We start from the raw sequence: 288358 nt of genomic DNA on the forward strand, positions 1-288358 counted from the left end.
AACAGAAGGGGAAATACGAAATGACTGCAAGGAAGTCTCTCCTTGTGCTATTTCTCACCGTGCTGGAACCAAGAAGGAGCACAACAGACTGTTCTTGCAATATTTTCTGGCCAATTTCTAGTCCCAACAAGTTTGCACAAGCTTTGAATAAGCATGCAGGCTTGGGAGTGCTGATGTGAAGGGAACCCTTGAACCTTTCACGTTCAGCCCCTACTAGCACATAGTCAGTCTTGCAAAAATACACAGAAAATCAACCCATATGAAGAGAGATCTGAGCTCCATCAGATTTCAAGGAGAAGTTTTTCTGGCAATTGAAAATCCCATTTGGTCATGGATGATGCATTGTTTCTGTCATTCCAACAGACTGTAATTAACCTTTGCATCTGAACAAAAAAAATTAATCATTTTAATGAAGCAAGACATAACTATATAGCTTCATTTAATACTGATAATATCGGGGCCTGGACTGAGGGAGAGATTCACCAAACCACAGATATTTTAAATGCCTTTTATGCCCAACAGACTTGTTGGATGACAGTCTATTCATTTTAGAAGTACAATGATGAAAACTTAGAGGTAATTAAAGTAGTTGAGGATCTACATGATACTATTCAATGCTTCTTTGTATTGCACTAAAATACATTTTCTGTGTCCTGATTTCCTGCCTTCTTTCTATGTTACTAACTGATTTGGTTGTCTGTATCCCCTAATGATCTTAAAAAAAAGTCTTAACATTCAGACTGTAAATACATCACCGGGTCCTGAGTCTCAGATGATGTGAAAGGCATGCAATGATGACCATGAAAAGGAAATATACTTCTGCATTTGCTTACTGTAAGAACTCTGCAAGGCTCACCTGCGGACGAACATGTTGTGCAATGTAGCTTTCTGCTAACTGTTCAATACCATCAGGACTGCTGCTTAATCCTGTTGCCATTACCATTGCCATGTTCTGCTAATCCTGACACACCTGCAAAAGGAAAACTTGCTCAAAGAGTCCTCTCAGGCTGTCCAAGATTCAGGGCCATATTTTCAAAAGTGGCCTCTAACTTTGCAGCTGCAATTGTGTGTACAAGTTATTAAAGGAGAATTTTCGTTCTCTCCTTTTTTGCACCCACTTAGAGCCTGATTCTGTTTTCACTTTCTCCTTTGCAAAGCCAGGAATAACTCCACTGAAGTGAATATAAAACCGAACTGGATCAGACCCCAAAACTCTGTGCAGACTGAATTAGCAGATGCAAGTTGGGAGAGGTCTAACTTCAAATGCAGTTTGAGTCCATATGTCCAAGTAAGCTCAGGTGCAAAAACCAACTATATAATTACAAGGCTTCTGTCAGAACAGAACAACGCTGGTGTTTCTCAATCTTTTCAGCTCGGTGACCCTTTATTCAAAGTCAAACATTTCATGACCCCTTTACATATAAAATTAAGAGTAAAAAAAGTATCAATATCAACAAAGCCTACTTCATTTATTTATGTTAGTGTTTCAAGAGGTTGACAGAGACTGCTTGACCTTGAAGGGTAAGGGTGTTTGGGGAGTAGAGGAGCAAGATTTTTCTCTACGTTAGACCGTGATCCCCTGATTGACTTTTACGATTACCCTCCTCCCGCCCCCCCGCAGTTGCAACCCACTGGTTGAGAAACACTGATCTAAATAACATGAGCCTTATGCTATCACTTATCTTACCCTACTGCCCTCCCCTTTCCAAGGACAAACTGATAAACTGCTATTAGGCCAGATTCTACCACCATTGCCAATGGAAGTTTTACAAAAGGCTTCACTGGCAACAGGATCGGGTCCTAATGGGGTGTCTGACAGATTTTTGAATTCTGATGAATAAGCTGATAGGCTTGCTCACGGCAGAGTGGCATCTGCTGCTGGCAGTTGTCACTGGGCATGCTGGTATTAGGTGGCACTAAGTTAGTGTTTTATGTGAGGCATGAGAGCGCACCTTAATTGCACACTAATTAAGGACACTGTGGAAAGCTGTCCACTGGGTTTAGAGTTGGGGTTGTTACTGCTTTGGAACTTCCTACTGGGAAAACACACATGGTGGCTACAGTGTGTTAGAAACACAAGCAGCTACCCCGTATGGATCCTTCATACAAAAGAGCTATTCTGTTGATTTAACAGTTGTGATTGGTACAGAGCATTGGGATAAAGGTACATGTGATTTACTTTACTTTACTTATTTTTTTTTGGATGGCCTAGGTCTGTTCCCCATTGACAGAACTGCCCAGGTTTAGAAGGTTTCTTAGTTAGTTGGGCTCAGAGAAAGAAAGGAAGGTTTCTCTTGGGTAGGTCAGATACGGGAGGTATAGCTTCTTCTTTTTTTTTTAAATGTCTTTTTTGCCATATGAGAAAGGTAGGGACGGTGATGGGAATTTTCAGCAGAGATGTACTGCAGAGGTTAAAAGGAGATCACCATTTGTTTTATTTAAATAAATCAATTTGTTAAACATGAAGCTGGTAAGATTCTGCAGCTAGAAGGGTGAAGAGCAAAGAAAGGTAATTATTTTTGTTTGCACAATTCATTTTCTTATTACTCGGGGATCAAGGAGTGATTCTTGGCCGGGAGAAGGGAGGGCAAAGGAAAATCAGTATATAAATGTGCTGATTAGAGTTGCAGGGGATTCCAGAGTTAGGACTCGGGGCAGGGGAGACAGGAAGATCATTACTATTATTTAAATAAATCAATTTGTTGTTGATCAGGGATCATGTGGGTTGTGCTGATTGCAAGGAGGGCACAAGAAATTTGCTTTTTATCATTACAGTTATTGGTGTAAACACTACAGATACCCCCCAACTTACACAATTATTCCATTCCGGAAAGCCTTGCGTAACTTGAATTTTGCGTAAATCAGAAACGTATACCCGTACGTTACGCAAAAATTTTCGCAACTCGAAAATCCTATTTCTGGCTTATGGAACTTTTTCCATAAGTACAAACTTGCATAAGTCAGGTCTTGCATAACCCAGGGAGCATCTGTACTCAGAATCTCCTCTGCCAAAAAAGAATTGTCTTACTGGTGCTGTGTTTTAGCCCCACTCCTTTGAAATACTCCATCTCTTGCATCTTGTGTTGGTGCAGGAATGAGGGTAAAGCAACAATAGTTGACTCATGTTGAGCTTGGAAAGACATATCGCAGAAAAGGAGAATGTGCACATCAGATTGGAGTTTTCTAATGCCCTATAAGGTATGGTTTACTCTGCAGCTGGGACTGAGTCTCCCAGCCCAAGTAGACAAATTTGCACTAGTGGGGCTCCAGCTAGCATGCTAAAAATAGCAGATACAAACACATAATAAAGACATAACACCACCTCACATTATTACAGAACTTTATACTTGTATAGCAATGATCTCAAACTACTTTAATAGCAGGAATGAAGTAAGCCGCACAGCACCCTAGGAGGCAGATAAGTATTATTATATTATTCATTTCCCCAAAATATCCTTGACTTCTTTTTACAACAGTGATTGATGATAACCAACATGCTAAAAACATTATACCTGACAATTAAGAAACTAGTGTGGTGAGCAGGCAAAAATTTGCAAGGCCGGGTCGCATGTATGTATGGGTCAAAACTACATCCAATGATTTTGCTTTTTATTTAAAAACTGGATTAATCAAGAATAGCATTATTGAGCAACCACCAAGAGTTGGATCATTCAGGCACTCCCTGGGCTTAATCCAAAACCCATTGAAGTCAACCATTTTGGGTCATGCCCCCAGTGCAGCACTCTCACTGAAATCAATGGCAGTTCTATGCCCAATGCACTTACAGGGTCCAATATTTGCTGCTTCTCCTTTTTCAAAGCAATTAATGAAGCGCTTTCTGTAATTTAAAAAACCCTTCATGAATTGAATTGGAAATGTACAGCTCTGAACATCAGTGAACACATATCCAAAACTAATGGCTTTGATATCATTGCCAAAAATTGTCCCAATGGCAGTCTGCAAGCAGTATCCCACTATTTGCCTGCAATGGATAATCTCATTTTACAAATACAACACATTGTTTTATGTACCCATTGGAGTGGCTGAATTAGGCCCCAGAAATTAATCTCACCAGTTTTTGAAATTTTAGAAGCCAAACAGGCTAGGATTTTGGTACAGAGATATAAAAACAGGATTTGACATTATAAAAAACTGATTTAAAAAACCCAAAATTGTAGTTTCATGGAATCAGATGTGTATCATACTAATCCCAGGCAAATAAGCAAAGGTTGATCGTTTTTTCCCCTCCATACATTTATTGATAGATGGTTCAGTCATAAAAAAGGTAAGGGATGTACAATAGCTGATAATTTATGTCAAATGAAGAGATCGTCTAATGTTATATATAAAAACTAGGGGGAAAACAGCTCTTTAATAAATGAAGTCATGTTTAAATAATTAGAAAAAATACTGGGCCAAAATCATCGTTAGAGGAACTGTTGGAGTCAGCAGTGTTCTCCAAGGGATGAATCTGGCCCAGAGTTTCTCCTGGATTTTGAGTTTGTAACAGGGCTGATAAATCTATCCAAACATCTTTATTTTTACAGTACGTTTAAAGGAACATTTTTATTTAGTGCTGTCATCTATCTCCACATTATTGTGAAGTATGATCCTTTATTGCTTTTGTGTCTTCATCATTGCCTCAGGAAAGCATCCTTTTCTCCCTGCCTTTCATTGTTGTTACCCTTGTAGAGTATAACATGCACAAACTTGATTGTGATTAATTGAGGGCTCCAGCAAATGAAGTTTTTATTCTCTTCCATTTCAGACTTCCATCTGCTCAGGAAAAAAAAAAGTTTAGGTAGGTGGGTGGGGGAGGGTTACATTTATAAGGACACTTAGGACTCACTAGGTAAATCATCAGAATGACTTGTTCAGCAATAATGGTTACAAGGGAAGAAAGCCTTCCTTAATAGGGTTTCTTGCTCTTACATCATCAAAATGTTTTTATATCGCTGTACCACCATTCAGGCTGATAGAAGACTGCACCTGTTCAGAACATGGTCTACCTAAGCTTTTATCGCAGAGGTGGAATTTCAAGCTGAATCAAGTCTTGTTAGAATACAGTGGAGTCGCATCTTACGCAGGGGTTAGGTTCTGAAGTCAGCTCATAAGACGAAAATCACGCATAGTCAAAATTACCCTGGAAAATACCTTAAATCACCTACAATGTACAGTATACTGTACATGGTTTTGTGTATACAACCCTGTACAGTAATATGTACAAATTTATAATGTATACAGTAAAGTACAGTATATAATAAAGAGTACATATGCAAAATATAATTTTATAGTACTGTATTTTTAATTACAGGGGGTCACCAGGGCTTGATGTAGATCCAGGAGACGGAGGTGATGGAGAGCTTGGGTGACGGAAGTGAGTCGTAGACAAAGTGGTTGGCTCTGGTTCAGTTCAAGAAGTTGATTGCATAGGCTCATCTGCTGCTGGTTGTTTTTCCTTGAAAAACATGGTGATCGGCAACTGTTGCTGTTGTCTCTTGAGCTGCTCAAACATTTCTTAATACGGTCTCAAATCGTCCGTAATACTATGTGTGATTTTGAGGCTTTGTTCCATAGAGGGATTGTATTCAGAAATTAAATAATTCAAGTGTTTCGCTGCTTGGCACACTTCAGCAAATTTATGAAGATTCCAACTTGCTGGTTCCTCCTGTTCATCGTCATCATCTTAGTCTTCTGTAGAGGATTTTATCAGTTCCTCTAACTCTTCGTTAGTCAATGTTTCTCTATGGCTCTCAATTAATTCTTGACGAATTTCATTCTTTCAAATCTTGATGGCATGGATGCTAGATTAGTTGCAGCCATATTTGAGACCAACATACCATCTCTCAATAAGTCCAACACAGACAGTTTTTCCTCCAGCATTGGAACAGATCGCTGTTTCTTTGGTTGAGCAGCAGATGACGTAGTTGGCTTGCCTTTAGGGGCCATGCTGTATGAAAAATACGTATCTTTAAACACTAGAATCACACTCAGCGCAGTGAGATGCTCACACTATGAGAGGCACATGGGAACTGAGACCGAATGAGGGAACAGCAGATTCATGTCTCCCATCTCACGCTCACTCCGAGGCATACACTCATTGGGTGGAATCACCCACACTATTTACAGGTATCTTCTTGTTTCTCTTTTTCTTTTTTTCCAAGCACGTATAGTTGAATTCGCATATGATGTAACTCACCTGTATTGCTAATTAGAACAACCCACTGAACAACCACTTAATACAGATAAATATTTAGTCTGTAAATATAAACACCTGCATCTTTCTGGTAATTTAGCACAGTGAAAGTAATATCAGATATGTTTCTAAAAGTTCTACTATAGCTTTTACCCAACGGCATGCACTGGCCCCACTGAGCGTGATGTACAACATCAGATAAGGCTTTTCCTTCAGAGTTTACAAGTCAAATATATAGGTTTGTCATCCTCTGGAACTTGGCAAATAAGGTTGCAGCTATGCAGGGTGGGATTTTCTTAATAGAAAGTGTGATACAAACAAGAAGTCATGTTTCAATTAGATTATGCAAGGGGAAAAAAAGTTACTAGAGTGCATAATAGTGACTTTGGCTATTGGGAATGTGAAAACAAAGTCAAGCCAAATATTTTCATTAGGAATTTATTGCTCAGGGACATTTTCTTTTAACCAAGTGAAGAAATTTTTAGTAAGTAGACTCCAGGTATGGGTCTCCTCTTACAAAGCAGTGTAGATAGCTTTTGGGATTGGTACTGGGACACAGAGCCCATCACACCCAGGGCCGGCTCCAGACCCCAGCGCGCCAAGCGTGCGCTTGGGGCGGCGTCCCGCGGGAGGGCGGCAGGCGGCTCCGGTGGACCTCCCGCAGGCATGCCTGCAGAGGGTCCGCTGGTCCCGCGGCTCCGCCGGACCTCCCGCAGGCGTGCCTGCGGATGCTCCACCGGAGCCGCGGGACCAGCGGACCCTCCGCAGGCACGTCTGCGGGAGGTCCACCGGAGCTGTGGGACCCGCGACCGCCAGAGCGCCCCCCGCGGCGAGCCGCCGTGCTTGGGGCGCCCCAAATCCTAGAGCCGCCACTGATCACACCGGGGGCACAGGTATTCTTAATGATACTTGCTCTGTTGGTCTTGGTCTAGTTCCTGTGGACAGGTGTCCATATCACTATCACAGCCACCATAGCTGGCACTCTTGGTAGTCTTAGGAGAGTGGCCAAGGATAGGCTGAGAGGTTGGATTACCTTAAATATGGTCCCACCAGGTCAAGATTGAGGCAAGGAGATGGAAGGTTGCAAATGCCAATGCCTGAGCTACATTACTTCTGTTGATGTTAGAGAAAGAACCTTAGATGAGATGTACTGGTGTAACAATCCAACCACAGTGGATTATATTCTCCTATAAATTCAAGATGAGGAAGGGAAACTGAGTTGATTTGCAGTGGTATGTCCTTGGCAACACATTATGACCTGTGTGGCAAAATTACAGCTAACTTCTTCAGCAGAGTGGAGGGGAAATGTATGGGAGAGTCCTTCACCTCATTGTGGGCTGAATGGTGATGATGGCATGTTATGCTTGTGGATATTACTCAAAATGGCAACTCAGAATAAGAGCTGTAAGAACAGCATTAGACTGTCATATAAATAATGCATCATGTTATACTGTCCTTACACAGAAATATTATTACCACTTCCTTTCAATATACTAACACGTATGGATTTTTATTCACTACACATGCATTATTATTAATCTTAGTTAGTATGCAAAGTATAGGATGATAGATATATACGGTTTGTTTCGTAAAATGGACAGATTTACTGCTTAAAGAATAACCAGCAGTTACTGCATAGGGAGGAAGCATGGTCGTGTGGTTAATGCTGGGAAGATCTAGATTTTATTCCCAAGTGTGCCACAGACTCTCTGTGAGAGCTTGGTCAAGTCACTGAATCACGCTATGCCTCAGTTTCCCACTCTGTCAAATGGGGGAATAGTACTTACCTATCCTGCAGAGGTCTAATTAGGGTCAGTTCATTAGTGAGTGAAATTCATTGGTGACAGATATCACACACAATACCTTCTGCACCTCTTCATCCTCATAGTGGGTTGCTGTGGCAAGGCCGTGGGAGGGTAGGCTGGGCTACCTGCACTCTGTGTATCCCAGAAACAGTCTGTCTCCTCTCTTGCCCCAAATAGGCCAGCCCATACGGAGGCCTTGGGGCAAGGAAATCTGGGGACAGGGCTACTGGATCCAGTGGCTCAAAAACTCTATAGGAAGTGCAGAGCAGCAGAGACCACCATTCCAGCTTTCTCTGGGGTTCAGTAATACCAGGGGGGCTGCAGTCCTCCCCCCTCCATGCCCCCTTGTCCCACCCCACACTCTCCACAAGTCTTCTGTAGAGATATCTGCCTGAAGCCTCTTCATTTGCGCTTTGTATGTGTGTGTGAATATCATCACAGGATCTGCAAGGTGCATTGAGATCAGGGGCGGCTCTAGCCATTTCGCCGCCCCAAGCACGGCGGCACGCCGCGGGGGGCGCTCTGCCGGTTGCCGATCCCGCGGCTCTGGTGGACCTCCCGCAGGCGTGCCTGTGGATGCTCCACCGAAGCTGCGGGACCAGCGGACCCTCCGCATGCACGCCTGCAGGAGGTCCACCGGAGCCGCCTGCCGCCCTCCTGGCGACCGGCAGAGCACCCCCTGCGGCATGCCGCCCCAAGCACGCGCTTGGTGTGCTGGGGCCTGGAGCCGCCCCTGATTGAGATCCTCAGAACGGAGGCACTATATCAATGCAAAATGCATTATTATTAACAGGCAGCAAATAATTTGTTCGACAATATCAGCGGTCTTCCTGTTTGTTAGGTTGATGAATGTACTCATTATTAGAGATTATGCCACTAGGTCTTAATCCGAAGGTCAAGCCGTTTGTTGTGAACATTTGAAGCTCACAGGAAATGGTTAGTATGGTAGGATATGTATGCCATGTGACTTCTGTTTTCTGATTGGATGAATAAGACTCTTTCTTGAAAATAAGAAAAAGGAACATTTTGCAACATACTGTATTTTACAGTGTGATGGGAAGTGATCAGGACAGGTAAAAACTATTCCTATCACAGAGAAAGGGCCAATACTCTATTTTTTCAACACAGGCAGTCCTTCAAATTAGAGTTAACGTGTACAGTTTATAGCTTCACTTATACAAACATATGCAATGACAGTGGAGATTTACTCCTATTGCTCCATTTTATCTTCTCACTTTTGCCCGGGGAGGGAACATGTGTTCCAAGAAATGCTGAGGAGGGATGGTCTTGGGACTTTACTGAAGCTGCGATGTGGGTTCAATTCCTAGCTCTGCCACAGACATCCCATGTGGCTGTGAGCAAGTTGCTTTACCTCTTTGTGCCTCAGTTCCCCCTCTGTAAGACAAAGAGGAATAATAACATTTCCTTTCTCCCATTTTTCATCCGTCTTGTCTCTTTAGAGTGTAAACTCTCTGAGGTAAATTCTACTGTGTGTCTAGCACAATGGGGCCCCACTGTCCATTGGGGCCTCCAGGAATTACTGTTGTACATATAATAAAATAATAATAATGAGGAGGAGGACATGTTAAAAAACAGAGAGAACTTGTTCTACATTCTCTAGAATGAGAATCAAATGGTTGCTGGACTTATATTACCACCAGCAGCTAATTTATTTATGAGACGATTTATCAGAAGCTGTCAGGTTTAATTTTCTCTAATTCTCATGGTATGAAAAATTCCACTTGTCTGATTTTAATCTATAACCCAAAGATAGGTCTTCCCAGAAATAACAAAAATACAACATTCAAGGTATCCAAACAGTTACTGTAGGGCTGCAAAAAAGATTGATTACACCTCAGCCTTACACCTCCCTTCTGCCCCTCCCCCCTTGTCTGCTTCAACAATGTCTGCAAAGTCCAGAAGCACTGATGCAGCAGATACATTTTTAATGGTAAGAAAGAGAATTTCAAGAACTTAAGGACTTTCCTTGGCATGCTGATACATAGGAAGAGTTATGTTTTTGTTGCCATATGGTTTTTAATTTTTTAATCAAGAGAATACATTTGTTAAGCTGTCTTCTTCTTGCGGTGAAGGGAGGGGAACACTTTACAAAAATTACTGTCATGTCTAAAAGGAACAAACAAAAATAAAATATAAATGTACATTGAAGAATCTGCAGATTATTGCGTGTGGGGGGAGAGAAATGGAATTTCTTGACTTCAAACCAATAGGAAATGGATTCAAAAGCAGGGCAATCAATACCACCCTGTGATCAACAGGAAATGCTAAGAATAGCTGTATATCATGTGTGGCTTCAAATTTACAGCCGGGATATATAATCTCATTGTAAGTGAAGAGTCAAGTTCAAGAACTTAGCCTCTACAGTAAAGCTCTCGTTTTAACTAAAGAAGCTGAGGTCGACGGCCTCTCAAATGAAATAGATAAGGCAACATAGGGTTCTTGTCAGAAACAAATGTTATGTCTCTCCCTACTGAAAAGCTTAAAGATATTATCAGCAAAAGTCTAGTTGGGCCTAAAATGGGTCCCAGAGAAGTAATATTAACCAGGCTTCTGGCAGATCATTTATTTATCTCAAGCTAAATTCAATAAAGAGAGCCATATATAAGTGAGGGAAAATAATGCAGCTGCTAGTAATTTATCATTGGATGGAAAGTCATTGTTATCCTTATCTCTCCAATGATGTTCTATTTCCAACTGGTAATGAATTATGGGGCTCACCACATCTTTACTATGTGACAGGTCAACACTACCTCATGGGTACTGTACTGTATTTATGCAATCAATAGCGAGTTTGCTGAGAAAATATTGGCATCCATTTTGTGTAAGTGACCTAGTGCTATATGGCCTCTAGATCGTTGATGGTGGTCGGCTCGTTATAATAGAATCTGCACACTCTTTTAAAACAAAGATTTATCTGCATGCTTTAAAAACATTTTTCGCTTTGCCCTTAATAAAGCAAAGCATGTGATGGGAAGCACTGGATTGTTAATTGTAAAGCATTCTCCTCATTTAAGCTGGCTCAGCCACTAAAAAGCTCCTTTTCTGTTCCTTTGTTGCACTTATTAGATGGATTTATTAAACCAAACTTCTGTACAGAGTTATCCAACATTATTTCTGCCTGCAGTGTGTGGGGCACAGCAAAGACACCAAAAGCAGAACTTTGGTCAAGCCATTGCTGAGAGATAAAGGCAGGATAACAAGTTACTCACCATACCCCTGCAGAGTCCAGGAGTTCTTGTGTGGAGTTTCAGGCAGGAAGTGTTGCAACTCAATGCTGTGTCACCTCCCTCTAGGTAATGGGGGAGGTGGGGGGGGGACCCTGACAGTAGGACTCCTGCAAGGGAGGCACTGGAGAAATAGTATGCTCCAATCTGACCAGAGATTAAAGGTTCCTTCACCATCGTTACTTAAGAAAGGACAAGGTTTCCAAAAATAATGCCTTCCCAAACTCACCCCATCCGTAGAGGGACGGTTTGCATAAAACTTCACAAAGAGACCCTCTCCACATTGTCTTCCTTTCCTGGCCCCCTCCCTTGGGTATTTTCCATAGAAAGGGGATACCTGGCCCAGAAGGAGAAAAGTGCCCAATATAAAATTGGTCAGAAAATGATAATTCTGTAAAAAATTAATCACAAAAAAAAAATCACAAATTTTTTTCACTGAAAACTGAATCTTGAAAAAAAAATCCAGTTCTCAAAATGTGAAAAGTTCTCTCAGCTTTTGGCTGAAAATCCAGAAAATTGCATGCAGATTTTCCAAAAAAATGTTCATTTAGAAAATAAAGAGCATTTTTCATCAAAAATGTTATTGACTAAAACATTTTGACCAGCACTAGTATCCAATTTACGCTACTTGTCTTCAGCCCCACACACTGGTTGTCTCTTATCAGCCCTCTTAGGCCCTAACCTCTGTCCATTCACATTCAAGCCAGTAGAACGATGACCCCTGAAAGTCACATCTTTGGGCCTCAATTTTTCCTTAACTGCATCAAAAGTTTGGATTCTGAAATGAGCTTCACATATTAGAATATTCTTAGTACTTGTGCATATTCCTGTCACAAACAGATAATCTTCAGATTTGTGAAATCCCTTTTCCTCCTATCTAAGGAAACCTCTGTCACATCTGGCACCCTGTGGTCATATTACATAGAATTGATGGGAAATGGGTGAGAGGGAAACTTAGGGAAAGGTCTAAAAAAATTTTTTTTAAATCAATCAGCTCTGTAGTGGGTCAAAAATGGGTGAAATTTTTCGCAAATAGTTGGCCATTTTTTCAGATTTTTTTTTTTAATTTGTCAAAATTGGAAACATTTTGACTCACATGTAGTCATACACGGGTGGAGAAGTGGAGGCAATACAACACCTGTGCAGCCTCCTGCTTCTTGATCTCCAGGGGAAAAATTTGGACTCATACAGAAAAATGAGAGGAAAAAATCTTTCAGATGAGAAGCAGCCTTCACTGATGAAGTGGGATGAAAATGATTATGATCATTATTATATAGGCATTGGATCCATCTTACAAGCAGCCACTATGGATGAGGAGGCTACTCATGCTGAATTGGCAAAAACATCTAAAGAAACATAGGACATTATGATGCGACCAGAGCTGGACCAAATGGGTGCAGGCTGAGGAAATACAAAAGACCACAAAGGAAGATCTTAAACTTGAGAAACACCAGCTAGTTATAGCACATTTATTTAATTAAGTGACCTAAATTACACTAACCAAGGTGTGTGATATTTACTCTGTTGAAAAACAAACCTCATTATAGCCATCGTTTTTTATATAATGAACACACTTCCAGGTTACAGACACATACTGCACTTGCTGGCATGGACACATGTGTTAATTCATCTCTTTGGCCGTGTCTGTTCAGGAGAGTCTTGGTAATGGAAAAACAAAGTTGTTTTAAATAAGGACTGAAGTCCTTTGGCAGAGATGTGCATGCAAGAACTCGAACAGAGCCTTTTGGATTGTTCCTTGGCCTACCCAGTGATATCAGTCTGTCAACTCCAATAACATTAAAAATTATTCAGGATGATTCAGAAAGTAAATTAAAGTATTTGCACTATGCTTGAGTCCTTGCATCTCCCTTCCCACCCCACTCCAAAGTCACATAATGTAGTTTTCCCATCTAAACTCTGAGATGAAATCCATATGGACTGGATATACCAGGAAAGATCTGACCCAGAAAGCCCCGACTCCTTCTCAGTCAGTTAACTCAAAAGGTCATCTTTTTCTGATAGAAACAAGATCCCCCCTCCTTCCTTAATGTCTGCAGAAATATGTTAAACCTTTTCATGCATGTTGCATCACAGCCTACTTCTATTTGCCTAAAGGGACACTGTGGGTCATACGACAGATGAACCATGCAAAAGGAGGAATGTACCTGTTGTTCCTGAAAAAATAAAATAAAAAAATTGGCTATTGGCAGAAATAAAGAGCCACAATAGCCACTGTGCTTTGGGTTTATCCCTTCTAGCAAATGAATGGGAGAAAGGACAAAACTGGGATGTAAAATTAGAACATCCTTTTTTTTCAATCTAAAGGAAAGAAGTAGAAGAACGATTGCTTTGGGACGGCTGGTTTGGTAGTGTGGTGTATTGGCCAGTCACTTCATCCCAGGCCATTTAAAAGGAAAAAGGCAGCAAAGCACCTGTGTCAAACCCTCTCTGTAGATGAACAGCTGAAACTGGATCATATTGAAATGTTGGTCTCAGTTTCTTTGTGTAGTGAGGAGTAGCTGTAGAAGGAAGTTTATGTGTAAGGAGGTTTCCTCTTCCAGTGTGAAAAGCCTAGGCATGAGCCAGTTGGAGATTGGCTATTCGAAGTTGAAAAGGCCAGTATACACTTGTGTCAGGTGTGTCCTTTCCTTAATGTTTATGAAAGCCATTATGCAGGGAGAGTGAAATCAGTGACTTAGGGATTGATATTGGGAGCAAGAATTAAAGTTCGAAATGAGTGAGGTTTGAGAGAATTCTTGATCATTGTCATTTGAATGAGTCACCTCATACAGTCACATTTTCAGAAAAGTTCAATAACTGTGTGCCCCCCTCAACTTGAAACACTTGGGGAGTTTTGCCATAAACTTCAGTGGGGCCAGGTTTTCACCCCAGGTGCATTATTCTCAGCGGTACTGAGGACCCGCTGTTTCCCTTGATTTTAGGTCTGGTTTTCCTGCATATATTTCCAAGCAAGCAGGTTGATATATGAATAAAGGTAGGATTTTTGCTAAAATACATACATTCTCTTGGAGAGATATAGCACCGAAAATTGTATGGAAATGGGAGAGTTGGTCTCCTACTTTGCTATTTGCATGTGCAGCTTTATTTATTTATTTTTCAATTGAGATGGTCAACAATCTACAGTAAACTTTATTTACTTGAACTCTTTGAACGTCTCCAAACAGTTCAAAGGCCCTGTGTTCACCACAGTGTTAGCTCAAGGTATAACACAAGTGTTGCCCTTCTCCTGACTCCCTTCTGCACAAACACAAAAATCTCTACCTCAAGTTAGCTGGTGCTTTAAATTCAAGCTAGCTGGCCCATCAGGATTTATAGCTTGAAGTTCAAGCACTGCTGATGACTGAGCTACTAATACAGTGGGGACACAGCTACTTGGTGCTGCTAATATAATCACTGCACAGATTGAGTGTTATTTTGCAACATAGCTGCTCTCCTCAAACGAGGCTAACTTGAGCGGAGTTAACTTGAGAGTAGATTACTCAAACTACTACTGCAGTGAAGACAGACTAAGTTGTTTGTGTATGTATACAAAGACATTCGTGCATACATACACACATGTGCATACATACCATGTTGACACTTCTTTACCCTTTGATAGTAATTAGCATCATCTGGCATTCCAAGTATGAGCTAAAATAAGCATAAATAACACCTTTAAAACTTTTAATGGCAACCACTGAATCTACTATACATGGGCACACACAAGAGAGGGAGAGAATCTGAATCAAAACTTCTCCAAAGATCAGGGATAATTGGGTGTTGACTAAATCTCCAAAGACTCAGAGTTTTGATTTTTGGTGTGCAAAAATTTGAGATGTTCATTTTTCATCCTGATCTGGGATGATTTTATTTCCCAAAATCTTGAACATTTTCACAGGATAGGAAAAATGTTTATTCCCCAGCTCTAATTTCTAGGAGTCTGTGTGAGGTACAGATATAACATCAGTAGCCTCAGAAGAGGTTATGATGGTCTTTAGTTGGTGAATAGTTAGGTCTATTGAAGTCAATGGAGGAACACAGATTTATACCAGCTCGGGATCTGGCTCATTCACAAATTCAGGGAGGCTTAACAGTTAAATATATTAAAGGCTATTGACTCCCGATGCAATTCTTCTTCTGAACCATAGGCAAAGCCTTAAATAAACTGACAAATATTAACTTTGGTACCAGTTGATAAGATGTTTTTCACCTTGCTCACTTACTATAGGCTTCCTTTATGAACTTTGATAAGACAACTCCAGATAAAAAACTGTTAAGGAGCGTGATCAATGCCAATAGTTACTTAATGTTCTCAATTACCTGTAGTGGCTGAATATCTAATCCATTCGGTACACTTGGGGCATATGGGGGTTTATTTTCAATGGGTCCTTAACCTGGACCTTACATAGGACACTGACACCAGTGTGGTTCCTTTGAAAGGGTCTCAGACCTGTGAGCATATGTGTTATCATACTAAAAATAGCCATGCTCAAGTGGAGCCCAGGCACTCTTTCTTCCCTTTGAATATATATCCATATCCCAAGTCCCAACACAGCTTGGGCAACACCACACTCCACTGAGTAGTCAGGAGTTGATGGTCAAGGAACCAAAATACTATTGGAAGGGGAGGCTCACATACTGTCTACTTGGTTAACCAGGATCATAACGGATGTCACAGATCTTCTAATTACATTGAAGTTGACTAAAGCACAACAAAAAACCCATAGATTCTGCTGCTCTTTGTATGTGTAATGTGCCTCTATTGAGTGCAATCTGTCAAGAGGTGGCTAAATTTTCATTTGCTAAACAGTATCTACAATTATAAAAGATGTTCCTTATACCATTCTAACTGTGCTATTCAACAAAATCAGGCCTCCAGGGATATTAATAAAGAAACCAGGGAGGACGGCCCCTTATCTTCAACTGCCAAAAAAGAAGTGTATACGTCTTGTACAATAGATAACAACTATGAACTTCATTCAGATTATTTAAAAAAATTAATTCCAGATATCATAATGTCATTTTTAATATACTTTGTCTTGAAAATTCTGCAAAAAAATTGTGCACTGCGTTGTAGAAGGTAAATCCACCTGCTAGTTTGGGTCTCAGGTAATGTGATGGTCTTGAAGGAACACACTTTTGCAGTTTGCCACTGCTTCTTAAATTCAGACTAACTTTTGTAAGTCAGGACTTTTGATCTGCAAGGAGGACAACCTAGGAGAGATAGTAAAGTGTTCAGGGCAAATTCTTCATCACTGGGAGTCTTTAAATTAATATTGGACGTATTTCTAAACTGCTTGCTCTAGCTCAACCACAAGCTAGTGAGCTCAACGCAAAACTCACTGGGTGAAATTCTTTGGACGTGTGCTAGGTAGCGGGTCAGACACAAGGATCATAATGGTCTCTTCTGGCCTTAAAATATAATATCGCCCCTGGAAGTAATGTTAAATTCACCTCAGTGCAAAGCCCTGTGATAAAGCTTTGCACACAATTTTACCCAAAGTGCTTAGAAGGACCTAGGCCACCCCTCCATCCCATGAAGATTTATGGGCAGTAGCCTAAATTCCATGGATTAAAGAAGACGTTCCAAGGCAACTCTCCTCCCCTTCTAACCTTCAAAGTTTTTGTTGTGCTTATTACTAGAGGAAATAAAAAGCACAGCCTTCTGCCCCAGGGTTATGTCTGGAAGAAAAAGACCTCTTGTGGAATGCAGGAAGAGCTTAACATTCTTCTTACTTTGCTCTCATCAGTATTTATAGGAGGAGTACAGTCTGCATTTAGAATGCACACTTCTACCAAAGATATTGTGAAGCTTTGCTGGTCTATCAACTAGTCAAGACATGCTGGGGCCAGTGATGACTTCTATGCATGTCCTAAGGGTTAAATATCCCATTTCCAGTGAATAATGCCCAGGATATAGTGAATGTGGGCAGGCATCTTGAAGTGTGGCAAGTGCAATGTCTTCTAAATTATAACAATATATATCCTGGAACAGGATTTATCAAAGGAAATGCTGACTCTACAAGCTGCTAATATAAATCATCACTTGGAAGGCAGGACACATAAAACTGCCTTGACATTTGGAATGGTTTGGTGCGTGCATGGCTTCAAAGCAGTGCATGTAGCCAAGGAATCACTGGCTCCTGATATGGAGCAATGCTTTGGTGCACACCTAATCCACACATACAGAACACTGGGTACAAGGGCAGAGTCTAGCAGCAAACACACAGACTCTAAATGGATATTAGTAAACACCCAGGTTCCACCATAAAAGGATTACATGACTTTTCTCTGGCACCAGGAATGCACATTATGTTACCAAACAAAGAAAATTATGCAAAGATAGGCCCAGAGGCAGAATACCCATGATCCACTCATATTTCTAAATACTGGCCAAATGCTTACTAACCACAATTAATTACCTGCGTCTGCTCATTTTGTTAAATGATCAAAGTAATGTTTCCACTGATTTCAAATCAGAGCTGAAAGTCATTATGTTGCACAAGGTCACATTAATATGCCACTGCTGCTGGGCCCAATCCTGCCACCCTTACTCATGGGAGTAGTCATGACTCACATAAGTAATCATATCAAATAAGTCAAACAAGGGGTATTATTGGAAGGGTCACTAGGTCAGGCCTGGATTTCTGAAGGAATAAGGTGGTTAGGATGTACTGTATAGCAAAGATGGTATAAGTTGTTCATAGATTCTTCCTCCTCCTTGACACCCCCATCCTACATTCAATAAATATTTATGAAATCAATCACAGAGGGACGAGTAGACTATTATGAGGAGTTTCTAGAAGAAACAGTAGCCCATTGGTTCCCCTTTGAACAGCCCAGGAGATAAAATGGACTCCTGCTCGCTTCCCAGACAATAGCCACAGTGAATACGATGACCCTTATAAAAGATATCCGTTACTTGGATATCTTTTATAGTCCCAAGCCCTCTACCAAGTCAATACATGTCCCTTTTCAGCACTAACTATGCAAAGAACCTTTCAGTCCAATACAATCATGTGAATATTTTTTTGTATGGGGCATGATTTTGTATCAGGAATAAAGCATTGTGGGGCTTTGTCACTTAAAACGACGTTTTGTCCCCAGGTAGTTTTCCTACAGTTGGCCTTCACTCCTTTGAAACTTAGGTGGCCAGAGGACTGCAGAAGGTGGAAGAGTGGCAGCATGTTGAAGCTGAGGATCTGGATCTGAACATTCCAAAGCCTGGGGTGTTCAGAACTGCAGTTACAATGTAAGCCCATCTATAGTGGAAAGCAACACTGAGATCCAAAGACCACTGAAGTTAGTGGGAGTCTTTCCATTGATTTCAGTACACTTTGGATCAGGCCATTAGCTTCCAACTCAAACAATTCAGCCCAGGTTTGCTCAGAGATTGGCCACGGTTCACTCCAAAAGCATCACAAATTTTAGCAAACCTGGCTCAAGTTTTGGATATTCTGATGAAAGCTTTGCATATCTCCTCTTAATGAGATGTTGTCCAGGCAAGGAACTAGGTATAAGAAGAATATTTTTTGAAAGTGAGCATAAAAGGGCTGTGCACACTGATGATGCAGATCCATTAAAACATGTGAATGAATATTTACAGCGATTTCCTTTTCTTTCAGCAATTGTCGGGCTCTCTATTTGATCATGCTGCTTCTCTAGTTTCTTATATTTCTGGATAATGTTCTTGCTTTCATTTGTAATCACTCTTTATTCAGTGTGGAAGATGAATTTTTCCAGTGTTGTTCCTTTGTATACCTTAACATGGAGTGGATTAGATGTGCATTGGCCTTTTTCTTTTAGTACTTATTTAACTGCTTGCGAGTTTCAGGGACTTATATCCCAGTAGGTTTAATTCCAGGATTATAGGTATCTAGACATCCAGTAAATCATTTAAGACTTTAACAGCATATAGGTTTGAGTCATTTCTAAATAACCCCACTGATTAGCTAAAACTGTATTTAACTAGGACTGCCAGATGTGGGTAAGAACTATGAAGTAATACAGAATACTAATTTAGGGTCTGATCCTAGTTCCACTGAGGTCAATGACAAAACTCCCATTTATTTCAATGACAATAGGAAGAGACCCTTAAATCTTATTGCTTTGGAAGCTTTTATTCTTTCTAGCCAAACTCTAATGTAATCGTTGTCCTTCTAATTTAAAGTCCAGCTCCTCTTCCCACAACTGTTGCACTCTTTTACTTAGATAAACATTGTCAGGTTGAGTTGACCCAAAACTTAAGTTTCTAAAGAAAAATATATGAGTAACACAAATGTTTCAGTGATTATTTTTGTGTATTCTAGTGAAAGCAGCACTCTTGGTTTGGAGTTAAACTTTCCTTGGCATCATTTGCAATCCAAACATTGCAGCACTGTGCTAGTGCATGAGAACTAATAAGCAATAGAAAAAAGCAAAACTGACTTCTCTGCTTTCATTGTCTGAGCTTAGTGAATAAAAAATAAACAGCATTCAAGATCAGATTTTTAAGATCCCTTTGATCTGAATAATCAAAATTAATTTCACATGTAAGCCACTCTGTGTTTTTCACAATGGCCTTAAATTTGAGGGTGTCCATGTAGAGCTGGAACGCTGAGTGAGGATCTGTTTGCTGGAAGGAGTGCATAGTCAAAGGATGAAGCCCTGACAGCTCTCACCAGGGATGTCTAAAGATTTGTCATTCTGCATTTTAGGTAAGGCGCTGTTTTTCTGGCAACACATCCAAGAGTGTTGGAGACATGTGGGTGTTTCAAGGCCAAGGTTCTGTTCTTGTTTTGAGAACCAAGCCGAAGATAAATCAATAGTTTCACATATTTGCAGAATTCTAAGTCTCATCCTCACCCTTTGGTTTTGGACAGTGGGATAGGGTTCATTACTGCCTGATTTCCTGATGTTAAATAGAGAGTGTTACTGCTCAGTGGTACAAACTACAGCATAGAGGCTGTTTGCCTCATGCAGGGAAATAATCCAGTTGCTCCAACAGAGCCTGAAGGAAAGTAGCCCTGTGTTTGGGGTGTGGTGAGCTGGTAAATCTGGGAATCCCTCCTACCCTTTAGGGCAGGTGCTTGTTTAAACTTTACTTATATGGGGCGGTGTCTCAGGCGTAGGCCTAGAGAAAGGGCTGTGGCCAGAACTACCCTGTTATTCTACTGCTGTAGAACAAACATAAAAGGGCATCTCCAGACAGATTTTTCACTGCTGTGGGTGTCAAAGTAGAGTTTACCTGAGGTAACTGTAAGGGTAAAAGGGTGTGTGGTCTAGAGAAAGGTAAAGTTAGGTGAGCAGCTCTTCCCTTCAAATCAAGCTTGAATGAAGGCCACATCTGCAGGGCTAGATGATGGCTTTAGGCACATCCCTGAGGAAATGGTGATGAGTCAGGTGCATCAACCAAGGAATAACCCAGGGAGGCACTGAGTCTCAGAGGCACACCTTGGAGTCATAATTCCCTCCCTTGTTTTGGGTGGGGGGATGGGGTTAGTAATTTAAAGATGATCTTTAACAGCATATTACAACATCCCATGCACTAGCTCAGTTGTGTAGGCCAATGAGTAGGGGGTATGAAACCAAGGCTCTGCTTTTCTCCACCCACAGAGAGAGAGTAAACAGCCCATTCAAGGATGTATGTAAGGGGGCTTCATATTCTTGCACACATGTGTGGTTCAAGCCACAATCTAGCCCTCCATGTTTTGCTATTTAATATTCTTTGCAAACTACTGCTTACCTAAGGCCATGGCATAAGCTATTTCATCCTTTTAGACAGGTTTGCCTTCAACTATGGTTCTAAGAGAATGAACACAAAATATAGTCTAGATGTGAAGAAATAATGCATTAAATTGGTATTGTACCTTCCTATTCTGATTCATACATTTCACTTGGACCAGAGCAATGTATTTCCTGCCAAACACCAACACCTAAATCCACTGACAATTCGCTAACAGATTTCACCCTGAGTATGATAGATAAGAAGTTCAGAAATGTACGTCAAAGATTAAAAGAAAGTTACCCCGGGCTGCCCTCGTTTAATTTCCCTTCCAATTTCCTAAAAAACCAATTGCATGAATGAATGTCATTAGAAAGATACAGGGCCCAATTTATGGCCATTCCACAGAACTGCAATAAGCAGTTGCAGTCTATAATTTTCGAGTAACACCGCATTTATGCAAACTGCAACAATCCCTTTTGCTGTGATTTGTGGACTCCAGTGCCAGAAGACCTAACCTCACTCTCATGCAACAGTGAGCGAGAGAGAAGGGAAAGGGAGAAAGAAAAAGACAGAGAAACAAACTGGTTGCTGCCTCAGCATATAGACTGCAAGATAAATAAAAAACATTTTTTAAAAAGTGTTAATAAAATACCCACTAGGAATAGAAAGGCACATTAGAACTGACAAGTTGGCCATAGGGCCTTCTGCAGGCTCTGGCAGAGAGAACTGAGCCAGGATGACATGTCAAGAAACTGAACTATGTTGACATGGCTTGTATTTTCTTAAATTCCCTACTCCTTTTTTCAATAAAAAGTATTGTAAAATATAATGGATGGAATAAAATCTTTCGTCTACAGTAAACTACAGATCTCCCAAGCATCTTATGCTAGAGCCTTGTAACAAATGAAAGAGCAACTGAACTATTCTGGTAAATATTCAATGTGTTATATTTGTCATTTAATCTCCTCTAATTTTTCTCAGCAAGGCAGCACTTCAACTCTCACTGAGATCAGTGGAAAGTCTTCATGTAACCTGAATTGAGTCCTACATTATTTTGAGATTTTTAAAAAGACCGGTGTTATTAAAATAGCTAATTGGGAAATGTTGGGGTTAGATTTATCATCTTTTTATCTCTAGGTAATGGGGTTTGATCCAAATCTCATTGAAGACAATGGAATTGGGGGGATTACTCATCATGTGAAAATTAGCCAGGTGCTAATCAGGGCCTCAAAGTGTAGTGTTTTGTACGATTAATGTCGAAAACAGTAGAGCTTTTATAAAAAGTTAGGCCCAATAAACAAGCCTCTAAATCCCTTACAATTAGACCCAGGTGTCCACACTGACAATACTTAGCACACCGTACACTAGTGACTGCTTTAAAACAAAATTCCAAAATGCCCCTTTTTTTCAGAGAAGCAGCTCAGTAGTAACTTAAATGGTATTTGTGCCTTTAAATTCAGTTTGGATTTTCTTCCCCCCCTAACCCTCTTCTGATTTTTGGAAACTGGGAACTTTTCAGGGTAAATCTTTAAATTGTTCAAACGGAAAGGCTGTAATGCAGGAGAGATTTTCCTATTACATCTTTTTATTATTATTTATTAATTATTAATGATTATTAGCATGATCTTTGTTTGGTATTTTAATCATTACCTAACTGAGACCTATACTGCTGCACAGCACATAATTTATTTTCACATTTTAAATGAGCACAGCCATGCAGAGACTGAAGTTCCAAAGAGTTTATCGGAAGTCCATCTAGTATTGTTTCTAATCAGTGAACTGCACAAATACCGGTACAATAGAGTCAAAGGCTGGCAGGTTAAAGGGGTATTCCTCATACAGCGAGCGCTCTAATGAGGGGAAGTTTCAGACAAATGGGCTTTCATTTGCTTTAGTAGTGGATTTATTTTATTGTTATTTTGGTGCTCACTCCACATTCTTTGAGGGGTGATGTAGCCATGGGTAGAGCCAGGTGTAGGAGCAAATTCGGATCCCTTCTGTGGGGACAGGATCCCTTCTGAAAGGCAGCAGGATCAGTCTGGTTTCACTGCACAGGGGGAAGGTGTGGTGTTCCCTGATCACGCCGCACTTAAGGGACTTGCAGAGATCTGCTTTATTGTGTGTCCAGTTCCAGCGGGCTGTGAGTAAGAACAAGAGCTTCACAGTTCCCCTCCCAGCTTCTCTGTCTGCGAAGCTCAGTTCTTAAAAGCACAGCTTCTAATACCACAGAGAAGAAGGAAGACGTGAAGAATGCATGGCTGAGAGTTCGCACCCCTAAACGCAGTGAAGCTGTGCTATGCTAGGCCCTCCCCCTTGCCAGCACAGGAACTGATCTCTAACGATGGCCCCAGGGGTGGTAGCCACCCCCAAAGTGCTAACGGGGAAGAGGTCTCATTGAGGTTCTTTCCACACAGGTTTCTCTCCAACTGTTTTATCAGGGTGCATGGAGAGTTTTGGTGGGGCTGGCCTACAAACCTTGGTATTCAGAGGGATCCAAATGGGTCTGTGGAAGGCCAGAGCCATCCATGCCGTATCTGCCTCTGCACCAGCTCCGGGTCTCCAGCAACCCCACCTCCAGTCTTGGGAGATAAGCCAAGTGGAACTTCACTGACAGGGCTCATGAGGCCAGAAGGGAGCTTTAGTGGTATTTCTTTTCTGCCTGGGGCTTTCTTTTCTCCCCATCTTCTCCCTCCCTTTTAACAACCTGACCACTAGCATAGATTCCAGCCGCCATGGAGAGCTCTTGTATGGCCTAGAAAGTGGGGGATGAGTTTGGGTGCAGGCCAATGCCTCTGTGGAGGCGACCAACCCATTTCCCCATGGGATTGGGTGAGCTAAACACTGAGGGAGTCATATAGACCCACATTCCATTACTGGGCAGCCCAGTAACAAGCTTTGGTACCATGACACAATAGGGAGACATTAGGGCAAATAAAGCACAGAAATAGCTCACTAGTCCTTTCAGCTCAGTCATTTTCTTACCTAAACAACGAAGGCCTTTTCGGGGTCCTTTACTGAAAGAAGTTATGCAAGTGCAAACGGCTTGATTCAGCCAGCCGCCACATTGGCAACAAGTTTACACAATCTCTCCTCCCAAATGCAAGAGGTCGAACTTGTAGAAATAATTGCACCCCTCTGGTCAGGAGGACAGGGGGACAGTTAAAGAGGTAATCAAAGGAGCGACAAAAAGGGAAAGCAACATAATTTTATATAATTAGAGGAAAGTGGTAATATAGATTTCAGGATCACAGGGAAAGGATTGGCCAATACATTATGTATTAATTCTTATCTCAGAACTGTACTTATCAAACTAAACCATACTTATGTAAAAAGCAAGCACATAAATCTTGCCTCATTGTCATCTGGCAACTCACAGCAACTGCTAATTGTATTATATATCTTCCAAAATTACGTACAATCGTTGCCGGCTCTAGGTACATTACCATTTATTACACTCACAAATAGGATTTGCTCTTGGGGACCAGGATTTTTCTGCTCTATAAAGGCAGCACTGCAAAATGAAACAATTAAAATAAACAGCCACTCAAGCAGGCACCGCATAGTGTTATCCAACATCTGGAAGAATCAAAATAGGGTTTTGCAAACCAGTCATAAGCAAACTATGAGGGTCAGATCCCCAGTGGGGGTAAGTCAGTGTTGCTCCACTGAAGTCAACACTGCATTGAGCAGGACTCCCACTGAAGTCAGCGTGAGTTATTAACTTTAATGGAGCCACTCTGATTTGCACTGGCTGAGGATCTGGCTCTTAGGACTCAAACTTGTTTACCTGCTAACTGAGCCATTTTGCTTTGATTTACTCAGCTGGGCTAATGACTACTTCAGACTTCCATATTGGGACAAACTCATCCATCAAAAGCCGCAGAGTGAGACTGGGTCTGAATTTGGCCCAGAATCAGCTGTTAATTCTCCTGTCCATTGGAAAGAATCAGTGTCATCTTTCTCTTTAGCTTAAAAATATCTTACTAAAGAGACACTTGGTCCGTTGAGTGAGAGGTACAAACTTCCAAGTTTAACTCCAGCTCTGATACTGACTTGCCTCCTTTGCCTAATGGAGTGTTTCTCTTTACCTTGGTTGCCCTATTTGTGAAATAAGGATGAGAATAAAAGGAAATTGAATAACCACAGGGTTGTGAGGATTAATAAGTTAATACATGTTCAGCATGTGAAGATGAAAAGTGCTATCAGGCATAAATCCTAAATATTGTTTACACATACCTGGGAACAGCAATTTGGAAACAACTTAATTGGATGTATTAAAATTTATTCCATATCAATCAAGCACTGAGCAAATTCCTACTGAAACTGGTGGGAGCTACATGGGCAAAAGACTGAAGGATTAGCACAATGGGTAAAATCTTAAATTACTTTGGAGCGTCTGAAAATTTCACCCCCTGTAATTAGTCAATTTTAATGTAACCCTTCTTGAGTACAAAAACATCGTTTCCAACAAAAGTGCTTAAGTATTAAATTTAGATAAATAATTTAAATCTGAATTGTCTTAAGTTTTACAAGACCAAGTGATATCTTTATTTGCATGCCTATTTCTTGGGGTTTACATTATTATTAATTTATTATTATTATTTGGGGTAAGCCGCAGAGCTCTAAACCAAATCCCCACTGATTATTTGGCACTGGTGGCTGTAATTTTACTGTAGACAAAGCCTAAGCATGGTCTGTTAGTTAAATCAGGGAGTTGGAATCCCAGCTTCTCTTCCCAACTCTTACACAGATTAATTCTGTGAAGTCACTTTACTTTGTTGGGGATTCAATACTATTTTGCAGCTGTGCCCAGGACGCTCAGTGGGATTTGGCCCAGCGTGAACTATTATTTGTAAAGCATTTTGATACCCTTGACTGAAAGGTGGTGTATCAGTGCAAAGTCATGGACTCATTTAAATGAAGACACTGTCATGTGCTTTGGTGTTTCAGGGTCTGTTCCTGCAAGGTACAGAGGGCCTTCCATTCCTGTTGAAGTCAATAGGTATAGAGGACCTTCGGTATCTTGCACATCCATAGGTATATAGTAATCTGCAGGATCCCCATTAATTTCAATTGGAAATGTGCCTGAGTAAGAACTGCAGGAATGACGACTGGATCAAGAGCAAAAGGAAACAAATTTGCAGGCTCTTCCAGAACTCTGCAGCATTTCTGATCTAACACTGAGCCATGGAAAAGATTAAAGAAGCCAAAGGCCAAAAACCTGTTTCAACTAGTATAGTGGGTCCAAAGTTTCCTTTGAGATCTTGGGCTATAGCTCCCAGATATTGCAGAGGCACAACACTGAGAGAGTCCCATAGATAAGACCGTATGTATTCTAGATGAACTGGAAAACATATAGTGAACTACTTTGAACCTTGCCTGTCATTAATGTCTGATTACTACAGTTATCTCACTGCAAAAGGAGCTAAATATGACCTTTAAAAAACTATTAGGGGAAAAACCAACTGCGAGTACAGTGAATGCTGGGGGAATAATTACCTTCCCTTGCCGAAGTCAAAGTGACAGACTGAACTTTGTTCCTGCTCCCATTGAATTTTGAGAACTTCCATCAAATTTGAGTGAGCATCTAGTGTACAGAAGGGATATGCACAGGGTAGAGAATGTAAGAAGCATTAATACAAGGCTTTTTCTTACCTACAGTTGGCACATGTCATCCCAGGGTTGTTTCCTCCACTCTGCTATGACATGGGTTTTAGTCCTATTAATGAGCGTAATTCTGATGCCCATGCTCAGAGCTGGATCCAGCTTCAGTCAAATAAACAGGAATCTTTCCAATCACCTCTGTGGAGTTTCACCAAGGACAAATGTAGTCCTCTTTGAAGAACTGCAGTGAACAATTTAACTACTACTGCTCCTTGAGATAAAAAGTGCCAGAAGTCTATTTTGCCATTCCAAACCTTTAGATACTAAGCCTTATATACTTTAGCTGCTAGATCAGGGGTAGGCAACCTATGGCATGTGTGCCAAAGGCGGCACATGAGCTGATTTTCAGTAGCACTCACACTGCCCGGATCCTGGCCACTGGTCCAGGGGGCTCTGCATTTTAATTTAATTTTAAATGAAGCTTCTTAAACATTTTAAAAATCTTATTTACTTTACATACAACAATAGTTTAGTTATATATTATAGACTTAGAGAAAGAGACCTTCTAAAAATGTATTACTGGCACCCGAAACCTTAAATTATAGTGAATAAATGAAGACTCGGCACACCACTTCTGAAAGGTTGCCGACCCCTGTGCTAGATCATCGCATGAAGTTGGTGGAAGTATTATTTATTGTTATTCCAGTAGCGTCCAGTGGCCCCAAACAAGATTGGGACCCCATTGGGTTAGGCACTGCACAAACATAGAGTAAGAGACAAGAGCTCAGTCTAAAGAGACAAGATAGACAAAAAGTGGAAGGGGAAACAGAAAATTGCATTAATTAAACTCAGCATTTTTTCTATAATTTGTCATCTGTTATCTCAATACTTTACTCACACTCTCACAACGTTAGTCTTCAAGGAACTGTCTGTGAATTTAAGTTTTTTTGCTTATTTGTTTAACATATAGCACAACAGAGATTGCCTTTTCCCCCCTTTTCTTATTGAACAACAACAAATTCCTTCCTTTCCCACTCCCCACTCTCTCTCTCTCTCTCTCTCTCTCGAGGAGTTATTTGATGTCCTTAGCAAATTAATTGCTGGATTTCTCTTCTTCTCATGTACCTAGCTCTAGGCTATGACATTTCTTGTCATATTACTTTTCTTTTACTTGTTAATCCCTGGCCAACAAAAAATGTACTGCTCTAACTCTGCTGAGAGTCAAGGAAACCCAGAAACTTTTATTAAGGTTGAAATCATCTTAGATCTGATGTCCAACTTCTCTCCTATATAGAAAGATGTGAAGGATCTCTTTGACAGGTGATAAACAGTGGCTACAGCTACCAAGCAGGCTCAAACACTAAGAAATTGATGTTGAGCTTGAATTCAGTAATTCAAATGCTATCAAGAAACAGATTCAAATCAGGAAATAGTTCCAAATCTCCAAATAAATACAGTAGAACCTTACATAAAATGTGAATCTCCACTGGTGGTTAGATTTGTAAGATCACTGGGAGAGGGCGCGTATCATATTTTGTGTGTTGAAATGCCATATATATGTATAGCACAAGGGGCATTTGCTAACTAATAAATAATCAGTGGTGTGAAAGCCGCAGACATCTTCAGTTATTTCAATTAAGTCTTAGTCTTTTTATAGAAATTTCACTCTACTTCAAATAAAGATTCATCCCATTAGATGCATATTCCACTGTGCTAACTGGCTTGGAATGGAACAATTTATGTCTACCAGCTATCTACCAGACAGGTATTTACTTTCTGCATTCCGAAGATGATATCACCTCCCCATTCCTCTCTGCTCTGGCTGACTGAGAAGTGTTGCCTCTATTCAATGGGGGCAGCAGTTCCCAGTCTTGCTGCCGCTACTCTATGGGAGTCCCCTCCATACCTAAAGAAATGGCACATTACATACTTCCATTATCAGCTCTCTGTGACTGGGGCAGGATGTGAACTGGGTGTGGGACAGTGCATGAGCATGCTGTAGATCCTAGCTATACTGGCACACTTTTGCCTGAAAGGGTAATTATGGAGATGATGTAGAAGATAATGGCGGATGTAAGTCTTCCAGTGTTGTCTTTGGTCATGAAGTTATGTATGGGTTTTCTACATATTGTCCAGCACTCTTCAGACCATGAATGGTGCTTTTATAAACTGAATACTATATCAATATCATCCTTAACTAGGATCTCACAGACATTATAGAGAAGTTGGAAAACAACCCAAGTTTTTAACAACCATTGGATGATGCAGAAAAGAAAAGCTGTGTGGGATTTCCTTTGGGATGTTCCAGGAACATGCACAAACCCAGGCATTAGGCCACCATAATCTGGGCATATCACCCAAGTGCAGGGTAGAGAGGAATTAGCAGTTTGTGCAGAAACATGCATTTACTGTTCAGACAAGGAACAGCTGTAGCAACAGTTGTGGATTTGCCAAGTGCCCAAAGAAACATAGAATGGGGGAGAGGAAAAATAAAAAACAGGGCAGAAGAAAACTATCTGGAATAGAATTTACTTTGCCCCTCTAGTTATAGACCAGAGGATTAAAGCCAGCGGTAACCCCACTCATTGCAGTATCCGCCATCTTGTTCAGATTTCATCCATGAATGAACAACTGGATTTGTACCAGACAAATGGAAATCTACCTGAAATACAACCCTTTAACGTGTTTGCAAAACTGGAATTAGATAAAACATTCATGAGAGAGATTTGGTAGATGTGATTTTCATACAAGGAAAGAAATTTTACTGAAAGTATTTGCCCAGAGTTCACAGGGTCTGTCTCTAGAAACTAGTTATACCCTATGTCCTATGTATAGGTGACTGCATTGTAGTTTTTCCTTTCTCTTTAGTATTAATAATTATTAGTTAAGTTTAAAATTCAGATACTCCATGGGGTTTGTGCTAAACTGGTTACATTTACTGTAACCACATTTGGATTTTAAATGATATTAATGAGCTATCCTGGGTATATAAAGTACCATGCATGTTCTGAGAGCATGTTTGGGATGGAAAGAAGATATTTTGATTCAATTTGTGGGAAAAGAGCTGTGAAGCTTATTTAGATTATGCTCCAAACCAGCCTGTCCCACGCGCACGCGCACACGCACCCACACACACCCCTAAATTATGTCTGTGCACGTATTAGGCACACTTTGTGTGGAAAGGAGTTCCCAGCTGCAGCGACTGAGTGGTGGATTGAGGCATTCTGCCTATCCAATACAGACCCTACCGGGGAGAGCTGGGAAGAGAAGGAACCCTAGTTTTCATTGCACTTCTTTTTAATGGTTTAGCATGTGCTCCTCACATCCTTGTGCGCTAGGACTCTTCAGTTTGGAAAAGAGAAGACTAAGGGGGGACATGATAGAGGTATATAAAATCATGAGTGATGTTGAGAAAGTGGATAAGGAAAAGTTATTTACTTATTCCCATAATACAAGAACTAGGGGTCACCAAATGAAATTAATAGGCAGCAGGTTTAAAACAAATAAAAGGAAGTTCTTCTTCACGCAGCGCACAGTCAACTTGTGGAACTCCTTACCTGAGGAGGTTGTGAAGGCTAGGACTATAACAGGGTTTAAAAGGGGACTGGATAAATTCATGGTGGCTAAGTCCATAAATGGCTATTAGCCAGGATGGGTAAGAATGGTGTCCCTAGCCTCTGTTCGTCAGAGGATGGAGATGGATGGCAGGAGAGAGATCACTTGATCATTGCCTGTTAGGTTCACTCCCTCAGGGGCACCTGGCATTGGCCACTGTCGGTAGACAGATACTGGGCTAGATGGACCTTTGGTCTGACCCGGTACGGCCTTTCTTATGTTCTTATGTTCTTATGCCTGTTGCCAGATGTTAGCAGGCTTGCAGGATGCCCAGGGCAGTGGCCCTACTGTCACTGCAACTAGACACACCCTTTTTGGGCTGTAGACTATGGTTATCCATTTCAATTACCCCTCCATTCCCTCCTTGCACTCAAGGGAGGGGCATGGCAGCAGCCTGATCTCAGTCAATCACATTTATTTTCTCTGGTCTCTGTGCAGAGATACAGCTGCCATCTCAACCACCAGCAGAATATATCAGATATTTTCTCTTCTGTTAGTGTTCCCCAGTTAGTGTTACACACAGCACAGGCTGCACCCTGTGAGCAGCTCTATGTATGTCCAGTGTTTGCTGTGCCACTGACACACTTGCTTGCTTAAAGAGCTAGGACAAGAGACCGTTAATAAAGCGATTCCCACTTAACTGAGAACTGGCAGCTATTAGCATCACTAAGGATTTATCTGCACTGCCACTGCTCTTATGACAATCTGTGTCTCTTTGAACATAATGCAGTTTACTTTTCAGGCTATTACTTTCTGACAGTCTCCCTAATCAATTGGCAGACAAATCTGTGGCGGTCCCTAGCTGGCACTTTCCTAAGTGACAGTTTTACCAGTGCTGTCTTTGTGGCAGTTAGGTCAGGGTGACTATTACACTTTTAATTCTTTAAAAATTCTAGTTTGATGGCAATGCCACTAACCCAATAAGAATCCTCAGCAAGAACCCCGGCAGTGAAAAACCACTTATGTTACAGAAGTACTAGTAGTTGATAATGGAGGACTTTATACAAGCCGTACTGTGTAAATGTCAGCTCCTTGTGCTCCCTAAACCTTACCTAACCTAACACACAAAAGCCAGGTCACTGAGATATGCCATGTCAATTCTTGGCCAATGACGCAATCCCAGATAAAATAATACAGACCCAGAGAGTTCACAGAAACTGAGGCTATGTCTACACTGCTAAGCAAAACCCAAAGTTGTGGCAATGAGCGTCAGAGCCCAGGTCAACTGATGCTTTATTCCTACTGGGCCTGATTTCTACAGCTATAAACTGATCTCTTCAAACTGTGATTAACTAATACAATTGCTTTCTAATCTCCAAGCTGCCTAGAGCACATTGGACTCCATGGACAGTGGTTTTACTGCTTGTTTATCTCACTGAATAAAATCAGTTATCAGGAATGCAACCTGTAAAATAGCGGGTGTTGACAAAAGGACCAAAAGTCCAGGATCAGGATATTTAACAAACATTAACCACTTCCTCCCACTTCACTATTATTTCAATTTCACTTTTATTGCAGCCTGGCTCGTAATTTACCATGGGCTGCAAATTACAGGTGAAGCAAGCTTAGCTCACCTCCTATCCACCCAAGGGAGGAGAAACTTTCTTTTGTCGCCACTGTGTGGCTGATGTTTACAGCCCATTAGGCAGATTATCTTTTAAATTGTGTGCTTTTGGGGCCAGGGACCATGCCTCCCCTTATGTTTGTGTGGTATCTGGCACACGGTGGGTGCTCTGGATAACATAAATAATAATTGGTCATTTACAATTATCAGGTTTGTCTCTAACTAGATGTTGGCATGTGTACGAGCGCCCAGCTTATGCCATCAGTCACAGACTTTGCACATGCAGTAGGCCTTCTTTTTCTCTGAGCCTCGGGTTTCCCTTCAGCAAAATGGGGTTTAAATTTACCACTGTAAAGCACTTTCAGATCTTTGGGAGAAAGACCATATATAAATACAATGTATTATTTTATTCATTTTTATTACTTGTTTTTATTTGAAAGTTAAAATATGTCAGGAAATTTGTTTCATAATCAAATGTATGAGTTGAGTGATAAATTAGCACTGCCTTAGTTAGAGGAACATTACACAAATTGTGTTATATTCTGAGTAGCACCATTTCACATTGCAGGAATCTCCATTGGGATGTGCACACATCCAAGAAATGTTGCCATATATTTTCACAAAGCGATTACAGTTCCATAATATCCTTTTAGAATACCAGGAGGTAAAGGACAATGAGATAATTTGCTTTTTTATTTTCTCATCTTCCCTTTGTTCTTATGATTATGGTGAAAATGTTGTGGCACCATCTGCGGTACCTAAACACCAAACTGTGCCTGGTGCACAGGCTAATTGTGTTGATGATCTCTTCCAAGTGTTACATGAAGACTGAGTAACCAGGCTGATGGGACTGGATGCCTCAGTAACATTCAAGAGCACTTCAGCCAAATAAACCTGTCACACCCCCAAAAATATCTTGTTTGCATTTTCCCCAAGTTCCTGGACAGGTTCCCTCCCTTGTCACTGCTCTTGGATCGTGACTGATACCAATAATGGTATAGTGGTGGAGTTTATAAGTGATGGACAGAATTCTCTAAGTGCTGGAGTCCAAAACCAAGCAGAAAATTCTTGAAGTAACTGGTGTACTTTCAGCATATGTCTACACTGCCGCTGGGTGTGGGCGTCCCTGAATGGGTAGACAGACTTGCGCTAGCAGGGCTCAAGATGGAGCGCTAAAAATAGCCGTTTGGATGTTGTGACTTGGGTGGTAGCCCACCACCGCCATGGGTCTGAGCTAGGGTGGCTAGCCCCAGTCTCTGCCAGAGCTGCAATGTCCAAACAGCTATTTTTTGCACACTAGCTTGAGCCCTGCTAGCGCACGTCTGTCTACCTGGACTAGAAAGCTTGTTCCTAGCTGCAATGCAGCCATACCCTCTGGCTACTAATTCCTCATATGACTGTTGGAGTCAATGGCTAAACATAGATTTTTTTGCTAAAAGAGAGAAGGATTTGCTGGCAGAATTCTCCTTCTGTCTCTAGAAAATGGACTGCCTGAAATATCATCACAATATCTGCTTGATTTCATCTCTGCAACACTGAAGAGTTTTCAAGGAAACTAGATTTTATTATATTTCCCCCATTTGGGTGTCCAAGTGTCGTATAAAAAATTACACTATATTCAAATTGGAATTAGGACCCATATACTTGCAGCCGAATCTGGATCCAAAGTCAGAGGATGCAGTTTGGATCTAAGTGTCAAGAACCTGGAATCATAGGTGCTGGAACAAAGAGTGCTGGGGGTGCTGCAGCACTCCCTGGCTTGAAGTGGTTTCCATCATATCCAGGGTTTACAGTTTGGTTCAATTGGTTCAAAAAAATGGCTCTCAGCCTCCCCACTGTACAAATTGTCCCAGCACACTTGCCTGGAATCCCACAGAATTTGAAGGGCCGGGGCTGAATTTGTGTCTTTGTTTTTTGTTCCATTCCTAACATAAAATATTGTTTAAAATAAAGATTGATGAGTTACACAATAATAATCTATAAAAGGCCCTGAATCTAAGGTATTAGATAACAACATTATATATTTTTGTGGAGATGTAAACTGTTTGTAAATAGAAAAGGAAGTTACCACCAGTTGGTTGGACTGAGCACCTGAATCACCTCCCATTGAGGTCAATGGAAAGTCTCCCATTGACTTTGATGGGTGCTGGAGACATCCCGAAATCATCAAGTTATCACTATATCTTACAAGGCTGAATAAATTGCAGGACTTGTATTTCTCAAGACATCTAAGAATAAGTAATTTCTAGATGAATTACTCATTAAATCAAAGGCAAGTAAGTAATGAGGGGAAAGAGTCTCACATCATTTCTAGCAAATGTCTGACTATCTTTGCTATGGGCTGGAATTCATGTGCCTGTAGCACAGAGGAGGTAAGCAAACACCACAAAGTTTCATCTTGCTTTTTCTGGAAAATAATTGTCACAAACTGTCCTATAAAATTAAATCAAGCAAGAGAAGCAGTTGACTTAGGTACTCTCCTTCTAAGAAATGTCACCAGAAGACTGTTACTATTGATACATTTACAGTACAAATTATCCAACAAAATGGGTTTACACTGGCAAACAGAATTCAGGCTTACATACTGCAGCTTTAAATTCCAGGACATCTTTTCCAGTTTTCCCTTTTAGTTGGCAAGAAAGAATACATCCTCAGCACAGTTCAATTCGATAATTGCATGGTTGCTTTATCCATCTGGTAAAGTATATTTTTCATGACATAATCAATCACGCTATTAAGGAACAACTCATCCTTGATGGCCTATTTAGAGCTAACCAGAAACCTCAAAATTCTTTTACCATTCACAAATATGCAGCACTTTCTTTCCCTCGTAACAACCAAAGTATCATAACTAGTATCTCAGGAAGAGCCATTAGAATAATTTTCCAGTAGATTTCCTGATTTAAAAAAAAAAATCCTTTTAAAGTCAACACAAGAAAAACAAACAGTGTGTTTTGCATGAGTTGGGAAGTCTGAGATATCAGTGGAGAAAAATATCATTAATTCTGTGAATTAATGTTGTACTCTTTTGTAGCACTATGAATTTGCTACCATGTTTCCATTATTACAGAGTGGAAAAATCACATATATGTATCTACTTTATTTTCACAGCAATTGAGCTACATTCTTCTGTTTATCATTACACTTAGAAGTATTTTTCTTCAATTCTTTAGTGCTGTGGCAATTCAAAGGTGATCAATGGTATTGCTGAAATCATTTTCTCCATACAGCGGCCAATTATAACCTCAGGTTCACAAACGAGGTAAACTTGCCCATGCTCCACTGGAATCAAGCTAAGCTGATTTACACCAGCTGAGAATCTGTCCTTTTAACTGAGGTTAGCTAGCCAATTGCATGATGTCAACATCCAGGATACATTTTTTTTTAAGTGAACTTGTGTCACTTGATCATGGACCTTGGTGCCCAAGATAAAATTAATTGTTTAGCTTGTAATTATAGCTGGTTGGAGTAACTTCAACTGAACCATCTTCCATTGGAGAATGCAGTTCCATCAAAATAGAGATGCTTCACAAAAATCATCAGAATTCCACCAAATTTTTGTTTTTTAGGAAAACGGTGTGAAAATGTTTCAACAATGTTGAAATGTCCCATTTTGACATTTTCAGAATGAAACATTTTAATTTTCCATTTTGAAATCACTTTTAATTTTGAATATTTAATTTTTTTGTATTTCCATAATATAAAACAAACAAGTCAAAAATCAAAACAAAACATTTGAAAAGATCCAGAATGAAAAAAATATTCAGAATTTTCTTTTGCAGAGAATTTTGAATTTTTCAGGTTTCATTCCAATTCAGAACGAAGCCTATTTTCAAAATCTAAAAATTCACTAAACAAAATTTCCTAGCAAAACACAGTCACATACAAAAACTCTGGCAAGCCATGCAAGAAAGTATAGACATATGCAAAGACGATCAAAACGTTTTTCTTAGTTTACGGCCTGTACATCCAACCCTAGGACTTCTTACAGCAAAATGTACGCAAGCAAGTATGGAAATATCCTCTATGCCACTGACCCCTGAAATAGAAGTTATTCAAGTCTCATACTGTAATGTGACACACTAAAGTATGCAGAGTGATACTGTACCCATATCAATTACCTATCTACAACTTCTAGCCCAATGGCAATGCCAAACAAGAGATCTAAGTTGGGAAGTAACCTGGGTACATACAGCATAAGGGACATCTAGTTTCTCCTAAATTTGATGGAATAGTCAGAACTGGTCTGTGTCCGATATTTGTTATTTTAGAAGGGTCAAGATTAATCTTAGCTTTCATTTAAAAAACAAAATAAATCCCAAACTTCTTTCATCTCAAGGAACTATGGGAATATCAACACATCACTAGAGCTGAACGTTTGTCCCATTGACTTTACCTTTAAGAACCACACCTTTTTCATGGTCCTCCCTACAGCTAAGAGATGGCCTTCTGGAACTAGGAAATACAGAGCTGTAGGTGCCTTGAGTTTTGAAGGAAACCCAGACCTATTAATGTCTAGGGAAGGGGTGCCACCCAGGCTGCCTTTGATACAATTAGGGCTCCTGGAGAGCTGTCTGCATCTAGTCTAGGTTCTTTGCTGAGCAGCCATTGTCATCCAGATCAACACAGAAGTGTGAGGACCTCACTAGCATGCAAAGCAGCATGGTGCTGATGACTAAAATGGAACTGGAGCAAATTCTACTCCTGGCTCTGAGATAGATTCCTGTGACCATGGTCAGATCACTTAAACTTTCAGCCTTAGTTTTCCCATTTGTAAAATGAGAAGAATGAAGAAGGAATGCAAGCACGAAGGTCAGAAAAGAGAGAATGGAGAGAAAGACAAAGGAATAAGAAATAAAAGGTAATCATCAAGAGAAGACACACATCCCACTTTTAGAGAATGTGATTTCATCTATATGTGTTCCTTGACTTTATTGTACTGACCTGGCAGGTGTCATCAACTTCTGTAAGCTTTGTCAAAAGTGAGGGGACATCTGTTTTGAGTATTTACATTTATATTGCTGGCTACTCTGGATTTCATAGTTAAATAAATAAGAAAGAATAGGTTTGTAACTCATGAGAATGCACATGAAGCCCTGGGAGCTCATGCAAGTGGAAAAAAAAAAGAGAGAGAGAGAGTACTTCATTATCTGTTACCCTAATTTAAGGTGAGTAATTAGCAAAGCACCTTCTCTGCTCAAGTTACTGTGGTGGATATACGTCTGACATCTCTAATAAGAAGCTGAGCATCCAGCCACTAAGACGCTCCTATAAGCCGTACAACAATCCTCTTAAGGATTTAGGGAAATCAGAGGCTCAGCGTTGCCATCTGTGGCTTGATAAATATTTTCTTCAGGGGCTTTATACTTTGTTTTAGCTACCGAGAAAATATAGTCATACTGGAATTTTTGAGGAGGTGGCACTGCTATTTATCTCCCTTCCCTCACTTAATCATTTCCCTGCTATTGTGGGAGTCTCGGGGATTGGGGACCTCAGTCCTTCCTATTCTCTGCCTGTGGCACATAATAGTCTTGTCTCCTGAGGGCTGTAATACTTTGGTCTAATGTTGGTTGTTGGGTTTAATGTGTGGGTGCTGTGTGGGGTTGGTGGCTGGAGATATACAGGAGGTCAGAATAGATGATCTGATGGACCCATCTGGCCTTGAACTCTATGACTATCCCCTCAGCCAAAGCCTCCCCTCCCCAACACCATCTTTTGTTAACTAACTAGTGAAAGAAAACATGCTGTACACCCTTCTGGGCCAGCGCTGTTCAGCCAGCTCACATGAAACATGGGACACTTCTAAGCCATTGCAGGGTCATCACCACTTTCAGTTACATGGCCTCATTCAACGTAGCGCCATCTCTAAACAATTGAAGTCGAGCACACCACCCCTGTCCAACTGACCTCCCTTCTCTCTGAAGCTACAGACCTATCTGAATCTAGCTGCGGATAAAGGAAAGCAGAATAAATCTGTCTGCTGTTGAGAGAAGAACATATTAAGGAAACAAAAGATTAACAATCTTTGCCTCCGGAGCTTTAGAAGAAGATAAAGTGGAGTGTATATAGACCAGAGGATGCCAGCATAAAAGGTGCTGATGTATATACAGATGGGAAGAAGGCCACTTATGAAATTCAAGCAAGAACTAACCATTTCCATTGCTTACCAGAGCCTGTATGTAGAGAAAAGGGAATATAGAAATAAAGGAGCATGAATGTGGCCAGGCCTAGAGGGCAGGGCACCACAACTGAGGTCAGAAGACTTAAGGGAGCTATTCCTGGCTCTGCACTGACCTGCTGTGTGTGACCGTGGGCAAGATGCTTCCTCTTTCTGTGCCTCTGTTTCCCCTCACACCTTGTGCCTGTCTTGTTATTTTAGAATGTAAAGCGTTCTGAGGTAGAAGTAGTCTCTCACTATGTTTGCATACAGTGCCTAGACCAGTAGGGCCCCAATCTCTTGGGGCCTGTAGGTATGACTGTAATAAAGATAATAAGTGAAGAGGGCACTGTAAAGGTTTTTTTAACTGCTTAAGATTCAACAGTAAGAAAAGAACAGCCTGGCTTTCAGAATCAGATCCTGGCTTGTGCACATCATATTTTTTGCATATGCTTTCACCCTACTAACACTGTGCATGCAAGCAATAGATTTTAACATTAGTGCACACGGGGGTCAGAACTTCAAAACATGACCCATTTGCCTATTGGGCTTGACACACACAAGTCCTAGTGAGCACATGTGCAAGTAGAATCTATCACCCACATGCAGAGCAGTTCACGCATGAAAAGTGCCCATGCAACTGCCTGGGCAGCAAGTGGAAGTCAGGACGAAGCCCTACATTTAAATGAAACCCTGTGAGTGAGTTTGGTACATTTCAAAATGAATCAAATGTAAATCAAGTCTCCCTTTTCTTACCTGTCCAGTTCCAGGTTCTGCTGCACTACTGTAAGGTAAAATGAATGATGCCCTTTGCTCCACATATGCATAGGTGAATTTCTTGGACTTTTTCAGGGGAAATCTATTCTTGACAAGCAGATCTACCTGCATCTATCATTTAGGATCTAAAAGCCTGATTTTCCTCAGCTGCTCTTCACTTTACTTGGAGTGATAGGTACTTACCTCTGAAAATCAGGCCATACATGGATAGGGCCGGATTTGTAAACTAGTTAAGTGTACAAGTGAATGCTTAGATGTATCTGTAACTGCATCTCTAGTTTGAATATGCAATCACCACAACTATATGCAAATCTGATATTTTTGATAATTTGTATGTGCAATTATGTGATTTGCACATGCAATCGTGGTAATTGCATGCAGAAATTAGGCACAAAATTGAACACCTAACTTGTTTTAAAATCAGGGGCAGTTTGGCGGTACTATATGCAGAGGATTCTAACAATAATTATAACTTGCTTTTCAAACCACTTAGAATAAATACAGTGTCTCCATGTAGTCGTTTCCAGCTGTCAGTTTTGTCTGTACTTTTATATGAATAAACTTTTTTTATATAACCAAGAGAGATGGATGAATTTCATTTTTATTTGACTGAATGTTTGTATTGTATTTTTTAACAACCAGTATCATCAACAGCAGCAGATTATCTCCCTGGTATAAGGCATGCAGCTCTCTAGCAAAGCTCTTATCAGATCCATAAATGCATTAGAGAATGTGGTGAGAAGTCAATGGAATCAGCACTGTTTGCTAGGCAGTCCTAACCGAGACTGGGCATTTTGCCTGGGACGGCAAACTGAGGATTAAGGGCTTTATGGGACATGTGAACTCACACAAATGCAAACATTAGCATGATTAAAATTTAGCAAACTATGATGTACAACCCCTTGGGCAATATCAAGTAGACACAGCTGTATTTATAGCTTGTTACAAAGAAGCTCTGTTAGTACTAACAGCAATTCAGTAACAGAGAGACTGGAGATAATTTGGGATCTCTGTCTCAAACGCTAGGATTCGCTAGATCTCATGCAGTGCATTCATCCTTAGTTAAGCTGAGTCTTTACTGAAATAACCTTTACTACAATTGCTAAACCGAACATTTTTCCTGTGCATCATTCATTGCATTAACACATAGAACCAAAGTTGGAAGACCGAACAGCATCATCGTATTAAAGGCCTGGAACTATAAAAACGGATTAGATCATTTCTGGATAATGCTCAGTGTTGGCATTTTGTCTGTCTGGGGTGGTGATGAGGAGAGGAAAAGTTTGGAAACAGTGAGAATGATGACTGGAGATGCATGCGCTGCCATTTGGAGGGGATGCAGAGAATGACCTATAGTGAAGTGCTTAATTGGGTAATGAAGACATCTAAACAAATGTAAACTAGGCTCCAATGTCTGCAAGAAAATCAGAGCTTTTGCTATTCCATTTTCACACTCAGGAGGAAGGAACATGTGTCTTTGATCTCTGGGAAAGAGGCAGGAAAGAAACAAACATAGGTTATTAAATCCCCGGGTCTCCGGCTTTCACCCGTTGACTCACTGTGTTGCACTGCTGCTCTTGGCATTAGCTTTGGAGAAAAGTAGGAAGCACCTTTAGGAATTATGAAAGCCAATAGCATGGCGATAGGAAATGGTCAGATAGCTTTACCCTAAGGAAGCAGTCTTGAAGAATAATAACCATGTTCTGGACTGATGACAAGAGAAGAGAAATGGTATATTGTTTAAGTGTGGAGCAGAGGGGACTGTTATAATACAGACCAAAACCATTGCAAGCTCTGCTTTGGATGATTCAATTGCCCTAGAAGGAGAAAATACAATACATCCAAACCAAACTGCAGCCTTGTCATCACAGCTTCCCTTTTGAGCTAGGAATAGTTCTTTTGGATTGGGTAATCAATAAAGAACACACGGTCCTTCTTTGGCAGCAAGGGCCGGATGTGAGAGTGTTTAGTCCTTAGCTTATCTCCCGCATACTGTCCTGCCATTAGCCCACTGGCTCATTCCCCCAGCTCCCTTTTAACTCCAGTATTCCTTACTCCCAAGTGTTACATAATTTTGACATATTGGACAATATTTAGACTACTGTATTTTACACTCGCTTTGCACAGGGAGTAAATGTATATGCAAGGCTGGGGAAAAACAGGTCCCCATTCTTCAGGAACATCAGTCTGTACTCCCCCTGTTTATTTTCTCCCTGGAAGGCAAGTCCTCATGCTTGTCTGAATGGAGGAATGTTCCTCTGATTTCAAGACTAATGATCTTTAGCATCTCAGTGTACTAAGGGAGGGGCAAGGGGAGAAATGGAAAGATCCTTACCTCCTGCAGAGTTTCAGACAGGATCAGGAATTCACTATATTGGAGTGGCACTAGAAGGCAGCTTTTCCCCTGATATAGAGGGCTGCAAAACACTGGATTACATGGCTGTCATCACTGCTTATTGGCTTTTGTTCATTGCACACACAATGAACGCTAGCAAGGCAGAAACGAAAATGGTACTACAGTGCTCTGCTTGGATGTCTAGGGGGAAGCTCAGACCACATTCAGGGCAAAAACACTAAAACAGCAAAAAAGTAGAGCAGCTTTCTTCCCAGAGATCCAAGAACCAGGTGTGCAGCTGCCTACAATGGTGAGAATACTGAGAATATATTGCACTTCATCTAATAATAATACTTAGAGGTAGATTCTCATACCCTTACTGATACTGAATAGCACCTTTTGGAATAAATGGGTCTTCTCACACAACAAGGTGTTATTCAACATCAGTAAGAATATCAAAATCTAGCTCTCAGTATTTAGCACCAGTTTCTGTCATTCTTACTCATGTTGAATAGTACCATATTCCAAGAGTAACGTCATTTATTCAAGTGGGAGTCTAAGGGAACCTTTGAGATAAATAGGAGTGGAAGAATCTGTATATCACACTTCTATTTTCAATGTGCTATATAAACATGTTATTCATCACCACACCCTTCACACTTAGGTAAGTTTTGGTTTCCCCATTTGAAAGGAGGGAAGTTAATGGAGAGAGGTTAAGCGACATAGGCTAGAGTGCTGTATATTCTGATAACAATATAAATAAAATACGAAAGGCTAAAACTAGGGTGCAGTAATTGCACCACCACACACAAAATATGTTGCCCAGACTTCCACATGTAAGGCTGTGGAAATATGAGGCCAGATTCCCAGCCCTGCTGTTAATTTATGTGATATACAATGGTTTTCCAAGCCTGTTTAAAACACCATCAACTTGAGTGTTTTGTTCAAAGGGAAAGTGAAAATGAAAGGTGTGGCTCCAACCTGGGCCATCAGGGGAACTGATCATTGTGGCTGCAGTACGTCACACCAGCAGCACCACTCTGGTCAGTGTGAGACGACGAGATGCAGGGATTAGTGAGAGGTTTTCCCCTTTGTTGGACACGCTGTTGGACTGTCAGAGATGCTCAATCCAAAATGGGCCCAGGGAAAATCAACGTTCAGAATAGCTCTGTGCACAATCCATTGTCATGTGGTCATAGAGAAAGGTGTGAGGGGGTAAACTAGCCTTCCGAACCTTGGAAGGACTCTGGACACCTCAAAGTCCTGTCTGCCCTCCTCCTACACTGGATGATACAGCTGCTAAAAAAAATAATGTTTTCAAATTAAAAAAATGGCCTCTCTCTCCCACAAACATGAAAACTTTTAAAAATGTGTGAAAATAATTTAATGTTTCCATTTTTCTGACAAAACTGGGAAATGAAACATATTCAGGTGTCAGCTTTTCCTTTGTTCCTCCCCTCTCTCTTTTCTGTTTGTTTTCCTTTCTCACTGACAAAAATAATAAAAATAAAGGGGGAAAGAAAGTGAGGAAGGGGACATGAAAACCTGAACATTTTCAATAAAAATGTTCATGGAAAAACTATGAATGAACACAGAATCATAGCTTTTCCAAACTGCAGAATGTAAATGGGTTTGAGATTTTAAAAAAATGTAAAAAAAACTTTTCCATTTTTATAACCAACACTACTTGTTGGTATGATTCAGGGGCAGGCTCCCCCAATGGGAATTCAGTGTGCTGAACATGGGCTCAGACCCTGTCTTTCTACCTTGCAGAAACATGTTTCTCTAATACACATAATAACTGTGCCTCATGTGCTTCACTTTATCAAGCAACTTTTTTAGGGTCCTGTTCTATAATTATAATTTGTCTGAATGTTGTTTTAAAAATGTTTTTAACAAGCTTCAGGGATTGACTTATTTGCAAGGGAAACAAAGCCAATGTGAATCTCTCTTTCCAGATGTTAGTATGAATCAGATGGCTACATTTTAACCCTTTCCTTTAAATACAAAAAAATTATAAGTCAAAACATAGTGGACTGGACTATTAGCTGATGCAAATTGATCTAGTTCCACTGACTTCAATGGAGATAGGCCAATTTACACCACATCAGTGTTGCCAATTGTCATGATTTTAATCAGGAGTTTCACAATACTTGGTGTTTTTCTTAAAGCTCCAACTGCTGGAGTTATGAGGTTGCATGAGAATCCTTCCCCTCCCCCTTTTTTTTTTTTAAGTCGGTGTCTTGGCATCAGGGTTGTGAGAAAATCTTGAAAATCTGAAGTGAGTGCACCCTAAAAGCTCAGAAACCAGCAAGCAAAGGAAAAAAAACCCAAAAATGCTCATTAAAAAGATCTCATCATTTTTAAACTAATCCCATTATTTTTGTGTGGCCTGACTCCTGGTTTCTGAACATCAGAGATCAGCAATTCTGTAAATGCAAACAGAGTAAATAAAAACCTGTTTGTTTGTGGGTTTTGGGTTTGTTTTTTTAAATTGCCTTCATAATTATCCCTGAAAGCAAGAGGTAGGAATACTACAGATTACAATGGCTGCCCATATTGATGATAGATGAGATTCTCTTCTCATTTACACTGGTGAAAATCAGGAGAAGCTCCAAAGAAGTCAATGGAGCCAAAGGGTTGAACATGAGAGAAAAATCAGACCCCAACATTATTATAATCTAAATGTTAGGAAAAAGCCAGAATTTCACCTAATATAGCACCAAAGAGTCGGCTTCGATTGGTTGGGTAGGAGTATACAGGTTGGGCAGGGTGCTTAATCTTTAGCTGCTTCTTAGATCCAGCCAAATTAAGGAGGAGAAACGTAGCATTTTTGAAGTAATTAGTTGAAACTTTAAAGAGTGGGAAGGTAATGTGTAAATGTGTCTCCACTGCAGAGACAATGTTGATAGACTAATTTCTTTGGAGAAGAGACCACCATTTTACTCTGTTTACTCAGACCACCATTGACCCTAGCTCACTAGAGTCAATGACTGGGGCTTTCTGGTGGCACTGGAATACAAATAGAATAAATAAATAAAATAATAATAATAAAAGAGCTGATATGCACAAATTATCAGTGCATGTGCAACATGCATCTGGCCGACAAAGGGTAGCTTGAGATGTAAGAAAGTCTCCCCCTTTCCCAGTTTGATTTTAATTTCACTTAGAAAACCATGCTGAACTGGTGAAGAAGAATGCCCCTTCCTCCCCTGAAAAATACACTGTGCATAATAAATATGTTACGCTCAATCAGCTTCTTGATATTTCTGAAGTGACAGCAATTGATATAGCCCAGAACAGCGATGAGCGTCTGAGTCCATCACCCGCTAAGAGAAGCTGAAACAAGGGGTGGATGGAAAATCCATTAGAGAAAAATCTATGTGGAGACAAAATATTTTGGTTTCTAGCAGTTCTCAAGAGGTCTGAGTGGAGTGGGCAAGAGTTTATGATGGAAGTCAATCAGTTCCCAAGCTCATGTTATTTTGTTTTTGTAGAAGAATATGAGATGTTACAACAATCACTTCTATTTTTACTGAGTAGTTCTTCTCAATAGTTTTTTTTGAGGGGGCTGATTTTGAAATGTGGATGGGCATGGTTTATGGTCTATATAACTATGGCAGAATAGATTTGTCTTGCAAAGACCATTACCATTATAATTATTTCTTAGAAAGTTTTTAATCATATGTTTGGATTTTAATTTGCACATTCTGATTTATTTTCTAAAGTCTCTTGATTTGATGACTGGACTGAATTCAAAACATATGTGCATTTAAAAGGAAAGGCCATGTAAATAGCACACAACTTTGCTATTCACTTGTGGTATAGACTTGGGCAGGTCTTGTAACTTTTTCCATGCCTCAGTTTCCCCACCTATAAAATTAGGATACTTGTCCTCTAGTATAACATGGTTTGAGGTCTTTGGAGAAAAAGTACAATACAAGTGCTAGTTTAAATGCAATGTAAATGCTTAGGTAACCCTGCCCCATTAGAAATAAATCCAATTTAGGAGTCAAAAATCTAATCTATCATCGGACTTTTAAAACTGTTATTCTCTGTTCATTTCTCTTTACCTTCCAGAATCGTCTGATTCTACTGCTGTATTGGGACAACTTGAGTAGATAGATTTAGTCTCAACTTAATTTTATCCTGATGCAAAACTGTCAGGGTCTGGTATTTTCAAAAGGAAAAAAAAAGTTTTCAATGCGGTGCCAGCAATAATCTCTTGCTCTTTGACTCACTCTGTAAACCCATGGGTTTATGTATTTATTCACTTATTTATTTTGATCTCTTTAAACCAACATTGCTTATTGCTTTTACCAGGCTGCATGATGTAAAATAATGGAAAATGGAATTGTTAATGTTGATTGGTCAAATTTTATCATATCATTAAAAATCCTGAAGATTAAAGGGTATTGAATAACATAACTGGTATTTTATCATAAGCAACCGAGTTAATGGAGTGAAAAGAAGGGATTTGATCTGGGACCAAATATTCAAAGCTCTGCACAACCAGCAATTGGCACAAAATACAAATTCATCTGCCATGCACCCTCACAATCATGTGTGCATGTCAACTATCATGCTAGTACATGTGTGTCTGTCTGTGTAGATAAGAGGTTTTGTGGAGCTTTGCATTCATGTATCGTTTGCAAAACTCATCCATTACACTGGCCTTTGAAAATCTGGCCACCGAAATCTACATCAGCATATGACAGGACTGATCGCTAGATAGTTTGTTCAGGCCTCATGGTGAAGTGTGAATAGTAATTTTCATATTTCATTCAAAACTGGTAAGGCCCTGTGTGAAATAACTTTAAAGAGTGGAATCCAAAAAAGTACTACATCTTGCAAACTTGATTTGTTCACACAATCGCTGAAGTTAGTTCAAGTAGCCAACATTCCCCTCTTCCAATGCAGAATCATTGCCTGTCAAATACTGCCTAGTGTTTTCTCCAGTCTCGTTTTAAACATCCCAACAGATAAAGTTTCAGCCTAAAGCATCTCACTTATTCAAGACATTTTAATTAATATCCAACCTCAATTTTCCCTTTAATCCCACTTTCATCCCATAACTCCTAGCTATCCCCTTTATAAAATCCAAAATAATGTTTCTACCTCCATAATTGTCACGCCTCTCCAATACCAGTAGACAGTTACCATGTCCCTCCCGCCAAAGGTCTTTTTATCTTTCCTCATCAATGATTTCCTCTGAACTCCCTCCCATTTGTTAACATCATCCTGGCTCTGAGGTGCCCAGAACGGAATGCACTGTCCCAGACACAATCTCATCGGAGACGCAGAGAGAACGATGATCACGTCTATAAACGGATGCCTTTACCACCCCATATCAATTTGGCCTTTCTTGCTGCCACTTCACTGCAATGCAAACTCATATTTCATTTGTTCCCCTACATCACCCTGATCCTCTTTTTTAACAAAACTGCTTTCCAGATTTCTCCCATGCAGTGGGGTTTGGTCTAATTATCTCCAGACATATTTAGCTTGCAGTTCCCCAGATTGCATCTCACACTGTTGTTTTCTGTCCATATTTCCTTCCCCTATAGGTTCATTTTTATTATCTCTCTGTCCTCATTCTTTTTCATCCTACTGCCCAATTTAGTATCATCTGTGGATTTCATTAGTGAAACCCTCTTCCAGATCATTACTAAAGGGGTTAAGAATGGACCTAATACCATCCCAGTGCAGCACTCTGCTAGACACCTCCCCACGCAACACAATGCATTGCTGTTTAGAATTACTTTGCAGGCAGTTTTCAGTCCTGTGTTTATACACAGTGTTTGTATCAAAACCAATTTGAATTAGTTTTGCAAATGAGATCTTGTGAGATGCCGCATCAAGTGTTTTCCTAAAATTCAACTCTATTATTGTATCTTTTATCCATTTGTTTTGTAATTCTGTCCAAAAGAGATCATTTGTCTTGCAAGATGTGTGCTATACAGTAACTCCTCACTTAACGCTGTAGTTTGGTTCCTGAAAAATGCTACTTTAAGCAAAACGATGTTAAGCAAATCCAATTTCCCCATAAGAATTAATGTAAACTGGGGGGGACTAGGTTCCAGGGAATTTTTTTTTTGCCAGACAAAAGACATTATATACATATACAATGTAAGTTTTAAATAATTTTAAACAAACAGTTTAATATTGAACTCCCCAATGATGGTTATGAAGCTTGGTTGAGGCAGGGGTGTAGTGGGGTCAGGACGCAGAGGCTTGCCCTGCTCCACCCACCCGGCATTCCAGTCGGAGAGCAGGGTTGGGGTGTGGGAGCTTGCCCCATTCCACCCACCCAGCGCTCCTGCTGGGGAGCAGGGACGGGAGCTTGCAACTCCCTGGCTGGAATGCCGGGCGGGTGGAGTGGGGTAAGCCCCTGTGCCCTGACCCTTGCTCCCCGGCAGGAGCGCCAGGCGGGTGGAATGGGGCAAGCCAAACAACCTTATAACGGAACATTGCACGACTTTAAAGGAGTATTTTTTTCTAATAGATCAGCAACCTAATAACGAAAATGTTAACCGGCACGACTTTAAGTAAGGAGTTACTGTAACTATTCTATATACATCCTTGCTACTAATGATTATTGTTGACTTATCCTCTAGAACCAGTATTCCTTAATGGGATCCCTTTTCTATATCAGGATCTCCCTCCTATTTAGCTGAGGTATACCCGGGACCTCCCATTAATCAGTCTAGGTAGGTTAGGGTTGTCATAATCCCCAGGTTGAGACTAGCTGCTCAAGAGACCTACCCTGCACCACTGAAGCCATGGAAAGCTTTGCCATTGACTTCAAGCAGTGCAGGACTGGGTCTTAGATTCAGCAAGATTTCTACCCTTAATGTTTTGTTGAGAACTTTATTTTGATTCTGAATCGTAGACAAATACATTTGCCAACAGTTACCAAATTGTGGTATCTGAAACACAGCAGTATTTCACTGTGCTTGAAACTCCAGTTCACTGCGGTATCTCGTGTACTGTGATGTGGGAAGTGTTGGGAAATATTTACTTTTAAATGGCAACCACAATATATTATTATTATGACATAATATGAGACTCCACAGGCTAGCAACCACTACACCTGTCAGTGAGCAGTTTCAGGATTGGACTCGGATTCTGGAGCTGGCGTTGGGACACTCTCCCCTAGCTGTTGGATAAAGATTCTGTCACCCATGGGATGCATTTGGTGCTGCTGGAGAATGCAAGAATGAGCTAGCAATCGCTCTGACTCTGAACACTACATGCATAGTGAGGAATTAGATGATCCCGTTCCCACTTCAAATGACTGTGTGATCTGTGAAGCAGAAAAATCTGAGACTGGCTTAGGGATCAGTGCAGCCAACATATTGCATCCTTCTCGGTGGAGGAGGAAGAATTGTAATCGCAAGAGGAATGGAAGAACAGGTAGGGAAAGCTTGCCAGGTCAGCAAGTGAGTAAAACTGATACACATGACATGAAGAGACTCAAGCCTCCATCCCCACAAAAAGTGAAATGCACTGACCCTTTACAATCTATGGAATTGTGCCTGGAAATCAAAGATGAGCAAATGGAAATAGGATATGCACAGCTGGCTGGATCATATGGCTAACATACAGAATTTAAATGGTTCTTTCAAAAGGAGGGATAGCTACTGTTTTCTAAGTTTCATAAGAGTAATGAATTGGTGAAGAGCAAGGGACACCTTTCTCACCCTATTTACTTCCCCAGGGCACCTTCCCCTCCACAGTGGTTGCTGCACGGGTAGAGTTTGCCCTGTCATTTATATAACTGCCAGTTTTCTTCCTAGGAATCTGCAGCCAGTTCTACAGCTGCTGTAATTAATTTCCCATTAATAAATCAGTAAAGGGGTAGGGGAGCACAGGGAAAGGGAATGACCTGGGGGGGTGCCTTCCTCTGCAGCATGGGTCACAGGTCACTTGCAGTGTAAATGGTGGATTTTCTGTAACTTGAAGTCTTTAAATCATGATTTGAGGACTTCAGTGACTTAGCTAGAGGTTATGGATCTTTCAGGAGTGGGTGGGTGAGGTTCTGTGGCTTTCAATGTGCAGAACGTCGGCCTAGATGATCATGATGGACCCTTCTGGTCTTAAAGTCTATAAGTCTAATACAGTAGAATCACTGACACCCGATTTCCTAAGAACCATGCACAGCAGCAGCAGCAGCATCATAACCACCAACAATCACCTTGAAAGCAAGTGTCTTGAGTGCATCCTTATATCCATGTAGCAAGAGGATAATATGCAGGTGCATGCATGCACATGTAACCCACACACCTCCTGGGTGTGGTGTTCTGTCCTGTCTAGTGACACCAAGACCACTTAAAAAGAGAGAGAGAGAGAGGGATTAATGAGTTTGCTCTATAGCCTTAGCTAACACCCAGTTGGCTTTTAGCTCATTCTGTAGAGACTCATGCACTAAGCTGCAGAAGTCCCCAGTTCGATCCTGCCCGCCAACAACTGGGGTCTGTTGGCGTTACACACACACACATGCTATAAACCAAATATAACTCAGTATTCACACACACTTACATTAAAAAAAGACAGCCTGTAGAATCAGAACATGTTTTAAATATAGGGAAATATGTTAATTAAAAGTAACTTATTTTTCCTCATTAATACACTGGAAAACATACTGAAGCCCATGACACCCACTTGTGGATTTTTTTCTTCTGTACAAACATCTGTCTAATATCCCAGAAGCAGTATCTGATACATGATGCAGGAACAGGAATGTATTTCCAGTTGAAGTCTAGAGCAAACAGATGTGTGAAGCATCTGCCAACAAGTTACAAGGAAGTTACTCCTGCTCCAGGACACAATAACCTATGTACCTCGCTTTAGAAAAAGCTTATATTTTAAGAAAAGAATATTCCATACTATGGGGTTAATTATGTCACATAGGAAATATTGTATAATTCTTATACTCCAGAGCAGTTCTTATATACATGGACAATTTTTTTCAAACCTGGGTGCCTACACCTAGGCATATAAATTCACATTTAGGCACTTAAATAAAAGTAGCCTGATCTTCCAAGGTGCTTAGCAGCTACATCTCCCAATGGAGAAAGCGGAAATGTTGTGATTAAAGCCTTTTTTCATGAATTCAGGCTACCTGCAGCAGAATCTCCATCATCAAATTGTGTCTAAACAAAATCTCCATAAGAAGCTACATTTCAACTTAGCACTAACAAGAGCCACTCAAAGGAAACAGCATCCCAGAACACCTCCTCCTAGTTTATTCCTTTAGTTTCAGCTGCAATTTGTAACAAATATATTCTAAGACAGACACTGTACAGCACCAGCATTTTACGGCTCTGTGATAACTAATCCTAAAACAGCAATATACACAGATTAGATAATGCTGCATTAGACATGGGGATATCAGGTTCTCCATAAGGAAGGACTGGACTGCACTGCAGTTGGTTGGGAGGTTACAAGAATTAGACTTGATGACACAATAAAGGCAAAATATCCATGTTTGGGGTGTTTTTCTAAGACATACTCCCTTCCCTGCATCCAGAAAAGGTAGCCACAGCCTTGCACCTTCTAATGGACCATTCACCTTTTAAGAATCAAGATGCTTTCCAATGCTAGGATCACACTGTAATTCTCCCATTAGCGTGAGAAGTATGAAATGGAAAATCTAAGACCTTATTAAATGAAATTCCTGGCTCCAGCTGTGTCTAGTTGCTCAAGCTGATGGAAAGAAGCTCACAGAGAGGAAATTTGAAGTAACTCATTATAGTCTCGAAGAGGGCTTCTCATACTGACTGAAAAAACAGAGCTGATGATACTATAGTTGGTGTGGTTAGTTACTAAACTTTCTTTTGCTGAAGTAACATGGCGTAGTTTTTCAGGGATTATCCTTGCAGGAAAGATGGATGAGAACTCAAATAATTAACCTGCCACGGTACCCATAGGTGTCCTGGTTACAGGTCTCATCTGATTCCAAAGAAAGGAAAAACAGTCTTGTGATTAAGGCAGTGTACTTGGACTCAGGGGACCTTGCATCCAGATTTTCAAAAGAGCTCAGCTCCCATTTAGGTCTCTAGAAGAAATAGCCAGATTTTCAATTTTTTTCAGCACCCAGAAACCTCATGGGAAAACCATAGTTTTCCCTCATGGGAGCTACACACAAAATTCTCTTTTCTGATCCTCAGGGTACTTCTCTGTTCACACATTCTGTTTCACCTTATGTTCTCAGTGATAGCTACTGGGTGCTGGGCACTTTCAAAAATCTGGATGCTGGTTTTTTCTTCTTAGCTCTGTCATAGACTTCATGTGTGGTTTCAAGAAAGTCACTTAACCCCTGGACCTTGGTTTCCTCATCTGCAAAATGGGGAAATAATATTTTCTTACCTTACAGGGATGCATAAGGATAAAACCCATAAATACAGTGATGAGCATGATAGAAAAGCCTATGAAGATAAGAGAGAAGAGTGTCCCATGCCCATGATGAGTGTAGACTATGCAATACAAGAACTACAAATCTTGCAGGATGGAGAACAGTGGGAGCCTAGCAAGTGCATCCAAAGTCAGAACTACTGTGACACTGCTGCTCACAATGGAAAGAGCCATGTAACCCATATGACATGTTAGGGGTTCTACAGACTGATAGGGACACCAAGTTCCTGCTCCATGGATATTGCAATCAAGGTAGATATTATGGCAGTTGCACTTTCACGTACACAAAGAGCAGCCATATTGTTTTCAGGTTCAATTACCTAGTTTAGATGAAGGAAAGCAACAAGAAACAACTAAACTCAAGTCTTCAAGAGAGTGTGTCCCTCTTCTGTACAAGCTGCAGCACCTATGAAGTGTGAGAAATTTAGTCTGAGATTTTCAAAGATGCTGATGGGATTTATAGGCTCAATTCCCATTAAAATAGTAGCTTTGAAAATCTCAGCATTAAAAGGTGGAGTATACAATACATAAAGCATCACATTGTACAGCTACATACACCACTCTAGACAAAATACAAATTCAGGACAGTGGTCAGGACGCTGGGTTTTTCGACCCTAACTCTAGTGATTGCCAGTTGCGACTGCATTAATAGGAGCCATTATAAAGATGGTTGGCCTAGTCCCTGAATTTCTGTGTTGCACTCACCTAACCTTGCCAATCTTTGAGCTTGGACTATAACAGTGAATAGTTTCTCTCTTATGAAACAGTAACAAATTCTGTGGCTTTCAGACCTTTTATCTCATAGACTCTTCTCTCCAACTTCCAAATGTGCCCGGGGAAAGGATGAGGAGCAGATGAACACCCAGGAACTTAGAACATTATTAATTATATTATTATTATTATTATTAACCTAAAGGCTAGGAACAAAAAAAGTATGTTGCTATAAAGCACAGTGCTTGACTTTATCTTCTGATGCCTGAATCTCTCACATTAAAGCACGGTGTGGCCGTTTGATACCTGCCGCTGCTAAAGAGAATGCATAATGATAAAACCACCAGTTAAGCTCTTACATCATTTTACAATCAGGCATCTCAAAAACTGTTTATCTGATCAGCACCAAATTCTGTCAGAGCGTTGACATGTGCATTTCTAAATAATTTCAGTATGTCAACTTGAATAGACACACAGAATCAGAGAGTTAATTATCTTTGACAACTTTGCCAGCTAATTTCCTATTTATATGTACCAAACTAGGGGCCTCTTTTATCCTCCCTTGTCACAAAGGGTTTATCAATCAAATCAAGGCCTAAAATTGGCTGCCAAGGCGATCTGCCATCCCAAAGGGGAGTTTATCTGTTTGAAATCTTTCCGACTACCTAATGACAGCAACATTGACATGAAACATAATAGGCATTGTTTTTTGTTTTTTGTTTTTAACAAAAGAAGAGGACATTGCCTCCATGGGATAACAAGAGGCATTGTATGGTTTCCTTTCCCTTCATTACTCACCGCCCCCCTCCCCCTGCCACTTACTCCCTGCTTCCTAAACATGTCTATGTCTCAATGCAGCTGTCAGGGCCTGATTTCAGATGCACACATTTCACCTCTGGATTTCAGCTGACAGGACCTGCCAGTGTCAGCTCTATCCTTGTCTCTGCCAATCCAACTGCGTTCACTCAGGAATACGAACAATGTTAAAAACTACCAGCTCCTGCTGACAGACATTAGATGGTGGAGATTTTGGTGCATGTTGCCACTACTTTTCTTTGACAGGCAGTTATGTTTTACTTTAATAGCCATATATCTTCTCTCAGGTTCCCTTTAACTGTGGTGGAATTTTACAAGGATACCAACAGACTGTCAGCACACACACACACACACACACACACACAAGAGAGAGAGAGTGTATTCTTTACTAGCGCTCACCTACCTGCTCTATGTAAAAAATATTTTATGCCCCTTGCTGCACAATCCTATGGAACGAATGCCCATCATGTCTGATGCAACATTGGTCTTTTCCCTCTTATTTCAGATGGAAAAGGGGCACAAGACCGTGGGTTGAATCCTGCTTGTCAGTAGAAACAAAGTAGGCAATTTCACCAGGGAAATTATGAATCAGACAGAGTTTCCTGTAGGACCAAGATGATGCAGCAGCCCCTAGCAAATAAAGGCAGAAAGTGGCAGAATTTCTGATATATATAACCAGGGTAATTAATTACATTACACTTACTAATTAAAAAAAATACCAGACAGAACTTCCTTTTAAAGAAAAAGTATAGCTGCTCAGACAGTCAATTCTATTGGGACTGGCTGTGCTGGGGAAATTAGCTGACTGTTCCAGCAAATAACAAAAAATGGTGGGTTTTGCATATTTACAGACTGTGCCATTTCTTTATTATGAATATTTAATACAATCCCCCTGAGCCAAATGTGGGATACTCCTCAGGCCATGCCTCATACATGTGCTTCTGCTGTTTGCAGTAGGTCCACTGAGGACAAAATTTACATAGGACCCTGCATATCAGATGGGTGCCTGTCTCCTCTGGGTGTGTGAAGGCACTCAGAACACTCTCCTGCCTCCACTGAAATCAGTGGGGGTGTTGTCATGAACTTCACTGGGGGCCGCAAAGGGCACCCCCTTATTCATGTTCCAAAAATCCACCTCCTGGGACCAGTGTGGGTAAAGAATAGATAATAAGTTATATGGTGGGTACTGAATAATTCAGTTCCTCTGAATGGAGAGAGAGGGAGATGACTTGTATTTCTATAATTGCCAGAGCAAGTCTTTGGCCTGCCCACCCCACTTCTTACCAGCATGAGTCCCAGGTTAGGTACAAAGTCTCTGAAATGAAGCATTTTTGTTGTACTGAACCCCCAAAAGCAGGTTTTGTTTTTTTGTGGTTTATCATTCAAAAGTGGGGAGAGAAATGACTGGCAGATTCTTTAATGTCACTCAAAGCCTCAAGGGTCCAATTAATCAGAAAATATGTTTGGCTTTCAAAGTGCACTTTCCCTTTCCCTTGGGCTTCTGCAGAGCGAGGGCTGGACATATGTTACTGACTCAAACCCTAAGAAATTCTATTTGCACAAGGAGTGATACCCACTAGTCAGACATTAAGAAAGAACTTCTCAAAACCCTTTTCTGGCTATTGTTTTTTTCTTATGTTTTGTAAGTTTTGAAATGTTTTCCTTGGCATTTCAGAAGTAATAAATAATAGTGTTGCTTGGCTCTTAACTAGCTATTTTCATGCATAGATACCAAGGAAAGGAAGGAAGTTAAGTATCATTATTCCCATTTTATAGATGGGGAAACTGAGGCCCAGAGAGTGGAAGGGACTTGCCCAAGGTCATATAGCAAGCCAGTGGTGAATTCTTCCCCATATGAACATAATCCCTATTTTTAAAAAGCACAACTGTATTATACAGTAATAATTCAAGATATATCTTACCATAGTGGAATTGGAGTGCTTGGGGCTAATAGTATGTATAACACTGTAGAATTTTGTAAGCGTAATGTGGCATATTATATAGCACCACGCAAACCCTAAAGATAAAGGGATTTCCAGTATATTACAAACATATCATTCTACCAAACTTTGCCCTCTCACCTGTGACAAATTTATAAGTGACAGATAAGGCAATATCTTCTCCATTAGACCTCTACTAGCTTTTAGAGCTTACCATAGTGAAAAATACTAAATAAAGGGGTGAGGAGAAATAATTGTCTTGTGCATGCCTCAATCACTAAGTTCAATCCAGAAAACACACCACAGAGTGAATCAGAAAAGGATGAAGTCAAACACATATCAAGAATCATAATATACATTTACATGCCAGTAATCAAACTCATATGCAGAGGAAAAACATTGGACTTTGAACATCTGGGGACTACAAATGGTCAAATGCCAGCACTCTCATCTAGAATATATCCAGGAAGGGCCAACAAAGCCAGTGAAAGACCCTGGTTCATAACTTTGCATCAAGACCCAGCTGTCTGGATAATGCAGTACTATAACGCAGGTCCTTGCCCATTCCTAGTTTCTCATTGAAGACTGCAGAACAAATCCCCTCCAAATAGTTCAGAGCATAGCAAAAACGACTACATTAGCTCATAAAATTCAGACCAAGGATGTTAAGTTATAGTCTGATACAGAGCTTCTGAGTCCGAGGGTGAAATCCAGGTTCCAATGAAGTCAATGGCAAAACCCCTATTGACTTATGTGAAATGTTGGCCCCACCTAAGGTATTGTAAGTCCATCTCAATACGCTTAGCAGGGAAAATTGAGCTGGTTTCTTCAGGAACAATGGGCATTGGTTCAGAGGTGTATTCGTCTTTTAAACTGGCTTGTTTATCATTAGGCTCAGGCTGGGATTTTCAAAGCAGCCAAAGGGAGCTAGGCTCCCAGCTCCCATTAAAATCCCAGTCTAGATTTATAATAAAACTCAAGCAGCCCCACAATAGTAGTTTCTGGTTAGTCATGGGGTGGACAGGAACAAACTGGAGGAGGTGACGTTTTCAAAACCTGTCAAGTCCTATTGCTAGCAGAGCAGCCCATCAGCATTGCGTGTGCTGAGTGACATGGCAGCTATTCAGCCTGCATTCCTTTAAGAAAACCTTCCGCGGAATAGCTACAGGATGTGATCTGTGTAATCATTAGAGCATCAGCCAGTTCTGACTAGCTGCATAGGTGCCCATACCCCCTGCCTGTTTCTGTGGGAGAAGGATTGGGATGATTTTGGTGGGACTGGTTTGTGGGCTGGAGTCTATAAAGGTATGAATATTCATAAATATATCTCAGGTTTATCTGTTGCAGTCTTTTGTGTTTATCCACTGACATTGAGCCTGAGGTTATTCCAGCTAAATTCAATGACAAGCCATTGATTCCAATGGCGGCAAGACTGGGTTCTCCATGTATGTATGGGAAGGATGGTGTGGGTTAATACTGTACATACAACTAAAAATATATATTTGTATAATTATGCTCTAAAAACATAATAATTAAAAATATTTTTTCCAAATATGGAGTGAGGCTTCTGTATCCATTCCCCAAAGAATTCTTTTTCTGTGCTGGTTACGGCAGTCATGTGGTTTGGAGTGACAGGCCCTTAGTCAATAAAGATTTCACTGAGTGCACACAGAAGATGCCGGACTGATAACATGGAAGAGTAAAGTTCTCTCTCCACTGAGTAAGTAAAGCATCTGCAGCAGTAGTGCAAGATCTCATGCTCTGGTCTACCAATGTTCTACAGGGTTTATAGATGACAGTAGAAAGGTTCATTCAGGTTTCTGCCTCTTTGGGGATTGCCAACAAGGGTTCCAATTAGTGCCAAATGTGATGCAGACACTACAATAGGAACTGGACGGAGACCACTAATTCATTTCATATTAGCCTTTACTGAACATCTATCACTAAGACCAGCATAGGCCAGATTTGAACCAATGACCTAAAGGTGAAAGGCTGGAGTTCCAAGCCAGTGACCATTAAGTTTTTGACCCAACCAATTACTCAAAACCAGTCACTCAGAACTCAATTAAAGTTTTGGTAACTTTACCTATTCTCTGCTTCTCCTTTATCTCAGTCTTGTCCTGTTCCCCCATCTAAATAAACTGAACACTTTTGTCACTGCACTGTATAATTCTGTATTCAAACTGTCAGGACCTACCCTAGCCACCTCTGTCACTGTCTCTGCCAATCCCAATGCACTCACTCAGGCCTCTGAACAATATTAAAGCACTCTCCCTGACAGACACTTTGATAAGACTAACAAGCAAATACATTGAGGCAAATTCCTGTTGACAGCATTCAGTCAAACAAGCCAGAAACAAAGAGATACATAGATTTGTTTAGTTACTTTGCTTGTGTGAAAGATGTTATAATTAACTCTCTGTCTAATACTAAGGCTATTGTTAAGTTCATAGCCTTTGAAGATTCACATTTGTAACAGCAAACCTCTCAAATGAACACATTTAGCAATAACTGCATTTTCAGTGATTTCTTAATGTTGCCAAACAGCAGAATTGAATATTTATAAAGAGCTCCTGTTAAAAAATTACACACATCATTGCTCATTTTTGTTTTGATCTAGGCTTTATTGTCTATGAAGTAAAAGTTAAAAAGAAAAAAGAAAACACGACAGAACATTCTTACTCTACACTACAACCCCATGTGTGTCAACTGCTTCTTTTTTAGACACTCAGTAGATGCCCGTCAGCTCTGATTCCAGCCTAAAGCTAATTAAATTAATACAACTTCTTGGACAACACAGTCCGGCATAGAGTCATTACCGCTGCAGCCATTCTAATATTTATCACAGCTGTGCAGTCATCAATCAGGAACTAAATGCTTAGTCTTCTACTCTATGTTCACCTTAATGGAGCCGGTAACATGTTTTTCCCCCCAACAGAGAAAATCATTACAGCAATGGTCCCTATTCTGACTTTTTGCCTTGATATGTCCATCTCCTCTTTCACTAGTGAGATCAGCTCTGGAACTCAACAAGTAAGTATTACTGCACTGAAGGCTTCCCTTTTAATGTTAAAAAATTGCCGGACAGGTAGAAAGGGGTAGTGAAGCAGGCCTGACACACAAACATTGGGATGTAGTCAAAAGTGATGTATATGACTGTGTCAGTTATAAAGCAGATAGTGGGTGTAAATCTAAGGGAACTAACCGGTCTATCTTCTGGTCTGCCACTGCATAAGAGAGAGGGACAGCACAAAAAGCAGCTACCAGAGGAGTGTAAGTTATTTGTTAAAAAGGGGCTCTGCTACAGCTGCTTAAAATTACACCTTCTCCCACATAAGGTACACTAGTTCAGATTCCCTTACACACATTCCCCAACATATACATTTATACCTCCTTAGATATCACCTTCAAATTTGGCCCACTAGATTACCTTCTAATATGGCCACAAGAGTTCTCTATTTTAGGAGCATATGAGAGGACAAAGCAAATCTTAGCACAGGGTGCATGCTTTCCATCTTGTTCTGCTTCTGAAAGGGAGGGCCGGCTCCAGCTTTTTTGCCGCCCCAAGCAGCAAAAAAAAGAAAAAAAGAAAAACCCGATTGACTTGCTGCCAAAGTGCTGTGGAAGAGGAAGACAGGGAGTAAGGGACTCACCACCGAATTGCCACCGAAGATTGGAACAGGCCGATTGAGCTGCTGTCGAAGTGCAGCCACCCAGGACGTGCCGCCCGAACAACGGACGGAGTGCTGCCCCTTTCTATTGGCTGCCCCAGGCACCTGCTTCCTTCGCTGGTGCCTAGAGCTGGCCCTGCTGAAAGGCAGCCTGCGTGAGAGGGAACTTCTCAGATTGATGGGAAATTGCTAAAATAACGCAGTCTACATATGCTGAAGGTGCAAGTGAATGATAATGACTCTTCCTGGAAAAGGATTCTGAACACCACCATGTGCCCCCTGTGGTACGACCATTCCAAAGAGAGCACCGCCACAAAGAGACACAAAATGTACCGCTATCACAGCCCTGAGATATAGTAAGGAGGATACAGAGAATTCACTCTTTAACATATTGTAGAAAATGTCTTACAGTATCCACATTCATTGTAATACATTGCATTAGTCACTAGGACTAGCAGGAATCTGTTACATTGCAGAATCTGTCTGCAGGCAGTTTGAACTTGTGCATAATAATTTATAAAAAATAGAAGACAGAATTAGATGAGGTGTTTTTGTTTTTTTTTAATGACAGCAATGATAAAGATACAAACAACTTGCTGAGCAAATGAAGAGACTGCACTTTTCCAGCATTGTTTGCAGAGTTGTTGTAGCTGTGTTTGTCCCAGGATATTGGAGAGAACGTGGATGAAGTAATATATTTTATTGGACCAACTTCTTTTGGTGAAAGAGACAAGCTTTTGAGCTACAGAGTACCGGTAGTTCTGCAGTGTAGCTCGAAAGCTTGTAATAATAAAAAAAAAAGGTAATATAGGTAATATAGGTATGATGTCTCTTTCATCAAAAACAAGTGGCTCCAGTAAAAGGTATTAAGTCACTCACCTTGTTTCTCTTTTTCAGTATAGCATTTAAAATATTTTAACCACGTTTATTTTTTTCTGTATCCATTTTCAGGTCATAATTTATTCACAGTATCTTTCTTTTGAAATAACGATTTCTGGAGTCAAGAGATTGATTTTACACAAAGACATGAAACTACTTTTTTTAAATCAGAAAGCAGATTATCAGATGAGTTTTTTTAAATTATTATTTTAGTCCAATGGCCTAGCCAAAGCATTGGCAATAGTCTTCCTCTGATGAAACATAACCAACGGATTTATGGACGAATTTGTGTTTTCTTTTCTTGTGACCCAGCTAGTTCAAATTTTGATTAAATAAGTGGTAATGGATTAGCTGTGTTCATATTGCCATGGTAAAGTTCGTGCCCATAGTTCCATTAACAAATACTACTTCAAGAGTTTACTCTTCATCTTGCCTATAAAAATTTGACTGACATTGGTACAGAAGTAGAAGAGAATGTTATTTTCAAATAGTAATAATAAAATATTTCAGCTCCTTTAAACTACAAGAGTATTAAGAAAGCAGAAGTTAAGCAGTTTATGAAGCTTAATTTTTGTATAGCCATTCTATGATATCGGCTGAATACTACTTAAGTTTTTTTTTAAAATGTACACTTACGTAAACTGCATAACAATATCTGCTTAAATTCAAATTTACCCAAGAGGCCAGAATATCTCTGAATTGCTTTCTGCTTTATCATGCAAATGTTTTATTTATCCCACAAATATTCTGGTCTCAGGGATAAATAATATGCAGTAGAATTTCAGAGTCATGATCATCAGAGTTACAAACTGACCTGTCAATCACATACCTCACTTTGAACCGGAAGTACACAATCAGGCAGTAGCAGAGGAAATTACAGTGCAGTACAGTGTAGTTAAACGTAAACTACTAAAAAAATGAAGGGAAAGTTTAAAACAAGATTTGACAAGGTAAGGAAACATATCCTCTACACCAGCAGGGGTATCCCTCTCCAAGGGGAATTCTCTGCTTGAAATTCTCTGATTTGTGACCAGGTTCCAGCTGCATGTCTATACAGCTTAAGCAGGCAGACCCAGGATAGTTTTAATCTAGCTAGCACAGCTAAAAATAGCAGAGAAGATGTGGCAGCATGGACCCCGGCAAAGCCTAACAACGTGGGTACGTGTCCAGGGTTCTGGGCAGGCTTATACAGTTCACAGTGAAGTCTGTGCCAGCACATGGTCATAGCCAATCACATCTCCAATTGCAGTGTAGACATAATCTTAGAAGAGCTATGACATCAATAAAATCTAAATCTTCTAGCATACTGTTAAGTCATGCAATGTCTGTGTTGTATCCGTCTACACTTTTTTTTTAATAATGAAGACAATGGCAATGCCAAACAAGAGATGGGAAAGAATGCATCCTAAGTTTAACAACTGTGTCTAGGGGTACGAATGCACTGCAATCAGCACTTTGATTGTAGCTCAGGTTGGCAAACCCATACTAGCTTAAATGTAGCTACCACAGCTAAAAATGGTTAGTACAGCAATAATATATGTGACAGGGTCAGGCCAGATGGCTACAGGCAAGTGTGTTTATCTATCTTTGTAGTGTGACAGGGTCAGGCCAGATGGCTACAGGCAAGTGTTAGAAGGCAGATATATTAGTTCCAGATTAAGTAGATCCCTTTTCCCTGGGTAAGGTAACAGGGGCAGTTCCAGAACAAGCAGGAACTTGCTGGAACCCATTAAGGCAGACAGGCTAATTAGGACACCTGGAGCCAATTAAGAAGAAACTGCTAGAATCAATTAGGACAGGCTGGCTAATCAGGGCACCTGAGTTTAAAAAGAACCTCACTTCAGTTTGTAGCGTGCATGCGAGGAGCTGGGAGCAAGAGGCACTAGGAACTGAGAGTGGGAAGGCGTATTGCTGGAGGACTGAAGAGTACAAGCATTATCAGACACCAGGAGAAAGGTCCTGTGGTGAGGATAAAGAAGGTGTTGGGAAGAGGCCATGGGGAAGTAGCCTGGGGAGTTGTAGCTGTCGTGCAGCTATTACAGGAGACACTCTAGACCGCTGCAGTCCATAGGGCCCTGGGCTGGAACCCGGAGTAGAAGGTGGGCCCGGGTTCCCCCCAAACCTCCCAGCTCCTGATCAGACACAAGAGGAATTGACCTGGACTGTGGGTTCTACCAGAGGGAAAGGTCTCTGGGCTGTTCCCTGACCCACATGGTGAATCTCTGAGGCAAACAAATCCGCCAATAAGAGCAGGACTAACCAAGACAGAGGAGGAACTTTGTCACATATACTAATGCCAATTATGAAAACCCTTTGGAATTAGTCCTGAGAATTTACACGTGAGTTGGTAAAAGTTTAATGTCACCCAGTTATAAATGGGTCAGTTTTCAAGCATGTGTGGAAAATGGTATCGCTCTCTTACATCAAAACAGAATGTTTGAGACATACGATGTTCCATGAACTACAGTAGATTAGTCAATGTGCTTGTACAAAGGGAATAGATGAACATGAGAGAAAAGTTATACCATTTTATACAAGAGAAATTGTGGACATGGTCTAGCATGGACCACCACTTCCAGAACTGTTAGTACAGCACATTGGTTAAGAATTTGATGCCCTCCATGCTTTTTCTTTCAGTGAGGTGAGTTAAGGACAGGCTGTCAGCCTTGGCATTGAATTTCTAGGTTTTGTGCATTTGTGTTGCAACCATTAATGCCATCAAATACAAGAGATACTGCCTCTCTTCCAGGGATTCTAACTGGGATGTTGTTGTGCAAGTTAATGGTTGAGCTCATCGGTTCTAAATAGCTTTATAACACGCTTAATTTTAAATGAAAACCCCTTGCCACCAATGCTTCTCAGTGAATCAAAAGGCTAAAATGAGCCACTTCAAGTTGTCTAGATGAAAGACAGGTGATCATTCATTGCTGCCTTGCACACTATGTCTTAGCTACCAGGATATATAGAAGAATCTCTCCATGTGCATTTGAGACAAGATTTAAAGCTCTTTTATACATGGGCAGTAGGACAGCAACCACATGGTAATAACTAGAAAGGTGGTTTCATTTTATACCTGAATATCAGATTGAAGGACAGAAATGCAAATTACAGTGCAGCTAGCCATAGACCTGAAAAACAAATGTAATACAGTAGATTCAGTTGCCTAAACAAAAGTGAGGAAAGAAAATTCATGTGCCAGTGAAAGAAAACAAGGCTACAAGGTGATGTGAGGTTTATTTATTTTTTAAAATCAGTATTTTATTAAATTTACTTCTCATCAGCAATTCTGCAGTGAGAGCTGTTTTGGGGGAATTGTGTAGGTCAACTTTCACCTTGTAAAGTGAAACGACCCATAAGAACAACACATTCCATTTAACATTCCAATAACAACCAGCTACCATCACTTCAATGTAACACAGATATATTGCAACATACCCTATTAACGGAGGTGTGCACGGTCCGCAACTCCACCTTGCATGTCGCTCCACTCAACTGACCAAGAGCAAGATGAATATGAATATGGATCAGCACTTTAGGCATACAACAGGTTACAGCCAGCTGCTCTTATTGGAGGCACTATTGAGGGTACCAGAAGCAACACCCATGACCTCAACAGCGCATTATCACTAAGACAACTTCTACCCAGGTGCATATACTGCACTTCCAACTTCAAATTCTCATTTGCTGAACTCAGGGGAGAACAAACATCTCTAGTTAGTCACATTTTTGGCTATTGTGTGGGCTGATGTCCTGCTCCATGTCTGTCACCAGAAAGCTATCATAATATAGGCACACTCACTTGCAATCCAACTAGGATTACAACCTCCCTGATAGGTTTCAGAGTAGCAGCCATGTTAGTCTGTATCCACAAAAAGAACAGGAGTACTTGTGGCACCTTAGAGACTAACAAATTTATTTGAGCATAAGCTTTCGTGGGCTACAGCCCACTTCATCGGATGCATGCAGTGGAAAATACAGTAGGAAGATATATATATATATATATATATACATACATACATACATACACACAGAGAACATGAAAAAATGGGTGTTACCACACACACTCTAACGAGAGTGATCAGTTAAGGTGAGCTATTACCAGCAGGAGAGAAAAAAACCTCTTTGTAGTGGTAATCAAAATGGTCCATTTGCAGCAGTTGACAAGAAGGTGTGAGGAACAGTGGGGAGGGAATAAACATGGGGAAATAGTTTTACTTTGTGTAATGACCCATCCACTCCCAGTCTTTAGTCAAGCCTAATTTAATGGTGTCCATTTTGCAAATTAAATTTGAATTCAGCAGTCTCTCGTTGGAGTCTGGTTTTGAAGTTTTTTTGTTGTAATATTGCAATTTTTAGGTCTGTAATCGAGTGGCCAGGGAGATTGAAGTGTTCTCCGACCGATTTTTGAATGTTATGATTCTTGACGTCTGATTTGTGTCTATTTATTCTTTTACGTAGAGACTGTCCATTTTGGCCAATGTACATGGCAGAGGGACATTGCTGACACATGATGGCATATATCACATTGGTAGATGTGCAGGTGAACGAGTCTCTGATAGTGTGGCTGATGTGATTAGGTCCTATGATGGTGTCCTCTGAATAGATATGTGGACAGAGTTGGCAACTGGCTTTGTTGCAAGCATAGGTTCCTGGGTTAGTGTTTTTGTTGTGTGGTCTGTGGTTGCTGGTGAGTATTTGCTTCAGATTGGGGGGCTCTATCTGATGTCACCCCCTCCCATCATTTATATTTTACCCTGTATTCTATGCTATGGTTTTATGCCAGACATGCCACTAAGGAATCGAATTACCGATAAGTCCTCACTGCTAGGAAACCTTCTTGATACTCAGTCTACACTTTCCTTTGCTCATTTTTAGTCCATTATTCCTAGCTAGACCATCCTGAATTATTTGTCATCTTCTTTAGTGTTTAAAAAGAAAGATGAGCCTTGAACCAAACCCAGGAGTGAAATCCTGACCCCACTAAAGTCAATGGCAAAATTTCCCCTGACTTCATAGGGACCATGATTTCAGCAAGGATCTGAACACCCACAAACTCAAGATTGTCAGCATCCAGATAAGAATTTTGCTGGTGAGTCCCATCTCTGGTGCATACCTTTCAGGAAACCTTTCAGTAGATGGTTATGTCCCCCTTAATTGGATGGGTACAATAGAGGACCCAAGTCCAATTTGTAACCAGTTACTGGAAAGGCACTTCAGGGAAATGCCTTGATTAAATGGACCCAGGCACTTTGCAGAATTCTAGTAGTGATCTGCCTGACAAGTCAAACAGCAACCTATTATCCTTTCATGGGCATCGGGGGACTGAGATGGAGAACATCCCAAAGTAGCTAACAGTATCTTCTCCAATGGAGATGATGCACTCAATTTCCTAACACAGCTGGTGAGTGGAAGGAGCGCATTGCCATAGTGCAAAAGCACAGCTCAACCAGCTGTCATTGAAGGTTGCTTTAAAGCAATCTGATTATTCATCAGGCCTTCCGAGGTGCCACATGGTGGATGAAGAACTATGAAAGAGGGCACAAAAACAAGGGAAAATAATGCTTTAGAATGTTCAATTTTTTAAAACAAAAATCCTATGGCTGCTTTAGGGAAGATTTTCAATGCATAATATGAACAAGGTTGCTCTGGAAGTATTCTCCTTCTAGAACACAAACAGAAAAAGAGAGAAGGTGGAAAGAAAACAGGATGTTAAAGAGACAAGAAGGGTAAATCTAATCGGAGACTGTGGCTCCCAGCAGTTTCCTTTAGCTGGCTTGAGAGCTCAAGCAAGTCATCAGAATCTTTTTTGGTTTTTAATCGCACAAGAGGGAAGACAACTGCAAATCAGCCAATTCTAAATTGTCTGGGTGGCTCCAATCAATAGTGGACCATTCCCAAGGATTAATATTGTAACCGATCTATACTCTTCCAGTTTTATTTAAAGAAGGAAATGCATAAGCAGAGATCAGTGTACAAATTACCCCTCATAAGTAACTGAACCAGTGTTCAGACTGATGGAGTAGGACATTATCTAATTAAAATATATTCATGCTACCACTGTTATATAATTGCAACAAATCTTATACAAAGTGTAACACATGGCCAGAAAGGGTTAAGCAGCTTGCAGGCTAAATAACCCAGAGTCAACCTTTAAAGTCATGTTAGAAAGGTATGTGAATGGTAATTAGGGTCATTCAATGCTAGCTAGGCTAGAACTTTGAAGTGCAAACCTGTATTGTTAGAGAATTAGAGGTGATACTGTGTGTATCTTAGATGCTAGCCATGTAAAACAGACAGTTCCTGTCTGTCACTATAACTTTTAATTCAGAGAGCAAAAGGGAATATTATCATTTAGATTAATCTTGGGTGAAATAATGTCATTGTCTATATGTCTCTTTGAAGTTTGTGATAGACTGCCTAATGGATAAAATTACCCTATGTTAATTTGTGTAACTAATTACTGGTGGTGTTTAGGAAATAGAAGGTTATATCAAAAACCTATTGTTTACCCAGGACTGTATGGTCAAGTGGATGCTAGAACACTGTATAAAAGACCCTTGGGTCATGATCCCGTCATCACAGATCTGCTGAAGCTTCATCAGGGGAAGTTTGAGTTGCAAGATTGAGATCCCAATCCTAAACTGGAACACCCTGAATATGATATTGGACATTGGACTATAACCTATGAACTAAATTCTAAAAGAACTCTTTGCAACTACAAAGCTCACCATTTGAATCTGAACCTCAAGAATTGAACTCATGTCTGTATGTATATTGACCTTTTAGCCACACTCGCTCTTTTCTTTTTTAAATAAATTTTAGTTTAGTTAATAAGAATTGGCTGTAGCGTGTATTTGGGTAAGATCTGGAATATTCATTAACCTGAGAGATAATGTGTCCGATCCTTTGGGATGGGTAGAACTCTCTTATATGATGAATAAGATTTTCATTAATCCTCATCGTATCTGACTTGGGTGTCTAGGTGGAGGCCTGAGGCTGGGTTAAGCAGCCTGAGGCTGGGTTAAGCACTATCTTCTTGACTTCTGAATAACCAGTGAGGTAAAAAAGACGCTGTTTTATACTGGCTTGGCAAATCTAAGTATTGGAATATCCACCCATTTGGGGGATTGTCTGCCCCATTCTTTGCAATTCACCCAAATTGAGTGACCTCAGCTGGCTCCCATGGGATTCCGGTCACATGGAGGCTCTCATCAGGAACATGATACATAAGGCTCTGTTCTTGTTGGACAAATCAGAAACACATCTCCCTGGCTTTGAGAATGATAAAGACTGGAAATCCAAGCACAAAAAGAAGAAACGGGGAGCTTCCCCCACGCTTTACCACACTCAGCAGAGCTATGACGAGGAGAGAACCATCCGTTTATTTTCCTTTGGGTAACAGTACAATCTTAATCTGGTCTCATCCAGCAAAACAGTCCCACCTACACAGTCCAAAATAAAAACACCAGGCCAAATTCTTCGCCAATGTAAATTGATGCAGTACCATTGACTTCAGTGGAACTGGGCCAATTCACCCCAAGCAGACAACTTGGCTCGAACAAGTGCAAACTACTAACATTGCTGTTAATTATAATCCCCCCTTGCCCCGCCACCCCTTTTTGTGTTGCTGTTGGTGCCTTTCCACCTAAGTCTCGGCTCCTATCTTGGTTCAAGCCTCTATATCCAACACTTACAAATGTCTGTGGCTCAGAAGCACTTCTGTGTTTTACTGAACCTATGGTGCTATACCTCTCAAATGCTTCAGGATTCAACCCCATAACTTTGCTTGCCCTTTCCTCAGTTGTTCCTCGTTTGAAAAGCTGGAATGAATCACATCAAATTCTCTCTTTGTTCAGATGCATTTCAAATGAGTAGCTTGCTGAGACTCAGTTTGCTAAGATTTTTTTCCCCTTTCTGGAGCCCCCCTGATCTGCATTCCCCTTCACCTCAGAGTTCCAGCTAAAACTGCAGAGGTTTCAACATTGCAACATAATCTACTCCAATGTTTGCAACCTAAATGCATGTGAAAGGAGACTTGCAACTTCAGACTCACTCCATAAGACAATGCGCAGTAAATCTATGCGCTAACATGGAAAGGTGACCAAGAGTCCTGTGGCACCTTATAGACCAACAGAAGTACTGGAGCATAAGCTTTCGTGGGTGAATACCCACTTCGTTATGATCCTACTCCACATCCACAGGCCTTTGCCAATTGAGCAAAAGGCGCTCCAGAGCTGTAAGGACTGAAACACTAGTACCAGAGCAGGCATCTAGGAAGCTGGAGAGAGCAAGGCAGAATAAAGTGTTTCATATACTTGCTTGTTGGCTTGTAACAGATTCAACCTTCCAAACAGAATTCTCACTAATGAATCTTTGAGAAAATTTCATTCCCCCTGGAAATATCTTTTTAAAATGTCACAGAGAATAAACAGCAAGTAGCAAACAATATCACTCATCAGCATGACATTGGTATGGAGAATACTATAATGCAAAGAAACCTGGGCCCCAGAAACCATTGGGCCAGATCCTCAACTGGTGTAAATCCACCTGGCTCTAGTGACCTTGATGGAGTTGGACTGATTTACACTGGTTGGGAATCTGACCCCTATAGTCCAATATACAGTCTAAAGAACCTAGCACTGTATCAGAAAATCACACTAGTTGAAGAGCTAAAAGGGGATCGTCAATTTCTGTAAGCAAATCAGTGTCCACCACTTGTTTGAACAACTAAACCAAAATAATTACAAATGCATGTTATACTACAACGGCATATTAACAAAGGGTTGGAGCCAATTAATCATTACACCATCAATATCTAATTTGCATAGAACTATTCTCTTTAAAGACTCCATGTTTGGGGTGACAGGGTTAGCTCATTGATTATGTAAATTCAGCATTAAGCTTTACAGAAGCGGTCAAAAGAAATAAAAAGCCTTGTCTGTTTCCAGGCACGTCAACATCCTGCAGCTCTTAGGCAAGACAATCTAAATAAATACATTAATACATAAATAAAGGCATGATGTGCAAATACATTTCAAAGGGCTGGGATCCATTTCCAGCTTGGGAACATAGATCTGTAAAATTCATTTTTTATAAAATTCTACAATGTCATGTCCCAAACATCACTAATAAAAGAGGGGCTCAAAAATCAGTATTACTCCTTGTTCCATCATCTAAAGATCCCTTGTCCTCAAATACTCATACCATAGGAATATTTCCCTCTTAAGGCAAACATAACTCCCACAAATGTTATTGGGAATAATACACATCCATGAAGGGAACAATGAATTTTCTTTATGACTCTGGTATTAATTCTCCTGTAGGTTTTCTCTGGATGAACATTAGTTTCTTAAGTTAGTAGTTTTATTCTTAAACTATTCTGACATGAAGAATGTTTGCACTCATTTCTGTTATCAAGATAACTCTAGAATTGCAATACTTTTTCACCGGAAAGTAGCACAATTAAATAAACTGGGCTGTGAATATAACAAAGCATGCAGCTCTAATCACTTCCAATTGGCTGTTTGCACTGAGAGACAAAGGTCTATTTTCCTGCCACATACATCCCACACATGCTGCTGCTGCTGCTGCTGATGTTAACACAGCACAGCTCTGTTTTGCTGGTTAACTGCTGCGACACAGCCAGCAGATGGAGCACAAAACCACTGTGCTTATGCGATCCTACTGAAAAAGAGATGATGGTTTTGCTGATTCTAATTTCTCGGGGGGTGGGGGAGATCAAGAGTGATCATGGTTTACCTTCAGCATGCACTAGGCTCATATTTCTATCCTGGCTTGAGAGTAGGTGGTGTTGTGTATTAACTTTTAGGAATATCTTTTCCCATCAATGCACACTGAAAAGACATCAGAAGATGTTTCAGATACCAGGAACTCCACCAGCAAAATACGTAATAGAGAATGTCGTGGACTTTCCATGGTACGTTCTCTGCAAGGCATCTCTGTCCACAATATGTCATATCCTGCATGCACTGTATAATTCTATAATGTCAACCTCTGCAGAGAGGGCCTTTCAACACCAAAATGGGGGCAGGAGAAGAAGAGTAAGTTTAAAGAGCAAGCAGCACTCTCTGCTCGAAAAAGCAAACTATGCTGATTCAAAAAGAAAAAAATGTTTTTCAAAAATGCCTGTGGGTAAATTTGAGCTGCCCACAGCTCCCCAGTGGCAGCTCGAACTTGCTGTCGAGCCATTTATGTGGATTTCAGTCAAATTCTAATTTTAGTGTTCATTAAACATGGGTAATTCCCAAGCCAATCCCCGCATCACCTCGTATACATAATACCTCTGCAATATAGGTCATCCCGGCTTAGAAAACATACACCGGCATCAAAGTGCAACCATTTCATTATAAGTATTAAGTTTATAAATAATTATGAACTTTATCAATCTTTTCAAGATGCAGTATAATTGCAAATATTTAAATAATGTTAGAATAGATCTATCCGGCTCAACTTGTATTTAGCTCAGACAATCCAATTCCTTCCCTAGACCTGAAGAGCTCAGTGTAGCTTGAAAGCTTGTACCTTCCACTGTCAGATGTTCGTCCAATAAAATATATTACCTCACCTATCTTGATACATAGATAGGTATTTACACAACTGTGGGTATGCAGGTATCTACTTGTGGTGCCAATTCTCAGCTGAGCCTGAGCTCTGTTTGGCACAGCTGGGAGGAGGAGGAAGGAAAGGTGTCTGGAGTGCCAGAGTTTCTGGGTGCTCAACATTTCAGAGAGAGATTTTCAGACATGCTGAGCCCTCACTCCTCTTATTGAAATCAAGTGGAGTTGAGGTTCCTCAGCACTTTGTAGGGATTAGGCCCTGAGTTTGTAAAGTAGCTGAAACCAGGAAATTTTGGGGGGGGGGGTTGTCCAGCAGATACTTTATACGGCTCTCTTGGCAGACAGATGCCTGTGTAATTCCAACCTGCCTTGTGTTAGAAGATGAGAAGAGCCTGGCCTTCCATGAGTGGCTTTCTGCAGAGAGTAAAGGATTTACTGGCAGTATAAATGGCAGACTAAGTGTGGCATACCTGCTTTAACAGATATGAAGTATTACTGAATTCACAAAGTATTGCACAAAGTATTACTGAATTCACCTGACCTATCATACTGAGTTGGGATTAGACAATATCATTATATTCTGCCAGATAATTATAGTGTTTGGTACGGTTTATTAAAGGAAGGAATATGTTTTTCTGCTCTTTGTTCTGAGACCAGTGGGTGGAAAGAGAGGGGGAGGCTTTAGGCTGGAAAAGGCACTTACATGTCACTGTAGTCTGGCAGCTGCAAACTGCTCCAAATGTTCACATTTCGGTACCTAATGTTAAGCACTGGAATCCACAGACAGGCACTTAAGTGTTGATTTTCAAAGCACAAAGGGCAGTTAAATCCATTTTCTTTAGCTGGCTACTTTATCTTTGATAATTTTGCCCCTGGTTTATGTCCAGGGGTGGAGGCTACATCTAAAAGTTACCTCGATGCAAGAATGGATGGAGAAGGTTTTGCTGCAGTACTGGCTCACTAGCCACTCGTCTAGAGAGGTCGTTAATGATAAGTACCGTGAGGTAAAATGTGGTTTGTCATAATTCCATTAACTTCTTTATACTTACCACATACTATATAGCTTACATGCTTATATGATTCCAACCTATATTGTCTATCACATGTAGATGGCCATTTCCAATATCCTGGGTTCTAAACGTAGATCTGCCACAAATATCCTCTATGTGACCTATTACAATAACGACTCTGATCCTTGGCTTTGCCATGCATAAAACAGGAACGTCAGTGGTGGTGGAGACCGCCTTGTGCAAAGTCCTAGTTCGTGCAGCCTGCATCATTCCTGGAACTTTGCAGTGGGTGCTTAAATCAAATTTTGAAAAGCACATTCCATAAATATAAATGACTCAAAGAGTTTTTGGACCATAGGGCTTTTGTCTGTAGCAATTTCAACTATCAAATGTTCTACCATTCATGTTGAACTGACCCAAAACAAACTTTTTATTCTGAACAACTAAATATTTCTTTTTCCCAACAGAAAATAGAAAAAAATATGGCAGAATCAAAATTTGCCTTCAGGAAATTTCCCATTTGTGGAAACATCATTTTCCATAAAAAACATTTTGACAGAAAGTTCCTGAGCAGCTCCAGTGAGATTTTTTTTTTGCTTTATCCTACCCTAGACACTCCAGAATGTATGAACTCACTTGTTTATACAAATTCATATATCCTTTTATTTTTGTATGACCTAAATGGGTATGTTCTTTATCAATCTGAAGTTGGTGTGAAATGCTACCATTCTGGCTGGCAATGTTTTAAACTCACTTTGCACTGGTGTAATAGTGATGAACAATGCTGATTCAAGCCCACTGCATTTATATTCCTAGAGTGAAATCTCGGCCCCACTAAAGTCAATGGAGTTTTGTCATTGATTTCAATGGGGCCAGGATTTCATCCCTAGTAACCAACACCACTTTATTAATCCCACTTTGTCAATTTGACTGTCCTTTGCCAATTAGAATCCAGTATTTTCCTTCATCCCAACAGCAGTAGACTCAAGAAACCTTAAAAAAAATTGCCTCTTACCTTGTAAAATTCAGACATGGTCATGAGCTTTTAAAAATGAGCAAATAAGGGAAGAGCTAGGTAGCTGTAAGTAAAAAGCCAAAAAAACCTGAAAACAGACACCCCTACACACACAAACATACGCAACACACAACAGTAAAAACCCCTTGAACAGTGGAAGAAATCACACCTTTGCTGTGCTAATTCCAAAAGTTTCTGAACATTGATAGCAGCTGTTTCCCGGCTCCTGTGACCTTGATAAGCACTGTTCCCTTTGGGCATGCCAATACTTGTAGAACTGGGAGTGCGATAGGAAATGGATATGGATAGAATGAAAGTGATTCTGTTGTCCTTTTCACACTCTCTCAGTGAGATGTTGAATGTATTTGAATGTGATCCATCAAGACATTGATCCCTTGGGGAAGTGGAGATGTGTAAAGAAACTCCAAGTGCTTGCATACCAGATCTACCTCTAGGAGAATGTACCAATCAGTATACTAAGAAGATACATACATTATCAATAGTCTCATGGCACAGGAAAAGTTACAACAGAGGTGAGTGGAAATCAGATGTGTCCTGGGGCTTTAAAGGTTATATATTTTGTCGAAACAGAATTTCTCCTTGAGATGTAACATGCAAACTATCCTTAGTGGTGGTCTTTTAGCAATCCTGCATTAAAATCCTATGCAAGAAAATGTGAAAGCAATCTAGAACAATACTTTTACCAAACCATTTTACGAAAACTGTACAGACAGTATTTTTTAAAGCTGCCAAACTGCATAATTAAAACAAAAATGAATGATTAACCATAAGAATGTTCTACTTATGTTTAAGACCCAAAGAATTAAATCAAATTCCCTAAAAGCCACTGCTAAATGAAGGAAATGAACAGGCTGGCCCTAGCAGTGAAGTCTGTCACCAGTACAGGCTTTATCCAGCTTAAGCCATTTCATTCTTTGATCAGAAAGGAGAATGAGTGGCTTGAGTGGGTTTATTATAGAAGGCTGGCGAGTGCCTCGGCTCGGATGGCTGCAGGTTCTGAGCTCCTCTAAGAAGTAATCCTGACTCCTTCCCAACTCCCACTATAAGGCCTGATCTTGCAGACACTTGCAACACAGTGTCATGCCTACTATCAGGAGTAGCGCTGAAGTGGAAGGAATCACTCACAGCAGAAAGCACTACACACTTCGGGCTAGCTTGGGGGTTTACTCTCCATTTACCGCAAGGCGCAGCACATTGCTATCTTGTCCCTGGAGCAGACCAGGGAATGAATTGTGACACAGTTTCTTCCTTCGTTTCCCTCACTCCTTGTTCCAGGGCTTCAGGGTCCATACCAGGATCAGGTTAGACCCCCACCATGCTGTCTCAGATGTGCTAGCTAGCCAGAGCACAGGGAGTCAGGCCTAATCCCAACCCACCTTTGTGGGTAGAGAAATAGCAGCCCAGGAGAGGCTGCCTTAACCCCAGCACTGTGAATTGCAGAGTGAGTATTCTGCACTTGGGAGTCAGGGAGTGCCTTCAGTTTTCCTAATCTGCTACTTGGCATATAGGGCAATCCATGATCTTGCCCATAAAGACCAATCGCACTCCCACCAAGGTCAAATAGTGATACACTTACTCACACTGAATAGTACCTTACACCAGAAGATACGAAAGTCAGTGGGACTACTTGTGAAGCAAGGTATTACTTAGTGTAAGGATGTCACAATCTAACCCAGTAGGATTAAGGGCATAACCCCATTCTCTCAGGGTGCTAGGTTAGGCTTCATCTGCTCATGTAATAAGTGTTTGCAGGATCACAGTATAGTTCACAACTAATTTTTTCCCCAAAATGGGTTTTATTTAAATCAAAACAAAACATCCTGCTTGATTGCTTTATGTATTTATTTTTAGTAGCTTTATGCTGTGCTTGTTATTTATGATGGAACAGGAATTCAGTGATGGAGTTTTGGATTTAATTCAGATCTCAATTTAATTGGTTAATTCATCAATTATCTTTGTAATGAACCTGGAAAAATCCAGCACCGCATTCTGATAAACAAATGGAGCCCCTGACCACAAAAAATGTGATGCTGCTCTTGGCTTACCAGCTGGGATCTCAGAGCACTTTTGGCTCATAGAGCCACAGGTTTTCAAAATATATGGCTACTAATATTTCATCACAGCTGGCAGGACTCCAGAAAATGGTTTGGACTGTACAGTGCATTGATCAACATACTGTATAGACTGAGCAGATGGCGGTTCAGGAGTTCACAATTCTCAGGTTTCCATCTAAGGCAGAAGCTGAATAATGTCTCAGCAGTCCCAGCAGGCCGTGACTAGGATAGAATGCTGTCTTCTACTTGCACTAGTGGAGAGGAGCTAGCAGCTGTGGAGCTGGGCAGCAGTGTGTGGAAGGAGGATGCCCTCTTCTCTGTGGCATTCTCTCTCTCTCACTCTCAAGCCCACAGAAGCGCCTGTAAAATCATCACAGGGGGTTGTGACTCCTCAGCTGGGGACCCAGAAGGTCTGCGATAGGACACAGTGGAACCCAAGGAACAAAAACAGTGTATATGATATGCTCCCATCTAAGCATAAAGAGTTTCTGAGGGGAAATCTGCCTTTGGGCAGCATTAACTCTCCCACTGAACCTTCAGATAGGGCAGAGATGTGTGAGGGACAGCCATGGGTAACATTGTTCCTGAGCTCTGCTGAAGAAGTGGGCAAGAAGAACCAGCCTCTCTCTGATACCACCCGTATGGCTGCAGCCTGAATAACCCCTGGGGCCTAGAACTCCATGTGGTTTCCAGGCCAGCCTTCTTTCCCAGAATGCAAAGTTAGAAACCCTTCCCCATGGGGGAGTGAACAGAATGGAAAGTCTGTAAGGTTCACCTCCTGGGTGTTTCCACAAGTCTTTTCCCCTCAAGGGATAAGGGATGAATGAGGAAGAAGCAGCTGAGCTGGCCATTGGTGAAGTGAGACTGACTAGTTTTTCTCTATGGTTACAGTCAGGGGCAGCTCTATGTATTTTGCCGCCCCAAGCATGGCAGTCAGGCGGCTTTTGGCGGTGCGCCTGTGGGAGGTCCCCGGTCCCGTGGATTCGGCGGCATGCCTGCGGGAGGTCTGCCGGTCCCGCACCTTCGGCATACCCGCCGCCAAATTGCCACCAAAACCGTGAGACTGGCAGACCTCACGCAGGTGCGCCACTGAAAGCTGCCTGCCTGCCGCCCTCACAGCGACCGGCAGCCCGCCCCCTGCGGCTTGCTACCCCAGTCAATTTTGACTGTTCTATGAAAACACATGAAGATACCAAGTCAAGAGTCAGGAAACTGTGAACCACTAAGCTACAGTACTTATCTATGAATTTCCCACTGGAGAAATTGAGACACTGAGCTGAAGTCAGCTGGACATTAAAGGGTTACTCCTGAAAACCCTTACTGCTACGTTTGATCCAATGAAGTCAATGTGGCTTCTCACATAAGTAGGGTCCAGTGACACGAGTAAGGATGTGTGAAATCAGCCTCAAGGAATACCCACCCCAGGCTTCATTGTTGCTATTACAAGCCATGGCAATATTTGAAGAAGAATGAAATCAGAGACCTTCTGAGATGCTAAACACGGAACTGCCCATTCTCATGGATACCTTGTTCTTCTTATAGTGCTGGGCTTGGCCTAACAGTTAAAGTTGGTTTCAGTAACCAACAAAAAAGCAGGAGTTTATTCTCCGTGTTCCATCTCTAGTGAAAACTAACCCTGGCTTAACCAATACACAACTTCATATGCTTCTTGGGTTAACTTTTCAGGAACACAGAGGAAAACCAGAGAAACCAGCAAACATACACAGCAAATCCTGGGAGTTATTAGAGCAAGGACTCTGAAAAGGTGCTAATACACTCCAATATATTCAAGAGTGGCTTATGCTTTGGGGTGCCTTCATTTATGGATGCCACACCTGAGACACCTTAGCGAGAGGCCTGGTTTTCAGAGAGTGAGTGTTCAGCACTTTCTGCAAATCAGGCCTTGTTTAGGCGGTTCCAAGTTGGGCGCCCGAAGTCAGTCTTGAAAATTGTGGCATATGGGCCTGCTCTTGCAGGCCTTCAATATCCAATATTCTCACTGAAGACAATGCCTGAGTGAGGGATGCAGATCAGTGCCAAGATGGATGATTTATAGATGGTGGGACTTGATCCTGGTCCCACTGAAGTCAGTTGCAAAACTCCCATAGGCTTCAGTGGCAGTAGGACTGGTAAGGGAATAATTCATTGTTAAAAGAACTGCTGCCTCCGCCAGGACTTTCCCATCTTCCCTTAAATCAGCTGATATGAAACTCAGGCTTTTTGTTTTCTCCACTAAAAAAAAAAAGCGGGGGAGGGGGGGTGGGGAACAGATGTTTCCAGAAATTAAATGGCAAGTTGTGTTATATTTAGGGGGTTAGATGACATGAGGTATCACATTTGGAAGTGCTCACTTGATCAAAGAGCCCTAAAAGGATTCGGCAGCATTGAGAACTATATATCAAATAGGATTATGACAGAATTAAGGGACTGAGCCATTTATAATTTAGGGCAGTCTCCCTCTTTGAAGCCTGCCTTCGTAACTGATCCATTTTTCTATAAACCAGAACCATGGCATTGCATTAAAAAAAATCTGCATCTATTCCAAAACTATTAGCTTTATACAAAATAGTTGGGGGGGGGTTAACATTTGTGTTTGATACTAGAATTTTCACATGAAAAAGAAAATAGTTATGACACCTAAATAGAACATTTTTCTATCACTTTTAGCTTGTCCAACAAATTCTCTGATGCGGCATGTCAAAGCACCCATTGTGAAAACATAAATCACACAATAAATGTAAAAAATATTTTTTTATGTTACACAAATGATCAAAACAGATGCAAAGGAATCAGTAGCATTTATTTCACTTCCGGTGACAATTCCATGGTACCACGGGGAAATCTAAAGGTACATTCACAAATCAATCCAGCTATCCCTAACTCACATGAGTAACCCTTACTCATGGGAATAGTCTCTGAGTGAAATCGTGGCCTTGTTTAAATCAGTGGCAAAACTCCCATTGTCTTCAAAGGTGCCAGTATTTCATTCACCCCTTTACTTCAGCAGGACTAGAGAAGTCAAGATTCCTTATCTGAGAGAGGTGTTTATGGCATCCAGACCTTGTACTATACATGTGCATAGAAGCGGGCCTTATTTTCCACTGCTTTGTTGCATGTGTCATCAATTACACCTCTGCAAATACAAAGGGGAGAAAGACTACTAACTAGTCAGAAGGTGCCAGTTCACAGCTGCTTTGCCCAAGTGTAAATGACAGAACAAGCTGCAACACAAATCAAAATGTGAGTCCATCGCAGCACTACCAGAAAAATATATAAAAACTGTTTTAAAAATAATAATTCCAAAGCTTCCAAGATTTCTGAAATATAAATATAAATAAATATAAGCCTGCCAACCCGAGTCAAAAAGATGGCCCTAGCATGGGCTTTGGTTTAAAAAAAAAAAAAAATCAGCAAGCTAACATTTAGAGTGAAAATGAACTAAAAAGTAAAGAACCATTTCTCATTTCATCACCATGCAGCTTGCAAAAATTCCAAACCAATGAATCCACAAACTCTACAGACAAATCCACAAAGACTTGAAGACAGGATATTATATCACTCTTCCCTCCAATCCCATCCTCTTATTGGACACTAAATATAAATGTTTGATACATCTACTTATGAAAGATTTGAAAATAATCGAAGACCTTAAATATCCTGGGGGAAAGCATACCGTGGTAAAGAGCTAAAGTACTTTCTGACCACAACTAGCCTGATAGGCGGCAAACTAAATGTACAAAAGAATTTAAATTCAAAATTAAGGGTTTGTTTGGCATTAAGGCAACCCTATACTTATTAATTTATTTGAAGCATTCGGCTAATAGAAGAAAAAGAAGGAAGAATTCCAAACTTCAAAATCATATACTCAGTAAAAGCTTTCTTAGATTTCAAGTCACTTTTTATTTAATGTAATGAATGAGGACTCTGTCGATCTATCCATCCACTGGCACACTGCTCCCAGCCCCTATCTTTGTAATGGGCTAGATCCAAACGCAACCAACTTGTGGTATTTTTGAAATTCCAAATCTGTATACAAAGGTTGTGAGTTGAGCCTATGTCTCAACTTGAGGCATTTATATTGCACTGTATTCATTGCAGTATCTAGATGTGTGTGCTCACTTGTGTCTATATATAAAATAGAAAGAATTAATTATTATTACAGAGTGTGTACACACAGAAATTCACACCAACTTGAAACTTGACAGAGCTGCTAATACTGACGATGGCTCATAATTTACTCTTTTATCCATTAAATATCTCACCGCTATGTTTATCTGATACCCCTTTAACTGAACTGCTTTTGGAGCAAGAGGGTTTTCTACTATTTGTGTGAAGTTCCAAGAGGTCAGTAGAACTTTTTAGCAGACTAGGTTTGTGTGTGGACACACATATATCATAAGTATATATCCATATGTAGGATCTTTAACTGTAAATTGTCCTTGCAATGTAGTGATGCTGTGTGCAGGATTAATCCACAGATTAACAGCCACATGCAGTTTTAAATCCAGCAAAATACAGTTTATTTTCCATATTAAAATGTAGTTCACCCTCCTCAAAATTAACTCTGGGCTTAATCCGGCACCATTAAAGTTGATGGGAGTTTCACCACTGACTTCAGTGGGAGCAGGAGCAGGCCCTAAAATGTCTAGTGTGCAACCACACTGAAGTCACATGCCTTAAAGTGGGTGAGAATTTGCCATGCTTTGGTCAGCCTATGTTTACAATGAAATAGCTCTGCTTTTTTATTGGAAAACAATATGCACATGCATAGTGATATCAGAACAGATCAGCTTATTCAGTATGATGGGCTGAATGGCATCATGATGCAAAATCAAAAGGTGATTCTGAGCCTATATTTATGTTTTCAGTCACTCAAACTGTTCAATTTTTTTACCTTTCTGGATAAACAGGTACTTACTATTCTTTTGGATCCCAGACCAAAGTCATCCCAGAAGTCAGTAGAGTCCACTGACACCAGTAGAGCTATACAAGGGATGACTCTGTCCCCCGGTCTAGTTAGGGGTAAGCAAACATCATTTGCCCTTCCATTGATTTCTTTGATTAATTCTCCCTTAAGCCCTGTTCTGAGGGTTTAAGTAGAAGTCCATGATGCACAGGCCTTGTCTTGGCCTTTTGAACAGGGTACATTTTTTCCTTTGTGCACAGTACTAAGCAAAATTATGAAAACAGTCCATTTTTAGCCACACTTCAGACACAATTACCATAGACTCCATCACAGCTCAGTCTAGCAGATCCAATCTAAATCAAAATCAACCCAAACCTTGCATTGCATTTTGTCTACGTCATAACCATTCCAAAATATTTACCTAGGCTTAAGTTCCAACAGTATTTACAGTCACAAAATAGTTTTTGTCAAGCCAGTTCATCCCAAATAGCGAAAGGCTCATTAGTGTGTTGCTGAAATCATTCTGTAGGGTTTAGTTAATTAATACTGTAACCTAGTTGTTTGTTTTAAATCAAGTTGAACTTCAGACATTTTAAAAAAGGACTTTGGAAACAGCACAAACCAGAGAGCCTGGCAAAACCAAGGGGTGGCTTCAGTTTTGCAAAACCTCCCCACTCAAAGCTTTGTTTAGTAAAACAAAATCCAAATGCAGGGGTGAGTGACAGCCAGGATCCATTTTATCCAAATCCCAAAAGTTCAGGAGGAAGGTGAAGAACAGATAAATGCTTCCAGTGCTAGCCCACAATTACACATTCTAGGCCAGGGGTCTGGTTGAACATCTGTGAGAGCACAACTCTTCACCCCATGTACACTCCTGTGCAGAGGGCAACCAGAATCCTTGGGTGAAATCACAGCCCCATTGAAATCAGTGGCAGTTTTGCCTTTGATTTCAATAGAGCCAGGTATTCACCCACAGCAGTTCCACCCCCTTGAGCGAAATGAGTCAGCAAATAAGAACAGCCATACTGGGTCAGACCAATGGTCCATCTAGCCCAGTATCCTGTCTTCCAACCATGGTCAATGCCAGGTGCTTCAGAGGGAATGAAGAGAACAGGTAACCATCAAGTGAGAAGGTAATCATCACGCACAAGTCCTATACACCACTTATATTTAACATAAGTGGTATCTTGAGGGTTTAAGTCGTGTCCAGTCCTTGTGTTAACCCTTTGTACAATGCAAAGTGCAGGGGAACATTGTTATTATCCGAATTACAGCAGCACCAAGAGGCCCCAGTTAATATCAAGGTCCCATTGTGCCAGATGCTGCACATAGACATAGTAAGAGAGAGTCTTTGCCCCAATCTGAATTGACAAGACAGACAAAGGAAGCATCATTATCCCCAAAGTACAGTTGGGGACCGAAGCACAGAGAGATTAAGTGACTGCACCAAAGTCACATAGGAAGTCTTGGGCAGAGCCAGGAACCGAATCCCAGTCTCCTAAATCTGTATCCAGTGCCTTAACCAGAAAACCATCCTTCTTCTCTAGCAGCAGCTTCTCTGGTGCAGATGAATGGCTGCATCATGGTGCCCCCTGGTGGCCTTGGGCAGCCTGGCATGCAGCCCCTCAACTCAAGTTTCCCTTCTGGGATCACCAAATAAACTCCATGCAGGGTTTTTCCAGTCCAGTCACAACAGCCCTCCTTATGGTCTGATTTATTAACGAAGTTCCAAACTAAACACAAGCCTTCCCTCCAAGCCTTCAGCTAGGTACAGTCCAAATGCTCTTGTCTGGTCACAGGCCTTCCTGCCTTAGCAGGCTACTCCCAGCTCCTCTTAGCTGGAGCAATTCCCCTGGTCTCCGAGTCTTCCCTGCAGGAGCCTCTCTCACTCTCTGGAGTCTCACTACAGCATCCTGGGCTTCCCCATTACTGCAGCCACCTTCTATCCTTCAGAGAAAATTGTCTGATTCTCCTGAGATGGAGCTCGCTATGTAGTTAGGGTTGGCTTGCCCTTAGGCTCTCCAGTCCAAGAGCAAACCACCTTATTACACCTGGCTAGAAGTGCCACACATCCCCAAAGGTCATGCCTGGTCTCAAAGCCATGGCTTTGTTCCCTTATCCCCTGTCCACGCTGTCTGGTTATCCTAGCCTGACACCGGATACAAACCCATCCCAAAGAGAAGGGGTAAGAACCGCTTTAGTGTGCGCCCCAGACCGAGATGTCCCTTAAATCTTCTGCCTGCCTCAACACTCAGCAGGCAGAATGCTCTCTGCCACTTCAGCTGGCAAAATGCATCTTTGCCCAATATGGCTCGAGTTTTAAAAGATTTAGGGCTTTAAAAAACTTGTGCTTAATAAGGCAGACCATCAAGAAGACACATTGTTTCACATTTCTTGAGCTATCATATTTTTACAGGAAATCTACTAAAAATTACAGTGACATGGATAAATGCTGCCTTGAAAACATTCACTGATGCCTGGAGCTGCCAATATTGCAAGTGACTCAGACCTACTGATTTCAAGCAAAGAGGAATCAAAAACACAATGGACATTAGCATTCTAAAAAGATGGTGTTTGGCTTTAAAACCAAAACAATATTCTAAAATCAACTTTGCATAGTTTGAATACAATATTCTCTGAAGTAGGCTTTGATTGTATCATCTGGGTGCTAAAATAAATCACTGAAAGATACAAATAATGATGCTTTTTTTCTCCTTTGCATTAATGTATCTGGGAGAAAAAAAAACTTAGAAATAAGTTAATGTTGCAATCAGTGTGGAACACTTTCCACTCTAAAATCTCAAAGCCACAGAATCCTCGGCTGGTATAAATTGCCATTGTTCTATAGAAACCATAGCAGCTACTTCAATTTACAACAGTTGAAGATCTGCTCCAAGGAGAGTTACAAACACAACACAACTAACCATATCAGTGTACAAGCCAGTGAAATATAGTCATGAAAGGAGGCTGACAATATAAATAGCACAGGACACTACAGCTTCCCGTTATTGTTAACTGATTTTCCCCCTTCTCGATTTTCAGAGCATTGAATAGGATATAAATCCCTAGTCCAAGAGACTGACAGAGATCTAGCACCACACAACTGTCTTTAGGTTGTGTCTCGGTGTGAATGAATTCGCAAATGAATTCTTCCAATCTTACGGAATTTAAACAAAATTGGGTTGCACTGTCTGGGGATCTGATTACAGTTGATTTCTGGGCTGATGCTGACTAGAAAATAACTAACAGGATGTTAAATATGACTTTGTAAACAGGACAGTCAAGAGAAGTCATGCTTAACATCATGTCAGCTGACTGTCTGCAAATACTACTGGAACCACTGGGTTAACTACATTCCCCTAACATGCCAGACCATGACTTGCCCCTGTCTATACTGATTGCAAAATCATGTTTAACACTGTGATCTTATCACGACTCCTTAAGGTTGCATCCTGCCATGAGCTTTTTTTCTAGCAAATCCTTTGATGATTATGAGGATGAGTGAACCAAAGTGAACGCTTTTTCCATCCCTTTGTGATCTACAGCTCCATTCCTTTCCTGTCTTGTGAACACCACCATAGCAGAAAGCTAAAGGATAAATACCTCAACTGTTATTGTGCAACCCAAATTTGAATAATATTTGAGCTTTTTACATGTCCACACCATTGTATAGGCAGTCAACCTGAACCAGCCCAATGAGCATTTTTGTGACCAGGAGGAAAGCTACACCCTAACAAGGATTTTACTCTAAGAAGAACACAGGCTGCCTAAGAAATGCATTACATGTTTTTTTTTAAAACAAGTAACTCATTATGAATGAAAGGCAAAAAACTACAGATTAAGTACCCAGCATGCTCTTCCACTGCTTCTTAGCAAGATTATGACAGTGACTCTTTTAAAAAGGGGACACTGCAGTATAATTGTCTTAAAAGCTCTCTATAGCTTAGGGAGATTTACCCTGTAAATGCAGTAAATCTGTATCAAACAGACACGCAGAGGGTACCACACAGAGCTCAGGTAGTGTTTATTGTCTGGCTGCCTTCCCTCAGATGCTGTCAGCATGGAACAGTGCTAAAAAGGACAGATCATATGATTATATTTATTGTATGAATTGCATTTTGAAAGCAAAGCCAGTTTGACTGATTATGTATCTGATTTAACCTTAACATTCAGAGTTCGCATATTTCAGGGCTGTCTTCTATTCAAGTCTGGGAAGGTAAGAACTGCATAAAAATGCTTAACATACTTTCATAGCAGGCAATTTTTCTAAGATTTATAGCACCTTTATAGTTTGTTTATGGATTGATTCATAAAGGAATGGAAATTAACACACACCCCAGTTCCCCGTGGTCAGGTTAGTATTTTGCAATGTCACCAAGTAAGTCGAAAGGATAAACTGTGAGGAAGGGTTAGATAGACAATACAGTGTGCCGCCTTTTTATATTAACTGTATTCGTGACAATTCGGGAATGACTACTACATCCCAGAGTTGTTTTTCAATACTCAGCTTTTGATTGGGGTGATTGGCAGGGAAGAGCCTAACATGTTTTCCCCCGAGCCAACCTTCCTAGCTGCGTTCCTGGCATTTCCTTTGTGACTAATGCAAGCCTTTTTGTTTTGCTTTACTATGTCATTGCTATTACAAACTGTTCATAATTGCCATGATCTCCCTGAAATCAGTTGTTTCTACAATTAATGACTGATTTCACACAGCATTAACCATCCCAAGCAACAGTTCATTAACAACTGGTACCAGCCAGTATGAAAGGGCTCAGACTTAATTCAATCAACTTTGCATACAGTGCTAGGCAAGGGCTTTTCCTAGGGAAAGCGACAAGTCTCATCAATAGTCTTTGATAGATCCATTTTAAAACTAGAGCAGGGTATACAATTCTTCAAAGGGTCTTTGGGCCAAATTGTCATTGTCTTATTTGTCTGAGAAAGGCCTTTGAAGTCAGTGGGACTAAGGGCATGTCTACACTATAATTTTAAATTGACCTATGTTAGGTCGATTTACAGACACTGCGGTAATTACTCCAGTGGCTGATGTCCACACTACCCTCCTTCTGTCGGTGGTGCGCATCCTCACCAGGAGTGCTTTCACTGACTGAAGAGGGACAATGTTGGGGGCTGAGAGACAGGGTTCTCAGCTCCCCACCAGGAGCCCAGCTGCCCCCCAGGGCTTCTCGCTTCCCCGCTCCCAGTTGGGAATGGGGGGGGAAGCTTCCAGAGTTTCTGGCCTCTGACAGGGAGATTTGCACCCGGAGCCTGATCAGCTTCCATGCTCCCGGCTGAGAACAGAGACTCCAGGGGGCAGCAGGACTCCCAGCAGGGAGCTTTCTTGTCAATTTCACGGCTCAAACTCACAAGACAGCCAACAGCCAATGTAAGGAACGCAGTGTCTGTGTAGACACTGCGTCGCCCTACCTACACCGACACAAGCCCTACGCCTCTCGTGGAGGTGGAGTTATTATATCTGTGTAGCAAGGCACTTACACTGGAAGGAGCAAGGCTGTAGTGTAGATACTGACATAGTTAGGTTGACATAAGCTACCTTAGGTTGACCTAACTCTGTAGTGCAGACCAAGCCTAATTCATGTGAGTGAGAGGGTCCCAGGTTGGCACTCTAGGGAAAGACTGTAATTTGGGTTACTCACATTGCAGGTCACAGCTGCTACACGGTCTCTATGACCCTTCCTGTAAAGGAGGGCAGGGAATGAGCAGTCTGGGGTGAGAAACAGATGGAGCCGTGACTCCAGCCACTAGCCAGTGTAGATGATCTCGCACAGAGAACGGAGTAATCTATACCAGGTGTTGGATGGCATAGCCCACTTCTCCCTTGGAGTAAAGGGAAACCAGATACTGAACTGTGACTCTGAATCCTCACTCAGTTCCTGGTCTGCACCCAGGGGCAGCTCCAGGCACCAGCACGCCAAGCGCGTGCTTGGGGCGGCAAGCCAAGGTGGGCGCTCTGCTGGTCGCCGCGAGGGCGGCAGGCAGGCTGCCTTCGGTGGCATGCCTGCGGAGGGTCTGCTGGTCCCACGGCTTCGGCGGACCTCCCGCAGGCTGCTGCCGAAGGCAGCCTGCCTGCCATGCTTGGGGCGGCAAAATACCTAGAGCCGCCCCGTCTGCACCTAGGCGAGTGCAACAATGCACAGACCCTTACTCAGGGCCACAAGCTAGTCTGTAACATTTATGATTGTAAGTTAAGATGGGCCTGAGCCAAAACTCTGGATCTAAACACCCCTGAACTTTGAGGCATTCTGAATCCTAATCCAGAGCAGAGTTCTGCAAATGAACCTTGATAACGGGTTGAGTTCCCACATCTGAACTGTGTAAATCAAATATCTGGATCCAGATTTGAATTCCGCAGCTTGAGCCCTCTGTAGGTTGCAGTGAGGATGATTTTCTTTTGCTATGGTGTATTGCAGCACATCAGCTGAAATAAAGCCTAAGTACATCATGTGATTTACATCATTCTGCAGTGAGAGCTGTGGGCTAAGGACAAAGCCTTTCCTTGGGTAGGGTATATGTCTCCGTTTTTATTTTAAGGAAGAGTTACTTGGTTTTGGAAAATCAATGCACTGATTAAAAATACAATGTAACTAATCCTGCCTGCCAGGTAGGGCAACTGAGAAAAGTATGCCAAATGTGTATTTCAGAAGAGTGTGGTCCAGATTAATCAGTTAAGTAATGGTAGATTTATACCATGTAACCTCTGCTACTGAATTGGGAAGTGCAGAGAAACTGCATGTCCACACTAGCCTTTCAGTTATTGGCTTGAGTATAGCAGGTCCAAGAGACAGAAAGCAACTAGTGAAAAATTGACTGAAGAGCATCCATTGAGTCAATGACAGAGTTCAATGGTACCCATGGACTGGCAGCAATTTAGCAGTTTCAATATCCAAATATAGTACGGCAATCACACAGCTGATAGATTAATTTTCCTTTCTCCACCTATCAGCATTTATATTTTTACAACAGACATTCGAAGGCTCATATGAAACAGGAGCTGAGCAGCAGAAATGGAAAAAGGAGGAACAAACAAACACTAATTACGAGGATTTTGTTTTTAAAAGAAGTGGAAAAGAAATGCACATTTAGAGCCTTATCCAAAACCCTCTGAAGTCAAAGGAAAAACTCCCATTGACCTCACTGGGGTTTGGATCAGGCTCTTAGAATGCTGTTGAATGCCCAAGGAAATGCTTCAAACCATCTGACACAATGTCTCGTTGCAAGGAAAGGATTGAGGATCATTTTTATGGACCTCTATGTTATTCTGCCTGCAAATCAAATGTCATCTTCCAAAGTCCTAAGGAGCCTCTCTCAGGCTGTATTGAGTTACTACACATGGTTCAGTTACCCAGAATAAAAAGCAGTTCAATATAATCTTCCAAGAGCAAGACTCCACATTGATTAGTCTTTAAGACCCTTGACATCATATGCTGTCCAAACGTAAGCCCTTCCAGTTCCAAGGGAAACCACTTATTAAGTATGTGGTGTGGCTGGAAAGTACACTACCAAATGCCTTTCTTAGCAAGGGGTTGGCTTGTGAATCCACAGACCTGAAAACTAGTTTAATCTGTATCACTCTCTCAGCATAAACAACTCCATATCGTACCTCGCATTCTCCGTAGCCAGAGCTTAAGTTTAAATGGTTTTGATTCTGCATTTATATGTACAGCAAAGAAAGGAAAATGCCTTTAAAGTCTAGCAGGGGTTTTTTGGGTTTTTTTTTTGCACCAGCTGCCATGTACATGAAAACAATACTCTTTCACCCACACCAAGCTTCCTCCATATCCCCAGAATGAAACACAATAATTGATCTGTAAAGAGAGGAAACAAATGACTGAAGGATTTCTGGTTTAAAACCAAAATGCACAGAACTGATTTAATCCCAAAGGGTCTATTGAAGGAAAAAAATGCTATAATCGGTTTATCAGGATTGTCATGTTTGTGTGTCAGAGGGGATGTTTACTTGGTGTGTGGGAGGCTGAGTTAGAGGAAAAGTTGACAGATTCTTACAAATTCCCAACCATACGAAATGGAGGCAATCATTCCCACTTCTTGTCAGAGGCCTGAACTAGGAGGTCCAGCTTGCTGGTAGTGCCCAGCCACTCTCAGGATTGGACTTGTGTGATTCCAGGTAGCAACCAATGAATCAAGTGTCATTCAAACACACAAACCGGTGTTCTGTGGGGTACCTTTGAAGCTCCTCTTGCCAGTACAGTGGCCGCTCAGGATTTACATTGAAGACTGTGGACTTCTTAAAGTCCTTTAAAAAAATCCCAGATTCAAAAAACAACACCACTTCTTAGAAAGTAGCTGTAAAAAGAAACAAAGGAAGGAAAATGGGAGAGTTGTCCCATAAAGAGAGCAGAATACAGTTCGTTTGGGCACCTTAACTGTGAATTTCCACATTTTCAGAAGTTTAGGTTTCATCTAAATTGAACCATAACTCTTAAATTTCCTGAGTCTTAACATTTTCTTTCTTCTCTCTTTAACTCTAGTGTTCCCGAAAGGTAATATACACCCAAAACCCAGAGAAGGGCCTTAAACTTCCCATTCACAGATTGTGTGGGATTACAAAACATGTGCAAAGGGAGACTTTTTACTAATTTCAACCATTTATATAACCCCTGTTGCCTGGTGAACCTGGAAGTATAATATCATAAAGCTTTATCCAACTCATCAGGACTATACACCTCGCTTAGCGATTAGAACGCTCATTGAAGTTTCATATTCCTTTCTCTGCAAATAGAGGGCAGATGACCTCATTAAGAATGCAAATGACCTCTAGATAAATGTGCTGCACTGTGCTGCTGGCATGCTGAAAAGGACGACGCAGACACAGTTAGATTTCTGTTTCCGCCCCAATCTTTAAACGTTGGCTACTGTTGCTATAAATATTTATAGTGGAGGCAAGAAGTGTGGCTTTAATAGAATGGAGGGGAGGAGGCAGTGAGAAACTCTTTCTTTCCAACTTTTGTTTCACTTTAATCCCTTGTTGCCAGGAGTGAAGAATTTTGATACAATATGTGATCACTAACAGCAGGGACTGTGGATTTACCAGTGCCCTGGGCCCCAAAGCACAGGGTTAGATGTCAGAAGCACGGAATGGAGCTGTCCTTAGTGAATCTGAATTAAGTTCTCTCTCTCTCTCAGCAAAGCCAGAAAAACATTTCCCACCACCAAAAGCAGTAAATTGAGAAGCAGCATGTTGTACTTCAGGGCAAGACAGTGAATAACCAATGTTGCCGTCATTGCTGGGTCTGCAGCACCATTTCTGAACAGCATCGTCCACAACTGGGTGCAATATACACTCCAGCTTCATTACACAGGTACTTCCTTACAATGGTCTCATCATGCATTGCAAAATACATTACCATCTGGACTTACCCAGAGTGCACCAATAGTCTTATAAATTATATTAATAAATAAGAATGGGCCAAACCCTGCTCACAGAAACAATCCCATTAACTTCAATGGGATTACTTGCGTGAGCAAGGCTAGCAAGTGTTGGCCAAGCAACACTAACAATAAACAAAAACTATTATTATAATTATGCCTTGTGCTTCCATAACACCTTTCATCAAATGATCTCAAACCTCTTCAGAGACACCAGTGAAAAAGTTATTATTAATTAATGCATTTCTAAACTGAGAGCCAGATCTTGGCACCCTTCTGCATGCTTTGATTGGTTATGGCAGCACAAAAGAATGGAAAACCAATTAAACCAGACAGTTGAGGATTCTCCCAGCACAGGGAATTTCCTGGTAAGAAAGGCAAGTATTAGCCCCATTTTACAGTTTGATAAACTGAGGCACAGAAAGTTAAATGACTGTCCAAATTAACATACACACATATCTGAGACCAAAGCCCAGAAGTTCTGACATTTTATCCCTCTGTTCTGGCCACTATTCACCTCACAAGACCATTTTAGAACTCGAGTGGGCTTAACTCCAAAAAAGACTGTGTTACATTATGATGAGGGTATAGCGGTGTGAACAATAAACAAGGATTCTGTGATTTAAAGCTAGTTGAGAAAATAGAAGTTAGGGTGAAGATGTCATCTCTTCCCTACTGAGTCAGTGGATACTGACAGGTCTAAAAACTCAAGTGGTCATTAGAGATTTCTTCATGAGAGATGGGCCCAAACTGCCGAGTTCAGAAACACTGGAGATCTACATCCAAAATTCCCTATAGCCCTCTGCATGGATTTTCACATCTGGCAATTTGGTCAGGCCCATCATTGGACGAGGTGCCAGTCATGAAGGGCTTGGTCCAAAGTCCTTTGAAGTCAGTAGAAATGTTCCCATTCTGTGGGCTTTCAAGCAGACGTTGAGTCTGTCTGCAACTGTATCTGAATTTCTGTAATGTTCGGATTTGGAGTATAGGATCAGTCCCATATCTAGTCATATCTTTCTGTTTCCGAGGGCGTGAAGGCATCATCTCATGCTTGTGTTTGTGGTACCCTTGTGCAATCACAAATACAAGACCAAACAGTGTGTGGCTGTGAAGGATGGCAAGAGAGCATAAAACTCCTTACACCTCTGCGCCAGGTATCCACATTACAGGTAGCAATGCCAGAGAGGAAGTCCCTTATCCAAAGCCAAATTATGTCAACTGGAGTCTTTCCGTTGGAGTCTTCAGGAGCACCGGATCAGGGCCTAAATGCAGAATTTATACAAGAAAATCTCCAATGTGCAAAACACCAAAGTTGCTCCACACCTTGGCCATCTTGATACATGCAACTGCATGCATTCAGCTTGGAAAAGCTGGGACACCAAGTTGGAAAAATTTGCTGTTGTGTCCTTCAGTGTCTGACAAACAACTGAGCCTGGGACCTTAAAAGGCAGGAAGCAATCCCAGTGACCTCCAGGTGTCAGGTTTAACAGCATTGTAAAGGCTGATGATGAATAAAGTACAGAGTATGTTCCTGCAAATGCTTAATCACATTAGTAATTCCCACTCTCGCAAATAACTCCTTTGAGTAGCATATGGGTTTCCAGGATTGGGTCCATGGTTAGCATTTGCAGTAGTTGCGAGTGTCTTTAATTCCTCAGGGTGTGAGGCTATTACACTTTTGTAAATGCTGCATGTTACAGTTCTAGGACATTTAGCAAAGGAAAAATCACATAGCAAATGCCAATCCTTGCTCAAAGAGACTAGGGCTTTGCACTGGAGATCTCCATGGAGTTCACTGGAGATCTTCATGGAGTTCAGGGAGACACTAGAAATCCTCCCCGTCCCCGCCACTCACAGGGGGCAGTAGTTGAGCCACAGAGCTGCAGAGGCATCCAAGGTCCCTGCACTCCCTGGTAGGGGGGCTGTGTTTCCCTCTAACTTGGCTCTGCAGAAACCCAAACAGAGGCAAAAATGGCAGTGTTGGGCTGAACCTGGATAGCTAAGTATTTCAGTTGCTGTCTTTCCTTGAGCTCTTCTGATGCTTGGCTCTGGAGCCCACAGTAACCCAAGAGCTGCCATTCTCATGGCTCTTCTGCCATTCAAGAACTGAAATCCCACGAGAAGTTCTGACCTCTGTCTTCTTCCAGGTGACAATGTAGCATTATGCCTAATTATCAGCTAGCATCCTTTTTCAGGATTCAGTTCAAAATTACCCACCCAGTTTATATCATACAAATAATTATTCACCCTCTCCTCATGATTGCTACAACCTCATGGACCACGTCTCCACTTGTTCCCTTTCTTTATCTAGCACAGCAATCTTTAAATCCTTTCATATGAACCTCGCTAGTGCTGGTGTGAGATTTTTCTTGGAGCAGCCTTCCTGGAGCTCTCTATCTTATTGACTATCCTCCATCTCGCTCCTTGCCCAAACTTCCCTCTGCAATATTTATCATTTGAACTTTATGATGGTGTTAACTCTACAGGAATAAAATTCATTCTCTGCAGAGGATCCACATAAGGACTATGCACCACTTCATCTTAAGTGGGCTTTAAGTAATGTGCAGGTCTTGTGCGTGCCTGCTGTACCATGTGCATTTCACCCTAGAGTATTTGGTGCTACAGTTTGCAGGATAGATGAATAACAGAGCACTGGTCTGAAAAAGCCGGTGTGCCCAGCACATGTATCACAGGGTTACAGCCCTTTAAAATGGGGGTTGCTGGGAACTGTAGCATACAAATAAAATGGAATGATATAGAAAGGCTTTAGAGACACCTTTCTGTTTCTGAATTGAAGATGTCTTAAATACAAAGATATTGTTGTGAATGCATCACTATAAATGCCCTAGATTCTCCATCGTACCAAAATATATCCTTTGAGATCATTTGTGTCCGATCACTTCCTGCACTCACCCTTGCATGTCTCACATGTAAACAGAGAGATTTTTAATTTAAAACTCAACTCCTAACATCCAGGCTATGGCCTGAAACATCATTAATAAGTGATGATTGACTTTATCAGCCTGTAACCATCTTTGCTTCACTTGTGATGTTTAACTAGTGGCACAGTCAATTTTCTAGCAATAATGACGGCTACAGGGTATGTTGCTGCTTCCTTTCACAGCCACCACTATCTCACAGATAAATACACATCCCCTTTACAAAAATAAGCAACTTTCTTTTCAATATAATTTTAATAAAATGCATATTTTAAAGTGATGTTGTCATTATGGTTTTTAGCATAGGAAGAGCTGGTTAATCCCTCCCCCACCCAAGATTCCTTACTTATTTAGACAGCTCAGCCTGTTTGGTACTATAACAATTTATTTGAATGGCATACACAAAAAAGGAACATCTTTAGTAATACTGCTGCATCAGTTATCTAGTGCTTGTAAACCTGCCTTCCCGACCTCTTGACAACAAGGGAAATCAGACATTTCCACAGTCGTGGAAGAACTTATACAATTCTGTTTTATGTAGAACTCCATTTCAGGCCCCAAGGAACTGCTTTTTCATTTTACTGTTGCCCTTTTCACTTCACCCTGACCTGCAGCTGTATTCCCCAGCCGCTCAGCCTTTATCTTCGTGTACAGAGGGCAGAAGCTTGCTCCTCCATACTCCATTCCATTCATGAATACTCTACTGCTGCTACAACTTGACAGCAATATCTCCCTGAAACATTATTACTGAACACTCATTACATGTTAAAATGTATTAAATGAGGTGCTACGTGCAGAGAAGAGAGAATTAATAAAGGTCAATAATTAAATTTAAATAAAACGCGTGGCCTTCAGCTTACCAACTCTGTCTTCAGAGGAGGCAAAACCTGCAAAGGGAAGACATATTGTTAGGCTTTTTAAAAACTTCTGAATGGGAAAACTATGTAAAGCTGCCAGGGCAATCACATATCACATGCTACTTATGATGTGTCAAAGATAAAATTCAGCCCCGACAACTTAGTGACAATAGAAACACATCAAACAAATGGCCTAGTGAATTTCCGTACATAAAATGTTTTAAAAGCAAAAGATTTTAAAACAGGGCTTGGAAAATCTACTTCCCAACCGTGAGTAACTTTCTGTGGCAAGTTACCAGTCTCTCTATCCATCCTTCCTTCCTGCATTTATACATGTGGCCATGGGGAAGAGGGTGTTGACTAAGTCAGCAGAAAAAGCTTTATTTAAAAAAGGTATTAAGTTTGTAGCTGGGCAACATTTATCAGACACCTACTAGTTAGAGGTTGGTAAACATAATGGAATTCCCCCAAATCAGTGCAAGATCAGCACCCAGTATGAATCCTAGCATCCTCCTCCATCCCAGTAGAGAGCTGAGTGTTACAATTACAGGCAAGTCTTTGCCACTGATTCTTCCTGCTGCTGGGAGTATCACATAGAGCTCCCATAGCTGTTCCAGGCACTGCACTAGCCTGATCCAAAGCCCAGTGAAATCAACTGGAGCCTTTTCACTGATTTCAATGGGCTTTGGATCAGGTCTGCAAACAGGAGCCCCTGTAAAATTCAGCCCATCATGGACTGATTCCGCATTCAATGTCTGAATCTCCATAGCCTCTGCCCTGTTCACACCTTCACTCGTCTAAGTCTGATTCTTCCAGTCCTGACTCATGTACAACACAGCAGGCACTGCAATCAGTTTGTAAATGTATGGGGGAAGCATCATGACCCAACAACGTAAGACATTCTTTTTAAACAGATAGGATTCTAAATACCAATAGATTGTTAAAAGGGCACTTACCAAGGTTTATTAAGTACATAGAATATAAATCCATTTGGCACGTAATTAATTCAAAATTACTTGAGCACTAAATGTGTAATTAAATCTGCATGGAATGTTTAGGCCTTTAGTTGGCATTTACAAAGGAAGCTACAAGAAGTTTATTAGCTAGCAATTTATTGCTAAAATACTGGCAATTCATGAGTATGTTGATTGAAATCTAACTTGCTGTCGCTATATTGTTATAGGCCAATTAACGGCCTAAACAACCATTTCAAGTAAATTAAGAAACAATAGAAGTTTTATGTATTAATAAGAACGTTATTAGCCAGAGCAGCTAGGTTTCGCTCTCTATTCAATCTCATCAAGTGCTTTTTTCCCCAGCTGTAGAGCACTCAATGTACGAGAAGTACCTTTTCAAATTTGCTTAAATATTTAACTGACATGTTTTTAAAACCCGAGGTGGTACTAGGGACCTGTCAGCAAAACTGTAGCACTGTTGTTGGATTAATATTGCACTGCACACTGTGTGCTGCTTTTAGTAAAAGACACTTTTCCAGAGACTCTTTCCTATCAAAAGCATAATATCAGCAGTGCTCCGCATGGACATGGAGACATGATGTACCAAAACTGAGTCTTGGCATTGCTGTTTTCTTTGTCTGGAAAAATCTGCCCTCCATCCCCACAAACCCTCAAATTCATTCTCTTCCTGGTCATAGAAAAGGCAGTTACCTCCTCCATCCTTGCAAAGTCACATTACCTTTTCCAATATCACACACACTCACAGGCCTGTAACTTATTCTGGTCTTAATCTATTGGTGCTAAAGTACTCTTCGCTGTGATCTCCTCCAATATACACAAGTTAACAAATAATGGCCTCGTGTTCTGTCCAAATATAAGCATACAGAGATATGCTCTGAAGCCTGGCAATGGCAGTGCAATGAACACCGCATGACTTTCTTGCTTTTTGTTTCTTTAAGAATCATACCAATGCAATACAATAGTGCCCATACTGAAACTCCAGATTCCAAATCTCCTAAACGTTGCAGACGTTTGGATCCAAGTTTAAACTTCTTGGCTTGAGACTATCTTTACAGTGAACTAAACACTGAATCTGAGCACCCACAAACTTTGGGGAAATATATACTCAAGTGAGAATTTGGATACATGTCCCACAGTTTGGCCTTATCTCATACACATGTGACTGGCAGGGTCTCCACTTCCATGACTCTTCTTTCATCTCTGTGAAGCATAATCTTCTACATATTCTCAACAGGCAACACTTTCCAACATCTGCTGAACATACTTTGCTCCTATTCATGGCCTCCACCCTGTCATTCCTAATAACCAGCCCATTGTTGTTGCTCACTTTGGTTACCAACTTGGGCCATATATGCCACTACTTTTATGGTATTTGGTCAACAAACCTATCTATCTGTTGCCTGGCCTCACATGGCCACTGGCCACTCAGAGTTCCTCCCAGATCTCATGTATCTAGACCATCTTGAACAGAGATCATTCAGATGATCCAGAGCAAGTTGTCTTCTTGTACCAAAGCTAGACAGGATGATCTTTTCTACCTCTAACATTGTGTTTCTCATTCTTTTGCACATATTTACCACCCGTGTGCATTACTGTGCTATAAAGGACAATTGGATTTTGCAATAATAGCAGCAGATTAGGACACACACACACACACACACACAGATGTTATAGGGTTAATCTTTTGATGCTGAGAGTCAGGATTTGCTTAGAAGGATATGAATAAGGAAATGTGAAAATGGCATTTGGTGAGAAAAGGGGGAAAATAATTCAAACTAATAAAGTGATTAAATTAAAAAGGGAAACAAGCAGAAGAATGAAAGACACTAAATATGAACCGGGCTTTTCTTTGTTATTCTTTTTTTGGGCCTCAGAGCACTGACTCACACACTGCTGCTTATCACAACAATACAAAGGGGTCGAATCTCTTCACTCAGCCCATCATTCTAGTGCATTTTATGACCCATTTTTCCTCCTTTCCCTCCATCATTGATTACATCCACCCACTTCCAGCCAGTTCACTGGTTCGGTATGCAACAACTCTTCTGAGGTCACCTTTAGCCTGGCACCTGGATCAGACAGAAGGTACAGGAGTGGATGGAGAGCACTGTAGCTTGCATGCTGACTCAGAGACCAGCTGCATCATCCCTGCAATGCCCCTACCATCCTGTGATAGAAAATGCTACCAAAACAAAACAAGTGAGTAAGAAATAGTTGTTTTGCTGGCTCACATTATACTAAACCCAAACTGTCTGTCTTTAAACACCAGCATACAAGTCATTCAAAGGCCAGTAACAGACTGTTCCACTTGGTAAATTACACTTCAAATGAGTTACAGTATCTCTTTTTGATTGCTTTCTGTGAAAACAGGTCAGGCTCTGATCGGACCACCAATAATCTGCAAAGGGATATGCTACTAAACAGTATTTAAAACTTACAGTGGGTACTGCTAGACATGGAGGCTTTGTCCAAATACAGCAGTCAAACAGGAACTACTTACTATAAATATGCATTTTCCAAAAAGCAAATCTAAGAATAAAACCCAAGAAACACACCGCAAATAGAAATTAAAAGAACATATATATAGATACTTTTATTAATGTTTCCTTCTGTGCCTAGAAGTTCTCTCTCTTTTCTTTCTTTCTTCCCCTTAGTATTGTATCTTCTGTCTCAATCGGGGAGTTAAGGACATGTACAGTCTATTTAACCTGGAGGGTGTAACAACCTTTAGCCTTTTATTTGTGAAGAGCCTGATTCAAATGTATCTTAGGTCACCGGGGAAATAACTTTGTGGGGGTCTTTTCTTAGTTCACAGAAGCTGTTTAATGACATTAGAAAACACCGCACAATGTAACACAATGGAGCCCAGTTTAAAATCCTTGCTCAGGAGATGCTCAATACTGGAATACAATAGGACATTGCAGATCAGTCCTGGAGTGCATTGTTAGAACACAGCACTTGCCCACACTACAACTGGTTTGCAATTCTGGGTTTAAACCTGCTTTCACTGAAGGCCCGGGGAATTTTCAGTTGACTACTATGAGGGCATCATTAGCCCGTCTGATAGCGTTCAGTCTATTTGTTTAATAGTCTCATATTTTTAAACAATAAAATAAATGTAATCAGGCCAAGCTAAACAAAAAAAACCTGATATACTAGGATAGAGCCGTTTTTTAAAAAATTTTATTCACATCTAGGGCTCTACAAAGGTGCTCAAAATGAAAGAAAAATAAATCACAATGCTTTCCTATACAGTAGCAAACTGAAAGTCCCTTTTAAATACCATCTTGCCTGCTTATGTTCAGTCTTTTCTGTAATATAATGCAGATGTATTGGATGATGAGAGAGATGTTTAGTTTGGGGCTGCTACTGATATTTTTTTTTTAAATCAGATCCATGCCAAACATTGACAAGCTGCATGCCTGAACGACTAATCTCTTCTGAGCTTTTGTTTTACATATTAATGCTGCTAATTTACATGTTATTTTCATTGGATCCTGACCTGGTCTTCTCAGCTTCCACCTGTTCCTAAGCCACGGGACAGTTGGATATAAATTTCATTTGTCACTGGCTCCGACTGATTAAGCAGTGAAAAAAAAGTTGACAGGTTTGTTCCATGTAGGCATGTAACCAGAATAGAGACAGAAGTGGGGCTTACATATGTACATATATTAATTAACAACAATACCGGAGCAAGATTTACTGTGGCGTACCATCAAGCCCTGAGTTATGATGAGGACTGTGTCAGTTGAGTTATTTTCAATGTTCTTTTGTTTAGGGTTGATTAGGAGTGTGACCTGCAGAGAACAGCTGATAAACACAGGGACAATGGCTGTGTGGAATCTTCATCACCACTTCTTCTTAAAATATACAGGATTGAAATGGCTCTGATCACTCTGTAGTCAGGTCACCAAAGGAATCCAAAAACTAAAGGAAAGCCAGCCCTTGTTTTTCATAAAGATAGCAAAAATCTAACAAGAAAAGCTTTTTAAAAAAAAATAGTACATTTGAAGAAAAAAATGAAAAAATATGTGTCTCAATAATTATAACCCTTAGCATTTATACAGAGTTTTTGTCTTTACAAAGCAAACATTAACCAATTACCCAAAGCTAAAACACAAGCTTTAGGGTCATATCCTATGCTAAGCTACTGCAGTGTAAATCTGAACTAACTCCAGAGACTCAAATGGGGTTACTGTGGATTTACAGCTGCATACCTGATAGTGGAGTTTGGCCAGTTGATTCAGTGCAACAAATGCACAAAACTTTCAAGTGAGGGTGTGTGTGTGTGTGTGTGTGTGTGTTTTATGTACATGCAGTGTATCATTAGAGTTTGCCACATATGTTTCTTCTTGGGGTCATCATATACCAAGACAATTTTTCCACTGCTGTTGTATTACTGTATTTAGCAGTGAGTAATGCTTTTAGAATTTGTTCATTTCCACAAAAAGGCTTTTTAAATAAACACCGATGGTTTCACCATATCCATTGCATCATCCCTGGCCCCTTCAGCAGATCTTTGGAGCAGCATGCATTTTCTTTTAAGCTCAGAGTTTAGTAGGTCCAGGAAAAAAAAAAAAAAAGACTCTCAGAAAAACAGCTTACTGAACTTCCAAGTTATCTGGTTCAAAAACAAACATGCTTCTATCGCTTTAAATCTGCTTCCTCATAACCACAAACATGTATGTTTTTCATAAAGCTCTGGAAATTGTACTGGACCCAAGGGAAGGAACCAAGTGGAAACCCTGATACCTTGAGACTAGAACTCTACTAGTCCTGAGGTACAATGTGCTGTTTGTAACAATTATAATAATACACCTGTACTACCATTGTCAATGTGGAGTAGCCACATGGGGTCTCATTAGTATTGTGTTAGGACTGCATGGGGAAATGGATAATGGCCCATAATGAAAAATGCCAAATTTTCTATATAATAAAAATGAACTTGATTAATGAAAATCACTTTCAGGGAAAGAGTTACAGCGTTGTTAGAAATAAAAAATGATGTATTAATCCGGCACTCTTACAGATGGTCCCAACCTCCTGACAACTGCTATTCATTTGAGATGCTATTAGCATGCATAATTATGCTAATTAAGTTGTAATTAAGCACCAATTCTTCAGAGGGCTTTTTTTGTCTATCATTTAATACAACTCAGCTTCAAAGAGTGCTTAAAGCTTTACACAGTGTTTCATGCAAAAGGGGTTCCCAAGTTTCTTAGTAAAGATTAGATTTAGCAGCTGAGGCATGGAATAGGGCCTGTAATCTTTGTTTTGGTTAAAAGGAAACCAGTAAATACAAGCAGGGTCTGCCAATTGTTGATAAAATAATTAATACTTTCCACTAAAATAGCACAGTTCATACTGGGACAATTACTGAAAGGAGAAAAATGGTATAATTATCAATGGAGCCAATGCCAGTGGCCTATTAAGCCAGCCACCCCTTAATTTGAAAAGGAGAATTTACTGAGAAGCAGATTCTAGTAAACAATAATAATCAGCCAGATTCTGTTACTCTTAATCATGTTGAATAGCACCTAACTCCAGGAGTCAGCCCATTCACTTCAATCAAACTGCTCATGGAGAAGGGGCTACAAAGGTTTTTGAACAGATATAGTAAAACCACTGCCAATGCCTACAGGGTGACCAGACAGCAACCGTGAAAAATCAGGACAGAGGGTGTGGGGTAATAGGAGCCTATATAAGAAAAAGGCCCCAAAATCGGGACCGTCCCTATAAAATCGGGACATCTGGTCACCCTAAATGCCTATGTGAACATCCCTATTTCAGTTTAACTTAAACCTGTTCCCAACTGATTAAAGTAAAGCCATTTTAACAGGTTTGGGGTTTGCACTGGTTTCACTATCCAGTTTAAATTCACAGTTTAGGTTATACTAATGCAACTTTCCTGTCTGGACGAGGTCTCAGTGTTGGGAAGGATGTCAGAATCAGACATAACACTAATAATCCTCATTTGACATTTCCTTTCTCACCTTTTTGACTAGAACATTCACTAAAACTAAAGGAAATCTCTCATAAAAACAAGCAGAAGCCAAACAAAACCTTGGTTTGCAACTGCTGGCATTTCATTTCACTCCCAGGCTCTCTTGGAGCTATGCTGAGGTGCCCTCTGAAAGCTGTATTATTAGAATTTCCCTCTTCCCTTCTTTTGGGGAAAATTCTGCAGTTCCTATTTGGGCAGAACACTACAGTCACACTAAGCCAAGGGGAGATTATATTTCTAACCAATTCAGCTGATTGCTTGTCTTGTGAGCAAAGCTAAAATGGCAAACAGCTTTTTTTTTAAAAAGAAGCTAAGAGCCTGATAAAAAATTAAACTCTGTACTGTACATGCAAGTTGACACTACAGATATCCAAACTTGGCCAATTTCCTGGGACCTGAACATTTGGCTCAAATCCCCCTGTAAGCAGCCTACAGACCCTAAGAATTTTGCTTTATTTGAGATGTTTTTACTATCACCCCCAACCCAAATATAAAATACATTGCCAATAAAATAGATCAACAAGGTGTGATTTTCAGGTTAAACATGAAGTGATATATATAAAATCAAGAACATGTACAGTACAATCAAAAGTCCCCACACTTATTTCAGATAACCCTTCTGGGCCATTTCCTTAACAGTAACCAGTTGTGTTTATCTGGAGATATTATATTACTGACAACTTGGCTGCCTTTTAAAAAAAATTTAGTTATTTGTTCTATCATCTGCTGCCATTTCAGATTGGACTTTAGCTTTTCTGTTAATTCAGTTCTCAAACGCTGGAGCATTCATTTGGCTCAGATTTCGATGAAACCTGCAAAAGCAGAAAAACCTGTTTGCCTTCTGCCAGGATGCTTTTAACCTTCAAGGTTTTGAGGAATAAATTGTCAAATTGGAGGCAGTGTTTTAGCTTTTCCCTTGCAATAAAAATGAAAGTTAAAAGTCAGCTGGAGTGTTTTGAAACACTATTGAAAACCCCTCTGTAGCAAGGCGGAGTGGCCTCCCTCTGACACAGACAGGGAGGAACCACTCCAAGACACTACACCTGCACAGACAGATGCCCAGGGAGAACTAAAAATCCCTTGAAAAGTATGGCCCATGCAATTACGTAGCTTTTATAGCAGTACTACAAAGCGTAATCAGGTCAGTTTGCATACACAGTGATTACAACTACGGAAGCAATCATGCGCATTTTGCCTGTGAATTTGCACATGCAGGGATCTGAAAATCTGGCTGTGTGTGCTTTAACTTTATCCTAAAATTAATACAGAAAAAAAAATGTGAAGACTGGACTGCCTAACCCCATTCATTCAACTGTCTGCTAATGAAAACCCCTGGTTAAACAAAAATCACTCATGTGACATATTCCTGACAGCAGAGTGCAGCATGCATTGCTCTCATGTTCATCCACAACCCATTTCCCCAGATTTGCATTAAGCACTTGCCATGAGTTCAGCTGCTTGCATGTCAGTGCAATCTAAACAGGTGCAGGAGATGCAAGGATTTCCCATACTCCAATGTTTCTTTTTACAAAGCTGACCTTTTCACACAGCATCATCAGAAGCCACTATCGCTTGTCAAGAATTTAGTAGCAAAGGTCACAATCCTGCAAAGTACTGGGTGCCTCCTGAGAGACGCTAAGTGCCCTTGACTCCTACTGAAGTCAGTAGGAGTCCATGGAGCCCAGGAGTCCACAAGATCAGGTGCCGTCAAATCTGTGTGATGATCCCAAAATGTGCCCAGCTGATTTTCACCCTTCAGGACTCTTACTGATAGTGGGTAGAATTTTCAAAAGTGCCTAAGTGACTTAAAAGCATAAGTCCAAAATAGCTCAAAGTTGATGACCTTCAGGGCATTCTGCAATAGACATCTGCTGATAGGGTTTTTGGAGAGGGCTGAGAGTATTGCTTCCTGCAACAATGAAGGGGTGCTGCTGAGTTTCTATAGGTACCTGCCTAACTGAGGTCCTGCTGAAATGATTACTTGAATGCTGCTGGGATTTCATTGTATATATGGTATTTTTAAGGATTTGTTAGGGCCACCTAGGGCCTTGGACATTGTTTTAAATCTAAACTAATTCATTCCCACTAAAAGCCAAAGGGATTTGTGCTCTGAGATCACTGAGTCACTTTTGAAAATCCCTCCCAGACAAGGTATCTCATCTAATCTGATCTAACCAGCACCCCATCGCCACAGCGCTTTTTCATTCTAATACATCTCCTAGAACTGAAAGGCAATTAAACAACCTGAGGATGGGAAAGGAAAATACCCCGCCCCCCGTCCTTTGCTCCCATCTAGGCTATTGTCATGTGTTTGGTCTTTTTGACTTGGTTATTATGTCATTTCATTCTTTTCCCTGAGGCTCTGTTTCTTATATGTGTTCTTAATCATTGTTCCCATTGTTGATATTATGACCTCATGTGTGGGAGGGTTGGGGGGAGGGGAATAGCATACTTATTTCCATAAAGCAATCAAAAGTTTTATAGATTTTTTTGTAAATACCCTCTTTCTCATTCCAGAGCAATGTCATGGACTCTGAGTTAGGCCTAGGGCCTACCACCATTACTTGGTTCACTATGGGATCTCAGCAACCATGGCTATTGTATTTGCTGGAGATATCGAGAGAGAGGTGGGGGTTCACTCACTTGATCATCCCATTCATTTAGGGTGAAATTCACCACACTACACGCAGAGCCCAAGTAAACGGGCAGTGAGCCAGATCCTTGGCTGGTGTAAATCAGTGTAACAGAACTGAATTCAGTGAAGCTATGTTGATTTACATAGAATCATAGAATATCAGGGTTGGAAGGGACCTCAGGAGGTCATCTAGTCCAACCCCCTGCTCAAAGCAGGACCAATTCCCAACTAAATCATCCCAGCCAGGGCTTTGTCAAGCCTGACCTTAGAAACCTCTAAGGAAGGAGATTCCACCACCTCCCTAGGTAACCCATTCCAGTGTTTCACCACTTTCTGAGTGAAAAAGTTTTTCCTAATATCCAACCTAAACCTGCCCCACTGCAACTTGAGACCATTACTCCTTGTTCTGTCATCGGGTACCACTGAGAACAGTCTAGATCCATCCTTTTTGGAACCCCCTTCCAGGTAGTTGAAAGCAGCTATCAAATCCCCCCTCATTCTTCTCTTCTGCAGACTAAACAATCCCAGTTCCCTTAGCCTCTCATCCTAAGTCATGTGCTCCAGCCCCCTAATCATTTTTGTTGCCCTCCACTGGACTCTTTCCGATTTTTCCACATCCTTCTTGTAGTGTGGGGCCCAAAACTGGACACAGTACTCCAGATGAGGCCTCACCAATGTCGAATAGAGGGGAATGATCACATCCCTCGATCTGCTGGCAATGCCCCTACTTATACAGTCCAAAATGCCATTAGCCTTTTTGGCAACAAGGGCACACTGACTCATATCCAGTTTCTCGTCCCCTGTAACCCCTAGGTCCTTTTCTGCAGAACTGCTTCCTAGCCCTGGTCCCTAGTCTGTAACAGTGAATGGGATTCTTCCGTCCTAAGTGCAGGACTCTGCACTTGTCCTTGTTGAACCTCATCAGGTTTCTTTTGGCCCAGTCCTCTAATTTGTCTAGGTCCCTCTGTATCCTATCTCTACCCTCCAGCGAATCTACCACTCCTCCCAGTTTAGTGTCATCTGCAAACTTGCTGAGAGTGCAATCCACACCATCCTCCAGATCATTGATGAAGATATTGAACAAAACCAGCTCCAGGACGACCCTTGGGGTGCTCCACTTGAAACCGGCTGCCAACTAGTCATGGAGCCGTTGATCACTACCCGCTGAGCCCGACGATCTAGCCAGCTTTCTATGCACCTTATAGTCCAATCGTCCAGCCCATACTACTTTAACTGGCTGGCAAGAATACTGTGGGAGACCGTATCAAAAGCTCTGCTACATCAACAGAGGCTTTGGCCCTTTGTAGACAGAAAGAAGAGGACAATATGCAAGGTGCACTATGGCCCTGACCCTGCAAAGAAAGCACATGCTTAATTTAAAGCACATATCTGGCCCCAGTAAATTAAAGCATGTGCTTAACTGCTTTGCTGGATCGGAGCCAAAGCACTCAGCTCCTTGGAGGATCAAACTCTAATGAAGAGCTGAAGTGGAATACACATCTAGTTCTCAAACTGAAGGCAGATAAGAGGCTGCCACAGAGCTACTATTCTAGTGGAGGGGCTGGAATAACAGCAGTGTTGCCCCTCTGTGCTCCCCATGCCAGGATTGCTGGCCAGTGATTCTGAGTAAGCAAGGATGCAGTGACACCTTTCCTGGCCCGCTCCCAGCCTCTACCAAATACTCATCTCCACAGTGGTATATTTGGAGCTGGCATGGAGCTCCCATGCACAGAGGCTAATCAGTGCTCTTTGTCTCCCTGCTCCTCTGGGAGGCACTGTGCGTATGTGTGTAGCCATAAATGCCCAGGAGAAAGTTCACCAATGTGCCACACTGATTTAAGTGTGCCCCTGCACAATGTGGAGACCGTGCTGGGGTGGAAAGGGCCATGCCTGGGGCATGGTGGAACAATGCAGAGTTTACACATATCCTCCCCCCTGGTTTAGGGTCCATTAAGGACTCTGCACCAGTGGTGCAGCTTAGAGCAGCCTGGTGGTTGCTCCAAGTTACACTGGTACCAGCTCTAAGAATCAGGGAGCCATAACTCCTTCTGATGCCACCCCATCCCCTTCATGGCACCCTGGAGAGCTCTGGCGCCAGTGAGAATCTAGCCCTTACTTTCTAGGTGATGTGACTGAAGTAAATAAGATACCTTTGTTTCATGTTCCACAAGACAATTCTGATTTTCCTGATTCTTGATACTTTAAATACGAGCAATTAATACTTTTTGTTGGAAAAACTTGACTTAGTCACCTACATCTCATTTTCAAAAGTGACTTAGGCATTTAGCACCAGATTTATCAGAGTTATTTAATTGTCTAAAGATGCAGATGGGCACCTAGTATGCATTTTAGGGGCCTGAATGCCTTTGTTAGGAGCTTAAGGCCAACTGACTTTCAATGAGACTTAATCTAAGTAACTTAGGTGATTTTGAAATGTTTGTCCTAAGGGCCTAAGTCAGTTTTGAAAATGGGAATTAGGTGTTTTTGAAAATGTTGTAATTTATTATCCCCCTCCCACACACACATTTGATTACATGACCTTCTATAGGAGTTAGTCAGCTCCTTAAATGGCTCCTTACTGAATTTTCACAGTTGACCTAGAAAACATATAAATGTTGTATGAGGTCCTTTCCATCTTGCAGTGGGTCTTTTTCATCTCTAACCCCTATGATTGTGTAAATGTACTATAGGGAACAACTTTTCATTGGCAGGGAGATACTGGATTATTTAATAGGTTTTTTCCATCTGAAACCACTGTTGATTCTAAATTACCTGGTTGTAAGGCATGTAAGCCATCTAAAGCCTTGTGTCACCTATGGAAGAATGATTTGCAATGTGAATGAAATCTCTTTGAATGAAATATAATATGAAAGAGACTGTCTGAATCCTTTAACTCAGAATATTCAGACCTCATTTTGTGTGTTACATCAAGTCAGTTGGAAACTTTCAAAATTGCATGTAACTGGTTTGGAGCTAAAAAATGTGTGTTGCTCTTTCAATACTAATTTTATTAAAGAAGTCACATTTTTTGAATGTCAACATAAAAAAGCAAAACAAATCTATATACTTACTGAAGCATTTTGTCTCCCAGCTCCGACTAGGAACTCTAGACATTTGCATTAAAAAAAAATATTTTTTTTTGCATAAGTATAAGCCCCTTTCCCCAGGTTTTCATACAGACTGAAATTCATACAGACTGAAACAGGGGCAATGTTAATATGTGTAATTCAAACCTGAGAGACAAAGTGAATGAGGTAATATATCTTTTCTTGGACCAATTTCTGTTGGTGAAAGAGACAAACTTTTGAGCTACACAGAGCTCCTCTTCAGGTCATGTTGAGCTTGAAAGTTTGTCTCTCTCACCAACAGAAGTTGGTCCAGCAAAAGATATTACCTCACCCACCTTGTCTTTCCAATATTCTGGGACCAACACAGCTACAACAACACTGATTCAAGTCTCGACAGAAATACAGATGGACTCTTATTACTAGTCTGTTCTTTTGATTTTATTCGTTGGGTCTTACCCCACTATAAACTTCCCCTAACAAGAAGAGAGAATCCCCTCCTGACTGCACCTAATAAAAATGAAATATGACTCAATTGAACTTGTTTGAAGAACACACAGAAAACTATCCAGAAAACTAATTTCACATGCAGAAAGGAAACAATGGGAAATAATCCCCCACATTGCGGTGAACATGAGAAGGGTCACGGTACGTTCTACAAAAAAAAACAAAAACAAAAACAAAAACCAGGAGTACTTGTGGCACCTTAGAGACTAACAAATTTATATGAGCATAAGCTTTCATGGGCTACAGCCCACTTCATCGGATGCTCAAATAAATTTGTTAGTCTCTAAGGTGCCACAAGTACTCCTGTTCTTTTTGCGGATACAGACTAACACGGCTGCTACTCTGAAACCTGTCAGTATGTTCTACATATGCTTTGACTGTTACAAATTAGGCCTGAATAGAAGTTGTTGTTATGATTAAGGATTTAGACAAACCATAATTGTTAGGCTACCAGGAGTAAACAAGGAAGTGTGGGTAAGATGCAGTTATTGCCAGGGAATGTTCATAAGTACGCCTCCCACCAGGGATCCCCAAGCAGCAATCACCCTGCAGAATCCAGCAGAAATTCAGGATGAAAGTAAAGTGACAATATTTTTAAAATAAAAAACTTTTGTGATGAAATTTGTATAAAAGACAAAACTGGTCTCTGGAAAAAAACAAACAGATGCTGATGTTGCCAGTGCCATCTTCTGATTCACTACAAAACACGTGCATTTCTCAAGGTACAGGACTTTTTCCAGTAGTTTTGTGTCTGATTGAGTAGATCATGAAACACTGAACAAGTGACATTAACATTCACTTTGAGCAAAACAGGAGCTTTCATACATAGTGTCCCTGTTCATTCAGCTTTTAATTCCAAAACGGTTCATCATGCTAAACATTCATCTACTAGACTGTTTGCTACTGGTAAACACAGAACAAATATTACTCAGGAGAACAATATGTCTTGAAGAAACATGAAAACCTACAAATGTTTTGATCAGTGAAATGATATTTCAAGTTTCCCGAAAGACATCAGCAGGACACTGGGATATCACATGAGAAACTGGGACTGTCCCAATAAAATGAGAAGAGATTGTTTTTTGATAACAGAAATGTAGAAGCCAAACAATGAGCTGCTTTTATAATATGGTACAAATCTCAGAATCATAGAAATGACACACAGAACAGTATTAAGTCCTCTTGCCTGCCCCTTTCCATGAAGGTTTGCTCCCTAGAATATATTTTCTAGTGGAGCAGCTGATCTACTTTGAAGAACCCAAAGCTGGAGTACTTCCACCATATTGAGATATACCTATCTCATAGAGCTGGAAGGGACCTTGAAAGGTCATTGAGTCCAGTCCCCTGCCTTCACTAGCAGGACCAAGTACTGTCCCTGACAGCATTTTTTTTCCTCCCCAGATCCCTAAATAGCCCCCTCAAGGATTGAACTCACAACCTGGGTTTAGCAGGCCAATGCTCAAACCACTGAGCTATCCCTCCCCGCATATGCTTATGGGGTTAGTGTTTTCTGTCAGCAAGGCTTTATTACTTCAATAGTCACAGGTTCCCTGAGCAATCCTCAAACAAGCTATGTGTTTTGTTTAGAGGTGGTTGGACTAGATGTATCCAGTATCTGATGGTACCAAATGAATTACCTTCAGCAGAACTATAAAATTCCCAGTGTCACTTAGTGAGTTTGGCAGTCAGGGCAGTATTGTTCCAGGGGAACCATATTCAGAGGTGTCGCACTGGGATCAGTCCCATTAGAAACGGGCAGCAGAGTAGAGCGTCTAGTGGTAATCCAGAAAAGTGGAGAAGACAATGTAAGAGGAAAGCTGGGTTGCTCAGTTTTTGCCATGGATAGTTTAAGAGAATAATGGGGCTATCAGAGAGCTAGGAAGGGAAGTAAGCCTGCTGGGGGAGGTCAGGGAAACCATTCAGACACCACTGCTGATCCAGGTTTCTATATTCCTGGTTGCCAGCATTCGGCTGTGTGATCCTGGAACAAGCACTTAACCTCCCTAGCCTATCCATCTGTCAAATGGTCCAGTTATACTTAGCGTGGATAACCTTAAAACACCCCAAACACTTGTATTACCACAATATTAACATATCACAATTTGTTACTGTATCCTTTCCTATACCCAGTATAAATAATATTCTGGTGAGGTGTTTATATCCTGGTATGGTTCCTTTTTAAAGTGCCTCCCTTACAGGGACATTGTGTTGCTTAAATAATTCATGTTTATAAAGTATGTTAAGATCCTCAAAGAAATGGTCCCACATAAATGCAAAGTATTAAATATTTTGTGTTCTTCCCTAGAAGAGCATCCAAAACCTGATAGCACTTTGTTGTTCTTAAGGGTCAGCGGAAAGAAGGAATGCCAGCCCTACCAAGCCTCCAAAACCAAGAGAGCTTCCCAGCCCTATGTTTTATATTCTGCCTTCCTTTGATTAGGCAGATTTTCACACCATAAGTAGGATAAAAAAAAATCAAGTATTAAATAATGCTATGAAATCTTGACAACAGAAAGGAGTCGATCAAATGAGCCAAGCAGAAATCCCTTAACTGGTAATATGAGCAATGAAAGACCTACCCCTCTAGCCTGACCTAAAATTAACAGATCTGTCAAGTTTAAGAGCCAGCTTTCCTTGGAAAATAAAAGTACCCTTTTCTTAGCCACCTCTTAAAGGAAATTCATGTGGCCAGAATAAAGTTTGCACAGGGTGTTAGTGACAGTTAATGTATAAGCCAACAATGTTTACTCAATATTATATAGGTTTTGCAACACACCATGGGAGTAACTTAGCTTGATATATTAGTTCTGTGCTGAGAAAGTGAGACTGTCACTGAGATCTGTAAAGCACAGCAGGTATTTTCCTTATGGAAAAAAGATAAGGTTCTGGTCAGAACAATAAAATGCAGTCCAACGTGCAGTGCTGCACATATGAGACCCAATCAAGGCTGCTTTCGGATACACATGTACAAAACTTCCACTGACATAGAAGCAGCTGCACGTATGAACCCTTATTTCCTTATCCCACTCCCATCTTTCATGCCTATTCCAAAGCAGTTCCATATGCAGGAAGTGCCCTCCCAAAATCCATGTACCATGACTCAACCCTCTACTCGTGCAAATCCCTCCCACAGACTCTTTGCTTCTCAAATGAAAAATTACCAGACCATGACAGGACAAAGAAGTACAATCAAATCATTTCAAATGACTGCCATGCTCTGGGTCTTGTCTTACACTCTCACCTCTACAGCACAAGCTCTGTAAGGGCAGAAACTGTGGTGATATTTGGGTCGTGCTCAGCCTCAAACACACCATCAACACTTAACAAATGATAACTAATAGGCCAACCCCTCAGCTGAAGTTAAGGAGTGCTTAGTGCACCTGAGGACTGAGGTCACAAAGAGGGCAAGAGGGGACAAAGTTGATCTTTTGTCTAAGGGTCACTCTGTGTGGGTCCAGGCCCCCAGAGACTATTAGAGCAACTTAGTGGTTGCTCTATTTTGTTCCAGCTGCTGACTGCAGGGATGCCCTGTTGATTGGTCCCTTTCTTTTGGCTATACTTTCTATGTTAGCAGTTACGGGTTGGCATGGGGATGGTGGGGCTCAGAAACCTCTAGGCTATCCAAGGATTCCTCTGCAGAGGGGAATCTTTAGTGGCCAGAACTCAAAGTAAAACTCAGAGGGTGTGAGTTCATGTGGAGTGAAAGCAAAGAAAATGGCCACTTGAGACCATGTGAGTTGAAACTGTTGAGCATTGCACAGCTTCACTGCTATCCCATTCTGTGCATCTACTGTCCTTACAAATGGAGGACTAGCCTCCAAAAGCCTACCACCAGAGCAGCACAAAGGAGCCATAGAATTGTCTTAGGCTACGTCTACATTACACACCACTTGTGGTAGCGCGGTCAGTTGCCAGAGCCTTCCCCTGCTGCTAGAGCGGGGAAAGGCTCCAGCAGCAGGGAGTTGCCAGAGTGTTTCCCTTTGGCAGGGGGAAGGTTCTAGAAGCGGGAAGCTGCCCGAACCTTTTCCAGCAGTGAGGAAAGGCTCCAGAGGCTGGGAGGCAGCGGGACAATACATGGCTAAAAACAGCAGTGTAGACGGGGAGGAATGGCTCGGGGGCGGGGGGTAGAGAGCCATGTAGGAGATGTACTGAGGCACATATCCACAACCTTCAGGCATATCTGAACTCTACTTGCCTAAGCTGTGCCCCACTGTCTACACTGCTCCTTAAACCTATGCTGATGGGCTACCCAGAGTACATACTGTACACACCACCGAAAGAAGCCTGCAGTGTAGACATAGCCTTAGAAAGGTATCTGGGGATTCCCTGGTATGGGGCTAGCTCTCCTCCATCTCTCCTGACACCTCCAGCACAGGGGATGTGAGAGGCCTGGGAAGGAGCACAGTCACAGCACACTGTACCAGCAATTACCCCGCCAGCTTGGGGCAGGCAGGCCCTGGCCACATTGGAATCCAGGACCGCACCGATGAACTCCACTCTTTGCGAAGGGGTCAACATCGACTTCTCTGACCTGTAGGGACCCGTTACAGGCCAGTGTGGATTACAGCACCCCGGAGGCTCCTCTAATTTAGATTTGAGCTTAAACCTGCCCATGTGAGCCCTGAATGATCATGAGAGCATAAAAGTGGTTTAAAGCCCCTTCTGCCCAACTCACCTGCCTGAAGCAAGGGTTCTGGCCCAGATAGTAGTTTGGGTTGGAGTTTCTCCAGCCTAAAAACACAGAAGTAACAAAAGCATAAAAAGCTATTCCAGGAGCATGGAAAATGCAGTAATTCATTTACAGGATGGGAAGTTGCGATCTGTGTTCTTTACCGTGCTCTGACACAGCCTTCATGAACAACCTCCAGAAAGTCACTTCACTACTCTGTTCCTCAGTATAGCCTCCTGTAAAATAGGGACAACAATGCTCTCCTAAGCCTCAAAGCATCAATGTGAGGCTGAATCCATTAATGTTTGCCAAGTGCTTTGAGACCCTTGGGTGGAAGGTGCCATCTATGGGCAAAGTATTATTACTATTTACAATTTAAAATAATACTATGCCACTTGGTTTATTATAGAGTGTTCTGACATCTTCCACTCACATGCACCCTCCTTTACTGTCAGTGTATAGTATCAGAAGGGTAGCTGTGTTAGTCTGGCTCTGTAAAAAGCGACAAAGAGTCCTGTGGCACCTTATAGACTAACAGACATATTGGAGCATAAGCTTTCATGGGTGAATACCCACTTCGTCAGACGCATGTAGTGGAAATTTCCAGAGGCGGGTATAAATATGCAGTCAAGAATCAGTCTAGAGATAACGAGGTTAGTTCAATTAGGGAAGATGAGGCCCTCTTCTAGCAGTTGAGGTGTGAACACTAAGGAAGGAGAAACTGCTTTTCTAGTTGGCTAGCCATTCACAGTCTTTGTTTAATCCTGAGCTGATGGTGTCAAATTTGCAAATGAACTGAAGTTCAGCAGTTTCTCTTTGAAGTCTAGTCCTGAAGTTTTTTTGCTGCAGGATGGCTACCTTTAAATCTGCTACTGTGTGTCCAGGGAGATTGAAGTGTTCTCCTACAGGTTTTTGTATATTGCTATTCCTAATAGCAGTCAGTGTATAGTCACAAATAGAACAAGGGCAGCTAGTCATTCATTTAAAATCCAGACTCTGGACTGATCAGTCATTTATCAATCCTGAAAGCATCGGTGTAGCCAGAAGAAAGAAATCATTACAGACAAACTAATGTGTGTCATGTGGTTATGATCACTGCACAATAATAACAGCAACAGCAACAGCAACAACAAAACCCTATTTGAAAGGACCTACACTTCCGAAGAAGTACGTTACGTTGTACGCTGTGGACTGACATCTTTTCAAATGGCTGGTCTCTCTCCGATACTGTGATAAGTAAGAACACAATAGAAACCATTTACCTGCCAGCTTGGGTATCTTTAATTGTTACCATGCATCAGATGGCACAAATCCTTACTGGAACACAGGGTTGGTGGGTTCCATATCTGACAGATAATGGATGTTTTATTGCTTTCAGAACTAAAGTACTGTATACATTGTACTATAGGATTGGTTTCTTCTTGAGAAAAATGTGTGCATTACAGGTTTTCCACCTATCATCCAAATATGTAATTTTCTTTACAATGGCCCTGCTATCACCAACAAAAAGATGCAATGCTTTGATTGCACGCTTTATTGGAAGCTATCATTAGCATGGTTGTCAGCGCCCCAATTTGACTACAGAGCTCAAAATGTAGATTTGCTGAACAGATAAGTGTTACCAGATTCTTCCACATTTTTATTGTCTGAACTTGGGAAATGCTCTGCAGATAGTCACACATATGTACTGATTTTGTTTAAGGTTTACTGGTTGACAAGGCAACATGCCAATCAGTTTGAATAGATCTTTGCTCCTTTTGCCTGCAGCATATCATCCTTCAGATCACCTTTTTAATTCATATTATCTTCTATATAATTTAAATTCTATCAAACTCCACCCTCCATGAATGTACCCTTTCTGCTTCAGCTTAATGTGCTGGGCAATAGGCTTTGCAGTGTCAATATTAGAGCTGGAGGAAAATGGGAAGAAAGGGGAATTACCATGAAAAAAATCAGTGAAAAATTTTACTTTGTCAAAAAACACAACCTGAAAATATTTTGGCTGAAAATCAAAAATACTCTGCTTTTCGTTTTCCTCAAACAATTTTCATTTTTCAGAGGAAGACAGACATTTTCCACATTTTTCATTTAGTCAAAAATCCAATTTTCCATCTAAACAAAAGTTTCAACAAAAAGCCTGTGGCCAGCTGGGGCCAATATACTCATACCAGCAGCACTTACACTCAGACTGATGATTGGGGGGTTGGGTCTCATACAGGGACTTGGGCTCTTGCTGACTTTTGACACTATACTTTAGTTCCAGGAATGGAAGAAGCTTTAGTACTGTTAGAAGTGCTCTCTTATACAGGAGTCAGTATTATTCATTAATAATGTCCTTATTATCCACATCTGTTGATGGCCAAGGTGGCAATTAAAGATTCCAGAGCATATTTTGGAAAGAGCAGAGGACAGGATAGAACCCTTGGCTCCTACTGAAGTCAATTATATTTGAGGGGGCTCAGCACTTCCTAGAAGGAAGAGGTCGTACCACATATGTTCTAATGTCTAAGGCTAGGAACTGAGCTATTTGCTAAGTGCATAACATTTTCTCTCTCTGTCTGCACAACAGCTGCACCATGGGAGTCTCTCTCATTGCTCTGTAAAGCACTTTGGCTTCCTTTGAGTATGAAAGGTATCGTACAAAACTATATTCTGTCTTGTAACAGTCATTACAGTGGCAGTCCTTAGAAGGCTTGTCTGATTCATAGATGCCATGTAGTTTGAGAGTCAAGTCCTGGCAGCACCATGCTGAAAACATGTGGCATCAGACCTTAACAACATATGAAACAGTTTCTTAACTGCTAGTGTCCTGCACTATAGTTTAGAATGCCATTCCATCCATGGCTTTAGACTGAGCAGCTCTCTCTTTCTTAAGCATGTATGCAATTAATCATCTTAAACCATCAGCACTGTTCAGAGTGGGGATTAACAATGGCTAATGCAATACAACTACTATTAATACCAATAACCTCCTCTGATTAGTATCATCAGTGGAGGTTTCAGACCTAATGTTTTCATTAACTAGTGGCTCTTCAGGAAAAATAAGCCCTTGCCTTACCTAATGGGACTTCAAATTCTGAGCAAACAAATTCAGAGTCCAAAGAGGAGGAAAGGAGTGGACAGTGGTGACAGAGCTGGAGGTGATAACCTCAAACTACACTGAGAGACATATTCTGCACTCACAGGGTTCACATTGACAGCCCCATGAAGAGAACTGGTGCAGAGTACATCTACTTTAACAGCAAGCAAGAAAACTTCTTTATTTGTTCTACTGGCATTGGCCAAGTCCTCCTCCCACTCTTGTGCATTGTCTGCTGACTGGAACCTAGTTGCTATGCTGAAAGCCATACCACCTTGTAATGTATTTGGATCATATTAGAGCACGCAGCAAAGCCAGATGAGGCACAAGCTCAATCAGAACTCATTTGGAGATTTCCTATACGCTACCTAGGCACTGGCAGGAAGTAGCACTGGTATTTCATTTGGTGTCACTCTTCCTTCTCATTCAGTATCAAACCAGTGCCCCGGCATGGTGTACACTAGTACTGTGCTGTTACGGATGCTAACTTTTATATGAGGCATAAAAGGATGGTCCTGCCCAATTGTAGTTAATAAAGATTTCAGGGCACTTTCCTAAAATGAGCCCCAGTACTATATCCACATTCTAAAGCAATTCATTATATTTTACCTACCTAAAACATGTATCTTTATTTCCTGTTCTTCACTGTTCTGTGATGTTGCTGTGCTTTATTAAACAGCTGCTCTGTTCCCTCTGGAATTGGCTGTATTGCAGAAGTGATTCCTGAACTGGTATGTCCCTTATTTACCTCAAAGCATTGTAATGGTTAATGAGCTAACGTTTGCAAAGCATTGCGAGATCCTCAAATGAAAGATGTATAATTATTATGTTATCATCATTGGTGGTCCAGAGAGAAGATCTGAGATCAGATTATCCACCAATAACTCACTCTTTTAAAAAAAAAGAAAGAGCCAGTTTTGAGTATTTTAAAAATATTTTCAAGCAGGAAAGTTTTGTACATTCCAAATGGTCAAAGAAATATTATGAGAACTGGTAAAGAAGGAAAAATTCAGTCCAAAACAGAAGTTTTGACAACCAAAATATAGGAGACCTTCCACCTAGGTTAGTGCCTAGTAAACAGGCAGTTTATAAATGAAAAACTATCGCAAAATAAGACAAGAAGTTACCCGTTTCTGTTTTGGTTTTAGAATGATTGATCACTTGATCACATTACCCTTTAAAGTGTCTCAAACACTTCTGTGATGAGTGTGTATAAAATAGAATAAAATATAGGCTCAGTCCTGAGCCCACTGAAGTCAATGGTAAAATTCCTATTGATTTCAGTGGAAGGAGGATCAGACTTATCTGAGTGGAGAGAAATATATTAGTAACAATTTATACATATTACACTGGTTATCTGGGCCCTACTTCAACAAGGTGCTTAAGCACATACCTAGCTTTAAACATGTGAATAGTCCCATTGAAGTCAATGAGATTACTCAGGTGCTTAAAGTTGGGCACATGCCTAAGTACGTTTGTGGAACAGGGCCATAGAGATTAATAAATTGCTATAATCTCTCAGCACAACCATTGTTACTAGTGGGTCATTTTGGCGATTTCTTAAAATTACAGAGAAAATGTAAAGCTGCTGATAAATAATTTCTATTATGTTTTTGTGCCAAGTTTGTGCTTGAAAATGAAAGGAGCCTCTTTATTAAGCTCTAAACATATCTAATCAGCACCAATTCACACACCCATCAATGGAGCCATTGCTTTTCTATGAGAATTTTGCAGAAAGCGAAGATGCCATTTTTTAATTCAAGCGCTGCCTGTTTAATCTCCTGGTTGTTCTCTTTTCTTCTTCCCCTCCTCGAGTGCAGATATCAAACTTCAGCCGTCATGATCTTCCTTCATGTCAGCACTGTGATCTAACAGAACGCTAAACCAGATGGAGTCCACCAGAATCCAGACAGACATTCACGGTTCTATTCACATTGCAGATTACAGGGCCCATCCTGCACTTGGCTCCCACTGAAGTCAAAGGGAGTGGAAAGCACTCAGCAGAACATGTCTCTTGAAGGACTGGGCCCATTCCAGTCTCTTGAAGGATTGGGCCCTTTCATATGAAGGGCTAGTTTGTACAGCCCTCCCGGACGCATACCCAAGGACATGCTATACGGGGAGCTATCAGAGGGAACAAGAACAAGCTTCGCTATAAAGACACATGTAAGCGAAATATGAAGGAATTTGGAATTGATCCTAACCGATGGGAAATCTTGGCAAGTGATCATAACAAGTGATGCCACCGTCTTCAAGAGGGTATCAAAGTCCATGATACCCTCTTGAAGCTGGTTCCTACAGCTTGAAGAGAAGAGCAAGCAGCTCCCAACCAACATACATACATTTGCAATAACTGCCAAAAATCATGCAAATCTTCGATTGGACTATTCAGTCACATGAGACATTGCAAACATCTACATCATAGGCTGCAATTCCCACTGTGTCTCACAGATGAAAGCATGCCAACAACAGATGGGTGAGCATTTACTCACCTAAGGAGTCTAAGTAGTCTCTAAGTAGTGTCCCTTTCTTGATGCTCCAGACCACGGCAGGGGTCCAGGATTGACTTTTCTAGGTCTACTGATATGACAGAGTGCTCACCAATATGAACTAAAACAGGGGGGAAACCTCCAAGGATAAAATGATGGTTGCCAGGGGAGTAACATTTTAATCATCCTTTCTTCACTCTGTGCAAGACAGGTTCCATTAAGCCAGCTCCCGTATTATCTTATCTTATTTATAGAAGTCATTTATTCACTGACCTCATAAGCACAATGAATGCATTGTTAAACTGCTTTAAATGGTGGAGATAAGTGGATTATTTTAACACGGTGGTTAATTGTATATCTGATTTCCCTTTAACTTCTTAGAAGCAAACATATATCATCATCTTCAAGAAATGTAACATGGTATTACAGACTTGATCTCTAAACCTAAACCTTTGTAACTAGACAATGTATGCCAACCTTGCCTGGCTTTTTCTATTAAGCAGTTAGTAATTTCACCAATAACATCCTTACCTAAACTAGATGCAAACTGGTTGTTATAAGGTGAAAAGCTTCATATTCTAGCATTGAGCCCTTGAGTGGGCATTCTGGATGCTCACTCCTGTGTCATATGTCAGTTTTTGTATTCTTTTCTCAATTTACAGCAATTAACACATGTAAATTCCATTCACATCACTAGAGAGAGTTCTTAAATCCATGAGGGAATAAACAGACCCTTAGCAGCGAAATGCAGGATTTCTAGGATTTAGACCAGTTTTTCTCAAACTGGAGTCACTGCTTGTGTAGGGAAAGCCTCTGGCGGGCCGGGCTGGTTTGCTTATCTGCCGCCTCCACAGGTCCAGCCGATCGCAACTCCCACTGGCTGCGGTTCACTGCTTCAGGACAATGGGAGCTGCTAGAAGTGGCGCCCAGTAAGTCCCTCAGCCCGTACCACTTCCAGCAGCTCCAATTGGCCTGAAGCAGTGAACCGCAGCCAGTGGGAGCCGCGATTGGCTGGACCTGTGGAGGCGGCAGATAAGCAAACCAGCCCGGCCCGCCAGGGGCTTTCCCTACACAAGTGGTGACCCCAGTTTGAGAAACACTGATTTAGACTATAACAAATTTGTTTAACTTTTGTTTCCACACAAATTGCAGTCATCCGTGCCTAACAAAGCAGGTATTTTGGTCCTGCACAGGTGGCCATTTTAGCTGCTTCACTGGTTACGGCTCAGGAACCTGCAATCAGACCTGCTACATTGGATCCCTGAACTCTTGCAGAGCCTCACTGATGTCAAGGGGTCTCTGTCTGAGGGTACAGGTCCAGGCTATAAGATCTGACTGCACAACTGAAGCCTTAGTATTCATTCATTATTTGCATGTGCACATCTGATAGTGCATGCATAAATCAGCATGCACAAATATTTGTCCACCACCAACTGAAAATTTGGCCAAATTAAGCTGCTTGTGTAAACTTGCATAGCTCTTGTTACCTTCAGTGTAGTTTAAACAATTATATATTGTTATTTAATGTTTATATTCTAGTAGCTCCTAGATGCCTCAACTAGGTCAAAATATTTCATTTACATTTTATTGGAAACAGAAAATATATTTAACAGGCTCTTTCATTCAATAGTTACAATAAGCCAGTCATAAAATTTGAGATTTTACACAATACTGGTACTATTGTGCAATCATATAGTCATTTTACGGTCCTAAACTTTTCAAGGACTACATAAATAATAATAATTTCCCAAACTAACTGTTGCATTTGGGTTTAAAACTGTAATCCCCTGTAACTTTACACTGTAACTTTCATGGCAAGCTTCAGCTATCACTTTTTACTTACTTTTATTCGTTTTATGTACTTTTTAATATACTGCCTAAATCATGCCATGGAGGAGTAGGCTTGAGAAGGCTGACACTGCAAGGGCAAAGGCCAGTGGAAAAAGGGCATTAAGTTTGATGTCCTTTTGAGAGGACCTGCTTAATTAAAAGATGGCCTTCATTACATGAGGTTGCAGAAAGCATCATTTCATTGGAGCAATCAGGGAAAGTTTCTCTGACTGTGACAGTCCTGCCAAAAATCTAATTAGAGATTCATCTGAACTAATATATCAGTGTTATTGTGTGTCAGGCAGCCCCAATGTATCAAGCCTGAGTGGAGTTTTAATGGTCCAAATCTGTCCGTCTAAACATCGTAAAATAGGAAACAAATCAACAGACCAGAAACGCTAATAATAGAGAGATATTTATTGTAAAATACCGTTCATTGTATTAGGTCTCTAGAATTAGGGAAACAGAACCAAGTGTGTTAATCAGAGAGTTGTGACGCCCTGTACAGCAAGATTATTTTACCTCTACTATGAGATTCAACTGTGGTCACCCCTTCCAACTAAGGTGATTCAGGAGATGATCCTCTTGCTGAGCCAATACCCCAGCATGCTGTTAGGAGACAATGGACTATTAGAGGTGCCAGCCTTCAGAGGAGAGAGAAATCTGGGATCTTGGCTATCAGTCTACACTCATTACGGTGCCTGGAGCACATGCCTCAGTCACTGTGCATCTTCTGTGGTAAGCAGTGAATGCTCTGCAGGAACCTTTGTTTCCTTCAGTATGCATCTTGTGAGATGACACAGGCCAGATTTGGTAGTGGCAAAATCAGTATCAAGAAAACCAGGTTTTCACCTTCACCAGTTAAACGTAGCCAAATCCTTCAGTATAATAGTTAAGAGCAGAGTTGAAGAAGATTTCCCCCTTCATTGGCTGGTATAGATTGCAGGTATGGATGGTTGGGACTTACAAACACACTTTCTGGTGCGGTTGAGATGGTGGCTAAATTTGTAAACATTCGGCACCTGCTTTTCTGCCAAGTCTCACCCAACAGTCCATTTTAACTCCTTTATTATAAATTTCTGAAAACAGCTGTTTACAATGGAAATACTTGCGTTAAGTTCAGCTGCTGCTCTCCTATGCTATTATTATTGTTTATTATTATTTGTATGAGATAGCGTGTAGGAGCCCTAGTTGTGGAGCCAGTCACTGAACACAGATCAAAAAGCTGGCCCCATCCCAAAGAGTTTACAATCCTCATAGGTACATTGTCACTGAGACAGTGACAGAACTGTATTTTAAAGGAACACATTCATTCTTATGTGATGCTATAGTTCATATGGAAACAAACCCAAACATTATCTTGCCACCACCTAAAATTCCAACTAATCAATTTTAAAATGCTTTTCCATTCTTAATTTGTCTGGATCTAAGAAGCTATAATGATTGAGCAGGAAACCTACACACCATATCCCACCTGTATAATGCACCCATCCAACCAAAAAGTGAACATGTTCTTTGATATCTGGGTGAAATCCTGTCCTACTGCAATGAATGGGAATGTTGCCCCTTGCATTTGTAACTGTCCATCCTATGTCAATCAGACCAAAACCATAGAAACACAAACAAGGGAGAGAAAACCAATAATGTGCTTCATGCATCAAGTGCCACTGATAGTTGTAGTTTTCAAACAAAAATCATTTATCCTTCCCAGGGTGTTACCATTTCTTTGTTAGCCTTGTCAAACTGGCATTTCCCAAATGGACAGCCAAAGAAGTGCCTGTATTGTCTCATTGTTACCTTGTGCTCCCCCTGTCTGTTTGTTGTACCACCTGTTCTCTCTTGTTTTCTATTTAGACTGTGAGTTCTTCAGGGCAGGGCCTTTCTTTATGTTGTGTTTGTACAGAATCTTGCACAATGGAGCCCTAAACTACAATTAGCATCCCTAAGGATTACATTATAAATAAATGATATATGTATAAAAGCAAAAAAAAAAAGTTCTCTAGATTTTCTGAGTATGATCGCCAATGACTTCCTCTAAGAAGGTACTAATGGAGTGAATTTTTTCCTATGAAGTTTAGAAGCTGAAAAGTTTTGGCATTAATACAGACGTAGAAGCAGGGAATTGCTCATCTACCCACGAGTCTGATAAGTATTTATTGACCTGCCTTTCCAGTAGCCTAACAGAAGATGTATGTTGGGTGTGCACCCAAAAATCCCATTGAGTTTGATGGAGTATAAGCTACATAAGGAAAACAGGATCAACCACCTAGTGCCTAGGATTTAAGCTGCCCATCACCTGGGCAGTGGTTTAATGAAACAGTAATAGTTAAGAAGAATTTTGGTTCCTGAAACTAAAACCCGAGTGGGGTTATGACAGTGAAAGAACAGTATTTTAAAGGAACACATTCATTCTTATGCAATGCTATATCATCAATTTTGCATGAGCATAGCACACCGTGTCAAGAAATTATATCAGCTCCAGCTAGAGGGACAATGATACATATGTTAGTACAAAACACATGTTATGTTTTATTTAAAGTATGCCATAAATATTTTTGCCCTGAAGCAGAGTTTAAAATGAGCAGCCTCTGTAAGGTCTCATAACAAAAATCTATGTTCAGAAAAGAGAAAGAGGGTGCATCTACTCCTAAATATCTAACTTCATCTTTAAAAACAAACAAACAAACAAACAGGATATTCACTGATAAAGCTGCCACTCTATTCTGAACTCACCAATACTTATGGAAGAACATACAAGGCCACATTTTCTGCCATAGTTTACGTTCTTGCAGTCAACCTTTTTCTCCTGCAGGTAGCTGACTAAGTAGCACATAGCTGAGAAAAGTAAGACACTATGTTACAGACTATGAGTGCATGACATTTAACACAATGCAGCGTGGAAGGGACACTAGTACCCCAGCCTTCAAACAAAGAGGGCATGGTCAGCAGCCCTGTCCCTGCTACAAATCCCAAGGGCTACCCAGCTGTGTATCCACTCTGCTCTGGTCAGACCCAGTAGTAGTTGACCACAGCAGATGCAGAGAGTTGTGCAAGTGGCCCAGTAGGAACTGTTTCCACTGAACTGATCTGGAGTATCCATTCTAAAGCTCAAGCAGCTTCATGTCCTTAATAAGGGCTTGTCTGCATGGCAAGCCAGGGTTTGAATTTACAGCACACCAGCTTGCCACACAGTAATGTCCCATATGGACACTGCTACATCACAAAGCCTTGGATGCGTAGCAGTGGGACATTACTGTGTGGCAAAATGGCGCAGTGTAGATTCACACCTTGCTTGTGATGCAGTAATTTGCCATATAGACTAGCCCTAAGGGACACACTGCACGTTTGGTCCTGAAAGTGTTGTTGATTACAGGACACATCTCTTGTAAAAGTGCTTTGAGAGCTACTGATGAAAAGCACTACAGAACAGCTAGGTATTATCATGATTCAGCACACATGAATTACATTAAAATTCTGGGAAATTATGTCCACTTACAAGTCAGTCAGTTTGTATAGGTGACTCATTTATTGAGCAAGGTGATGGGGCTTCTTTCTTGAACTCTGATATGAGTTTGAACTGTTCTGTGAACTCGCACACAATGAAAAAAAAACAAGAAAAGCTAAAAATCATTGAGAGCATCCTGCCATTTGTGTTGCTCCCGCTTCTAGTACTAAATCACTCTGGTCATTCTCCACATTTCTGCAAGAAACAGTATTAAACGGTTCCAGAAGTCTAACCCCAAATCTACCCCTAAATGTAAAACAGCACAGAGTACACAGTCCTTTATGCAATTTCTTGCCACTAAGCAAAATTATATTCAGGTGCAAGACAGGCTTTTACTCCAGCATCCCAGTGTAACACATAGGTTCCTCCCAGTTTGCCATTAATTTTCCAGGTGTTCCACCTGCAGAACTCCCACTGACATCTGGGCCTGATCCAACTTTTACTAACTCAATAGGCGTCTTCCCATTCACCTCAGTGGAAGTTGGTATGGGCCCACAAAGTGGCTGCAGAATCAGTCATTGAGGTAGTAAATATTCTAGCTTCTGTAGTTCCTCTATTTTTTGTATTATCTGACCTAACAATGCTTTTCTCTTGATGGATCCTACCTGACGAAAATAAATATTCATATAACTCGGAAATGCAGCTCAGCTAGATTTTTTTTAAACACTTGTAATTGTATATTTGATGTGCAACCTAATTAGACCAGAGCATCTTTAATTAAGTGTGTCAGCCCCAATGGAAGCCACAGAGTTCAACGCTAATAAAGCTGATAAGGTTTGTGTTTTTCAGACTTCGTTTATTTAATGCCTCATCCATGTTAAGCCAATCTGTAACATATGGGCAGTTCTCCCACTATGGATTTATCATTTGTGTGTTTCTTTCTGTGAATTTCATGCAATCAAACTCCTGCCAGTGTTAATTATTTTTCTCCAAGAAGTAAATCCCAAAATTTAGCAAAGAAAATATCTGTTATTTACTGCAGATGACACAGCATAACAAATGCAGTAATTCCAGAAGGTTGGGAGAAACCAGAATCATTCTGGATTGTGCAAAAGACCTTTCAGAAAAGTTCTAGATGTTTGACAAAACAGTACATCATTTTTAGAACTTTTTCCTAAGAGGGCAATCATCAGACATGAAACAAAATCCATTTTTAGAACTAAGCATATTAGTATACAGGCCATTTCAGACTTTAGAAATCTCTTATGTATAACCATGTTTGCTTAAAAGGAGAGGGCTTGTGGGGAGATTTAATTAGCCACTGGAACAGATTATAGAGGGATATAGAATCATACGGCTAGACGGGACCACAAGGGTCATCCAGTCTAACCCCTTGCCAGGATGCGGGATTTGTTGTGTCTAAACCATCCAAGACAGATGGTTATCCAGCTTTCTTTTGAAAACCTCCAGCAAAAGAGCTTCCACCACCTCCCTCGGCAGTCTGTTCCATTTTCCTACTGTTCACACAGTTAGGAAGTTTTTTTCTTGAGATTTAATCTAAATCTGCTGTGCTGTAGTTTGAACCTATTGCCTCTTGTCCTGTCCTCTGTGGCAAAAGAGAGAAACTTTCTCCATCTTTTTTATGACAGCCTTTCAAGTACTTGAAGACCACTATTATGTCCCACCTTAATCTCCTTTTTTCCAAACTAAACATACCCAGTTCCTTCAGCCTTTGCTCATATGGCTTGCATTCCATCGCTTTGTTGCTTGCCTCTGGATCCTTTCCAGTTTCTCCACATCCTTTCTATACATTGGTGACCAAATTTGGACACAGGACTCCAGATGAGCTCTAACCAGCAGTGAGTAGAGCAGTACTATCATCTCCTCTGACTTGCATTCTATGCCTCTGTTAATGCAACTTACAATTGCAACCTAAAATTGCATTTGCTTTTTTGCAACAGCATCATAACTCCCAGATCCTTCTCAACAATGCTGCTGCCAAGCCAGTTTCCCGTCCCCCCATTCTGTATTTGTGCAGTTGTTTGTTCTTCCCTAAGTGTAGCACATTACATTTCATTTCATTTTGTTGACTATAGCGCAGTTCTCCAATGTATCAAGATCACTCTGAATTTTAGCTCTATCCTCCAAAGTGTTGGCAACCCCCCACCTAGCTTTGTGTCATCTGCAAATTTGATCAGTATGCTATCTATGCCTGCACTAACAAAGATGTTAAACAACACCGGGCCCAGAACACATCCCTGTGGAACCTCACTTGAGACCTCCCTCCAATCTGACATCTTTCCATTAATAGTTACTCTCTGCTTGTGATTGTTTAACCAACTATGTATCCACTTAACACTAGTTCCACCAAGCCTGCGTTTCTCCAGTTTATTTATCAGAATGTCATGTGTCAAAAACCCTTGCTGAAGTCCAGATATATTATGTCCACCTCATTTCTCCTATCCACCAAACCAGCTACCCTGTCAAAGATGGAAATCAAGTTGGTTTGGCATGATTTGTTTAGTAAATCCATGCTGGCTGCTAGTTATTACCCCTTCATCCTCCAGGTATTCGCAAACTGAATGTTTTATACATTGCTCTAGTAGTTTCCCAGGTATCAAAGTCAGGTTGACTGGTCCCTAGTTCCCCCTTTTTAAAAATGGGCACTACATTAGCCCTTCTCCAGTCTTCCGGGACCTCTCCTATCATCCATAAGTTTGAAAATAATATATGGCAAATTCTCCATCATTTGGGGTTTTAAAATCAAGACTGGGTCTTTCTAACGATATCCTCTATTTCAACCATAAGTTATTGGTCATGATGCAAGAATCTTGAAGTGAAATTTTATGGCTTCTGTTATGCAGGAAATCAGAGTAGATGACCATAATTGTCCCTTCTACCTTTAAGTCTAGAATTTTAAAGGATCTCTCAGCAACGGACCCTTTAGCACTGTAGTTGGGGTTTCTCATCTAGACACTCAAGATCCTGAAACCGCTCTCTCTGCCTCACAATGAGAGAGAGAGAGAGTGTTTGAGTAGCAGTTAGAATACAGGACCGGGAGCCAGGAATTCCTAAATTTGAATCCTGGTTTTGCAGCGACTCATTTTGTGGACTTGGTCAATTAACTGAACACTTCTCTGGCTCAGTAGTGAAGATTAGCTGATTGATATTTATGCTGCACTTTGAAGATGGAAAGTACTAAGTATTGCTATTACTCTCAACCCTAATAACCCTAAACATCTCCTTTTTTTCCTCTTTTTTTTGCAGACTCACCCTCTCAGTTCCAGGCTCGCAATCATTATTCTAAGCCTCTCCTCTTTTTCCATATCTCCTCCTTTTGCAAGCGACTCACCTGCCATCAAACATACCAGAAGCAGCAATCCTGTACCAGCAGGGGGAACGAACTAGTCAACCTATCAGGACTTTTCTATTTCTGATTTCTATGATTCCTTTTTATGCCACTGCCTAATGCTACTCTGCTTATTTAAATCCCCCCTCTGAGGACCTACCTCCACTGGGAGGCCTATAAGACTTGAGTCAACAAAAATACATTTGAACCTGCGCCATCGTGATAACCCCATGTGTTTATATACGCAAAGACTACAATCTTATTGCCCTCCTGCCCCATCCTTATTGTTCCCATATTCCTATAGCCACCATAACCCTGTCCCTTCCTCCACTACATCTCCTTCATTGCATCATGCCTGCACTGGGATTGTAAGCTCTGTGAGGCAGGGCCTTGTGTAACATGTGGCACACTGGACACTGCTGGGTGCTGCTGTAATATAATAAATACCATTTATATTGCTCTGCAATGAATTACATAAGTCACTTTATCTGCCTGTTCTTCTAGTCTCCCCAAGTCATTCTGAATTTCATTGCCCTTCTCCATCCTTACAAAAACCTAATGTAAGCATCAAATGGCTCGTATTGACCTACTGCCTAGCAGCAATTTATTTAGGTTTGCTGTTATTTATGGCTGTGTGTTTTCCCCTTTCACAGTTATGACAGCCTGTCAATAAAATGAGTAGTTCAAAATATATATTCAAAACCAGCGTCCATTGATGTTTTATGGAAACCCTACTGCAACCTCTAACACTGACTTCTGTCATCTGTCTCTGAAAAATGTATCCTTCAGGTATTTAAAATACTATTTGACTTATTCAGCTGCTCCTCTTCCAAAGCACTTTGCCCCTGCTTTCCGGATTTTATTTGCAGAGGTGCAGAAGAGGGAGAAAAGGCAAGTCTTGTTTATGAATCCAACCTTTGAGGCTGATTTTAATCTTAGCATCTTTAAATCACCACTACTGCACTTGCAACGGTTTGTACATCCCAATATCTGAGGCTAGAGTTTAGCCCTCCAGTGGAATAATAAGCAATTTTGAACAATATATAAATGTGATGATTCATAAGAGAAACACAACACAGAGGTATAAATGAACACAAGACATCATGCATCCGACAAAGTGGGTATTCACCCACGAAAGCTCATGCTCCAAAACATCTGTTAGTCTATAAGGTGCCACAGGACTCTTTGCTGCTTTTACAAGACATCATGAAACCCTGGCTAGCATAAACCTGCAGTTGTCTGAACTGTGTTCTCAGGATACCCTCTCAGATGGAAATTGACTCACACAATTTATTTGTTGCAGCTATCTTCATTGTATGAAATATTACTATCTCTCTTATTATTTACTTCAGGAGTTCTGACAGGATGCAGCTGACTAAACAAGTGCACTCTTAAAGTTAAAGAGAGCATCATCCCCTTTGTTTAACTTTAGTTTATTTCCATGACTTTTGCAATCTCCCTTTGCAGTTTTACTTTCAACAATCCAAACAAGAAGATACTGTGCAGAAAGGATCTATTTCAGTTTGTTCTATGGTTAATCTCTAAAATAGGGATCAGGTTTTATGCACTGATCTTTTTAAAGAGGGATTTTATTAAATATAGTATGCTGGTAAAATAGCCAATTGGCCAACATTTTCAAAATTAGGCCCCGATCCAGCAAAGCATCGAAGCACGGGCTTAACTTTTAGCATGTGAGTAGCCAAACTACTAAATAATAACTTAAGCTTAAGGGCAATATTTTCAGAAGTGACTAGGTGACTTAGGGTCCTATGCTCCATTTTCAGTAGTGACACAGGCGATTTGGAGACAAAAGCCCCATTGAAAGTTAATGGGAATTGGGCTCCTAAATCACTTAGACACACTTGAAAATTTTACCTGAGCATCACTGAAACTCAATGAACATCAAATTATGAACATCCCAAAGCTCGAGTGTTCAGATATTTTGGACCAGACTTTCTTCTGGTATTTGCCCTCTTTGTGTCATTCAGGTCTGGGAGGGCCTCAATCCTGCTGTAAATAACCCATGCTGAATTCTCATGGCATTGAGGAACTCTCTGCTGGAAAATCTTTGTGGATTCTGGGTCTTGTGCCTTTGCTCCTCCACCTCTTAGCACAGGGGGCCTGGCAGAGGCCCTTTACACTATGGCAATAGACCACTGGCAGCACAACTGGGATTGGCCCAGCCCTCAGAATCAAATGGTCATAACCAGCTTCCTGAGCCCCAACTCCCTCTCCTGTGCCAACCGAAGCCACAGCACAAGCGAAACTCTACCACAAACTCACTTTGGCTCATTATAGACATAAAGGTTATTGGAAAAATTGGAATGTGGGTCCAGGTTTGAATTTATGCCACAAGAAGCACTGCTGCATATCTGAAATCCATCCTCATCATTGGGTAAAATAAACAGTGAAAGACTCTTCTAAATATCAAGCCCTGACAATGCTTTGTTGTATTTAAAAAAATACTAATTTCATGGTTTAGGTTTATGAAATTGCCTAAGTTTAAAACCCCTAAAAACCGAGAGTACAATATTTATAGTATTCAGAAAGAGGTGGGAGTGGAACAGAACTAAAAAAATAAAATAAAAATACTACAGTGATACCAATTCTCCTGAATTTATCATCAGGGGTCTCATAATATTCAATTTCCTTCTTAAAGCCACTTGCTTCAGGTGTCATATTATTATATGAGAATCTAAGTTTTCACTTATTTTTTTCTTTAAGTCTCTAACCTCATGGTTGCAGGGGGTTAAAAATGTGAATTCTAAAATGCTTAAAAAATAGAAGGCAAATAAAAAGAACCTATTTTTTTTATTATTATTATTATTATAATCCACCCTCATGATTTTCTGGAGCATGATTCCTGGTTTTTGAATCCTTAGGAATGACAACACTGTTTCATATAATCAATTTGTAGTCAAAAACAATTACTTTACTGTTGTCTGATGCACAAAGCATTATTATTACAGTATTATCTCAAAACTCCAATTTTCCCTTGACATACCCAAAATTATTCCTGCTCATTGCAGGGAAAAAAAATCAATAAACTGATTAACTTTTAAAATTTCTTTCCTCACCATCACATCAGGAAGCTACTACCCCCAAAATATGATTGTCTTCTATAAATTAAAACATTTCCTTGACCATATAGTTTTTAACCTAGTTGACTGAAATTCATCATAAATTCTAAGACGATTATAAAATCTAAATGCCATATCCTGGGGTCAAAGTTAGGCATGGATCATTATCCTGAGGTACCATATTAAGCATTCCTTTAATTTCACAGTACTTAAATTAATTGCTGATTAAGAAAAGGAAGAAAGAAAGGAAAATCTAGAGAGTTAATAGAGTATTTTTGGTTTAAACTCTAATGATCACTATTTTACACCACCACTTAAAATTCTTTTTTTTTTAACCTAAGACAGCCGCTTGATCCATTCTTGTCTTATTTTGTTCTACCGCTGTCCATTTTCAGAAGTCTCAGCCTTAGTGTATCCAATCAAAAAGTGAATCAAACTGCTTGAACGTTGTTCTTGTGGAATTTCTCTCTCACACAGCATGCAACCACTGAAGGCAGCCCCATTTCTTTTTTCTGATCACAGTAAGGTGACCACATGGAAAGTTGAGAGTTCCCAGACCTGCTTTGCCAGTGTGCACAGGACATTCAGTGTGCTGAGTGGTGCTGCACGGACATTACAACTGGTCTCAAGCAGAGACTTCAAATGTCAAGTGTACAGCTAAAGCAGCCAAGACAAACATGGTCCCGAAATGTACACAAGCACACAGCAGAGTAAAATAATGGGCACTGCCTGTCAAAAGATACTGCAGATTTCAAGCTGTGTACAGACATAGAACAAGATGATAGAAAAATGCAAAACTGTTCTTAGTCTCATCATACTGTTATAAACAGGGATCTAGACAGCTGTTTAACACCATATTGGGCTCTCTACCACACCCTCGCTGTCCAATGTGTGTCTGAGCTCTGGAATACAATTTTTGTTGTTGTTGTTCATAAATAAAAGGCTGCTGTTCACCATATGGACTGAGCCAGAAAAATCCCAAGAAGACTGAAAAAAAAGTGTTTTGTACAGCATATAAATAAAAGTCTTTGAGTACTGGAGGTCTCCAGGGCTCAGTCAGATCTCTTCTACTGCTTGATCTTAGAGCAGAAGATTTTTGAGGTTTCATTTCTTGGCATTGTACCATAGTTCAGACCAGACATGCATCACCTCTATCTGCATTACATTCTGATAGTTACGCAGCCATTAATCAAACAAATTAGAACTTGGCTGTTCATATAAATTGTTCAGTTGTCCAAGAGGGGTCTGTAGTTATTTTTTTAACATTACTCTCAGTGTGTTCTATTAAAGGTTTATTGCGTTTTGATACTGAGAGGATATTGCTTGCCATTGCAAGAATTGCATTAGTTACAAGATACTGTTCATCTAGCATTAGTGTTTCCATTAGTGTGGACAGTTCAAACTGGGTAAAACGCACATCTCATGCATAATTTAACAGACTTCATATAGTGAGTCAAAAACTGTTGTTATAACAACATAAAAAAGCAGACTATTTCTTTTGAGACTCATCACTAGGGGATATTAAAAACCAAGGCAATCATTCTGTAGAATTATTAATCATTTTCACATGCAGCAACAAAGATTAGAATGGAATGCACACAGCCTTTGCATTACCTCCTTTGAGGCTCTGCCTCATTTGTAAAGGACGCCCAGGTCCTGTGAATCAAATGACCTTCTCTTTCCTCCATCAAATTCTCTCTTCCTTTCTCTTCACTCTCCAATAAGCTACACTGCTTCTTGCACTCTGAACTGTTATCCTATGTATAGGGTTTGACTGAGTTAGCCTGCAAGGTCCTCCGGGCCTGGACTCTGCCTTCCTACAGGTTTTTTTTTTTTTTAACGGAGAGTCACATGCATTCTAAAAGTCGGGGGGGAGGGGCACACAAGTCCCACCCCCCCCCGAGCCAAGTTTTTACCCCAAAAAGGGAGACGTGCCAGAAATCCATTAAGGACTTCACTCTCACTATTCATTTCACATAGAAGACATTCTAAGACTGTAGTGATGGGGTCAGAATAAAACCCTAAGATACACATACGTACATCACTCTGTACATCATCATAATCCTAGCAGAGGCTGAAACATAACATACAGATCTGAATCTGAACCAGCGCAAACTTTGGGGGGATTGGGATCTAGGTGTTTACTTCATGCTCTGCCATCTCAAATCATCTTTACCTGAAGCACATCTTGTGTCTCTGTATTATAAAGTGTATATCTCTATTTGGGATGGCAGCAAGGTCTAATGGATAGGGTATGGCACTGCAAGTCCTGTGCTCTTCCTGGCTCTGCCACTTACCTGCAGTGTGCCTCTGTTTCTCCTCCCACCCTTCGTCTGTTTGTCTATTTTGATAGTAAGCACTTTGTTGCAGACACCCTCTCTTGGTAGGTGCTACCACTACCATAAGGCGTCCAGTACCTGATTCATATTTTCTCTGTTGTCTCTTCTGGTTTATCGTGGAATAGTCATAAACTAAGTCAATAATTAGCTCATCGTTTCCAAGAATCTCCAGACTTTTGCAGTGGCTCCTAAATAATACTGGCTTCAATTGCCTGGGAGTTTCAGGAATTGAGTTCTGCCTTTCACTTGGGATGATTCAGGTAACATGGCTGAATTGTTTAGCTGCTTACATGACCCAGTGGCGGGGGAGAGGGGAAGTGACCACCATTCACTCCCTCTAACTGCAACTGGGAAACACTCCAACTGCCGAGAGAGGAAGTTAGTGATAGACTATGACAGAAAGGTGCAATTTCACTAATTGTTACTGACTTACCCCATCCACCATACCCACTTGTCCCTTTCAAATATGCTCCATAAATCTCTGTGCCAGTGGTGTGATGCTGCACTGAAGTGACATTACCACAACCCTTCCACCTCATCCTTTCCCACTACCACACTGGTGTTACCCTCTGCCCTGACTGTCCATTCAGACTGTGTGTTGCTTTAACCTTTAGTACTATACCTCACCATTTAAATCACAGGAGCTATATATTATCCAACTATATTGCTGATCTTAATGATCATCTGTTTACATTTAGAAGTAGCAGTTTCTAGCGGGTGAGGATAGTATTAGCAGCCAGGAACGCCTACATTCTAATCCTTGTCTCTGAACCAGTCACTCAACAGCCCTGTGCCTCAGTTTCCCCATCTGCAAAACACTCACATATAGCAGCTGCATCACAATTGTGCTCCAAGGATTACTTATCTATCTGAACAACTCTGGAAGTATTAGGCACTAGCTATGTCAATTATCATTATGATAGGGTCACCCAAAAGGAGCCATAGCACCTTCTAAATTTAACAAGGTGATATATAAATTATACCCCTGCTCAAATGTAGCTACTTCTAGGGTAAAACATGTCAGCCATTTCACAGCATACATAACAGGTGAGAGCACAAAGTGACGGATTAGCCAGTTAGGGACTGACTGTGGATGGTGTTAAACCTGTGAGTTACTATTAGTAGTAAGTGAGGACACGCTGACCAGGAATTCCATGGGTCAGCTGTAAAAACTGAGCAATCTTGATAACACAGAGAACATATTCCCTGGGGTGGGGATGCTACATTTATCCACCAGCTAATTCCTGAGTAAAAATGGCACAGACCTCACTTTCCCAGGAAAACCACCAGAGAGATTGTGCTTGGGGCATGCACAACCTTCTCCAGTGAGATTCCTGAGCTTGGTGGGTGACATTTTGCAAGTGCCCTTGATTGAGCTGAGCTGTCATGTGACTTTGGGCAAGCACTCTATGCCTCAGTTTCCCCAATATAAAATGGGGATGACGACTTACCTTCCTTTGAGATCTATGGGAGAAAAGCATCACATAGGCGTGAAGTATTATTGAAAGATCAGCAACATAGATTTCAAAATGAAACACTCACAGACCGTCATTCTTATCTAGAAAGTCAGCACAGTTCAATTTCCAAGTTTAAGCTCTATGACTTAGAATAAAAGCTGGCTGAATACCAGTCCATGATAAAGTCAATGAGAAAATGACAATGGTAACACAGCAAGGAAAATAAGAAGATGACAGCAGGGAATGTCACAAACTAAAGGATGTCAAGAGAAAAAAGAAATTGCTGTGATTCATAATCAAGTGCTAAGTGGTAATACATAAATCACACGGAATACTCAGTGTATATTCACCAATCCACTGAATTTTCTGTTAAAAATTAGAAAAGTTGCCTTAGGTGCTATACAGTAAACACAAGCCCCTGTGTATGGAAGGTTCATACAGGCTAATCTGAGTAATCACTTATGAGACCACTGGAACTCAGCTTTCAATGAATGCGACTTGGATAATGATTTCTCTCTGGTCTCAAAGTTAAGACTCTTCAAAACAGCCAGCAGGAACACAACAACAATAGATCTGATTTGAAGATAGAAAACAAGAATCACTGTTCATGCACTTTTTTTCTGCAGTTTCCCTACTGCCAGACTCATTCACATGAACAATGTTTGAAGCAAGCTACCAGCCCCAGATCAAGTACACTCGATGTCAAAATATGACTCGCTGAGGGAGACAAGCAGTGCTTGTCGCTTGAACTCCAGAGTCACAGTGAGGTTTACAAAAGAGAAATTGGAATGGAGGGACGTAGGGACGGGGGTATTGGTGGGGGAGGTATTGTTATGCTGGAAAAACTTCCTCAGATGTAGACAGGCACGGGCAAAAGGCAAATACCAGCTAAAAAGTAAAGGAGAGTATCTCTACCCAATAACTGCCTTTGGCTAATTTAAGTGCTGCTGCTATTAATAACCAGATTCTTCACCCTTAAATAACATTCAGAACAGAAGCATTTTACTCGGCAATTATTCCTGTTGATTTCAGCGGACTGAGTAAGCTAGTATTCACTGTGAGTCAAGGGTGGTAGAAACTGGCTCAAAGACACAACAAAGTGCTTTATGGGAGCTAGTTCCCCCAGGTACTGTGAGCCATCCTTCCCAGTACCCAGAGATGATTCTTGTCCCCCTCTCCCCTGTGTGTCTTACTACAGTAACAACAGGACTGTGGCTCTGACTCAACAAAGTACTTAATCATGTGCTTAACTTAAGTGCTTTCATGAATAGGGATTTCATCTTGAACTGATGAGGCCTTGCTCTCAGGAAGTAGCATTGGATGGGGATCCTGCCTAGAATGGTAGATGTAAAAACAAGAAATTATATGAGCAGTTTGTCTTCTTGATGACTTCTTATGCTCCCTGAAAATAGTGGAAAGCTCATGTTCTCTGTCCCAGACACTCAAGAGCAGGATGCTTTATTGAAGTGTTACAGTGTTTTCCTTCTATGATTTATAACCTTATATACTCCCACATATACTGAAAGACATTCCCCGAGTGCATGGGCAGTCCTCAGTTTAATAAAATGCAGACACTATCTTAGCTAACTGTATTACCGGCACAATCCCTCAATAACAGCAATGGTACAGCTGTCCGAAAATATAAAAGATAAACCTTTTGCAACAACAGGGTCAGATGTCCAGCTCGAACGTGTTTGAGCATTAGCAGGATTTTGCAATAAGATGCCACAATCTAAAGTCAGTGTGATAAATACCAATCAGGCTTTGATTAAAAATCATCTGTGACCTGAGATTAGCCTGCCAGAGATTAACCAACTAGTAACTGGGGAACTTTAAACTGACACCTTTTCAGTTGGAACTCTCTGATCTGAAGAAATAAGAGCATCTGTTGGGTAAATAATAAGAGAGTATGTACAGATTGAACATAAAATGTTACAAGTATGAAATCAAGGAATTGTATTCAAAAATTTATATTAAAGGAGATTAAATTTGGAAATATCATTAGTGGAGACCTCTGCTTTTTTCATGCCAAAGAAAATCAGCATGAAAAATATGTCCTATAACTATTACTCGTTCATTTTTGTAACTGGGAACTGAAAGAAAAACAAAGAACGTGAAAAAATAAGAGATATTAAAACCAAAGCATATCTGAGTTACTCTGAGCAGTTTGAGGAACAGGTGCTTTATTCTGTAGGACTCAACTAGCATTACAAAAACAACTGAGAGCATATGAAATAACCAGGAACCTAATGTCTGTGGGGAGCTAAATGTCCCTTAGTGGGAGGTAGTTAAAAGGAATCATTATCATTAAATGAGGGGCTTCTGTTCTACAGTGTTTGATAATAGGCAAAATTAATGGTTTATTAGAGAAAGCATTTTAGAAGGTTTGTTCTAAGTTTCTGTCAAAAACAATTTTTGTTTTGTTTTTTTCAAAGCACAGAAAATGAGCTTGAATTTAAAAGTGAACAGAAACATCTAAGGAACAAATCTGGCCTTGTAAACAGCAGAGGCAGCATTAACAAGCCCATTTCTGACTGCTACCCATCCCCATCCCAGCTTCTATACCAGGGGGTGAAAGGAGAAGGATACCATGCATACATGCCATTGATGGGTCGGGTGTGTGTGTGCAAACATGCTGAACATGCTCCCTTGCTTCTAGGCTCCACAACACACCTCAAGTGTCTTCTGTCAAAGCATCACAATGAAAGAGCAGGTTTCCACTGCCCAGATTGTCAGAAATTTTGGTAGAGCACTGTGCATGGGCATCGATCTAACTGGCTAGGTACTTACATGGTCCCATCATTGTTTTAGCTCAGCACCTCCAAAGTACTTATCCTCACAATACCCCTGTGAAGTAAGGAAACATTATTATCCCTGTTTTAGAGGATGATAATAATAGGGGAAATGGGGCACAGAAAGATGAAGTGTTTTGCCCAAGGTCACCCACGAAGCTTGTGACAGAGCCAGGAACTGAACCCAGAGCACCTGACTCTCCAACCAGTGCCTGAACCAGAAGACCACCTTTCCTTCATCACTCATGGGCCAAGCCAGCAAGGTACTGAGCATTGCCTAAGAGTCAGTGAGAGCTGAGGCTGCTCAATGCCTTGCCCAACCAGACTATAAGTACCTCAAGTTCATAGTGTGCATTAAGTAAATGTCTATGGAATTTATTATTTTAAGGTATTTGTTTATTACCCTTTTCCTTCTCCACTAGGCTATAACTATTGAGCTATAAATTTCACATACGATACAGATAGCCCATGCCAAGGATTTTATTTATAGGTACATATGTTCTCTTTTCTATACTCTGTACCCTGCGAGTAATGCAGCAAAAAACTTGTGTTGCCACATGTACCCAACGCTGCATTAAAACAACATGAAACAACATACTGGAGTCACTCACTCCTCAGTGTAGAGGGAGTTTACATTCAGAACTAGCATTAGAGTCAATATATAAATCAAGATAGTCAATGTTCCCAAGGGTCTGACTCCATGACAAAAATGGAAAATGTTTAGAGTTTAAAATTGCTCCAGCACCTAAGCACCATAGGGCACATTTCAGCACTAACTGCATGTTAATTTTCTAATAAAATCCAATCCACAACCCGTCTGCTAAAAGCCATAAGAGATTATAAACAAGGAGGAGATGTGAAGTGGACTCTGTCTGGGAATCCATCAGTTACGCCAATCAGCTCTGAATACAAGCACTGTTGAGTAAAATCTTAAATTGCTGTTCATTGGCAATGACATTCAAACATCAGAACAACATGTTTAAAGAAACTGGTAACAATTAAATAACGGATCGAGAAAACCCAAGTTGGAAAATCTCCAGGCAGTCAGCTCAGTCATCATTAGCAGTTGCCAGTGTTCTTAATAAACATTACTGAAAAGATTTAGATACAATCTTTTCCTAACCTGTATTATCTGCCCCCTTTTCGGAAGGGTTGTGTGAAATCCTGGCCCCAATGAAGTTAATGTCAAGACTCCATTGACTTCAATGGGGACAGGATTTCACTTGATATGTATTCTTGCAGACATATTAGCCCAGTATGGACAAGGGCAGTTTGAACAATATAGCACAGAATGGGCAAGTTCTAATATTGTGCATGTTTCTAGTGATGAGCCTTATTTATTCCACCCCTCAACCTGAGCTTGCAGCTTGACTTCAACAAGAACTCAGCCCCACAGCCTTCTGCTTGCACCTATTTCAAACCAGTGTAAATCCACTGACATCAATGGAATGACTCCTGCATTGCATCAGCATACACCAGGGGAGAATCTATCCCAGAAGTTACTCCGCACTTTGCAGGATCAGTCTCCATTACAGAAAAGTAACAGACACATGGACAAAATAATCTGAAACACATTAAGCTGTACAATAGGAAAAAGATTCTGAATGTTCCAGTCTTGTATCCACTCCTATGGTTTCACTGGACTTGCGCTGGCCACACGAGGAATTGCACCAGTGATAAATTTGGTCCACCATATATTTTCTTCACACAGTGAGGAAAACTGCACAAACTCTAGGAAGTTGCACAGGTTTGTCCTAATCTATGTTTTATTCTTTCACATACACCTCTATTTGCAGTGAAAAGAAATAGATATCAGATGTGACAAGTGTATGTTTTTTTCAGATATCTGACTGTTCATTTTGACTTGGAAGGGCTAGAGCACCTTTCAAAAGTTTTAGCCCTCTGTTTCTGAGGAACTTATCCTTGTGGCATGTCTGTCACTTTTCACAGTGCTCCAGCAAGTCTTTGCGATTTTCCCATAATGGCAGTTGTTGACAGGTTGTTAGGGCTGACAGTGAATATGTTTGAAAAACTGTCAAGCTGGTGGGAAAAAAATTAGGAGCGAGAGGGAGCCTCCTTACATTTGTAACAGCATGTTAAACTGTAAATGCATTCTCAAAATGCATAGACTTACTTCCAGTCAAGTTATTTGCCCTACAATGACAGCATATGTGAATATATGATCTTTAAAAATTAATGTCAGATTGTCACTTCAAAGGTCATAGTCACATTACCGTGCAGCTCTATTTATCTGTATAGAATTGATTTTGCCTTTAATGCTCAATAATAGCCATTCCAAGCAAGCAAGTTACTTGAAAATATGGCTCTATTGATACAGCTAGCCCTTAATTAGTCTAATATTACCACTGTCAAAGGCATAACTGGCCAATAAGAGCCTAAAGCAATGCATGCAGCCTGGCTTCCATCCAAATGTATTTGTTTGCACAGCATGGAGGGGACATAGGGAAAGATTCTCCCAAAGATTCTCTGCATGAACAGAAGCAAACAGACTATGCAAGCTATGGCCAGCCCTCTCCCCCTCTCTGAAAGCTCTTTAGTTTACTCCATCAAGTGCATCTGAATCTTCAGATAGACTATTACACTAGCTACTTACAAACCGATTAAGTGCCAGATTACATGAATGTTACTCAGATTGCGTAGTTCCTTACTCCACAAGGAGTCCCTTTGAAGTAAGTGGGACTAAACACCAACAAAGGCTACCAAACACCAGGAAGGGATCTCAATCTGGCTTCAAGACGTTAGGCCACCTATTCTCCCTGTGCATTTCATTTAGGCCTGTGCAATTTCACTACAGCCAGCACAATGGCCACAGGGGTTAGCAAGGCATAATCTTTCCAGTTTGGTTTTAGAAGTTCTTGATATAGAGATGCAAACTGTTAACCCAATGCATGATGATCCTTAACCAAATTCCCATTTGTGAAGGACAGTTTTTAAGAGACTCCTCTTTAGGCTTGGGTTTCATTTTTAAGGCTTAAAAATGTGTTCTTTCATTCTTTTTATACTGCTGATTTGTTGGGCAGCTCAAGAATAACACTGCTGATACTGACAATCTATCCATCTATAGTATTTCTACAGGGCTTATCTGTGTGGTATAGACTCTAAAAACAGAGGAAGAAATACATTAATGTGCAGATTAACGTAATCATAGGCACAATACAGGACTACCAATATGGAAATGAGAACTGAATGGGAACTTTTCTCAATTAGGTGTTCAGTTAAACAAAAGATATACCTGGAGATTTAGAAGCAGCATCTCCCAATACACAGTAATTACATTTGTAATGGTGTAGAAAACGAGACGGTATAGGCAAAAATAAGGATGTTTAATTTAAGGAGATAAATTTTTGGAAAATTCTGGGGCAGGGGAGCTGGACTGGATAAATCAAGGAAGCAAATGAACTGCTGAGGGGAAACAGAAAATGAGCTCACACATAAAATCATGTATTTTCTAGGGTTAAGTGCAGCATCAGCAAATAAATATATTGGGAGTGAAGAAATAAGACAGTATGAGAAATGTAAAAGAAAGAGGCACATACAAGGTGAACAAAAACGCTAGATATTTTACAGAGAAAGACTTGAAATATCACAGAATCAGGTAAAAGTATGCAACTAATATGACAATTATGATATGTTGCATGTATGAAAAGAGAGGTCCATGGGATTGAGTGTGGTTTGGGATCCAGGACTTCCTGAGTTCAAATCGTACTTTGGCATGTTTGAGAATGCTTAATCCTGCTCTGACAGAAGTTAATGGCAAAACTTCCATTTCAACAGGAGCGGGATTAGCCATTATTCTCTCCCCAGCTCTAACCAGTAAAATGAGGATAATAATTGCAGTGACAGGTAATTCTGTCTCACAGGAGCACTGTAAGGATGACCAAGGATATGTACTGTGCTGTGAAATGCTAAATATGATTATGCGAGGATTTATATTCAAAAGATCTCAAAGCACTTTCCAAACATTAATGAATGAAACTTCAGAATATCCTTGGGACCACACATGTAAGGAAGGCAGGCAGGATTCAGACCCCAGCAGAGCAGTGATCATTATTTTACAGCTGATAAACTGTGAGATTAAGTGATTTGCCCATCCTCACTCAGCAAATCATTGGCACCGGGGAAATAGAACTCAGGAGGCCAGATTCCCTGACACTCTTGCTGTAGGGTGTGAACCTGTGAGTTATCAATGGAATCTCAAGATACTCAGCTTTTCATAGGAGATGCTCAGCAGCTTGCACTGGTGCAGAAAAAAGGAACATCCAAAGAAGATTTCATGAGAGGATAGGGAGGATAAATATGTTTTTTACTGTAGACACATAAACAAGATGCCAACAGCGGAAGAAAAGTAATACCTTAAAGAGTCAGCAAAGGTAATTTACTGACAGACCACTACAAAACTAAATGAATTCTTTGCCTCGCTTTTCAGCAAAGAGGATAGGGAACACAAGTCAGAATTCATATTAAATTTCCCTGGGGAAGAAAAAGAAATACTGAAGGAAAAGAGGATCATGCTAGAACAGTAATCAAGAAACTTGAATGTCTCAAAACTGATAAAATTTCAGGACCAAGCAGATTCCACTCAAGAATTTCTGGAAGAAAGAGTTAATCATTTAGGGAATCCTTTACAAATTGTATTTGAAAGTCATTTAAAAGGGGTGTAATAGTGGGCTAGAGAAAAACGAATGCAACATCTACAATGCATTCGAAACTCAAGACATCTACATCAGTTCCAAGAAATTACAGACATGCAAACTTGACATACTGTAATAGAGAATACTAGTAAAGTAATCAAAGACAGATTGGAAGAACATCTGAAAGAGTGTGTTTAATTGTCAACTGTCAACATGATGTCACAAAAGGATGATCACACCCGGGAAATATGGTCAAATATTTTAATGTGAAAAAGGCTGGTGTGTGAATCAGATTTACATTGAGTTTATGATACATTTAGATCCACACAAAACTGCTAGACTATAAAGGACAAGATGCTGCTGTGGCTCTGAGCATGGCACTCTCCTGAAAATCAGCAAGAGTTCAGAGTATAGGAGGGCTGCAGGATCATCAGTACTATGGTACCCAGACGAGGCACCTATGTGGCTATATATCCATGCAGATACTGAAGACAAAAGTGAGGGGTAGCAATTTGAGATGAAGGTCCCTCCTCTGCATTCTTTGTACACCCAAACCTCTTACTAACTTCTAGGTGTGTAGGAGAATGAAGGGTCAGCTCTGAAGTAACCAACCAATGAAGTGCTATGGGGACCAGTATATATATATATGGAGATGGAGATATACCTATTTCATAGAACTGGAAGGGACCTTGAAGTCATCAAGTCCAGCATCCTGCCTTCACTAACAGGACCAAGTACTGATTTTGCCCCAGATTCCTAAGTGGCCCCCTCAATGATTGAACTCATAACCCTGGGTTTAGCAGGCCAATGCTCAAACCACTGAGCTATCCCTCCCCCCATGTTATTAACTGTCATGTTAATTATGACAAAGATAACTGATTAATATGATGCAAAACTGAGATGGGGAGTCCAAAGACTATTAGATTTTAGCAGCTGAAAAGACTGAAAGAAAATATTATAAATCTATACAACTGTAGATTGTTTGTTTTATTAAATAAAGAGGAAATTAAGAGTACCTAATTGAAATACATTATAGTAATGTCAAAAGAAAAAATATAGACTAGAAGCTACACTGTCACATCTACACAGTTACATAGCTACACAGAGAAATTAGAAGTTTTTAGAAGTCAAGCATTTGGAGAAAAAATACATTGGAATAAAACTGCTAATTCAAAAGTGGGAACAGATTTCAGAAGGTTTCTTGGCTTCTTTCAATACTATAAACATTCAGTTTCTAAATTTTGGTGGTGATGGGGAAGTACTTAGCTGGCAATTTCATTGGGTGGGGGGGCTTAAAACATAAATAAATACACAGTAGTAGTGGCCTAAATTTGTTGTCATCTATAAATGTTACCTCTGTTACCTAATACTGGTCATTTATATTTATTAGATAATAGCTAGTAAATGCTTAGAAGTTCCAATGAATATGCATGGGCCGTATTGACCAAAAGGATAAAATGCAAGAATCTAGGTCTTCTCTGTGGAGGTCCTGAGCTAAAGATGAGCAATAAGATTCAGTGTAGGAATGAGCCCTGTGCCTAGCTTTACTACTTCCAGCTTAGCAAGCAAATGCTTGGGGCGGCCACTCCGGAGAGGGGCGGCACGTCCAGGTATTCAGCGGCAATCTGGTGGAGGGTCCCTCGCTCCCGCCTGGAGCGAAGGACCTCCCGCTGAATTGCCGCAGATCATGATCGCGGCTTTTTTTTTTTTTTGGCTGCTTGAGGCGGCAAAACCCCTGGAGCCGGCCCTGACTACTTTGTAAACGTTTATAAACTTATGCTTCTCAATTCAAAACTAAACTAAAATTCTTAGAGGAATCAAAGTTTTATGTTTAAAAAAAAATCTTAAAAACCCAAGGTGAAAAATATTTAGAGGCCTTTCCCCATAAAGATATATAATGTCATATGAGGGGTATGGAAAGCAAAGGGCTGATCTGCAGTAAACAGATTTTGAAACTACTCTAAAACAGCATCTCATAACATGTCTTAAGGGCTGATCCAACTCCCACTGAAGTTAATGTGTGACTTTCCATTGATTTTAATGGGAGCTGATCAGACCATCATTGCAAAAGTACAGGTACAAAGTTTATATATAGAAAGACAACTAATTTTACTTTGATTTGTCTTTTGTTTTTTTAAACTAATTTAGGGCTCAATCTTCCTCCAACTGAAGTTAATTGGAGTTTTGCCACTGATTTCATAAGCAGCAAGAAGAGGGTACATATTTTCTGTTATTAAAAATAGAAATAACTTAGCTATGCTGGTTCCTAAATAAAATTAAAGCTCTTCATCCCAAATTTCTGCTGTAAATACAGTATATTCTCACTGACTTTTCTTTGACATATGGGGGCTGTTCTCAACCCCAGAAAGACTGTTATAAATTCAGTTTTGATAAAATCTACACTTTGCAACCCAAGAAATGTCTCAGATATCAAGAAAAAAAAACCCACACCACCACCTCCTGCACTCTTTACTTCCATGGGAGTTCTGCCACAATAAGGAACTTTGCCAGAATCAAGACCATGAAAAACTTAGTAGTTATCCAATATTTTCTCACATACAAGATGTAAATAAAATGCATTTTGGATAATGTATATTTAAAAACATAATGAATGCAATGACAAAGGCCAGTAAATAAAAACAGTTACCCATTTCTAAGAGATTTCTATCTTTGCGATAAGATTATATTGGAACAGGCTTCAATATTTTAAAATCTATATATGTACTTTATTTTTCCCCAGTACTTTAATTTTTAGAAAGTATATCATGAAACTACAAACTCTGATACCTTCATAATGGGAAAAAAGTCTGAATTCTATCTGTGTTAATCCAAAATAACTATTTAAATTCTTGGAGTTATCCAGCACAAACAGAAGTAACATTTGGTTCCAATAATATAAATACTGAACTATGAAGTAGTGAAGAAAAACTCCAGATGCAAAAGTGGTGAATTCACCTTCCACATTTGCTCTTTGCTATTTTTGCAATGCATGTCATTGTTGCCATTACTAACAGAGTCTGTGTTCCATAAAGGACCACTGAGGTCCTGAATTTTGGTAACATAACACAATAACATTAAAAAAAATCTAATAATTATTTGCATAAAATAAGCATTTTTTGCCATTCACTGCCATTAACTAGCAACTTGTGATCTAACAAATGTCACAATCAGTTTAATTTAATTAAAATAATATTATACAGTAATGCAGATTGACATTTATATATTCATTTACATGAAGCTGGATTTATAGTCAATGCTTTATTTGATGGAGGCCACAAATAATGGCTATTAAACTGCCACGGGATGGACACAAGATCATATTAATGAAATTAGACAAGGCAGGGCACTGATATATGGAGCTCTCCTGCTAGAAAATAAAGTAAGTCATGTCCAAAGCAGATGTTTTGTTTGGCTAAAGTTAACTTTGCTAAATTTTTACTAGGCAGTTTAACTTAAAATATGTTAAGGTGTAAGGGAACAGAATCCCTATGACAGTGCCCTTTGAGATGTATTTCAAGTAAATTAACGCACCATGTTAGTTCTCTTTTTCTGATCTCAAACACATCCATGCAAAATGAATTCCTAAGTATAAGATATGTCTATTATATCGATAGTAGTCAAGTTAGAATTAAGGAGTCTGAAAAAAAGCATGTGGGAGGGTGGGAGAAATTACTCATTTCTCTAACTAATATATGTCTATCCAGGTAATGAAATTGACTATAGATCCCTCCCATTTTTAGGAGTATATTCCACCCCTATTCCAAAAATTGTGAGGTTATTCTAGTGCAAATAAAAGTGACCAGAAGATAAAGGTATTTCTACAGGGAAAAGTCTCTTCTTACCTCCATAATTTGCTCTCCTATCAGACCGTCTGCCCCATACTATAACATGATGAACTGTGTGATAATTCATTGCTCCTCACTCCAAAGCTTTTCATTAAATATAATACTGCTTTTTCCATCCTTACAGTGCATTCATAACAAATCAGGCTAGTCTGTGGCTCTGTTGCAGTGAATAAATAATCCCAAGTAGCAGAACATGGTGAAAAATGAAATCAAACTTGCCTTGTGGGCAAATTATCTAACTGGATGCTGTGTGTGAAGTTCAAATAAACATTCAGTAAAATGGAATAGCATCTCAAAGCTTGATATTTATCTTTGTGGATTTATTTACACCTCAGGATCTTTCATGCCAGACGGGCTCGGGGGTGGGGGGATAATTTGGGTTATGGCCATTTGGGCAGGTAATACCTAGCTCAAAAAAGAGCTGAAACATGGGACTCATGTGTGTGAAGGTTAATGACTTAACACAAAGTTCTCAGACTGGATAGATGGCTTACAAAGTGATGGGACATTTTAACTATGGAAAAAATTAGCACTCTAAAGAGCAATTCATAAGACAGACTTGGATACATGCTCAATTTGGTTACTTATGTTGAAGCTTGAACATAAAACCAGATGCTCAGCTAGTATAAAACAACACAGCTCCACTAACACCCATGCAGCTATGCCAATTTACACCAGCAGAGAATCTGGTCCTGAATCTAGAGTGGACCACAGCATTGTAAGACAGTTAACTCCCATCTCAGCTCCTTCAGGTCCATCTGAAAATGGTACAAACATGGATATTTTTTGTCCCTTTGAAAGTCTTTGGACAATTGATCCAAAATATCTTGGAGCTTTTTGATCCACTCAGCATGGGAAGTGTTCGTGTTTCTGGAGAACTATTTGTAATGTACGAAAGGCCAGTCTGCTGAGGATGTCTATGGAAAAGGTGTGAATAAGAGCCCTGAGTCACTTCTGCTCCTGTAGCACAAAAACATGTAGCCATGAACAAAACTAAAGATAGGCTAAAAGTCACAATTTGACCTTTGTCTGAAGTGGCCACCTCTCAGCAGAGCACAATCTTTCCCCAACTATCACAGTGGGCTAGGTAGGCTACATTATTCCTTTGGTCCAGTGCAGTTTGCTCTACCTCAGCAGTTCTCAAACTTTAGCAAACCGAGAACCTTCGTTTTGATTTAAAAATTTTTGCAGACCCCCGGAAGCCTCCCACTCAGCCCCAGGTCCCACCCCAATCCACCGCTTCCCCCAAAGCCCAACCCCACCCTCTTCCTGCCCCCTCCCCTGAGCACGCCCCATCCCTGCACCTCCGCCTCCCTCCCAGCACCTCCTGCTTGCCACTGAACAGCTGTTCCCCGGCATGCAGGAGGTGCTGGGAGGGAGGGGAAGGAGTTGAAGGAAGGAGGAGGAGTTGATCAGTGGGCCCTGTGGACTCCCGGAGTACCCTCATGGACCCCCCACCCCAGGGTCTGCAGACCCCAGCTTGAGAAATGCTGCTCTACCTGATACAGCCAGTCTGCTCTGCAGGCTGGTGTGGTGCTGGTGGGACTAAGGCCCTGCTCCTCCTCAGAGTGCATCTATGCAGCAATCCCCAAGCTCCTTCAAGCACAAGGATTACAACTGTGACCGGTCCTTGATCGACCTAGGCAAGGGGATGAAGGAACCTCATTCATTCTGCAATCTCACACCTGCAAACCTACTTAGGAGACTAGAGCAACCAGGCCTGTGGTATTTAGACAGGTACATAAAACCCCCCAGAAATTTCTAACCTCATCCTGAGGATTCCTCCTTCCAATACTGCATAGTGTAGATGTGCATTTCAGAAAGGTAGTTTCCCCTCTCTTCTGTGACATAGAAACAATGCCTCAAATCAAAGACTTAACTCCTCTTCCTTGCTGACATACCCTTTCCCTTCCTGTAGGTGGCCAGGCTGCATTTCCAAATGTGAAGCTAATAAATGATGCTCATGGAACTATATGTTCAAGATAGGCCACACTATGCACAAGGATCACAAAGGATTGTGAACAGGGTCGGCTCCAGGCACCAGCGCAGCAAGCAGGTGCTTGGGGTGGCCAACACGGAAAGGGGCAGCACATCTGGCTCTTCAGTGGCAGGTCCCTCAGTCCCTCTCAGAGGGAAGGACCTGCCACCGAAGTGCCGCCGATCGCAGCTTCTTTTTTTCCCCCCCCCGCTGCTTGGGGCGGCAAAAACGCTGGAGCCGGCCCTGATTGTGAAGGTTCATTTCAAGGATGATGACAGAGACCGCAGACCTCTGCAAACAGAAGAGAAGATCTTACCCCTAACTGAGAAAGGGAAAGAGGAAAGTCATTGTGCATCAGGTAGGTTCATCTTCCTCAGAGACCCTAACAATGACTATGCTGTCCTACTCTTACAGTGGGTGCAGCAGATATTTCCACCAAAGCTGGGCCAGTCCTGCTCATAGCTCTGTGTGAGAGGTTTGGGCTATAGCTCCCTCCAGGGGTAGAGAGGTCTAAAACTACCAACAGCACAAGACAAGTTCTCTCTGCATTCAAGGGAATGTCAATGGCCCTTACAGAAGGGGCAGGGAGACTCCTTGAACCTCCTCCCATCTGGTGTATGTGAACTGGGGCTGGATACAGTTTTGCTCAGGATGTTTAACAGCAGTGATATATTTTCAATACCTTATACTAAAGCGCTGTGCGGATTTATTGCTATTGTTAGAAAACGGCACCAGAACGGTTCCTGACTAGTCTAGAAAGAATGCTGCTTTCATTTTAAAAAAACCAAAATGATATTTAAATCTATTTTAAAATGTGTATTAAGTCAAGAGTCAGATTTTGATCACTGGTGAATATTCAGTGCAGCTGCATGGGAATGATGGAGTTCCATTACTGGATATATTCACCTGTGCAACTGAGATAACAGTCTAGCTCCAAGCATCCGAATGATGACATTCAGTAAAATTAGTGTATTCATAGGCAGAATTATGCAAACAACAAATCCTTATATGGGATACTCACTCCTTTTGGAGGGCATGCACCTTCTTCCCCACTCATGTGATCTGTGTCTTCTAAGGATATGCCACCGATCTTACACTTATGCCTACGCTGCACTGTTGAAGTGAATGCATTTCACTGCTAAACATTCCTCTATTCATTACATTACATTAAAAATCTAAGATTTACACAGAGCAAATATGAAAGCAGAAGAGGCCCCAAGTGAACATCCTAAGGCAATATCAGGGCAGCTAGAAAACCACGTAAAAGCCCAGTCCTACAGGCGTCACTGAAACAAAACCCTCAAAGACTAAATGACTGAGCCCTTTCATTTTGGTCAGCTTCCCTTTCTAAGTCCTGGATTCATGTACTCTCTGTTGCCTCTTTTACAATGAAAGGAGTCTATTCCCTCGATGCTTGGAACACCCATCATTATTTTATCATTAACGGAAGGTGATGCATAAGCATCAAAAGCAGAGCAGGCTCCGCTTACTGCATCCTTATTTCATCTCCTCTCCATAACTCTGATTTCATTAAAAATCCAGTTTACCAAATTTATTAAAAAAAAAAAAAGGCTACAACAGACAAAAAAACCAAAACTAATCTTGTCTTGCAATTATGTGGTCCTTATAGGACATTCTGCTAAAATAAACCCTAGAGGAAAGAGACATGCAACATTTTAAAATGTTTTATCAACTCATGCATATCAGCCACTGAAAATGTAAAGTTTCAGAATGCTGAGCACCCTGCCCCAATGAGAACCTTTGCAAGTACGTTTGAAAATCAGCCTCCAACCTGGGATGCGTGTGTGCACATAAACCCTGTACCTATACACTGATATAAATATGCAGAGGACCAAATCCTGATCCCAATCAAGCCCACGTGAGTTTTGCCACTGACTCAGGCCTTGGCCTGGAGTGTTTTAGCCTACAAAGTACTATTACTGAATTAGGCTACAGAAAAGACATGATGTTCCTTTAAACAATTTGTAGGATTGCTTCTACAAGCTACACCATGTTCCACTTCTCTCATTTACCATGCAAGAGTTAGGGCAACATTTCTCCTGTCAGACTGCTCAGCATAAATAATAGATATGTCATTTTTTTAACTGTCAACAACATATCTGTAAGTGGTGTACTTGGTGCACTTGGTGCTTTTAAATATCTATAGCAAACCTTTTATTTGGCATTATACGTAGGTAAAACTATCCAACTAGACTGGAAATGATTACAGAGTAGAGATGCATATCCTAAACCATGGAAAGAGTCTCTCACACATTGTTATCCTTATTAAATATTTAACTATCCCCTCTTCATCGTTCTCTGTTCCACCAATGCTATCTTCAATGAAATGCCAAGAAGGTATTTAAAAACAAATTAGATTGGCTCTGTATAATAATATTCATATAATAATGTTTGCATTTATTTACCAATGGCCAGATTCTCAGCTGGTTCAAATGAGGATAACTCCACTGAAGTCAATAGAGCCTGGCCGATTCACACAAGCTGTGGATTAGGCCTCAATGCTGTCATTGAGAAACACATTTGTTTACAGTACAAATTCTTTTCTGAAGTAAGTATTAAAACAGAGAGTGGCAGACACAAAGGGTAAGTGACTACAACAGAGATGAGGCTGTACTGGTTGGGTTATGTACATCAGTGCAAATACTGAGCCAGATCCTCAGCTGGCATAAATGGTCATAACGCCATTGAAGATCAGCTGAGAATCTGTCCCATTATTTTTTATTAAAGTGATATCAATTATTTTCTTTTTAATCAATGCATCCCACTTGAGCAATCTTTCCTCCAACATTTCAGTTATTCCTCTAATACCAGCAATAAGCCACTCAATTTCTCTTCCTTTGTGCTTGGGCAGAAGTGTCCTTTTCATGTGATTCTTAACATTTTTGGAGCTGTCATTACAGTTCATTCCAGTATTTATCTGCCATTTGGAGGAATAAAATATTTCCGTTCTTCCATATGTGTGGGTACTTCACAGTGGAAATCTTCCAACACTTTTTAAAAAAAAAAAAAATTCTAATAACTCCCAGTGTTTATATGTAGCTGTATGAACATTCACTTATTAATCTCTCTACACCTCTCATGAGATACAAATCAGTAACGATTCCCATTTTGCAGACGGCAAAACTGCAGCACATGAAAGATTATGTGATTTGTACTTGGCCAAACAGCAGTCAGTGGCAAAGGTGGAATTAGAACTCAGAGGTTCCTAGGTCCCAGTCTCATACTAACATGATAGCAAACACACTGAAATCACAGCTGCTTGTGCATTAGCAGGCAGAGACTTATTCCCAAACCTCTGAAAAAAATGCATTCATTGTACAACATCCACTCTACCATCCAGCTAGCATTTCTGGGTTCTTTTGCCCAACATTTCCCACTGTGCTTTCACCAGAGATACCAGTGTTGAAAGCACTAATACACACAATGCCTTCACATCTGCCAGCGTTTTAAGCACTACGTTGGAGCAGAGTTAGATGACAGCGTTTAAAACACCAGCAACCCACTTGGAGCCCTTCCTACATTAGAGTTCCCATTTTTGCTACCTCTGGTGGAAATGAATGGTTGGAAGCCACAGGGAAATTTAGGGCAAAAAAGCACAGCAGAGACAACCCCCTTGGGCTGAGGAGAGCATTACCGTAACTTGTCAGGCCATTAAAAAAAATGGTCATTCTCACTTTAAATAAATGAACAAATTAACAGAATACACCATGTTCAGCTACATGATAAGAAGCATTAATGAGATCCAGGAATTGCTTGCAGTTTGACTTCTCCCTCTCTTTAAATAAACATGGGCTAGTGGAAATGTTATACAACAATGCCATCGCCATAAGTGTAGCTCCATCTCCTGTCACTCCTGCAGATGAGTTACAAATCTACAAGAACTTGTTTGCTCCATGCTTCCAGCCACCGCTAAACTTAAATTAGTAACTATGTGGGCCTCTTCCAAGGCATATCAGAGACCAGCTGTGCAAGGACCTGTCACCTTCTTGTCAGTGAAAGTTTTCTGTCCAAAGAACTTTCGTCATCCCTCGGTCCTCAAGTAGCTGGATGTCACTTGAAGAGACAGCTGAAGTCACTTGCAATGAATGGTCTCAAATCAGAGCTCACTGCCCTTGTCACAGAAAGTCTCACCCCGCAGCTAAAACTGTCACTGATCATGTTTAGATATGTACGCTGAGGTATCAGATTAGAAGAGAGTATGCACGAGATGGAAGTTTAAAAGAGGCCAAGTTGCAAGGAAAATATTAATAGGGAGAATTGAGGGCTTGAAGGGTTAGCCCTTTTCCAAACCCAATTTATACTTCCCATCAAATCCAATAAAAAATATCTAGCTTCTAAAAACGGCATCTTTCCAACCAACATGTTTGAGAAGGAGCTAAAACTTCAAGTGCTATGTCCAGAAAGCACACAGATTGCAAGGATATTGTGGCATTTCTGCAGCATAAGTTACTTCATTAAGAGAAAAATCCCCAAAAGGCATATTCCAATCTCAAGATGGTAGATATATGTGCTGTAGCTTTAAAAAAAAGAGAGAGAAAATTATATTTGGTACATTTTTGGAACTACAACATTTGCAAGTGTTTCTGAATCTCCTCTTCACTCTAATTTGCTTATGTCTGAGTAGTGTAGTCTAGTGGTTATGGCAGGAGAGTCAGGGCTTCGTGGTTCTAGGCCCCGCTCAGCTACTGACATGCAGTGTGACCACAGACAAATCACTTAACCTTTATGGAACTCAGTTTACCCATTGGTAAATTGAACAGTGTATGGTTGCCAGAGGGCACTGAAGGACACTTGTTTCTGAAACTTCACCTTCCCATGTCAAGATAACAGAGTCAAGCTTGAGAGGGAAGCTATCAGAAAGACGAGGGAGTAGGGACTGTCTAGGAAACAGGAATTATGCTGCCACATAATTCATTTTAAGAGACCATTGAAGCAATATGGCAGAAAAGCCAGGTGGAATGGAATGTTCTGTGGATTCCTTAATAACACATTGCAGCCGGGGGCACCTCTCATTCTCAGACTGAGGCAAAGGGCAGTAAAATGGCTGCAAGACCAACAGCTGTATTTATAATCTTGCTGCTGCCAAATAGCAGGGCTCCCCCGAATACATTTCCAAAAGGGGACTTTTGTTTGACAACTAAGGATGTGGCAAATTGGCCAGTCAGCTGCTCCCAAACATATTGGGAAGAGGAGTATTGCATGCTATTCCACCCTCCCAACCACCCCAATCCTCAGAAGACACTACCAAGTACAAGGGGCTGCTGGAGTGGGTCCTGTGGTTGGAGGGAGGGGAAAGGAAGGATCCCAAGGGCTGTTGTGGGATGGAGAGTCCCAGGCCCAGGCCCTGCCAGTCCAATTCTTCTCTGAGATTTATTGACTCCTTAAAGAGTTTGGCCCCAGTCTGCATGTTCAGCCTTGGAAGCAGACATTCTCCTCAATAAAGACTATGCCTAGGCCACGTATCACAGCTAAGCCATTCTCATATTATCCAAGTGGGGAAAGGGGTAAGTGAAATAATTTGTTCCAATTATTTAGTTTAAAAATGAGAAAATTGTTTTGTTTCCACCTTCAAAACATGGCCAAAAAAGAGTTTTTCCCCCAAATGTGACATGCACACAACAAACATTCTCCTTGGACAAGAAACCAAATACAGACTATTATAAAACTCAAAAATTGATTTTAAGTTTGTCCCATAAAGTTATGAGTACATGACAACGTATTCATTCTGTAAGCTCCACCTCTAATGTTTGCTACCAGCTAATCCCTATAATAGAGAATTTACACTTGGGTCCAGCAGGAAGCTACCATAGTGCACTTTGCATTTAAATGGGCCAGAAGAGTGAATAAGTAGATTCCCAATGGAGCTGTTAGCTGCTCAGCCCTTTTTGGAAAAATCAGGCTACTTCTGTAGGAGCGTAAATGTGGGTTAGGGAGTCTACTTCAGACTCCTATTTTTAAAAATCTTAATCTTCATATTATGGTGAACATCTTTTTTTCTTCTCCATAACAAAACATTTTGGGCTCAGAAGTTTACTGGAAACACAGGTGACATCCAAACAGAGTTGACAAAAGAAACAGAGTTGACAGATCAGTTTCAATATCAGCACAGTACAGCATGAATATTTTACTCTTCCCAGGCCAAAAAACTACTTCATTAGTTGAGTACAGCAAATCTGCGAAGATGGGATCACAAAATGCTTGAAAAAAAATGGATCCTCTAGACACAGGATTTAAAAATATATGCATTTGTTTTCCAGTAGACACATATCAGTTTGAGCAGAACAGAACAAGACAACAACTCCATAGACAACAGGCACTCTGCCTTAAAGGTCTCTACAAAGAGAGATTAAGGGAACACAATAGACCTTGTCTGTGTTCATTAAAAGTTTTCTGTGGGAAAAATTCAGATTTTTGACAAAAACAAAAAACTAAAAATTCAGATTTGGGGTTTTTGACAAGATGAATATTTCCAATATTTTCAGCACACAATAATTCATTTGACATGCACACATAAATTCTCCTTGGAGGAGAAACAAAATACAGAATATTATTACCCAAAAACTGATCCATGGAAGTCACTCTGCTAAAGCACCATGTGCCTGATCCAAAGCCCATCGAAATAAATGTGGCATTTTACACTGACTGTTAACTATACTGGAGACATGCTCTTTGCATGCTGAAAGGTCATTCTGCCCAAGTTTCACATATAGACTGTCTGCGCCAGAACGGACTTCATACATTTTGGAGAGACAAGGTGGGTAAAGTAATATCTTTTATTGGTCCAACTTCTGTTGGAGAGCAGAGCTCTGTGCGGCTCGAAAGCTTCTCTCTCGCCAACAGACAGTGGTCCAATAAAAGATATTACCTCAGCTACCTTGTCTGTCTAATATTCTGGGAGTAACATGGCTACAACTACTCTGCATTCATACATTTTGGTCATGCAAGCATCTATTCAAAAGGACTTTTTACTGCCAGTTCTGCAGTTCTTCGACATGCAGCTCTAACAATTTCAATGGGGAGCAGGACAGTTGTTAACACTGAATGGCTGGGGCACTGGAAAAATCAAGGAGACGCAGTATTTATGGTTGGTATGTGAGAATAAGAAAACCTCAGTCTAGTTCAGACTATGAGATATGTTGGGTGCTGTGCTATTTACACTGTTTCATTCTTTTCCTATGTAATGATCTTAATCTGGCAAATACATTCCCACTGCCAAAATATGTACGTTTACAGGTGGAAAATTGAAACGCACGACTTCCTCAAGGTCTATATGAGACACCTTGGCAGTAAAGCATATCTTTATTGTAGCATCATACTTCGTGCCAATATAGTTAAGTGTCTGAATCTGTCAGCATTTCCATTATAAACCCTGACCATAAAAATCTGCTTTGCGCTGAAACTCAGAAGCCAGAGGGTTCAATTCTCCCCTCATAAATCAGAAGTTATACTAGTGTAAAACTTGTGTACTGGGAGGATTATCATTTGTGCTATACAGACAGTTAGAGTTACAAACCTCTATATGCCCAGGTGTATGCACACCTCAGCACCTAAAATGCTCATATCCTTGCCGCTTGCAGTAGCTATATGTGCAAACAATTGATATGAATCACTGATGTGGACATGCAAATCCTTGTTGTTGTTCTTGCTAGCTGTAGGCTTACCTGTATTTAAAAAATTGATGGCAACAATGTACCATTTAATTTTAGAAGCCACTTCTGAAAACTGAGTATTTGACAAAAGACAGCAAAGAGTCCTGTGGCACCTTATAGACTAACAGACATATTGGAGCATGAGCTTTCGTGGGTGAATACCCACTTCGTTGGATGCATGACGAAAGACAGTCTGATCTAACAAAATAAGCACAGGACGGTAGAGACTGCAATTCTTGAATTCTTGTCCCTCTGCTGCCAGTGATTTGCTGAGCCACAGTACTCATGTTCTGCTATCTCGCTTTCTCTAGTTTTTAAATGAGGACAATAGTACTTGCTTACCTAACTCAGTGGGTGTTATGAGGATTCACTGAAGTATGCACATATAAAGCATCATAAGAGCATTAAGCAGCTGCAGTGTCTGGTTTAGTGTTCCCTCCTAAACAGTTAGGTTTTTCATTGCAGGTTTATGTCTTATTGCTTTATCTTGGTTACTGGAGAGGTCTGTCCTTAATTATACAGCATGCAGTATTTGTTGTAAAATCAAGAACCACTTGCTTTATGGTCAAGAAAGAGAAGCTTTAAGAAGCTAGGAGCCTAGAGCTGACCAAGCACTCTGGTCCCTAGAGTTACTAGCTATTCCTCCCCAGGAGTGGATTTAATTGGCAGATGGGTGTGCCATGGCTTACTTAGGCAGGAGGCTGACCGGCCAATGAGAGCAGTCAGCCCATCAGCTGGGCACAGTTAAAAGACAAGAAAGAAGTACCAGGGGAAGGCTGGCAAGGGCCAGGGGATACAGGATCTCAGAATGAAGAGATCTTTCCTTAGCCCACTATCGAGGGTGGGAGAAGGGGGAAATTTATTGTCCACTTGTATGTTGCTGCACAAGGCTGTACAGATGAATTGGTGGCAGGGACCTAATAGATAACACACCGCTGCTTATAACCCTGGAAAGCATGCAGCCTGTTTGTGGAGGTCCAAAAGGTAGAGAAGGGAGCCTTGTCATAGAGCTATTAGCACATCCTGGTGAACTTTAAAAGAGCCACACTGATATTTTACCCAAACCTTATTAAAAAGGTATGTATTTTTTCTGCCTCTCTTTTCCTGTTGTTGCTGCCCTACTCGGACATTTTGTACACCCACAGCCTTCTCCTGCCTCATTTGCTCTATTTGTGACATCACAAGTCACAATCCCCATGGAAACAGTTCTGTTGTCAAATGCAAGAATGTGGCATGAGAGGAGGAGTTGTCCGGTTAGAAAATCTTCTGTTTACATACAAATATCTTGGCAATCCGCAATGCTGGGAAAGGAAATACAAAAATAGTCTGACAGTTTAAATGAGGTTTTTGTAACATGTTGTAGTCTTCCAGCTGTACCCTGATGTGATCAAGGTTCTTAAACTCCAAAATATCCTTACTTTTTTGGACTGAAAAAGAAAAATGGAGCCGTTTTGCTCAGCACAGCAATATGAAAGTTTGCATTTCTGATATTATTTAACATGTAGGAAAGAACTGCATTTGAACACCTGCCTAGGAAACTGCCTTTTATATAGACAGTCTACTGAGATGTGTTTGGAATTTTAAATCCGTGTTTTGTTTTTCCTCTAATCTTTTATTAATGGTTTGTGCTCCCATTAAGTACTGTGTTTCTGGAGAGAAGCACCACTCATCTTACAGAATCCGGGGAACTTATTTGAAAATAATGGGGTTTTAGTTGATTAAAATTGGCATTTTTGCGCTTAAGGCTGGTGATGGACATCTTACTGAAAAAAAGGGACATCACTGTGACAGCAGCAGGATGGAAGGCAGTGCGAGGGACTGCAAACCAACTCCCACCTTGCTTTAATTCTGGCTTATCAATCACAAGAGGTTACTTTAGGACCAAATTCAAGTGCCCTTTGCTGCTTTTGTGACAGAGATGGGCATAAGTTAATGCCGCATTCTGACTCAGCCGCAGCTCCTCCCAGAGTCCTCTCACGCAGCTTAGTTCCTGCAGGGGGAAAAGCAATCTGGGCAAGATGGTCAGCTCAGTGAGCAAACTCACTAAGATACACATTCCATGCTGAGGACCCTACATTCCTTTCTGGAAAGCCACAGAAGTCCTCGGAGTGTGGCTTCCTGTGGGCTGTAGGGAGCCCAAAGCAGTCTGCAATGGAACTTGGGATCTGCTTAACTACATTTTTGCCATATATGAAAGAGAAGGCCAGAATTTAATACTTAATGTTTAAGGCTAAATTTTCCAATCTCAGCTCCTTGAGCTGGGTAAGTAGTGGACAGGGCCGGCTCCAGGGTTTTTGCTACCCCAAGCAGCAAAAAGAAAGAAGAAGAAAAAAAAAAAGCCGTGATCGTGATCTGCAGCTCTACTGCCGCCGCTTCAGCCTTTGGCGGCAATTCAGTGGCTGGTCCTTCGCTCCGAGAGAGAGTGAGGGACCTGCCACCGAATTGCCGCCGAAGACCCAGACGTGCCACCCCTCACCATTGGCCGCCCCAAGCAGCTGCTTACTGGGCTGGTGCCTGGAGCCAGCTGTGGTAGTGGATGTAGAATGGTTTCAATCCAATTCTCCCTCTTCTGATTTCATGACGGATACAACCAAGATTATCAGATGGTAAGAGAAAACCACTGCAATGTGTGAATTCTCTCAACAGGTCATGAAAAACTAGATTCCTTCACAACCACTTGCAATGGCTTCTAAGCTCAGGCTCTAACGCAAATCACCCAGAGATGGTAGCAATAGCAATGAGCAGCTGTCTGTTTGGGGTACAGACAGCTCTTTTCATACATCCCTTCCACTCCAAACACCCAAAACCAAAACACACACACAAAAACCAAAACCCTATTCCAGATCAGTGGAGGCAGTAGAACTATTTTGGGATTTTTTTCGCATGTGCATTCTTTCATGGGGAGGAAGGAGTGAAAACAACAATCCCTTGAGGTTCTGAACAAAGCAGCAAAATTTTCATGTATTCAAAATTTACCCAAACGTTCTAGCCCTATTTCATCACTAAGCACATCTCTGAAGAAAAGTGCTTTTCACCAACCATTCAGATTGCTCTACAAAATGCAGATTTCATGCTAATTTCTCCTTATTGTTTACTACATCCTCTTGATGAAGCTGTTCTTCGAAGAGATCTCCTTGTGTGGTATGAAAGATGCATGTGTTGTGTTGTAAAAAGAAATATTACACTTGGCGAGAACAGAATTGGGAGCCTTCGAGCAGCATCATATCAGATGTATTAAAGACATTTTAATGAGGGAATTGGAGTGCTTCATACTCTGTAAAACTGGAGTATATATATATATATATATATAAAAAAGAGAGTCCACTACATCACCTACTATAACTTCTCTGTCATCTTCTGTTTATATTGTGTGTATATATTACACAATTTTGACATACACATTTTGCACTGTCGATTCACAAACAGAAGAAATGATAAATAAGATTATGAAATTTCTATTACTATCAAAACAAATGTTTGGAGATTATATGCTGCCTCCTATTTTTCTAGCTACTATCTTGAAATTTGAATTACAGCACATAAGTGAAAACAGAAACATCAAAAGAAAGTAATGTAGCAACAATGCAATATTCTAATACTCAGTTAAAAGACCCTGTATTACAGGCAGCCAACAAGTGATTTATTAAAAACTACAAGATAGATACTGATAATGTCTTAAAATTGTGAGAAAAGTGATATATGTATAATATGACAAAACCAAAGTGATTAACTGAAGAAAGGGGCATTTTTCAATAAAAAGACACCACCTATTTTCTAGGAAAAATTCTATAGGAGTTGTTTTTTACTGGTTGTAGCGGGGCAGTTACCCTGCTCCTGGGGAATAAGGTTAGAGGCTGATTGGGGACGCAGCCTGTTATAAGGGCTCAGGGAGGAGCTGGGTGAGTGTCTCTCTAGCTTTGGAGAGAGAAGGGCCTTGCTGCCTGAAGGAGCAAATAGTACCTTTGACAGAGCCGTGCTGGGGAAAGGCAAGCGGAGCTGGGGAGCTCCAGCCTGGCAATTCCCCAGGCTGAGGCCTTGATAAAGGCCTACACAGGTACTGGGGCTGGGAGGTGCAGCTTGGGAATAGGTAGAGGCAGTTGGTCCAACCCCCTTGCTAATGATGAGTGGCCATTACAGACTGCAGTTTGCCCCAGGGAAAGGGGGCTAGATGATGACTGGCTGTAGCCACTGATAGAAGATTGGGGGTCCCCTGGGAGGGGAGACCCAGAGTGTGGGGGTACTGCTGGGGCAGAACCCTGAGGGAAAAGGGGCACTGGGTTCCGGGAGGGACATGGGGGCCTGAGGCAGGTGAACTACCAGCTGGCAGAGGGTGCTCCAAGGCTGGAAAAGAGCCAATTCCCAGGATGACCAGCAGGAGGTGCCACACCAGTGATTCCTGACCTTGCTACACCTGGCAATGGTCCTCCAAAACACAGTTAAAATACACTTCTAATAAAACATTACAAGCAACTTTGCTCAAAAGCTTTTTTACTTATGTCTACATTGAGCTCAGTTCTCCATTCTGTTACACTAGTTTTATGCCATAAAAACATAAGAACGGCCATATTGGATCAGACCAAAGGTCCATCTAGCCCAGTATCCTGTCTTCCGACAGTGGCCAATACCAGCTGCCCCAGAGGGAATGAACAGAACAGGTTATCATCAAGTGATCCATCCCCTGTCGCCCAGTCCCAACTTCTGGGAAACAGAGGCTAGGGACACCACCCCTGCCCATCCTGGCTAATAGTCATTGATGGACCTAGCCTCCATGAACTTATCTAGTTCTTTTTTGAACCCCGTTATAGTCTTGGCCTTCATAACATCTTCTGGCAAAGAGTTCCACAGGTTGACTGTGCATTGCATGAAGAAATACTTCCTTTGTTTTAAACCCGCTGCCTATTGATTTCATTTGGTGACCCCTAATTCTTGTGTTATGAGAAGGAGTAAATAACACTTCCTTATTTACTTTCTCCACATCAGTCATGATTTTATAGACCTCTATTCTATCCCCCCTTAATCATCTATTTTCCAAGCTGAAAAGTCCTAGTCATATTAAATCTCTCCTCCTATGAAAGTTCCAATATATCTTTTTTGAGAAGCAGTGATCACATCTGCACACATTATTCAAGATGTGGGTGTCCCATAGATTTATATAGAGGCTATCTGTGGGTGGTGGGTATAATAGGCCTGGGAAGGCGCTGCCTCCCCGGCACTGCTGTGGCCACTGGACCCCTAGTTGTGGGGTTTGGCGGTAAAGTTTTTGCTTTATTATATCCCACGCAGGTTCTGGGGTGGCTGAGGAGATGGTATGTACTAGTCAGCTTCCTGGGTTCCTCAGTAATCTCTCTGGACTCCAAAGAGATACTTTTCCCCGGGGCACCTTGGGTGAGGGGAGGGAAGGCTGCAGCTGGGCCGAGGCTCCTCCAAGCATGTGTGGTGGGGGGAGGGGGGCGGAAGAGAGCTTCGGCCAGACCGGGACTCCGCTGGCCGGGGGCACTCCAGGCTGCAAATGGCCTGAGGTTCCTGCGGCTGAGGGGGGAGTGCTCGGGGCTTCTCCAGGGAAGGGGGGCTTGTGACTCCCGCCGTGGGGGGCAGGGGTCTCAGGGCTCCAGACATGGGGGGTGGAGCTGGACGCTAGCCTCCCCAAAGGGGGGCTCCACCCACTACCCATGTATCTATCCCTTTCTTAATGATTCCCAACATTTTGTTAAACTTTTTTTTTTAAACTGCTGCTGCACATTGACTGGATGTTTTCAGAGAACTATCCACAATGACTCCGAGATCTTTCTTGAGTAGTAACAGCTAATTTATACCCCTATATATATAATTGGGATTATGTCTTCTAATGTGCATTACTTTGCATTTATCAACACTGAATTTTATCTGCCATTTTGTTGTAGTCCAGTCACCCAGTTTTGTCAGTATAAGCCAAATAACTGACTTTTCACTGGAATAAAACAGTGTAATAGAGTGGAGAATCAGACCCAGTATGTTTTGTAACACAATTCAGGAGTAATACTGTGTGCAATGAATTGAAGATAAACTCATACTGGAAATGTGAAGCATATCAACTCTCCTCTTACTCTTTCTTTGCTGGACAGCTGCTATTGTTTTTCTTTTGAATCTGCTTAATGGATGTTGTAAATCTTTAAATTCAGTCCCAGGGGTTGGACTTTGCTTTGCCAATACGTGTACCTCTCAGACTGCTACACGATGGTACAGGCATTCAGTTATCTCTTTGTCATCTAAAATATTCGAACACATTATGCTTATGTTCTTACACTTATGGAGATCCGCTGGTTACAAGTAAACATTCTAAGTACTCTCCTCAGGCTTTCATTGTAGTTTATACGAGTCTGTGCTGAGAACCACTTGTTTCCTTCAAACCCTGAAGTGAACTCAGCTGTAAGTTTTGTATTCTGTAATTACTGCCATGCTTCAAAGGCGGTGGTACTCTCTTTTGCAAGAAACTTACATCACTGAGGAAGCAAACGTTCTGAGGTTGTAGTACGGCCTTTATCTTCCGGTCACATATACATGCTGAACAAAGAAAATCTACATATTTTTTTTTAAAAAGAGAAAACCTTGCATTACCTCTACAGGTACAGGAGGCCTCAGCAGTGGAAGTCGTGTGATTCTACTGAGTAAGGATGGAGGAAGGGGTCAAAATCTGGGGGAGCCATGGAAGAAGCATATAGAGGTTAGCTTCCCATGCATCAGCTTGCAGGAAAGGTTGGGAGGAAGCCACAGATAGTGAAGACCAGGGAAAGGCAAGGCTGGAGGGGTAAGGAAGATGCTCAGATATCATGGTGATGGGTGACCCTATAAATCGATAGGCAGACAAAACAGAGAAATACCACTTTTTGCTTAGAGTATCAGAGCAGAGATGCTCTATCTTCTTCCTTGCATTAATCCCATCAGATGGGATCTCCTCTGTGTCCTCTCCCTCTAAAGTGCTTGATTCAATGCCATATCCGCTAAAACACCACATGCTAATATGTCTAACTTTATGAGATCCACCACTTCTCCTTGGGTCAGCCTCTCTGTTTTCTTCCTGCAGTCTTGCTTTGTTGGACTCTTGTGCAGTCCTGACAAGTGTGTGTGTTTTATATGACCAAGCCATCTGAGCCTGCATCCCCTCATTCTTTTTGCTCAAAGAAACACACCAAACATGATTGACGTACACATTCCTCACATGGTCTTTCTGGCTTACACCACTCATGGATCTCACCATTTCCAGATCTATGGAACAGATCATCTGCTCATGTTTCTTCTGAGAGTTTCCCCAACACTCAGCACCAGACCTTAAAACCTGATGGACCACTACTTTCCCTTTTAACCTCACTGGTATCTTCCTGTCACATACTACACATCTTATCTTTCTCCATTTGATCCTGAAATTTGTTATCCTAGCACTAATTTCATTCTCCATTTTCCCAGATTCTAGAACCCAGATACCTGAAACTTTGCATTTGCAGCATTATCTGGCCATCTTGTTTCAAGGGTAATGCTTCAGTATTCACCCTTATTGAAATTACATACCGTCTACATTTCTTCTGCTGCTTATTTTGAGCTCATGTCTCTCCAACACATCTCTCCATTTACCAAGAGCCTCTTCTTGTGAAAAGAATGGATTTCAGAAAAAAGTGCATTAGTTAATATCAGAGGTGAGCAAATAATAATGAATTCAAGGAATTTCACCTTTTGGTTTGCACCAGCTGTTTAAAAGCAGAACATGGCATTCTTAGATTTATCCTTTTACAAAATTATTCACCTATCAATTTCTACAAATACTACTTGGTCTGTAGCTCATATGCAAAGAGTTCATTTTGAAGTATTCAAAATCTGAGCTGGTCAGTTGGTCACCTAAATCACATGGCCCTTTTTCTGTTCTTCGATTGCAGGGGCGGCTCTAGGTGTTTTGCCGCCCCAAGCACAGCAGGCAGGCTGCCTTCGGCGGCTTGCCTGCGGGAGGTCCCCGGTCCCGCGGATTCGGCGGCTTGCCTGCGGGAGGTCCGCCGAAGCCACGGGAGCAGCGGACACTCCGCAGGCATGCCGCCGAAGGCAGCCTGCCTGCCGCCCTCGCGGCGACAGGCAGAGCGCCCCCCATGGCTTGCCACCCCAGGCACACACTAGGCGTGCTGGTGCCTGGAGTCACCCCTGTTCGATTGGATAATCATATCTCCTGGTATCAGCTTTCTTGTGTATAACTGTTCACAGAAAAGTGAATTTGAATTTCATATTGAAAGAGTGTCAAATCTCCCCTTAAAACATGCTGCTTTTCTTTTATGAACTTTCATGGTACTGATGTTATTTGCAAGAATATTCACACAAAACAAAACGCAAAGGGGGCACCAATACAAATCAAACTTAATTAATTTTTAAAGACAAACATACATTCATGGAAACTTTCTGCAGTATGTGACCACTTCTAATTAGTCTCTCTAAATGGAACACCAGAATCCCCGGTATGACGTTCACGATCCACAATAAAAATGCTAGAGCAGCTAAACCCAGCAAATCACAGGAATTCAAGACAAAGTCAGCTACTGCAAAGTAATTTCCTTACAGCTGAAATATATAAAATCTCCAAGGGTATGTCTACACTGCACACTAAACCCAGGTCCCACAGACCCAGGCTTGCAGACTCAGTGTTTCCAAGCCCATGCTTGAGCATCCACACTACGTTGTTAACCTGGGCTTACAATTGATGGACCCTGGTCTCCCAGCCATACCAACATGTCCATACTGCACTACACAGACCTTCTGACTCAGGCTTACTGCTTGACCCGCATCCATGCTGCAAAATGGCTGGGCTTTGGACCCAAGGTCACAGCAGAACTTGGGTCCTGAGTGCTTGCTGACCCAAGTCACAGTGACTCATGGGTGGGTAGAAAGGGTAGAATGTGCGCAGGGTAGACATACCCTAAGTGCTTCCAAAGGAGGTCAGTATCATTGTCCCCATTTTATAAATAAGGAAGCTAAGGCACAGAGAAGGGAAGCGATTTGTCCGAGGCCATCCAGCAGCACAGTGGCAGAGCCAAGAATAGAACCCAGCTCCCCCAAGTCCCAGTTCAGTGCATTACCCACTAGGACACAATGCTATATGCACTCCATTCAAACAGCAACAAGAAAGGCATACGTTTTCATTTCCAAAATATAGTGTTGTGAGAACAAAAGCTACTGTTTAACTAAAGGAGGAACATTCTCGACTTGCCCCATGGTTTATGGCTTTTATCACCTGTGATATTTCTGAGATTTGATGCAAGTGGGATAGCTATTATATAGAGGACATGAGCATGTGCCTCACCAAGTCCTCTATTGTCTCACTTCACTGGAGATTATGGATGGGCTTTCCCCATTCCTTTTTGCTTAGTTAACTAGTATTAGTCCTCGCTTTCAAATTTTTAAATGTACTATTTATTGAGCAGTCCTTGAGTGACCTAAGTCAAATGAGAGCAGTTGATTCTGCAAATTTACAGCACTAATTACAAAGGAAACACCACCATCTGGTGGCCTGTCTGAAAATACTTTACACTTTTTAGAAAAAAAATCAATACACTATTTTCACTTGTTCCAACACCCTAACAAAAAAAACAACAACTATTTTTGTCAGCACTGAAAGAAACATTAAGTATTTCAACCAGAAAGGACATGAACTGAGATCTCTCAGAAAAACGAAGGTATATTACCCTAAATTCCCCAACATTTTCCTTTCTGGGATACTTAAGATTTAATTAAATCCTGCCTTAAAATATTGAGTCTGATTCTCCACAGCATTGCATCTGTGGCACTTTTACACACCCATTGTCCTTAGTCTGTGCAGGGATGTAAACAGCTATACAAGGTGAAAGGTTGTGGAGAAACGGGCCCCAGAATGTAGCTCTCTTTCTCCCTCCAAACTAATAGGAAAGCAAAAATGAGTTGGTCCTGAAGGGCAGGAGGCTTCTATTAGAGAGAAAGAGAACTTTCGAGAAGTTCAGGTTAAAAGTGAAGCACTAAATACAAAAAGGCCCTCTGACTTTGGAGGAACCTGGCCCTGGATCCAAGTTTTGTGATTTAGGTCCATCTCTGTCCACATGGATACCCTGTTCATACTATATAGTCCTCCCAGCCCCGTACTCCTGCAACTGCATAGAGTGGATTGAAGACAGATGAAAAGGACCACCTCAAAGGTCAAAGGACATCAGCATTTCATCATAGTTCTAACTACTGCAATTAGAGATGCTACAATATCTGATTCCACACCTTCCATATGTTACAAAGAGAAAGATTGGACTATGTAACTTCTGCCTTTTAAAAAGTAAGCTCTGGTTTTCATTTTGTTAATTTATACTCTAAAATCTTAAAGACTAACAAATGTATTTGGGCATAAGCTTTCATGGGTAAAAATCCCACTTCTTCAGATACATGAAAGCTTATGCCCAAATAAATTTGTTAGTCTTTAAGGTGCCACTGCACTCCTCATTGTTTTTGTGGATACAGACTGATTTTAAAATCTTATTTTATGAAATGACTCCAAAATTCAACACCCATCTGTGCCAAGAGAATGGAGTTAGAGATAGAATCTTCCAAGATAATATAAAACTATATTGTTATTTTTCTTTTAGCCATTAACGGTTTTCATACCCTTTATATCAGTTGGGAACTATATCTCACAGACATAAAGAGAATCTCATTTGTTTTAATGGCTAAGTAAATGGAAAATGGAATTAACTAAAGCAATTCTTGTGCTTTTTTTCAGAACTTCCTTTGCGTCAAGTTCGGCCTGACCCTCCATTGTGTAGGTCATTTCCATTTGTGCATAGTGGGTGTAAGTGAGAGTCTGCAGAGTTGTGTTTTACAACCCACTTTGCACAAGTCTAAATGGAGTACACAAAGGGCAAATCAGTGGAGAATCTCACCCAGAATTTGTAATGCCTCCTATAGTCGGCATGTTAGTTTATTGGTACAATGCCAACTTTAAAGGCCAGATTCCCAGCTGGAGTAAGTAAACATAGCTCTACCAACTTCAGAAGAGCTAAGCCAATTTATACCACCTGAAGATCTGGCCTTAAAAGTTCTTTCGCTTTTTATCAGTAGTTAGGAGAAAGTGTTGCCAGTTCCAGCAGCTTTCTCCATCATGGTCTAGATTCACAAAGAAATTTAAGCATGGTGACGCCCATGCCTAACTTTTAGGCTCCCTGAAAAACCACTGGGATTCACAAAGCCAGAGTGTGGCACCTAAGCTGCCTATACAATGAATAGGGAAAGCTAAGTGCCTTAGGCTACGTCTATACTACCCGCCCGGGTCGGCGGGTAGCGTTCGACTTCTCGGAGTTCGATATATCGCGTCTCATCTAGACGTGATATATCGAACTCCGAACGCGCTCCTGTCGATTCCGGAACTCCACCACCGCGAACGGCGGTGGCGGAGCCGACGGGGGAGCCGCGGACTTCGATCCCGCGGCGTCTGGACGGGTGAGTAGTTCGAACTAAGGTAGTTTGAGTTCAGCTTGCGTACCTTAGTTCGACCTCCCCCCCTCCCACAGTGTAGACCAGGCCTTAGAATGGGATTCACAAAAGCCAGCATGCTATGTGGCTCCTCGCCCTAAGCTATCCTATAGGAGATGTCAAGCAGAGGAGAATGGGGGAATGTAGTGTTAAGCCATGCCCAGTCTTAGGCCATGTCTACACTTACCAGGGATCAATGCTGCTGTGATCGATGCAACCAGGGTCAATTTAGTGGGTGTAGTGAAGACCCGCTAAATGGACCACAGAGCACTCTCCGGTCAATGCAGTGCGGTGTAGACACCGCAATAAGTCGACCGAAACTACATCGACTTCAGTTATGTTATTCACATAGCTGGAGTAGCGTAACTTAGGTCAACTTACCCCGATAATGTAGACAAGACCTTAGAGACAGATGCTTAAATCCAGGCTGCAGGGAGGTGTGTCCCTCTTCTTGGGATTATCAGACGCAAACCCTCTTTTTGCATTAGGTGCCTATGTCATTTTTGCAAGAAGTTGTGGGGCGGGGAGAACCTCCTTCATAACTTTTAGCTCCATAGTTAGGGTACTCCTCTGGGATGTAGGAGACCCCTGGTTCAGGTCACCCCTCCACTTGAGGCGGAGAAGGGATTTGAACAGGGATCTGCACCCCTCAGGTAAGTACACCAGCCACTGGGTTATAGGATATTCTGATGTAGGATGCCTCATTTTCTCTTGTTGAAGCTGTGCCACTGTGGATATGTACTTTTAAAGAGAGTCATTGGAGCTGTGGGACTGGATCCTTGTCTCCCAAGTGACTACTCTAACCACCTGGGTATAGAATCCTCATGCTTGCTCAGTTTTGTTCTCTCTGGCCCAATGATTCTTTTGTTGTTTATCCCCTGTGGAACAGCTTCAACATGAGAGATTGAGGGAGCCCCATTTCAGAATATCCCCTAGCCCAGTGGCAGATCCCTGTTCAAATCCCTTCCCCCTCTCAGGTGGAGGAGTGACTTGAACTATGGGTCTCCCACATCCCTGGTGAGTACTTAACATACCAGCCGAGTGCCCTAACCACTGGGCTAAAGGGGGGGGGAGGGGGAAGAGCCTCCCTTCTTTCCCAGCTGTTTTGTGCAACCTCATCTATAGGGACCTCATCCAGTAGGCAAGCTATGAGCATGCTTCCCAGAGCAGGCCCTGCTGGTAAGTTAGGCAGACTAATGCCTCTCATAAATCACTCTGAGGCTTAGGTGTCTGGACACCTGATGAGGGGCTGCAACGTGCATTCTCAGAGGCAGAAACATAGGACCTAGGAAACTTTTACTGCACAAAAATTAGGTGACATACGAGTTTGGGTGCCTCCACAGTTTAGAGGCAGCTGAGCAGGGGCGTTGTGAATCCCAGCGGGGCCTGATTCTGGGATTTAGGTGCCAAGAATGGTAATCAGGTAATATGCCCTTTTGTGAATCTAGCCCTATACACTTATGGAATTTCTTCTTAAACTGGTAATATTTTGCCTACTGGTAAAAAGATTTAAAAAAAGAACTAACAGCAACAGCTGCAATTCACTTATTTGTCAATAAAGTCACATCAGGTACTGTAGCAAGTTAGTGTGGGTTAAATCAGAAGTCTATGTTCCCGATAGGTATTCTAGTTTCCTATTTCAGTGTGACATTCTAACCTTTTCTTTTTTTTGGGGGGGGGGGGTAATTATCAATCATCTGCAATGCTCATCATATCTCTACACTTGAGTTAAATCTGCACTTTACACTGAGTGACTACAATTGCAGCACAATTTATTTTCAGAATTTATAGTACTATTACGGCTCTTTACTGGACTAGCAAGCTATCAGTAAGGAGGAAAATGATTTCTGATTATCTAAAAGTTCAAATCTTAGAGGAAATTTTTTTATCTAATTTAGTTTAGCGTTGTTTTCCTTTTATGGAAGTATGGATGTGAGCTTTTCAAGGACTGAAGCATGTGCTTATTGAAATACACCTGAGCCCATGACTCTTTTGGGTACTCTCTTGATTCCGTCATTATTTTCAGGTTACTTGGCAAAGTTTTAACTTACGACATGCAGCATTTCAATCTTGTACAAAAAGCATTTCAGAACATGCCAATAGTGGATTTTATTACACAAATCTATGAGAAGTATGGACTGTCTCATAAAAGAAAGGAAAACTATTCCTTTCATTCAGATACGAAAAACATATCTGAACCAGCTCCAAAAACTGTATCTGGGTTAAAAGTTAGATTTCCAAACTCACAGGGTTTGGTACATTTTAAGTGTTTGTTTGGGCCTCTTAAAATTATGTGTATAGTTATGCAACACTTTGTGCTAATGTGGGACTGAAAAAGAATCCACATAAGCAGGTCTGCCTCCATAATTCATGGTAGGATGCATCCATTTGTACTAATATGTACTGAATATAATGACTTAATAAATCCCTAATCAAATCAGTATTTCCATAGGTGTCACTATCATTCATTCAAATTTAGCACAAGTTGATATCCTTAATATGTTTGCAGATGGAACAGTATTGATTGCTGTATTAAGACAAGAAGAAAGATAACCACAAAGGACCAAATTCTCACCTGGTGTAAATCAGCAGTTCCATTGGGCTCTACTGACTTGTACACTAGTTAAAAACCAGGCCCCAAATCAAAACAGACTATGAAACATTAAATGACATGAGTAGTACTGCCTGAATAACCAGGGTACAACTACTCCATCCTAAAAACACAAGATGGATATAATTTAGGCTTGTTTTAAGAAGCCAAACAAACAAAGACAGATGAACAGATGTACAATATAGATGATAGATAACCACTAGCATACCTAATTAAGCCCATGTGTGAAAAATATAAAGGTCTGGATAAACTATGAAAAAGGACACGAGCTGCAAAATAGATTTATTCTGATTTGAGAAATATAAGGAGGTAATACAGAACATGGTTACTGGAGTTTCACATTGTATAACAATAGAAAAGGAACTCAGATGCCCCTTAGGGACATGAGTTCTACCCACCCCCATGCGGCTTGTATTTCAAGTCCCCATTTTAAGGCCAAGAAATGACCTCTATTCATAGACACATACTAAGGTCTTGGCACAGTATCAGATGCCTAGAATAGTGAAGTATCATAAACAAATTTAGTATATGGAATTTTACACTGGTCAAAAGTAATTAGCTACAAGGTCAAATAACAGCCATTAATATTTTGCACTAGGAGCCAAAGCTTTCTGGTTGTCATGCAGGCAACTATTAATTTGCCAGCATTGAATTATTTAAAATCCATGACTACTTTTTTGGAACAAGTCATTTTTGCATGTTTCTATAATGACAGTAAATATTAAAATGAAGCTCAGCTGCTCTCCATGTAGACACACAAACACCCCACTTTCAGCCAACTGCGGTTTTCACCAATAAGACTTGTATTGAACAGAAGTTTTCTTCTGCAAACGATAAGATACCATGGTTAAAGCTACATTCCAGGTGTGAAATCCTGGCCCAACTGAAGTCAGTAAATGGAAAAACTCCCATTGACCTCAATAGGTCTTGGAGGATTTCATCCTAGAATTCTATAGCCATGTCACTTAACTCCTACCCAAACAGCCTATGAATTATTCCTAGAGCTCCAGTAGATTTGGACCAAATGCTGAAATCCACGCTCAGTTTTACTCATTCCCAGTGGCATCAGCCTTTATATTAAGGCTCCCATATAATTTGTGCCCACATTTTGCACCCATATAATGAACTCCAGATTCAAACCTGATTACTTGCATCTCTACCTGCTTGACTGTGGGCCTGCTTCAAGCAGAGGTGCAAATACTCGGGTTTGCACCCACAGCCGAATTGGATGGGCATATGGAAAGCTAACTCTTTGGAAAATGTGGCCATAGATTCTCATTTCATCAAGTGCTAGGTCAGAGCCACATGGTGTCACTGGAGTTTCCCTATGAAATCTATTAGTAATACAATATGTTTATTTTCAAACACTGGGTGGCTCAATTGATCTGTGCATCTCTTACTGTGGCTGAAATGTACTTCATGCAGTTCTTTAAGGATTTTGGCCCAGATTCAAGAAGGTATTTAAGCATGCAGGTAACTTGAAAAATGAAGTAGTCCCACTGAAGTCAGTGAGATTATACATGCTTAAATACATTGCTGAACTTGGGCCTTTACAAACAAAGAGTTTCAAGCTGTAACCTCCTCCCATTGAAGATTATGGCAAAACTGCCACTGACATTAGTGGGAACACGGATGAGCTCTTCATAAATTCCAAGTGGGTCTCTCATAAATTAGTGTATTTTAATAACTATTCAGATTTTCCACTTCTTCCTATGGATATTAAAAAGCTTCTACTACTTGCAGAAATATATATATGCCACTATACCAATAAAATGTTGGGCCCCATAATTATATAAGGTACCAAGTACTAAAACTGGTCAGAAAATTTGTCAAAAGTTTTTTCAGAAAAGGTCATTTTGATTAAACTGTCACAAAATCATATCGTTTCAAAGAAATTTTGTTTTGAAAAAATATCAAAATATCAAAATATTTAGACATTTTTGAATGAAGAGTTTCAATTTTTCATTTCAAAATTACTTTTTGTTTAGAAAATGTATTTAAGATACTCTTTTTAAAGGGCTGAAAATAAAAACAAATTTATTCAAATTATTCCAAATTAGTTTTGCAATTGACCTGAGACTAAAAAATCTTTTGGAATTTTATTTTGTGAAAAAATTCTGAAGTTTGCCTTTTTCCCCCTCAGTTTGGAACAAAAAATAAATTTTGACATCTCAAAATTTTTCATGGAATTGAAGAATCTGTTTTCCAAACAGTTCTACTGAATATCATAATTTCCTGTTTATTTTACTGGGCATAAAGACAATTTGAGATACTTTTATGGAAGTTGGGGATGTCCCATATATTTTAACAGGTGTGCTGGATACATAAGTAAATGACATTATGGAAAAAAACCACCCAAAAAAAGTCCCAAACTCCACTAAAACAAGAATTAAATCAAAATATATACCATGCCACCTGCAGCATCAGGAAGGCTGAGTTAAATACACCCAGAAATGAAAAAACATAGCTCAGAACTTGTTCTGGTCAATGCTGGAATTTGATTCCGTCTCCTGTTTGTCTAACAAAGTAAACACATTAGAAACATTACACACGATACTGTGCTTGCCACTTACAAGTGCCTGAAATTGGTTCTCTTTCCACTGTGAAGTGGAATGATAAATTTCCAACCACCATCCATCAAATTGTTTATGGGTGCACTTAAAATGTAGCTCCCTTGACTTCACTGGAGATAGGTCAGTTGACACCCAGCTGAGAAGTTAGTCCACATTTAAAACACGCTTTATATAGAGTTTGTTGCTTTAATAATAGCCTCAGTGATAACCTTTCCACAAAGCCCAGCTCACGACCTGAGCAAACTAGTGCAGGAACTCAAACTTCTTCATTGTCTGTAGCACATTTTAATAGATATAGTCCATTATACAATCTCCCCTCCCATTCAACATCACCCAATCCTTACCTCACCTCACTTCAGAATCAGATACTTCCCTTTGGCAGATACTCTTCCATATAAGCAAATATTGGAACACTGGGAAATATCTATGTATTGTTAGCTGCCTTTAGTGTGACAAGGGGTTTGGCCTTGCCAGAATGGAAGGTGGGGCAGAGAGGGGACAACAATGACTTAGTCACGAAGTCTGCTTTCAGCCAATCTTCTCCTCCCATATGTTCGGTGGTGTTGGAGGGGGAGGAGGGTTCTACTAGAAGTTAAGAAAGTAGCCAGCACCATGGGACTGATCCAACACCTATTGAAGCCACTGAAAAATCTCCCATTGAGTTTAATGGGCTTTGAATCAGGTCCCCATATGACTAACCAGTTTACTACCAGTTTGTCAGTCTCTTGTCTAGATGTTCTGATTTAAAGGCACTATTTTTCATACTTAGGTAGGCAGGTTCCGTGCTATCCAGAAGAAGTCACACTCTGTATGGGCTGTCCAGGGATGTGCCAAAAAACAGACTCTCACCCAGCCAACAAATTAACTCTGCTCCACTATAAATGATTCTGTGTTAATGTAGATTAAAACAGTCCTGCTTTACTTAAGCCTTGTAGAACCCAAACACAACAGTACTGGGCAAGGGCACAAAAGCCAGAAGCAGGGATGGGGAACAGACTACAAACAGAAACCAGGAGTGACCCAAGTAGTTTCACTGTCCAAACTGATTATAATACAAAAAGTAAACAAGAAGCATAAACAGTGAAAAGCAAGTTCAGTTTTGAAGTGTCTTTTGTCTTGTATTAACTTGAAGCATAATTCGTAACGCTGGTAAGGAATTCGTTTTTGATTATACGTGTTTTAAATGTACATGAATAGCTTGTACAGGCAATTTTCATATTATGTACAAATATGAACAAATTGTTCATATTATGTACAATGGGCCCATTACACAATTCCGTGTGCAATACCTGGTTTTTACACACAGTCAAATAAGTGAGGCAGCAAATTATGAATACAATTGTAAGATTTGGGGGAGGGGTGGGAACAGGCACAGGATTAAAGAGACGCTGTCAAGACAGAAAACAACTGAAACACTGCTCCAGTCCATCAGTGGAGTGAGGAGGTATTTATTTTAAGCTAACTCTTACAGTGGCACCAGTGTATTTGGGGTGGGATGTTAAATAACACAGCCTTCTTCAGGAAGTAAAGTTCCCACCCCACACAAGTAAAAATGTAAGCATATAACTTCCCCTGAGAAGCCCCAGAGCTCAATGCTCACAACTGAAAATTGAGCCTTAAATTAAAACTTTAAAAATTAAAACTACCATAAAATAGGAAAGCACTAAAATATTAGTAGAGATGGTAAAGTAAAAAAAGTTTCATGAGATTTAAGATTTTTTTTTTAATTAAAAAAAAATGACCAGCACTAGTGTTACTCAAAAAGCCAGAAAGTTTTTTAGACCAAAAAAATTAGTCACAAGCTTGAAATTCAGGATATTTCTACCAACTCTAATCACTACATTTGGTAGTGAACTGTAACCGTTCTACGTATAAAGTTTGGCAAAGTTCGGATTTTGACACTGACACTCACCAGATTTTGTCTTTGGACACCTCTGTAGTAATTATACAGGGTGAGACAAACAGAATGTCATGAGTTACTGTGCATCTATGGCCCTGCTTCAGGTGGGTCCTTAATCACGTCTCTGCATGCAAGAGTCCATGGAAGTGTACAGTAATAACCACTTGTGTAAAGGCTTATGCATAAGTACCTTGCTGAATTGAGACCTTTGGAACAAAAGGTAAGCCATTCAATGAATTATGTGAGCAGAGAAACAGGATAACACAGTACATGGGCAAGAACTGGAATGTAACAACATGAGCAAGTAGGAGACTATAACAAGCCAGAGAGTACAGAACAGAGAAAGGAATGAAGATGTGATGATAATACAGCACTGCAGAGAGAGTAAGACAGTGTGGAGGAGGAGGAACAGAACAGTACATGACAAATTGGAGGCTGAAAAGTCAAACGATAACACAGAGTGAGAAGGTGACAGTGAGAGAGAGGCTGTGATGCAGAGAGAGGTAGTACAATACAGTACGTAGGGAACAAGCTGCTACATTCGTCCAATGATATGAAGTGAGAAAGTTGGCAAATAACTGTCCAGAACATGGGGATTCATTAATAATAATCACAGGACTGGGCTAAACCCCAAGCAGGGAAGTTTTCCTTTTCCTTCAATCAATGTTAGCTTCTTTTATGTCCTTGTTATAAGAAAGGAACTTTGAGGACAAACCTTGCTGACCCTGACTTTTTTGGGTGGTTGATTTACAGGCCCATATTTTGGTTAACTACTTGCAGGGTCTGGTAAAGTACTTTAGATCCACAGCTGGTTTAGATAATATTCTTTAAATAATATATATTTGATGAATTGTGATTTTTAAAAAAAATATTCAATATGATTTTGTTTCTATTATTGGTACACAGGGTGACCAGATAGCAAGTGTGAAAAATCAGTGGGGGCCCACAGAGGATAGTAGCTGCCTACATAAAAGACAAAGCCCCTAATATTGGGACAGTCCTGATAATATCGGGATGTCTGGTCACCCTGTTGGTACAGTTTATAAAATTGGGCCAGTAAGTCTCAAAAGCACCTGTCAAGTAATTTATTTAAAAATATTTCTGATGTTATTCAAAATATTTTAATGAATAATTACTGAAATTACACACTGAGGGCAATTTAAACCTCTGCTTAAATTGGTCTGCTCTGTTCTACATTGTGCGTTTTGTCCTGAGATTAGACTGAGTGGTCAAAAAAGCTCTATTCGGGACTTTTGATATTTTTGTTTAAACAGTCTGTGCCATGAAAAAAAATTAACATTCGGGCACCACAGACACACTGTATTTTCCTTTACTGGGGCATTTCCCAAACACTTTACAGAGGAAATACAATAAATATTATAGAACATAAACTACCAAGGCATCTCATTTTTATAATAGTATTCACTGTAAACTCTAAAAATACTTGAAGATTTATTTTAAATTAAGACCAAAGCAGATTGTGAAGAACTTCAAAAAGATCTCACAAAACTAAGTGATTGGGCAACAAAATGGCAAATGAAATTTAATGTGGATAAATGTAAAGTAATGCACATTGGAAAAAATAACCCCAACTATACATACAACATGATGGGGGCTAATTTAGCTACAACGAGTCAGGAAAAAGATCTTGGAGTTATCGTGGATAGTTCTCTGAAGATGTCCACGCAGTGTGCAGAGGCGGTCAAAAAAGCAAACAGGATGTTAGGAATCATTAAAAAGGGGATAGAGAATAAGACTGAGAATATATTATTGCCCTTATATAAATCCATGGTACGCCCACATCTCGAATACTGTGTACAGATGTGGTCTCCTCACCTCAAAAAAGATATTCTAGCACTAGAAAAGGTTCAGAAAAGAGCAACTAAAATGATTAGGGGTTTAAAGAGGGTCCCATATGAGGAAAGATTAAAGAGGCTAGGACTCTTCAGTTTGGAAAAGAGAAGACTAAGGGGGGACATGATAGAGGTATATAAAATCATGAGTGATGTTGAGAAAGTGGATAAGGAAAAGTTATTTACTTATTCCCATAATACAAGAACTAGGGGTCACCAAATGAAATTAATAGGCAGCAGGTTTAAAACAAATAAAAGGAAGTTCTTCTTCACGCAGCGCACAGTCAACTTGTGGAACTCCTTACCTGAGGAGGTTGTGAAGGCTAGGACTATAACAATGTTTAAAAGGGGACTGGATAAATTCATGGTGGCTAAGTCCATAAATGGCTATTAGCCAGGATGGGTAAGAATGGTGTCCCTAGCCTCTGTTCGTCAGAGGATGGAGATGGATGGCAGGAGAGAGATCACTTGATCGTTGCCTTTTAGTTTCACTCCCTCAGGGGCACCTGGCATTGGCCACTGTCGGTAGACAGATACTGGGCTTGATGGACCTTTGGTCTGACCCGGTACGGCCTTTCTTATGTTCTTATGTTATGTTAAGGGTAGAGGTACCAGTCTTTTCTTGCTTTAAAAATAAAAAGGCACATAACATAAACCTGACCTCGTTTTCCACTAAATGTGATCTATTCACCTCTAGTATCTCTTATCTCCCTTCCTTCCAAATGTATAACTTTGGTTCCTGTATTTATACTGTTCTTTGTACCTTCCCTTTTTCCTTCTCTCTCAGTCTTTTCATTTTTATGTATACATCTCTACCTCGACAGAATGCTGTCCTTGGGAGCCAAAAAATCTTACTGCGTTATAGGTGAAACCATGTTATATTGAACTTGCTTTGATCCACCGGAGTGTGCAGCCCTGCCCCCCGCCCCCCTGGAGCACTGCTTTACCACATTATAGCGGGTGGCATTATATTGAGGTAGCGGTGTACTGGCATGAGAATCAGATGATTTAATCAGACTAAAAAAAATCTAGACAATCTGAATCTGCTGAAAAAAAAGGATGAAGATACTGTAATATACAGTAAAGACACATTAAGGAGCATCATAAAAACCCATCGTGTTTGTAATAAACGCTCAGCTGAGAGCCACAGAAATGACACAGGTAGGTAAGGAGCTCCTTCTTCACTCAATACTTCTAAAATGATACATTGAGTAAGAGGGCATTTTCAAGATGCACAAAGGTTCAAATATTGCAGACTCCTGAGAAATCTGATGGCATGTAAAGAACACAGAGAAAATAAACTCCCCATCTACATCAGAGCATTGGGAGAATGCACATTTTTTCCTTAAAACAAACCCCTCAGTGAACTAAGCAGGTGTTAGAGCTCCTGTCTGAGAGCAAAGAAAAGATTTATTATTTAACTCCCAAACAAATGCTGAGATTACTATAGAAAGGGTTACAATTTATCATGCATTGAACCAGGCAGCTGGTGAAACAGTAAGAGTCATTCAAATAATTTTAATGACCCTATAGGCTTTTTAAAGGAGAGCTAGTAAAGGATTCCCTCTTCAAACTAAGCAGTGAAAGGCAGTCATTCAGAAGTCCTAATGTGATGGACAGAAGTGTTGATAAGAGGACTTTTAGAGTTGAAACCTGTTAAGTGTAAGTTTTGACAATGTGGATGACAGCTTTGAAAGGTGAATGTATCTAAAGATTCCTATCAGCAGCCTGAAGAACAGAAAATATCCAGGCTGTGAACAATTCTGTCTAAAGATGCTCAAAGCTATACTGTAGTTTTACATGGATCAGAACTGACCTTTACAATGTGAGAGGAGATTCAGATGCTCCCTGTCAGAGGAAGCACCACAGGATTGACAGAATGGGGGACTTGTCTTGATAAGTCTCTCTTTTAAGTAGAAAACCAGCTACTAATATATATGATACTACACTTCTTTTATTGAATGAAAGGCCTGAGCACTGTGAATCCGAGAGGTAGTGTGGAAGCCAGGAAATAATTAACAAGGATTTGAAGGGATCTTAATGAATGTCAGTTACTTAGCATGAGTTAGGCTAGCTGTGACCCTAATGACGTGAGATTTGTAGAAGCAAGATAATGTGAGACAGAGTGAACTGTGTGAAAAGTTATTACGACCTTGCAATTCAGATAACCGAATATGCAGTCTTGCTTTTTCTTAGGAGTGAGACAAATAAGATAGCAGAAAAGCTTATGTATAAACAAAATGTATTTGTTGCTTTTTACCGTCTGTATTATTGCTAGAAATTGTCTGTAACAAAGGTATAAAGCTTGCTGTAATTGTTTACCAGTTGAGAGACCTGTCCGGGACTGGGGTGACCCTGTGTCCTATGGCACTCTCTCCCTCCATTGTAATTACTGGAGAAATAATAAAGTATTTGATTTTGCTGCACCCAAACAAAAAGCGAGAACTGAGTTTTTCTCCGACAGTAGTTTCCATCTGTAACCCTCCGTTCAGCTCTTTAAACTAGTTGCAAATCACTCCCCCACAACTTACTCACTTCAAAATAAATTTGCATTTAAGCTTTATCTGATACCCACTGCTCCCCTCACCAAGATGAAAAGCAGATCTTTCTAGAAGATATTCACCACTCAAAAAATGAAACAAGATTGCAGTGCCGGGTATCAACATAGTAAGGAATATTAAGTATTTAGTTAATACTACAGGTTAAGCAAAACATATGTTGAGTTTAATTCCAAAATATAGCAATAGCCATTAATCAGATAGACTATCAAATTGCAACTGTTTTGTCCATAGCTGGCATGAATGGACCTCTTACTACCAAAGGATAATCCTAGTCTTCCATTTCTGTATGGAAGCTTTAGGACTGGCTGAGCAAGGGAGTCCTAACCGTAAACACATAGGATTATTTTTTAAAAAGTCAAAAAGTCATACTGTAAAATCAGTTTTCACCGAGATAATCCTAACCAACCTGAAATGCCAGATAAAATGCAAGGCAAACACACTTTTAGAATACCACTGGAAAGGACTTCAAATGGCAATAGAGTTCCCCTTCATATATATTTGAATCACCTGTAAAATATTTGGGAGGGGATTGAATGGTTATAGGTTAGTCACCATGCAAGATATGTGATTTAAATATATATTGTATTAAGCTTGTAAGTATTAACCTAGGCCCAGGCCCTGTACCAGCCACAGAGGATAGTACAACCAGCCTACCCGCCTAAGCCAGTCAAAGCCAGAAGATCAAAATAAAAAGGGGAATGGGGGAGTAGGAAGGTCTGTTTTATTGATGTTGCTAGGGTAAAGTAGTGTGCTTCCAAGCTGTAGTTATTTATAAGCCTCTGGGGCCCCCTTTGCTGTCTCTGAAGAAACCTTTGCCCATCCAATTGGCCTCTCAGAGGAGCCTGACCACCATTGGACCCTTCCATATGGTGCCAGAAACCCTGAACTATATATGACCTCTCTAGTGACATATCCCTGGCGGGCATCATGTACACATGCTGGATTATGCCCAGCAAAGGAGAACCTCAAGCAAAAAAAAGAACCTACATTTTGATATACATCATTTTAGGACCAAGGAAACATCTGCATCTAGAGTTTTATATCTAAACTCTTGCCATATTGAGGGGCTGAATCATTGTCAATCTCAAACCACCTTCTTATTAGTCATTTCTATTAGTCATAAAACATGGAAGGGAATAATCTCTTAGTATATTGTTTGTAACAGAAGTGATGTCGTATTTCAGAGCTCATATTCTCATACATATCATCATCATCAAAAACACAAAAGAACCAAATCCTGAAGTCCTCACTCATTTTTTTCCTCCTTCCAGTCCTTGTACACTGGAACCAGTAGAAGTTTTGTTTGTGATAGCAGAGAAGGGGGAAAGGGAGGAAAAAAGGGGAGGGGAAGAAATAAAATAAAATAAAAGAAAGATTGAAAAAGTTGGCCCAATAAAAAAGTACTTAAGTACACCTATCCTAATCCTGCAAACCCTCATTCAGATAAGCAGTGTTACCCATGTATGTATCTCCATTCATCTTGATAGGACTACTCAACTGAGTAAGGGTTTACAGGATTGAGCTCAACTTCTTTAAAAGATTTACATAGTTTATGTGTTGGTTTTGCCAATGTTTTGTATATCACCAGAAATTTAAAAAAAAAAAGTAACATGGTCTAATGATGTAAATGTAAAAATGTAAATATTCCTCTTGGCATAGAACCCACACAAACCAACTGGGGTGTGTGGTTAAACATTAAAAAGGCTGTAAGGTACAAAAAAATGTCTCTACCAATTTAGAGGTTAATATTTTAGTGATCCTCCCTTAAATAATACATCATCTTTTGAACAAGCTCATATTTTATAGATGAGGCTCTTTAAACCAAATTGAATTGAGCTACAGTGTTACTGTAGTGGTGTCCCCTCATCCTGAATCTCTCTTAACACTCATCGATTCCTGCCAGACACTCATTGATAGGGTTAATTAATTTATGAGCTTGTCATTACAAGTCATTGATTAAGATGTCTTTCTTAAAGATTTAATTATGCCCAAGGATAAAAGATTTGCTAATTATTGTCTTTTATCTAATTGAAGCTTTGTATTACAAATAAAGTTCAAAGGTTTAAGACAGTTGCCCTTTCAACCATTTGGACAAAGATGAGAATTTAATTAGAGGAGAGACCATGTTCTCACTGGCATCTTCAAATATGTTCCAGCAGCCATTCTGGTAATAGAACTGATGACTGTGCAAAATGGAGAGACCCTGGAAAAATCTTTTAACCTTTCTTGTTTTTCTAATGGTGTTGTACCATTGTTCCATTCTGGATCTGGTTCTACTGAGCAATTTGATAGTCTGGCACATGTAGAGGAATAGGTTAGATCAAAGTTTAGTCATTTCCCCAATACCCCCACTCCTCCCACAAGTGTGTATCCTTAAAATACTTACCGGTATATGCTTTGAAAATCCTCACACTGGGGGGATAACTCCTAATACCGTTGCTTTCATTCCTTCAAAATGAAAGCAAAATGTGGGTTATAAGAATTGTACATATTTGATGACTAATTCCTCAAAACCTCAGTGTCCAAATATATTAAGAAATTTTAACATGAGTGATACAAGAGAAGTCTCTTTCTGTATCATTGAATTGACTCAGTCTCATGTCTTCATTCTGCAGTTATTTCAAAGTAGCACAAATCAAGAAGAAATTATATGCATGTGTAGAGAACGACAAATCATAACAAGAGGCCTATTTTTTTTTAATTTAATTCTTAGTGTGGGATTGCACCACCATTAACTTTAAGTATACAAGCAGTAGTTCTAGATGCATATGGTAGTTTTGGATGCATACATGGGAACTACACATGCAGATAATCATTTTAACACCTTCCTGAGCACAGACTTTCATGTATATGGTTTCACAGTGGTAGCCGTGTTAGTCTGTATCAGCAAAAACAAGGAGGAGTACTTGTGGCACTACATAATACCCATACTTGTGTAAGTCTCTAAGGCCTGGTCTACACTAAGGGGGGGGGAGTCGAACTAAGGTACGCAACTTCAGCTACGCGAATAGCGTAGCTGAAGTCGAACTACCTTAGTTCGGGCTACTCATCCGTCCAGATGCCGCGGGATCGAAGTCCGCGGCTCCAAGGTCAACTCCGCCACCGCCGTTCGCGGTGGTGGAGTTCCAGAGTCGACCGGAGCGCGTGGGGCGTTCGAACTATCGCATCTTGATTAGACGCGATAGTTCGAACTCCGAGAAGTCGAACTCTCCGCGTCGACCCGCGCGGTAAGTATAGATCTACCCTAAGGTGCCACAAGTACTCCTCGTTGTTTTTGATGTAAACGGTGACACAAGTTAGCTTTTGCACAGAGTTGCAAATATGCACCTCTAAAAAGGTTGGCCAAGTGAAGATACAAGTTGGAAACAAAGTATTTACCATTATGAAACATTAGCACATCATAATTAATACAATTGGAAACAAAGTGTTTTATAAGCAGAACAGAAGGGCATGGACTAAATGGAGAGAATGGAGCAGACTGATCTGCAATAGGAGAATGCCTATAAAATTGAAAAAAGTAAGATCCACAAGATAGTAATTAGACCTGCACTTTTGTATGGCTCTGAATGCTGAGAACTGATGAAGAGACAGGAGCAGATCTTGAATACAGTTGAAATGAACACGTCAAGATGGATGCTTGAAATTACAAGGATGAATCATGTTTGGAACAAATAAATTACAGGAAGTGTGAAGGTAGTACCAATTATAGAAAACCTGAAGGAATCCAGGCTTAGTTGGCTTGAGCATGTGAAAAGATCAGAAGAATATATAGGAAACAGGGTGTTATACTTAGAAGTGGAGGGTAAGAAAAGGGTTGAAAGCCCCAACACGAGATAGGTGGATACCATACTAAAGGATTTGATCAGCTGTGGCATCTCCAAGAAACTGCTTCAAGACAGACTGGAATGGAGAGGACTTGAAAAGCTGACCCCATATAGATGGGACTAAGGCAAGAACAAACAAACAAGATTATCTTATATTGACATCAAGGCTGTATCTAGCCAGAAGGAAGTTCCTGCTACCCAAAAGCTCTGACAATACCCATTAAATAAAATAATATTGTTCTGAAACTACAAAACATTCCAAGTAGGTATATCATCAGAATAAATGCCACTCTGTCAGCTAATCAAATTGCTTGACATTTATACATATTATTAAACAAGTATAAATCAATTCATTTGTATAATCAATACAAACTGTAGTTCTGAAAATCTCCCTCATTTATTGCATATAGTTTGAGAATAGAATACTTAACAGTTAAAAGAGATTATGTATTTTTCCTCTTTTCCAGTGTTCCAAATTAATGTTTGTGGACCAAAGAAACAAAGTACCAGAGGGGAGCCATGTTAGTCTGGATCTGTAAAAAGCGACAAAGAGTCCTGTGGCACCTTAAACACAAAGAAACAGAGTGGATTTTCTGGGAGTCTTTTATAGAAGTGGCCTCAAACTACAAAAACCATAAATTTGGGGGCATTCAAAATTCAAATCCTTATCCAAAGCCAAATATTTGCAAACATCTCATAAAAGGATTGAACTTGTAAATATCCATGCACACAATCATGCAATAAGTATTTTTTCTGGGTGGGGGAAGTGGGGAGGAGAGAGACTCACACACCTTAACCAGCTGCATGAGAATTTCACAATACTTATGTGCACTGCACGGAAATTAGTTTATGAAGAGTGTGACAAGGTCACAAAGTCTTTACATTTTGTTAAATAATGTAAATCAATAGCCAATGAGCTCTGTTCAATAGCATAGTGCCATTCAGAAGACTACTCATCAATAACAAAGCAAATCTAGCTCCCTTCTGAAAAGGTAACAAAAAGCACAGCAAAGCAGATTGTGCACATTTCCAATTCTACACTCTTGCAATTATTTACTGAATACAAAATTATAAGCCATTGCAGAAGAACCTCACTAATCCACATTAATGGTGTTTGAGGAGGGAGGGAGGGAGGGAGATGCATTCCCAATGTTTCTGTAATGACAGGATGTTGACAATGAGACCAGGAATTTCACACTGGCTACTGCAACAATGGGCTTGATTCCACTCTCACACCAGTATGATGCCACTGAAGGTAGTGGTGTTTGGGCGATCATAATCTGACCTGAGTTCAACACAGTCACTCAAGATTTACACTACGGAAATCGAAGATCCAAGCCAACAGACTTAGAGAGAGGATTCCTTCTTTATTCGGTTTTGGAATTTTTTGAACGTTCTTGAATAAAAGAAGGAACTTCACCTGTGCTCTTAATTCAACACTGGAGGAGGGTAGTAGTTAGCTGTGGCTCTATTGTAGTAGTGAATTACATATCAATATAGATCATCATCGAAAGTACAAAAAACATGATTCAAGAGTACAGTGATTTACTAAAGTTAAATACAAGTGATCAAGAAAGCAATCAGCATTCCAATAGGTTCTCTTTTCTTCTCACATCTAGAACTTAAAGTTATATGCAGTTATCCTTGGGCCATTCTGCAACCATTCCATATGGAGATGGGCCCTGAACCCCTGTCCTGAATTTTGAGAAAGGTTGGATTCAATAAGAACTTCACTGTTTGGGCCAATCTCTCCAATGTGCCCAAACTGCAACTCTGAATCCACTGCAGAAGTCCATTTCTAGATCCAACCACTGCAGCTCAAAACTCAAACTCTTGCATCCTCTCAACTCCCTATAACGTCTGAAGGGTTTGGCCTCAGTTGAAAGCTTTGGATTCATACTTCCAACATTTTGTTTGGTCCATTATATAGATGGTGACCCACTGTGAAATTTGCATACGGTTCTGAATCCAGGGATGAACTTTCTCAAACTTCAAATCTGAACATATTTTTGGATTTCTAACAATTTCTACCCTAAATTTTAAAAAGATATACACTTTATTTATTTAGTTTACTTTGGTACTTTTCTTTCAGTCTTGATACTTCAGCGATACTCATTACTACATTAGTGTTGTTTGTACAGAAGCCATGGTGTACTAGATGCTGTATAGATTGATAAGACAAGTCCCTGCTCTACCTAGTATACAACCTAAAATAGATGATATGTACTCAATAGAATCATAGAACTGGAAGGGACCTCAAGAGGTCATCTAGTCCAGTCCCCTGCACTTATGGTAGGACTAATTATCTAGACCATTCCTGACAGGTGTTTGTCTAACCTGCTCTTAAAAATCTCAATCATGGAGATTCCACAACCTCCCTAGGCAATTTATTCCAGTGCTTAACCACCCTGACGGTTAGGAAGTTTTTCCTAATGTCCAACCTAAACCTTCCTTGCTGCAATTTAAGCCCATTGCTTCTTGTCCTATCCTCAGAGGTTAAGGAAAACATTTTTTCTTCCTCCTCCTTGTAACAACCTTTTACATACTAGAAAACTGTTGTCTCCTCTCAGTCTTCTCTTTTCCAGACTAAACAAACCCAACTTTTTCAAATCTTCCCTCATAGGTCATGTTTTCTAGACTTTTAAATCACGTTTGTTGCTCTTCTCTGGACTCTCTCCAATTTGTCCACATCTTTCCTGAAATGTGATGCCCAGAACTTGACAATATTCCAGTTGAGGACTAATCAGAGCAGAGCAGAATGGAAGAATTACTTCCTGGGTCTTGCTTACAACACTCCTGCTAATATATCCCAGAATGACGTTCACTTTTTTTGCAACAGCATTACACTGTTGACTCATATTTAGCTTGTGGTCCACTATGGCCCCTAGATGCCTTTCAGCAGTACTCCTTCCTAGGCAGTCATTTCCCATTTTGTGTGTGTGCAACTGATTGTTCCTTCCTAAGTGAAGTACTTTGCATTTGTCCTTATTGAATTTCATCCTATTTACTTCAGACCCTTTCTCCAGTTTGTCCAGATCATTTTGAATTTTAATCCTATCCTCCAAAGCACCTGCAACCCCTCCCAGCTTGGTATCATCCACAAACTTTATAAGTGTACTCTGTATGCCATTATCAAAATCATTGATGAAGAAACTGAACAGAACCAGAACCAATCCCTGCGGGACCCCATTTATTATGTCCTTCCAGCCTGACTGTGAACCACTGATAACTACTCTCTGGGAACTGTTTTCCAACCGGTTTTGCATACACCTTATAGTAGCTCCATCTAGGCTGCATTTCCCTAGTTTGTTTATGAGAAGGTCATGCGAGACAGTATCAAAAGCATTACTAAAGTCAAGATATACCATGTCTACTGCTTCCCCCCTATTCACAAGGCTTGTTACCCTGTTGAGGAAAGCTATCAGGTTGATTTGACATGATTTGTTCTTAACAAATCCATGCTGACTGTTACTTATCACCTCGTTATCTTCTAGATGTTTGGAAATTGATTGCTTAATTATTTGCTCCCTTATCTTTCCAGGTACAGACAAAAGTGACAAAAGGAAGAGTGACCTAGAGTTGGAGAGAAGCCTGCATCTTGTCAGCCCATATTTCTGTGGGGTTTATTTATTTTCATAAGTTCAGGGCATCTCATACTATTATTTATAGATATTTCTATAGAGCTCACAAAATACTGTTTAGAATATGCCATTTATCTCTAGAGAATACTACTCTCCTCCTTTCTTCTCTGAAGGTGGTTTCTTATAACTAATTCTTTCTGCACATGGCCAGAGGATTCAGGGGGCCTGGGGCAAAGCAATTTCAGGGGCCCCTTCCATAAAGAAAAGTTGCAGTACTATAGAATACTATATTTTTGTGGGGGGCCCTGTGGCGCCCGGGACAAATTGCCCCACTTGCCCTGTCCCGCTGGGCAGCCCTGGAAAAAACAAACATTTAAAAACCTTCCGCATCTTGGTACAAACCCAGTTTTGAGAAAAAACTTCCTTTTCAAGTCACCTATACAAGGTATCACTGGTTCTCAGCATCAGCTAGTGCTAAAGGCACTAAAGCTCATTAAAAGGGTTGGACAAATATTTTCCATCAAAACTTTTTTTGGATCAAAAACTAGGGGTTTTTAGAAAGCAGAAAAAAATCACGGACAATGTCTGCTTTCCTTCAAAATTTGTTGTGGTTTTTTTAATTGAAAAGCTGAAATTAGTCTGCCAAAACCTGAACATGGTTTGGGGTTTCAGAAGCGTGTGGCTAAATACTTGCTGCTTGCTGTATTTGATTGTTTAAAGAAACAATAAAAAAATCTGCTTTAAAAAAATCCAGAACTTTTGAACCTCCTCAGCTTGTGACCAAACGCCTGAGCCCATGCAGTCAGAGATTTTTCCAGGTTTCTGATACTCTGCTGGCTTCCTTGACACATATTTGTCTCCATAACTTTGGGTTCATTTAGGTTAGAACATAAGAATGGCCACACTGGGTCAGACAAAAGGTCCATCCAGCCAAGTATCCTGTCTACCAACAGTGGCCAATGCCAGGTGCCCCAGAGGTAGTGAACCTAACAGGTAATGATCAAGTGATCTCTCTCATGCCATCCATCTCCACCCTCTGACAAACAGAGGCTAGGGACACCATTCCTTACCTATCCTGGCTAATAGCCATTAATGGACTTAACCTCCATGAATTTATCTGTTTCCTAGAGACTGGCTCCATGGGGTCCCTCACAAACTGGAGACGTTTACTGTGGGTTTGTCTTTAGTATAGACTATGTACATACTCTACGAACTGAGCATTTGAGCCTTGTTCCAGATTCTGGAACGAGCCTATAGTGTGAAAACTAGAATGCTCATAATAGCACATGCATGTGAATGGACACAGAGTGCTAAAATTAAATTAACCCAGGGGGTCTCAAACTGGGGATCGGGATCCCTAAGGGGGTCACGAGGCTATTATTGGGGGTTGCGAGCTGTCAGCCTCCACCTCAAACCCTGCTTTGCCTCCAGCATTTATAAATATAAATATATTAAAAAGTGTTTTTAATTTATAAGGGGGTTCACTCTCAGAGGTTTGCTATATGAAAGGGGTAACCAGTACAAAAGTTTGAGAACCATTGAATTAACCCCTCTGGAGCCTCGGGGAATGCAGGGTGGGGGATCTCCCTTGGTAGGGTTGGGAAGGAGGTAGGTGGTATAGGATATTGCTCGTCTCATGTGATCTCTCCCCCATGGCTCTATTACTGTTAATCAAAAGTGGCTAATTTTAAATGAAGCTACCCTCCCCTGACATGAATCTCCCTATGGCACTGAAATTAAATGTAGACTATAATTTGGCATTTGAGAAGTGAAAGGGATGGTAGCCCTAAGGGAGAAGATAACAGCATGGCTCTGTGTTAAACAGCTGTCTGCAAGCCTCAAACTGCTGAATGAGCTTTAGGGTAGGGAAGGCTGTGCCTCCCCAAACAGCCTGGCCCTGCCCCCATCTGACCTTCACCCACTTCCTGCCCCCCCGACTGTCCCACTCAGAATCCCTGACCCATCCTGCTCCTTGTCCCCTGACCACCCTGCCCGAGCCATGCCCTTTTAGCTCTGTCCAGGGCCACTCCTGGATGCGGCGCGCTGAGGCGCCGGGAGATGAGAGAAGGCGGAGGCAGGAGCAGGGCCGGGGGGGGAGCCTCCAACATTCTCATGGGGGCCCCGTGGGGCCCGGGACCTGGGGCAAATTGCCCCACTTGCCCCCCCACCCCCTCTGGGCAGCCCTGACACATGCTGTTTGGGGAAATGCTAGTCTTGCATCATGCTCTAAAGTAGGAGATTTGGGCTCAGTTTGATTCTTTGTGGACTGTACTTTTTTCCCAAACATGATAGGAGAGCACATTTTTAAAAAGCTATGAAAGGAACTGTATAGAACAGGAAATTGCATAAGAGAATCACTGTATGCATTTTCTTTCCTAAAAAGGGATGGGGGGGTACTTATAAAAAAAATTAAAAAAAAAAGCCACCAAGCCTAAGCGAGGTCCCCAGTTTCTCAGTTACCTGAGCACAGATTATGTACCAGCACTCCCCATGTTAGGTAAATATTGCTACTGTGTTAATGCATTTTGTACATATCTCAGGACCTGTCAATATTCCAGGGAAAATCTTGACTCTTCTTGAGAAGGTCAGGGTATTTCCTGGGAGGCTAAGGCATGTAAAATGAAGCATCTTTCATATTGACTGACACTAAGCAGTAGTTCTCTTGCCTGGTATGAACTAGTGCTTCCAGTGAAAACATTTTGAGTTGATTGGTCTCAATGAATGAACTCAGCTTCCTCAGATCAAAGATGAACTCAAATTTGTTCTTTTATACAAACTTTAAAATGAAAGATGTAATCATCTGATAAACAACAAGGCTTTGACATGACTTGACTCTCTCCTAAGAGATTTATAAAAAAGGAAAATACCAATCAGATTCACCGTGATGCCAGAAGTTGTTGTTTAAAGGAATGACATATGTTCATTTCCCTAGGAATATTTTTTCAAAGGTGACAGAACGCTATTTTCGAAGGACAAGAAACTAGTATAAACCTCATTTAGTTACCCTGAATAAAGCTCCCCGAGTCTGAAAGAGTTCATATTCACAAGGATCTTATTGATTTTTGGAGATATATGTTCCAGGGGCTAAAGGACAATGAGAACTAGAAATAAAAAGTAACCTAGATAGTATGCTCTTTTAGGCAGGAACTTTCTTTATGTTGTGTTTGTGCAGTGCTTAAAATAACAGAGATCTGGCCTCTAGACACTACTGCAATAATTTAAAAAATAAAAAATAAAAAAATAGTAAAGCTGAGCAAATACTGCAAATCATTTCTTGTGAATATTTGCTCCAATTTTAAAATTAATTTGCTTGGACCATGGCTGCACCCCTTCTGTGGTCATTTTCATCAAACCTTTCTGTGATCAAGTTTTCAGATGCAATTATATTTCATTGCTAAATAAAACAATTCCTGAATATATGGTCTATAAGTTGTTTAAAATTAAACAATTCTGAAAAAGAGATTCACTATGGAATAGCACCTCCAGAAATTTAGCTTAGGTGTCTCATGCCCCCAGAGGAGGGAGTTGCAGAGAAAGCCAGTCCTGCACTCACCCCACAGTGGCAAATCCTGTCCTCCGGGGCTGGGCCCAGTTCCCTGCCCCAGGCATTGTGACCCAGCACACAGGGTTGCAGTGCGGCTCAGGTTCAGCCTGGTCATCCCCCTCCATCATGACCAGTGTGGGGTAGCCAGGCCAGATTTGAGTGAGTGGCACTGGACCCCTTCGTTCTAGGTCACAGCACCACTCACTCAAATTTGTAGGTGCGGCTAGGCCAAACCTGAATGGCGCCCAGAACAGGGAGCCCAGCTCAACCCCACTGGGCAGGAGCCGCTACTGCAAAGTGAGTTTTTCATTTCATTGGTTGTTTTTCATTTTATTTTGTGTTATTGCACATTTGTCAAAAACATGGAGCGCTGTCTATTTTTGTAGGAGGGACAACACAGAGAGACTCTACTGGGTAAAGAATAAATAGGCAAACAAGATCTTGAGGAAATTTATTCTTCCTACCCCTATTTATACCTCTCAAAGTTGTTCTGGCACTATTATAAGGCAGAAGTTTACAATATTATTTATCATTCCATTCACACTTAGCAAAGAATGTTTGTGAAACTGAAAAGGTGCAGAGGGCAACCAAAATAATTCAGACGTTTGAGGGAGGTATGAATTATGATTAAAGATTAGCTGAAGTTGTCCTGTATAGCTCAGGAAATACAGATATGACAGAAAAAAAGGGGGATTCAATTTCTCAGAGACGTGGAAGGCAAGTGATAGACTGATGCAAATGAGCTGCGTCACAGTTGCTATTTCAAAACCAAGAGAGCATCAGGTGAACCCTGGGAGAATGATAAACAACAAACAATTCAGTTACATTTCATGAAGTGTGGTGGAAATATAGAACAAGACGTCAAAGTCAGTGATAGATGTAAGCAGCATAAAATCAAGCAGCAAATGGAAACATGGGACCTGAGTCTCCTCTCCAGTGGGAATCTGGAAAGACCGCAGTGAAATCAATCGAGTTACAAGAGTGTAAGACAAGTACAAGGGAGAGTAGAAATCAGGCCTGTGAGGTTTTTACTGTTATTGAAGAAAAAAGATGCAAGAACATAATTAATAAGATTAGATATCCTGGCAAAGGATAAGGTGCCAGGTGCTCAGATGGTACAAGCAGTGCTGCAAGTGAAATCCATTTCTTACCGATATGGAAGGGAGGGCACCTGGGGCATGTGACCTCCTCACGTGACCCTTCACATGACCCTTCCCCTCCCCGCCCCTAGCCCGGGGCCCCCACGCTGTCCCCGTCCCCTCCCCATGTCCCACCCCATTACCTGGGGAGGGGGGTGCTCTGTCCTCCTCCCGCTGCGCTGCAGCCTTCGGAACCGCAGCAGCAAAAGGAGCAGAACATGAGGCCACCAGGCACCTCCATGCCCGCAGCTCTACTGCCCCAGCCCTTCCACACAGGGTCTCCTCCATCTCTACAACAGCCAGTCCCGCCGGAGGTCAGGGCTGGAAGCGGGGATGGGGGTGGTACAGCCGCGCCAGAGGAGCTACCAGCATGGGACCGCCTGGTGGCCCCATGTTCTGCTCCTTTCCTCGCTGAGCCCCGCAGTTCAGGGCTCTCCCGGGAATCTCAGCAGGGAAAGGAGCAGAACGCCAGCAGCTCCTCCAGCGGCTGTACCACCCCAGCCCTGTCCTCTGGCGGGATGCTGCTGGACGGACGGAGCCGGAGGAGAAGCAGCTCTGGGGAAGGGCAGGGAGTGCAGCCGGAGGTTCTTCTCCTTTCCCCATTGGGAGGGGCAGCGGGGAAAGGAGCAGATCACTCCACTTTACCTTTATGCTTTATCCTGTGTCCCCACACCCCTTCATCAGTTCTCTCTTTAGACTGTAAGCACTTTGGTACGTTTTCTCTGCACGTCCAGGTACAACCTGATCCAAAAACGCACTGAAGTTGATGAAACTTAACTTTGGATCAGGCCTATAACAATCTATGCACTCCCAGGCATTGGGCAGGGTCTTATCAGGCCTTTCTTTCAATCTGTCTGCAGGTACTTATTGGCTTTTGAAAACTGGCATATGGGGGAGGTGGGGGCAGAATCACAGCTGTGCTTTACACATGCAACAATTTCCTTGGAAATTTAGTCCTGTAATAAAACATGCTATGCATAATGTATTCTAAAGCAATAGAGTTTGCATGTTTCTGTATGTAGAAAGCATGGGGCAGAGGTCGGAAGAGATTTTACAGTTTGATGCAACCTCATTGGCATTTTTGCTCCAAATATGCTTTTTAAAGTATTCACATGATGCTTTGGAACTGATAAATTTTAATGGTCTCAGATTGGGGAGAGGGTGTTTGTTCAGCCATTTTAATGGGTGTTTTATGTTTCCAGATGCTCTATGCTAGTTTATTAGGAAGAGCTTCTCATTATCGTAAAATGTACATGCTTCATAGGCTGGATTCTCTTTGAAACAACCCTTAAAAAAAAAAAAAAGCAGCCCAGTATTTTGACAAAAAATTGCTCAAATGATCATACAAAGATGCTATAGCGCATACAAGGACATAGAAAGTGTTCTTATTCTTGTAACTAGAAACCTGATGGCTATTACAATGGAACGTTGTAAACGGGCGGTACTCACCCCTGCCACGCCTCCTGCTGGTTGGTCTCGGAATTTCCCGCAGTCCAGCCCTGGAGCACCCTCGGCAGGCTGGTGATCCCCCTGTTCGCAGGCCCCCGTGTCCCTCCCTGAACCCGGTGCCCCTTTCTATAATTGGGTCTCCCCCTCCCAGGGGAACCCCCACCCTACTATCCCCACTTTGCCTCAGTAGTGGCCACTGACAGTCATGGCCTAGCCCCACACCCTGGGGCAGACTGCAGTATCAGCCCACTCATCACAGGCAATAGGGGTTTGGACCTGCTGCTTTGGCCTACCCCTGGGCTGCCCTCTGCAACTCCCAGTACCTTTGGCCCTTTGCTAGGCCGCAGCCTGGGGCTTTCCAGGCTGGAGCTTCCCTAGCTCCTCAGCCTTCCCCAGCCCTGCTTCACTCAGGTATCTAGCCTCAGGCCCTAAGCAGCCAGGCCCATCTCTCTCTATGGCCAGAGAGAGACTGTGTGGGCTCTGGCTTCCCTGCTTCTTATGAGCCCCAGGGCTTCAGTTTGGGGCGTGGCCCCCAGCTGCAGCCACTTTCCCAATCAGCCCAGCTCTGTCAGGCCACTTTTAACCCCTTAAACCCCCCGGAGCAGGGTCCACCCTGCTACAAACGTGTATGCATTTTGTTGTGTTTTCCTTTATTTAAGATATTGCACTAGAGTGAACAAATAACACTTAGCATGATGCTTTGTCTATATGAACATTTTCTGAATCAGTTCTTTATATTGGTCTACTAATTCTTTGCTAAGCATATAGCAAGCATCTTTTGACTAGTGCATTAATAAGACCAGCTTTTTTTTTTTTTAAAGTAACTATCAAGTTGCCACAGAACCATGCACACTGAAAGTGTCTGGCATTAAGATCATACAGTGCACCATGTCCTTTTTCCAGGATATTGAAAACACAGTTTTCATCAGAGTGTGGACACTTCTAAAACATATTCTTTGTTAGGAGAATTTTGGTTCAAAATGCACCATTGTAAACAACTGGTAAAATGTCTCCCCTGCAGCAACATCCAGGTTTCTGTAACTGGTTTATTTCCAGACATTTAACCAAGACTTGGCTCTATGCCAAGCGTAAGTCTGCATTTATAATTAATATAGTAAACGTACCATTACACAGCCTACAAAACAACTCAGCCTTGTTAAATGATCCCCTCAAATAAGCAAATGAAAGATATCCTTATTCTGTCATGTGATGAATTGGGGCTATGGCTGCACAACTTACAAATTCTGGTTGATATTGTCAATTTATATTTTGAAAAACTGGTGTGTCATGAATGCCTGCATGTATATGGGGATCCACCACTGCTGACAGATCACAAGGCAGAAACACAGGGAAATATTGCAGGTGAATGTGGTACCTGGCCATCAGAAAGGTTATGCTAAAAAGCAACTCAAGCCTTAGAAATCCAGATTTAACTTAACTCCCTGATGGGACGGAGGAAGGCAGGAGCAGTGAAAACTTGCTAAGTGTAGAACAAAAAAAGATCAAGTGACCAAGAGGGGAATAAATAAATACGGGACTAGGGGACACCAGACAGGAGGAGGAAAGGGCAGGGGGGCCAGAGAGACCATGGTCACAGAACTTGGGTAAAAGGGTCCAGGAAGAAGAGGTCACCGAGCATGTAGCAACTGCATGGAACAGGGGACCCTGCCTGCTTTCCTGAGCCCAGATGGCCCAAGGACTCTGGACAACCCAAGGGACTCAAATCCCAGCCCTGGAGTAGTGAAGAAATTGAGGCAGGGACATGCGTTTAGTATATATTTTGTATGATCTGTACTCTTCTGTGCTTTATATAATTAAGTATAAAGGAGCATAAAAGTGTAAGACTGTGCAAAGTGAATGAGAGCGTATGTATGTGTGAGACTGCTTTACAACTACTGCATGTCCCTGAGAGTTAAACTGTGACCAGAAGCTTTGCATTTTTGGTGGAGTTCAGGGAGAGGGTGGGTTTAAACAACTGGGGTATCTTGGAGGGGTCATCGCTGGTCCTGGAGCCTAGGCCAAGTGGGCTGAGGTACTCCATTGCCGAAAAGTGATAACAGACAGAGTCAGTGCCCAGGAAGTGTGCCAGAGAGGTCAACGGAGAAACCAGTGCTGCAGGCTGCGGAGGCTTCATAAGCTCAACACACCCTAGGGATCCCGAGCAGAAAAGGCTTGGATTTTCCTCAGAGCAATCCCAGTGGGTGGCCAGGAAGGTTCTGTGACAAGTCAGTCCCAAAGAGGAGTCAGATGAAGGGAACTCACTTTAAAACCCGTGAGCCTGAGGGATAAGGTACATGACCTTGATAGCCTATCACTCCTTATTTTGACCATGTGGCCATCATCTTTTAACCTAAAACACATAACCTAAAGTAAAATCTTAGCTATGGATTTTGTCCAAGTATATGTGTAGTGCCCTTTAAGAAGCTTTCCTCAGGCACCATGCATTAACCCCTACGCATCTGGATTACACATCTACAATACATTATTTTGTATAGTATTGATCACATGACCTATTTAACATTTTTTGAAAGCTGCCTTTTCAAAGAAAGAGTAAAGAGAGCCATTTTCTTTTATTAAAATGTCTCAATGATCAATAAGAAAGTGAGGATTACCAAATTACCTAGAGTCAGGCTCATATTTTCTGATATGTGCCAACAGCCAGGAATGCACACGTTTATGCACATGCATAACCTCAGTTGACATATGTCATTGGGTATTGTACATACAAGTCAGATATATGCCATATCAGCTTTGGCATGGACACTTTTGAAAATGTGGGACCTGTCATTTATCCACAATTACCCTCCACAGTAGTTCTGAGATGTGACATCTGAGATACTCAGCATAGGAACAATGGCAGTAACAAAGAACTGAGATTTTCAGATAACTAATTAATAATGTAGCAAATTAACATTGATGGAATTTCTCCAACATTCTTTTCAACTAGAATCAACACAAGTCAAAAGGAACTCCTAAAAGCTACCTATTCCTCTTTTAAACTAGCTCCTTACCACTCTCTTGCACAGGGAAGCAATCAGGACAAATCAATGACAGAACTAACTACGCAGCATCATTAGTTATTTCCTAAAGTTATAGGCATTCCTCTAACCAACCTGTACTCACAGGACATTTTCAAGAAACTAACACTCTAAGGCTAAATGGTATGAATTCTTCTTGGAAAATAAACGCCAGTATGTGCCAATTAAAGTCTAACACATGTAAAGTATGCCATTAATTAATGTGATCTATTGTCAGATGGTTTTCTCGAGGTCAGTGTTTCAGGGTATAATCTGTATTTATTTTTGCTGTAAAAGATTATACCATTATCTTGGGCTACATTCCAGTATTGCTTAAATTTGTACTTAATGGGTGTATGATTTATCACAGCCTGTAATGCTATTGTGACAGGTGTCAACATTTAAAATTCTTCTCCTAACAGACCAAAAAAACCCATTACTGAAGATCTGTCCGCTGCGGTCGCTGCCGAAGAAAATGGCACCCCCCAAATCCTAGCGCCCTAGGCAATCGCCTAGGTGGCCTAAATGGTTGCACCAGCCCTGTGTGGAACCCTAATAAATTCAATGGGGCTCCATACAGGTGCAGGGGTTCTGTTTGCATGGTCCTCACTGAAGGGCCAAAGAACTTATGTTGGGTACATTTGAGTGGACATGGATAGATAAAATTAGTGGTACCTTTTTATCCTAGTTGAGGATTTCTCAGTCTGCTCAGTGAAATTTAGCACTTGGAGTAGAAAAATCTTTGCCAGGTTTAGAAGTTATTTTTTTCTCTGTACCCTAGTTTTCTCCAGGGCTGGTTTGACCATATTCTTACTCTGCAAGTAAAGCTACCTCAGCAGGAGAAGGAGGATGGTCCAGTAGGAGGAAGGATGGTCCATGGTCAGGGTACTATTGTAGGAGTCTAGAAACCTGGTTAAATTACGATAATGGCCCTTCCCTACTTCACAGGGGTGTTCAGAGGGAAATATGGTAGAGACTGAGGCATTCTGATATAACAGTGACAGGGACCATTAAGAACCTTGGAAAGAATAGATGGAAGAAGAGACCAGAAGCTGCAGTTTTAAAGAGAAGCTTTAATTCTGTGGAAAAATAAGTGAGTTGTACATTTATAGTTTTCCATGCTTCTAATTTCTAGCAGCCCCAACATCCTCAACCATGAGTTTAGTCACCCAAGTTCTACTTTAAGAAGCCAGATAAACTACACAGGGATAGAGGGAATAAAAATACAGCTGAAGCCAAAGTTCTATGTTCAGATGTGTTTAGATATTGTAGTTTTCTTTAGGACTGAATAAATTCATTAAAGTGCAGTTACCACTATAATGCATGTAGATGTCGCTAATTACAATATTAGATTTAAGTGCAACTCGAGTGTCTCAAGTGGCCTTTAAAATGGTTTAAAACCATAGCCAATTCAAACTTAATTAAAACTATTGCTTTAATTTACTTTATATTTACAATAAAAAGAAACTAATAACCCACTAACTCCATTCCAAGTGTCCCTATTAGATAGAGAGGAAAACCCTTCCACACCCATTTCATTCCACACTAGCTAATCCGGTTAGTTTATTTACCTTGTTGCCAGCCCATGCTTATACATAGTCTTAATTAAGTAAAGAACAAAGAGATGAGTGTGCATATTTCTATTCAGTGCTCAGAGAATTAGGCATGCAAGTCCTACTGGTAACTACCGAATTTGCTTGTCCCCAAAGCCCAATGTGTTGCACTGAAAAATCTCTCTCCTTTTGTTTAAAATTTGGATAAGTTCCAAAGGAAGATTTCTGGGATCTCTTGTAGTGATTCTAGGATTATGTTCCCTGTGCTATTCTCCAAGAGGCCAGTCCTGCATCACTGCAATGGTAGCAGGATTGGGTCAACTGATGTGCAGTGGATATGTATTAAGCTTATGACTAGTCAGGTTGTGACTATCAAAGGGCGTATGGAAACTGGGCACCTAAGCCCAGAGATTGAGCCTGCAGCCTTGTGTGTGAGAAATCTCACTCCTATGTATTTGTATTATGGTAGGAGTTAGAGGCCCCAACAGAGGTCAGGGTCACACTGTATTAGGTACTGTACATACAGAGTGAGAGAGACTCTCTGCCCTAGAAAGCTGGCAGGTTAAGTAGACAAAACAGACAAAGATTGGGAGGGAAAGCAAGAGGCACAGATAAATGAAATTACTTGCCCAAGATCACAAGTCAGGAGCAGACCCACGATTAGAACTCAGATCTGGTTCCCGGTGAATTCAACTGGAGTTGAGGGATTAAAGAACCTAATTCTTCAGGCTATAAGCCAACCTCTGATAGCAGGTCGAGGAAGACACTTTCTTTATGGACAGTATTTTCCCTAACTTTATGGACAGTATTTTCCAGGGTTTTTGCACCTTTCTCTGAAGCATCTGGTATTGGATACTATCATAAACAAGGTACTGGACTAGATGGACCGCTGGTCTGTTCTAATGTGACATTTGGAATGAAGATTGATTTCAGGGTCAGGCTTTTACCATGTAAGTTCATTATGCATTAGCAAGAAAGCAGAATCTCTTATTCTTTATTATATTATATTCAATTTTCTCCAGGTATTACTATTGATAAACACTAATTTTCTGGAATGGACACAATTTTCTCCAATTGCAAGAAGAACCACAGCAAGATTTAGTTACTAGCAGGTAACTGCACAAAATTCCAATAAGCAGATCTGCTTTTCTTAAGGACATTTTTCAGTAACTAAGGTATTGATTTTTCTTAGCACCACTGGCAGTTTTTATATTCACATGTACACTCCACTGTCATCCTTCTACCATTTAAGAAGTTGAGTACACTGAGTGCAACAGAGGTGTTGCAGTGGCTGTGACAGAAAGTATTATATGATCACTAAATGTACTCAGAGGCAAAAGAGGGCAAGGTACAAAGACTGCTACTCAGGATATTTAAAAGAAAAAATCTTGATTAGGTGGGTGGGGTGCATTTACATGCACACAAAAAGATCATAAAAAGGAACTGATTGGGTGTGAGCCAAAGGGATCACTCCAATGTGCTAGGGACCAAATTCTGAGTTGACTTTGCAACCTGCCTACTTGCTTTCTTCCAACATTGCTTTTTGTGCTCAATAGAGCTCATCTTCTTCCTTTTTGACTCTATGTAATGATTGCCTTCTTTTGCCAACGATGGCTTACTGGGACACCATCCTGACCCCATAAACACCATTACTAACAAGGCCAGTAAGGGCACCTCAGAGTGCACATGGTACACGCCTCTCCAATAGAGAAGCTTTACCTTCTGTCCACATGAAAGAGCATTTGCATGGCCCTGGTGAGATGGAGCAAGCAGTGAAACTGTAGATTTCCCCTTCACTTTGTACAATACATAGCAGGATCCTATATTTTTAAATAAATACCACATAATTCCCAAGGCATGCAATGTAATTCACAATGCTGCTGTAGGCATCTTCATGGTTTCATTGCCTATTTTATTTTAATTGGACAACCTTCATCTTACACCAAGATGATTTTTTCACTTAAACATGCAACTTTTGTCACAGCAAAGCAACCTGCTTCAAACACATCTGTTAGAATTTCCCCCTCCCCCAGGAAGATCTACTGTCTAAAAGTTTGTTCTAAGTTGACAAAAGTTTCAAATGCAGAGCTGATCTTAAATATTCATAATTTTTCAGCTATACAGCACAGCAACGAAGGGTTCAGACCTGCAAACCTTTACTCTCACCCAAAGTCAGAACCTTAGCCCATGTTAAGTGGTGCAAAGGCAATTTAAAGCTACTGTAACAAGGCAGCTGGAATTGCCCTGCCATAAGACAACCTTTGTTAGCACATACATCAACTCTACACCACACTCCTAAGGATTACTCCGCACAAACATCTATCTTCTTCTCTCTTATGCAGTTTTACATGTTACACCACGCTAAGTGTCGGGGGGGGGGGGGTCCGAAAGGCATCTGCACGGACTTCAGAAGTCTCACAGGGAGTCATGAATGAAGATCCACTTTATAATAGCCCTCAAGTAACGGGAATCCTTGACTAGATACAATAGTATAAAATATACTATTCCTTTCTGGGAATTCTATATGGCCCTGTACAGTGATATATATGGGAGGACCCCTGCACAGTGCACTGCTGTATTAAAGTCAGCTCCGTTTTTTAATGTAATGAACTTGGACTTCCAAAATGGATCATGTTCCCTATGTTTGTAAAACTGAAGTCCTTGCAGCTGTAACAGGAATCTCTAGGATACTCCTTGTGCACTCATTTCAATAAAAGGTATTTTTTTAGTCTCCCATTCAGCCCAGCAAGACTGAGCTAAAATTCATTATGTCAAGCAACCCCAGCCAAAAAACAAACTTAAGCTTTAAAGCAGTGCCTTCTACTCTCTGCTATCCGCATTGTGCCTTTGCTGATCAGATCTAATCTTCTCTCTCTATTTCATTCACCAACTTGAAAAAGCTATGGGTAGGGGGTGAAGAGGAAGAAAGAGCTTTATGTGGAGAAAAGGGGAAACAAAACCCAAGTCTCCCTGCACATACTTCGTAGTCTTTAAAAACTACAGAAGGGTGGGGTGGGGCATGGGGGATATCACAAGAAGTTATCCCAGCAAATGTCTGATATTGGGAAGTGCTGAGTGTCCTAACTAAACATTGAATTCGACAGGCATTGAGGGAACTCATCTCCTCACAGGATGGACCTTAGATGGCATTCTATCATTTTATTTCTGCAATATCAATTTGTTAAGCTAATCTTGCTGCAATGAGATGTATTTGTACTTTCCTTTTATTAAGTGAACAGTAGGGGTTATATATACACATCATACAAATTTTGCATATGTTCTATGTAACAGTGTGCTGCTACATAGCATTTTACATAACAAAATTAGATATTTATTGGAGAATCAAAGACCCCCATCCTGAAATCCTCTTTTACGCAAAATTTGAATGGAGTTGAGTAGCAGTCTTGCTCGTATTTATGGGATTTCAGGCAATCATTCTCTTAATAATTAAAATGATTTCTGCTGTAGGTATCTGACTCTATTGTTTGATCATATTTATCTTCTCTTCTTACAAATGGTGATAATAGTTTATCAACTTGCTATTGAACTTTATACTGTTATTTTCCCATAACAGCTGCTATGAGTAAGGATACTGGCAAGTGTTTTAAATTTGCATTCATATGTAACTACAGTGGATGAGGTGAGGAGACAATTCCAAAATGAAGAATTTTAAATTGTAAGAAGGGAGCCTATTGCCAATAATCAAAATAATTATTCTTTGCATAATAAACACTGTAGCACAGCTGGCTGCAAAGAGATAACACCAATGGAAGCAAAAACATAAAACCCAGCCGTTTTTCTTACATTACCTTTCATAATAAATTTTGGACTATGGGAAGATTTCTAGGGTGCTTAATTGAAACTTGAAACAGATTCCAAGAAGCAGAAAAATCCACCCACAAGGATACATTAATGTACAGGCCTATGAGGTCAGAGCTAGCAACAGTGTTCATAAAGGTGCCATTGAAGAGAGCTATGCATACAAGTAGGACTGTAGGGAAGGGGAGAGTCACATTTCGAGACAGTTGCACCTGCATTCCCCCTCCATAATCCACTAGGGTTATACTCTAGGCTCCAGCCCCTCTCTTGGGCAGAGACCCATGTCTCTTTCCCCCTGACCTGGGTTTTTCCAGCCTGCACAATTCCCTATCTACACTGTGGTATTCCCAGCAAGCCAAACTGGCTAACCAGGCATGTTGCTTACTTTTAGAAGGATATGAACAATGTCATAGCCAGCAGTTGTAAATTATCACAGACCTCTATATAAGCAAGCACATTTATTCTTAAGGTGAAAGTATTACATAGAAAACACACTAAAACAACAGGAGTTCCTATATGCATGCTTGAAGCTTATGAGAGGTTACCCATCAGTCTTATGGGGCGTCAGTAGGCCAAAGTCCTTCCAACCCTTTCCAGAAAGGATTGTGCTCTCCCCTCCTCACCCCCAGACAGAATCCATTTGCTGGATCAGAAACAAGGCCCTGAGTCAGTTTAAACTCAGATTATTCATCCAAAAATCCTTTCTTCATTTGTGGGTCTTTGGATAATCCAGTGTGAATTAACATATGTGAGTCTTTCGAGGTGGGGGTACCTCTCTGGAGGTGTTACAACCTGAGCAAATAGGCCTACTCACCACCCACTGTTCTTAATTCCTCGAGGGCTGTGGTCACCTTCCTGCATGGAATTACATACAATCCCTGGCCACAATGAGACATAAGCTTAATAGAATAAGATCTACAAAGATATTGCAGGACATTGTTTTATCTGTCACAGGGAGCAGCATCAGTTACAGGAACCATTTGGGCAGAGAAACCTTTAAGAGCAGCTAGTGGACTAGCAGAGGGCAGCAAGAGAGAGTAGCAGGCTAGAAAATCTGGGAGGAGGAGATGCAGAGTCAGAAGAGAAGAGGTGATGCCATGAAGGAGGGGGACTGTATCCCTCTAAGTGCTGAGCTATTCCCAGTGCATCGCAATAGTGGAAGATCAGCACCAAAATATTGTTAGGGCAGGTGACTGGATAAAATGTTAGGGGCCACTGTTGCTCATGTAGGTTGATCCCACCTTGTCCACACTTTCCTCTTTGAAATGGAAGGAAGAATGGTCTTGCAGGTAAGACACTAGGCTGGAGGTGGGAGATCTAAATTCTGTTGCATTTTTCCTGTGCGATCTTGAGCAAATGGCTTACTTTCTATTGGGAAGTTTAAAAAAAAAGCCTAAAGGCATTAAGGACCACAAGTCCCATTTTCAAAATGAAATAAGCACCTACAGGTGATGTTTTCAAGAGCGCCTAAGCAAATTAGATGCCTAATTCCCACTGACTTTCAGTGATACTAGGTTCTTAAGTGCCAGAGTCACTTTTGAAAATGAGACTCCAGTTTCTTAAGACACATAAGCACTTTTGAAAAAATTTCCATCTGTGTTTCAGTTCCCCATCTCATAATACACCCCCCACCTCATGGGCTGTTGCAAGGATAAATTTAATAGTGAATGAGAGAGAGACTTTTCAAAGGTGCCTATTAAATAGATAAATTACAGTGTAACTCAAAAGAGATGACATCAGATCAAAAGAAGCCAGAATGCAGCTGTGGGAGTAGACAACAGTGACCTGGTTTGAGAGAACATTAGTAACATAGTCAAAGTGGAAAGGAAAGCTGGGATGGATTGACAGTTGGATCAGTATCTTCAGCAACACTGCTCAACGTTTGGCACTTGAAGCTGCTGTATGCCACATCGTGGATTGTGTGATATTGACAATGCATCAAAAAATCCATTTGAAGTCGGACAAAGAATCCCATGAGTTATGATCAACAATGCAACATGAGTGGTGTTTGGAAAACATACATCCTCATTTACATTTCATGTGCCAATGGCTATTATTTGTTTGTTTTAGATGGAAATGTTCCATGGGCTTTTCTATCACATGAAAGATGACAAATAATTTTGCTTAAACTATAGTACCCCATTGTAGCATTTGGTTCCTCTCCAAAGATGTCAGAGTTCTACGTTATTTAGTAACTTGCTTAGCAGTACAGCACTCAGTTTTGAGAGCACCAAGTAAATGCAGGTCTGTCAAAGGAAAGCTATTCTCACACCACTTCCAGGGAAATAGAAACAGATTTACCCGTCTCTCTACTGGGGGCTGGGTTTCAACTTACTAGCTGCAGAGGGATTGAACTGAATCATGTATTTTGCTAGTAAACCATCAGGAAGCCAGAGTAGGTGACCAAAGCATTTAAGGGTTCACTAAGTTACAATGGCAGGAAGGAATTTGACTAGGGAGATTGCATTGCCCAGTTACAAAACAACTCAATAACTAAATCTAGTGCAAATCCCCATTGCTTCTGAGAAGTTTTACACTGATCACATATCACCATTGAAATAACTAAGGAACATGAACGCAAGAACAAAGGGCCTTCTACCGAGAACTGCCCTCACTCTATCTCCCCACTATTCCAGTGTAAGGGTTGTTAGCAAAAGAACACCTCAGCTACCCTCAAGTAGCAGCACTGAGGGAGACAGGTAGTGTCTTTGGTAGCCAAGTTTGGTTTTCAAAACACATCAGTGATGCGAGGAAGAAGTTACACAGTTGCATTTGGTCTTCCAGGAAATTTGACTTTGCCACATAGAGCAAGTCACAAGATTATGACGATATAGGTGGATTTTTTTTTTTTAACTTAGAGAAATGATTACAGGACAGCTCATTCACCACTCTTCCAGCGATATATTCAGGAACTCTCATACACGGCCCTTAACAGTCTCTTTAATAGCAACTAAGTTTAGGAAAACTGATGGCAAATTGGGTCCTTAAGTACTTTATGTATGAGCATCTTTAAGGTTAATCATTAGTGCTGAGAAAAGCTCATGAAATTCAGTTCAGTGAGTATTTGAAAGTTCAGATGTTTGTTTTGATTCTTTCAGGATTTCCAATTCACAAATATTGTTTTTCTTATGTTACTTTGGTATTTCTACTTCTTGTTAGGGATGTAAATATTGTTTAAAAAGTTAACTGTTTAAACGATTAAAATAATATTTAATAGGTTAACCCAGGGTTTCTCCAACTTCATTGCACCTCGAGCCCCTTCTGACAACAAAAAGTTACTACACAAGCCCAGGACGGGGGACCAAAGCCTGAGCCTGCCCAAGCCCTGCTGCCCCAGGTGTAAGGCCAAAGCCCAAGCCCCACCGCTCCAAGCGGGGGGGGACCGAAGCTGAAGCCAAAGGGCTTCAGCCCCAGGCAGCAGGCCTGTAACCTGAGCCCTGCCATCCAGGGCTGAAGCCCTCTGGTTTCGACCCCGGGCAGTGCAGCTTGGGCTTCAGCCCTGGGCCCCAGCAAGTCTAAGCCAGCCCTGGTGACCTGATTATAATGGATCACAACTCACTTTGGGGTCCCAACCCACAGTTGGAGAACCACTAAATTAACCGATTAAAGGGAGAGGAGCTAGGGCTGCTCCGGCCGGCATGGAGCTGGGGTTGCTCTGGCCAGCCTGGGGCCAGCATCAGCGGGCCAGCGGATGTGGGTTAACTGGTAAGACTAATGCTTACTGTTTAACTGTTTTAAATTGTATAGCCCTACTTCTTGTCCTACCTGAAACTAGGAAGCAATATTGGACTACTACACTGCATTTTAATTGAGAATGCCCTTGAAGACCCAGAAACTTCAGACCAGGGAAACAAGCTATTCACTTGTTCAGAAAAGTCAGCATGTGCAAATACACCTCTGTTCCAAACTCTGCAGAGGCCTCCTATTCACATCTAGTTGTATTCCCAGATGATCATCCCAGCTTCCTCCAATCCTTTATCTCCCCTGGTTACAATTACAGCCAGCTGGAACACTCTATTCTCAGATTTGAATTCTCTAGGGTGTGAAGGACTCTAGCTCCAGTCTCCATCTCTCACTATCACCCATGACCTACCAAATCTCAAGGTTAGTCACTTTAACGAGGTTGTGTGAGGCATTTGTTTAATCAGATTTTTAAAATTTAGCCAGGGTTTAGGGGTAGGAGCAGAGAGGGAAGGTAGTGAGCCATCTAATTTTTTGGCCACTTTTGTACCTGTGTGGCAATACACTACATATAAACACAACTGAGAGATCCTACACTAAACAGCTGTCATCCTGAAGATCTCAAAAGCACCACACAAATATGCAATTTTTTCAGATGTTCACTGAACTGAAGCCACTTTGAGTGGAACACAGTGGTTTAACACTGCATCATAGTTTAAAGAAATAATATTAGACCAGATCCTCATCTGGTGTAAATTGGCATCTCTCAATTGGCTTCAGCTGAGAATCACTCCCGTCTTATATAACAGATGCTACAGAGGGATTGTGGACAGGTTGCCACTATCCAAGTTGGAATTTGGCCAGGAACTAAAGCCCCTACTGTTATGAGGAGTGCTGTAGGCTTTTTTAATTAGCTTGAGTGGACAGGACTTTTCCTTTGTCTTATACAAGAGAAATACAAAGTCATTTTAAATTATTGATTTAGAAAACATTTACCAAAGCATTTTTAGCCTCAGAAAGCCTCTGAAGTGCAAGATGCCAGCCTGCCTCAGAAAGGATACAATTATCCATGTGAACAGAAGTTTTAAACTGTAACTCCACGCTCATGATGTTCCTTCAGCACTTATTTTCTGAATAGCTATGTGCAAAAAAATAAACCTTTCATGTTACGGCCAACAACAAATGCTAATCTTAATCCCAGCCACTGATCCTTGCTCAAAACTCCTGCTGATTACGAGGGGCCCTTTCTATGCAAGGCAGGATTGGGAAACATCAACAAGTTGTGTTGCAGAATACCTCATTCAGTACCCTCCTCCTGAACCATAAGTAAGGCTACAATTTTATCACGGAGGTTGCGGAAGTCATGGAATCTGTGACTTCCAGAGATCCCTGTGACTTCAGCCCATAGTGGCTGAGAGCTGTAGGGTCCCTCCGCAACCCGCAGCTCCCAGTTGCCTAGGGCCCCTGGAAACTCCCAGCCACCATGGGCAGCAGGGGGACCCCCAGGAACTCTGAGCTGCTGCAGGCAGTGGGGGCCCCCAGAGCTCCAAGCGGGGCTCTGCAGCTGCCCAGCCACTGCAGGCAATGTGAGGACCCCTCAGATGAGCTCTCTATTTTGTAATGCATATTTTAGTAAAAGACACAGACAGGTCACAGTCTTCTGTGAATTTTTCTTTATTGCCCATGACCTGTCCCTGACTTTTACTAAAAATGCTTGTGACTAAATCTTAACCATAAGCCATCCTACTCTTATATTCTCTGCAGACCACACAAAGCAACTCGCTTTTATAATGGAGTCTCCCTGAGACAAGTCTACTCTTAAGTTTGATTTGCTTATTTCTGACTAACTTTTCACCCCTCTGAAAGACTATGTGGGGCAGAGGGTTGGGTGTTTCCTTACACCTGGGATTGTGGCAAAAAAACCTGTCAGCGTGGATCCATATATCAGTCTGCTGGAAAAGTGCCAAGCTGACAGAGATTGTATTTAAAGTGACAGGTAGGAATGGGCTTACTATTCAGGGTTTGCTCTAATAGGAGAAAAGTCAGCAGAATAACAAATACTAATTTTGATAACGCTCTGCATAAGCATATAGCAATTATCAAATGAAGTGTCTATACAGTTTCTGCCTCACAACTGAGCCAAGGTTATTATCAATTTGCTCTTGCTATAAGAAGTGATTTTCATGTACTTATATCTGCTCTCAGAAGGAAGGGAAATGGTTCATAAAGTTCTCATTAGCATACAAAAGCAGCAACATCTGCTGAGAGTCTTAAGAAGCTGATTGCCTTCACTTAATCAGCAGCACAGGTTACACTAGTTGGTCACTTCTGCCCTCAACAGAACTCTAGGTATGGAAGCATTAAGGAGTTATTTTTATGGAAATTTCAAAGGATGATCTGGCCACACCACTGCTTCCTACAGGTAAATTAATTAGATAAAAAAAGTGTTCCACCCTTTTTACTTAGCAATGAGTACGTGATTCCTGTACCCTGATTCTTCCCTGACTAGATCTGTAAACAGTATCATAGCAGAATCTGTTAATACTGTAGTACAATGCCTGAACAAAATTATTTGGCATTTACCAAGTTAAACATTTGTTTTGATAGCTAGCAGCTTCTTAAGCATAGTATCATTTCCATAGGCTATAGCTGTAGCACCATCTAGAGGATTTGAGAGAGAAACTCAAATTTACCTGAAGTTAATTTCTTGAGGGTAAAAAATTAAATCCAAATAGCCAGTGGCATCAACTTTAGAAGTTGTGATAAGTTATCTTTGTGCCACCCAAAATTTCGAAAGGCCTTTCATTCTACTGTCTATAGAATTGTATTAAGTTATGGATCATGTTCACATGATTTTTTTATTAAAAAAAAATCTCCCTATAGCTTACAACTTTTGGAATTACCAAAATAAGATTACAGCAGATGGATGGTGGAAGAATATTTATGGTCAGCAAGTGGGTTTGGGGAAACAGTCTGCAACTGTGCCCTGACAAATAGTGTTGTTCATACCCTGCAGGATTACTGGCTTTACTCAGGCTTCCTGAATTCAACCCTTTAAGAGTAATTTCCAATACAGAGAACATTACCAAAATTTCAATGGAAAGGTACTAACTTTAGCTGATTAATAAAGAACTATGTTTTGTCATTGTTATTTCACCAACAGAAGTTGCTGGTTATCCGTGGTTGCAAGCCAACAAGAAATGACCTGGTCCAGCAGGTTGCTTTGTTGTGTGTGTTCCATGTCTTTTCCATCCATCCCTTTGGCCCCTAAGGGTTTGACTGCTCCGACCACATGAAGGTTTCCTTTGCTCCAGGAGTGCAGGTTCTACGGTTTAACTCCATAAACCAATATTAAATATGCCACAAAGCTCACAGTCATTTGCATGCCCAGTAATTAAAGTGTATTTTCCCCTGTTAGTTCTTATTTTCTCTTCCCTTTGATGAACTGTGTGTTCATGTTCCAGACTTTTGATCTTTGGTTCTGTGATATGGTGCACGTCCAGTAAGTGGGATCTGTAATACTACAACAAGGTACTATGCTGAGCTGCATGGAAATCCCAGCTCAGCATCCCTTTGAACGGGGACTCAGGGGGAAATAATTACACTGGGCTGTAGCCTGCAAGCCTGTCAGAAAGTCCATGAACAAGGCCAGAAATACTACAGGGTGGAAGGTCACCTCTGCAATGCTGCAGAGCTAGCTGAAGGAATCAAAAGGAGGCAAAACTTTTTCCTCCTTTATTCACATGTGCCAGCCCATCATCTAACAAGGGCCCTTGTGGCTTATGGGGCTTTGTTCAATTTCCGTAGGGAGTTTTGGGTCCACCAGGAATGAGAATTATTCATCTGTTAATTAACTATTTAATCAGTATTCCCCACATCTTTCTCCTAGCACTGAAGGAGGTATATAAAAAATGAAAGTCACTAGCTTAATATTAATCTTGTAGCACTCGAGTCTTTACTATTGAGCATACTCTTACCTAAGCTGATGTTTGCTACCATGTAATTCATTTTACTATGCCACATATGCACAGTCTTCACATATTATTCCCAAAAAGAAAACTGTTCATATGACCATCATTAAAATGAAGAGAATTTCACCAAACTTGAGGAGAGATTTCCCCCCCACCTTTGATCCTAAAGTAGGCACAGGGCACATGCCTGGTTTCTACACTATATTCCCAGGCATTCTGCACATCCCATGACACACAATTATTAATTTGTTTTTATGCTCTCTCCACTGCAAGCAATTCACCCCCACTTCGTGCTTTCAATATCATTTTACACAACCCATCTGGGTATGTCATACCTAGCTAACCCACTCCATCACAAGTGCACATCCTTCTCAGATGTTCAAGGACAATGGTGGTCAGAAATATAAAACCATTCTTCCTATCTTTCATGAACACACAGCTTGATGGTTCTTCATAGGAGTGTTTGTCCTTGCGCGGAGGGGGGGGAGGGGGGGAGAGATTCTCTGTTGCTATTCTGGACCAGCAGAGTTCAAGTGTCATGACCTTGCTTTCACTTGGTAAAAATGAACACTGTTCTAGAATGCACAATACCAAACAATATGAAACTTGAGCACTTTTATATTCAACACCTATAAAAACCTCCAGTCACATTCTACCCTCTTTGTGCTCTCAACCATGCTAACAATTCCCCTCCCCAGTGATTTAAATAAAAATAAAGCAATATCTAGATTTTTAACACCTGATTCACTTGTGCATTGTTCCAGTTTAATGATTGTTTAGGGTGGGCAATACTGAAAGTTACTCACATGGTATGCCAGAGTGACTCAGCGGCATGCCCCTCGTGGCTAGGCACAGAATTGTAGGGTCTTCCTCTCTCCTGCCCTTCCCACACTCAGCCCTCCAACTGATCACGTTCAATCCCACCCCTTCTAGGGTAAAAAAGGGTGCAACGCAACAACAGTCCTGCAACCTCACACCAGGTCTTCAGACTTGCTAAGGGCTTGATAGTCCTTCCACCCATTTGTCTGTGAGCCTGTGGAGGAACTCCATATGCCCTGCGGTTTAGTCCAAGGAACTTGTAGCAAGTAGTTAAGAGCTACCACCTCAACCCCCTTGCTTCCTCCCTCAGCCCGTTTCTGGGCCATTCCTAGTCTCAGAAGCAAACAAAACAAAAAAACCTACAGTCCCAAACATTTCCTGGAGGGAAGGAGGGAGTCTGCAAAATGTCTGAAAAAGGAAACCAAACTAACAAAAGTAAAAGGTTAGTAACAGACCTTCTGTCTCTCAAGCCTGGTCTACACTAGGCGTTTAAATCGGTTTTAGGAGCGTAAAACCGATTTAACGCCACAACCGTCCACACTAGGAGGCACCCTTATAATCGATTTTTAAATGGCTCTTTAAACCGTTTCTTGTACTCCTCCCTAAACGAGGAGGAGTAAACGCTAGTATCGGTATTACCATAATCGATTAGGGTTAGTGTGGCCGCTGATCGAACGGTATTGGCCTCTCCTGGCGGTATCACCACAGTGCTCCAGTGACCGCTCTGGACAGCATTCAGAACTCGGATGCACTGGGCCAGGTTAGACAGGAAAAGCCCCGCGAAATCTTTTGAAATTCCATTTCCTGCTGCTCCCAGCGTGGAGATCTTCATCAGCACAGGTGACCACGCACAGCTCATTCAGCACAGTTATAAACAATGACAGCTCTCCTGAGAATCGTAAAAGAGCCCCCAGCATGGGACTGCACGGAGATACTGGATCTAGATCGCTATCTGGGAGAGGATTCAGTGCTAACAGAACGGCGTTCCAAAAGACGAAATGAAAAAAGTATTTGAAAGAATTATCTAAAGGCTTATGACGGATAAAGGCCACGCAAGGGACGCAGTGCAGTGCAGAGTGAAAGTTAGAGGAGCTCATACACAGCCTACCAGAAAAACCAAAGAAGCAAACGGAAGGTCCCGGGGCAGGTTCGAAAAAAAACAATGAGCCGCTTCTATGCTGAGCTGCATGCAATTTTAGGGGGCTGCGCCACAAGTACCTCTCCACTACCCCTGATCGTGGATTCCGAGGTGGGGGTTTGTAAATCTCTGCCATGGGCTGAGGATGATGCAGACGGTGGGGGGGGAAGAATGAAAGAGGAAGAAGAGGAGAAAACCTAGCAAAGCAGCACACATCAGCCACTCCGTGATCCCCAGCAGCCAGGAGCTATTTATCTACCCTGACGGAATTACGGCCTCAGGCCAGCCCTCACAAGCCACTATCCCAGACAATGACCGCCATGGAAGGGAGCTCAGGTGAGGGTGGTACCTTTTGCAAAATAGCAAACATTGGTTTTTTAAGCAAGCCTATTTAATGATTGATATTGGCCCTGAGGACTTGGGATGCATTCGCAGACAGTATATGTTTACTTAGAAAAGATTTGTTAACAATGTCCGGGGATTGAGATGGAAAATCCTCCAGCGGACATCTCGGATGAAGCGCTACCTGTAGAACTCCAGAAGCCTTTGGCAGAAGGTTTTCTTGGCTAGGCACCTTGTGCCGCCCACCATTGTATGGGGGGGGGGGGGGGGGGGGGGGGGGGGGGGGGGGGGGGGGGGGGGGGGGGGGGGGGGATGGGGGGGGGGGGGGGGACACTTTACCACGCCAATGCTTGGAGCAATAATCAGATAACCATATTGCGTGGCAAAGCATAGCAGCGTATGGTCCACGGTGAACTGCTGGCATTCAAAGAAGCATCCGCTCTTTAATCTTGTTCTGTTTATCCTCAGCAAAGTGATGATCGTTCAGGATAACCTGGTTTAAAAATCAGGAATTTAAGTAAGGGGAGTGGCCATTTTTTCTAGCTGTGGTGCGTGGACTGCATCAGCTTAAAAAAAAAACTTTTCCTGCACGTAGCGAAAAGCGGAGGGAGGGGGAGGAGTGAAATGCCGATGAATACTTTATCTGTGTTTTGGTCACCGGACGATCTTTCCCCAAGCTAACCAGGCCCCATCGCAGTGGGTGGGGGGGTGGGAAGGTTGTTGATTAGCAGGGAGCCTAGCGTGGTTATTAGCCATGCGTTGGGGGGTAGGGAAGTGGGTAAATCAACTACAGAAGCCGAAAGAACAGTGGGCTTACCATGGCTGCATGCAAGCTGAATTCTGATGCCTGGACCTGTGTCTGTGAGATCAGTAACGCCAGAAGCTGCTAATCAACTCACTATTAAGATGAAAAAATGCGACCCTTGTCAGGGATATCCAACATGTGCTAGGTGAATAGTGCTGTTCACTTGTGAAAGAGTATAACCATTGTTGCTGTTAAAATGTAATCTTTTCTAAATATTTATCCACCCTCATGCAGCTGCAAATTTTTTCAACCATCCCCCACTCATCCCAAAGGCTCGCACAGATAAGGGCGGAGGGAAACAGAAGACGCGAGATGAGATGTTCCTCGGAATTAATGGAAGTTACACGCAATGAAAGAGCTTCATCCTGAATGAAGTGAAGGACGTGGTATCAAATTACAGGAAAGAAGTGCCAGTGAACGTGAGGACAGGAAGGATGAATGTGAGGACAAGGAGGGACAACCGCGATATGAGAGGTGGGCGGGCAGGAAGACCGGCAGGACATCAGCGGTTGGCGGCAGGAAGATCAGTCGGTGGCGGGATGCAACTCTGGGCTGCTGCGTGGATCAAACTGACATGCTCCGCCGTCTTGTGGAGCTTCAGGAACGGCAGCAGGATCACAGAGTGCCAGCTGCACCCAGTATAACCACCCTCAATCCCTCACCATGTTCCCACATCCTCCTCACCCAGACCGTGTAAGAACCGCGTGGGGGGAGGCCTCCCGTGCACCCGTACCCACTCCAAACCCCCAGTGGACAGCCCCAACCAGAAAGGATGTCGTTACTGTGAATTATTTCTTAATGGCCCTTCCTCCATCCCTCCTATCCTCCCCTCCCAAACCACACCCCTTACTTCTCTCCCTCTTTTTATAATTGAATCCCAATAAAGAATATCATGCGTTTTTAAATGAGAGTGACTTTAATTCGCCATCAAGTAAGCTGGTACTCGAAGGGGGAGGGGAAGTTGCCTTACAGGGACTAGAGTCAATCAAGGGGGAGGAGGGGTTTCATCAACAACACAGCAGTCACACTGTACCCTGGCCCTTGATGAAGCCTCGTTTTTCATCCCACAGCTTCTCTGATGGCGCACCACGCTTCCTGGTGTGCTCCTTCTAATCTCCCCTGGTGTCTGGCTTCGCGTAATCGCGGCCAGGTGATTTGCCTCAGCCTCCCACACCTACCCCGCCCATAAAGAGTCTCCCCCCTTACTCTCACAGAAATTGTGGAGAATACAGCAAGCAGTAAATAAACATAGGGGACCATTGGTTAGGCTGAAGGTTCCTGGGCGAGTCAGTAATGTCCACCAGCGCGCCTTTACAATGGCAGAACTAAAAAAAAAAAAAAAAAAAAAATGCACATTCCACCACCATTTCTGCACATTGCTCAGGACCTGTAATTGAACAGATCCTGACCACTGTCCAGGCTGCCTTGTTATGGCTTTCCATGAGCCATGGCATCAAGGGGTAGGCTGGGTTCCCCCAGGATAACGAACAGGCATTTTCAACATCCCCAACTATTATTTTCTGGTCTGGGGAAGATAATTCCCCTTGCTGCACAGAGGCCGTTTAAAAAACAGAGTAAGTGCTTCTGAAGACGACGAGCCGTCATGAACCCTCCCTGGCCATCCCACCGTGGATGTTTTGTGAAACGTCCCTTGTGATATACCAGTAGCTTGCAGCACCATTGAAAAGTACCCCTTCCGGTATTACGACTGGGTGCCCTGGCGCTGCGGATGCCAAGATAGGGATATGGAGTTCCATCGATCCGCCCCCTCCACAGTTTAGGGAATCCCAGTGCAGCAAAGCCATCCACTATGGCCAGCACGTTTCCCAGAGTCACAAACCTTTCCGGTAGCAGCAGCTTAGAGATTGCTTTGGCTACTTGCATCAACACAAGCAGCCCCCACAGTAAGAATTTTCCAACCCAAAATTTGATTCCCGGACTGACCGGTAGCCGTCTGGCTTATGCAAGCTTCCAGAGGGCCTATCGCCCACTCTCCACGCTTCTCTATTTGGTAGGGCTGCGCTCTCATCTTGGTAGTTTATGGCGTTTTTCAGGGGCAGGGGCAAGCAAGTCACAAAGTTCCAATGAAAGTGCCCTTACCGCATCGCGAAAGTTTCGCAGCCTCTGGAATTCGTCCCCACACCTGCAACACAATGCGGTCCCAACCAGTCAGTGCTTGTTGCCCCGGGCCCCAAAATCGGCGTTCAATGGATAGAATCTGCCCCCAGTACCATCAGGATCTCCAAAGCGCATGGGGCCCGCGGTTTGAGAGAATTCTGTGTCTAACAGTCCTCATACACTGTACATACGCTGCGCTGCCGGATCCCCGCTCTCCATCCTCGCCTCGGATTTGAAGGTCCTGGTTCACCATAGACTGCACGAGAGTGCGCGAGTGTTTATAACAAGTCACGATTGGCCGGTATTTGAGCTGAGCAAGGGTCCATGCTTGCTGGTGGCAATGGCTCTGCACAGTTTCACCAAAGCAAAAAAGGCGCGAAACGGTTGGTCTGCTGCTCAGGGAAGGGAGGGGTGAGGCTGTACCCAGAAACCACCCGCGACAATGAATTTTTGCCCCATCAGGCACTGGGGAGCTCAACCCGAGAAATGCCAAGGGGCCGGGGGAGGCCTGCGGGAACTATGGGATAGCTACGGGATAGCTACCCCACAGTGCAACGCTCCAGAAATCGAACGCTATCCCTCGGACCGATGGGACGCACACACACCGAATTTAATGTTTTTAGTGGTGGCCCGCGCGCACCTCGAATTTTATAAAAATCTGGTTGTTACAAAACCGTTTATTAAATGCAAATTCGGAATAGTCCCGTAGTGTAGACGTACCCTTAATCATCCTCCTACCATCTAGACTACTGCTCAGGTTTGACAGGAGTCCTACGGTAGCCATTCAGGTCTAGCTCACCTTCTGCTCAAGAAACTCCTGCTAGCTACAACCACTCTTTGTCCTTAGCCACACTCTTCCTGTGGGAACTAAGAATGAGCGATGTATACTCCTTCCCAGGGGAGGGGGAGAGGGGGTGTTCCCTTTTAAGGCTCCTCCTCCAAGCCTGACATGCTGTGCAGGTGCAGGGCTGCCTAAACTCTTACTTGCTCTTTAACCCCTTTCTGCCGGCGGGGGTTGTATGCCCCATGGCACATGGGCAAGCATTTGCAGGGTTGGGGGTCCTAGTCTGTGGACAGTTCCTGATTTTCAGGTGTAACTACAGTGCTGTGGAATGGCACATATATCACTGAGTAGCAGGGGAGTATACACATTTTTAAAAGCTGATTTCAATATGATTTAAAAAGTAATCAAGAAGCTAGTTCTTTTGTTTTTGTCTAGATTAAAAACCTAAAATTTGGGGCTTGAACTACGTAGTGACACAGAAAATGTTACCTCTAAAAGGGTATTATTTTGAACTGTAATGCTGGGCATAAATTATGCTTCTGCAATTAAATCTGCTTCTCACTTACTATCACATTAATTCCATTTGTAGGATTCCCTACAAAGATATATTTGATAATTTTAAAAAGAGTTTAAAAAGAGTCCATACCCATGCAGGGAGGGATTCAAAGGCCATTTAAGATGGAGTAGCAGCTAAACTGGAGGGTTCCTTATTCTTACCTCCATAGATCTCTGTAACTGAATCCCAGTTATTTGGGATGAGCACTGGGCAAAGAATTTCCCATGAAAGCCCATTAGTATCTTACACTTACAGGATGTGATCCTTCAACCCCCATTGACTGCAATGGGACTGTGTGAGTAAGGATCACTCCTGAAAATAAGGTTTTGCAGCATTAGACCCATGAAATACATACTTTTTAATTAAAAACGTCTACAGAACTGTGCTAATAAAAAGTTGCCAGCCAGATGTTCCAGTTAGATTCAATAATCATGCACCAGTGCTTCCAATTGTTTAAAAATGGGGAAATCTTTGAAGGGATATTTCAATTCCAAGGATTCAGAACATTGTACTTTCTATTATGTGAAAACTGTTTTGGTGCATCTTTTCAGATTTCATAGCTGGCAGGTCTGAATTAAACATTTTGCAGAGAAATTAATTCCTTTCTGTTTACTCATCAAATGCACATCATACTGTTGGACATAACTCCAGTCGTTCATATGAACCCATTCCTGTGCATATTCAGAAATCAATTACACCAGTGTAAATCCACAGCAACTCCATCAATTTGATTATCCTGATTTACACTGGTGTAAGAGACCAAAATATGGCCCATGTTTGGGGAAATTAAAAGTATAACTTCAACATGTGGGGCTGTCCTATCTAATACAACAGCATTATACACAGGTGTTATTTTAATTCACTCATTAATAAGTTTCAAAATGAAGTAGACTTAAATAAAGGACCCACTAATTGCAGAATAGCATCAAACTGGTTTTTTGGTGGCTTGGTTTTTTTATTTGGTTTGGTTGTTCTGGTTTGCTTGGTTGGTTTTCGGGAAGGGATGGTTTTATTGTTCTGTATTGGGGTTTTGGTGGTAGTATTTGCTGGGTTTGTTTTGGAAGATGCTGGTGGTGGTTTTCGTTTGGGTTGATTGGCTGGGGTTTTCAGGGAGCGGATGGTGGTGGTGACTTTTGTCTGAGTTGGTTGGATGCATTTGTTTTGTTAGGTGGCTGGGTTTGTTTGTTTCATTCAGTGGTGGGGGATGGTGGGGTGGTTCTTGTAGGGGTTGGTTGGGTGTGTTAGTTTCATTGGGTGGTGGGGTTTGGTGGGGGATGGGGGCAGTGGGGTTTGTCAGGGTTGGTTGGGTTTCGTGGAGGGGTTGTCATGGTTGGTTGGGTTTGGTGGAGGATGGTGGGGGGGGTTGTCAGGGTTGGTTGGGTTTGGTGGGGGATGGGGGGGTTTGTCAGGATTGGTTGGGTTTGGTGGGGTTGTCAGGGTTGGTTGGGTGTGTTAGTTTCACTGGGTGGGGGGGTTTGTCAGGGTTGGTTGGGTGTGGTGGAGGATGGTGGGGGGTTGTCAGGATTGGTTGGGTTTGGTGGGGTTGTCAGGGTTGGTTGGGTGTGTTAGTTTCACTGGGTGGGGGGGTTTGTCAGGGTTGGTTGGGTGTGGTGGAGGGGGTTGTCAGGGTTGGTTGGGTTTGTTAGTTTCATTGGGTGGTGGGGTTTGTCAGGGTTGGTTGGGTTTGGTGGGGTTGTCAGGGTTGGTTGGGTGTGTTAGTTTCACTGGGTGGGGGGGTTTGTCAGGGTTGGTTGGGTTTGGTGGAGGATGGTGGTGGGGGGGTTTGTCAGGGTTGGTTGGGTTTGGTGGAGGATGGTGGGGGGGGGTTGTCAGGGTTGGTTGGGTTTCATGGGGGATGGTGTCAGGGTTGGTTGGGTGGGTTAGTTTCATTGGGTGGGGGGGTTGTCAGGGTTGGTTGGGTTTGGTGGAGGGCGGTGGGGGGGGTTGTCAGGGTTGGTTGGGTGGGTTAGTTTCATTGGGTGGGGGGGTTTGTCAGGGTTGGTTGGGTTTGGTGGGGGATGGGGGGGTTTGTCAGGGTTGGTTGGGTGTGTTAGTTTAAATGGGTGGGGGGGTTTGTCAGGGTTGGTTGGGTTTGGTGGAGGATGGTGGGGGGGGTTGTCAGGGTTGGTTGGGTTTGGTGGATGAAGGTGGGGGGGGTTGTCAGGGTTGGTTGGGTTTCATGGGGGATGGTGTCAGGGTTGGTTGGGTGTGTTAGTTTCATTGGGTGGGGGGGTTTGTCAGGGTTGGTTGGGTTTGGTGGAGGGCGGTGGGGGGGGTTGTCAGGGTTGGTTGGGTGGGTTAGTTTCATTGGGTGGGGGGGTTTGTCAGGGTTGGTTGGGTTTGGTGGGGGATGGGGGGGTTTGTCAGGGTTGGTTGGGTGGGTTAGTTTCATTGGGTGGGGGGGTTTGTCAGGGTTGGTTGGGTTTGGTGGGGGATGGGGGGGTTTGTCAGGGTTGGTTGGGTTTGGTGGAGGATGGTGGGGGGGGTTTGACAGGGTTGGTTGGGTTTGGTGGAGGATGGTGGGGGGGGTTTGACAGGGTTGGTTGGGGTTGGTGGAGGGCGGTGGAGGGGGTTGTCAGGGTTGGTTGGGTTTGGTGGAGGATGGTGGGGGGGGTTTGACAGGGTTGGTTGGGTTTGGTGGAGGGCGGTGGAGGGGGTTGTCAGGGTTGGTTGGGTGGGTTAGTTTCATTGGGTGGGGGGGTTTGTCAGGGTTGGTTGGGTTTGGTGGAGGGCGGTGGAGGGGGTTGTCAGGGTTGGTTGGGTGGGTTAGTTTCATTGGGTGGTGGGGTTTGTCAGGGTTGGTTGGGTTTGGTGGGGTTGTCAGGGTTGGTTGGGTGTGTTAGTTTCACTGGGTGGGGGGGTTTGTCAGGGTTGGTTGGGTTTGGTGGAGGATGGTGGTGGGGGGGTTTGTCAGGGTTGGTTGGGTTTGGTGGAGGATGGTGGGGGGGGGTTGTCAGGGTTGGTTGGGTTTCATGGGGGATGGTGTCAGGGTTGGTTGGGTGGGTTAGTTTCATTGGGTGGGGGGGTTGTCAGGGTTGGTTGGGTTTGGTGGAGGGCGGTGGGGGGGGTTGTCAGGGTTGGTTGGGTGGGTTAGTTTCATTGGGTGGGGGGGTTTGTCAGGGTTGGTTGGGTTTGGTGGGGGATGGGGGGGTTTGTCAGGGTTGGTTGGGTGTGTTAGTTTCACTGGGTGGGGGGGTTTGTCAGGGTTGGTTGGGTTTGGTGGAGGATGGTGGGGGGGGTTGTCAGGGTTGGTTGGGTTTGGTGGAGGATGGTGGGGGGGGTTTGTCAGGGTTGGTTGGGTTTCATGGGGGATGGTGTCAGGGTTGGTTGGGTGTGTTAGTTTCATTGGGTGGGGGGGTTTGTCAGGGTTGGTTGGGTTTGGTGGGGGATGGGGGGGTTTGTCAGGGTTGGTTGGGTGGGTTAGTTTCATTGGGTGGGGGGGTTTGTCAGGGTTGGTTGGGTTTGGTGGGGGGGGTTTGTCAGGGTTGGTTGGGTGTGTTAGTTTCACTGGGTGGGGGGGTTTGTCAGGGTTGGTTGGGTTTGGTGGAGGATGGTGGGGGGGGGTTGTCAGGGTTGGTTGGGTTTGGTGGAGGATGGTGGGGGGGGTTTGACAGGGTTGGTTGGGTTTGGTGGAGGGCGGTGGAGGGGGTTGTCAGGGTTGGTTGGGTGGGTTAGTTTCATTGGGTGGGGGGGTTTGTCAGGGTTGGTTGGGTTTGGTGGAGGGCGGTGGAGGGGGGTGTCAGGGTTGGTTGGGTGGGTTAGTTTCATTGGGTGGGGGGTTTGTCAGGGTTGGTTGGGTTTGGTGGAGGATGGGGGGGGGGGGGGTTGTCAGGGTTGGTTGGGTTTGGTGGAGGATGGTGGGGGGGGTTTGTCAGGGTTGGTTGGGTTTGGTGGAGGGCGGTGGAGGGGGTTGTCAGGGTTGGTTGGGTGGGTTAGTTTCATTGGGTGGGGGGGTTTGTCAGGGTTGGTTGGGTTTGGTGGGGGATGGGGGGGTTTGTCAGGGTTGGTTGGGTTTGGTGGGGGATGGGGGGGTTTGTCAGGGTTGGTTGGGTGTGTTAGTTTCACTGGGTGGGGGGGTTTGTCAGGGTTGGTTGGGTTTGGTGGAGGGCGGGGGGGGGGTTGTCAGGGTTGGTTGGGTTTGGTGGAGGATGGTGGGGGGGGTTTGTCAGGGTTGGTTGGGTTTCATGGGGGATGGTGTCAGGGTTGGTTGGGTGGGTTAGTTTCATTGGGTGGGGGGGTTTGTCAGGGTTGGTTGGGTTTGGTGGGGGATGGGGGGGGGTGTTAGTTTCATTGAGTGGGGGGGTTTGTCTGGGTTGGGTTTTTTCCTTTGAGGACCTGGGTTTCCGGGGGGGGGGAGGGTGACGGCCGCTCCGCCCGCAGGGAGCTGTTCGGGGGCCCCACCGCCCCGGCTGCGGGGCCACAGCAAAGAGCAACGTGCTGCTGGGGCGAGTCACTGGAGGGATCACACGCGCTGCGGGGTCGGGACACGCGGAGCGGAGCCTGGGGCGGCGGCGAGGTTCGCAGGGGGCGGGGCTGTTCCTCTGCCCCACCCCCGCACTTCCGCTCCCAGCAGCGCTTCCGGCCCTGCCCCATAGCAACCGTTGCGAGGAGGAAGTCTCGGTCTCACGCGGGTGACTCCTCCTGCGTCTCCCTGGCCATGGTAACGGGGTGGAGCGGGGCATGAGGGGCGCTGGGCAGCCCCAGTTTCCTGGCAGGCACCGCGCTGCACTCTGGGGGGAGCACTGGGCAGCAGCAGGCGGGGGTGGGGCAGTCACTAGGCAGCTCTGTGGGGGTACAGCGGTCCCCATAACACACAGTGCTGGACGGTCTTTTTTCTACCGTTCCCCACTGAGAGTCTTTGGGACCTGACCCCTCTGCCAAACTAGAGCACCTTACAGACGCCATTGCCCCTGAAGGGCACCTGCAGTGGGGTGCTGCTTACCTGTTCCTCTCTAGTCACTGCCTGGGTAAATGCTGCTGGACAGAGCCTCGTGTTCTGGCTCGCAGCACTTTTCTGCAGGGATGAAAACCAAGAAGCTAGTCAGCCCTCAGTAGGGTTCCATGAGTGTAAATGTGGGGAGAGGAGGGGGAGACACACACACACTTGGAAGAGAGAGCTGGGACACAGCAGTATTACAGACTGTTAATTGACTTGACTTGTATGATTTCATTTTGTTTTACAGGCAGAAGTAGAGGAAACACTAAAGAGGATTCAGGCACACAAAGGGGTTATTGGAACTATTGTTGTAAATGCAGAAGGTAAATATACTGCTGCTTATAAATCCAAAATAAATTTCAAAGAGGCACTGGATGTAACCACTTAAATCATTGCAATATATCCTGTGTTATTAAACAATGTAACCACTTTACAATATTTTGCAAAAATGTAATTGTTACAGGTTAGACTTTCAAAAATGCACACTCAGAACTGATGCATGCAAACCCTGATTTGTGCAGCAAAAATGCACACACTTCTGTAAATCTGACCTTATATTTTTAATATGCTGCAGCTTTTTTAATTCAAGATACTGAAAGCCAGAAACATGGCAGATTCCAGAAGTTTATGAATTAGGAATTAAGTGGAGAAGCACTTGTTAAAAATCCATCACATTTTGTTTTTTTGGTCAACTGTAGTTCTATTTTTATAATACTTTATAGTCTGCTAGTAACTATTAATATATGCTTTGTTGTTGCTGTGTTGGTCCCAGGATATTAGAGAGATGAGGTAGATAAGATAGTTGCTTTTATTGGAGAAGCTTTTGCGCTTACACAGATCTTTTCTTCAGGTCTGAGAAACTTAATATTTATAGTCTGAGCTCTTGCTACAGCATCTGCCATTAAGTCTTGCTGAGAGTTGGTCAGAGACCACCATTTTTGTAGGGCTTTTTTAAAAAGTGTGCTGTTTAGCCAAATGTGGGTTAGCAAAATTCAACCATATGATGTAGAGCTGAAAGGCCAGACTTACAGTACGGAATGGTTGGCCCTTGGCATAGCTCAGAAGGTGAAAAGGGAGCAGTAAACAGCCCCTCTTATCATTCCTTTGTTTCATACCAACTCGTTTCACATTATAATATTTTAAAAGAAAATACATTAGAAACTCACTTTCTCCCCATTTTCCACCCCCCAAAAAAGACAAAAATATTGAGAGAAAAATATCCCACAGCCAGAAATTAGGCTTAGGCTGCTGGGCAACAGCCTCAGGGCTGCTCTAACTTCAACTATTTCAGAGGTCTTCAAATGTCTCCTTGAGTCATCAGGGACTTGGTGGAAATAGTGGCTCCTGTATTATGCCACCTAGTCCTTGGCCATAACCCTCAAGTAGAGGGCTGCAAGTGCGGATGAGCGGGGCATGGCATGTAGTCAGATCTGCCAGTCCTGTGCTCCTGGAGGAATCCCCACTTGTTCACTTAAGCCTGTTTGTGGGGCCAAGGTTCTGATCCAGAGTATTTTTATTCTAGTCTCTCCCTCCACCCCAAGAAAAAAACACTGCATTAAATAACTGAATATACTGTGGTAAAGTTCTGACAATCCCCTGTCACTTTTACAATCCAAATAAACCCAGTATGTATCTGTTGCCCTAGTAGCAGTTCAACAACAGAAGGGAGAAAAACCAACAGGGAATTAGAAGTGTTCTTTCAGAGGTTGGTAAATCTAGATAATTAATTTACATGCCTGGACAGGTCAAAGATGGTTCACTGGGTCACAGAATAGCTGTTGCAGGTCAAAAGAGAAATGCATGAACTGACATTAACAGTAATTGAACAATTGTATTGTGCCTGTGCATATTTGTGTCTATTAACTGTTTACTAACTTGATGGTACAATTTGGTTTTAGGACAACTGTTTAGAAATAATACTATGTGACTTGGTCCAGTGAGCAATTATGCCTTGATTAACTTGCACACTTAAACTATGGACAAAAACAACCATTTAAATGGTGTTGGAAGAATGACTGATCAATGTTTGGAATTTGCAGATTGATTGTTTTAGTTTTTTGTTCTTATGGATGGCTGTTTAATTTGTTCATCCATAATATCTGAATAGGAAAATAACCCCAATATTTTTAAAACTTTGTTAATTTCAAGAGCAGTAGTGCTTAAAATGTTGCCTACTTTATGCAAACAATATTTTTCTCATTTTTGTTGTCTTAAATTTTTAAAGGACAAATGTTTTCTTTATTCAGATTATGGAAGTTTGAGTTTCTGCTTTGTCTTTTTAAATATTGTGAATCTTGTTTGCATGAAAGAAAGCACTCTTCTCAGCACAGCTTCATCGACATAATACAAGTACAGTATTCTTTCTCTCATAGATCTGCTAATGCACCTCATCTTCACCTACACTTTTAGGCAGGCTCTTATGTCATTGTTTAGAGGTTATCATGGTTGTAGTATCTTTAAAGACTAACAGAGTACAATCATAATCAGATTCCTGTTCTTGGGTCTCAGTTTCCTTGCACAGGCAGGTCAGAACAGTATCTCTCTGGTTTGACCCATTGGGGCACTGATAGATGAGCATGAGGCCCTCCCTGTGTTCTGTTCCAACTGCCATCTCCTCACCTCCCTCTAGAACAGGGGTCGGCAACCTTTCAGAAGTGGTGTGCACTTCATTCATTCATTTATTCACTCTAATTTAAGGTTTCACGTGCCAGTAATACATTAACGTTTTTAGAAGGTCTCTTTCTATAAGTCTATAATATAGAACTAAACTATTGTTGTATGTAAAGTAAATAAGGTTTTAAAAATGTTTAAGAAGCTTTATTTAAAATTAAAATAAAATGCAGAGCCCCCCGGACTGGTGGCCAGGACCCAGGCAGTGTGAGTGCCACTGAAAATCAGCTCGTGTGCCACCTTCGGCACATGTGTCATAGGTTGTCTACCCCTGCTCTAGAATCTTTTCTGGCCAGAGTCAGTCAAGGATCTCCCAGGACATGTGCATTTACTTCAGAGATGTTGCATCCAATTATACTGGGGGCAAATGTAACAAACTTGCTCTTAGACTGTGGGCATATCCAAGATACAAGAAAGTTAGAGTGACCAGGCCCCCGCCTTTCAAGAAAGTCAGGTTCATGACTGCATGGTTCCCCAACTATCCAGAATCACCATTTGCATGTACAGTTACCTGAGACTTTGCCCACACAAATTAAATGTACTTCTTGAAAAATGACTATTTATTTATTTTAATGGAAAGGAACATATTTTTCAAACAAGTTAGTCATACAAATTAAATGTACATTTGTGTGACTAACTTTTTTGAAAATCCGTACCTTTCCATCCAGGAGCATGAAAAATAACTGCATATTTATTTTAAAGAAGTCAGTATTTGAAGTCAGAAGACCAATTTGAATTGGTGGTCCAATAGCCACTTTATTTTTATTTATTTTTTTTGCCAGGTGTCTACATTTTTCTAAAAAGAGATTAAAGTGCCTATTTTTTAAACAGAACAAACTTGTTTTCATCTTTCTTTTAAAGTGGTTAACAATGTAAATAAAATGGTGATAAAATTCCTGAAACAAGCACATAATATTGAACATCCTGTTAAAATAATATGTAGTAGAGTTAATTTAAGAAAAGAGTACAGTTTGTTACACCTGATAGAGCTGTATTCAATTGTTTGAATTGAAAATGTTTCCAGACTGATTCTGTCTTTCACACACATAAGATCACTAGTTTAAAAATTATCTGCCCTGGTGGTTTCTCTGTTAATATCCAGTTTGTTCCACAAACTGAGCATCAGTTCCTTTTAAATCTAGGGAAGTTACTAATGTCAGCCATTCATTTTCAGATTATTTTTGGCCATACATTTCACTTTATTTACATCTTTAGAGGCTGACAGATTTTATTAAAGATACTGAGTTTGTTGGAATGGTCATTTGGTTTCAAGGTCATCTAAACTTGATATTTTTATTCATTGCTGCTTTTTAAGTGACTGTTGCCCTATCTACACAATGTGATTATGTAGATGTTCTCTCACTAATGTAGTGCCTGAGAGCACCTGTCTTTGTCCTTATTTAAATCCCTACTTCCAAATTTGCCTGAGTTCAGTTTCAATATACTAAGGTTTCATAGATATGAGAGAGAATATATTTATTAGGTCATCCTGTTGTATCCCCTTGCAGTGAAAGATTTTCCTTGAACAGGATAATCAAAAAATGAGATCATTTTGGATTTAAATTGCTCAAGGAATGCTTTTCTAAAGAGATTAGGAAATAGTTTGAGAGATCTAACTCTTTGGAACTTTTTCCAAATATTTGTCGTCAATGTTCCCTTTATCACATCCACTTTTCATCCTTTTGTATTTTCACTTTTCTTCATATATCGTCCTTCAAATATATTTGAAAGTTATGTTCCTTCAATACTTTTTTAGCCAAGATTTACAATATTTGTATTTTTAATCTTTCCTCATAAAATCAATCACTCCTTCCTCTTAAGTTTTGATTGCTCCTTTCTGGATTATTTACAATGTCAAAATGTTTTGTGGCATTGGGATATGCAAAATTCTATCCATTATTTAGGAGCTGTACCATCATCAGTATGTAAATGGGGAGTATTGTCTCACGGGCTTGTAACACGATGCCTCTGGAAGCAGTCCAAAGGAAAGGTAGCTTTTTATAAGTGAAGCAAAAATATCAAGCCCTAATAGTTTTGAGTTTTGCAGTTACACCATAATTGTAAAGACATCTTTTGTTCTGACTGCATAGTCTATAGATATGGAAATAATTATTTGACAGAATATTACAATTAATTCATCAAAATGGATGTTGATGTTACATTGTCAGACTTGTAGTAGTAGGTTGGATCCATATATTGTCAAACATTCGTAATATCTTAATCCACATTTTATGGATCCATCTACTGTCAGCATGTTGTATTGCAGTTTTAAAAGAGCAGTTCTAGAAGGTGCAATATGCTCACCAAATTTTACAAATTATAAATTTCCAATCCTATTCCATCATTAAACATGTAAAATGCTTATTACATACAGTTGGCTAAAATGATTGTTAGATGGTTTATATTTAAAATATACATATTTTACATATTTTTACATAGTATAAATATGTAAAAAGCAGCAACATTTAATGTAATCTTAAACAGATGAGCCAATGAAACTTGTAAGTACTATGGGCTAGATTTTTAAAGGTACCTAGGTGTTTAAAGATGTAGACACCTAGTGAGATTTTTCAAAAGCTTCTAAGCATTTAACTGCCATTGACTTCAGGTTCAGAGATCCTTTTTGAAATTTGGCTGTATGTATTAGTAAGGCTAATATTTTGTCAGATATTTTTAGTAAAAGTCAGGGACAGGTCACGGGCAATAAAAAAAATCATGGAAGCCAGTGACTTGTCCGTGACTTTTACTAAAAATAGCCATGGCAAAATGGGGAGTTCAAATGTGGGGTCTGCCCTATGCCTACAGAGGCTGGGCAGCTGCAGGGCCCTGCTCCAAGCAGGCCCCCACTGTCCACAGCAACCAGGAGCTCCCAGGGTCCCCCTGACACCCACATGGCTCAGAGCTCTGAGGTACGCCCCCACCCCCAGGCAGCCGGGGTACCCCACAGTTCCCCACCGCTGCAAGCTGCTGGGGCTGAATTCATGGAGGTCACTGGAAGTCACTGATTCTGTAACTTCTGGGACCTCCAAGAAAAAATCGTAGCCTTATGTATTAGTATTAAGCAATGTAATTGTTTTTCCTATACAATATAAAACCCAAAATATAATGAAAAATTTCTATCTTGTTCTGTTTGCCACTTTGTTAATGTGACAGACATTAAAAGATTTTAATAATAAAATTGCTTTAATATGCCTGTTTGTTTGCAGGAATTCCAATCAGAACAACCCTAGATAACTCTACAACAGTACAATATGCAGGTCTTCTTCATCAGCTCACAATGAAAGCGAGGAGCACAGTGAGAGATATAGATCCTCAGAATGATCTAACCTTTCTTCGGATCAGATCAAAGAAACACGAAATCATGGTAGCCCCAGGTAATTTAAGATTTCTATTCCTAAAATATTGTTAAAATTTTGTGCTGTAAGTTTCTCAAAGCACAAAGCTACTGTAGAACATGTATGATATATGAAAACAGAAGTATAAGAGGTAACTTCTTGCTTTTGCTATAAGTCCTTTACATTTGGATAGGGTGCACACAGCATTGTTCACTTCTTTTGTCTACATAGACAGCTACACTAGCATCTTGATGCATAAGGATTATGGTATACAAGACTTGAGCAAGACAACCAGATCTCACAGAAATGTAGGTCTAAGGGACCTCAAGAAGTCATCAAATCCAGCCTCCTGCACGTAGGCTGGACCAAGTATCCCTGACAACTGTTTGTCCAACCTGTTCTTAAAAGCCTCCCTTGGAAGCCTATTCCAGAGCTTAAAAATTTATGTAGTTTTTCCTAATAGCTAACCTAAATCTCCCTGGCTGCAAATTAAGCCCATTACTACTTGTCCTGTTTTCAGTGGACATGGATAAATATTGCTCACTCTTCCCTTGTTAACAGCCTTTAACACATTTTGAAGACTTATCAGTTCTCCCCTCAGTCTTCTTTTCTCAAGACTAAACATGACCAATTTTTTTTTAAACCTTTCCTCATAGGTCAGATTTTCTAAACAATTTGTCTTTTTTTTTTTTCTCTCTCCCCCCTGGACTTTCTTCAGTTTGTTCACATCTTTCCTAAGCTGTGGTGCCCAGAATTGGACACAGTACTACAGTGGAAGCTTCACCAATGCTGAGTAGAATAGGACAGTCACCTCATGTATCTTATTTACAACACTCCTGTTGGAGCTAATTAGCTTTTAGTAAACATAGCAAATGTGTTCACTTTTTTCACAACAAATACCAAACGAACCACTAATGATCATCCATCTATTGTTGTTTCTAAGAACAGATTTTTAACTTGATACTGTGCAGTATGTACCAAGCTTCTCATTGTTCATAAGATGGTTTCTTTTACAATATATAGGTCACTGATCACACAGGTGGTATTAGCACCATTAATATAACAATTATGATTGAATTACTTATTTGTCTTGTTCATCTTAAGTACAAATGTTTTTGATTTGCTTTGGGTTGTTTCCCCTAATTAGTATGGATAAGGGGCCAGATCCTTAGCTACGGCCAAGGAGCATACACCACAAATTGAGGCAGCCAGGACGTGGAGTGCAAAGGTGCTGTGATTCTGTGTGTGTGCTAGACTGGTACCCCAGCATATATTATGCTGGCTGCCAACTACCCCAATGGGTAAAAATATCAGCTGAGAATGTGTAGAGTATAAAGACGACCCAACCTTGCCCCTAATGCTGTCAGTAGGGAGGGAGATGACATTGGAGTCTCTATACTTGTACCACCATAATACCCCTTACATTGAGGTAATCCTCACAGTGCCAGATATACTGATTCTGTCGTCAGATTCCACTGGCAGCACAGTGCAAAGTGGCTGCACTGATCTCACTGTTCCTACTAGAAATCATAAGTAACTCCAGTGAAGACAATGCAGTTACATTGGTGTAAAACCAATATAAGCTGAATCGCGCCCTATTACTTTGGGATACCAATTAGTCGACAATTAATAGTAAAAGACTGAAATCATTTTTGTCAAGCATGTTTTAGGGTATAAATTCAAACCTTTATTTCTGTTAAGATAGGAATAAATCAATCAGGGCAAACTACTAGTAAACCAGTAGCCAGATGTTAATATTTCTGAAATATTAATTTAAATGTTTTTTTCTTGATTTTGATTACAATATTCTTGTATCTCTTCACAGATAAGGAGTATCTTCTAATTGTTATTCAGAACCCATGTGAATAGACTTGCCGCAACAATATTTTTAGAGACACCAATGCAGCTGTACTTTTTAAAGTAATAATCCTTTGATTATTTTCAAACATACCCCATTGAGTTCTTACATAATATATGTAACTTGTCATTGCTGGAACTTTTCCAAGCTTATATTCTCAGTTGTAGCTGTACTTTAACTTATGCTTGAGCAAAACAAACATTGTATGTGTAGATAAATACTCAGAAGAGCAACATGTTGAAAACCTTTTGTTAATGGATTTTCTGGCTAATTCTTGTAACTAAAGAATTCTCTTTACATCACGAGTTTAGGGGTTTTTTTTGTTTTTTTTTAAAGCAGGAATCACATTTCATGGAAATTAGTAACTTGTGTATGTACTTGTAACTGTACCCATATAAACTCAAGAATACAGGATTAAATAGGCTACTCATCTCAGTTCCATTGGGGTAAAGAGGACTGTGTTCTGTCTCTGTAACTTCTGCATTTTGGACATTCTAAAGAAATAATTTTACTTCCACCTTAAGTACCCTTCAGTTTCTAATGAACAATTTAATCACAACAGCTTCAGTTAAATATTTAAAGCTAATGCTGAAGAAAGGTCCAGATGAAGAGAATGGCCCTTCCACCTTGAATTAATGCAAAATTGTTATTAATTTGTGGTTACTGGCAATTCTAGATAGTGCCTCTAAGTAAACTCATCAGAACTCTTGATAAAACACTCAAATGTGACCACCTTCAGATCCAGCATGCACTGAATACAGTGAGCTATTTCTTCCAGCATATTTTGCAACACTGCCACAGATCTTGCAGTTCTCTCCAAAATTGGAAACCTGTTCAGACCATTGTTTTAAATCAGACAGTTAAAGTGTATGTAGATTTTCACGTTACTAATGATTCTTTAAAATTAAAGGTGAAACTTTTTCAGCATCACTAGGTCAAGAACAGTTTTATGCTGATATTTCATCAGGGGGTAGGAACAATCTGGAAATTAGGAGAAGTGGTAGGAAGCCTGGCTAAAGAGACCCAGGGAGAAAATGAATCCAGTTGCTTGGGAATAATAAAAGCCAAAGGGATGGTTATTGATGGTACAGACACAGTATAATATCCACTTGCTGGGTGACAGTTGAAAATATGAATGGCTGTCATGAAAAGGACCATTACATGGAAATAAATATAGCAAATCAATATCTTTACATACTGAAGTAAAATAAAGCAGAGCATATGTTTGAACATTGCTAATGTACTCTGTGCTGTACAAGAAAACACTCCCTACTTCCTATGGTCTTCCATCTAAATTATTAGTTCTAAATGTAAAGTGACAACAGTTCATTAGTGAATGTTGGCAAATATGTACCAAAACTAAGTTTTCAATTTATCACCTTCCCTAGTTCTGTGGTAGTAATGCTTCTTAACAGCAAGCCAGTCATTGTCAAATGTCTAACTTTTATTCATAAAAGAAATACTTTGGCATTTTGGGGGATATCCTGTGTAACAAGTCAAAGTCAGTTTGTCTGGCTTTCCTTTCACTTCCTCTAGTTAGCTTCTGGACTAATTCTACTGCAAATCAACAGTCACAGCAGTGTTGAAAGGAGGAGATGTAGCCCCATTCTTATTATTTGTCTGTTTTAGATTATTTTCTTTTTTGCTAACAAATAACTAAATTAATATCCAATATATTGTTTTTGCATTATATTACTCCAGCAAACTGCTGAAGTTAGTTCTTACTGTGTAATATTTTCTAACTTGTCAAAAATATCAGATGGCATCACCTCTTAATACCGCCCAGCGCCATGAAAAATGTCCTTCAGTCAGACATGGCAGTACTCTCATGCATAGAGAAAAGCTTTGTACATAGCAATATTTGTTCTTCACTTCTGTTATCTTTCTTTTGTGTGTGTAAACTTCTTTCAAACTTTAATCTGATATTCTTGAAGCAACTGATTATCACTTTGGTTTAGGTCCCAATTTATCAAAGTACTTGAAGGGGTTAAGTACACTATTGAATAGGGATGAACTTAAGTTCAAAGTTAAATTTAAGCATGGATTTAAAGCCAGTTGAAATGAGACTTAAGCCCATGTTCAAAAGTAAGCACAGACTTAATTGCCGAAAAGGGGCTTTAATGTGTAGAAATGGTTTATAAGTCATTATATGCAATCTTCAAATGTCCAAATAATGCTCACAAATTCATTCCCATCACAACTCATGTTAGAAGCCCTGGGAGTCATCGATGCAGATCTGAGGGCAAAGTCTGGTCCACTGTTGGCGGTGTAACCAGTGACAATTGCAGTGAAATTGCAAGGTGAGTTCTGTTCCTGAGTGTACTGTAGAGTCTTTACCAAGGCTCCTTACAAGCTGTGCTAGTATTTGCAGTATTAGCAACATCCTCATTACAGACTATAAATATATAATGAAATATCCTGCCATTTTTATTTCCATTTTCTATTAGAAAAGCTACTGGATAGAGCTGTGGTTTTTCAACAGAAAAAAGTAAAAATTGAGAGTATCCATAATCTCAGTGGAATCTGCTGTCAGCAGATTCATCTGAACAAAGGTGGGAAGTAATAGAAGGAAAAGCAGAATCAAAGGATGAGAAACTAATTTTAAAAATTACAGTACAAAACTATTATTTAAGACTGCTCAGGCTATGGTGAAGTCGGTGTTTATGTGATAGAACCACTAGTGTAATCTCTACCAGCCAATTGTATTTAGAATCCTGATAACATTTAACCAGGAGAAAAAGATAATTTCAGTGACATCCATAGTATTCTTTAAAAGACTAATTTTATGGATAATCGTTGGCTGATCGACTAAACTAGCATGTTCTGAGTTAATCAGAATGCTGCTTTTCTCTCAGCAACAATCACTCAAGTGTTCCAACATCCATCTGACAAAATATCACATCACACATTTGGGATGATAAAAATAAACTATTGTAATTGCAATAGAAATCTGTCACTGGATCATTCTCTCACTTTAAAAATACAACAAACATCTTGGCTTTGCCTCAACATTTATTTTTGACAAATGTTGAAGCTCTCCTGAGACACCACCTAGTGCCAGTCATCTGTCTGATTTACAATAATAATGCAAGCCAGTTGTTTATCCGCTTCAGGTTTTACTTATCTGCCACTTAGCATGAACATCTTTGATCAATACATTTGCATGTTGTAGTTTATTACAAAGTGGGCTGTGGGCATGTGTAATTCAGCTGGATGAGACATGCACTTAATGAGTTAGTGTACATTACATTCTGCATGTAGAAATATTCAGGTCACTTTTTCAAATGTACTTTCAGCTCAACCTTTCTGAATTTTAGGTAGATGTGGTTTAACATGAGTAAAGCATTGTTAGAATTCTTCTTTAGGAATCGAAATGAAAGAATGATTCACAAACTCCCTACAAGTGACAAAAAGCACATGATCTAATTGATTGTCATCTGATTTGTCACCTCTGCAGATCTGTAGGAATTTACAAGTCACCCCTCTTGCCAAAACAAAAACAGTGCATCTTTATGCTACAGAAGATTTTTAAAAAGATATTTAGTAACGTAAAAGAGGGTATTAAATATTCAGTCACAGCACTCTAAAAGATCCCATATTTGCTAGCAGAATTTAGTGTGTTCATAGATCATATAGAAAGCACCAAAAACAAATTGGAATTCCCCTAACTCAATATTTCAGTGCTAGTGACTAAGGTTTCATATCTTTGTTTTTTGTCATGTGTTACTAATACTCACCAGTCTAAATCTCAGTGAAAAATTTTTTACATGTGCTGAAGACATCTTTTTAAGCACACAAATTAGAACTCTTCAGAAAGCTTGCTTTTAACATCCGTTCTGCATAGTCTTCTCTTATTTCACATCCTGCAGTAAATTTCACCTGACAAGGTGAGCTATTTGGACAACACCAGATTCCCTGAAGGAACATTGTCTGATCATAAATATTAATAATAATGAACTTGAAAGGGCCAGCTTAATAAAATACCTGAAAATGCAGTTAGACACCATTACTATTACTGCCAAGAGTTATGCACCTGGTTTCAATGTTACATGGCAACAGCAGCATTTCAGTCAATGTGGGCTTTCCCTAACTCAGGGACAAGTCCTGCCTCTCTGATGTGCATAAGTAGTCCCTAACAGCAGATATAGCTGCTGGACTGTTTTTTTTTCTATGGGGACACAGTATAAATATACTGGTGGATGCCCTTTTATTATGTTCTGTTTACCATGTTATTGTCTAGAGATTAGGATTACCCGGGCTGCAAAATATTTTTTTGAATCTCAGGCAGTCAAATTAGAGGAGTCAACAGCAGTACAATAATTTTTGTTCTCTTTTCCTGGACAAATTAAAACATACAGTTGTATTGGTTACTAGAGAGATTTAGGTCACAACAAGGCTCAGTTGTATGACTTTGCCGTGGCCTTGGGAGCAAGGGTGACAAACACTCTTGCGAGATTGCATTGGGTGTTTCACACTTCACTTGATGATTTGGAGCCTTTCTTGAATCATACCATGGATATTTTTCAAAGAAAATCAGCATTTGGCTTGATTCACTTTTCACTTGCAATGGTTCTGCACCATTGATTTCAATGGAATTATTCTCAATTTACTCGTGAGGAGGGAGGCCACTCTGCCTCTTTTATTGGGCGGTAACCCTCGGGTCTCAGTGGCAGGGCTGAGTTGTAAGTGGTCTATAGGTCTGGGCCCATCCAACAGAGGCAAACAAGAAATAATAGTCGGGTGCTCATGTTCCCACCCTTGGGCAGAGCAGAACACACAGGAGTCTTTAGCTCGCAGCCCCTCAGCTGCGGTCAGTACTTAACAGTTTGGTGCTCTAGCCCTTTGGGCAGAGCTGAGCAGAGAGCAGGCTGTAGCCTAAGCCTCCTGGCCAAGACAGCCAGCAAACACACAGATAGTCTGGGGCTCCAGCCCTTTGGGTGGGGCAGAGCCGGGAACAGCTTGTGGGCCAAGGCAGCCAGCAAACAGTTAGGTTAGGATGAGCACCCAGTCTAGGGGCTCCAGAAGGGGGGAGCACCCACACACTCTAGCATCCTAGCTTGCTGGATGGTAGACTGACACAGACCTCCTGGCACATGGTGGGGAGTCAGCTACTCCGGTGGTAGGGTGGCAGGGGTAGGGGGATGCAGGCCCACCCGACCACCACTTCCCAGCCCAGGGCAGAGTGGTCTGCCAGTCGGTCAGCAGGGATCCAGCTGCAACACACTGACCTAGAAGCAGTCAGCCACATAGCCAGACAGTCATGGGCTGTCCCAGGCTACTTCCTACTTCCCTGGGGTTTGGTATCTCTGGAATCCACAGGTCCTCTGGGTACACAGTGAATGATAGTCCCAGCAACTACTCTGGGTCCGTCTCCTCCGGGGGCGGGGTGCTGCAGAGCACCAATTCAGCCCCCAGGTGGCAGAGCAGAGGCATCCATCTCCTTCCCTGGCTCCCACTCAACTGAGCTGCAGAGCCCTCCTTTTATACCCTTTACTTCCTATCCTGCCCCGGTATTTCCGGTGAGGCGGGTTCAGCTCTGCCCACCAGAGGGAGTGTAGCGATCCTTCCCTCTCCAGCCTGCAGGGAGGCCACTCTGCTTCTCCACACCCTGATGTAAAGGGGGGGGAGGGGAAGGGAAAAAAATCATACCCATAGTCCAGAGTCTATATCTCTTGTGTCAGAAAAGAGAACTCTCCTAGGTACATCCTCATTGCTCTGTATTCTAGAGGTAGACTATATTAGGCCATACCATTCATCACTCAAGATCGCATAAAGCAGCAGCTTACGGACTAAACTCAAGATATGTTTAGACATTGTGATCGGGGGAATTGGGGCAGAAATCTTTGTAGAGAAAACCAGCAAAAATTATGAAATAGGCAGTTGTGGGTTACAAATTTTACAATATGGTGTATATTTAATAGTAAAATAGCACTTTTATAGTGCTTTACATTTAAAAGCATTGTAGAACGGGTGGGCTGAATCCTACAGTCCTTACTCAGGATTAAGTTAATAGAGCAGCAGATGCTCCACTTATTTTGGTGTCTATGAAGTCCATAGTTAAGTCAAAGAAGAAGATGGATACAAAACATGGCAATCTACATTCAAACCAACTGGAGCAACTTTTCAAAAAAGTGGACGTGAAACTCCAGGATCTGGTGAAATTATTCCTACTACACCTCTATCCCAATATAACACTGTCCTCGGGAGCCAAAAAATCTTACCGTGTTATAGGTGAAACCACGTTATATTTAACTTGCTTTGATCCGGAGTGTGCAGCCCCGCCCCCCCGGAGTGCTGCTTTACTGCGTTATATCCGAATTTGTTTTATATCAGGTCGCGTTATATTAGGGTAAAGGTGTACTACATTCCTCTTACCAGAAGGGCAATGTACATGTGTCAGATGGGCAACCACGGAATGGTCTTGCCAAAGGCTATGTTGGACAATATTAGCAGTGCTAATACTAAAACCAATGTCTCAGGTGGTAATCCAACATCTTAGCCACTAAGTCAGAATCTCTGTCATACAAAATTGCTTCCAATCTCTGCACTTAGACCCCAGTTCAGGAAAGCACTACAGTACATGTTTAGTTTTAAGCATGTAAGTAGTTCCTTTAAAATTAACAGAACTAACCCTGTGCTTAAAGGCAGGCATGTACTTAAGTACATTGCCAATGAGGACCTTAGTTAGGTAAAACAGGAGTAAAACAAAGTCTGATGAAGTGGGTAGTCACCCACAAAAGCTTATGCTCCAATACTTCTGTTAGTCTATAAGGTGCCACAGGACTCTGTCGCCTTTTACATATCCAGACTATCACAGCTACCCCTCTGATACAGGAATAAAAGGATTCATCCTATATTGTAAAGGTTTGCAAAATTCTACTGGAAATCTCATGAGAGACCTCCATGAGATTTCTGGGGTATGAGTGGCTCATGGTATTTCAGTGTTTCCAGTACTGGCCAGAACCCTGAACACAAGATTCAAATAAAGATAATATATAATGAAAAATGTTTATTCAAACCTATTCAACATGCATCCTGCATAGGAAAATAAATTTCAATTAGTAATGGACTGATAGCCATGGAGCTGGTGTCTTAGTAAGGAATTATTATTGCCAACTGTGAAAAGCTGCCAGTTTCGTTCCAATCTACTAATTATCTGCAACAATTTATGGGTTCGTGTCCACCACCTGAATTATCTGCTTGTCTGCCAAGCAGCATGGATTTCAGCGTAAAACTCTGGAACTAAACTGGCAATCTAAGTGGACCTTTGAAAGCAACAATGTTTCAAGCACATGTGATTGCACAAGGAAGAGGAAATTGTAAATGGTATCAGCTCCTTTAAGGGAACGGACTGAAAAAATGCAGACTATCCCTAATAGGTGCTGGAACTAGGGGTGCTGTTGCACCCCCTGGTTTGAAGTGGTTTCCATTATATACAAGGCTTAAAGGTTGGCTCAATGGCTCTCAGCACCCCCCACTAGAAGACTGTTCCGGCACCATTGCCATCCCTGGTTAAGCAAGGATTTCATTTGCTGTGCATGTTGTTAAAAGGATGCTTAGCACTAAAGCATAATTCAGAGGCAGAGGAGAATTTAGTCTAGCCTCTTTCCAATGCCAGATTGCCTAGTACATTGTAGGTGCTACTGGAATAATAGCAAAATCAGATTGTACAATCTGCCTTGGAGAATATTCTGAAATGAGCATTCTCTATACACACAAGAAGACACAGTCCTTGACCTGAAGACCTGACTGCCTAAAGGCCTGATTCTCCTCCTTTCACTTATTATGTGTAAAGCACGAAATGCACTACAATAGCCTAGCTATGGTCCTTTATCGCTCATGAGTATTACTGTGGCTTCAGAAAATTTAAGCACCTGAAAGAGTACTGTTCTTCATAATTCCAGCTCTGCTGAGTCATGCTCAGTGATAGCCATTTCTAATATAGATAAGAAAGAGCGGATATTAAACCGGAATGTCTCCACATCCTTCTCTTGTAATTTCTAGCAGAAATCTACCTCAAGCACTTTCTCAGCCCTGTGGAGTGAGTGTCAGTTATTGCAGATGGCACTGTGGGCTGCCCAAGAGGAAGACCCAGAGATGAGAGCTGACATGCTACTGTCAGTGAGGAATCTGTATTACTGCACTTTATAATCCAGCATGAGAGAATGAAGAAAGGATGTTGTTGAATTTTGTTAGTTTTTTTTCTGGGGGAAGGAGAGGGATTTCTGTTTTTGTTTTGTTTGCTTTTTAACTCAAGAAATAATCCTGGTTTTAAGGGGAAATCTCAAATTTCATTTACATGAAGATCGATTTTTGCATTAAAATACACAATTTAAGAAGAAAACATGTTAATAAGCACTTGTTTAGTTACTGCACTTTAGAGTCTGGCCACTAGATGGCAGATAACCGAAAGAACAAATAGTTAACCCTTAGTTGACCAGATAAGCAGGAAAATGGTACTGGAGTTCAGCAGTTGATGGGAGAGCAATCGGGGATCGATTTATCATGTCTACACTACATGTGAAATTCAACATTAAAAGTAAAGCTTGGGGCGGGGGTGGGAGGGAAGAGAGAAAGAACTTTCTCTGGGGGCAGCCTGAGACAGTGGAAAGATTTCCCCCAAGGACCACCGCAAACCTCACCTCCTTCCACTCCAAGTGCAAGGTGAATTTCTTTGACCTTGCCTTCTCTAACAAACACAATAGCAACAGGTATATTTGTATTAAACAAGCAAATCAACCCACCAAATAAAGACACTCCACTGCAATGCTTCTCCCCCTGGAGAGAGGATGAGTGAACAAGCAAGTGACAGATGTGTAGTCACTCTGCTTGATGCACTACTGGAAGGTGCTCAGAGACTGCAGTGATAACAGTGGTATAATACAGATGGTCAAGACCAATTTACTTCAAGAGGAGTTTTGCCTGAATAAGGACTACAGGATTGAGGGCCTGATTAAAGATCATAGGAATCTTTCCATTTAATGGGAGTCCTTACATTGTCTTCAGTGGGCTTTGGATCAGACTCTTGGTCCGGTCCACAAGGGGTGTTTGTGGTGGGGCTATACACACATCCACACCCACACACAAATACAGAAACACTAGCATAGTGTTCATGATTTCACACTGAGTCTCTATTATCAGAGCTAAAACCCAAAACCCTGTTCTCTTTTGGAGTAACAAAAAAGCTATTTCTCCAAGGTAATTATCCCATTTCTTTACAATTATTTTAAATTACTCCATTGCTACTGAAAGGTGCCACACTGATAACACTGGAGTCTGAAGAATCCTCCTTAGTCCATACAATAGGTTCAGTAAGGGCAGCCACTGTGCCCTACATTGACCCACAAACATGCAGGGAGTGTGTGTGTGTGTAATTACACAGTTTGGTTTCCTTGCCAGTTCAATCTCTGGTGCCTCCACTGAAACCCTAAACAAAAGGTGCCAACAAGTGCCAAGTATTGTAAAAGATTACCGGTACATCACGAAACACAAAGCTCTAACATCACTGCAAACCTGGGCACCTTTTGTAGAGACTCGGGGCCTGATTTTGATCTTGTCTTCATTGGAGTTACCTCTGCTTTATACTGGTGTAAGTGAGATCAGAATCAGGTTCCTTCTGATATAAAAATCTTTCAAGGTTTAACTTCAACTGTATTTCTGTCTTACTTTGTAAGTGCACCAGTAGATATGCAATGAACAGACACTATCCACGATCCAATGCTGTTTGAGTATGGATTTGCAATTAGCCATCCAAGATTCAGTAACTGATTCAACACTTTGAACCATGTAAAGCATAAACCTTGCCCACTTACATATCCACTAAATCAATTATCTGGTGATTCATTCATCTGCTGTAAAAACAATTACTTCTGCATATTAAACTCAAGAGCTACATACTACATTATCTTGATCAGGAGTTGATACTGTGACATGCCAAGATTTAATTTTTGCCCAACAAAAACACAGCATAAAGCTGACTATGTATTAATGTGTTGCATAATATTACCAGACCTATCTACAGCTTAAAGTCTTAACACCATATTCTCCACCAACCCACAATACAGCCTGGCCATTTCTGAGCAGCATTCCCATCAGCCTCAGAATACATAGGTTTATGTATTGCAGTTATGTATCTGCATTTAAATACAGAGCTTATTTTGGAATCTCTCTCTTGGGAAATGCATGGTATTGTGTTTAATTTCATTAATAATTTTTAATAGATTATGAAGTTCTCTCTGCTCAGCATGCTCTGAAAATGTTAAACAAACAGATCCAACATCAGAATGTGTGTGTGCTGGCTGAGCAATAGACATTATCTACTTATGTTGTTAAATATAGTAAAGGACAATTATGAATCCTGTGCATAGGACATTTTTAATACTATAGCACACAGGAAATCTTAGTGAATAGGCTTATAATGCATTATTCATTACAGACCTTGAACAATGAATCAGAGTTCCCATGTCTACAGGATAAAGCCAACTAATGCTAGGAGTCCAAGAATATGCTCCAGCATATCTGCCCTTTTAAGTCACCTCATAACAAGATAACAGTGCAGGGTATTGGTATTGTTCATTAAAAAAATGACTAAACATGGGTCAAAAGGTCTGGGTAAATGTGATCATCCCTATGTCAAGTATCTTTCCAAACCAAAACCAATACAAACAAGTGTAAAAGGTATCAAGAATGGAGTTCCACTAACAGCTTGTGATGTAGCTGTGTATGCATCACTTGCTTCCAAAGCAGTCAGAGCCTGGGAGGATGGCTAAAAGCAGCATGGTCCAGTGGACTCCACAGACAGACTCAGGAGACCTGGGTCCTATTCCTAACTCTGCCAAGGACCTGCTGTGGCCCCTTGTACCAGTCACTTCCCTTCTCTGTGCCTGTTTCCCCTCATCTACTTGGATTGTAAACTTTTCAGGACAGGGATTGCCGTTTAATGTGTGTTTGCTCAGGACAATGACTTTTGGTCAGAACCACTGAGCATTACTGCAATGTAAACTATAAAGATCAGCCCAGCAAGACCCTGTGGACACTGACATTATGGGACAGAAGGAAATTTTCAAAAGTGCCTAAATCACTTAGTACCCTAAGTCACATTGACTCCTATATCTCTATTAAGGAGACTAAGTCATTTATGTAATTTTGAAAATTTTAGCCCAGATTTTGAAAGCCTGAACTTAGAATTTGAAACTGCAATTGGTAAGCAAAAATATTTGTGGATAGTAGTTTGCATGCACTGTTTAGGCCAATGAGATGGCTAAGTACTCATATGAATTGTGTGACCTATATATTATAGAACTGTTTGTTTTAGTATCTGTTTATGTTAGCTCCAAAGAGCCCAACTGCATATTTATATTCAATTATTTTCACACTCCCAGACAGTCTCTGCTGAGGAACATTTGCCCTGGCCTGTTATTAGAAATAATTGCTATAAATGAATTTTTTGCTGATTTTTCCAATCCACGAATACAGTGAAAATCAATATGCAATCATTATTCCCAGAGTATACCTGAATGGCTCATGATGTGTTGAGGACCCGCATCTCTATCTCATACACAAACAAACGCAGGCCATAGTAGCAGGGTTTAAGTGTTCATTTCCCCCCATTTTGGATTGTTACATTAATTATTAACATTCTGTGGTGAATGCTAAGTTCACAACTTTCCTTCTTATAGCCCCTGGGCTTGTGGTCATTTCTACCTCTGAAACTACAGCAGTTGGTTGCTCACAAGTGTGGTTCTGTTTTCATTAACATGCTCACTTCCTGTGTCACTTGTTCATTTCATCAGGTTTGTTTCAGACTTTCCTTTCTGTCTTTATTGGAGTGTTTTGCTATTATCTATTTACAATCTTGTTCAGACAGCAGAGCAGCAAACAAAAAAGCAGGAAGACAAGATATAAAATAAAAGAGGACAGGTAATTCTCAGGCCACAAACAATCCCTTTCAACAATCTCCACTTAGAAACCAAGATCTGAACAACAACATTGTTATTATTCTATCTTTGTATAGCATCATATCTGGGCCTGGTGCATTCCAGTAGTAAAGTGACACAGTCCCTGACCAAAAGAGTTGAAAATCCAAGGACCAGATTCTGATCCCCTTGCTGATGTTGACTGTAGTCCCTTATGGAAGTCAATGGGACTATTGTAGAGTCAAATGCTACCCATTATGATGAAAGGTAGTAGAATCAGCATTAAATGTCTGATTCTGTCACCCTTATCCATTCCTGTGTAGTACTTTACTCCAGGAGTCATGGCAACAAGTAAATTTTATTTTGCATATAATTTTTCACAAACTAGTTATTTCTGAGGTCTTTGTCACTGTCAAATCAATTTTTAAAAGTGAAAGTGAAAGAAAGGAGAGCACTTTCTATCCAGACTCATCTGTTCCCTTTTAAAAATCTAAATAGCTAATCAGTGCAGAATGTTTTCAATCCACAAAATCCCAGATAAGTGGGGGCACCTTTGGTGCAGCTTTAAAGTAATCCTTCTATGCAATTCAAAGGTAACAGTATTTTGTATAGCTTGTGCACCATGAGAATTGTGCATCATGTGGGTGGCTGAGCAGACTTCCAAAGGCCACGGAGAGCAACCACTCTTCAAAATTAAGTACCATTGCCATTCTCTTGTTTCTGTTCGCAAGCAAAGCTATTAAACTCAAGGGTGAAGGCTCGACTGTGTTCTCAGTGAAGTCAAAAAAGGTTTGGCCATTGACTTCAGCAGCCTCAGGCCACAGAGGCTTGAAAAGCAGTTTTCAAGTTCCAGCTATTTGTTTCTCCAGCACCACACTAGAAAGACAAACATCTGAAACACGCAAGGATTTGTATTTAGAGCAGTTCTGCATAAAAAATGGAAAGCTCAACTTAAAGGAATATTAAATTTGGGTCAGAGCCAAGGACATATAAGGCAATTTCAGTTTGATACAGTTTAAAATGGCAACGTCATAAACCCTGGGGAAATGAAGTTTCTAATGCAAATGGCCGATGCTTTAAACTCTGGTGGCACTGCTGCAGTGAACAAACAAGGTTACAAACATCAGATTTTTTCCTTGTTTAGCTGACAGTACTCTGATAAATATCATAACCACCAATTGTACTCTCCCACTCCACACATTAGCCTTTAATGATTAAAATCATCTCATTACTGATTTAGATGGAGTTATCCAAAAATCTGTTTAAACATTTTCACAAGCTTTTTTTGTTTAAAATACTGATTTACCACTATGCCAATGAATGCACCTCTTGATCATTTTACTGACTAATAGCAGCTACACGGACTTTTAAACTTGACCATTGTCAGCTTAGCATCCTATTAAGATAATCATGTGTAGCTTATGCTATAATTAAGTAAATTCAGTAAACAGGAAGCATAAAATAGCTATCTGTAAACATAGCAAGCAACTACTCTAAAACAAAGTCCACAGCTTTCAAAGATCCAGCATGTCATTTTATTTACTGATCTGAAACCAAGGCAAGTTATCACCTCATGCACCAGCACTAAACTGGATGTTTATTAGCTGAGTTTCATATTTTATATTGTGATCAGAATTGTAGTTCTAGAAAAATAAAATGATAATTCAGACTAGAGTTATCTGAATAAATTATAGCAATTATTCTATTCTATTAATATTGCATTTTCATCTATTTGTGACCTTTCTGCAAACAGATTATAATCTTTTTTATATTTGTTCATTATTCATATTGTTCACCAAATAATTCCTTCTTATGGTGCTTGCTCTGTAGTTGGTTTGTGAGCAGTTTGTTACAAGTATTTGACATTCAAAATGTGAGTTATTTTGACTGGGCACTTGGTCAAATGATATCTAACCAGTTATTTGCGTATGCAATTATCATGCATGTGTCTGCATGCAAATAAAAGGAAAAGAGAAAGGAAGTTTAAACCTGAATCCAGATGTTAAAAATCACAAATGTTTTTTTTAAAAATGCTGAATTACAATCAAACTATTATAATTTTTTTTTAATGACCAGAATCTGGTTTCATTTTTTGATAGTGAGAGAGCTGGAAACTGGATGAGGGAATGTGAAAACTCACATCTGGCATCATTCAGTAGAGTGCTACTAAGAAGAGAAAATTATACAAAGCAAAGGGAAAATCAAAAATACAGGATCCTAGAGCATCTGCAATTTATGAGACTAAACTGGACCACTCATGAGCCGCTGCTATAAACATTCAGCAATGGCCGCTAGATGTATCATTAAACATTCTCTGCTTTTTCCTCCTATGAATCAAGACTTTCCGGCCTATGTACATTTGAAAGAGTAAAGAAAGTCCCCTAGGAAGAGAACGACAGATGATGGCTGAGAGGATACAGAAATAATATAATGACTTTTCGCATCCAATGACAGTAGTATTGGAAACCAAAACAAGTTTTTAGAATATGAAAAGGAAATGAGGATGGAAGAGAAATTGCTGAATTCCAGTCTCATGTGAAACAGTAAACCAGGTGATCAAAATAAAAAGACAAATTGACAGCTGGCATTTTAAATACTGAGATACCAGTCATGAAGTCCTTAGGAAGATATACAGCCAGGCTGACAAAAAACAGGTTCACTCCAGAGGTGGTCCTGTCAGAAACTCTTTGTTTACCCAGACATGCTCCCGATATCCCGAGAGCTATGAGTATTCAGAGTGCCTGATTCTAATCTCACTTGTAATTTCAGAGCAATTCCACTGAAGTCAATGGAGTAACTCTGTATTTAGAGTGTTCCTGACCCAGTGACTTTTACTCCTCAGTGAGATTTCAGGGGAGCGGGGCTTGTAGCCTGGGGGGGGGACATATGTTCCAGAATTATTATACTTAAAGCTATAACCACCTTAACACATATGTTAGAAATCAAACAGATTCCTAAATCACCCTTTTACTGCTCTGACTGTAAAAAGCCTGCTCTCAGTCCAGACCAGCATCTTAGGAAAAATCATATTGCTATAACTGCCAGAGACAGAGAAATGAACATTTCTATATTATAGGCTATCGTATGGTGCATTGACTTCAATGGGGCTAGGAGTTCACCCATTGTAGTTTATTTCTTATCACTGCTCTCTACTGGAAGTCATGTAAGACTTGCAGAAATGTGTGCCAAAAGCCCTAATACTGCTACAGCCGAAGTTCAAGAGTTAGGAACCTTGAGTAAAATAAGTCCTGAGCAGCATTTGCACTTAGGTCCATGAGACCCTAACTGGAACTTAGCATGAATCCCAGTACAGAAAACATCTGTCTTTGATGTGTACATTTCTTTCATTTTGCTAGCAATAGCATGTGCTGTCCTGAAGCTAACTTCTTTTGACATCATTTGTCATAATGATGTTTGTTTCACCACAGTAGTAGCGGTGGTACAAAACTGTGATTCCTCCTTGCAGCTCGGCAATACTGTGGCCTCTACCAAAGGTCCTGGAATGCTGAAAACTTTCTGCAAGACAGATGATAGCTACAGACTGTCCTTCCTCATTGACCTTCAGCAGCACTGCAAAGCAGTAAGTGGCTTCATATTGTTCAGACATTCATTCAAGCTTAACGTGGGTGGTGTTCCACCTGTTCAGGACGTGCTGTTTAAACACAGTACAGGGAAGATATTTTTCATTGACAGAGCGTGACCAGCTAGTATGGAAGAAGCAAATTAACCTTAGATTTTCTTTGCAGTGGCCGGCATGTTACTCACATTTATTTTCTGTTGAAGAAACTGTGCGCAATCAAAATAAAGCACAGGACAAAACCCGTGGCACAGATAAATTGCTCTGTCTTTGGTTGTCTGTAGTGTTGTTGTAGCCATGCTGGTCCCAGGATATTAGAGAGATAAGGTGGGTGAAGTAATAATTTTTATTGGACAAACTTCTTTTGGCAAAAGAGACAAGCTTTTCAGCTTTCACATAGCTCTTCAAGTCCTGAACAAACATTACCTCACCCACCTTGTCTGGCCTTGGTGCCAGTCAGCAGCCAGACCTTAAAGTAGTCTCCAAGACGTGGTAGGTCTGTTGTTGCATTTGCCCCACTTTAAGACAACTCTGAGCTCTGTTACATTCTCTTGTACATATATCTTATGTGTGAATCCCTTATGCTTAATCTGTCCCAACTTGTATTTAGCTTAGGCACTCTGGTTCCTCAAACCCGAAGAAGAGATCTGTGAAGCTCAAAGCTCATGCCTTCCACCAACAGAAGTTGGTCTAATAAAAGATGCTACCTCACCCACCTTGTTTCTCTCATATCCTGGGACTAACACAGCTACAACAACACTGCACCAACATTCTCTTGTCTTGAACAGCATATTATCTCTTCCTCCATTTAACGCTTCTTAGGGCTTGTCTTCATTATGGGGGGAAGGCGACCTAACTTACACTACTAAGTGAATAACGAAGCTGGAGTCAATGTAGCTTAGGTCAACTTACCCCAGTGTCTTCACTGCGCTGCATCGATGGGAAACGGTCTCCTGTTGATTTATCTTACTCTTCTTGGAGAACTGGAGTACCAGGGTGAACCAGAGAGCTCTCCGCCATCCATTTAGCAGGTCTTCACTAAACCTGCTAAATTGATCCCTGCTGCATCAATTGCAGCAGCATCTATCTCCCTGTAGTAAAGACCAGCCCTAAGGGAAGAAAATAACAAATTCGTCAACAATTGTGTTTCCCTTTAGTAAATAAAATAGCAAATATTTTAATTCTTCAGTATTCATTAAATGAAAACCCTATATAACTTATTACATTTGAGATGGTTCTGTTCATATTCATATTAATGACCATATATTTATGGTCATTGTCATTTGACATGCATTTTTACACTGTATTTAATAGAGGTGTGGCACTGATGAGCCTGAGTTGCAAAGATGATGTGTGTTTGGGGATTCAACTTTCAAAGTTTAAATTGCCCAGAGTTTAAGAGTGTTCTCATCTGGGATTTGCTTAGACACCATCTCCAAGAGTTATAAATTCTCTGGATGGTAATTGCCTGCAGAATTTGTTTAGCAGTATGTTAAATTAATCATACTGGGCCTAACTGATTCATGACATCCTTTTGCAGCAACCATTCATGTCCAGTACTGCCGGCCCAATGCCAATCTCAGATGAACAACTATTGGCCCTAATATGCCTTGTTCGTCAAAGTGGCAGCAATTCTGGGGAAGAGAAGCAGGCATGCTAATGAATTTCAGAAGCCCTAATTTACATTCACCTGTTCTCAACCTGGGATGCTGATCCTTAACTAGGCTGAACAGACTGCTCACTGAAATGGCCAGAGGGACTGCCACAATGCAAAAATTTGGTTTAGTTCAATCTTCACAGTGTGACTGCAGGGCAGTGATGTGGACAGTCAAACATGGTGGAGGAGAACATAACTGGAAGATTGGAGGGTGGGCTGCAACACCTTTCTACCCTTGATGATACAGAAGTCAGATGCTGAACAATTTAGATATCAACTTGTGACGCATAAAAAAGAAGGTCATATGGGGCCAAATTCTCTTATGTTCCTAATAAAGGAGTCCCCAGATAATGAATACATTATTCCAGATTCAGTCCCATATGAGCTGCCTAGAGAAGGACCATTACCTTTCCTTTAATTTCCTCTCTCTGTTTTGAATAACTGACTCTAAAGAAAAACCTCTTCCATCAGCACTGCTGCCATTCTCAGGACAAACCCTGCCACCCTGGTGGTATGAATGCCCACCATACATCTATGCAATATTAATGGCCTGACTCCACCAAGCAAGGACAGTCCAACTTAAAACTGAAATTGCACTAACAGACCAGGTTTATCCTATACTTTTATGCCTTCACCTCCCCACACACTGCAACTAGAGTTCAGGGCAATGAATGAATGAGTCCACAATTTCAACCTTAACTCTGGGTATGTCTACACTACCTGCCGGGTTGGCGGGTAGTGATCGATCTATTGGGGAATCGATTTATCGCGTCTAGTGTAGATGCGATAAAATTAATCCCCGATCACTCTGCCGTCAACTCCGGAACTCCACTACACACGAGAGGCGGAAGCGGAGTCGACGCGGGAGCAGCAGTGGTCGACTCGCCACCGTCCTCACGGCCAGGTAAATCAACCTAACATATGCCAACTTCAGCTACGCTATTCGCGTAGCTGAAGTTGCGTATCTTAGGTCGTCTCCCCACACACACACCCCATAGACCTAGCCTCTGAATGTGAGGCTTAGTTGCAAGTTAATAGGTTCATGCAAATGAACAATGCAAAGATATTTTGTCCTCTTACGTTACCTCACAAAATATTGTAGGTACATGGTTAGGTAAATAAAAATCATCAATTCCCCAATGCTCATACTATACTATAGTTAATTAAGAGTATGAATGATTATTTATTAATGCCTATACTAACATAAAAAGAGAGGTCTCTGATTATTTTAATGAGCATACACCCTGGATGACAGTGTTCACTTCTCTTGCTTTGACTCCTCTGTAACTATCTGGAAGAAACTAGCATGAGATGATCTTCCCAATATTAGACTCAAGCTGCTTGTCCAGTTTTACCGGAACTTTATTTATAGGCAACAAGGCTCACTGTCCTGTGCAGTCTAGGAGCTCTTTGTATGTAGAACAGGGCATAGTGACTTACCTCTGACTCAGTTACGTAACAGTTTCAAGACAGACAGTGTAAATTGAATCTAATGTGACTTGAATTGTGACACTTCATAATTCCCAAAATAACCAGGATTTCTCTCACTCAGTGCAATTCATTTATTTTCATTAGTTGCAAATAACCAAAGACTGATCAATCTAAGTGGATCACTATGAGTCATTTTGTAATTCCTTTAACACTTAAAACACATACACACATCATCGTTATTAACTGTGTACATTTACAACAGCAGAACTAATGTGATATTATACCACTCAGCTGTGGAAGGCTACCTAAAATATCTTGCTCAGCTTTACAATTAATTTTCAGGTGCAAATATTCAGAGAAAGCAAATTTAAAATTTCCCACAAGTTTTCAAGGGTACATGCTTAATATTTGCACAAGCAAATTTGCAAGGGAATGCTAAATTTGTATAAACATCCAAGCATGCAAATTTAGCATTCCCTTTCCACAAGTACTTGAGTGTGTGAGCTCTTTCCATGTCTCTCTTAATAGACTGTCCAATTCAATTGCAGGAATATTCATGGAAAGTGAACACAGAGGGGACACAAACATTGCCTATGCAAATGAATTTAAAAATCGGAATCAATATTTACATATTTTATAGTATTTGTCCAGCTCTCATTGAGTGTTAAAATTACAAGTTACCATTAAGTTATTATAAGGGGCTTCCTGGCCTTGCTTACAGGTGAGGAGGGAGCTCTGTAGTGGGAAGCATGTGATTTCTGGTCCTGTACAGTCAGTCTGCAAGGAACCAGCCTATAGCAAGGTGGGGTGAGTTGTGCTTCTCTGCTTGAGGGAGCAGCCTGCTTTCTCTCTCTCTGTTTTGGTTCATGTGTGTTACGCTTCCGGATTTTAGGAACTAGAGTAGTGTTATGTTGCAACCTTCCAGCAAGAGTATTTTATGTTTTGAGCTATTTTCTCTGTTTGTATGCCATGAACATAACAAAAAATGGTTAAATAAAAATTTAGAGTTGCTTTCTAAATGATTTTAAATAGCCAGGTCTTAAATAATTTAAATATGCAGAAAAAATGTCCAGCTCTGGCAGTGACCCCAATCTGATTAATATCAGAAGTCCATTGAGTTTTTTAAAATGAGGAACAGTTGCCAAAATTTTATTTTTAATACCAGTTATTACAATCATGTTGTCATTCAAGAACTTTAATAAAAGGTTGCATATTTTTGGTTTCCTTTCACATATGAAACATTCCATGGACCCAAATGGATGCATCCTCTGCAAAGCACTACCTTTCAGATGTTTGGCATCATGTAATAAGAGGGTATTAAATAGAATGAAGGTAGAAATTTGCCAGCCATGTAAGTGAGCTCTCATATGTCAGGCACAAACACAAAATTACACTTACATTTAAGTGTGTTACAGCTTGGGAAACAAGACTATCTCCATATTTAATACTAGAAATAATGGAGTATAGTAGCTAAATGATGAGACAGCTTGCAAGAAATTCAAAAGGAATTTACACAGGCAATGCTATTGGCCACACTTTGCAATGTGCTTATTAGAAAGTACATCCCTTAAAAAGCAAGTGATGTCATCTCCCATAAAATATCATGGTGAAGGCAAATTGGAAAACCAGACGGACTGGTTTACACCCTCTTCCAAGTCTGGTTGCCTGCTTCCAACTGCAGCATCAGAATCTATGTTGATAGCTCTGTTATTGATCATGACTTCTAGCTGTTGTATGAATGAGGCTCAAAGGAAGAAACCTTTGTATTGAGATGTTAGCTCTGTCTTCTATATAGCCAGCATTCCTTCTTTGCTATTAATCTAATAGCATACGACTTCCTTTTTATTTATAGTATTTTGAGCTATTTTGCCATGATTTGTGGTGGACTACAACAGTCTTTTTATTGTAATTACTCATTTGTTCCTGGAAAACCACTTAGCTATGTGAAGCTTGTGTAACACGTTTTTGTAAATATTTCTAATTGAGTGTGTGTCTGATAGATTTGATTCTTGTTATACGGAAATTACTAATGAGTGAACCTCTAAAGATCCGGGTTTGGATTTAGTTCATGTAAATTAGCAAAGAGAAGAAAGAGTGGATATTTTGGGAGAACAGCCTCCCTTGTGAAAAGTTTGGTGCTTTGGTTCTGGCCAGAAATACCAGATGATGAGACGCCTTTGTGGTACTTTCGCACGTACAAACACAAACTGATCCTTTAGCGTGCTGCCCAATTAGTTCAACGGCTGGGGTGGCATCCCTCCCACTTGAGCTCTGTCCCCAGCATGTCCTAAGGCTTTCAAGGGAGTCCTCCAGAAGCAGTTTTACAGCTGTCTTCCACAGTGCCTGCTCTGGGGAAATCCTCTCCTGGCTGAATGTGGGGCTTTATATGCCACTCTGGCCCTTTGCTGCAACATAAAGGAGTCAGGGAGGGGGTGAGAATCTCACTCTTGTCCCAGCCTGGAAAAGAATACCTGAGAGAAAGACGTAATTCTAAAAACACATTAAAACTGCCTTTAAAATGAAGTAGCCTTGCTCTGCATAAATAATTCTTCATTAACTTATGCATAGTACAAAAATCCTCACTGAATGTGTACGAATACAACCTCAGTACAGGATTATCCGGCATGTTGGAGGAATGGGGGGTTCCTGTTCATCAAAAATTCTGGTTAACTAAGAGTTCTACTTACCAATGGAATACTAATTTTCAAAGAATTAGAATACAATAAAATTAAGTATAAAATAGTATACAGGTACTTACCAACCCAGTAGTAGCACTGAACTGCAGAGTGGTCAGTTTCTCAAAGCACTTAGGTATATACAGGTAAAGTTTTCTATACATTAGGTTACATTATGACACTCCATATCACTATGGACAGCGCATGGCGTACACCCAGATCACTAAAAAATACACTTAACACTAAAACTATACTGAACATAGTTTAATCTTTCTTTGATGATTCAGAAGGCACTTCTGGATCTTGCAGTGCCTCCGAGTCATCATTATCAACATCAGTTATCACCGTAGATGTAGAAGGTGTAGGAGATTGGGCTGAATCTGTAATGATCCTTGACACACCCTGGAAGCTGCTTTTCTGAATAAATCCCTGATATCATCTTGTCTTGTCTTCTGTCTCTTTTGCATAAAAGTAGAGTGCAGAATGTGCAATTGCATAACCTCCTGGTCCCCGGTAACCTACTAGTCCTGGTTACTAGATTGAAGATTTGTATAGGGAGATATCAGAAATGCCAGTTAATAGAGCTTTCTGGTTGATAAAGTGCAGGATAACACAGCTTTTACTGCACGTTTCAGCTAAATGTTGTCTATTTTCCTTTTTATTTTCTATCAGCATCTAGCATTTGAAATAGGAATAAGCTGTGGGGAAGGGGTGGAGAAATTGTAAAGAAACTGATACATTCACATAACGAATTTAAAAAGTCTCATGGCAGATAAAAAATAATAAGCAAATAAATTGTCAAGTGGGGGGTGGGAGGAAAGGCATCACTTTCCATGTGAATCCTGAATGTATGCTAGCCCTCTTTTGAGAGTAGCTTTATTTTCAAAATGTTTATGCAAATTCAGATCTCTAAGATCTTTAGACCTCTAAGACCTGATTATTAAAAATCCTGAGTACCCACAACTTGGCTTGAAATGGTACAGATACCAGGACATATGACCATACAACTATCCAGGTCGTCTGCATTAGGAGTGAAAGAGCAAGATCAGAATGTTAGACATACCAAACGAGTATTTGGACCTAAATCAAGATCTCTGGGGTGGTACTTGGTGGAATTCAATTAAGAACAGGTACTGTGTGTATCTAACTAAAACTCAAAGAAAAAATAGCTGTATTTTTACTACAAAATATGGAAGCAACTCAGAGGTGGAAGCTGAAAACAATGGCTACCACAACCATACTGAACTCAAAGGATCAGCATCTATGTGAAAACTGGAAAAGTCGAAATGTTCAATTTATTTTTAAACTTAAAAGGAAGTGTGTAATACTTTGAATTTTGCATTGATAGTGGTTTTTTAAAGAAGCCTACACCCAGTTGACAACATAAACTTTTCTCAAAGATCTAAATCCTCTGCATTCAAGTAAACAGAGTTTCTGACATCTCTCATAGTGCTTAGCTAATAAAGATTTCTGAGACACAGGGATCCTCTCTCATGATTGTACAGTAAACAGCACATCAGAGTCCTGATCTTGACTAGACCTCTGGGCAACACTGAAAGACAAACAATAATAATTAAATGAATGTAAAACCTCTACGAACACTTAGTGTGTCATATTCATTTCCACTAACCCTAGAATCTGTAGGATTACATCCCTAACAGATCTCTCTACCTACAACATAAATAGTTACCTCAACCAAATTAATGAGGTCACTAGAGAGAAAAGAGAACCCACAAGAGATATTAACTAAGTAGCTAAACTACCTCTAATTTGAAAGGGAATGTCTCTTCCTCTTCACCTAGTTATTACTGTACTTAAATGCCAAAAAACTCCATTCTAGAGCAGGAATTTAGAGCTGTTTATGGGGTTCAGATTATGCAGACTACCTCATTGTATTCTCCATTCCTTGCTGTTTTCTTGCTTTTTCAGTCTGTCATTACTGTGATGTACTTTCTCCTTTCCAGCCATCCCTAGCATATCAGTTTCATAAATTAATCCTCTTCCTCTGTACACGTCCCCTAAGAGGGTGTATTTATACCACAGGTGCTCCTTAGTCATCCCAATTAATCTAAGCAGCATCTGCAATCCAGGATAAGTGGGGGAGGGGATTTAAAGTGATAAGCCATCCTTCTGTGATGATATATAGTAACTGATTAAGTACAAACAACATAGATTGATTACAAACAAAGATATGATCGCTTTGTGATTAATCATATGTTTTATTTCTATGCTTCATTTCATCTCAAGGTCTCAAAGTGCATTCCAAAGCATGACTATATCCCCATTTTGCTGATGGGGAAAGATAAATTATTTAAGAAGTGCCATCAATTTCTGTCTGAAATATTTGCTGCTTGTGAGTGAGGCTCACTTGGAAATCAAAGAATCATAGAAATGCAGGGTTGCAAGGGATCTCAGAGGTTATCTAGTCCGGCATCATCCATGAAGGTTCATGCTCACCCGAAAATTAGTACCTACCAAGGTTTGAACCCAATAATCTTTTATTATAATTACCATATTTATTATTTTAATTGGGGGGAAATTTAATTTATTTTCACGTAATAAGTTCAACTGCCCCATCCCTTATCTTGCCAGAAATTAGGGCCAAGATTTTTAAATTTTAAGCTCCTAAACCTACATTTGGTCTTGTAGCTAATGCAATCACATGGGTAAACCAATAGAGAGATTTTCAAAATTGTCCAGAGGAATAAAGAACTTTCGTAGGACTTGTGCTCCTACATTCTTTGGTCATTTTTGAAAATGTCTCCCCCTTTGAGCCCTCCTGGTCTGTGGATGACTAAAATCAATCTTTAAAATATAAGTCTACAGACTTTGAGATGAGAGGGTGAGTGGAAAGAAACTTCCAAACTACCATTCAGAATCTTAGAGGGGATATTCAGCAGACTTTAGAACTGGCCGCGCTCGTATTTGACTACCCACACACTTCTAGGATTGACTAAGGGCCAAGCTTAGCATTAACATGTTTATGAACAACTATACTTTCTTCTTGTCTGTCTTTGGCACATTTTTTTTTTCCTGCAGGGTTTCATATAGGAGCCAATTCAGTTTCTCTGGGTACAGTTTAAATGTCATTTTCTGGGGAGAAAAGTAATTTGTGTTATACATTTTTTTCAAGCTTCGTAAGCATTACCAGCTCTGTACAGCATTAGTCATATCCTTACGGTCCAGCAATGCTATAATCACTGCTTTACTATGCAAACACTATCACTCATGCTTAGACTTTAACTAACTCTTCTCAATGCATTCAGCCTACTAGAAATCTTGCCTGACAGGTTCTTTATATCTACACAGTGTATTTGCAAGCCTTTGGCAACAAAACTGAAGTATATACAATCCCTGACAATGTCTCATCTGATTCAACTGAGGCTTCAGTTTGAACTTCAATTAGTTATGAACTATTAGTTTTCTGAGCTAAAAAAAATAATTTCACCTAAATAGTTGTATGGCTTTTACCACGTAGTACAATGCTATTTTTTATAATCCATCTTGACAATCCACTGCTCTAAGTAACTAAGTACGGAATGTTCTGCATGTGGCACTAAAACGGATAACAAACAGTTGGAAGATAAACATCAATCTTCCACACACATTAAAAGACACAGGTAGAAACCAGTGCCCAAAATAATTTCAGGCACCAGAAAACCCCAAGCCATTTCACTGTTGCTTTGGAAGCAGATTATGCTAAATCAGATAAAGATTCTCTTATTCCAGAATAAGTGTGTCTACTTGGGGAGCTATTCCAAAACAGCTATTGCAGAAGAGCTTATTTTGCAACAGCTGTTCCAGTCAGTTTCCCTGTGCAGATAAAGCCTTACAGTGGGACCGCTCTCATAAGAACAGGTTTGCCAACCCACAAGCATTAAAAAAAAATCACAAGTCAAGCCCCAAAAAATGAAAAGATGGTCTTTAAAGACCTGAAATACACCAAGAAATCCCTTATCTACATCTAGCCACTCAGAGAACCAGACCATGATTACCTCTACCCAGGTCCTGGTATGGATTTGCAAACTGTGGCCTGTAGGTCTCTGTCACAGAAAGCCAGGCTGGGGAGAGCATCCCGTATGAGTTATCTACTGGTAGAATCTCTCAGGAAGGAGGAGGGAGAGCAACAGGAGGAGGTTGCTAAGCTGATGAGCACCTGTGCACAAAAGGAATTCATTGAAAACATGCATATAGAGACCTCCAAGGGTGAGGGAACCATCCAGCTGGAGAGGACTGCACTAGCACCACCACCGGAGGAGGGAGCAGCTCCTTCACAGGAAGGAAGCTGGCTGCTGGTTACTTCTGGCAGCAGGCAGTCTTCCACCCTTGTCCCAGCACACCATCCATCCATCCAGTATGCTGCCCTGGCAATGGGGGGTGAGGAATCTCCCAAAAAGGTGGACAAGGAGAAGCCATGTGCTCCCAAAGTTGGGAGGATTGTGACCACCCACTCCCAAAAGGAAACAAAGGGTGGTGGTTGTCAGTGTTAGAGGCATGGCCTGATCTAGCATCCCAGAAGGCATGCTGCCTGCCAGGAGCCCGCATCTGAGACATTATGGAAGGACTGTTGAGGCTCATCCAGCCCTCTGACTACTACCCCATGCTGCTCATCCATGTGGGCACTAATGATACTACAAAGTATGACCCTGAGCAGATCAGAAGCGACTAAAGGGCTTTGGGAGTGAGGGTGAAGGATATGGGGGCATAGGTGGTGTTTTTATCTATCATTCCGATCCAGGGGAGAGGCCTGACAGAGACAGTCATATCATGGAGGTAAATCAGTGGATGAATGGATGGTGTCACCAGAAGGGCTTTGGCTTCCTCTACCATGGGATCCTGTTCCAAGAAAAAGGACAAATGAGCTGAGATGGGGTCCATCTGTCAGGGAAGGTGCAGAATATCTTTGGATAAAAGACTGGCTAACCTAGTCAGGTGGGCTTTAAACTAGATTTGATGGGAGCAGGAGACAAAAGCTCACAGGTAAGTCCAAAACATGGAGACCTGGGTGAAGGGTTGGCATCGGAGGGGAGGGGGCTAACATGGGCAATCACAGCAGAAACAAAGAAGAGATGAGGAATATAGAGGGGAAATCTAACAGATGTCTAAAATGTCTGTATACTAATGCAAGAAGTATGGAGAATAAAGAGGAAAAACTAGAATTACTAATGAATAACAACAATTATGACATAATTAGCATCACAGAAACTTGATGGGGTAATTCACACGATTGGAATATTGATATAGAAGGATTCAGCTTGTTCAGGAAGGACAGACAGAGGAAAAGGGAGGAGGTGTTGCCTTGTATATCAAAGATCTATACACTTGCACTGAGGTTGAGATAGAAGATAGAACCTGTTGAAAGTCTCTGGGTAAGGATAAAAGGGGTAAAAAAGAAGGGTTATGCCAAGGTAGGTGTCTACTGTAGACTATCTAACCACGAAGAAGAGATGGATGAAGCTTTTTTTTAAACAACTAACAAAATCATCCAAAACATAGGACTTGGTAGTGATGAAGGACTTCAACTACCCAGACCCCAGCTGGAAAAATAATACAGCAGAGCACAGATTATCCGACAAGTTCTTGGAATGTACTGGGGACAACTTTTTATTACAGAAGGTGGAGAAAGTGACTAGGGGAGAGGCTAGGTGAGATGGAGGAGGGATAGCTCAGTGGTTTGAGCATTGGCCTGCTAAACCCAGGGTTGTAAATTCAATCCTTGAGGGGGCCACTTGGGGATCTGGGACAAAAATCAGTACTTGGTCCTGCTAGTGAAGGCAGGGGGCTGGACTCAATGACCTTTCTAGGTCCCTTCCAGTTCTAGGAGATAGGTATATCTCCACTTATTATATATATTCTCTAGTTTTGATTCTGACAACTAGTTGAGAATTTGAAGATGGAAGGCAGCTTGGGTGAAAGTGATCATGATTCTAAAGAATGGTAGGGGTGAAACAGCAGAATAAAGACAATGGACTTCAAGAAGGCAGACTTTAGCAAACTCAAAGAATTGGTAGGTAAGATCCCATGGGAAGCAAGTCTAAGGGGAAAAGAATTCAGGAAAGTTGGCAGTTTTTTTAAAGTTTACTAAGAGCACAAGAACAAAATCTCTATTATCTCAGAGAACTTGTGGAGGACAGGAGAGATACCCAAGAACTGGAAAAGGGCAAATACAGTACCTAACTATAAAATGGGGAATAAGGACAACACAGGGAATTACAGACCATTCAGCTTAATTTCAGTACCTGGAAAGATTATGGAGCAAACAATCAATTTGTAAGCACCTAGAAGAAAATAAGGTGATAAGTAACAGTCAGCATGGATTTGTCAAGAACAAATCATGTCAAACCAACCTAAAATCCTCCTTTCGCAGGGTAACAAGTCTTTTGGATGTGGGGGAAGCAGCTCATTAGTCAATAGAAAGACTGCCATTGACTTCAATTGGCTTTAGATCAGGCCCATTTTGCACTTATCACAAAAGATCCCAAAATACTTCCCTGTGTTCATCTATACAATCTGAACCAGATCTCGCAGTGGACCTATGGCAGTTTACACCAGCTGAGAATCTCGTGTTCAGGAGTCTAAGTTAGTGTAACTTATATGTTGTTGAAGCCAGAAGATGATGTAAGTTATAACATCTTAGCTTTTGTTGGCATATATAGTGAACATAATGCTATTAACATATTTTTTATATAATATGACATTTCATAAACTATTATTCAGTGTTTTGTACCATTAAACTTCTGTTAAATACAAATACTGTTCTCCAGCCTCCAGAAATATTGTATTTGGTTCACTGGGTGAAATTCTTTAGATGCATTTAATGCTAAAATTCTTAGGCTAGACTGTGAAATTCTTCTGTTGAAAAAAAAAATTCCAGCTTGATAAAGAGAAAGGGATGTAAAGCATAACTACAAGGATTTGGATTACATAATGGGATTCCAATAAATTCTTTAGATGCATTTAATGCTAAAATTCTTAGGCTAGACTGTGAAATTCTTCCAATAAAAAAAAAATTCCAGCTTGATAAAGAGAAAGGGATGTAAAGCATAACTACAAGGATTTGGATTACATATTGATGTTCTGCTTCATTGTAAGTTTCTATTTATAAATGTAATGTTATGCGCACCAGGGGAATATTGGAAACTCATTTGAAAATTAAAGTCTGAGTTGGAATGCTGCCTTGTTCAAGTTAAAAAAGAAAAGAAAAAACAAAACAAAAAAGAAAAAAACCAACAATTACAATTTGGAGACAGAAATAAATGGCAATATGTGTGTCTCTACAGAACTTGTTGTTCCTCTAGCCCCATCATAGTGTATCTTTGAAATTTGGTACATCTAACCTCAATCATCAGCTTTTAATTTCAGTCATAACTATGGGTGGTTTTCACACCTCTTGAGATTTGATCTGGCCTTCCACACTTGATGTAGGGCAAATCACTCCATCCTATAGTTTCTGCCTTTATTCACATTGTGTGCAATGTGCTTCTGTGCAGAGGGCCAGTAGTGCAGCTGTCACCATGGCCAACACCAGGTACTGGACCAGGGACCAACAGAGATAAAAACATGGATTTTTACTGCTAGAGCTAAACAGCCAGACTCTCAAGCTGAGAGCTCTAAGAGACCCCTATCCTCTGTAGGTCAGAAATAGAAGGGTGTTTCATTAGCAATACGTGATGCAGCAAACAGGTAGATTGTGGGAAAGAGAGATTTATTGTGTGTACACAGAGGGCAGCACTGCACACTGAGAGGCCTGTGTTTGTCTGGGAGCAGCACAGCATAAGCTTGTATACCTGAGTCTCTGGTGTCACTCCAAACTAGGTCCCTCCTGAAACCTGACCCTTTCCTCAGTTCCACTCATTATACTAAAAAGGGGACATGTAACACACATTGCCCTGTGGGCTATACCAGCACAAAGCCTATGCACCACTTCTATCCCATTTAAGCCCATAGACCTTTTTCCTTCACCCATAGTTCTTAAGTGGTGCATAAGCATTATGATTAGGTCAGAAGAGCCTACCCCTTTGGAGGGAAAATCCTCCCCATCCTGTTGTCAGATGCAAATAAAAATTCTGTGAGTTGAAGTATACGGAGCTTCCCGACCCTTCTGTGTGTTTTTCTTGCCAGGGGCTAAGATTTAAAGTACTCAGCAGTGCCAGAGACCTTACACTTCTCATTTAAAGAAAAACCCTATTTTGTTAGCTGAGAAGCGTCTCTCAGTTATTGCTAACTTCAATCTTAGATCCTGATCCTTGGGTACTCTGGGAGCCATTTACACAGCACAACCGCAATGGCTTTATTGACATTACAAATATATGAACAGTGTTAAATACCCCAAAGGCCAGTAGACACTGCTCCTTGTATTGATTATCTACTCACATATATACAGGATTCCTGTAAAAGTCCCAAAAGGCACTCACATGAGCAGATCCCTTGTGCCTCCCAGAGCACCATAGACCTGGGGTTCTTTCTGTGCAGAGCTCACTGCAGTACTGGGGCACTGACCACCATCCCAGACAACAATATCCTCGTCTCAAATATTTTGCAGGAGCAATAGGAAAGCACTGGGTTTGTCCGTGACACATGACACTTCTCCCTGCATCAGTTTTCTTGTTGATATTTTTCATCTGCTGCTATTTTCTTTGTGAATTATGCAGGCTGTCCCTCTCTAGTAACTGTTTACTACTTATATTCTGTCAGGTAAGATCAGTTTGTTGCCTGGGGAAACCCATTTTAAGGAGTAAGAGAAATAACTGATATATCGGATGGTCTCTGTCTCTCTCTGAATTCTGGATCATGGTAGATGTGTGTGGACCTTGCCAGTAACAATTCACATTTAACTTAGAAAATATGTCCCCCCCTGAAAAAAAATGTTTTGAAGGCCAATTTTGACATGCAAATCTGTTTGCCAAAAGAGAGAGAGCATTCAGGAAATAGCTACAGAAAGCATTCTGTGTATCAGTGTATCTTGATTAAATATATACTGCCAATATAAACCCTTAAAACTAATGACTTTCTGCCCAACAGTTATTCAACACAGTGTGTTACAGCTGCTTATTCAAATATTGATTCCAGAGATTACAGGAGTGATGGAGTGTGAGTTTGTGGAGCACTAAACCGTGCCTTTCAAATAGCATGCGCATCTTTCAACTCTTCTGTCACAGGGCAGCTGGCCTCTGGGGATAGACTGGGCCCAGTGCTCCTGGACTGGAGCAGATGAGCTTTATCTAGCTAATTAAAGAGGGATGGGTCACGCCTGATCTTATAAAGGGCTACTAGTGGGAGGGAGGGGAGGCCTGCAACAAGCTGAGCCCTTGGTAGCAAAGGCCACACAGGAGTAGAATTAATACCTGTGGTGAGTCCCTGGGAGCAAGCTGAGGCTCAGGGAAGCAGCCCTGCAGCTGCTGCTCCAAGAGGGGAGCAGAGCTGGTTGAGGCTAGGAAGCTGCCAGGATTTGGAGTGTCGGAGACCCTTGGGAAGGGTTGCCCAGAAGCCAGGTAGCTCAGAAGCCTAGGTACTGACTTAAGACTGCATTCTGGTTTGTTTGTTTTAACCTTTGTTATAAAAGAATAAACCTCCTTAACTGGGACTGGATGTGGCAGCACATGTTTGGAGCCAGGGTGCAGCAATGGCCATCTCAGTGAGACACTTATACAGTTCTATATTAACAAAAAAATCTTGGCCAATAAATTGATGCATCTCATTGCTTTACAGTCTGAATACCTGGAATCTGCTAGAGAAGTTACGTTGGCCTCAGCGTGATAGCCAGAAGATTCTAATCTTAAGCATATTTGTCCATAAAATGAGTCAGTTATTACACAAAGCCACAAAGAAGAAGCCTGTGGCAATGTTTACAAATACATTTTCAATTTATTATTCACACAGTGTTCATGTATTAAGCTGTATAAAATCCATGTAGGATAAAAATGTAGAAGCCCTTTAAAATTTTACCAATACAGTGAAATGTGAAGAATTGTTTGGTGCACTTCGGACTAGCTGTGTCCAAGTATTCAACAATTCAAACTTCTATTCCCTGCTCTGCCTCTTGGCTATTTTCCATCAGTATATGAAAAGAGCTGGTGAGAAAAAAAGTCTTGAATATGTTTATTGTATTATTTTTTTAGTTATGTTATATTCTTGAATTACTCCACATTTTATTGTCACAAAATTTTATACGTGAAATATAATTTAGCAAAAGGAGAATGCTTTTATTAAAAGTTACGTACGGATCAGATGAGACTATGCTTTTTGCTATAACTACAACTGCTCTTCTAGATATTTGGGATAGTGTTTTGACAAGCCTTTATATAAACGTATTAATAAGAATAAGTAATTCCACCCACTCCTTCAACTGATATTATCTTTGCCAAGTTCACAACATAACATCAATGGCTGCTCTATTCTTTAACATTATTCAAAAGTTGCTAACCTCCAATTAAAGTTACATCTAGCACTTCATATACAGAAGCAGTATATGCTGGGAGTTGGATCCATGCAATGCTTAGTTTGACTTATTTGTCTTATTAAGGCTTCCCAGATATGTCATTTTTAATTTTTCATGTTGACCCCTCTACCTTCTTTGCTTAGCTAAAGGGTTCTGTCAATTCCATCCTGCCAAAAAAATTCTAAACATATAGCAGATCCTGAACTCTTCTCTTAATCCTAGCAATGCTCAAAATAGGAGATGCTAAAAAGTAGTTTCAATACCTGCATAAAACAATCTACTCTGTAACCTTCTTTTGTGCTCTATGGGAAAATATCCAGTACTTTAAGACCTCAATGAATGGCTCTAACTGGAGTACTTTTTTTGTTTTACTATGAAACAAATTCAACAATGGTGGGGTAATCTGTAAATTTGCAAGTCCCAGGTTATAGGGTAATCAGTGATAAATAATTCTACATCTGGCCAAGCACAACTGTAAAGCCAAATCCATAAATTCCTATTCTGGCCATACCCAGTCAGACTCCCATGGAAGACTGAGTAAATATTGGGGACACAGTGATACTTTCTAGGGACATCCCTCCATTATGACATGCTACAGTTACATTACCCTGTGTGGCGCTCCAGAGGCTTCAAAGAAGCAAGAGGGAGCATACGTGCTACTACACCCCTTCAGAAGATTATTAATTCCAAGGTCACCTCTGGAGCATGGGGACAAGGTAAGGGACAGTCCCTGCATTCTGTGCTGGGTGAAAGAGATGAGGAGAGCTCCTTGCACTCCTCCCCAGACCCTGTTTGTCCATAGGCAGAACAGCTAGGCACAATCTGGTCCAGAGGGAGGACTTCAGGATGTAGACCACTGACATCAATGACAATTTTACCTGAATCGCGGCTGAATAATTGCCTAGTTCTGCACAGATCTGCAGAAGCTGATGTTCCCACATCACCATTGGGAGGCCATGCACAGTATAGCCACACCCAAGAAGCACTGTAGAAATTAGGCATGGGAGGAAGTACCAAAGAAACCAGAGTGGCAGCAGCTGGTGGCTTTCTGATTGGCCTTTGTTCACTATTTAACCCTGGAGGGTGCCTCAGGAAGTTGTCTGGGCAAGTAGGCAGACTTCTGGCTTGTTGACTCCAGACCTCATCCTGTTTGCTGATCTCCAATCTCTGACTCTAGCCTCACTGTGACCCTTGTCTCCTGATTCCAGCCTGGTAACTATCTCTGATCTCCAACCCCAGCCTGATTCTGACCCTGCATGTTGACTATTGATTCCATCTCACTGACTACTGCCTCGTGACCATCTTTGATTTTTGTGACACCAGTCCAGCTGTGACTGCTAGGCTAGACTGCCTATGCTGTGGTCCCTTACACCACAACACCTAATTATACTGGGACTGCTCATGTGAGAAAATACTACTCAGTGGTTGCAGAATCTGTTTCTGAGTAAGGCATTCAGGATTTGTCTCACAGATATGTTGATTTAGACAGAAAATATCATGTAAATCCATGATACATCCACACCATCAATACTGCGTGCAGTTCTTGTCACCCCCATCTCAAAAAAGTTATGTTAGAATTGGAAAAAGTACAGAAAAAGGGCAGCAAAAATGATGAGGGGTATGGAACAATTTCCATATAAGGAGAAATTAAAAAGACTTGGATTGTTCATCTTAGAAAAAAGACGACTAAGGGGAAATATGATAGATCTCTATAAAATCATGCCTGGTGTGGAGACAGTGAATCGGGAGGTGTTTTACCCCTTCACATAACACAAGAACCAGGGGTCACCCAAGAAAATGAATAGGCAGCAGGTTTAAAACAAACAAAAAAGGGTTAGGGTTAGGGTTCACACCATGTATGGTCAGCCAGTGGAACTCTTTGCCAGGGGATGTTGTGAAGGCCAAGGCTATAAAAAAGAACTAGATAAGTTCATGGAGGATGGGTCCATCAATGGTAACTAGCCAAGATGATCAGGGATGCAACCCTATCCTCTGACTACCAGAAGGTGGGACTGGACAACAGGGATTGGATCACTCAATAATTGCCCTGTTCTGTTCATTCCCTCTGAAGCATCTGACATCAGTTACTGTTGGCAGACAGGATACTGGGCTAGATGGGCCATTGGACTGAACCAGTATGGCCACTCTCGTTAATACTGTATGAGTCCCAGGGCCAAATTCTGCTCTCATTTGTCCCCGTAACACTATGTAGCCTGGTCACACTGTCATAGATTAGTTGTAGTAGGAGACTATCATAGTATTTTGCATCATGTTAGCGCTGGCTCTTAAAAAGCCGTGTGTCTTGCAGGAAAGAGGCGTCGTCTTTTACAGGCATTCAATATTATTCAACGCAATTCACCATACTAGACAGAAAATTCCTGCAGGACAAATTTGGATTTTAAGACTCTATACCTTATAGCAGTTCCCAAACTTGTTCCGCCTTTTGTGCAAGGAAAGCCCCCTGGCGGGCTGGGCCGGTTTATTTACCTGCCGCGTCCACAGGTTCGGCCGATCGCAGCTCCCAATGGCCACGGTTTGCTGCTCCAGGCCAGTGGGAGCTGCTGTACGTCCCTCAGCCTGCACCGCTTCCAGCAGCTCCCACTGGCCTGGAGCAGCGAACCACAGCCACTGGGAGCCACGATTGGCCGAACCTGTGGACGCAGCAGGTAAACAAACCAGCCCGGCCCGCCAGGGGCTTTCCCTGCACAAGCAGTGGAACAAGTTTGGGAACCACTGCCTTAGAGGTATGAGTATGTCTCTGTAGCAGTCTCACATCTAGACCAATCACATGGTTCCTCAGCAGGAGGTGAGCTCACTTCCACTACTGAGACTGGTGCAGTGCTAGGAGATTGTTGCACTATTACAGGTTCTTGTCTCAGGTGCCCTGTTTAACCAAAGTCACTTCTGCACATATCTGGTGCTGTTTAACTGCAAATGAAGTCAGTTTTAAGCTTGTTTCCTTGTTCATGCAATTGTTAACAAACATACAACCAGAAGCATGCATATCCAGTAATAGAGCTGATTGCTTGCCAAGGGCTCATACCTGAAAGATGCTGAGAATGCTAGCTCTGATCATGCACAGCACTTACACAAAAGTAGTCCCACTGAAGCCAAGGGCACTACTCACATGTTTAACTTAAAGCATGTGCTTAAGGGTTTTGCAAGAAATGAAGTGAGAGTGCTCAGTATCTTGCAAGATTGAGACCCAACTGAAGTTTAAACACAAAAGGAAGTATTCTTTTTCCTACTATGGCCCTTATATGCTACACAAAAGCAGTGAACGGGGCCCACAAAATTCTCCTGGCCATGGGAGAATTCCCCCACCACAAACACTACATAACACAGCCAACGCTGTCTTATACAGCACCCCTTGCATGCCCTGGAGTAGGGGGCATGTCTGGGGCAAGAGGGCTGTGTTGTAGCTCACTGATCATCATAGGCAGGGTAGATGTAATGAAGTGTGGCCTCCTGAATTGCCTTAGGTCAAGTCTATACTGCAGCACTACAGTGGCACAGACTTGCCCTTAGTTACACTGTCCGGAATCCTGAGGGCAACTAGGTGACTTAAAGCTTCTTGTGCACCACCCCTTCTCCACCCATCTTCTTTTAGCCTCACAACTAATACAACTAAACTGGGCTCAGTGATGGGCACAGCCTACACACATTTGGTACCAATTTCCAGAAAGTAATGCAGAGTGATTTAAAGGGCTTTTTATTAGGATACAAGTTTAAAAAACAAAAGAAGCAGCAGTAGCAAATCCACTCCTCTGAAGCAGGCTGCGAAGTGATTCATCGTTCTGTCTGTTGAAGTGTGAACACTACCTCCATCACCATCGCATCTGAGTGCCTAATACTTATTCTTGAAAGGGAATGCAATTGCTGACTATGTAAGATTTTGTTTGCCAGTTAAAACTTCTCTGGAGGGCACTCACTACACATCTTATCAGAGAACTTGAAGTATGATCCCATAGCACAATTGGGCCAATAGGGACTACCCTACAAATCTCTATAGAGAATTGCAGGTTTTGGGAGGATGAATGGCAACAAATGTCTCCCCTGCAGGCTATCAATAATGTTTCCTCTGCTTATAATCTGGATGGGAATTGCTTCGGAGAATATCTACAGATCAAGATATAGCTCACATAGAACAGAACTAACCTACAATACTCAGCAAATCAAGATCTTCAAGTATAATTTGGCCTTTATTATGAAATGCAAATCTGAGATTTGTTTCTATTGTCAGTTCTCAGTAAGCTTCCACTCCTCTTCACTCAAAATCTTTTTGAGGGGATAGTAACTCTGCAGCTGCATGCTGTAAATGAAGATGTTATCTATACACAAGATGACATCTTATTAAGAATTAAGGGCTACTGCACTACCCTTCTATTTCATGAATGTGGTGATGTCTGTGACATTTAACTGACCCAATCTAGTTTCCTTCTGTTGTTCCCAAGTTATTTAGACCCATTTCTGGTTACCAAGAGCAATATCACTTAACTTAGAACTTTTTTGTCCTTAAAGCAGTAGTGCTGGAATTCCCTGTGCATCATTTACCATTCCAGGAACAGAGCTTTACATCACTTGCCATTAACGTAACCCAATACCAAAGGAAAAATGGCCTATGCCGTTGCCTGCAGGGCCAATGAATCTCTCAACAAATATTCATGATATAGTGAGATATTCCTGAGGGTTACAGTATAAGCAACACTATATTGTATTTCAAGAAAACAGACAGCCCCCCCAAACAAAAACAGCAGCAATAAATTCTCAGTGCTTGATTCTCATGTACACAAATGCTCCTTTTCACCATTCTGTCAGTGTAAAACTCCTCTCCAACAAATTCTTGCTCCTTGTTAAATATAAATACTCTGACTCATGTTCTTTGGTTAGAATAAAGGGTGTAGCACTCTATAAGCAATTTGGATTGAACATTTCAGTCACATGTAGTTCAATTAGTGTAAAGCATGGAGAGTAAAGTACAATCTTTGTTGTTTGCTTTGCTTGTTATGGAGTGGGCTGATGGAAAGCAGAAGGTATAAATAATGTCAAGTTAAAAAGCAAGGATGATATATTCTACTTAGATTTTATTTGTAAGTAAAGGAGGTCCTAAAGTGCTTCTGTAAACCAAAGCAGGACAGATTTTTTTTAAATCTATAGTTTGATGTCTAATAGCTAAAGCTGGTCAAAATTAATCCTACAACCCTTACTCACACAAGGGTTGACTTCTATTGACTTTGTATTGACTACAAGCGTGAATAAGGATTACTCATGAAAGTAAATGCTCCAGTACCTGATCTTTGGTGTTCTGTAGGGTATGACTGGATATAAATTTATAATGGTAATTCAGCAATGTCTCGGCTACATACTTTTAGTTGTAAGATACAAACATATTTTTAGCAAGCCATGACAACATATTTTTTAGCAAGCCAAGCATATTTTTTAGCAAGCCAAATTCAGAGGTAGATCCTTAGCTAGTCTATATCAGCGTTGCTTCACTGACTTTATTTCCAATTTACACCAGCTGATGCTCTGGCCCACTGTGCCATAATTATGTCCTCCAAGTATTGTTTATGTCAGTGGTGTCCAGACTGCATCATACACAATGCCAGAAATAAGATGAAAAATCTTGAGGGAGCATGTGTCTTTCCAATAAATGGCCCCTTTTCACATCAGATTCCATAATAGTTTGTCATCACATAATTGTCCATCTCTTGTTGGCATGGTTTCTGTATCAGTTTGCTGAATGTTCAACATTTCTTGAATGTGTCCATTATTTCTACAATGACCAATATTAAAAGAACTCCATGTACATTTTTAAAGGTATTGGGCATATTCCAGAAGGCTAATTTAATTAATATTTTTGCATCACTTTGTGTTTACTACAGTAAATCTGTGATGCCTTCTTAAACAGCCACAACCTTTTTTAGAGAAGATATGCTCTACTGCCTTATGCTGAATGCCATCAAAATGCAGAATGCTCCTGTTCCATCTCAATTAGCTGCTCAGTAAGACTGTGGCATTAATTCCCATATTAATAAAATTGACTGATGTTTTTGAATCTGGAAGATATTTAGATCTATTTTGGAAATCAATTTCTCCATAGAGTTTGCTGCAGAAACGCTGAGAAAGAAACTGCTTGCCTTAATGGTTCCGATCTATCTCAGCACCTCAAAACAATAGTCCCTCTCACTGGTGGTTTATCAGTTGTGAAATTCAAAGGAGACGTTGCACCAAATAGTTAATAGTCATGTAAACACATATTCAGATGTAGGCCAATATGGTGTGTGTGTACATGTATGAAGTATACTTTATGAATTACATAAAATAATATATATAATATATATCTGCTAGAACTGGTTTACATTATTTTCAAAGCTAGACATTTCTGTAAATTGAAAAAAAATATATGTTTAGAGAGGGAAAATCAAAATTTCAGGAATTTGATAGGATTTTTTCCAACCAGCACTGGCATTCTCCCTCTCTCTTTGTATCTCTCTTTCTCTCACACACATAGAAGAAAGCATTAACTTTTTACACACAGAGATACACACAGGAATCATTTCACCCACCTTTGGAGAGAACATGGCAGCTATTTACATATGTGTAGTAAGAACTGAAGAATATTATACCCAGCTAAAACTGCAAGGGGAAAATTAGGTAAGCAGAATGTAATCAGTCAAATTAGAATTTATTTGGGCCACTAGAATCAGTGCCCAAGCTCTTGCAAACAGAATCATTAGATCTTTAGTAGCAACAAATGGGTAGATCTTTCATTTTATGTTTCCAAAAGATCCAAAAGATGCTGAGAGAAATACATCCCTGGCGTGACTGACTGCAGTGATGTTAGACTCATTTGACCCATTATCTTCAGTACCACAATGCACCCATAACACCCATGCTGAGATGTTGGTTTAATAAATCATGAGAACCACTTCCAGTGACCTGGGTTTTACTCACAGATTTCTCATCCAAGTGCTGCTTTATACAACTTGAATTTTACCATCCAGGGGAATATTAGCTCTGGCTTCTTATTGCTTCAAATGTAGGAGTAACATTAAGCAGTATTAATTCTATTTGTGAACCCCTAATGCAATTCAGTTTCACTGAATATTGTGTCATTTGATCCTGTAATTTCTGCAGCTCTACTAACTATATCTGACATTAAATAGTTTAGCTCAACCCGCTCTGAACCAAACCAAGCCAAAATATTGACTTTGAGGTTATATGTTTGATTGAGGGATAATTCCCCTTCCCCCTCCCATGAAGATAGAATTAAATCAATGCTCTTCAGTTATAGGCTCATTATAAATTGTAGAGCTGAGCAGCAAATTTTCTCCATTCAGTCATGTGCATTATAGAAAGAAAAAATTTCTTTAAATAGTTCGGTTTTAGCAGTGTATCCAATTTATCCTCAAATAAGCGTACATGTATAACTGAAAATACAAGCAGCAATAGGTGTAATGAGGTTGGCATTACCACTGCCTTATAAATGGTCTTCAGTTATATGTATGAATGTCATGCTGTATTTGAGTTATACAAATACAATTCATCACAACACACCAATCTTCCCCAAATAATGTGATATTTGCCATTACAAGTGGCTCTGTTTATGATTCAAAATGTCCAAAACTATATATTACTGGACATACAATTATCAGTTTTAGTGGTTATGGATTTACTTTTCATGACACTGTTTAATAGTTTCAGGTGGTTAAATCCTATTGCGGTCTTATTTTTTGCTTTCTGTACATTACAATCAATGACAAAATTTCCATTGACTTCAGTGGGTTCAGGATTTCACCCTTGTCCCTTAAGAATTCAATCCAGTGCCAATTAAAGTCAATAGAAGTTTTTCCATGGGCACTGAATCAGGCACTTAGTGTTCAATCCTGCCTCATTTAAGTCAATGAGAGTTTTACAATTAACTTCAGTGAGAGCTGGATTACACCCTAATCTTTTGAATTTTTCTACTAACAAAAAATTTATCTCAAATCACTATCTTTTGAACCAGTTAAAACAATGTCTGGCTCTAAACCCTTACTTCCTTGGCTTTGTAATTACAGAATATGATCCTTCACTGAACTACTACTGAGGGATAAAGTGCCTGCACATACCTGAGAGACAAGGTACCTGAGGAAAAATATATTTTATTGGGTCAACTTTCAAGCTAGCTGAACAACAGGCACCCAGATGAGTCTACAGTAGCCTACTACACACCAGCTCTTGCCTGAATTCCCCATTTCTGCTGAGTCACTTCATTTTTACTGTATACCCTAGATTGATTTTTTTTAGTTAGGATCTGATCTTGCAACCTTGACTCACCTGAGTGAGATCACCTCAAAGTCACCTGTTGTGTTTTTTTCCTTTCCCTATCATGCTATCCTATCATCCTGTCAAACCTTGTGTTCCTCATTCAGTCTTTACTCATGCCTTACTTGAAAACTTGAATTCATGAAGCCAGAGTTGCATGAGGCTAACCTACTATGGTGATGAGGGCCATATAAGTAGGCTGAAAGATGGACAGTAAATAGGGAAAACTTTGACCATAATTACCTAAATAACCACAGAGAATAGACTGTATAACAATATGAGTAAGGATGTTTCAGTACAGGAAGAAGCCAAATAAGAAAGTTGTATGCCCCATTTTGACCCACAATTAAGTGTACATCCAGTCAAATTTGAAAGAAAAAAAAACAGAAGGGTGGGGAAGATGACTGCAAGTGTGAAAAATTGGGACTGGCGGTAGGGGGTAATAGGCGCCTTTATAAGACAAAGCCCCAAATATCAGGACTGTCCCTAGTTGATGGTGCACCTGGGATATTTTAACTTGCTTGCCAAGATATGCTGGGGGGAGGGTGGGAAGAGTTTGCAGCTATTGTGTTTACTCTTGTTGTTCAATAAAAAATAAAGTTACTGTGACAACTTCCACATCAAACCAAGTTTATGTTATCTCGGGATAAAGAGCACCTTCTTCAAGAAAAAGTGAGCACTGTTTAGTTAAAAGCTGATTCTTTTTAGAAAACATTGGGGAAACAGTTTTCACACTGTTTTATACTGCATATTGTCCCTCCAGAAGGCAATATGATTGGGTGATATATTGGACATATCCGATTAAATAAAATATTATTCGGTGTGAATCACTTTTGTTATGTAGTTTTTTAATGTAATCAAAATTGTAAAGCAATTGACTCATCTCTATGAACACAAACTTTTGTAGCACATTCCCCTGATTGTTATTGTCGTGTTATGCACGAATTTAATTGATTTAATTTGTATTAATTTTGATTTGCCATGAAGTAGAAAGGAGAGCAACTGAGGAAAGCATGAGGAGGGTGGGGATTTTGTGAACACAAAGTGGCAGGAAGCGGCTGTGTATAGAATAATGACTGGTCTTCAGTAAGGCAGGATTCTGGTATTCTCTTTTACAGGATAATCTTCCTAGAAAAGTTATATTTTAAAGGACATGTTCATTTATTAGACATAAAAGTCTGATCCAATTTTGTATGGTCTTCAGTAAGTTGGACGTTGGCTTTCATCACTTGAGGCCAACATTTCAATAGCTGTTTCTATGTTCGTACTCACCAAAAGGCACAGGCAATGTTTGGACTATGTATTTTTTGGTGCATCAGTTTGGGGTAGTCAGCATCTCAGGTGCATATGCAAATATAAAATGCCCAGACAAATAAGGTAAGAAAATATCAACATACCCAATTTAAACTGGTCTCCTACCTGATTTGTGTCTGGGATACCAAAATTGCACACCCAAATATTTGTATGTATAATATAGTTTAAGAAGGTGTAATGGCTATGTATAGGCTACTTTCAAATGTGGGCACTTGACTGTTTAAACCCACAAGAATATTTCTCTATATAAAAATCTTGATTCTGCATGACATCATTTTGAAGTCTGCTGCTTATTTTACAAGGAGGTGGGCCCACAATAACGCTGCATAAAAGAGAGTCTAGTATATGTAATGAGAGATAAGGTAAAACTTTAAAACGATCTCACTGGGCAGAGCGCTATCAATAGCTTGAGTCTTTCCAGACCTGTGATGAGTTAATGTATCCTTGCGATTGACAGTCACAGAGTGTGACATGTGTACAGTAAAACATGCCTTATCAAAGAGCAAAGGAGCTGTGACTCAGCAAGTGAAGAATTGCATCTGCAATCCAGCACCGCCAACCCATTGCCCAAGAACTGTTTCTAATGATAACAATTACAGAACCACTGGGGGATTCAATGAATGTACCAGTGTCATCATCTAAAAGAAGTAAGTACTAGCCGTAGACAAAATTTATATACACACACAAAAAATTACACTATAAGAATGTTATTTAAGTTGCAAAGTGAGGAAATCTCAGATTTATGGTTGCCTGGGCAACCTTAATTTGGCTCTCTTGTGCATCCAGTGTATGCACTGAATGAGGCCAGGGTCCTGTGGGAAAAACAGTAAATTATTATATAATTAGCAAACACACAGTGGGGGATGAATTAAGGCTGCATAAGGATGCATAATTCTGGCATTTTCTAACTTTTGAGCACTTCACTTTGCAATCTAACAAATTTAAAGTATTTTGTATGCAATTTACTAATTCCTTTTTTAAGGATAAAGGTAAAAAATAATTTTATTATGCACAAATGTAAAAATCTTCCCCTACCATCATCATCGTGCATCACTAGCAGGGTCTGAATTCTGAATCTTCAGCACAGACTTCTACCACTTGAGCTACAGGACTAACTACATTAGCTGGTAGCAGGAGAAGGCTGTTATCCAAGAGTCAGGGGGGATGGGCTGCTGATATCATGTGCTGCATCCATGTGATGCTCCCAAAGTGGGGGGGATGAGTTGCTGGGGCCATGCATTAGATAAGGTGGGGGTGGGGTTCATGGGGGAAGCTCAGCCTTGTGTGTGCCCCCCACCCCCACATCTGTTATAGCTGATCTGGCAGCTCTCAGGCACTCCCAGCACAATGTAGTCAATGGCTATTGCTGCTTTAGCGGCAGCACGAGCTAGACCCTTTAGGGCTCAGTAATTTTGGAAAGCTGATAAAATTTTCCTGAGGAACTTATTTGAGAGAGGAGAAATTGTGATTTTGGGCAGGGGCTAACATTTTGCAACTGAACTAAATCTGATTTGAATTTCAAGGAATAAAGAGAAAGCATGTCCACAGCTTGGGGGGTCCTCCCTGCTGATTATCTGAAGGCTACTGCAAGTAACAGAGGCATTAATGCTTCTCATAGAAAATTCACAAGAAACATCTAGAATGGAAAGTGTTAGGCAACCTAAGTATGAGAGGTCACTACCAGCCCTCCTAAATTAAAGCTAATCTAATTTTACTACATAATATACAGTGTAAAAATTACATATATATGTAGATTTTTTCCTAAATTAAGTAAGCTAATAATAGAGCTGATCAAAATCTTTCAAATGAAAGTTTTTTCCCCATAGAAATAGCCATTTGTAAAACAAATTTTTGTGAAAAATGGTAAACTTCATTTTTTGCAAAAAAAAATTAATTGGGGCCAACTTGTGTACCATACTTCTCATTTTCTTTGCATCTGCATAGGCACTTGCAGGATATATTTGAATAGACTTGCAAATGTTCACTCCTGCTCCATCTCCACTGGTACGCAATTGTGACAGGGTGTGGCTCTCTGCTTCTAGCTTCTTGTACAAATGACTACAAAACCTCCAGTTTGTACACACCAACATATAATTTGTTTTATCTCAAACACCACCCTTAACAGTACTGTGCAGCAATTCTGTTTCCAATGACATACAAACCCCATTTGAAAGAGAGAAGAGAGGGAAGAGATCTACTTTTATACTGGCCCTGCTAGCTAATGGGCTAATTATATCTTTAACTCTCCCCAGTTCATACTGATCTAATAATTAACCCCATTTTCCCTTAGTCAGGCCCTTCCCCGGGGAAATTCATTGAGTGCTGGTTCAGCTGCTGGTTCTCAGCTATGCTCTAGCTATGACCTTCTCTGTATGACCTACAGGAGTTGCCTCATTTCTTTCTTCCCATTTAGATCAAATTCCCTCCAAACAAGGAAATCCAGAGATGACGCTCACACTACACCATTGTCTATTCACCATTGTTGGTGCTTAAATGTTGCAGAGACCTGACAGAAATCTGGTGTGATCTTCCGTACCATGCTTGGTCCAATACTTAGTCACAAGTGAGTGAAAAGTTATTTTATTTACTCTGTCCATTGCTGTTTTCCTCCTCCCCTCATAAATTAAAGTCAAATCAACATTTTCTTTTCCCTTCGTCACTTAGACAAATCAGTTATATACTTCCTACACTATCTTAAAATTATCCTGTACCAACATAAAACATCTTCTCTTATTTTCTCCCCTTGGGGGTTCACTTTCACCTTACTTAAAGAAGTACTTCCTTACTTTGTACAGCATGGTCACTACTAATTAGATTTCCCACACTTTTTAAATCTCCAGTTACACTCAAAACACAGTCAAGAATTATGCTCGTCTTGGTTCACCCATTTGTTAGGGGGAAAAGGATGGTCTTGCATCTAAAATTTGCGGATTGGGATTCAGGAATTCTGGTTTCAGTTCCTGGCTTTCCCAAAGGCTCTCTGTGTGCTCTTTGCCTCAGTCCCCCAGCTGTAAAATGGGGCTAATGAACTTTTGTCTGTCTTGTTTATTTAGAGTGTAAGCTGTTTGGGGCAGGGATCATCTCTTGCTGTATGTATGTATAGCAACTAGCACAGTGGGACCCTGATTTTGGTTGTAACCTATAATCCACCTATAAGTACCACTATCGTACAAAAACAATACTAATAAACAAAACACGTATCAATAATGTGTATAATGTTCATCCCTTGTTTATTTGTCCAACAGCAGCCTGTCCAACATTGCTCTGTGTCTGCATGCAGGTTCAAACACATATGGGATGACAGTTACTGCAATTGACAAAACAATGTTTTCATGGCTAGATGGACAGCAAATTATTTTCTCCTTCTACTTTCATTTTTCAAATTATATTCATCTGGCTCATACTGTCTTATTAAATCAAGAGTCAGTAATACTGTTTAAGTATTATGCATTTTTATCAGTGCCCCAATTTAGCCTTTAGCCATAGTACTATGTTTTCAGATAATTTAGCAGTGAACACAAACAATGAAAATCATATAGAAACTGTCACAAATAAGTGGTGCTTGGAGTCATGAAAGCTGTATTTATAGAACCAGCTTGAAGTCTCACAATAAATTAAAACTGAGATCTAATTGTGCAGACACTGAAATCAAAAACAATAATGAAAGCCTTATGTACAGATGTGTGATGGAAAAGAATATAAATATAGATTCAGCAATAATTAAAGTCTAGTTTATCATAAGATATCTGAAAAAAAAACATTGGGAAAATATTGATCCACTATTTGAGACGACCACATCTTTCATTATATAAGAAAATGAGTTACCAGTGTCAGTTCCATATTGACACTATCAAACTAAATTATCTTGACATTCTCTAAAAATACTGAGAAAGCAACAAGTGCTTCTCATTGCTCACAGTATTAAGAAGCTAAAATCTACACCCCCGCAAAAAAATTACTCCTAGGTGGTGTCATTTCATTATTTTTAACTCCATGACTTACTTGTCATCTTGAACAATAGACTACATTCTGCTTAGTAATGTACCAGCATTTTATTAGAATTCAGTTTCTGATCACTCTCATGATATATTTGCTCATTAAACAGACACAGTAGAGAGAGGGTTTGACAACCGATTCCCTTTAATACCAAATCATAAAAGAAGCCAGACAAATATGTTTATGCAACAAATAAGGTAAATCTGCTGAACTACTCAGTGGATGAAAATAGTTTGTTTTAACCACCAAGCAAATTAAATAATCAGAATCTGCTTCTAGTGTTATTTCATCAATTTATTTTCAAGCAAAATTCTCTCTCATAGCCAAAATCTGAAGGCTGAGTGAACCCAAAAGCTAAATTTTTAAACTCACCAGAACTTAGTGGTTCCCAGAATGCTGGAGAGTGAAGTTTGCTTTTGCAGTTAGAGTTCTCGTTAGATTTAATGTTGCCAGAGAGCAATATTATAGTACAGACACATTTCCAACTAAATTCTGCCACCCTTACTCATGTTGAATAGTATCTAGTGCTATAGTGGTCCTATCAAAATCAATGGGGGTACTCAGCATGAGTAAGTGTATCAGATTCTGACCCTTAATGAATTATTTTGAAAACATTTGTATGCTCGCATATTACATGATAAGATGTGATGGCATCAGGTTTTTTTAATCTTGCTTTTTCTTTCTCAAAGTTAATTTAGTTTATCTAAAAGGTGATAGAATAAGACAAAAAAGTTACAGGTCAGATACAATACAGCAAGAGAAATAAAGTTTAGAGTGCACCACCTGTGGCTTATAGATTGCAAGCCAGCATGATCAGGCTACATATATCTCCTTGTTTAGACATCAGTGTCACAGATGAAGAAAGAACTGACCAAGATATAGGGTCTCTCTGAACTAGTCTATCCTGGCAGAAATGGAGGACCAACGGCAAAGATGGCTTTAAACTGTCCTTCTGCTTCCTGTAACCTGGACCCACCCTTTGGTAGATCTTTACCATGTAGATCAGCAATTCAAGAAAAAATTCCAAGCAACCAACATGGGAGTAGAAGGATTAACCTTGCCATGGTTTTTTTTTAAACTTTGAAACAACAAAATCTGCTCTCATGTGAGGGTTCTGAAATTACCCTGCTCCTAAACTTGGCAACTAGCTGATTTCATGGTTTCTCCAGGATAAACTTTCTAGGGGAGTCAGAAGACTTTTCACATGCAGTAGGGAGGTTTTACTTTCCTTGCTTCTGCTCTCCCACCAGCTGAACACCTTTATCATTCCATTGATTTCAGTAAAGTTGCTCTTGATTATCCTTTCTATAACTGAAAAGAAAACCAGTTTTTACTGTGCACATAATAGATGGGACCTGCCATCAACTTGATATTGCCTATTGCCCTTGCACAGCATGTTGGGCAGAGAGGAAAAGCATTAGATGACCAAGAAGAACCTACTGAAACCACTCTTCCCCTTTTTCATATTTAGCATTCATAGCTTCTCGGCCATCCTACTTCTTTTCCTTCTGGTTGTTTTCTCCCTTACTGCAAATAGCAGGACTATTCTGATCTCACTTACACCAGTATAAATTGGGAGTGGTCATTCTGCTGAAGCCAATGGCATTAGAACTAGTGAATACAACATCAGAATCAGGCCAAATGTTCCCATTTTGGATACTTTATATAGAGGCATGTATATAATGTGTCCATAAATAGGTAATAGATCTTTAATAAGCGGCTAGTCTATCATTATAGAGTCCAACAAATCAACAGATTGCCCCTATTAACTGTGGTTTATATCCATTAATTACACACTCTACTGTGCTTATAACTATCTGTAACTCAGACTATTCATGCCTATAAAATGCTTAAGGCACCTTCTAATCATTTATTAACCATTTATAAGAACTATTTATAAATGTATCCTTAATATTAAGTGTGACCTGTATTTATTTTCTAAATAGATTTATAACACCAAAGTCCTCCATTCCGTAAGCTTCCTCCATTGGTGCTAACGATAATTAGCTCAGCATGTATTTTCATGTTCAACCCAGAAAGAAAACTGCCACATTGCTGATAAGAGTTATTGCTGATGTTTCTTGCAGTATCAAAGGATCCTTATGAAGGCTCAGATTGCCTACCCCTGTCCCTTAACTGCCTGCACTGTCCTTGACTTTTGACTGGAGATCATTCCACTTTTGACACTTTCTTTTTCTCTTAAATGTTCTCATAAAATCATGTGTCACTTCAATGGTCGAATAATTTTTCTGGGCTTAGCTTGCACCTGACGCAAGAGCCTTGTGGCCTCCCTGATAACTAGTGCTTTTATTAAATATTTTTATTTAAATGTGTTGTATAAAAATTTCTTTTTATCCATGAGCAGATATAGTGATGGTGTAAAGAAAAGTAACAAGAGAAACAAGCTAGAAACATCAGGTGCTGAAGTGTAGTGAAATGTATAAAACACACAAGTGCTGAGAAAATACCCTTTTAATTCTCAGGGTGAAGACCTGTGCCCCACTAAAATAAGGCATATGTGTGACTTCAGTGGTGCTCAGCTCTTGTGTTGGCCCTTTATACTGGGGTGTATTTCACCCGTAGAGTCAGATGCTGATACTCTCATTCTTGCTGAATAGCATCTCACCCACAAATATCTAAATAGGAGGAAGGATGTCAGAAGCCCTAACCATCAGGTTAGGAATGGTCCTACAGGTTTAATATTTTGAATAGGCAGGGTTGGGTGAAGTTTTGGATGAGGAATTTTGCTACTATCATAGCATCTAAAATGGGCATGGTCTTGCAGAATTAGTTACTCCTCTTTTTGCCAGCCCTTTGCACTTCATGGATGAACTGCATTTTGTGCTGATGCAAACCCTCTCATGAAGAAGCACTTGGCGAGCCTCTATTTCCAGTTTTTTGTGCACTCTGAAACTTCTGCCTGTTTGTTTTGTTTTCACTGTACTAATTTACATAGTATTTCCTCTTACTGTGTAGATTTCAAGGTTATGCTGGGGTCAAGCTGTACCTTTTGCAAAATCAGGATGTAAACAAGTCTGGGTAATGCATATAATACTGCCCTCCCTTCTCTGTTTTTTGCTGTTTTTCCTATTTGTATTAGCATGAACAGTGGCTTGTTTGTTTGTTTTTAAGATCCAATTTCTTACTTTCCAGCACTCAGCAAAGTGGTTGCAAATGCCAAATGCTCTGAAATAACCATAATAAAAGAAGGTAGGGTAAAAGCCCAGCCCACCAACCAACTATGTAACTGTCATGAATGTGACATTCTGGCTATTTGTATTTGCTCATGTAGTAGAAAGTGCCTGAAACTAATATTCAAACAGAAATGTCCATACAAATCACCTGCATTTTAAAAAAGGTGCTTTATTAGAGAACAAATATACACAGAATAATTCAAGCTTATGTATTCCTGCCAGCTGTACTCCTCCACACATTCCTTTTGCATTCTGATTTCATTATGCACCAAGTGAGAAAACTAGTTTTAGTGGAACAGTTCCTATCCAATTGCATCCCCTTCGTATTCCTCAATCTGAGGGAGAATGTATATTTATAACTGCCAGCTAGATGTGGTTTGGATTCACACCACAAAGGCAATATGTAGCATTTGTATGTTCAGTAGCTTTAAGCCATAGGATATTTTGCATAAAAATGCACATGGGTATTATCCTACTCCCATTATTTATGCTGCCGAGGCTAGGGTGACCAGACGTCCCGATTTTATCGGGACTGTCCCGATATTTGCTTGTTTGTCCCGCGTCCCAACCAATGTTAGGTCGGGACACTGGACAAACAAGCAAAGGCTCCGGAGCCTTGAAGGGCTCGCGCCCTCCCCTGCCCCGACTCCGCCCCCTCCTTCCCCCATTGGATCCTTCCCCAAATCCTCGCCCCCATCCCCGCCCCCTCACTGCCCCATTGTCTCCCTCCCCAAATCCCCGCCTCTTTCCAAGCATGCCATGCCCAGGAGACTCAGGGGAGTGCGGGGCCGGGGTGAGTGTGAGTCTGGCCTGGCCCCGAGCAGGCAGGACTCGGGCGCGGTACCTGGAGGGAGAGTAGGGGGGCGGCCCGTGGGGCTAGGTGGCGGCTGTTCTCCCCACCTGGGCAGGGGACTCGGGAGCAGCCGCTGCTGCAGCTCCCACTGCTGCGGGGGGAGGAAGTGGCCAAGCACGTGGCGCTCGGCGGCTGCGGCTTTGGTGCCCGGGCCCGAACTCCCCGAGCCCGGGCCTGCTGCAGGGCAGCGCGCACACTGCGCTCAGCCCCTGGCCAGTCGTGTCTGGGCTGGCTGCCCAGCTGGTGCAATCCCGTGGCGCAGGCATCGGCAGCCCAGTCCCGTTCGTTCCCCTGCAGGACCCGAGCGGGATGCGGGGGGCTGGGGCCTGCTGCCCCCACTCCGAGGCCGCCCGCAGGATTGCACCAGCTGGGCAGCCAGCCCAGACGCGAGTGGCCAGGGGCTGGGTATGCGCAGCGTGCGCGCTGGGTCCCCGCAGCAGGCCCGGGCTCGGGGGGTTCGTGGGCGCCAGAGCCGCAGCTGCCGAGCTTGGCCAGCGGCCGCTTCCTCCCCCCGCGGCAGTGGGAGCTGCAGCAGCGGCTGCTCCCGAGTCCTGCTGCCCAGGTGGGGAGAACAGCCGCTGCCTGGCCCCACAGGCCACTCCCTACTCTCCCTCCAGATACCGCGCCTGAGTCCTGCCTGCTCGGGGCCAGGCTGGACTCACACTCACCCCGGCCCCGTGCTCCCCTGAGTCTCCCGGGCCTCCCTCCAGCGCTTGCGGAGGGAGGAGGAATCGGGGGTGGGGGATTTTTTTATGTTTTTTTTTGCTCTGCCGCCATTTTTTCCCCCTCTGCCCCCGCCCCGCCCCCCCGCGTCCCGATATTTGACCTGGGTGATCTGGTCACCCTAGCCGAGGCCCCCTGTACTTGAAATAGACATGGGAACTGCACTATGCTCTCACAAACTGATGTTGAGCTTGAGCTTGTCTGCTCAACTACCGGGGCATTTGCTGGTGGCCTGAGAATTCTTACCTACCCAGCCCACACCTTTGAATGACATTATGCCTGGCCTCCAGAGGGGTATGTCTGATGTCATCACTGCAGCAGTCTGGATTGATGACGTGGATCGCTGCCATGGCAATGTCATATCTGGAGGATCTCTCCTATTAGGTGACATGTCCAGTGTTATACAAAAATACGCAGGTCAGATTTTTAGTTGCCCTGTGGCTCTTTTGCACCAGCTCGGTCAGCACTAAGGAGCCAAAGGACAGTTGTAAACTTTCCTTTCTAGGAATATTCCAGATACAGGAGGTCTCTCAGTGGGGCAGGCTGGAGAAGGAAGGGGACATGTCAGAGGTTGGAGAAGCCATGGCAAGGGCATTCTATGCAGGGGAATTCTATGTTCTGCAATCACACAGAAAGGTCACTGCAACTGGTGTGCAAGTCAGCAGTTCTTAGGGCAGCTTTAGCCTGGGACCAAATCATCCCCAGCAGTTCCTGAACACAGGAGATATAAGATGCACCCCCTCTGTCCCTGGGCTGGTGAATCTGGCACAATATGAACATATGGGTAAAAAAGGCTGGAGTAAATGAAACCATGGGCAGTTGGGTAGATGATGCATCTCAAGTACCATGAACAGCTGCTGTATGGGTAAGTATGGAAGTACTAACTTTTTCCTATTCTATAAACAGATTAAAACAAAAGACAATTTTGATAGTTTTCATATATACAGTGCTTGCCATTAAAGAATCCAAACTTTATCCCAGTGTTGTAGTAGAGATTACCCCCACACTTAGAAGAGAAGCAAATGGGAAATCTCCGATACCACCGCATTGTAACTTTTGACAAATATAGACCATTACAGACCCATGTTGGCTTTTAAATATTGGTCCCTCTAGAGTGCGTTTCATTTCAACCAATTCCAAAATGGTTTACAAATTTAACTATATGCATTGGATGGGAACATGGTGTCTGCTCTCTTCCCCTATCCCCTCCACTTGCCCCAGTCACCCCATCCTATCCGATGTCACTCATACTCACTCTCATCCCCATCCTCTATTCTTCTTCTTAAAGTCTCACTTCCTTCTGGCTCTTTCCCTCACACAATAGAGTCATGCTGCAGTCTCTCCCATCTTAAAAAATCCATCCTTGATCCCACTTGCCTCTCCAACTACCATTCCATCTCCCTGTCATCTTTAAGCTCATTGAAGGTACTATTTGCAATTGCTATCTGGAGTTCCTCTCCTCCAGTTCCATCCTAGAACCTCTCTAGCCAAGTCTCAGAACAAGTATTCCATCCTCATCCTGTCTGACCTGTCAGCCTCCTTCAACACTATTAGGGTGACCAAATGTCCCGTTTTTAAAGGGACAGTCCTGTTTTTTGGGCATTTTTCTTATATAGGCACCTATTACCCCCCACCTCCTGTCCCGTTTTTTCACAGTTGCTATCTGGTAACCCTAGATACTATCAACCATGCTTCTCTTCTTACAATTTTGTAATCCCCTTTGCTTTTTGACTATGTTCTCTCGTGATACTCAAATTCATAAATTGCATGTCTTCTTTGACTCGGAACTGTCTCTAGGTCCTCACATCCATGCTATCGCTAAACCATGTAGAGTTTTTTCTGCATAACGTCTCTAAGATATGGCCTTTTCATCCATCCACATAGTTTAAGCCAGTGGTGAGCAACCTGTGGCCCATCAGGGTAATCCGCTGGTGGGCCACCAGACAGTTTATTTACATTTGCACGGCTGCCCGCAGCTCCCACTGGCCGCGGTTCACCGTTCCCAGCCACTGGGAGCTGTGGAAAGCAGTGTGGGCCGCAAGGACATGCTGGCCGCTGCTTCCTGCAGCTCCCATTGACCAGGAACAGCAAACCACGGCCACTGGGAGCTGCGGGCAGCTGTGCAAATGTAAACAAACTGTCTCATGGCCCGCCAGCAGATTACCCTGACGGGCCGCGTGCAGGCCACAGGTTGCTCACCATTGGTTTAAGCTATCAACCAAGCTCTCATAATCTTGTCTTGATTACTGCAACATCCTTTTCTCTGGCATCGTCGAACGCGATCCTGCACGGCCCATATTCATTCAGAATAAGCTCATAACCCTAGCCCATTGCTTTGACCATGTCACCTCTCTCTTTGCATCCCTGCACTGGCTCCCCCTTCTCTCTCAGATCAAATTACTCGTCTTTACTTTCCAGGTCTTTCACAGTCAGTCCCCACCCTATCATCTCTCATTCACTATTGGGATGCCAACTCCCATCTCCGATCAGCCCATAATGACTGCTTCCATCAGCCATTTGTTAAATTTTCAGAGAAGCCCCTGTGTGCTTTCTACCATGCTGCCCCACATGCTTGGGAAGAGCTCTCCATAAACATCTGTAAAGCTACCTCACTATTCTCCTTCAAATCCCTCCTTAAAATTCTCCTCTGTCATGATGCCCACAAAATTTTTTACAACAATTAGACTGCTGGTGTGCTGACACCACTGCCCCAGTCATGCTGAACATTACTGTCTGAGGATTTCCTTGTACTGTCTGTATACATCTCTTGACTCTTGTTTTATTGTAGATTGTAAATTCTTTGGGTGCAGAGACCATCTTTTCTCTGTGTTTCTAGCATAATGGGATCCTTGTTCATGACTAGGGCTCATGATAACACAAATAATAAATAATACTAACAACTATACCAATAATTTCATCCTTCCCTGCATTACAGCCACTTCTGGAACAGAATGTGTAATGTGTTTAATAATTTTGTATTGGAAGCACAGATGACTAACCAGTTGAATCTGCAGGGGGAATTTGGGTCAGATTTACATTCTGTGCAACCCCAATGAAACCAATGGAGCTGCAGAGGGAGTAAATCAGCACAGAAGTTTGGACCTGGAATTCAGCCAGAAAAACAGAGTAACCAAAAGTCAAAGTCATGCCACATTAAAGAGAGCTTGTACATTACTATTATGGAAGCAATACATTTGCTTTGCTACACAACGTAAATGTACTTTATTTAATCCACATTAGTTGCATACTGTCAGCATGAGAGTTATTTTATTACTATTAGGCTGTTACTTTTCATGAATAGACTCTTGGCCAAGGGCTACGGTAAAGCACCAGAGGAAGATCAGAAGATTGCAGTGAGCTGAGCTGATGAGAGAATGGGTTAAATAGAAATTATTCTTATTCGTATGACAATCATTCTTGTGAGTATATTTTCAGGCCCTGCTATTTTTGGTGAAATGTGATCTGTTACCAGAATATTGAATACAGGCAAAGTAAGAGCACTTCACACGCACACACGCCTACACACCCCTCTCCCATCAGAGAAGAGCTTCATTCCTCAACAAGGTCAAATTGCATCAATAAGGTGCCATAAGAGAATGACCTCACCACACATTGTGGGGGCTGTTGACTGGTGTGTAGGAAAAGGTGTGTGGCCCCTTGAAGGGCTAGATAACCAGAGAATGACTCACTGTGGCAGCTTCAGACTTTGTCAGCATGGGGATGCTGACCCATCCCCCCACAGGTGACCAGAAGAGAGGGGAAACTATTTAGGCACTGGAAAAGCCCTCCTTTCCTGGGCCAGGTGGTGCAGCACCCACCCTCACACCTATTGAAGTAGTTAAATCCCAGGTTTTTTCATGATCTGCTGTGAACTTATGCTAGTTGCTCCCTTCCCAAGGGCTGGGAAGGAATGTTTTTCCTGACCACTGGATTGGCCAAGGCGAGGTGGAGGGTTTTGAACCTTCCCCACAGCAGGCCAGGGGCTTAGTTGCGCTTAGCTTAGGGGCTAGGCTATGGATGTTGCAACTTGTTATGTAAGTATGGGGTGGATCCACAGGGAAGGGATGCAGTGATCTGATAAAATGCATTGGTAAGGGATTTAAGAGAGCTTATTCTTTAAAGGAGCTGAAAGAAGGGTTTTTTTAGAGCTCTTCTGGCTGGTACGGCCAGTCATTTATAGCCCCCCTTCTAGAGGTGGGAGATAGTGAGGTCCAAACAATGGGTTGGCTGGAGGGCTGACAGCAGCCCCCCACTGCAGGTATATGTAAATGATTATGGAATTACCTGCACTGTACACTTTTATCTACTGGGTACTCTGTGACATTTAGGAATAAAGTTGCAGCCTAGTTAAACTGCATCCGGTCATAAGAACATAAGAACATAAGAATGGCCATACCGGGTCAGACCAAAGGTCCATCTAGCCCAGTATCTGTCTACCGACAGTGGCCAATGCCAGGTGCCCCAGAGGGAGTGAACCTACTAGGCAATGATCAAGTGATCTCTCTCCTGCCATCCATCTCCATCCTCTGACGAACAGAGGCTAGGGACACCATTCTTACCCATCCTGGTCTCTTCTGGCCTCCTTCTGGGATAGCCAGAAAATCTCTCATCTCCCTGGATTAGTCAGGGAAATAAAAACAGATAATTTTGGATCTTCATATCAGAGAATTCTGTTTATTTTAAGGGTCGATGGGTCATTATATTTATGACAAGTTACTCACCTGGGGCTTGAAATTCCATGTCATGTGAGGACGATGTCACTCTCAGAGGGATCTGCACACTAAGAGCCAGACTCTGTCTGCCCCTACTGCCATGATATAGTGGGACACAAAGTCTGCACCTCCCCTTGCTGAGCAGGCAAATTTGACAGCTAGACTGAACTGCAGTCTGTAATTCTTAGGCAACTTGCTTCATCTCAGTGCGTCTCTTTCCTCTCCCACCTTTGTCTACTAAGACAGTTATGGATAGGGTCTTTCTCTCACTATGTGTTTGTACAGTGCCTAGCACAATGGGGTGTGCATCGCAGTGTGCAGAGGCGACTGTAATGTAAATAATAATAAAAGGGAGCAGTTCAGAAAAGGGCAACAAAAATTATTAAGGGTATAGAACGGCTTCCGTATGAGGAGAGATTAATAAGACTGTGACTTTTCAGCTTGGAAAAGAGACGGCTAAAGGGAGATATGACTGAGGTCTATAAAATCATGACTGGTGTAGAGAAAGTAGATAAGGAAGTGTTGTTTACTACTTCTCATAACAGAAGAACTAGGGGTCACCAAATTAAATTAATAGGCAGCAGGTTTAAAACAAATAAAAGGAAGTATTTCTTCACACAATGCACAGTCAACCTATGGGACTCCTTGCCAGAGGATGTTGTGAAGGCCAAGACCATAACAAGATCCAAAACAGAACTAGATAAATTCATGGAGGCTAGGTCCATCAATGGCTATTAGCCAGGATGGGCAGGGATGGTGTCCCTAGCCTCTGTTTGCCAGAAGCTGGGAATGAGCGACAGGGGATGGATCACTTGATGATTACCTGTTCTGTTCATTCCCTCTGGGGCACCTGGCACTGGCCACTGTAGGAAGACAGGATACTGGATTGGATGACCCTTTGGTCTGACCCAGTAAGGCCATTCTTATGACCTCAGGTTTCACTATGAAGCTTTCATTGAGCCATACACTGTAATCTCCCTCATGCAATTCCATAGGTGTTGGAACTTGGGGGTATGAGGGTGCTGCTGCACCCCCTGGCTTGAAGTGGTTTCCATTATATGCAGGGTTTACAATTTGCTTCAATGGCTCTCAGCACCCCCACGATACAGATTGTTCCATCCCTCCTGTGCAATTCAGAATGTGCTGTGTGGTTCTCAGAGATGGGACTACAGAGAGGGAACAATGCTGCTGTTTTCTTATATCAAGAAAAAGCTGCCAGGAGCCAATAGCATCACTTTCCTTTAGAGCCCCCTCTATTATTTACACAACATTTTGGTCAAAATATGAATTTGCTATTTACATTGGCAGCCTGTTATGGGTAATATAAGGTCCATTAATTCCCTTGTCAGATTACAGAATTTGGGAAGTCAGCATTACATCTGGTTCCTAATAGAACAGGCTCTTCTATTAAAAGGTCTATGACCAGGAAAAAGTTCAGTAGTCTTGTACTGGTTTTACAGACAGAGTCATTATGCAGTAGTTGATCTGATCCAGTGTGACGGGAGCTGTACTCATTTGAAGACAAAAAAAAAAAAAAAAAAAGAGGCCTAACTCCACTCTGTTTTGCCTCGATGCAAGATTTTAAAATTAACTTCCTAAGAGAAAGTCTACTTATGTAAACATCTAGAAAGGTCAATTTGTCCTACTAATGCTGGAAGCGATACTCCTACTGAAAAATAGTAATTTTTTAAAGTTCTATGGTCATAATGAAGACACAAGGTGCCTGATTCTGCTCTCCCCAAATTTAAAAGCAAACTCAAATCAAACTTCTGTAAAAGCGGGGTCAGAATTGGGCTGTTGGTTCATTTACAGATGCATCATACTTGTACTGCACCCATTTGATTTTTCAATCACAGGATAGACTATTTGTATTACAAGCTTACAAACAAATAACGCAGTGGTAGAAATTGTAGCATTTTGAAGATGTAATAAACTAACTGTTTCAAATTTAGCCCTCATTTGCTTAACAAGCATGATCATAATAATAGCTCAATTAATAACAGTAGCAATAATAAAAAATAATAATAAATAAAAATTATCACTTAATGTTTGTAAAAAGCTTTGAAAACATCAGCTGATCCGTCCTCACACTAGCTAATAAGATGGATATGTTATTATTCCTGCAGTACAGAATGGGGAATTTAGGCAGGGAGGTTAAGTGACTTGCCCAGACTACACAGTGAGTCAGAGTGAAAACCAGCACTAGAATCCAAGACTTCCTAACTGCCTGTCCCAGTTGACAGTGACTCCCTAACTAGCTTATTTCATCAGAAGCTTAAAAGTAAATGGGTGAAAAGTAATGAGAAAGATTAAACAATGCTGCACCTGAAAAAAATAAGTGGAATGAACCAAAAGCTAAATAATGTTCCGTGATTCTCTTTGAACTGTAAAACTTACTTGATCTGACTGTCTCTGATCTCATTCCCCACTTCCTTCAGACATCAGTCACCTCTACACCCACTTTCCTCACAACACCCCCACGAGGTTCACTGTGGCTGCAAGGGAAGAATGCAGTGTAATTACCTAATCAAACACCTGTGGTCTCTATATTCAGCAGAACTATTACCAAACTAGGTGCTCGTGCCTGTTTCATTAAAAAAAAAACTCCTAAAAACTAAAATGTAAGTCTTTAAAAATATACTACCACCATTTCTCCACCAACAGTGAAATCTCCTCTTGAAGCACAGCTTCTATGGCCCAGTGTAAGGTGCTTCTGGAAATGTGTGATCAATACATTACTTCATGTCTCAGGTATGGTAATCATCCCCCACCCCAAGGTGACATAACGTATGGCTTATGACCTTAATCCTGGCCTCAGAATGGACCCATGCAGAGCTGCAATGAAGTCATCCACAGAGCTTCTTGTCAGATCAGAATCTTCATGATCATATAGATGGACAATTCAGGTAGATAAGAAAGATGTTGTGATACACAAAGTACATCTTCCCTCTAGAAAACTAATATTCTGTGCAATGGCACCCACACCGGAGTTCTCATGAAAAAAACAGAAGGTTTTGCTCATGCTGTTACACAGAGTGAATCTGAAAATTCCTGTAGAGACTGGATTTCATGTGAAGTTTCCAGCAACAAGGGAAATAAAAATGCTGTTATAGGCACTAACAGTAAATAGATTTCACCAGATCTTGTTAGTCTTATTTAAGTTATGATTTGACTTCTCATTTTTGTTTTGTTTTCACCAGAGGCTGAGGGACTCAGGTCACTTTTATGTGCTTAAGACCCAAATAAATCTCAGCATTTACTACTAACCGAGATTACTATATCCTTTCATAAGGATCAGAGAGGACCCAAAGCAAAGACTCATAAAAAGGAAACATCAGTTGCAACATATGCTTTCAAATGCAAATACAGTACTTTAGAAAGCAACATTTTAGAAGACTGTTCCTTTTACTACCAACTGGTTTCACACATCCAGCCATGAGAAAGAACAGGGTGAGCCACAATATGTCACTCTAAATTACACTGGTTTGTGAAAAGAATGCTTTAGTGAAAAGCCATGGTATCAGAGTTTGCTGCAATATGCTTCTAAGACTAAAACTCTATTAATTTCCGCTAAAGGACAAGAGGCTTTTGAGGGCAAAGGAACAATATTTGCTTTCTAAAGTGTGGATCAGTTTCTAGAAAATTTTTGGTTGAAATAATAAAATCAACATGGGGATAAACACTGGCCTGAAGAATCTGTGACTTGAATTTCTGAGGGGCTAGCACCTGCAGCTCCATTATGGGCTGCAGAAGCTGTAGGTGTGCATCACTTCTGCAAATTAGGCCATTTCAAGGATTAATGTCAGGAAAGAGAAAGAAAGATTATGAGCGAGATCCTGGGGTATGGCTGATTTCCAAAGAGAACAGGTGAAGATGTGGGTGTGTCTGTCTATGGAAGTTCATGCATATGTAAAACTGTAAAGTTAGGATCTATGCATTCCCCTGACCTTGTTCCAGCTATGTGCCAGGCTGGTCTCTGTGCTCTGGGTTAGAGGAACCCTAGGGCTGCTCTAGTTTATGTCATCTGCAAACAGCCCCAAGGAGCTGAGAATATAGCCAAAGACTGGTATGGCAGAGGGCCATCCCAGTCATATCCTCGTTCTTATGAGCACACTCCTTTTTCCTCGTTATGCTGGCAGCAGAAAGGGTGTGGTGTTATTTTTATGAGCTACTAACTCAGTTGTATGCCACTAGAATGTCACCCATACAACTGGGGTGATCCTTTCTGAACAAGTGATACCAGCATTAAGGCCACTGTATGGCCATACCAGATGAAAATCTGGCCCTCTGGTCAAACAATGTCCAATGCTGTGAGCATACTCTATTCTAGGTTTCATAGGGGAAAAGGTTCAAGAGAAGAATTTACCAAAAGAAACTTCCTCTAGCCCCAATCCTGCAGTCCTCGCACGCCCAAGAGCCCCATAAAAGCCATCAAGCCCTTTGTCTACTCTGAAGCCAATCTCTAAGGCCACTGATTCTGCTAATTTTGCTCTAGCTCAGACATATACTGTCAACACAAGAGCAGCTCAGGATGCAGAGATTGGTCAAAAAAGTAGGTCAGCCTGTGACAAGCTGTTCTCTGAGTCTCATTTCTCTCCCCTCTCATTTCTCCCTTTGTAAAAGAAATGTGCTAAACCAATTCCTTTGAAAAGCACAAAAACTTTAATTGTATCAAATGGAAGTAGAGACATTTAACTAAATATGTTGCAATTTGAGCCTTTTTTAAAATGAACAATTAAATCAGACTATCACATATTCTCCATGGTGACTTTCTAGAACAAATCTAGCTGGCTCAGCCACTTGACTTGTTCTTGGGTCCTGCCTAGTCTACAACCATCTTAGTGGAGCTCTGCTTACTGCACAGAAAAAAAGGTTGCAAATAGAGCTGGGGGTAATTTTTCAAAAATTTTTCACAAATATTTGCTGTTTTAATTTTATGTGCATTAATTTGCTTCACCCCTCCCTTTCAGAGAACGTTCACAAGATCAAGTTTTGCTGGCATGAAAGTTCACACAAAGTGAGTTTCATAGCTGCATCTGCAAGAATTCACAGAAACTGAATTTTAGATTTTTCCGCAAAAGTATTAATGCTAGAAGCATTTGTGCAGTAATCCAATCAACAAACACTCCCAATAGAATGTGATTTATCTGACCTACCACAACTAAAACAACTCAAATATTTGCAGAGAACTGTTCGAGATCAACACAGATTTTTAAAAAAAATCGACAAAACTTCATCAATACTTTCAAATGACAAATAAAAGGAAAGCAGGTGTGCTCACAGATGGAGCATTTGCCAAACAGAATACAAGAGGTTAATTTATTCTAATAAATTATTTGTTGCAAATTATTCACTCAGATCAGGTTTATTTGTATTACATTAGCCCCAAGGGGCTCTAATCAAAGTCAGGGTCCATTTGACCAACTAGGCACTGTACAAACACATAGCAAGAGATAGTCACCCCCCCAAAAAAAAAAACTAACAACAACAACAACAAAAAAAGAGCTTACAGTCTTCATAGACAAGGCAGACAATGGGTGGAGGAAGGAAATACTATTCTCAGCATTTCAGAGAGCGGGCACTGACACACAGAGAGATTGAGTGACTTGCCCAATCTCGTACAGGAAGTCTGTGACAGAAGCATGTGTTGGACCCTAGTCTCTTGGATATTAGTTCAGAAATATTCATAACAAAACTACACCCTATCCAGTTAAAGTCTATGGAGCCCTTACATTTACCTATACTGCTCCCCTCCACTTACTGTCAATCTGACCATACGTTAACTCATAAAGATTTTTTCTTTGCTTCCCCCAGCCCTTTGCTGGTAGTGATTGTGGCTACACATTTCCTCCCTTGGTTTGTTTAGTAGCTCAAAAAAGAGACGACAACGTGGGAATCTGACGTGGGAACACTTTTTCTTCTATATCAAAGAACCATCTGCTAATACACAAAATATAAACAAAGTTACTGGATGTGCATGAGCCACCTGTGGAGAAGCGAGGCACAAGCAGTGACCGTACCACATCACGGAATGTTTGTGTTTATTCTGGGCTGCATATTTTTTTGGTTTATTTTATCTTTGGGTATTTTTCCCGTTCTCTAGTCTTGTGTTTTAAGTTAAATGCAGCCAATTCACTTTAGAGAAACAATAAATATTGCACTTTTATAGAACATTTGTCCTCCTATCAAAGCACTATGCCAGGCAAGGCATAATGCAGCTCTCAGAAAATACCTCAACCTTGTGCTTTTTCAGTTGTGTGGTAAGCATGAAAAAAAGATACCTTGGATGTTCTTAATCGCCAGCAAACAGAATGATCTGCAGCAGTTAATGTGGTCAGCCAGCTCACTGCGGTCTCACCACAGAGGGTAAGAGAAAATATCACTCTAGAGGAGACAGAGACAATTATTCTCCTAGAGGAGATTTAGGGGAGATGGACAAGTTAGGGGCAGTTTATATTCATGTTCAGTCCCTTTTCTTCATTCGGTCAGTCCTGAGGTTTTAAAACAGCCAGGAACTTGTGTCTTCATGCATATAGGCCTTCAGACCTCCTCCTTACAAACTGTAAGTCTGCATGGCTAAGATAAACCTGTGGACAAAATATCACCAATACAACAGTCAGAGAACAGGCTACCGAATGACCTGCTTCTTCTAAGTTGGGTTAAGCTGCTTTTGAATTTTTTTATTCTGTTTATCTTTTCATGGTAATAGTACTGGACTGACTCGCCTGGACATTGGAGTCCTCTATTTACAGAACAGATACAGCATAGACAATGGCAATGCAAGCTACCACACACTGCCTCTTCACTTTGCCTCAACCCAAGCTGAAGGAGCCAGCTTGAAAGGGCAAGTGGCTCTGAGTCTCTGTGTCTATTCAGTCCTTGCAGCAAAGAATCCTGTGGCACCTTATAGACTAACAGACGTTTTGCAGCATGAGCTTTCGTGGGTGAATACCCACTTCTTCAGATGCAAGTCACTTGCATCTGAAGAAGTGGGTATTCACCCACGAAAGCTCATGCTGCAAAACGTCTGTTAGTCTATAAGGTGCCACAGGATTCTTTGCTGCTTCTACAGAACCAGACTAACACGGCTACCCCTCTGATACTATTCAGTCCTTGGCTTTTCTATAGAGAATGCCAATAAGGGTGCCAATTGTGACATCTTGGTGTCCTGTGTTTGTACAGTGCCTAGCACAATTGGGTCCTGGTCCATGACTTGGGCTCCCAAGTGCTACAATAATACAAATAATAGATGATAATAATGGCAATGGATTTTTATGAAATGGACACCTGTCCACCAGAAACTAGACCAAGACCACCATATTCATTACATATAGGCCACTGTTGCCAGGTGGTAACAGTGTCCAGTCATTTGCAACTCCGGACGGATTTGAACGGTTGAACTAGAAGCAAAAGGCTCTAGCTTAACAATAGCAAAAATCCTTAGCAATACAGCACTCTGGCTTTAAATAGTATTAAATCCAAATTGGTCATTTTAAAGCCTGAAATCGTCTAGATACATGAGTGCAAAAATGTGCTTGATAATGAGGGATATTTTATGTCAAAGAGCCCAATCCTGCCTGGGGTGTGTGTATATATATTATGTATAGGTCAGCCCCACTGACATGAAGTAAGTACATGTCATGGTCATCATTTTCGCTAACACACCAGAGACTGAACCAGGGAAAAGCACAAATTGCTACAGCTAGAGCTAAAGAACTAAGCCCCTTTAGACAGGCATATAACAGACTCCTATCTTCAGCAGATCAGGCATACAGGCAGACCAGTAACACACTTATCAGTGGGTTAACAATGCAAACTAAAGAGCAGATTTCTGTTTTTTATGCCCCAACATACATGTGCTGAGCATCTTCAGTCTATGTTATGTGCTAATATTTGCAACGTACAAGACAGTGCAATTTTCTCCCCAAAATAATGCACGCGGCTTGATTGAAAAAATAGTGGGTGAAATCCTGGCCTGACTGAAGTCAACGAGAGTTTGCCATTGACTTCAATGGAGCCAGGATGTCACCCAGCATGTTTTAACAAATATAGCTGAGTACACAGCAATATTCATTCCATTGGCTTTCCGACTGCCTCTCAGTAGAAATGGCCACAGTGTGTTCTGCATGCTGTTGTGAGAGATACTTGTTCACTTCTGTGTTTAATTATAATCTGTAATAAAATGCAAAATGAATGCATTTCAAGCTCTAGCTCTGACAACAGTAAATAGCAAAAGCCAGATGTGGGTTTTGCTGTATCCCCCAGGACTAGCTATCATTACTACACACACACACACACACACACACACACACACACACACACACACACACACACACACACACACACACACACACACACACACACACACACACACACACACACACACACACACACACACACACTGTTCTACTCAGTGATTTCCATGCTGACAAGCCAGATTTATGAAAAGGGTACTTGAGAACTTTTAAGAATGTCATTCAATAAAATCCTCTGAATGAAATATATCTATATCTGATCCCTTTTCAAAAAAAAAATCTACAGCCAGATCCTCAGCTGGTGTAAATTAGTACAGTTCCTTTGAAGTCAATGGAGCTCCACCAGTTAATTCCAGAAAATGCTTATTACTATTTTAATAGAGAGGTGCCCCATTTGCAGTGAGAACAGAAGGAGACCAAGGAACACTGCAGAGCACTGTTCTCAGATGGGGGCAGGCATAACCTCTGGGAGAGTCTTGAATAGGTGTCAGAGGATTTGTGACTTGATCTTACCATATTAATAAATAGGAGGAGGGTCCTGGCTAGACAAGAGTCCTGGTTCCCACTATGGAAAAGGAGGTCCTGGTATGGAAAACATTGTGTATCACTCCTGTAGAGCAGAGTGAACAAATACTAAAGATTCATTTATTTAATTAATTTTGCCTCATTTTTGGTTTTATGGATATCTGTGAACTGATCCCAATTGTCTCAAGTTCACTCATTATTCAACAATATTTTTCATGAATGTCTAACTTTCTATTTGAACTTCATCATGTGAGCTGTGTCCTTAGTTGTGACTGGCCACAGACATCACATAATATTGTTTTGCTGTTACTTGCTTGGAGTAGTGCTAAGAAATCCTGATTGCATGAATGTTCTCAGAAGGTTAATACAAAGAGCACTAATACAACTACATCTACCCATTCAAATTTTGAAACGAACACATTTTTTCCACTGAAAGTTCTACACAGAAGGCACGAGATTGGAACTGCTTCAAATATTTTCCATTTCTTTATATACATTTCCCTATCATTCTCTGGGACTGCTCCATTATGACTGTCAACCACTACTCTTTGTCTTATGATCCCATCAGATTTCAAAAGTTATGGAGCAAATTCTATTTTCACTTACCCTGGCAAAACCCCACGAAAGCCAATAAGATTGCACCAGTTTATCCAAGAGCAGAATTTGGCCTCAAACAAGATTGGGCCAGAAAAGTAGTTTGAGGGAGCACCTATGTCCCACAGAGAATAGTGTAGAGATTCAGGAGTTAGCATCCTTCCCAGATTCTA

The 288358-nt window shown here is 41.2% G+C and overlaps 1 protein-coding gene and 1 long non-coding RNA gene across 3 annotated transcripts; one reads left to right on the top strand and one right to left on the bottom strand.

The window, feature by feature from the left end:
- Nucleotides 1–16342: 16342 nt before the first annotated feature.
- On the bottom strand, nt 16343–210765 carry LOC123349145. Of its 2 annotated transcripts, none has more exons than XR_006573396.1 (5): nt 210677–210765; nt 177464–177525; nt 110088–110143; nt 92228–92254; nt 16343–16460 (listed from the first exon to the last, which is right to left on the bottom strand). It is a non-coding gene; the product is annotated as an uncharacterized LOC123349145 (long non-coding RNA). The 2 variants fall into 2 exon arrangements; XR_006573397.1 differs by lacking the exon at nt 16343–16460 and adding an exon at nt 87209–87345.
- Nucleotides 210766–215762: 4997 nt separating this feature from the next.
- DYNLRB2 (dynein light chain roadblock-type 2) lies at nt 215763–224943 on the top strand. Its single transcript, XM_044986925.1, has 4 exons — nt 215763–215877; nt 216401–216476; nt 222030–222197; nt 223984–224943. The coding sequence occupies exons 1-4, from the start codon at nt 215875–215877 to the stop codon at nt 224025–224027; spliced, it is 291 nt and encodes a 96-aa protein (XP_044842860.1). The 5' UTR covers nt 215763–215874; the 3' UTR covers nt 224028–224943.
- Nucleotides 224944–288358: the final 63415 nt, after the last annotated feature.

Source organism: Mauremys mutica, chromosome 14 (genome assembly GCF_020497125.1).
Source record: "Mauremys mutica isolate MM-2020 ecotype Southern chromosome 14, ASM2049712v1, whole genome shotgun sequence".
NCBI lineage: Eukaryota > Metazoa > Chordata > Testudines > Geoemydidae > Mauremys > Mauremys mutica.

Excerpts from the sequence above, each read along its gene's own strand:
- DYNLRB2 (XM_044986925.1), top strand. Across the intron at positions 216,477-222,029 it reads TATTGTTGTAAATGCAGAAG|GAATTCCAATCAGAACAACC; the intron begins GTAAATATACTG and ends GTTTGTTTGCAG. Across the intron at positions 222,198-223,983 it reads CGAAATCATGGTAGCCCCAG|ATAAGGAGTATCTTCTAATT; the intron begins GTAATTTAAGAT and ends ATCTCTTCACAG.